This window comes from Pantherophis guttatus, chromosome 2 (assembly GCF_059756535.1).
Source record: "Pantherophis guttatus breed Tessera chromosome 2, ASM5975653v1, whole genome shotgun sequence".
Lineage (NCBI taxonomy): Eukaryota > Metazoa > Chordata > Lepidosauria > Squamata > Colubridae > Pantherophis > Pantherophis guttatus.
Genome location: NC_142064.1, coordinates 182467520 through 182755729, shown reverse-complemented (window position 1 = coordinate 182755729; position 288210 = coordinate 182467520). Strand labels below are relative to the sequence as shown.

The 288210-nt window shown below is 38.6% G+C and overlaps 1 protein-coding gene and 1 long non-coding RNA gene across 5 annotated transcripts; one reads left to right on the top strand and one right to left on the bottom strand.

Moving 5' to 3' along the window:
* Window positions 1–18548: 18548 nt before the first annotated feature.
* On the bottom strand, window positions 18549–78882 carry LOC117660592 (uncharacterized). The gene is made up of 3 exons (XR_004589720.1): window positions 78746–78882; window positions 21816–21936; window positions 18549–18971 (listed from the first exon to the last, which is right to left on the bottom strand). It is a non-coding gene; the product is annotated as an uncharacterized LOC117660592 (long non-coding RNA).
* Window positions 78883–127918: 49036 nt separating this feature from the next.
* On the top strand, window positions 127919–262335 carry PPARGC1B (PPARG coactivator 1 beta). Of its 4 annotated transcripts, none has more exons than XM_034405803.3 (12): window positions 127919–128234; window positions 227107–227280; window positions 240239–240451; window positions 245150–245266; window positions 249623–250805; window positions 251654–251690; window positions 253090–253154; window positions 253577–254354; window positions 255289–255367; window positions 256234–256355; window positions 260442–260596; window positions 261819–262335. In XM_034405803.3, exons 1-12 carry the CDS (start codon window positions 128151–128153, stop codon window positions 261920–261922), a joined length of 3111 nt encoding a protein of 1036 aa, XP_034261694.2. In that variant the 5' UTR covers window positions 127919–128150; the 3' UTR covers window positions 261923–262335. The 4 variants fall into 4 exon arrangements, with proteins under 4 accessions (XP_034261694.2, XP_034261680.2, XP_034261688.2 ...); XM_034405789.3 differs by having other exon boundaries at window positions 261816–262335; XM_034405797.3 differs by having other exon boundaries at window positions 128072–128234; window positions 240236–240451.
* The last annotated feature ends 25875 nt before the right edge of the window (window positions 262336–288210 follow it).

Genomic DNA, 288210 nt, shown 5'->3' with positions numbered 1-288210 from the left:
GAGAAGAATAATAGTAATACAGCCTTACTAATTAGTTTGACAGTGTTGTGGGAATTAGTTGTTTAGTAGAGTGATGGCATTGTGTCTAGTTGTTCTGAAAGTTGTTCTATAGAGGGTAGGAGTTGAAACAATTTATGTCCAGGATGTGAGGGGTCTGTAGATATTTTCACAGCTCTCTTTTTGACTTGTGCACTATACAGGTCCTCAATGGAAGGCAGGTTGGTAGCAATTGTTTTTTCTGCAGATATAATTATCCATTGATGTCTGTGTCTGTCTTGCTTGGGTTTGTAGAACCAAACCAGTTATAGAGATACAGATGACAGACTCAATGATTCCTCTATACAACTCTGTACAGCAGCTCCTTGGGCAGTTTGAGCTTTCTGAGTTGGCGTAGAAAGAACATTTCTTGTTGTGCTTTTTTGATGACATTTTTGATGTTAGGTGTCCATTTTAAGTCTTGAAATATTACAGAACCTAGGAACTTGAAGGTCTCTATTGTTGATACTGTGTTGTCTAGTATTGTAAGAGGTGGTAGTATAGAAGGGTTTTTCCTAAAATCTACAATAATTTCTACAGTTTCGAGTGTGTTTAGTTCAAGATTGTTCCGGTCGCACCACGAGGCTAGTTGTTCAACCTCCCGTCCATATGCAGATTCGTCATTGTCTCAAATGAGACCAATCACTGTTGTATCAGCTGCAAACTTCAGTACTTTAACAGAGGGATCTTTTGAGATGCAGTCATTGGTATATAGAGAGAAGAGAAGTGGAGAGAACACACAACCCTGGGGGGGCCCTATGATAATTATACAGGTATCTGATGTGATTTTGCCTAGCTTCACCTGCTGCTTTCTATCCATTAGGAAGCTTATGATCCACTTACAAGTGTAGTCAGGCACAGCTAGCTGATTTAGTTTAGTTAGAAGAATATTTGGAATGATGGTATTGAATGTCGAGCTGACGTCTACAAAGAGGACCCTTGCATAGGTAGAAAAGATAAAGCAACATATGATAGAAAAGATAAAGCAAGATCTTTTTCATTCTACAGATACAAACTGGGGAAGTTTACATCAGCACTGACAGCAGCACAGCCTTAAAATGCTAGCTAGTTTTTAAGGATGAAGATTATTACATCCTTCAGTTCTCGCTTTAGTTTATCTGAAACAGAAGCAAACCTGGTGTTTACTTTGCAATGCTATCACTCATTCTTGTGGGAGGTCCATTTTCTCTTTGGTGGGTACCCAGTGGTGGGCTGCTGCCGATTTGGACCAGTTTGGGCAAACCAGTAGTTCCGATGATCAGCTGGCCCCACCCACCCACCCACCCACCCGCACCTGCCCTATCCTGTCCTATATTTCCTTCTTTCTGGCTCAGCTGATTTGTGCGGCACAGCTGATTTCTGTGCCTCCGCTGTCCTACTTAACGGGGCTGCCTTAGAAGGAAAACAGATGAGCTTCAAATGGCTGTATTTTGAACACTGCATGCAAGCGCATCAGGTGTGTGCGCCCCAAGCGCGTGCTCCCAGAACTGGTTGTTGCAGCCCACCACTGTGGGTACCCTTGATTAATGTTCACTCCCTATTCCTAATCTTAAGACAGCCTCTTCTCCCATCCCTAGAGAGGTTCAACTGCTGAGGCATCATCCTGAAATGTTACTATTTCTTTTAGGTGCAAAAGAGGGATAGTGCATTGGCAACTTTGATGGCCCTTCTTGTAGCATCTGTCCTGTTTCATTAAGAGAACCAACTGGGGGGGGGGGATGATAATTCAAGGCAGGCCAGAAATCAATTGCCTTTTAAAAACATATTGCTCATTTAAATCCTTCCAGGTAAACTTGACAGGAAACACAACCGTTACATGAGCTAAGTCTACTTTATTGTAAGGCTACATTAATAGAACCTTGCCAGCCTGAAAATACAAATCCGTCGCCCTCACATTTAACAGTCTTATATAAGGCAGATCCTTTTATAGTTTTGTGTCTCTCTCTTTTTTTTTTTTGCTCATTGAACTTTTGTGGCCTTTTCCCTCTTTTATCTGATCATTCCCTGGGCAGCATCTTTCCCCCTCCTCCCTCCAGGTGATTCCCACATCCCATTTTAGAGGGAATGGTTCAATGTTCTCAGCGCTTCCCAGAGTTTCAAAGCTAACAAACGCAAAGATGATCGCTGCTGGACCTCAAAATGCTGTGTAGAGATAATTGAGTGACCCTGGTGGCAACGTGGACATCCATATCATCTGTAAAGTAGACTCAATTGGAGGTTATGGGGTAGGCTATGAGGAGCAATAGACTTGCCCTTCAGAGAGAGAAAAGGTCAAGAGACTGGCTGGGGGAAAATGTCATTGCTTTACTTGATGATAGAGGCCTGGGAAATCCCAGAAAGCTGCATTTCAAGCTTCTGGGTGGCACATAAGATTTTTTTTTAAAAAAGCAGAAAGAACACTGTTGCTGCCTTTTCAAAATGGTCCTACATCAACGAGGAGGGCTGGGGACAGGGACAAAAGCGTTGTTTAAAAACTTTAATTTAAATCCAAAGACAGACATAAACATTTGGGATGGATGGGATAAATGACCGATAAACAGGATCTGTAACTGAAAATTAAGGTAATCATGATAATTATGTACCAAGCAAGGATTTATCCTGGAGACCCCATTCAGCCCTTCAGATTGTCCATAAAGGGAGAATTGTCTAGATCTATTACTTTATTCCAAGACCTTTGCTCCTTTTCCCCTCCCCTCCCAGTTAGTCCATCAATCCCTTTAGTTTACCCCTTTCTGTCTGGCAAGCAAGATGCCAAGCTTGCCTAGCAAGATATGAGAGCAATGAAGAGAGAAAGGTTGGAGGCAGATGGGCTTCTTAGGATGGTCGGGGCACTCCAACATAGGTATGGTTGGATGATCTGACGATCTGGCAACCCCATTCCCATGCTAGATCAGGTCCAGTGGTGGGTTGCCCCTGGTTCGGACCGGTTCACAAGAACTGGTAGCAAAACCAGTGGGAGGCTCCGTCCACTGACCCGGACATCATCATAGGCGATCTGTGCATGCGTAGAAGAGTGCATGCACGCACGATGTGAACCGGTAGTAAAGGTAAGTAGAACCCACCCCTGATCAGGTCATAGAAAATACTGCAGTGGCGTGCTTTCTGCTTCATGCAGGCTGCCCTAAAAATGACATTTGGGATGCAAGAGAAGCCCCGCACACTGAGTACAGACAACAAATACTGATGTCCTGGCTCTTGGCCAGGCAACACATTAACTCAGCATTGCTCACTGGTTTGTAAACCACTTCCCTTTTCCTTTTCCTCCTCCTTCCTCTGCTTGTGATTGGTGTAGGTGCTTGTCCAGCCACAGTCATCTTTCCTGAAGTTCAGAACAGTAAATAGCAAAGTCAGTCTGGTGTAGTAATTAGGTTGCAGAAGTGACAGTGGAAACTGGGTTCAAATCTTGACAGGGAAATTTACTACATGAAAGGTTAATGGAAGCACGTATTCTATTCTTATCTTCTTGAACATGTCGACTTTACATTTTCTATGTGTCCATCCAAGAATGATCCTTGTTCAACATGTATCTTTCTAGGTGACTTTAGATCAGTCATCTTATCACAGTCACCTTTTATGTTGTTGGACTCCAGCTTTTATCACTCCTGATTATTGCTGTGCTAGATGGAGCAACATGATTTGCAGTCCAACAGTACCAGGAGAATATAGGATATCTCTTCCTATAACCAGTTCTGAAGGGTTATTGTAAATTAAAATTTGATAACGCCTCTTCCATGTTCCAAGTCCTTGGGCAGAAAAAAAAATGAATGTCACAAAATATGAGAATGTATTTGTGCATGGATATATTTGCGTATGGGTGAGATGCTATCTGATATAAAGGATATTGTCCTCAAGTAATAAATTTGAATGGATGGATGGATGGATGATGTACCATGCACAAATTGTTTTGCCACCCTCAGAGGCATTTAAAAAGTTACTTCTATAAAGGGAGATATACTGTGATTTTCCCTTTTACACGAACCTTTGGAGACTCATCAACCCATGTAACATGGAGATGCATTGGCACCACAGAGGAAAATGTACTTGCAGCTATTGAAATCAACAGAAGTAAGGAGGTCTAATTTGGCACTGAAGAGTGCCCTTTAGAAGGAATGTAGTCCAATTTATTTTTGATGAAGCTTCTAAATAGGCTGATACATTTACCAAGAACTTTTTCTCCTCTGCTTCCAATCACTTTATATGCTGTAGCCAATTTATCTTTGTATTCTATTTGGGAGTTACTCCCTAGAGATAAATTCTCAAGTAGCATTTAATGCAGAATTTTAACAGTAGCAATACTTTGTGCCAATGATATATTGAAGCTGGACACATTCATATACCTGTGCTAGCTTCTTTGCTCTAGACGTCTTTGCTCTGGTCCAGAAAATGATCACACATTTACATCTACACATGTAAATTTTCCTCCAGGCTCATGATATTATAGACTAAGAAAAGGACTAGGGTCTGTAAAAGTAATTGATTCCTCTTGGTGGTGAATAGAAAAGCACTGCTGGGAAAATTCAAATACGCTGAATGTATGATCCAAGCAAAATGAGAAACTTTTTCTAAATTATGTAGAAAGCTTGAAAGTCTAGGTAAATGTAACCTTTAGAAGTGAAATAAGAAAAGGCCAAAGAACACCACTTGGATTTAACTATCTAACTCTAGGGCGATCATCAGAAAAGTGAACAAACAAGTTCTTAGGTGATCTGTAAGGCATCTGATGAATAAGTAATCAGGCCTAGCTCAGTTGGGTGACAGGGCATCCATCAATGGAATGCATGGTGAGGACACATTCCCATGCTGACAAAAATGAAGTAAGTAATGAGAGTCAGAAAGAGAGGGCTTGGAAAGTGGGAACTGTAAAACTTAATTTTTTTCAAGAGCCATAGCAAATATGTCTTCTATAAACATATGTACAGAGATGTGACTTCAAAAATTAAATATCACCACGCTGAGCAAACCTCTCTTTTTTGCCATTGAATTGTTTGTGCCTATTTGCACAGCAGCTACATTGGAAGAAGGTTCAGTTTGCAGAATCACTGGGGGAAGGAGAAAGAACATTGTCCTATGTAATTCAGTCAACAAGTAGAAATTTCAAGTACATTCAAGGAAGCAGAAACCATTGGTAGTACCTATTGGACCGTATCTTTTTTCCAAGGTGATATGTACTGTTTTGTTTTCTCAGGCCTGAAAGAATACTCCTTAATTTCATGCTAAGCATAAGAGTGGTCTTAGGTAGGACCCAGACCCAGTCCAAAAAATTCTTTTACAACATATAAGCAGGGCTACTATGAGTTGCCCATATTGCCACTGTTATTCTCCTTCTCCTTCTCCTTCTCCTTCTCCTTCTCCTTCTCCTTCTCCTTCTCCTTCTCCTTCTCCTCCTTTTTCTCCCCCTTCTTCTGATAGATGATAGATATAGAGATACACACAAACACACAATCCATAGGAAGAAGGTTGATCAATGGATTTTCTAACTTTGTAGATCATGAAGTGACATCTCTGTACTTTCTCTATGCTCCCAAATTAATAAAACACATTGGGTATTTTTATTAAACACTCAGATGATTTAGGAATGAAAGCATAAAAATCCTGCGAGTATTGTTAATTTAATGAGTTTTGGGGTGATTTGGACTGAGGGGAGATGAGAAAACAGGCCATCCCACAAGGAAGGTTTCTGGCGTCTGCGTTAAGACTGCCTAGTTACAACTGTCCATAGCTTCATGGAGCCATTTGATCTCTGATCACTGGAACATTCTTTGCTTCAAAGCCATGCCTTGATATGAAAAAGAAACATACTTGGCCTCAGTGTCAAGCTAGGCCACTCTCTTTGGCCAGACACTTTGCTTGATGGAAATGCTTTCCGCATCTGTATCTTCTGTACCAAACACCTAGAAGCAGGCAGCTGTTTTATAGAACCACATGAAAGGGAAACATCACTAAAGCTTTGATCTAAGTCAGGTGATCTTTTGAATAGACCTGGTAGGAGGCAAGCTATGCTAGTCTAAGGTAGCAAAACATCAGAAGGATTTTGGTTGCTGCAGGTCATAAAAACTTAAGCCTTTTAATAAAATTTGTTAGGCAGAAAAGTGCCACCAGGCTCTTCCTGATTTTTTTTTTCCAAATAAAAAGTGGCCTATTCTCCAGACTCTTGACTATTTCTAGGCATTGCTGATGTATACAGTAGCTTTTCACATCTGTTTTCCATGATTTATAGCATTGGGAAACAGAGCTGAGGTAATCAGAATAAAACACGGCTAATAGCTGGGAGGCAGTTTGGCTACTGGCTGAGTAGATGAAGCCTTCCCAATTCAGAGTTGAGAGAACTCTGAATTGTGGTTTTAAAATGAAGTAGAAAAAGCACACAGGGCATGGCTTCCCAACCTCTTGCCAGCTGTGGTCATAGCAGGTGACTCCTGTTTTATTCTATGTAGCAAAATAATATGTTATGATGGCTTGGGTTTATCTCTGTTTCTTTTGAGGGACTAATCTGGATATTTGCATACCTGTACTGTGTGTATGTTGACTCTATGTCTGTGGGTGTAGGTGAGAGGGAACTGTGGGGGTCCAAAAAGGCGGGTGCATATGAGTGCTGTCTGTGTTTCTGCTGGCCTTCCTGTTGCATCTCTCTATAGCAGAGGTCCCCAACCCCTGGTCCATGGACCTGGAATGCCAGAAACTGGGCTGGTCAAACAAGTGAAGCCCCATCTGTGGGATGCAGCCAGCATGCAAAACCATGCTCCCTCTGGTCCACAGAAAAACCTATCTCCATGGAACCGGTCCCTGATGCCCAAAAGTTTGGGGGCCACTGCTCTATAGTTTTGCACATCTATGTATTGGGAAGCACAGGCGGGCTGTATATATATATATATATATGATATATATATATATGAAAAAAAATATACATATATATATATGATGTCTGGATCACAAGACTAGGAAGAAGACAAGAAGAAGGCTTAGATCACATTTGTCAATCTTGGCTGCTTTAAAATGTGTGAACTTCATTTCCCAGAATTCCCCAGTCAGCAGGGGCTGAAAACCACCAAGGTTGAGAAACACTGACTTAGACTGAGACATTACAAGCAGCTGCCCACTACATCTCCCTTTAAGGCGGGTGTCAGCAACCTGCGACTCCAGAGCCGCATGTGGCTCTTTGGGCTGTGGCTCCCCGTCGGGTGATCCCACCACTGGCTGGCCCCACCCCTCGCCCTCCCCTCCCAGTCACTCATCTCCTGGCCTAAGAAGGTAAGGGCGATGGCGGGGGATGGAGACAGAGAGATATAGAGAGAGAGGGAGGGGGAGAGAGGGAGGGAGGGAGGGAGGGAGAGAGAGATGGCAAAAGGGTTTGGGGTTCCTAGTGTTTTTTAACAACTGGTTCTCTGCCCTAATGACCAGCTGTGTAGGCGTGGCTAGAGGGGGGTGTCATGTGACTGGTGGAAGTGAGTGACATCGAGTTGGCCATGCTCACCCAGGTTTTGTGGCTCCCGGTGTTTTCTTTTCTGTGGGTAAAGGGTCCAAATGGCTTTTTGACTATTCTAAGATTGCAGACCTCTGCTTTAGGGTATAGGTGATTATAGTTTTTCTTTTCCCTAGTTCCTTGCCCGATTCAGCCCCCTTTCGAACTATTATCTTTCATAGATTGACTTTGGAACCATAGCAATTTTGGCCCCATTTTGTTGTGTTAACAGTTTCTGTAGTTATGCTGATGGACAGCCATTAAAATTTCTTTCCAATATTTCATTGTGTAGGAAGGAATAGTACGAAGTGGAGGTTGCTTTGTTCAGGCACAAGAGTAGGTGGGAATCTCAGGCACAATTGTTTTTTTCTGCTAGGATCAAATCTATACAATATAATAATGGTATATTTGAGAGATTTGTGATATAGAAAGCTTTACAGTCTTTGGAGGTGGTAGAAAATTGCGCACTCATTTTATCTATTCCATGCTAGCTTATTCATTTATTTTGAATTAGAAGGCCATCCAATCAATGTATGACTCTTGATGATAAACAAGTACAAATTAAAACTAAAAAAATTGACATATGCCCCAAAAGAACATGTTATAGGAAGGGGGCAACAGAAATATCAACACCTACGATCAACTGAAAACAGCCTCACTAATTGGACATCTTGGTCCAATGCCTGGGGAAAACAGACAATATTATGAAAATTATAGACGCTATAGAACTATCACTGGCAAGTAGCCTGTCCAGTCTCAGCATTATGGTCCAAGAGATTGAAGATAAGTACTTACTGATTTTTAAAGAAATTACTTAGATAATGAGTAGTAGTAGTAGTAGTAGTAGTAGTAGTAATAGTAGTAGTAGTAGTAGTAATAGGTTTGTACAAAATAAGATCACTTTTTCACATTTACTTATTATACAAATATGACTCTAAACATCTTAAGGTAAAGGTTGCCCTCGCACATATGTGCTAGTCGTTCCCGACTCTAGGGGGCAATGCTCATCTCCGTTTCAAAGCTGAATAGCCAGCGCTGTCTGAAGATGTCTCCGTGGTCATGTGACTGGCATGACTAAATGCCAAAGGTGCACGGAATGCTGTTACCTTCCCACCAAAGGTGGTCTCTATTTTTCTACTTGCATTTTTTACGTGCTTTTGAACTGCTAGGTTGACAGAAGCTGGGACGGGAGCTCACCCTCTTATGGGGCACTAGGGATTCAAACTGCTGAACTGCTGACCTTTCAATTCAAGCTCAACGTCTTAGTCACTGAGCCATTGTGTCCCCTAATTTGTAATTTGTAAGATGTCCCCTAAACATCTTACAAACAATTAAAATGCATATAAAAACAAGAAAAAAAGTCCAACACAACAATTTAAAAACAAGGGAGAACCAATGTAAAAAAGATATAAATAGTCATCATAAAATACAAAAACAAATACAAACCCTCACAGATGAAATAATTCATCAAAAGACTCAGCATAGCCACTGCACTGGCAGGTCCCCAACTCTATTGTCCAAACCATGTTTTCATGGCCTTGCAAAAGGAAAAAAGAATGAGGATAATGTAACATCTCTTCCCAAAAAAGCCTTCCATGCTGGGGAACCCCTGATGAACTGTTTGTCTCAACCTCACTCTATTTCTTGCCCTGATATTTTATGGAGAATAAAATGGTGTGTGCCTGGTTTTTTTTTTTTTTTTTTACTAATATCAGTTATCTTTTTGTGAGACATAGAATGGCCAGTTGTAGCCCTGTACAAACAGCACCTCTTAGTTTCAGAGAACTCCCTTGAATCAGGTCAAAGGGGTGACTGATTCAAAGAAGCACTTTAATTCCAACAAATGAAGAGTGTGGTCTCAGAGACTACGTGTGAAGCACCAAGCTACATCACTGAGCTGCTCCAGCTTCAGGCATTGCTTCTCCAGATATGCCGATGGAAGATTGTCAAAGGCCCGCGAATAGTTTCTGAACCATAGTGAACCTAAGGATATTTTTATTTAAATTGGAGACAATATCAGTGAATTTCGTTGTATGGGTATACTGTGTATACACGTACAATGACAATAACGTTATTATTATTATCATTAAGGGTGTAGAAGAGCAGGCAGAGCTGGGTATGTGTGTGGAGTTAAATGTATCATCAGTTTAGAATCCTTTTGTTGTCACAAATGATCCAAGTCTATCCCCCCTTGAATTCCTTTATCTAGTACCAATTTATTGTTGACCATTAGTTGACTGGATATTTGTTGTTGTTAGTTGCAAAGTCATGTCCAACCCATTATGGCCCCCATAGACAACGTTCCTTCAGGCCTTCCTGTCCTCTACCATCCTCTGGAGTCCATTTAAGCTCATGCCTACTGCTTCTGTGACTCCATCTAGCCACCTCGTTCTCTGATGTCCCCTTCTTCTTTTGCCCTCAATCTTTCCCACTATTAGGCTCTTCTCCAGTGAGTCCTTCCTTCTCATTAGGTGGCCAAAGTATTTGACTAGATATAGGCTTGAATAAATCTTCTGTACTGTAACTTAACACATGCAATGATTCTTTGAGACTGACCAGAATGGATGTAAAGCATATTTGAAAGTAGTAATTTCATCCGTTTTAAGACATTTCTTTTAGAAAACAATTTCTGTGGCCTCTGAATTCTCTAAAGAATACTTGGTTTGTTTGTTTTTCACTTTTGTACTGGAAGATAAACAAATTTCAGCATTTCATTCCACTAAAAACTGAATTCTGGGTACTTCCTTTAAAAATGGGAATTGGAGTCAGGACAGTATTTTGACCACCTAAACTATATATAGGCAAGAAAAAAAAAGGACAAGATAATGCTCCTTTCCCTCATCTGCCAATCTTATCTCTTGAAACTTGGATGAGATATGAGGACCATAATGGGCTGCCAGTTGGTGACAGGGATCCTTGTGACCAAGTTTGGGCGATGATCGGAGAACGCGGGCATAGCGATGTTGCTCAGAGAAAGGTTCTTTTAAAAGCTGACCACAATGAGGAAAGATGTGGGATGGAAGGAAGATATTACTGTTTTCAGGATTTGAGCAATTGGCACCTGAATTGGTTAATAAAGTGTGAAATTGGTTTTATGCTCTGCTACCCTCCTGGAGACATGCTGCCATAATAATGCTCCCCCATCTCTCCTGGGGTGATCCAGATGCTTCCCAGATCTTTCCTACTATTACATCTTGCCAGATGAACAGGTCAGTTGCTTTTGTCTTCTGGGCCGCTTAAAAAAAAAACATGCCAGGAGGTGAGTGGGATCTCGCCCAGCAGTCATTCATTCGTTTCCAAATAGATATGCTTGATTTTTCTAGGAAACACAGAAAATACACCATTGCAAAAACATTTTGTGCAAAAAGGATTATTTGGAAGACAATAATCAACCAAGCATTAAAATACAATATTAAAGAATTTCAAGGTCCAGACCGAAGGAAAAGCAGAGCAAGCGGTTTTTTTTACCCTCATTTATCAAGCTGACCTTATTACAGGATAGATAAGAGAAGAATTCTGGGCATGGGAGGTCACCTTGCTGTGGCATTTTCCAGAGCTCATGTGATTGCTGAGGTTTCTACGCATATCTCTAAAAGGAGAACGCTCCTGCCAACATACCGCGTTCAACTGTGGATAATATCAGCATTGTCAAAAAGAATGCTCCTATAGCAAAGGCAAAGGATTGACAAGCATGGATCCTACAGGAACTGATTTTTATGAGCCACGGTGGCACAGTGGTTAGAGTGCAGCACTCCAGGCTACTTCTGCTGACTGCCAGTTGGCTGCAATTTGGTAGTTCAAATCTCACCAGGCTCAGGGTTGACTCAGCCTTTCATCCTTCCGAGGTGGGTAAAATGAGGCCCCAAATTGTTGAAGGCAATATGCTGACTCTGTAAAACCACTTAGAGAGGGCTGTAAAGCATTGTGAAGCAGTATGTAAGTGTAAGTGCTATTGCTATTATACATTTAGAGCTACATAATTAAAACATAATTGAGGACAAAAGAAGAATGGGACAACAGAGAACGAGGTGGCTGGATGGAGTCACTGAAGCAGTAGGCGTGAGCTTAAATGGACTCCAGAGGATGGTAGAGGACAGGAAGGTCTGGAGGAACGTTGTCTATGGGGTCGCGATGACTCGGATACCACTTCGCAACTAACAACAACAACAGAAATTAAAACATGTTTTCCCTTAAACTGTGTCATTGTTCAGATGGGTGGACTTCAACCTTCAAGGTTTCACCGCATGACTACCGTTAAGAATTCCTGGGGTGGAGGTCCACCCCATCTGGAGCACCCCAACTTGGAGGAGGAGTAACCCAACATTGTGTCCAATCCAATGAATTTTTTTCCCCACTGCAAACAAGACAGGAATGTGATGGTATATAAAAAAATAATTCCACTTTTTTATTCATTTCTACACATATTGGCTATTAGCAGCAGGAGGTCTCTCTCTTCAAGCAGATGTTGAGCTTGAGGTGATAATGATTGTGGATTATTATTATCAGAAAGTGTTAACTCTGACATATCGATAGAAATGTACAGGTTTAGCTTCTGAAGAATGAGGGCAAAAGCTGGCACATTGCAGCCCATCCATATTCTGGACTGTAATACTCAAGATGGCAGAGCAAGCAGTCAGGTTATAACTGTCCCCATTTTTCTTTTCCTTTAAAAAAAAAAACCCACTGTGTTGTTAATAAAGGGAAATAAGCAACTTATTAAACATATGTTCGAAGTGTTAATTTACCAGAAAAAAGAGTGCCATCTGATCCATGAAGGATAAATACAATAGTAGAATGTAAAACAACTTTGTTACTCTGCAGTCACTTGAAAATATAATCAAGTTTAAAATGAGATAGAGATTGCAGTAGCCTGCATGTTGTTGCTTGTACTCCATCCTAATTATTCTCTCGTAAAGGAAGGGATTTTTTTTTCCACCAACAATTTTCAAGTTCCCCTTTATTTCTACTGGATTCAAGATGATGCCTTCTCTGCTTGCTTTGGAAGGCAGAGCTGCCCCAAGACGTTGTGTGCCCTGAAGCAGAGCAGCAGATGGTGTCTGAGTCAGAGTCAAAGCACACAAAAAGACAGGTAGTTCTTTTAAGGTATTTGGAATGACCTTCAGTGTCTTCCCAGACTCCAACTGCTAGAGCAGGACATTCGTCATTTGAACAAGACTTTGCATATTTTAAACTCTCCCTGAAAACTGTATGGATGGCTACACCTCCTACCAAATGAGGCAGCTGGTAGCTGGCTGGGCAAAAGAGAATAAACCCTTTACTTGTAGCGATGCTCTCTCTTTCCAACATATGTCAGTTTTGCTGCTCATACCAATATTATTGCTTTAATTGAATCAATTCAGAAAGCAACAATAAGTAAAGAAGACAAGTCTAGGAGCAAATAAAAAGTTATATAGGTAGTCCTTGTCTTACGACTGCAATTGAGCCCAAAGTTTCTGTTACGTGAGACATTTATTAGGTGAGTTTCGCCCAATTTTGCAACCTTTCTTGCCACAGTTGTTAAGTGAATCATTGCAGTTGTTAATAGCAATAGCACTTAGACTTATATACCACTTCACAGTGCTTCACAGCCCTCTCTAAGCAGTTTACAGAGTCAGCCTATTGCCCCCAACAATCTGGGCCCTCATTTTACCCACCCTGGAGGGATAGAAGGCTGAGTCAATCTTGAGCCTGGTGAGATTTGAACTGCCAAATTGTAGGCAGCCAGCAGTCAGCAGAACCTGCATTAGCCTGCAGTACTGCATTCTAATCACTGTTCCACCACAACTCTTAAGTTAAGTTAGGTTTCCCCATTGATTTTGTTTGCCAGAAGAAGGTTACAAAAAATGATCACATGACCCCAGGACATTGCAAGCATCATAACTATGAGTCAGTTGCCAAGCATCCATATTTTGATCACATGGGGATGTTGCTACGGTCTTAAGTGTGAAAAATGGTCACAAATAACTTATTTTAGTGCCATTGTAATGTTGAATGGCCACTAAATGAATTGTTGTAAGTTGAGTACTACCTGTACTGTTTGGGGTCACACATCATGATTACTGTAAATAAATCATAGTTGAGGGACAAACAGCTGGGCTCATACATTATGTCAAATCCTAAATCATGCTGTGGAAAGCATCAGCCCTTGGTTCATACATTTTGCAAGGCCAAATCCAAGTGAACTACATTATCTTTTGGGTTAATAGATGATATGAAACCACCAGATATCATTTCTGTCTAAAGCAGTAGTATCACCAGGAGGATAGGTGGGGGGGGGAGAGATGGACAAGTGACAATATGTGTGCTGCAGGGTTGCAACTTTTCCCCTTACATGCCTGTGTGCAATATTGCAGTGCAGGTATGAAAGGGGGGAGGGCTTGTGTAATGTTGCACATTTCATCATTTTGTTATTATCACAAATGCCTAAGATTATGCTCTCAAGAGCTTTTTATTCCATCAGGCGGGCCTGGCCTAATCTTTTCCCTTTTTTTTAATTATGTAAATTTTAATCAGTTTTTAAATGATTGGGGTGTTTTAATTTGTCTGGGCCAAATTGTCTAATTCAATTTTAGTCTGTTTTTAAATTTTGTATTTATGTATTTTTACTGTTTTGGCTGTTCACCGCCCTGAGTCCTTCGGGAGTAGGGCGGTATATAAATCAAATAAAGATAAAGATAAAGATAAAGATTACTGAATCAGGGGAAGCCAATCTACCGTGTTCACCCGAAAATAAAACCCAGTCTTATTTTCTTTTGGCTCCCAAAATAAGCACTGGGGCTTATTTTTGGGGGTGTTTTAATTTTTTTGAGTGCCACCTCCATGAGGTGGGATGCTGGTGGAGCTGCCTGACACACACACTGGCTTACCTCAGGGTCTCATGGCTCCACGCCCCGACAATTGCCTGGCAGCGGCAGCAGCCATGTCCAACAGGAGCCCATGTGGCTGCCGGCTCACTTCTTCCAGCACCAGTGTGGCACCGGAGCAGGAGGCCAGGCAAAACACTCCATTCCCAAGCGACCCATGGGTGCCCAAATACTTTTCACCCAGATGGAAAAATGAGGGAAAGTCAAAGCTTTATCTGCTTGCAAATGGGACACTTTGAAATAGAGTGTCCCACTTGCAAGCAGACGAAGCTTCATCTCTCTCTGGGTAAAAAGTGCACGGTGGAGCCTGTCTCCTCCTCACCTCTGCCTCCGCGCTCAGACTTACGGATATCTGCACTGCGCCAAGGGGCCAGTGGGCCACATCCATCCCCCGGGCTTATTTTTGGGGTACGGATTATATTAGGCTCCCCCAAAAAATCAGGCGAAGGCTTGTTTTCAGGGTGGGTCTTATTTTTGGGGAAACACTGTAGTTAGTTGTCTGTCTTATATAAATATCTGACCCTATGCATGGAGTCCCTAACTTACAAACATTTGTTTAGTGACAGCTCAAAGTTACAATGGCACTGAAAAAATTGACTCACAACCAGACCTCGCACTTACAAGCATTGTAGCATCTTCATGGTGTCATGTAATCAAAATTTAGGCACTTGGCATCTGTGCATGTGTTTATGTTGTATTGTATAACCAATCTTATATATTGGTTGTCTCATCCTGGGGTCATGTGATAACTATTTGGGACCTTCCCAGTTGGCGTCCGACAAGCAAAGCAATTGGGCAAAGCTGGATTCATTTAATGAGTGCATGACTCACTTAATTGCAGTGACTTGCTCAACAACCATGGCCAAAAGTTTGTAAAATTGGCCGTGACTCATTAACTGCCTCCTTGTTTGCTGAGCAATGGAGATTCTGATTCCAGTTGTGAACATATGTCCAGGACTACTTGTAAACCTAAGACTTATTATACCATTACACAATAACAGTGAAAAAAAGAAACCATTTTTATCTGACGTCGCCCCTTCAGTCTTGCCATCCCTGTTCACTAGTTGCTGCTTGAGCGGAAATCCTGACCTTGGTGATGTCACATAGGAATATTCTTTCAGCAGATGTTTTCTTAGAGCTACAGAGGAACAGTTAGATCAACAGCTGGGATTTTTCCCCTAATGCCTTTATAAGTGAGCTCGAGGGTCAAGTAGTACATCACGACACAACTGTGTGGCAGGGTCTTTCTTTAAGCAATGTATTTCCATATATTGAATGTGCGAAGAATATTGAATGGATGAGATGCAAGTAGAGTTAATGTTAAAAATATCATGGCAACTAATTAAAACAACAACACTGATTTTCTTAAAATATGGTTGTAACAAGAAACATTCAGTTTTTAGACATAGTGGATACAAGCTGCATGTGACTCTTTCTGAAGTCCTTTGCTTTTAATAAAGACTAATTCCCCATGGTGCAATTTGTCTCTTGGACTCCAAAATCTCTGAACTTTTCAAGGAAGCATGCAAGTGGGAAAATGGGTTCTTTTTCAAGCTATTTAATTCAAAATTTGAAGTTTCTTGCAATTAGGTTAAAAGAGCCAACAGAATGCCTAGAACCCCTCTTTGGAAAGACCCAGTACTCAGCTTCTTAAAGGAAGTTTGATGTTCACATCCATTAAGCTGGATGCAGACAGCATATCCAATTCACAAAAGGCAAGGGAAGTTCTTATTTGTGATTACAATTCTTTTTCAAGTTCATAGCTTATTTCTTTTCCTCTTATCATTTCATTTTTACGTGTACCTTTTTGTCTGGCTCTGATCCAATATATGCATATTTAGTGTTTTGTTTTGTTTTTTTTAAAGAGATTTATATCTTCACCTTACAAATAGTTTCCCCAACAAAATTATACATCATTACTATTTCTTGTCTGATGCAGCCTGGAGTTCCCAGGCATATTTGACAAATCAGCCTTCCCCAAGTGGTGCCTTTCAGATAGATTGGCCTCAATTCCCACAGTCCCAGCTTGCTCATGTTATTAGCTTTGCTTTCAAAGTAGGAGATCTTTTTTTACAACAAAAGTAAGCATGTTTAGCCGCAAGGCTGTGGAAGCAAACTCTTTTTTTATTCCTGCAATCTAGATGGTTCTGTGATTTATGAGAGTTTTAAAAGACAAAACAGCACATGCTCAGAATAGTTTTCAATTATTGGGACTTCATTAGGACTGGCAAATATTTTTTGTTTTCTGTAATGCCTCTGGAATACAGAAGCATATAGAAGGGACTGTGAGAGAGGAGAGAAAGGTTTGCTAGGCACTTCACCATTGAAGAAAGCTACCGTGTGAGATGGGTGATTATACGAACCAAACCAAACCAAACCAAACCAAACCAAACCAAACCAAACCAAACCAAACCAAACCAAACCAAAACAAAACAAAACAAAACAAAACAAAACAAAACAAAACAAACCGTAGGCGGCCTAAAACTACCTAGTTGCATTGCCAAATAGAAATAGAGATCAGACTTCAGTATGGAAAAGTGTTTTAAGAAGAAAAACTACATGTTCCCTACCTTTTGCAATAGTCCATGTATTGAACTTGTTCAACCTTTGGTTCCACAGTGATCCAGAAAATCACACTGGCAATAGTAGAATATGTGTGTCTATCTGTACATGTGTGTATTTGTATGAGAGAGAAGGAGACAGCCAGCCACGCCCAGACACTCAACCATCCAGAATGCAGCACCAGTTTCCTGCATATATAATGCCCCTCTTTGGCTTAGAACTCCATGTAGCGGGTACAATGTGCAGGAGGCCAATGCCATGTACTTCAGAGCTTCTGTTTAGAGATATGGATAGGGTGGGACCTTGTCCAGGAGAAGTCTTTTTATCCCTATGGGGCGCCATTTATTTTGAAGAGGTAGATGGAAGCGCTGCACATGTCTATGTGGGTACATATCCTATCCAGACTCACGTCTTACCAACATTTTGCTAAGAGCCTAGGTGGCGAAGTGGTTAGAGTGCAGTACTGCAGGCTACTTCAGCTGACTGCAGTTCGGCAGTTCAAATCTCACCGGTTCAAGGTTGACTCAGCCTTCCATCCTTCTGAGGTGGGTAAAATGAGGACCCAGATTGTTGGGGGCAATATGCTGACTCTGTAAACCACTTAGAGAGGGCTGTAAAAGCACTTGGAAGTGATATATAAATCTAAGTGCTATTGCTATTGCTATTTTCAAAACCTTTCCTCCTGCTGGAAAAGGATTATGAGGAGCACTTCATACACAGTTGATCCCAGGACAATAATTTTCATCACCCCAGATATTTTAATCTGTTAGGCTACATGGAGCTGAGAACAGGGAACAACAGTACTTTGATCAGGAAATTATCACAAGCTTCTATTAGAATTCATAATCAAAATTATCTTTTATTCTTATCACTTCCTTCTTCAATCTTAGGAGAACCCAGTTTGATCAGAGGACAACCTGAGAGGCTGCCCATTCTCCTCAGCTATTTACTGTTAACTGTAGTAATCGTAATCGTAATCGTAATTTTTATTTAGTGTCATCTGATACATAAATGCACTACAGGCAAAGCAATAAAAAGGAACATATTGTAAACTAATACTAGCAATAAAACCATATAATAACCATTATAAGGCATTTCCTAATATGAGTGAATCATAATATATATCTATATCAAATAAAGATATATTCCTTTTGCCTTCATAATAATTCTGCAGAAAGAAGCATTTAATCGCCTTCTCGAACTTTAAGAGATTAAACTCCATGTGCAGGATTCCCAGGGAGAGTAACCAAATGAGAAATAAAAATCCTAAAAAATGAGGTGGCCATTTTAACATGATAGCTAACACAATGGTGATTAGCGGCAGTTCAATCATCTCCTGCATTCAAAAGTCTTCAAGAGTTCCCTGAGAGGGTGGTTAGCAGCAATGCTCCAGATCAGTGTTTCTCAACCTTGGCAACTTTAAGATGTGTGGGGACCTTAAAGCATATAAAGTTAGTGTATATAAATAACAAACTTCCTTTATTTTTTAATAATTTTTATTATCTTGTAGCACCACATAATTAGCTCTCCAGGACAGTATGTGGCCCATGGGCTGGGGGTTAAACATGCCTGCTCTAGATATGCTTATGTGACAATTTCTTCCATAGTTGGAATTAGTATTAGCGTATAAAATTAGAGACCGGAGGCAAATTTCTCAAGGAAGAGTCACCCATAGGTGATTTTTAATTTGTGGCAGCTCAGTTGATGTTGCATGCCTTCATTTTGTTCATTAGAATATTTCAGAGGTGAGCAAGGGTAAAATACAAAACTCAAGATATAAAACTCACATGTTAAAATAACAATACAACAGCCTGAAAAAGTATGATTTTTTTTCACCTGGTACCAAAAAGACAGGAACGTTCCCTAAATCTTTTTCTAATCTTCAGCCAAGCCAAAGTAGGCCTGGAAATGGTCTTCAAAAGATGATCTCAAGAAACAGGATCAGAATTTTCTAGAACAAAATACTTGCTGAGGTCCATATTCCATTGGGAAGCTCATGACCATAACCTCTTCCTCCCTCACTTCTTTCTTCATCTGTCTTTTCTAAGCACCTATGAATAGATAAAATAGATGATTGTGGGCAGCGGTGGGTTTCACATTATGTTACTACCGGTTCACCATGTGTGCACACGCTCGCTTCATGCACGTGCATGCCAGTGGTGGGTTTCAAATTTTTTTACTACCGGTTCTGTGGGCATGGCTTGGTGGGCGTGGCAGGGGAAGGATACTGTAAAATCTCCATTCCCTCCCCAATCCAGGGGAAGAATACTGCAAAATCCCCATTTCCTCCCTTAGCATCTGGGACTTGGGAGGCAGAGAATAGATGGGGGCGGGGCCAGTCAGAATTTTTACTACCGGTTCTCTGAACTACTCAAAATTTCCACTTCAGCTACTGGTCAGAACCTGCTGAAACCCACCTCTGGCACACGCCTGCCTTCCACACATTCACCCGGCCTTCCGCACATGCATTTTGCTCGCACTTGCAACTTTCGCACATGCGCCCAGCATGAAAAATGTGGCTAAATAGGATGGCATAGAGCTGGGGCGTGGGAGGGGGGAGGCAGGCCCACCTGCGATTTCTGCTACCGGTTTGGCCGAACTGATCCGAACCGACTGAATACCACCTCTGATCGTGGGGCAGATTGGATCCAAAGAGAGAAGACAGGGGAAGACTCTATCGATGGCCCATAAGGGTTATAATGCCCCAGGGCCCCACCGCACTGGCACTGATGACCCACATCCCCAAACCCTACATTTTAGAAACCCTACATTTTAGTCTTAAATCATGTCAGGAAATCAGAGACCTATAATAAGAGGGACACAGCTCATCCCAAGGTTTACATGCAGATAGCAACAGAACAGGAAGCATCGCTCTCTTAGCTTGGTTCTTAGCCTGTCACTTTATTCTTTAAACTACCTGAGTAGTTTAGGTGGCCAATTTTATGCCATTATTTGCAGACTTCACAGTCAGCAGCATCAATCAGAAAATTCAATTCTACTAGAATCCCCCAATGGCTGGGTGTTGTTGTTTTTTTTTTTTTTAGGTTAGTTCAAACCACGCATTTGAACTTTGGATCCGAAACAAATGCTCCTTGAATCAATTTGGCTGTTTTGATTTTTCAGAGTGTAGCATAGTGCAATGGACTTCATGATAACAACATTTATCTGAAGCCAAAGCACAGTGTTGAAAGGTAGCCAAAAGTAACTTCGAGCAGACAGGCCATCTGAGGATCTTCCGTTCCTTGCCTGGCTTCGCTGCTATATCTTGGGCGTTCATTCCAGGGCAACTTCAGTAACAGTCAGGATAAAAAAAGGAAAGTGATTAGCTGGTTCTGAGATCCAAGCGATGGCAGAGATTAGAAGTTAAAACTGAAACATGCAGTGATACAAGCAAGCTAGCAGCTAAGCCTCTCCTGTAAGGCTGATGCAGCTGTCCATTAACTGACCTACCTGGCTCAAGCTCATTCATATAAAACCACTCTTTCCTATAAAGAGTAATGATTGGCTCAATTCTGTTTCTGTGCAGCGATGCACTGCTTATCTACCATTCCATAATCCTCAGATAATGTATGAATTGGACTGGTGGCTCAACGCTTCTCAAGGGGACCAGAAAAAAAAAGCAAGCATTTTCCAATGGCTTCCATGGACTCAGTTCCATGAACTTTTGGAATATAGCTCTGGTGGCAGGTATTTCAAGCACCACCTGGTTGGACATCTCAAATTTTGAGCCACGGGATAATCATGCTTCATGGTCCTGGCAATCCGTCTACCGTGCTTGCTTCATTCATCCTGAAGCTTCCCAGAGGGCCTTACCGCTCCAACAAACATTTTGAAGCATACATTTTTCTTGACCATCTTATCCCGGAGATTTTAAAAGGCTTCTCCCTTGAGGTGACTTAGTATTAAATATTGAGCGTGGAAGTCCTTAACTGGGAAAAGACCTTTGCCAAATATATGCTATTTCAGATATCCACACAGCATGGAGAGTGGGAAATGGAAAACTGCAACAAAATGCTTAGTAGTAGGTGGTGGGATAGAGGTAAATTCAGGGATGAAATCTACTTACCTTCCCAACTGGTTCGGAAGTGCACACACAGCGCTTGGACCCTCTGCGCATGCACAAACACTTCTGTGCATGTGCAGAGGGTAAAAAACAGGTTACTTCCTGGTTAAAACCAGGAAGTAACGACGACCGGGCAGATGGGTGGAGCCTCATGCCGCCATCACTACCAGTTCTCCAAACCACCAGCCACCATCGCTACCGGTTCGGCTGAACTGGTCCAAACCAGGAGCATTTCACCCCTGACTAAATTAGACTGAGAACTTCGGAAGACATCATACTGAATACACAAGTTGGTATGCAACAAAATAATGAATTCTTATGTAATACAGTGTTCCTTCCTGTTCCTGTCTCTCGATATCCTCTGTATGTTTGTGTGTGTGTGTGTAAACATATTATATATACATAATAGTATATACATAAAAAGATTTGTGTGCTTTTTTGATTTGGTCTATGGCATGGCTAGTACTGAATTTGGCTTTGTAAGGCATTGGAAGAATCAAAATGGCTTATTAAATAGCCTTTGCTCTCAGGGAGTGGCTTTGTGTTTTTCCAGCTCTTCAGCACATTAAACCTTTGATCTGGTTAAAGGCTAAAAATCGACCATTAAATCCTCTCCCATTTGCACAAATACTTAGGAAGGAAGAGCTCCCCTTTCGTTGTTCTCATTGTGTCCCGAGAGGCCACAGAGATTGTGTATCAGGCTGCAAACCAACACACAGTTAATATTAAACGAAAAAAGTTCACTGAGCTTTGGAGGGGTTAGAATGACAAAGCTGTTAGTGCTGCATAATTGAGCACATTTGCGTAGGCAGAAGCTGCTGGCTAATACTACCTCTTGATCAGGCTGTCTCCAGAAAGACACAGAAGACAGGAAGCCTCCATTTCCATCAGATCAGATGGTCCCAGATAGAAATTCTTTGGGGGAATTGCCAGGTCTTCTCCCAGGGTTAGGTCTAAGGATGGATGGGAAGACAAGCAGGTATCAGCATGATTAAACCCACGGCTCTAGGCTCTAGCACTATTCCCTCTGCTACCTTGAGTATCTGTTCCATTTGGACTCTTCCCCAGCACTCTCCCTAAGTAGTAGGCCTGGCCCTAGTTTAGCATTCTTGTAACTATGCAACACTTGAAGGAACTCAAAAAACTGTTCTTCTTATCTGCACTGGCTTTCGGGAACATAAAGATTCAAAGCACAGGGCAGGGCTAAGTAAAACTTGCAGACCTCAACTCCCATTATGTGAACTTCGGAGTCCTCAGAAGTCACACTGCTCAATTGTGGTGTCAAAGTGTTGAGAAACAAGTAGGATGACCTGCAGCTGATCAATGGATAGAGACTGAAAAATCTGTATTTAAATCTGAATGGGGCAATCCCCCAAACACTAACATTATAAGTTGCTTTCCAGCCTAGCCCATTTGATGAAAGTATTGCTGTCGAGCCTCGGTTGGGTCTCCAGTGCAGTTGGGTGGATTGGCCGAGAATTGCTTTGGCCATCTTCTCACCCCATCCCTGGCTTAGAATAAGATTATATCTTTCAGGTTGTTCCCTATTTTTTTTCTCCTCGTGCCTTTCTTTCTCTCAAGAAAGAAAGTAAAGATTGAAGTAAAAACTGAATGGTAAGAACCAGTGGTGAAATTCTCCGCAGGTTGCCACTGGTTCGTTGCCCATGCATGCACGGTGTGCACCAAATGCGTGCTGCGTGTGTGCATGCACGGTGTGCACCAAATGCGCGCTGCATTTTTAGGACCAGTTCACCTGAACTGGTAGCTTTTATTACTACCAGTTCGCCTGAACCGATGCAAACTGGTAGCATTTCATTGCTGGTAAGAACCCGTCCAATGCTATCGTCTCAGCTATAATAGCCTGCTCCCAATCACACATAACTGCTTTTCTGTGTGTGATATAAAAGCAAACCAGTATCTTTTCTGTAGTGAGAGAAACTGATGATCAGTAGACCAAAACAAAAATAAATAAATAAACAAATAAACAATTTCCTGGGGAATAATGAGTTAAATAACTACACAAATTCTCCTTGTTTCAGCGTGAAGGCACTCACAGCTGATTTTATGATAAAAAGTGTTCCTTTTCTGAGTTCCCACAACCAAGAGATGAATCTTTAAAGCAGTGGTTCTCAACCTGTGGGTCGCGACCCCTTTGGGGGTCGAATGACCCTTTCACAGGGGTCGCCTAAGACCATCAGAAAACACATATTTTCAATGGTTTTAGGAATAATTTTATGGTTGAGGGTCACCACAACATGAGGAACTGTATTAAAGGGTCGCGGCATTAGGAAGGTTGAGAACCACTGCTTTAAAGCCTGTTTCTTGATTGTGACATTCCCCATGACAAATGCTGGCATGGATCATGTTTAATAGTAGCAGCACTGAAGTGGTGGCAAATTCACCACACACAGAAGCTGCTATATTAGAGAGAAGGCTGTTTTAGAAACTCTTTTTCCTTCTGGGTCTGTTAGTTTCCCCTCTGCAGTACAAAGGGCAGGATTTTTCTGGGTTCAGCCAGGGACAAGAGGCAAGCAGTAATAGGTTTCACTCTTGTAGAGTTGTAATGGTTGCTTTAGAGATACGTAAATAGTATTTAAGTCTTAATGCCACTTTTATACTTAACAATCTATCCCCTAGTTTCCTATAGGCCTGTATTTATTTACAGAGTTTGCAGGTTTTCTCTTACCTTGGTAGACAGAATCCAAATAACATATAGCCTCCACTTTTATTTCTTTATCTGCTCCTTTAAGTGCTGTAGATTTTTTTTTAACTTCTCTCTAAACTGCTTTCACTTTCATGCTCTCTTGATGCAATCTTTTCTTAGCCTTCTTGATCACCCTGTCTAAGATCCCTTGTGTTCTCTCTTGAAGATTTCAGGTGGTTGAGTCACTGGAAGTAAACCCCATCTTTATCTCTCAGCTAACTCTGCTTTTTTTCTGTCTGTTTCCCAACAATTCCACTCTCCTACTGTCTGTCTCACATTGTTCTCTTCCCAAATGTATGTCTTTTGTGTTGTTTAGAAAACTGATTTAAGGTCTAGTCTCAAATCTGCGAGCTCCTTCTCCAGCACACTATAGACTTCAGCACCATCAGCCATTTAGTAATCTGGCCATCAGCAAACTCCACCGACTTGGCCGCTATCGGAGCTCTATTTATCAGTTAAGAGGTTGCAGGGAGGGAAGAAGAGAGATTCTAGTTTCTTCTAGAACAATTGTGATTTTTTTTTAACATGGATAAACAGATATCTTTCAGAAACTTAATGGCTTCTCTCCCAAATATTGGGGGGGGGGGAAGAGGGGGAATGCATTTTTCAGTCTATCACAGCTGTCCATCCATCCATCCATCCATCCATCCACAATGGAGGAGTACACTTTCCAAATTTGTGCAAACTTCTTTTCTCACCTCTTTTTATAGCAATAACACTTAAATTTATATACTGCTCCATAGTGCTCTACTGAACTCTCTGGGCTGTTTACAGAGTCAACATTTTGTCCCCAACAATCTAAGTCCTCACTTTACCAACCTCGGAAGGCTGGAAGGCTGAGTCAACCTTGAGTCCATCAGGATCGAACTCCTGGCTGTGAGCAGAGTTAGCCTGCAATACTGCATTCTAACCACTGTGCCACCACAGCGCTTTTCTTTTATTCTTGAATGTTGGTGCTCTCTGCCTCAAGGTCCACCATCATCACCTGCTATAAAATGGGTAGACAGTCCACTTATGGTTCTCCAAGTATTTGGGGGGGTGGGCTCTACCTGAATGAAAAAATGATGTGGCCTTTTAAGGAAGGATCTATGAGCAGGATAGCATGAGCTCCAGCTCAGGACTCATTGCTGGAGAAAATTTTCCCACTTAAATACTTCTCTGAAAGATGTCCTTCGAAGTATTATTCTGGAGGAGAACATGATGTTCCTGTTAGAAAGAAGTCACAGTTGTATATTTTGCTTCTTGAAGTAAGCAAAGAAACATACAAATGAGAGAGGGGAACAGAGTGGGAAGAAGAACAATATAGATACTTACAGTATTTTGTACTGTTAATCATAACTTTACAATTCCCAGTACTCAGTAATAAAATAAGTTTGATACATAAACAAAATCTCATTTCATTTATTTCATTTGAAATTATTTCAACATCCCAGAACTATAAAAATGGTAAGACATTGGCCAATGATATGTCTTTGCTTTGGGGACTTTATAAAAAAAATTCTAGATGGGCTGGCTCACCAGAGATAAATCTAAGCACTTAGTTTTCATTACAACATGCTTTTGCAAAACCCCTTCATCTTCAGAGGTGGTATTCAGCTGGTTCTGACCAGTTCAGGAGAACCGTTTTGAGTAGTTCGGAGAACTGGCAAATACCACCTCTGACTGGCCCCATTCCCATCTATTCGCAAACCAGGTGTCCTTCTGGATTCACGGCTGTCTTTAGAAGATCACTTGACAGCCGTAACCAGGGGGCTTTCACACAGGTACGCCTGGTGCGCCAGTTGTGCCCTTTCCTAGACCGGGATGCCCTCGCCATGGTCACTCATACCCTTGTTACTTCTCAGTTGGATTACTGTAATGCCCTCTACATGGGGCTGCCCTTGGGATGCACCCGGAGGCTTCAGCTAGTCCAGAATGCGGCCGCGCGGGTTGTTATGGGAGCCTCTCGTTACTCCCGTGTAACACCTCTCCTGCGCAAGCTGCACTGGCTGCCGGTGGTCCTCCGGGTTCGTTTCAAAGTGCTGGTGCTCACCTATAAAGCCCTACATGGCTTAGGCCTGGGGTACTTGCAGGACCATCTTCTGCCATCCTCCCATCGTCCTGTGTGCTCTCACAGAGCGGGCCTCCGCAGGGTGCCGTCAGTCAGACAACGTCAGCTGGCGGCCCCCAGGGGGAGAGCATTCTCTGTGGGAGCGCCAACCCTCTGGAACGGTTTGCCTACCGGGCTTAGGACAGCCCTCGACCTCCTCTCCTTCTGCCGCAAACTGAAGCCGTGGCTTTTTCATCAAATGGATTGACCCGTTGAGGGGGGGTTTTACATTGTAATAATTTTAATTAATTTTAATTGGATTTTAATTTATATTTAATTCATATTGTTGAATTTTTATCTTGTAAGCCACCCTGAGTCCTTTTGGAGAAGGGCGGCATATAAATTGCAATAAAATAAAATAAATAAATAAATATTCTCTGCCTCCGAGTCCCAGTTGATCAGCTAAGTCTTCTTTTGTTGCCCTGCACAGAATGGAGCTGGAAAGCAGATTAGTGGGGTGGGAGGGAATGGGGATTTTACAGTATCCTTCCCCCAGGAGTGGGGTGGAAATGGAGATTTTATAGTATCCTTCTCCCAGGAGTGGGGAGGGAATGGGAATTTTGCAGTATCATTCCCCAGCCACGCCCACCAAGCCACGCCCATCAAGCCACACCACACCCACCAAGCCACACCACGCCCACCAAGCCACGCCCACAGAACCAGTAGTAAAAAAATTTGAATCCCACCACTGATCATCTTCTTCTATTCCCAAATAATCTGAGACATGAAATATCAATTTTTCTGTTGGTAGAGGTCTTCATACAGAGACTGGATGGTCACATGTTAGATACCCTGTTAGAGATCCTGTACTGAAGAGGGGATGGCCTACTAGAGGTGGAGAATGATGGTCTCTTTATGACTGGCTCAGGAATTCTGAGAGTTGAAGTCCACAAGTCATAAAAGGGGCATCTTTCCCCACTCCTGGCCTAGATGACTGCAAGGATCCCTTTTAGTTCTATGATTCTAATACACACACCTAGAATGACTTTATAATACATTATTGATGAGGTGTGGTTAATGTATATTCTAAATAGACATCTGCATTTTTGCTAATAACCTGATTGCATTTTATAGTTGACTGTGCCTATAATTATATGAGTCCCAATGCCTGAACATGTTTGAATATTTATACATTTCCTCCTTTTTAAAAATGTACCCCCATATTTAAAGAAAAAGCATCTCAGGGTTGGTTTAAAAAAGACATTAGCTCTAAATAAATATTTTAAAAGTACTTGTGCATTGTTCTAGGTATTTTTGTATCATCTAAAAAAGCTACAGCACTGGATATTCCCAGGCTCAAGATCATGCATCTGTTACTGTTCTTTGTACAAGCATCAATGATCCCAGTTAAACATGCCAAATATGTGAAGATTTCTACTTTTCCATTTAGGTGTCTGGTACATCACAGTAAGAAGATTAGGTAGCATCATTGACTTTAACTTTCTGTTGAAAAGTTCTTTAGAGAAAAATTTAAAAATATTGAGGAACACAATTCCCCATCTGCATTTATAATCTACAGAACCAGGAGGGACGCTGCCCCACATGTTTCCTTAGGAGTCTGCAAATTGGACTAGGAGTTGTCAGTTGGATCTCTAAAAAGCCTGTGATCCACTCTAAAATGAAATCCAATCCCTGGACATCCAACCTTGTGACCTTAGTCTGCTTGCTCCCATTTCTTGCCTCTCCTAGAAGCATCCTGAGTGACGAGACACTGAGCCAAAAACATTATGTAAGTACCCTATTTTTTTTTTTCTGCATAGGATTTCATTTTGTGGAAAAAAAGGGGGCAGCAGAAGAAATATTTCTAGAGGAAGATAATTGTTTGAATATCCCTTCTCCTAAAATTCTGCAAATAAAGTTAAATTTGGTCAAGCTTCTGTTATGAATTGGCTAGGATTATAGCCAATGGGGCACTTTTTTTGCAGATTTTCTAAGCAAAGGAACCCATTCTCACCCCTATTATTTTGGCCACAGAAATACTGGCAAAAAAGTGTGAAGGGACCAACAAATAACTGCCTTCAAAGTCCCTGGAGAACAATACAAGGTTAAATATTATGGAGATGATATAGTACAGGTAGTTCTTGACCTTCAACAATTCATTTAGTGACTATTCAAAATTATAACAATCCTGAAAAAAGTGAGTTAGAACCATTTTTCACACTTATGACCATTACAGCTTCCCCAGGGTCATGTGATCAAAATTCAGATGCTTGGCAAATGGCTCATATTTATGACAGCTGCAAGATCCCAGGGTGATGTGATCACCTTTTGTGACTTTCTGACAAGCAAAGTCAATGGGGAAGCCAGATTCACTTAACAACCATGTTACTAAGTTAACAACTGCAGTGATTTACTTAACAACTGTGACAAGAAAAGTCATAAAATGGGGGGCAAAATTCATTTAACAACTGTCTCACTTAGCAATGGAAATTTTGGGCTCAGTTTTGATTATAACTCAAGGGCTACTTGTATTACTCATCATAGAAACATGATGTGCAATAAGAATGTCAATGAAAAAAATCCAAGGCTTCAGAGAATCCTCTGGATACAAAATCAATGTTTAAAAAACAAAAATAATTACAGGATTCTTAATGCACGAAGGAATTCCTGCCAGATAACACATTCAGTGTGAAATACTTTGCTTTGTGCTTGACATGCAACAATCAAGAAACATCTCAAAATAATTATATCGAACTATGGTAAGAAATTAAAAGAAATTTTGAAAGGCAGAAAAAACATAAAGTTTTTCTTGATTAGGATAATGTGTGATTACCATGAATGTTGTAGACATAGAATAAATTACTTGTTTCAAATAGCACCAATTCTGAACCCAGAAAATAGCCTTATAAGAATGGCAAAGAACTTTTAATCAATTTATTTGGCATGAAAGAAACTTATAATCAGATTCAAAATTTTATGAGAATTTTACCCTTCCAAACTTCAAACTATGTTGTAGAAGACGCTGTCTGCCATGGCTAACAGAATGGATAAGGCATCTAAATAATAGAATGTCAACAATGGAAGAAGCTGGCCTACCTAATCGCCTTCATAGACATTTATGGCACAAGGACATGAAAGAAGACAAAAATGTAAAAAGACTTATTAAAGACAAAATTTATGAAAACTTGCAATAAAAATAGTCCAACAATTTCACTAGCCTCTCCTTTAAATGCTTTTTATGCAGAAGATAACGGTAGTAAGAAAAAATAAATTATATATACAGATATGGTCCACTCAATGCCATGATTAAACAGAAGACAAAACAAGAATAAATTGGCAAAGACTGAAATATGCCATGTTTGATGTACTTGCAGATTTTTGGAAGAATAGAAACTAACAACCTCAAAAATGAAAAAAAAAGAGCTGCTATGAAATATGACAGAATTTGAAATGCCCATTCTGAACCAAGATAATTTTTAGGGTATGTGCATAAACTGTTACTTAGATATGATATAGAAACAGAACAAATCAAATCAAAAACTGTATGATAAAATAGATGCAAAATGTTGAGGAAAGAGTCACAACACAAAATGTGAAGAAATAAACCTATACAATTTATCCCAAGTTATAACTTCAGAGGAAATGATACAAAATGTTTTATAATTGGTCTACTCCATTGTTAATTGCTAGGTTAGGCAACTAATATAGTAATTAATTCTGGAAATGCCTTGAGACAGATGGAATATTCTATCATATGTGATGGACATGTAAAAAAAAATCCTTAAAAGTACAAAAAGGAAATGCACAGTGCCATTCAATGATATCTGAACTAATTTGACATATTAATATAAACCATCACAATTTATTCAGACACACAGTCACAGTTGCAAGGATAAATTTAGCACAACACTGGAAAAGGGATACATTAGCGATAACATCAGATTGAGAACATAAACTGAGAGAATACGCAGCAATGACAAATTTAGCAGCATATATTCATTCTTGACATATGTAGATTATTGAATAGATCATTCTACATTGAATCATAGGTTATGAAGGGCCATTCACACATGTTGTGTTGGCCAGGCTGTAACTAGAATAACTGTAACTAGAACTAAAAACCTCATGAGAGAAGTTTGCTTTAAAAAAGACAAAAGCATTTATAATTTCCATTAATATAGATTGAGAATGGTAAAAATGAAACTTGGATTTTGGGATTAGATAAATTTGTTGATATAGAAATGGCTAGTTCATACTACTACGTAAAAGTAAAAAGTTGAGGTTGGATGTTACTATCTTATTTTATAACACCAAACGGAGTTGGAAGTCAATGCCTTTTCTTTCTTTTTCCCTTCTTTTCTGCACTCTTCCTTTCCCCTTCCCCTTCCCTGTTTTTCCTACTATTTGTTTTCATATTTTTGTATTTTATATTATAAACAAATAATAAAAAGAGAATGGTCAGGGAGACACTTAAAACATTGAACCTGTAAATAATTGAAAGGAAATTGTGTGTGTGTGTGTGTGTGTGTGTATGTGTGCTGTATATGTATATAAAAATATAACATCTCGGCTCAACTACAGCCTATATCTATCTCCAATCTTTAGCCATCCATATTAATATTCATCCAGCATTCGTTTCCACCTGCTTCCAGATGCTGTTCCAGGCTTCAGCTAGAATACAGTTGGACTGTTTTATTTCATAGGTTCACTAGAAGTTATCCCACATATTCTCCTCTTCGATGTGTACATTTCATGAATGATGGAATCGATGTATTGTGGAATCAGAAGAATCACTTAATCCCTCATGTTTTGTGTAAGAAAGCAAACGAAAGCATTCCAGAGACGGGCAATTCCACCATCTCTCTGGACAAATGCTTCCACTGTGAAAATGCTCTTGCTGTTTCATTTTTCCTGACATTCAGCTGGAATCTCTCTTTATGTAACTTAAACCCATTGCCCTGTATCCTGCCCTTTAGGATGGTAGGAATCAGATGTTGGACTCATGTGCAATGCCCCTTCAGCTACTTGAAGAGTGCTATTTGACCACATTTTATTTTTATTTATTACAATTATGATTTTTATATATGACTACATATGGACACCCAGAAATTTACATTACATCCATAGATCATAAAACAAGTTAACATAAAATAATCATCAAATAAACCACTCTTCCTGATGACCAAAACCCAATTGCATTGTAAATTATAATTAAGATTATAAATCAAAACCCTTGCAAAACATTTCATTTTACTGCTTGCCTAAAAACCACTCAGGGAAGGTGCCACCCAGATCTTTGGGAAGAGGCTGGCTGTCCATACTGATGGATCAGAGACAACAACAACAACAAAAAGACATTGTCTCCTGGTTCTTTCACTCTGAATTTTACATTTCCCAACCTCCACAGTACAATTTGTGATGCATATGCTGGACAGATGTTTATTTCCCTATGCATCAAGTTGTGCAGGACTTTATACTGTATGTACTAACCAACAGCTTCAATTGTAATCCGAAAGTCATTGCAACTCTACAGAGCCTGCAACAGCAGTGTTAGATAATTATGACAACTCTTGCCTATCATTGGTGGAGTTCTGCATTTGTACCAATTGCAGCTTCTGGGTAGTCTTCAGAAAGAGTCAAGACTGTATTGCAGGAATCTACCTTGGAGTTGATAAAGCAATGCATAACTACTGTCAAGAAATCTGGCAGGGCCTCCATTGGCATACTAACTGAAGCTGGGCAAACCATAGCCACAGGATTTCCTGCCAATCCAGAAATAGCCTTACATTTAAGAAAATTTCCCAAATTATGGGTGAACTACTTCAAGAAAATGCTTCATCCAGAATTATATTGGAGCAGTCAGGAAGCTGGATCGCTTCTGGACAAATAGCACCACCATTTTGCATGGATTCAATTTCAGACCACCCCTACCTTTAGATACTAGATACTGCTGTGTGTCTCCACTCTGAACATGGGTTGTAAATGTTTGTGTGTATGTATGTATGTATGTATGTATGTATGTATGTATGTATGATGAACATATTGATAACAGCTCACCTTGAACTGCCTGGTGAAGCCTCTCCCAATGGCTTCATGTAGATATTGAAAAGGAAGAGAGAGCTACTCCACAGGGAAGCAACAATGAGTCATTCTTTTATCCTCTGCCTGTTTGCTACAGCTCATGCAGGAAAGTGCGTATAGTTAAGGCTATGGTTTTCCCAGTTGCAATGTATGGCTGTGAAAGTTGAACCATAAGAAAGGCTGAGTGCCAAAGAATTGAGGTCTTTGAACTATGGGGCTGGAGAAGACTCCTGCGAGTCCCTTGGACTGCAAGGCGATCAAACTGGTCAGTCCTAGAGGAGATCAACCCTGACTGCTCTTTACCATATGTGTATCCAGCAAAAGCTCATTAAAGGCAAGTTAGGACTTCCTGCTTGGAGGGAGACCTTGGCTGGGATTCAGAGGCTTCAAGCTTCTGTTAGCCAGCTTTTGTCTCTTCTACATATTGGAAAACCGGTCAGTCCTAGAGGAGATCAACCCTGACTGCTCTTAGGAAGGCCAGATCCTAAAGATGAAACTCAAATACTTTGGCCACCTAATGAGAAGGAAGGACTCATTGGAGAAGAGCCTAATGCTGGGAAAGATTGAGGGCAAAAGAAGAAGAGGACGACAGAGAATGAGGTGGCTGGATGGAGTCACTGAAGCAGTCGGCATGAGCTTAAAGGGATTCCAGAGGATGGTAGAGGACAGGAAGGTCTGGAGGAACGTTTTTCATGGGGTCGCGATGGGTCAGACATAACTTTGCAACTAACAACAACAACAACAACAATGCAGGAAAGAGTAAATCTACTTTATACCACAATCAGCAATATCAAAAGGTAGTGAGAATAGAACAGAAGAACCAAACAGAACAGAATACTTTATTGGCCAAGTTTGATGAGACACACAGGGAATTTGTCTCCAGTGCATAAATTCTCAAACAACAAAGTAATATAATCATAAGATACTGATAGAAGAAGGTAGTAGAAAAGATGAGAAGGATAATAGTAATACAGTCATATTACATGAAGGAGCACACTCTCCCTATTCAGGTTCTGCCACTGATAAAGCAGAGTGACCCATGCTATTTCTGTATCAAAGGCATTCAGATAATCTAATTCTTTTAAAATAGCCTGCATTTTCCTCTCCACCATTTTCTTTGGAGGCCGATATTTGTCCAAATGACCACATTCAGGGAAGGTGTTTTTGGTAGGGAGCAGTAGTGGGTTGCCCCTGGTTCATACCTGTTCTATAGAACCGGTAGTAAAACCAGTGGGAGGCCCCGCCCACCGACCCTAACATCATGAAAATGCTTCTGCGCTTGCACGCGCGGCCCCATTGCAAACCAGTAGTAAAGGTAAGTAGAACCCACCCCTGGTAGGGAGTATACTACAGCCTCTTTCAAGACAGCTGGCACCAGCTCTTCTGCCAGTCAAATGATCACCACTTTCAAAATTCAAAATCACGTATTCCTAGATCGCCCAAAACACCAGACTGGACCTGGCTGAAGCAAGCTGAAAGGAATCTTGCTCACATTTCTACCCCAAAAGTGGTCCGGTTATACTGGTTCAAATGATGGGAGTGACTTTTTTGTGTGTGTGGAGAGTTGTTCTTTGGGTAAAGGCCGTAGATCCTATTGACCCACCATCTTCAATACGATGACCTCCAAATATATTGGAATGCAACCAGTTCAACGGTGCTTGGGAATTATGAAATCATAATATAACATATCTTTGTCAGGGAAGGCTGATTCATTGATTTATATAAAAAAAAGCTTTTCTTTATTTTTCATATGTGCTTTTGAAAAGTGCCAGCATTTTACTCAAAACCATTTAATGCTTGAAAGAATCGATATAAATGCTATTGCTTTCACTGATGGTTCCATAAGAATATTACGGTGACTCGGCTCTATTAACAGTTATCTTTGTAAACCATTTCTTAACAAAATGGGGAGTTCTGGACATACACTTTGCTTTATGATGACAAGTTATGTGCTTACAAAAAGCTCCTACAAAACAAGTTGAGCCTTTGCAGCAAAGAAGTATGATGGACTCTTGCTTTGTCCCGGCCTTTTTATCTATTATGGGCTACATGGGAGACTTGAAATGAACTCAGTTATTGTTCTTCTTTATTGCATTACAGCTTAAGAAAAGCCTTGCTGAATCTGGGGATCTATCTCATCCAGCATTATTTTAACAATGGTTAAAATTGTTGTTGTATTGTTTTATTGCCAGCCGACCCGTAGCTAGAAGCATCTAAGCATGGTAAGCAAATGCCAATAACCTCTCTCTTGCGTTAAGGAGCCTCCCATCCATCAGGGGAGGGGTAGAGATTGGACTGAATTGCTGCATCTCATTCGGTGCTGCAGTTGTTCAAAAGGCCACAAGAGTCACCATTAACTTTATTCTACTGTGACCTTGAGTAGCCACAGGTGACTTTGATTTTCTCCTGCATCTGGCATTCAGAGCTATACTGATTTATCTGTCACTCAGCTTGATCAAATATGAACAACTACAGTGTGTGTACACATTTCAAAGGGGCTTTTGATTGGCTCAACTGTTTTCAAATGGATTTGAGAGCACTAATATCACCTTCCTGTGGAACAGGATCAACTTTTGCTTAAACCTTTTCAAAAGCTGCTTCTGCTAGTATCCGAATCCCTCTCTGGTGTCTGTGAGTGTCATACATTTATGAATAATAATAATAAATAATATAATCTTGCTTGACTGCTATGTTAGTCATTGAGATCTAACTTTAATTCTTTGTGAACAGAACATTCAATCAGTGAATGCAAATAGACATGAAACTAAAGCAGGCCACTCCCCAACTAACACAAAGGAACTACATAGCATAGCTGGGGAAACTCCATGATTTGCAAGAAGGAAAGTAGGAATTACTCCATGCTAGCAGTGGAATATTTAATGTTAGAAAAGAAAACAGAAAACAGGGATGGCAATATTGGAATACCCTAAAGGAGAGCTTAGTTGCTTTGGTTAGAACACTGCCCAGGAGATATTCTAAAACAGCATTTTATTATGAGATTCCCTGGTTATATAACCCACTCAAAACTCCCAGATCCTTCTGTTGAAGTTGCTTCCTGAATATGCATGCCATTTTCTTTTGTACATACTTCATCTCAGTGAAAGAAAAAAATACCACCATAAAAGAACATAATGGCTCCAAAGCCCACATACACAGACCCGGCTCACGTGCCAAGAATGCCATATGGTTGCACATTGTTTTGTGCTACTTCCAAATGTATGATTGCAGTCTACTGCAGGGGGCAGCATGTAAGTAACTAGGCTGGTCTTCACATGCCAAGCAGAAGCAGTGTGTGTGTGTGTGTGTGTGTGTGTATGTGTGTGTGTGTGTGTACAGGGGAAAACAGGCTCGTTTTTGAATCTGGATCAAGCCATTGCATGTGGATGTTCTGCTGAACTGTTGTAGATGGGCTGTAAGTAGGCAGGCGGGAAAACAACAACAAAAATAATACAATTTGTTTTTATATGAAACCTAATCCGGAAGATCACTAAGACATTCTAGAATGATTTCAAGGTGGTAAAAACAACTCACACTCTGCCACTGATGTCCTTGACAATTTCCTAAAACATTTCGGCCTGGACCTTTCGATCCAGAACACAACATTGTTGTATTCTATCCACCCAAACATCCAAAATACCAATGTCTCTGCAGGGAGTCGCCTCCCCCCTCCAGATGTCCTGCGTGCACACAGTGCTATTTATTTATTTTATATATTAATTAATTCAGTGTATACACCACTCATTTCACCAAAAGCAGGGGTGAAATCCAGCAGGTTCTGACAGGTTTTGGAGAACCGGTAGCGGAAATTTTGTGTAGTTCAGAGAACTGGCAAATACCACTTCTGGCTGGCCCCAGAGTGGGATGGGAATGGAGATTTTGCAATATCCTTCCCATAGGAGTGGGGAGGGAATGGGGATTTTGCAGTATCCTTCCCCTGGATTGGGATGGGAATGGAGATTTTGCAGTATCCTTCCCCTGGAGTGGGGTGGGAGCGGAGATTTTGCAGTATCCTTCCCTGCCATGCCCATCAAGCCATGCCCACTAAGCCACACCACGCCTACCAAGCCACACCCACAGAACTGGTAGTAAAAAAAATTGGATTTCACCACTGACCAAAAGCTATGTTCGGTGGTTGCACAACAATCAAAGCAAGACATTTTAAAATAACAGATAGAAAATATAAAAATCCACATTACTATAATAAATATCCTAAAAACCAAAGACACAAACCATAGACAGAGGGCAGATGGGAATAGCCTCCTTAATAATGGGACCATCTAAGCAAGTCTCCAGTTCCCTGGGACCACAAGGCCTGCTAACAAGTTTGAGGGCCTTTGGGAATATCAAGAGAGATGAAGCTGGTCTAATTCCAGGGAGAAAGATGTTCATGTGCCATAACAAAGAATCCACATCTTTTGGGACCTACCAAATGTAGGTCCCTATGCTATGGTTTTATGGGAACGCACAAAAAGGTTGCCCATTTATTTATTCATCAAATGTATCCACTACCCATCTCATTGCCTAAGTGACTCTATCAAGCAGGGTCAGAGCTGATAATTACTCAGAGAGGTGATCACTAGGAAAACCAAGAGTTGTAGGTTACACCAGGAAGCTTTTTTTAAAAAAAAAATCCTGAAAAAACACAGGGGTAAATGACCAAATTGTTGCCAAAAGTATGACAAGGATAGTTACCAAGAACCAAGCTTGATTCAGGAAGTCTTTCATCCTATTTTGTGAGTCTCACGGATTTGCATGTATGACTGCGTTTCTTAATGTGGATTATGTGTCTAAGCCACTGGTTTAATACAAACCAAACAAACCAGATTTGAAAAACAACAGAAGTGGTATGTATCAGTAACTTTCCTTTAGCATTGCCACAATCTTTGACTATTTTCCCCTTCCTGATTTGCATTGGTTACATCTGGGCTTGCAGAACCAGTTTCAAGGACTATTGACGCTCACTAAATTGTTTTTTGCACCTTCAGGCGTTGAAACATCTGCATGTCTCTCTCTCTTCCCTGGGAAACTTTGTTCCTTGCAGCCACATTATTCATCACTTTTCTCATTTATTGAAAAGGCAGATGAATAGAGGGGAAAAAAAAATAACATACTTTGGGCGTCTAGGCTGACGTTTAGCAACAAAGGGCTCTGGGAAGTCACTTGAAGTTGAAGAGTTTCCTGGGGAGGGGAAAAAAAAAACTCTTAAAGCAAAACTTGCAAATTGGGAACTTGATAATATGTGAAGAAGACGTGGGATTTCCACAATTTGTAATACAGAAATGAGGAAGGCCTTGTAGTGGTTAAAGAAATGTCCTTATCTTTCTGATATATTTTGACATATTTTGGTAGCTGATCAATGATTTTCTTTTTTAGGAGATCTGAACAATCCCAACCCTATGGGTATTTCAAAGAGTCTGGAAGACCTGGTTCTTCACCCAAGGCTTTGGTGGGGATGACTGCAGCCACCTTTTACCCAGAATGCTTTCTTTTATTAGTTGTTCTGCCATCCTGACCCTACTTTTTGTTTCTTGTTATATTTAAGATCTTGCTTTCAGGTTTTAAATAATTTGTAAAACACCAAGTGTCTTAATAGTCTTATGATTTAGAGCAGGGGTTCCCAACCCCAGGCTGCAGACCTGTTCCAGGCTGCGGCCTGTTAGGAATTGGGCTGTGCAAGTGGCAGGCGAGTGAGCAAAGCTTCATTTGCACATGTGCAGGATCTAGGTTGCATACGAAACCATCCCTCTCCAGTTCGTGGAAGATAATTTTTCTTCTGAAACTAGTCCCTGGTGCCACAAAGTTTGGGGACCGCTGGTATAGAGCATACTAGAGCAACTAAGATTATCTTTGCTCTTTCTTTTGGTGTCACTCTATATTTTTTTCATACATTAGAGCAATGTTCATACCTCCACATTCCTGTAGATATATTTTTTTCCAACTCCTGACCCCCAAAATATACTAAATCTTTGTGGTGTGACATTTCAAGTTACAATGAACTTATGGCATCATCATCATCATTACAGGAATCAAGTAGCATATTTGTTTTGAAATCTGTATCATCTTAAAAATACCTATAACAAATAAGTACCTGTGATCGGGCATATGGGCACCAAAGAGATCTGACCATAAAGTACCCAAATATGATATTATGGATGATAAGAATGACATGGAAAGCAAACCACCACCATTGGATTCAAAGAAGTCCATGCTGAGTAAAATGCTGATGGGATTATCCTATCAGCCATTTTGTAGATCAGGAGTGTCAAACTCAAGGCCTGCGGGCTGAATGCCAGTGAAAATGAAGCCTGGGAGGGCCATGCGCGATCCTCACAAGCTCCATTTTCTCTGGCAGAGTGCTAGCAAAAGAAACTACTAGAAAAAGTGGCATTTGATCACACGAGTGACATCGAGCTGGCCATGCCCACCCTGACCACACACAATCTCCCCCCCGAGGTCAAACACAACCCTGATGCAGCCCCTCAATGAAATCGAGTTTGGCTCCCCTGTTCTAGATTATTTTTTGTGGTGGTGGTGACGGTGAGGCTGTGGTGGGATAGTCTGGATTTTGGCCTGGAGATCCCATCTTGACTGTGGCATTGCACTTAGTAAGCCAGCATTAATAACAAAAGTGGATCAATGCCAAGAAAACCACTGTCTCCAGCAGCCACAACCCTTCATTAAGTTAACTTCTTTATTAGTGTCCCTGCCCTCCCCCCCAAAAATTGAGAAACTGTGAAATAGAGTAACACTTCTATCTATTCTAATTTTCTTTCTTACTTTGCTTCTAAGGATGGGACAAATTGTTTTCTACTATGTTGATCACATGATCATGGGGATACTGCAAAGCTTGTCACTATGAAAAATGATCCTGTCACTTTTTTCAGTGCCATTGTAACTTTGAACGGTCACTAAACAAACTGTTGTAAGTCGAGGGCGACCTATAGTGAGTAGTCCATACCCATTTAATTATCAAGTTGAGATTTGAACTTAGATCTTCCTAGGCTATGGTCAAACTACTATTCAGACTCTAGATTTTGGTTAGCACTATAGTAACAGTGGACACAAAATCACATGCACAAATAGCCACATGATTCTAGTTCTCTGGAAAAGTCTACTAGGGCCTTGACCATTGAAAAATAATTTTGAAGAGATATTTTGGATTATGCACAAGCACAGCATTTTCTTGCTATTTGTTGAACGGTTTTTATCAGTTTACAAAGATACCTAGATAGAGGAAGGGGAACAGCCCTCTGTGCTTTGCAAGTTGCATTATAACAACAGACTTGCTGCTATGATGATTTGATTCATTAAAGTAGCAACTTCTTCTTTTCAGGAGAAAGGACAGAAGTTTGAAAACAGGCAGGTCTGTTATAACGAAAAGTAGAAAGAAACTGGGCTTGCTGGAGATACAAAGCCATTCTTCCAAACTATTTTCAAAATGTGCATAGCCCTAATGTCTATTCTAAGAAGAAGAAGAAAACACTCTTAAAAGGCAGCTTGCCTTTGAAGTGATTTTTGTAGCTTTCCCATATTCACATGAAAGGTTGTGGCTCCTAGTCTTGTGTACAGAGAAGGGTGTAAACGAAATCTTATGAATAAGGCTCACAGGGCCTTGGAGAGCATGATTCTTCTGCTTGTTTACACTGTAAGCAAACCGACCTCTTGTTTGAACTGTGTAAAAGGAGAAGTGCATTGTAGCAAGGACCTTGAGAGTTAATTTTAACAACGTGAATGGAATCTGTAGGGTTGTTTTTTTTTGCTTCCTCTAGAAAAGGCAACAAGATAGGTATCTTGTGACTCAGAATGGGGTATAGAAGAAAAGATGCAGTTTTTATAACCCGAATCTATTTGTTGATTCTACTGATATCACTTCTTTGGTCATTAGGATTGGCAGAGAATAAGAAAAATTGCATTATTACGTATTTATTTTTAATGTTTGAAATTGTATCACTTTGACTGAAAATAGCATGCTTGCTCAGCTCCCATGACATTTCTCTATTATAAAATTCAGCCATCAAGAATCAAACTGAGTCTCACTCCTGCATCTTGTTGATAAGAACAGGGTAATCTATTCACTGGATTAAATATTTCACTATAGATTTCACTGGATTAAATATCACATAGATATTCACTAAATATCTATGTGCTTGGCTCTTCCACATGAGTTTCAGATGCAGATGTTGCTACTGAATCTATAATAAAGAGGCTAGAAACAGATCCAGATGTGGATAAGCATCACATTTCAAAAGCCCTAGGGCAGGGGAGTCAAACTTGAGTTCGTTGTCACGTGATGTATTGCAACTTTCCCCCCCTTCACTGGACATGGACATGGACATGGCCAGTGTGTGACACATCTGGCCCGTAGGCTGTGAGTTTGACACCCCTGCCCTAGGCAATATGACCAATAATGAAGGATGCCAAGAAGGATATGTGAAAGGAAAGAGCAGTAGAAATGGCCATGTTCCTCCTTCCCCATTTCACCTTTGAGAACCCCACCCTTCAAGATTACGATGATTCATTTTAAAAATGGGATGTTGGCTGCAGTACAATCTGAAGTGGCACTAGGAGGATTGTAGGCAGGTGGGTATATGGAGCAGAAGAAGGATTCAGTGAAAGAATATAGTGCTCAGAATGAGGCAGTGTGTGTGTGGGGGGTGGGGGTGGGTGAGGAATATCGGCAGATGCACAATACCTCAGAAGACGTTACACCAAATTTTCTGAATGGTTCAAAAGGCTAATTGTTAAGAATTGTGGCCCAGAATGTTGCCATTCAGAAAAGGGAGCCAAGACTCTAGAAAGGGCTGGCAAATTGGTAAATTTGGAGGGCTGACAAATTGGTAAAACCCAAAAGGTGGACAGGGTAGTAAGCCTACATTACTAGCAGTTACTTCGAAGACCACCCAGTCTAGAAAGGCTTTGGTGAAACATTAAATGCTGGCAATGCTCAAAAGGCCTAAGAGTTCTGACAGTGTAATGATATATGGGAATGACCTTATGAGGCAGGAGAAAGAGCCCAGACTAGACAAATGTTATGCAAAAGTTATCTTAGCCCACCAAAACAGAGGGAATTTAGGAAGCATTTCTGTAATGGTATGTGGGTAGGACCTTGGGAGAACAGGGGAGCAGATGCTGCCCAGGGAAGCATATAGGATAAGATAAAATGGGGGGGGGGGAGCCCCACATCTGAATAACAGGAAGAGAAGGAAACTTAGAAAGGATCAACCCTAATTTATCAGGTGGTAAAAAGAGACAGCATGAGATTTATATTTTCAGAGTTGCCTAATTATGTTAATGTAGCCTTACAGTAAAGTAGAATTAGCTCATCTTGTTACGTTTCCCGTCTGGTGTGCTTGGGAGGCTGACAATTCCAGAAGGGACCCGCCCTACTTTTCTGAAAAGTCAAAGGAAAGCAAGGAAGAAATACTTTCAGACTTGCAAGGTTTTGTAACTGTAACATTACAATGAAAATAGTATTGGAATGAATAGTTTGTTTGTGCTTCTTGTCTGAGCTACCCTGAAGGGATAACAAGAAGGCTGAAAGTAGCAACGCAAGACAGAATGGAAGCGGGATTGTCACAATTTCCCCAAAGCGTTATCCAGTAATAGACTCCTGCAGTGGGCCCTACATACAAAGGACCTGGGGCTTTAGTGAGCAGGAAATAAACAGAATGAAACGATAGATGGATAAGCAGTAAAGTAAGACTATTGCTGAAAATACATGTCAACCCTCGAAACAGCGAGCCTCCAGCGGATCGTCTTGAGGTTGCCATTTGGGGGATGGGGGCGGCTTACAGGGATAATGAAAAACAGTAGACACAACATGGGAGGTTGACAACAAAGAAGCAGCCGGCCGACAATCAGCTGGAAGAAAGAACTAGGCCCAACAGAAAGATTCCAGGCCTCTCAGGCCTCTCGAGAAATACAACAGCCACATGGGCAGGGTAAAATTGGCGGGAAAGCAGCAACAGTTATTGTTGCCTTTGTTTTGGTTGCTAAGTGCCGATGTTTCCAGGCCTGCAAGAATTAAAAGCAGTTAATCGAACCTTTAATTTCTGCTTCTTGGTTATGGAGAGTCGGAAAAGTGACAATAGAAGCTTCAGGATAAGACAATATAAAGGATAAGATCAAGCTTTGACATAAAAATTAAAGAACTATAGAAAATAAACCATATCTTTAAGAAGTTAAAAGAAAAGAAAAAAAACTTCCGATGAGGACATGACAAACTGAAGATGTCCCTGAAGAAGTGGAGATGATATTACAGCTGAAATCACTGTAGGATTCAGATTCAGATTTCAGTGAAATCTTCCAGAGAAAGGATAGATTGTAAGATTGCCCACACTTACAGCAGTTCCTTGTGAGTTGATGGCAAGAACTAATATTTTTGCGATCTGCTTATGAGTTGAAAGGGAATCCATAACAATTTTTCTAAGATACTGTGGGAATGGAAGGACATATCAGAATATTCAGAAACACTCCCCTACAGAGCAATTGTGCTTATGCGACACAGCATTGTGTGTGTTGAGAGGCCCCTGGTCTAGCTGATCTTGCATTCTGTTTCTTAATATTCTGGAAAATCAGCAAAGTCTGGGTAAGTCTGACAACTTATTTTCTTTAACGATCATGTAAATATCTGTGATCTCAGTTCCCAATATGGCACTCTATATTCCTGTAGATCCATCAGCTGGGAGTCGAGAGATTATTTCAAAGATCATAGTTGTAATTGTTGTCTTATCTAAGGATAAAAGGTCAGCCAATCCTCATTTCTTAATCACTTTGGAATTAATATTTTATTGCTTTTTAAATATTGAGGACCTCTGGAATGGCAAGTTTAATGGTACTCACTCTGTGAGTTTCCTTCAAGCCCTCACAAAAGAAGTTTTAAATAAAGTTTCAGGGATTTTCTTTTTTGGGAGAGGGGAATTAACAACCAAAGCATTTTATAAAGTTATAAATGGATTAAGGATCCATATTGTTTTAATAACATTCTGAAATTAAATATAAGAACCTTTTCTGTGAGAAACTTCATGTTTTTTTGCATTTGAAAAGAAAACATAATAAGATGGGACTTTGGAGGTTGGACACTAGAGGGCATCAGAAAGAAAGAAGATAACATTTAAGGGGAAGAATATTTAAACTCAATTTGATAATGCAGAATGGAGGAAAAACTTTTAACAATGATACATTTAGAGATATTTGTGAAGAATGGACTCAGAAAATGGCGCAGGCACAGCCACACACCTTTATGTATTAATGATTCACCTTTGGAGGTGGTTAGAAGCATCAAGTTTCTCGGTGTGCAACTAACGAGTAGGCTAGCTTTGTCCCTCAACAGTGAGACACTGGGGAAGTGGGCACAGCAATGCCTGCAATTTTCTGCATTGCTTGAGAAAAGTTCATCTTCTTTCCCCGTCCTTACCACTTTCTATAGAGGGGCAATTGAGAGCATCCTGTCATGTGCATTATTGTCTGGTTTGGAAGCATTACTGCTTCAGACAGGAAGGTGGTGTAGAGAGTGGTGACGATGGCAGAAAAGAGCATTGGTAATTCACTTCCTTCTTTCCAGGACGTAGCTCATAAGCAATGCTTGAGCAGAGTCCGCAGGATTGTCTGGGATACTACACATCCTCTTCATGACCTGTTTTCCTTGATACCTCCTGGGGGGAAGCTTTGTGGTAACTGAAGCAGAACAATTTTAGTAACAGTTTTTGTTCCATATAGCATTGTGAACTCTTAAGTTTTCTCTTTCCGCTAAATATTCAAAATGGACAGTGATTATATGTATATATGTGTATGGTACAGGCAGTGGTGGGATTCAGCCAGTTCGCACCACTTCGGGAGAACCGGTTGTTAGCTTTCTGAGCAGTTTGGTAAACTGGTTGTTGGAAGAAGTCATTAGGGCAGAGAACTGGTTGTTAAATTACTTGAATCCCACCACTGGGTACAGACGTATATTTATGTATGTATATAACATGTATATATGTGTGTTATGTATGTGTTTGTGTAGATATATACTTTCTCTTGAGAGCAGGCAACAGAATTAAATTTTTAATGTGGACCAGTGTGTAAAAAAATGAGAATAAAAGTTCTCTTCTCTTCTCTTCTCTTCTCTTCTCTTCTCTTCTCTTCTCTTCTCTTCTCTTCTCTTCTCTTCTCTTCTCTTCTCTTCTCTTCTCCTCTCCTCTCCTCTCCTCTCCTCTCCTCTCCTCTCCTCTCCTCCTCTCCCCTCCCCTCCCCTCTTCTCTCCCCTCCCCTCCCCTCTTCAGAAGTTAACGATCTCTGCTGTTATTAATAGGCTAAATGATGTTATAAAAACATGGGTCTATTAGATCAAATTTATGATAGATATATTATTTCTAGCAACCCTTAATGGACTTTTGCATATCTGGAGAAGAACTAGACATAGTAGAACACTACATATACCTTGGCCAGCGAATCTCAATGGAATAAACAATAAATAAACAATAAAATTCAATACAATAAAGGAAATTGAACAGCATGTTAAATGTGGTTGGCAGGCATCTGGCAAGTTGAATGTAATTTTCAAGAACAACCTCCCCCTATGCCTGAAAAGAAAAGTTTTCAATTAGTGTCTGCTATCTGCTCTAACATATGCTAGCGAAACATGGACACTAATCTCACTATCGATGCAAAAGCTATGAGTGGCGCAAAGAGCCATGGAAAGATACATGTTAGGCATTACAAGACAAGATAGAAAGACCTGCACATGGATTAGAGAACAAACAAAAGTATACTATCTCATCAAGAGAGTGAAGAATTTAAATTGAAATGGCAGGTCACATAGCAAGAAAAACTGAGGCAGGTGAACCAAGGCAACACAGAATGGATCCCACTTGATAAAAAGAATCCACGAAAGACGGATCGGCTACATCAGCAAATATTGCGGGCCCAATTGTGGCAAAAGAAAGCTAAAGACTGTATTGTTGGAAACATGTGGAAGAAGCCTTCATCCTGCAGTAGATAGACAATGGCTAAAATGATGATGATGATGACTATGATGTTTTAAAGATTTGTTGGTAGAGAATGAGGCGAGATATGGAATGAATACATTATTTATTGTATTTGGTAATAAGGTGTTTGACTTCTTTATACTTGCTGGAATGAATGGGAACCTCCCCCCTCCCTTTTTTTTTTTGGTTTTTTCTTTTTTCTTTGCACTTTTTAATTTTATTTTTTTACACTTTGTATTATTTTTATTAGAATAATGTAATCTTTAATACAATTATTATTTTAAAAGTTAAGTGCACTTAAGGATAAGAAAATAGACCTGAGCTCTGGAAATTATAAATGCATGAAGACTTGTCTAAGGACAAACAAATCTGGAACCTAAAGTTTAGGTTAACACTTTTGTAGAAAGTTTGTAATAAAAAGCTTGGTTATAGAAGTGACCGTGCCTCTTTTTTGAGTCTGTTGACATCCCCCAACCTAAACTTCAATGACTGTCATTCGTAAGATTTTGGATAGCTGCAAGTTCTCTCTGCCACAAGCCTTTTGAGGAGAGTATCATCAGAAGCAGATGTTCATTAAATGGTCAAAATGTAGGTACAGTACTTCTTGACCAGATATTTGGACATCTGTATGGGCTGCATAGGTCATGCAGACTCTGTTGATCTTCAAAAACTCCCTGAAATGAAAAGCAAGAGGAAGAATGAAGAGGTGGAGCTGAAATGAAAGGCATTCCCAGAAGTTGGGAAGGAGTAGAATAAGCCAGTAGCCCATCCAGTTTCAACTTGCTGGCATGTCAGCCTGAGGGTGTTTTTCAGTTGTGGCCTCCCCTCCCTCCCTCCAGGACATTGTTTGTGCCTCACTCTAAGCTAGTGCCAGCAAACTGCATCTTGAAGCAAGCAGAATAAATCTATCTAAATACTGTACTAAACTTTAGTACAGCAACTACTGTGCTAAACGCATAACACATCTTCTGTTCACCTTTCTTTCACCTCTCTTCTGTACACTGCAGGGAGAAATGCGAGAAGCTAGCATTGTTTAAAAGTTTAAGGCATTGGAGCTATGTAGATAAAATATGACTCCTGGGATTGAAAAATGTACCTAGTGTTATTACAGGAAAAATGTTAAACTCATCCAGAAGCCCAAGAGAATGGATTCCGGGCATCTTCTGGAATGAGGGATCCTTGGTGCTCTCTGAACTTGCTTGTTTTCTTGCAGATGTTTCATTATCCGAACTAGGTAACATAATCAGTGCTAGTAAGGGGTATGGTTTGCTGCCAGCTTATATTCTAGTGTCCTGCCTGTCTGTGTGGGTGGGAGCGCTCTTAGAGATTCTTTGGTTGTGCTGATGGCTCTTTGGCTGTTTTTTGATTGGGGTATTGCTTACTTGATTGTTGGTCTGAAGTAACCTTGGAGTTAATCTATGCTGATCTGAGTGCTGATTGTTGGTGGAAAGGTGCTGGAGTCTTTTTGTTCTCTTTTAGGCTGGTCAAATGTCTCTTTTGCACAGTCTATAGATGTTGTTAATGTCTATGTGTCTATTGATGGCTGATTTGTCAGAGTGGAATAGTATTAACTACTTCTGGCTTAACTTGGTGTCCTCTATATGTATAGGAACCGCACCACCCAATCTAGCTGGGAGGATATACCACATTGGTAAACTATTTGAGATATTGCTATTACAGAGTTCATTCGGTGTCCCTTTTAGCTTGTGCTATCATTGAATGGTAATACATTTCAGATCTAGATATTGCAGGGATTTGACTATATCTTTGAAGACATTAATGGATCAGTCATGGAAGTTCCTTGAACGATTCCACCCCATGATCTTTTTAGCAAAAGATGTATTCTGTTGCAGCAGCAAATACCCAGCAAAACTTCAAGCATCAGTGTGTTTTCCTAGGAATGCAAAATTAGATATATGCATCTAATGATATATGCATATACCATTCAATTCTTAAAAGGCTTTCTCTAAAAGTGTCTAATGTTTATGCAAAGCCATTTGTTTCTAGCAGTGAGCTCACATTCTGCAGCTGTTGGGGAGTCCTGTGCCTCTGAGTCAATTCATTGCCACAACAAATTCCAGATTTGATGGAAGAGCTGAGTGACAGAAAAATCAGGAAGCCTCTATTAATATCCAGCTATACTTAATCATCCAATTTTTAGAACCAGGTTTGTTTGTTGTTATTTGGCTGCTCACTAATCGGAGTCCATTTATGGTCCTCCCATAGTAATATTTTGAGGTGCACTGAGTTCTTCTGTAGGGAGAATAAGGCCACTTCCACACAACACAACTTTTACTCTGTTTCCTTTTCCCAACCCCTCACAAGACAATTTGAAACCTATCTTCAACCATAAGCTATGCATTTTGTTTTATGATTTTATGTAGGTTTGTCCTGTCCTGTTTTTATTTATTGCATTTGTTTGCTCTTTTTATATTGTTTGTATTGGTAGGAAGGAAGTGTAGAAAGTTAGCACCCACCTGTCTCCTAGGAGAATGAAATATTCTAGGAAATATAAAGAAGGCAGAATATTATACCCCCCTGGATGAGAAAAGGAAAAACATGCACTTGGAAAGTAGTTCCCACCTTTGTTAATAGCCCCAGAAAGACTGGGCTATCCTATCTATAAGACAAAAGGCCTTCAGCTCCAGGGTGTTAGGATTAGCATTCTCTCAAGATCCAAACCAGGACAAAGCCATTAAACCATAATAGGAATTGCCCAACACCCTTTCAGAACACAAGCCTCTTCATTACATCATCACCCAGCAAGATTCAACCGAGCCTGGGACACAGACAACCTATAAGATTAGCTGGACTCCTGCATAGCCCCCTGGGAGTCTGACAAGCAATAGGATACATTTCTTGCAAGGCCCAAGAGACGGTATAAATATATCTCACTCTCTATTCCATGTGTTCAACTGCACCATGTGCTTACTGGTTCTGCTCCATTAAACCATCCTTCCAAGCAGTCTCCATGTTTCCAGTGTCTTTATCCCCACTTGGAATTGAACCCACATGGTCATTTCTTCCAACAGAAAGAAAGAAGGAAGGAAGGAAAATAGAAAGTGAGAAAAAAGAGAAAGAAAGGAAGAAAGAAAAAGAAAGAAGGAAGGAAGGAAGGAAGGAAGGAAGGAAGGAAGGAAGGAAGGAAGGAAAGAAAGAAAGAAAGAAAGAAAGAAAGAAAGAAAGAAAGAAAGAAAGAAAGAAAGAAAGAGAAAGATAGATTCTGTCTCCTGATTCTAAAGCTTCCTACAGATTTAAGGTGAAAAACCTCTGCTAGCTGGGATGCTGGAGGAATGGAAATGTTTTGGAGCCAGGTGCTTTTTACAGCAGTTCCGACCATGGTTGTAGATTGCAACATATAGAGCCTTGGGATGGGTGTGGGAGGAACTGTAATGGCTACATGAGTCCAGAAGCTGGGCAGTAGAGTGAAGCAAGAGCTGGATAGATGCTGTTTGTGTAAGTAGAGAAAATCAAGGCAGCCTGTCTTTTTTTTTTCTTTCCTTGAACTGCATTGTGAAACCAACTAACTACTGATTAAAAGGATTAAGATCAGATGGCCTGAAATGCCTCATGTTATAATGAAAGCTGAGCAAGGATTTGCTTGTGCCCACAACCTGGGAGGCACAATGATGCAAGAATAAATCCAACAGGAACAAGCCCAGTGCTGTGAAATAAAAAGTCCAGCTTTGCTTTGGTTTCTGATGAACTGGCTCAGAACCAGAAAAATAACTGACTGAGCCTTTAAGACAAGTGGTTGCCAGGGGACTGGTAGGTGCAAAGCCAGTCTGAGCGGGTTGCACAGTGTGTGAATAGAAGGATGATTAAAAAGGAAAAAAAAATCAGAGCTAGTTTTCTTTTTCTTGTGGCATTCAGATTTTTTTTTTTTAAAAAAAGTCCTCTCTGCAATCCATATGACTTATATTGACAGTATCATTTTGCTCCTTGTATATAAGATCAAGGATTGAACAATTCTGTGATCGATTAACTCAGACTTTTGGTATTCCCTCTGATGAATCACTGCTTGCTTTAACTGACCGCCCTTGCTCTGAATCACACTACACTAGACTAGCTTCCTTCTGGAGAAGAAAAAATATGAAATAGAGAGGAACTCTCCCATATCAATAGCGGATCTTTCTAATTCAGTATCAACCAGCCTTTTCCCCTCAATCTAGTATCCTTATGAAAGATTGGACTTTAATTCAGGGGTGAAATCCAGCAGGTTCTGACAGGTTCTGGAGAACTGGTAGTGGAAATTTTGAGTAGTTCGGAGAACCGACAAATACCACCTCTGGCTGGTCCCAGAGTGGGGTGGGAATGGGGATTTTGCAGTATCCTTCCCCTGGAGTGGGGTAGAAATGGAGATTTTGCAGTATCATTCCCCTGCCATGCCCACCAAGCCACACCACACCCACCAAGCCACACTCACAGAACTGGTAGTAAAAAAAAATTGAATTTCACTACTGCTTTAATTCCCATTTCATAACTATAAACTCTGAATTTCAGGTGCTGATGTTTTATTCATCTTGAGGGTATCAGGTATCCTGCTTTATTAACCAGGAAACTACACAGTTTAAAAAAGCCATTGATATTTGCATGGTTTTGTCTTGTACCCACAACATGTTCTTTAAAGAAAAAGAGATACATTTCACTTCTTGGAAATGTAGTTGCAGGCGTTTATTGCCATAGTCACTGAAAAGTGTTGCCTTGGAAGTAGAACCAATACATTTATCATGCTACTTACCCCTGTTAGAACCTTGTACAAGAGTTCAGATCTGTTCCCTCAAGAGTATGAAGGTAGAGCTTCTGGGCATCTAGCTTCAGTTATCTACCTTTCTCCTTTGCCAGCTCCCATTTCCGGCTGCTCTACCAGCTGCCTTCCTTCTGCACCTGCTGCTTTTGCCCTGCATACCATTGCTAGGTTTGTCTATGCATTGATGCAAATGATGCGGTGGAACTGAAGCAAGAAGCCAGACACAAGGGATAATTCCAAACGGAATGGAACAACCTGCCACGGCCAACTTGCTGCGGCCAACTGGCCACAGCCAACTTGCCGCAGGACAATTGAACAATTCTATTTAATAATTTAAAATAAATAAAAATTATTTTAATTTTTGCCATTCACGTTTCATTTTTGTCCCTTCTTTTGCATCATTTCTTTAATGATTCTATTCCACTATTTCTTTGATATTAGTGTAACTCTTGCCCTGCAGCGAGTTGTCCTGCAGTGAGTTGGCTGTGATGAGTTGTCCTGTGGTGAGTTGCCCACAGCAAGTTGGCCATGATGAATTGGCCATAGTGAATTGTCATAGACCCAACTCAAAAGTGATGTACATGGGAAGAGAGCAGCAAATACATGCACAGAAAAAGGCAGATTATTTTACAAATCCAAACCTGTCTCAGATGTAGGGCTAAGATGAGTCCTACCATGGTAGGTAGTCCCTGTGGGCAAGGTGTCCTCGAGACTACCCTCACTTGGGACCCATAAGATTCCTTGAATGAACAATCAAGGGCCTGGACATAACTAGAACTTCTCACCTGAATACACCTGCATGCTTTCCTAAATTCCTAAAGTTTGATTAGCAGAACAGCATTTTTTGTTTTTTGTTGCAATTTCTTCTATTGAAATTTCTCCCCAGTTGTCCCAAAGGTGCTTTTTTCAAGAGGCAACTGGACTTTCTGGTTTTCCTTTGAAGACGTTTTGCTTCTCTGGAGAAGCTGAAGAACCTTCTTGGATGAGAAGCAAAACATCTTCAAAGAAAAACCAGAAAGTCCAGTTGCCTCTTGAAAAAGCACCTTTGGGACTGAGAATCTCCATAGACACTCTACTCAGTTGTTTCTACTCATCCCAACTGTAGTCTGGCAGGAGGGTTCCATTGGCTAAGGAATGTCACCTGATGGAACCCAGAATAAGAGCCTTTCTGCCATGGCACCTGTCCTGTGGAACATTATTTCATGAGATCAGGTTGGCCCCAAATATGTTGGCCTTTTGTAAGGCCCTCAAAACTTGGTTTTGTGACTCAGCCCCCAGGTGTCTAATGGAATTCAATTAATGACTTTGGCGATGGCTGTTTTTTATGATACTTGGCTGCTAAATATTTGTTTTTATATTGCGTATTTTATTTGTTTTATCTATTTTATTGTAAGCCGCTTAGTGCTACATATGTGAGATGGGTGGCTATTTAAATCAAATAAACACATAAGTAAGGTAGGATTAGGGTGGAAAGGGAACAACTGGAATGGAAAGAACAAACGAAGGGAGTAAAGCTTTTGGCACTCAACGGCTGTATTTAGAGGCGGAGGTTTATGTTTTTAGCAGAACAACTCACAACTTAAGGTTTTTGGATACCAAGAATGATCATTCTAAGCAAGTCTGTCAGAAGTCTTCCATTTCATTGTACAGTTATTTTTAATTGCAGACTTGGGGTTTTCCGTCATGTTTAGCAATGTCCATTTCTCTCTTTCCATATCCTTCCCACTTCCTCCTTTGTTCAACATGCAGCTTGACAAGTTTGTAGGCTTATTCACTTTTAAGTAATTAGTGTAGCTGGCCCTAATAAAGCAGCATCCTGTTGTTTTCCTCACATAGTCCTAGTTCCAAACTGAAGGCCTGCAGAGCATTCTTATTGGTCCTCGCAAACAAGAAAAACAGTAGGAGCATGCGTGGTCCCATAGCTTCCAAGTTCCTTTAACATATGCTTCTTAGGTTAATTCAAATATTTCTGTTTTTCCTTTTTGAATCAGTTTTTTTTTCCATCCAAATAAGTACAGAAAATATCAAATATTTTTTGCGCATGGCTTTCCATAAATGTGTTAGATAAGTTTCTATGTTAGTTTTAAAAAGTGAGGCAAAGTGCTCACCTCAGGATGACAGTCTAGCAGTTCTGAAGACAGGAACTTACAATGTTATCCTCTACCTTGCATCATGCAATTCGTGAACCAATGAAACGATGGAGTTTCTGTTTTTTGTTATTTTTAACCAGTCCACTGATGAGCCAGTGAAACAATGCATTTTCCTCCCTCTCCCCTCAACCCCTTTACTTTTAAAATTGCCTGGAAGTAACTTAAAAGCAGGAAAACAATAAAGGAGCAGGAAGATGGGGTAGCTGGTTGCGGGGGTGGGGTAGGGACTGCAAGAAGAAGGGGTTGGAAAAGAAAGGATTCTCCGTATGCATATGTGTGTATACGCTTGTGTGAGGGTGAGAATGTGTTTTTGCAGGTCAATACTGTACAGCAAGAAAGCAAACGAACTGTCAATCCCCTCCTCACAATCATAAAGAGACAGAACAAAATAATTTCACTTTTTTCCCCCCAAGCATGAACCTGCCTTCCAGTAGAATCCAATAACAGCTTGGCTTGTGATAGCTGTCCTAACAAGGGTTCCAAAGACATTTCTATGGACTGACAGCAAAGGCTGGGGTGAAATTGACCATTATTTGTCAATGTTCAGGTTTGAGTGACAAGAAAAATTATGAATTTTCCCCCACCCCACCCCATGACCTGGTAAAATTCCTATCATAAGCAAGCACTGCCTATGTTCTCTTCACAGATTCATCCAACAAAAGGAAAGAGATTGGTGCTTGCTTTCCTGACAGAAATGGGAGAAATAAATAATCATGGGATCCATCAATTGGGGGATGCTGTAATCGCTGTCTGGATGGAGCATCTTAAAAGTTTCATAGTTAAAGCTTGAAATTGGGATAGCGATTTAAGCCAAACTTGCATTTCCAGCCAGTATCAGAATGAGAGACAAGTCCTTTGGGCTACTGAAAGAATTGCCCTAGGACCATCACCCTAAATCACTGAAAGAAGCTACAGACATTCCTGGAATGGGAGGTGGGGTGGGAATCAAGTTACTCCTTTTATATTTCACTGTGAAGATATGAAGGAGTCTTGTCTTCTAGGTCAATAAAAGACTATTTATCAGAATTATAGCCATATTGCAGCTTCATGGGGAAAAAAAACAATAAAGGAGAATATTTGTAGCTCAGGGTTGAAATGAGGGGTCCTTGGTACGCTCTAAGCTTGCTTGTTTTTTTGCAAATGTTTCATTACCCTAACTAGGTAACATCATCACACTGATGTACTAGCACTGATGATGTTACCTAGTTAGGGTAATGAAATGTCTGCAAGAAAACAAGCAAGGTCAGTGTTGTGGCCCATCAGCGGCCTGTGCAGTTAATAGCTGATTCCGATAGTGAGGAGGCTGGTGTGGTGCTGCACCAGCAGCCTGTGCAGCTGGCGCTCGAGTCAGACAATGAGGAGGCTGAAGAAGATGTGGTGCGAGAGGTGGGGATTCAGCCAGGGCCTTTAGAACCTCCAGAAGCTCCCATAAGTGAAGAGGAAGAAGAGGAGGAGCCTCTTCTCGATGCACGAGCACGCAGAGCTGTTAAAAAGCAGGAGAGGCTCCTCAGGAGGAGGTCTCCTCGAGAGTAAGGCTAATTGGCCACTCCCCTAGCCTGTTTAAGGAAGGATGATGACTGATGCAATTTGCAGGAAACAACTTCATTCATATTACTTCGCGACTTGATTCCAGAAACGTTTGATTCGGCTCTTGTTTATCTCGTCAGTTTTCCTGCAAATTGCTTCTGGGCATTCTGCCAACCACAGTAAGATTACGGTTATCTGAAATACTGTGCCCCAGAATTGAGTTATTATTCTTTGGATTCTTGTTGGCTGTTAATGAAGTTAAATTAACAGCCCTTGTTCAGAAAAGACTGATTTAAACTGTACTTGTGTTCGAACAACTACTAAAAAAGCTTATTAGTAGTCCTTAATTAGTAAACTAAGGTTTGTACGGACTTTGTGTGTGCTATGTTCTTTGGGGTCTGTAGCTGGGGCAGAACAGTCAGAGAGCATCAAGGACCCGTCCCCCCAAAAAAACAACAACCCAGAAAAGAGGACAAACAGGAAACAAAATTGCTACTAAAAATTACGGAGATATATTAGAAACCTGGAAAACTGTATTGACCTCCCCCCATGCCAAAATTAACTAGAATGGGAATCCATGTTAGAGACAAGCGGATCCAATGATCAGTTGAGTCTGTGAGACCTGTTCAGACTTGAAGAACTGACTAGGCACACAAACATCTGCAGCAAAGTGAGATTGCCATCAATTTAATGATGTACAGTATAGAATGTGTGGTGACATTACAAAGCAAGCTTCATCTTTCCATCTTTGCGTTTCAACATCTGATGTAAGTACAAGGCATTGCATCATCTGATGCAAACTAATAAGTATGTATGCATGTGCATCAACAGACAGATGCTTTCCCAGGACATCTAGGAAACAAAAGTAATATCCTGTTGTGACCTTTGGGCAAAAAGATGCTTCAAGAGACATGGGAGCTAGAGTCAGCAAAAAAAAAAGTTGACATACCATATTTTTCTGAGTATAAGATGCACTTTTTTCCCTCCTAAAAGAGGCTGAAAATTTAGGTGCGTCTTATACTCCGAATGTAGCTTTTTCGAAGCTTTTTTTCAGCCCTAATGAGGCGCTAGCGATCTTCCGAGCTTTGCCTGCTCCCTCTGACTCTCAGCTGTTCTTTAGAAGCTTTTTTTCAGTGAAGTGATCTTCCATGCTTTGCCTGCTCTCTCCGACTCTCAACTGTAAAGCTTTTTTTTAGCCTTAACGAGACACTAGCGAGTGAAGCGATCTCCATGGTTTGCCTGCTTTTCTCATTGTTTATCTCTCCAAAGATCAGCTGTGCTTTAGAAGCTGTTTTTTACCCTCAAGCAGGGGATAAAAACCAGTAAACTAATGTGCTGAAGCTGACTAAGGACACTAGCCAGATGAATACCTGGTAGGCAAATTCCCCCCCCCCCATTTTCCTCCCCAAAAACTAAGCTGCGCTTATACTCCGGTGCATCTTGTACTCCAAAAAATGCAGTAGTTAGATGGAGGCTAAGACTAGGACTAAACAGAAGCTGGAGAAAGATATTGGGGCTTTCTGCAAATACAAGAGATATATCCTGGCAGCAGCAATTCTGTACAAAATCTAAACATATTTATCAGGCCATCAACATTGCTGCTCTTCCATCTATGACCAATTCTGAAATCTTTGGAAGGGTTCTGATTTCTGACAGCGAAATGAAGCTTGGAATGCTGCTCCCTCCCTCCCACCAGCAGGCTTTCTAATTCTTTTTTTTTTCTTCCTCTGCCATGCCTGAGTAATCAGAGAAGAGAGTATCAAATCACACATCACACTTGCGATGGCCTGTGAACAATCCAAAGTCTTTACCAAAAACCAGGATTGTTGGTTATTCTATTTTAATTCCTTCTTAGATGTAAGGCTGCCAAATCCGCAGCTCTTTGCTGCCATCTAGTGGTCACCCAGATTTTTGCTACCCAGAGTTGGTGGCCCTATTTAGATGAAGGTGGCCACTTCAGGCCCGTGACTTCAGATGAGGCTTTGCCTTTCATCTTTAATAAGTATTTGACATTCAAACCCTGTTTATGAATCTTTTTCAAAAGCACAAATTAAAAAACAATCTAGCCCATCATGTTAAAGTCTGAAAGTAAAAAAAATGGAGGTTCTCATAAAAGGTTCCCCCACTCAGCTTAGCCACTGCTTGCTTGTTCTGCTTCTGCCATCCAAGTCAGTTTCTACCATGGAATTACAGTGCTTCCCCCGCTCCATCAAGACGTGCAGTGAATACATTTCTTCATGTGTATGTCCTAATCATCCACTCCCAACCGTCTTTGCTTCCTGTGACTAAATGGCAGCAATCTGTGCTGTAATTTCTTTTTTTCTTTTTCTTTCTTTCTTTTTTAATGGTAGCAAACAGGGAATCAAATTGAAGCCAGCCAGTTCCTTTTTGACCTCAATTTCTGCTGTCATAAGGTTTCACCGAGTGCTCATCCTTCGACTCGTCACAGCAGCTGTCGGTTTCTACTTGGAAAATGCTGACCGTTTCTCTCACTGCTGCTGCTTCTGCTTCTCCTGCATGCTTTTTGCCTGCCAACTTGAAAGGGTTTTTGTGTTTCCAGGGTCCTTACGGCAAAGTACAAACAGATAATGACCTATGTGTTCACTTTTCTTGTTTATCTTCCTCCATCAGGCAAAACAAGACCAAAGGCTTGTTTCTCCATGCATTCCCTTCTCTGTTCCCCCCAACCCCTGCAGTGGAAATCTGCTGACTGCAAATTTGTATTGGCATAATGCAGATCAAGATCTGACCTTGAGCACTTAGCCCAGGCCAGCTTCTCGGAAAACCAGTGGTCCAACTGGCTTGTGTGTATCCCACTGACAGTTCAGAGTTGGGCCAGGATGGCAGGCATGAAAATAGACCCTACTCTGACAGAGGTAGAAATACAATACTCTCTTGCCACAAGTAAGTTATTTTTCATTTAAGTTTCTTTGCTCAGACATAAGAACCAGCATGAAGAGCAGCCATAATGTTGCCCATACTAAATACCAATACTCCTCAAATCCTAAGGGACGCGGTGGCTCAATGGCTAAAACGCTGAGCTTGTCGATCGAAAGGTCGGCAGTTCAGTGGTTCGAATCCCTAGTGCCGCGTAATGGGGTGAGCGCCTGTTACTTGTCCCAGCTTCTGCCAACCTAGCAGTTCGAAAGCAGGTAAAAAAAGCAAGTAGGCCACATGACCACGGAGACATCTTCGGACAGTGCTGGCTCTTCAGCTTTGAAACGGAGATGAGCACTGCCCCCTAGAGTCAGGAACGACTAGCACATATGTGCAAGGGGAACCTTTACCTTTACCTTTTACCTCAAATCCTAGTCTCAATTTAAAGGCTGAGACTGGCATATGAGCTCAATAGTTGTATTTTATTTATATATGTTTATTATTATTTTACCATAAGTGTATCCAGCAAAAGCTTGTTAAAGGCAAGTTAGGACTTCCTGCTTGGAGGGAGACCTTGGCTGGAATTCAGAGGCTTCAAGCTTCTGTTAGCCAGCTTTTGTCTCTTCTACATATTGGAAAACCGGTCAGTCCTAGAGGAGATCAACCCTGACTGCTTTTTAGAAGGCCGATCCTGAAAATTAAACTCAAATACTTTGGCCACTAATGAGAAGGAAGGACTCACTAGAGAAGAGCCTAATGCTAGGAAAGATTGAGGGCAAAAGAAGAAAGGGACGATAGGGAACGAGGTGGCTGGATGGAGTCACTAAAGCAGTAGGCATGAGCTTAATTGGACTCCAGAGGATGGTAGAGGAGAGGAAGGCCTGGAGAAATGTTGTCCATGGGATCGTGATGGGTCGGACACGACTTCGCAACTAACAACAACAACATATTGGAATGACAATCAACTCTTCTCTTTCTAGGAACATGCTCAGAAACATGAGTGCATGCGTGCCAGGGGTGAAATGCTCTCTGTTCGGACTGGATCGCCTGATCCAGTAGCGATGGAGGCAGGTAGTTCGTAGAACCGGTAGCAAAAATCCCTGCCCGCCCCCCCCCCCCATGCCTAGCTGAGCTGCACAATCATCAGAAGCTTTTTCTTTTAATTTTTAAAAGCATTTTTCTACAACCTCTTCGGCCGAAAAAATGCTTTTAAAAGTAAAAAAGAAAAGCCTCTGATTATCGCGCGGCTCAGCTGGGATCATCAAAGGGATCGTCAGCTGATGATCCCAGCTGAGTTGCCTGTTCAGCAGAGGCTTTTTTTCTTTTAAATGCCTCTGATGATCCAAGCTGAGTTGCCTGATAGGCAGAGGCTTTTAAAAGAAAAAAAGCCTCTGCTGATCAGGCAACTCAGCTGGGATCGTCAGAGCCTTTTGAAAGCATTTTTTACAACCTCTTTGCTGAAGAGGTTGTCGAAAAAATGGTTTTAAAAGAAAAAAAATGACCACGCCCACCCAGTCACATTAACCCCCCACACCAGGCCACGCCCACAGAACCAGTAGTAACAAATTTTAGATTTCACCACTGATGCATGCATGTATGCATGAAACAAAGAAGCATGATTATCTGCCAAAATCTTACTTTGAAACCATTAGGTAAAACTGCAGGTTGCACCGCTGGTTTTGAATAGTGGCTTCCAGGCTACATTGGGGGGGGGGACCCTACCAAATGGTTATTTGGGTTTGGTTTGACTACATAATTTGTTTGTGCCCTAAGTCCGACATTGATCAGCTGCTGCCTGGCCTTATTTCATAGAAGTCATTTTGAATTCGGTAGCTAAGTTTTGGCTATTAATGGGAAATTATTTCTCAACCCTACAAGGAGTGAATAATTTCTGTGGCAACTTAGATACTGCAGCTGGAAGCTCTGATTGATGCCAATTCATTAGTTCCCTTCCCTTTAGCTGTTGCCCAGATATAGACTCATTGTGGAGACTCAGAAGCTTTATGTGTGAAGTGCAATATTAAAAAGAGAGAGAGAGAGATTTAAAACAGCTTGATGCACTATTGGAAAAAGACTTTGGGTGGCTTGATTCAATAAGACACCTCTTGCCTGAGGTTGCAAGAGATTGTATTGACACCAGGAAGAGATGAATCTCACAGGAATGAAAAGGGTGACAGTGCTTTTTTTTTTTTTTTTTTGCAAGCAGAGCGTTTAAACATTCTTTTTGCATTTCTTCATACAGGCCTAAGATTCCATTTAGCCTAAGAAAGGCAGGTATGTCTGTGTTAGATCAGGCGCAGGAAAAGAAGATGTGACCAGCTTGATACATTTAGTAACTTTATTGCAACAGTAACAAGACTGGTGCTGCGCTGCCGGAGCTCTCCTTATATTCGCTCCAGCAGATGCACCGCCCCTAAGACAGCTATTCAAACTTCCTGCCCGAGGCTGGCAGCCAATCCGGACGGGTGTCCTTATAAGGACATAACACTCCTCCCCCCTAGTTCTTAGTCTGTCCATCAATCACGTAATCGCGCAGGTACGCGGGGCGTCGCGAAGTCCTAGATGACCTGCGCAGTCCCATTCTGGTTTGGCCGTCTTCGTGGACGGAGGGAGCTCCTGCATCTCCTGGTCCCCTCTCGGGAACCGGGCAGGATCCGGCCATCGAGTGCCAGATCTCAGACCTCCGCCCGCTGGCGATGCTGGTCTTCTTCTCCACCTGGGTTGTGGATTACTTGCCACCCGGTACGGAACTACTGAACCCCGGTAAGTCTCTAATGTCCCATTTGTCTTTTACCGGTTCAGTGGTGGCTGATTCCGGTCGGGGGTTCGGGTCTCGCAGCCTTGGTTCTGGTCCGGGTGTCCCTCGGTTGAGGCCAGTGCCCTCCCTTGGTGACTGCTGGGACGTGGTGGCTCTTGTCTGACCTCGCCGGGGTGGTGCTGGCTTCCTCCGCAGGGGTGGTGTAGGCCCTCTTTGCTGGGGCGGCATTCCCCTGATGTCTGCTGCCATTTTGCTGGAGTTGGCCGTCCCTGTCGGGTTGGTGCAGGCCTTCCTCGTGGGGGTGGTGTAGGCCTTCCTCGCAGGCTTGGTTTGCATCTTGTATGGGGTGTGGTTGGTCTGCCTGGTAGGGTCGCTGTAGGTCTCCCTTCCCGGTGGGTTGGGTGCCGACCTTGCTGGGGCGATGTGGAACTCCCTCTGTGGTCGGGTACCGGTCTACTGGCTACTTTCGGTGGGGGTCTCCCTTCTCGGGGTGTTGTTAGCCGACCTCCCTGGGGCAATGTGGAGTGCGGCTGACCTCTGGGTTCCGGTCTACTGTCCCCCAGTTGCAGATCGGTTGGTCTCTGGGCCCGGGGTGTTGATGGCCACCCTCACCAGGATGTTGCGGGGTGCCCCCCGTGGATGGTCCCCGGTCTACTCACGCCGCATCTTGATCAGTGCTCACTCTGGGTGGCGGTCCTACCTCGGCAGGGTGTGGTGATCCTTCCTCAACAGGGTGTGGTAGGCCTACCTCGTCGGGGTGTTTCTGGCCTACCCTGTCTGGCTGAGGCAGGCCTACCTCTTCGGGGTGTTGCAGGCCTACCTCATTGGGTTGGTTTTCTCCACTCCCTTCCACCTTTTTCGGAGCTGGTCGATGTGACGTCTACAGACCTGTCCATCTTCCAGCTCTACCCAATAGGACTTCGGGCCGGTTGTGCTCTCGATCTTCCCCTTGAGCCATTTTGGAGAGCCGTGAAAATTCAAAGCAAAAACTGGGTCTCCTATGGCGAAGGTGCGAAGTTGGCGACTGACGGTTGCGGGTACCTCTGAGTTGTATTGAGGGTGCAGTCTGTTCAGTGGTGACCAGAGTCTTCTGCCCATCAACAGCTCCGCCAGGCATTTTCTTGTGGTGGCATGCGGGGTGATGTGTTGGGTGAGGAGGAAGTTATCAATCCGCTCCTGCCAATCACCCGTGCCCATTTTGGTGACCGCTTCCTTGATGAGCCTCACCATCCATTCCGCCTGCCCATTTCCCGCCGGCCTGTACGGTGCTGAGAGGGCATGGTGGATGCCCAGTCCAGCCAGGAATGCCTCCATGGCCAAGGACGTGAGTTGGGCCCCGTTATCGGAAACCAACATGTCCGGCAGTCCATGGGTGGCGAAGAGTCGGCGTAGAGCCCGGATCGTCACTTCTGTTGTGGTAGATGCCATGGGTACCACCTCGAGCCACTTGGAGAAGGCGTCAACGACAATGAGTAGGTGGCACCCCTGCATCGGACCCGCGAAGTCGATGTGGATCCTCGACCAGGGGCTGCTGGGGGTCTCCCACTTTGTCGGTTCGGATTGGGGTGGCGCTGAACGTACTTCTTGGCATGGGTCACATCCGGAGACGCATTCCTCGATGTCTCTGTCCATTGATGGCCACCAGACGTAACTCCGTGCCAGGGCTTTCATGCGGACGATGCCGGGGTGCCCGTTGTGCAACGTTTCTAGCGTTCTTCGTTGCAGAGTGCTGAGAATCAGCACTCTGTCTCCCCGTAGTAAGCAGCCTCTCATGGTGGACAGCTCCTTTTGCTTTCTGGTGAAGGGGCTGAATTTCTCCTCTGCCTTCTCCGTCGGCCACCCTCTGAGGATCCAGGACTTGACTTGGCGGAGTGTGGGGTCCTTTTCTGTGTCTATGGCCACATCTGCAGATGTGACTGGGCAACTGTTGTCATTGTCGATGTGGAAGAGGTCGAGCGTGGGAGCTGGGTCTTCCACAGGGTCTTTTGATGGGCATCTACTCAGCGCGTCGGCATTCCCAATGGACGTGCCTGGCTGGTGCACAAGTCTGTATGAGTAGCCGGCTAGGAAGATGGCCCATCTTGTCATCCGCGGGGACATGAAGATCGGGGTTGGTTGGTCGTCTGCGAGGAGCCCCAGCAGCGGCTTGTGGTCGGTCACTATGGTGAAGCTCCTCCCGTAGATGTACTCGTGGAATCGTCTGACTCCTGCGACGATAGCCAGAGCCTCTTTGTCCAGTTGGCTGTAATTGCGTTCCACGCTGGACATCGTCTTGGAGAAGTATGCTATAGGGGCTTCTGAGCCATTTGGTAGTTCATGGCTGAGTAGTGCTCCCACCCCGTATGGTGATGTGTCGCAGGTGAGCTTGATTGGGAGCATCTCATTGTATTGTATGAGGACGCTTTTGGATGTTAAAAGTCCTTTGATAGCCCAGAATGCTGCTTCCTCCTCTTGGTCCCACTTTCAGCTTTCCCCAGTAGGCGGTGGAGTGGCTCAGCAATCGTAGCTTTCTGTTTGAGGAATATGGCATAGAAGTTAAGCAATCCAAGGAATGCCTGAAGCTCCGTTTTGTTTTTTGGGCTGGGAGCTTCATGGACAGCTTTAACTTTTGATTTGGTGGGGTGGATGCCTGTGCCATCTATGAGATAGCCCAGGAACTCTACGTCCTGGACCCCTAAGATGCATTTATCTCTCCTGACTCTTAAACCCTTGGCATTGAAGCGCTGCAGGACAAGCCTGAGTCTTTCAAGGAGTTGGGCTTTGGAATCTCCAGAGATTAGTACATCATCGAAGTACGGCACCACCCCTGGAACGCCTTGAAGAAGGCGTTCCATCATTGATTGAAAGATTCCTGGGGCAGCGCTGACTCCAAATTGGAGACGGTTACATTTGAATGCCCCCCTGTGAGTAACGATCGTTTGGGCCTCCGCCATTTTTTCGTCCACTGGCAGCTGCTGGTAAGCCTGGGCCAGGTCCAGTTTGGCAAAAATTGAGCCAGTCCCTAGAGAATGCAGCTGATGCTGCACCACTGGGACTGGGTATGTGCTCTGCGGCAACGCCTTATTGATTGTACACTTATAGTCGGCGCAGATGCGCACAGATCCATCATGCTTCATTGGGATCACAATGGGGGTTTCCCATGAAGCATGATCGATAGGTTCCAGAACACCTTGGGCGATCAGCTTATCTAGCTGAGCATCTACTTTTGGCCGCAAGGCAAATGGAACCCGGCGGGGCTTCAGCCTAATTGGGGTGATTCCCTTGTCCAGATTAAAGGAGATTGGCTTTCCCACAAATCTACCAAGCTTACCATCGAAGACTTCCTGGAACTCTTCGATGAGGTTGTCAAGTTCATCCTTCTGAATCTGGTGGATGCCTCCAATTGATAGCCCTAGTGGTTTGAACCACTCCACTCCCAGCAGGTTCGGGCAGCTGTGTTCTACGACTGTGATGGGAAGGTTGCCTTGGAATTGCTTGAACTCAATGCGGAGCGTGGTTCTGCCCAGGACACCAATGGGATTCCCGCTGAAGTCCACTAGCCTCGACCGCAAGGGCTTCAACTGGTTCTTCTCACAGGCTGGCTTCAGGCATTTCAGTTGCTGCCAGTCCATAATGGAATAGATGGAGCCTGAATCTTCTTCCACTGTGCACGGTGACCCCTCTGCCAGCAGTGTCACATTGAATTTAGTGGCACCGTCATCGCTTGTGTGAGCGATTGTGGTTTGGTGCACCACTCCGCTGCGAGAGTATTCCTCGTCTCCACACCTGGACTGCTACGAGGACCGTTTGGATGTCCTCTGGGTATCTTTTCGATTTTCATGGAATCTTGGCCTGGGCGGTTTGGGAGCTGGATCTGCTGCTCTGCAGGCCTCGGCTATGTGTCCCCTCTTCAAGCAGCGACGGCAGGTTGCGTCCCTCCATCTGCAGTTTGCTCTGGGCTGGTCACCTTTGCAGCTGCCGCAGCGTTCCCCCCAGTCGCCATGTTGGGGATTTTCCCGCCTGGGGGGGCAGGAAACCTTGTGTACAGCCATTTCCTCATCAGATTCGGATGGTGTGGTGGAGTCATCTGAGGAGTTTGGGCCTGACTTGTGGATCTTGTGGATCCCCCTCACCTTCACCATTGCGGCAGCCGCTTTCTCGGAAGTCTCAGCGGCTGTGGCTTCTTCAAGGACTTCCTTGAGTGGAATCCTCTTGCGGCTCAGGAACTTCTTCTGGAGACCCACATCCCGCATCCTGAAGACAATGCGGTCTCAGATGGCGTTATCAACATTGTCAAATTCATAGTTGGCAGCGATTTGACAAAGTGCGGCCACGAACTCCTTGATGGATTTGCCTTCCCGTTGGTTTCTCTACTGGAAGATGAATCTGTTTGCAATTGGGGTGTCTGTGGGTGCATAGTGTTCCTGCAGGACTTCCTGCAGGTCACTCCAGGACATCTCCTCAATATCTCTGGGCACCATGAGGTCGATGGCCATCTCTAGAACATCAGAACCGTAGTGGGCCAGGAACAGGGCTCTCTTGCGCTTGTTGTCGAGGTTTTGGTAGCCATTTCCTCAGAGGAATTGCCGGAATCTGACCATATACGACCTCCATTTCTCTCTTGCCGGGTTGAATGGGCTCAGTGAAGCGATTGGTGCTTGCAGGGTTGCCATTCTGTAGGGTGCCGCGGTTGGGTGACTTCAGCTCGGTTAAGGCGATCGTGCCATGCGTCTTGCTCAGGTTCTCTTCTCTAGTCCTTCGTCGCCAGTGTTAGATCAGGTGCAGGGAAAGAAGACGTGACCAGCTTGATACATTTAGTAACTTTATTGCAACAGTAACAAGACTGGCGCTGTGCTGCCGGAACTCTCCTTATATTCGCTCCAGCAGACGCACCGCCCCTAAGACAGCTATTCAAACTTCCCGCCTGAGGCTGGCAGCCAATCCGGACGGGTGTCCTTATAAGGACATAACAGTCTGCATGATAGCTTTCCCTGAAGAAAGAAAAGAGAATAGTCTGGTAAGCTGCTGATTATCCAGTAGAAGCACCTGAGAGCTGAAGTGTCTTAAAACTATCCTATTTTAAATCAGGAACAGTTTATCTTTTATCTGCCAAGTTGAATGTTTAATTGATAAATTAATTTTAGGGAGTAAAGCATGGGTAATAGAAGTGGTGTGGTGAGCATGTCAGTGTTCTTGGAATGGGTGGGGTTGGAGGCTTTGTTTTGGAAAATTTGGGGAGTTATTCTCAACATTGATAGGTTGGTTAACCGTTAACATGCACGGCCTTTCCTACTCTGCCTAATATTGATGGAAAATCACATCTCCAAAACGGAAGGATGTCCCACCCAATCTTAACTAGAGAATTTGGGAAGGGCAACATGAAAGAGGCTTTGGTTACATAGTTCCCTCTTTGCTTTGAAAGATAGCAAGAAAAAGAGAAATACCTGGGTAACAGACGGGGGAGTGTGAGTGGGCACTTCAAATCATGTGCTTACTTACCTAGCAAGCTACCTGCATAAGAGGTTGAAAACACAGGGGTGCTTCCCACAGGCAACCTGTTAGGTTATTTCTGAACAAAAGTCTGGGGTGCTTTTGAAAGAAGAGAAGGGAATATTTATCGGGAGTGTTATCTGTGGAAAATGGGAAACAGGAAAGGCGAGCTGGAAAGACAGTGTATTCAAGAACCTCACAAGGAGAATACAAAAGCCGAAGAGCAGGTATGAAGAGAAAGTCACAGCAAAAGAGTAGCATTCTGATATGATCCCCCTGAATAGTAGTAGAGCCTTTATTGTCATTGTGCATCATATGTACAATAAAATTGGTTAATAAAATAAATAAATAAAGATCCACTTCCAGAAACGGCATCAAGAGGATCTTGCACATGAGGGACTCTAGAAAAATTCAAGGTAGAGGAATAGCTTGCTATAAAAAGAAGTCAGCACAACTTAAGCAAACATCCTAAACAATGCTTCCCTCACTGTCAGTGATCAGATATGTTGGTGATTACTTGGAATTCCACACTGGGATTCAAAACACAATGAGATAAGCAGAATACTGCTTTCAATCCCTTTATCTCCAACTAAGAAAGATTCCCCCCCCAACAATGGTCCCCCAAAATGCTCTTACATAGCTGCATCATGATTTTCCCATTTCCTGTCTTTTCTGCACCTGAAATCAAAATGGCCAGAGAAGACTGAACAACTCCTGGAGAAGAAAAAACCTCCCTCCAATATCTTCAAGTGGCCAATGGGGACCATGCAGATTCCAATTCCCTACTGTGTTATCAAATATATTGTTGATGGAAGCATGATAGATCAGATTTACAGCCAAACCTGAGGGGAAGAGGGAAAATACCTATACTTTAACCCTTAGAGTAGCTAAAGAAAAGTTTAAATTGCCTCCGGTGTGGACTGAGAATGTGATAAAAGCAATGATCAAGAGATGTTGTATAAAACCAATTGCAAGGATCTATTTATGTCACAGTTAGGAGAATGTGGGTATAAGCTAGAGTTAGGGTTGGAGTAAAAGAGAGTTCAACTTTATGCAGAATCAATGAGACAATATTGGGCTTTATTAAACAATAAATGAAAGCAAGAAATCATTGTCTGGAAAAACCTAAGACTGAACAAGTTATAAATTATTTAAATTAATAAAAAGAACAAGTAAAAGTGCCAATCAAGTCCAGAGAGGGCCATTGTTACAAACAAAATTTGCAGTGCCATGCATTACTTATGATAGTGCATCTTTGTGATAATTTTAACACAATCTATGGTATATTCTTTGTATTAGTCACGTTTTACGTAAGGCCTTCTGCAACAGAAAAAAAGAATAAGGTTTTAAAGAAGTAAAATAACGTTGGAAAGGAAAACATCACTTGCTATCTTTTCTCTGAGTGTCAGCATGTGTAGTCAAATGTCATGTTTCATAGTCACATGATTTATGAACCGGGTTTTATACCTCTTAAGTCAATAACTTCTCTGTGATCATAACTCTACAGCCATATATTCAGATATGACAGCTCACCTACTGTACACCTAGACCCAATTATGCACAAACCAGCAGAATGCCCAGAATTAAATTTATTCTGCCTGAAGCTGCATTGCACTAAAATGCAATGGAAACATCAGCGTATATGTGGGAAGAATATTTGCTTCATTTACCTACTTATTATTTATTGGCAAAGATTTAAATTTGATAAATGATGAGGGCATTCTCTGTGGTAGCACCGACCCTCTGGAATGAGTTACCCACTGGGCTCTGGACGGCCCCTGACCTCCGCACTTTCCGTGGCGACCTGAAGACATGGCTTTTTCAGCAAATTCCCTGATCTGCTGGGAGTTTTAATTACTTGGGGATTTTAAATTCGATTATTTTAATATAATTTTATTGTCGTGTTGTTTTATCTTGTGAGCCACCCCGAGTCCTACGGGAGAAGGGCGGCATATAAATACGATAAATAAATAAATAATAAAAAATCCCATTCTGGCTAGAATGTGCATCTGTTCAAAATCCACTAACTCTATTATTACATCAATCACAGTTAAAAGTTACACGTAGAAGAATGGAATACATTTTTAGCATCACTTGTGAAAATACCACTTGAAGTTAGAGCATGAAGAATAAGAGACTCTCTTTCCCTTCTTCATTTTGCCTAATTAACTTCTTGTTTACACAACTTTACTATTTGCACACTATAATAGTGTGGGGTTTTGTTAAAGTTACTAATTTTAACTACGGTACTGTTTATACTTCTGAAACAGCTGTATGAATTGTTGGATTGTCCATTGAATTAAGTTCTGGGATTTTTGTTGCTGTTCTTACATCTGCTAGGGAAGGAAAGCTGGATATTAAAATCTTAGATCATTGTTTGATTAAACAATCTTCCTTTATTTACAGTCTTTGAGAAACTAATTCTGCTTTATAATTTATTTATTATTCATTTGATATGGATTTATTCAAACAATCAATATCACGAATATAAGCTTTTTTTTTTTAGTAACAGCTGAAAATAATACAAATCTGAGTGTAATTAAAGAAAATAATGAAACTTCTCTCTGTGGATAATATTGAATCTGCTTCAGATATGTTAACTTGCTCATTATAGAAAGCATCTCCACATATGAAAAGAAGGGAGGTTGCAGACAGCCACCCAAGAAAATTAAGCATACATTTATTGTTATTATTGTTGTTGTTTGTTGCACAGTCAGCCAGATATTCAGGATTTGGCATTTTTATCCATCTATTGAGTCCTTCCCAAGGACCTGGGATAGGTAGATGTTGATGTCTGATGGTGTTAGAGGTATTGTCATAGAATGTAAACTGTTCTCAGTAAAGCTGCCTTTTGCAATTGACTGATAGTGATTTTGTCAATGCTGATGCTCCAGTTCTTTTGTGATTACTGTTACCTTTGGCATTGCCTTTGCCTTCTTTTGTCACGGTTGTTCTTTCTATTTGCAGGTCTTTTATTTTATTTTTATTATTAAATTTATTTGCTGCCCATCTCATGGTTCAAGGAGGAGTCATTTATTTCATCAAGATGACATGGAAGCTGCAACCAGTATGTAACAATGGAACCAAACATGCTCTCCCATTGTGCATCAACTTATTTTCATCCCTTTTTCTGCTATTACAGTATTACCATTGATACTAATTAACTGCTTTGCCAAGTATTCTTCTGCTTATCCAACTGGATCATTCAGAAAAGATCATGCTGAAAATTCCTTCCCCATCTGCTGGACAGGATATGTGGGCTGCTAGGCTTTCTCTGTAATAGCTTCCCACATTCTAAACTTCCTGAATAGCCGTAGATTTGAACCTAGGTCTCCCTTTCTCTTAGCATACTCATAGTGGACCTCCTAACAGTCCAGTGAAATTGGTTAAACTGAGCGGTAATAATAGCCACATATCACCCAGGAATCATCATAGATGGACAGGTTACATTCCACATAGAAAAAGTGTGAAAGCTGAAGTAGCATCATCTATTGGTGATTCTGTTATCATCATCGCCTGTTACATTGCAGGTAGTCTCGACTTATAGCAATAGCTATAGCACTTAGACTTATAAACCACTTACATACCACTTTATAGCCCTCTCTAAGCGGTTTACAGAGTCAGCGTATTGCCCCTAACAATCTGGGTCCCAATTTACCAAACTCAGACAGATGGAAGGCTAAATTAATCTTGAGCTGGCGAGGATCGACTGATCCTGGCAGTCAGAAGAATTAGCCTGCAATACTGCATTCTAACTACTGTACCACCACAGTTCAATTATGATCATTTGAATCTATGATGGCCTGAAAAAGGATGCTTTAAGGCTTTAAGGCTCTTCTGGACATCAACATCACACTGCCTCTCATGGTCATGTGATCATGATATGGATGCTTGGCAACCCATTCATACTTATGACCAGTTGCCAAGGGATCATGTGATCACCATTTGCAATGTTCTCTGCCTGCTTCCCCCCCCCCTCCCCAAAAGCAATGGAGACCCCTACAGAGAAAGTTGCAGGCACCAGTTGCCTGCTGAGAGGACTCTCTCTTGTCTTGGCTACCTGCTGAGGGGAGCTGAACTCCAATGGGCGGAAAAATGGAACTCAGATCCTGAAGATCTGAGCTCTATTTCTCCCACCTGAGGAAGAGCTGACATTCTTCAATAGGCAGCTCTTTCAGCCAGCCACTAGAGACGAGGGGGAGGTGGAATCCAAGCATGATTTTCATCTCCTGAGTGGAGAAGCAGCACAGTAAGACAAGGAGTGTGGGATGCCTCAGATAGGGGTGGGAGGCCCTGGGATGCCTGATGCAGGTCCTGCAGAAGTGTCTCTTCACTCAGGGGCTGGAAATCATGTTTGGATATTGGCAGGGAAGATTTTAAGTTCCCGAGCAGAGCTTCCCAGGGCATTCTATCCCGCAGAGGTACCTTACCTGGATTCCATCTACTTAATGACCTGTGCAATCATTTAATGACCACAGCTTCCAGTGTGAGAATTCCAGTCACTGAGCAAAGCAGTCACATGGGCAATCATGTGATGTTTCTCCTAACACCTGCTTCACTCAAGGACCAAGATTCCGGTCCCAATTGTTTTTAGACGAGGATTTCCAATGGCTGCACACACACACCCAGGTCACACGAGTGCATTTTGGGTGCTTATATTATAACCAAAAATTTTAGCCACTTATCGGTGGCTCTTTCATTTCTTCTGTTTCAGATTTCAGTAAAAGTTTATACATCATAGCAATTCTATGTTCATCATTTGTACACAATTCTATTTCAAATTTAGTTTTACAGTGTTCAAAACCATACATTCTTTTATCTACTTTCTAATAATTGTGAGTGAATAATTGACAACTATATCCCTCTGCCACCAATTCTTTCCTTGATTTTATTTTACATTCCTCTCGAAATTCTAGTATCTTGTGATAACCATTTGCATTTGTCTAATATTTCTCCTTTATAAAATGCTTCTTGTGCCTAAATCCACAAAGGTGTTTTGGGGATCAACCTGGATTTGTATCTGTTCCATGTTCTCACCATGGCTTGTTGAATATACCATTTTTAAAAATCTACATTAACCTTGACTTTATCGTACCATAAATATTCACGTCACCCAAATCCCAGGTCATGTCCTTCTAAATTACCTGACAAATGAAAAAAGCCTTTTCAGCAACAGTCACTCTTTCATCCAAACTAAGCAGCAAGCTGCAAAAAACAATTTTAGGTAAACCCAATCCTCTTCTTTCTCTTGACTCTTATAACATCTTATATTTAACAGGTATTGCTTGAAACAAAACAAAACAAAACAAAAAATCCCCACCATCATTCTAGGCAAGAGATTCATTTTTGTCACAGAAATTCTTCCCAACAATGACAATTGTAATTTTTCAAATCTTAACATGCCTTTTAACTTTATTCCATGTCTTATCAAAGTTATTTTAAAATAACATACAATTCATATTTGTCACAGTGTTACCAAAATATTTTAACTGTTTCTCAATCTTAAATCCTTTTTTATCCATCAATTCTGTCTGATCTACTATTCTCACATATTTTATTAACACCATCTTCTTTTTATTAATCTTGAAACCTAATTGTTAGATTGGCGCAGGGAAAAGAATGCACGAGCAGCGAGTGGTCCGTTCAGCACTTTATTAGAGAGAATCAGAACGGGCGACTGTGCTGCCAGGCTCGCCTTATAAAGGGAGTCGGCAGGCAGGCTGGCCAATGACAGATCTTCAAATCTTCCGCCGGTGGACTAACCAATCCGGTGGGGATGCCCATATAAGGACATAACACTAATAATCACCACATTTTTAATTTGTCCATTAATAGTTCAATTCCCCTTAAAGGATCTTCCAGAACCAACCTCAAGTCAACTGCAAACTTAATTTATGTCTCTCTTGTAATCTTTACTGCCACAATTGTCTCATCTTGTCTAATATCTCTATTCAGTATTTCAGGAACCAACATAGACAAGAGAGAAGGCATGCCTATTTTGTGGCTTTTTGTATTTCACTGGGTTTTGTTAGAGCTTCATTAACAATTATTTGTGCTTTCTGTGAAGTGTAGATTAATGTTACCCATTTATAAAGTTTTCTCCAAAATCCATGTCTTCTAAAACCTTGAACAAGAAAATCCATTCAAATTGTCAAAGGCTTTCTCTGCTTCTAAGAAAATCAGCATGGGTTGTTTTTCATTTTGTTGCGCCAAATAATCCAAAATGTCCAACACTTCTCTAATATCGTCCTTTAAATAAAAACCCACATTGTTCCTCATGAATAAATTCTTGCAAAATTATTTTCAGTATCAGATAGAATTGTTGTGAATAAATTGTGGTATTTAATAATGATATTGGCCTATAATAGCTTCTTGTTAGGCAAAGTCAAATCTTGTTCATTATTGGGTATTAATATTATATTGGCCTTTTGTCAATTCTCCAGCATCTTTCCTATAGTACAGAATTCATCATGTTTTGTAAAGGTTGTAAAATTTTATCCTCAAAATATTTACAATAAAAATCTGATAATCCCCTCAGTCCAGGCTCCGTTTCTATTTAATCTTTTTTTTATAGCTTCAGAAATGTCCTTTGTTTTAAGTTTATTCATAATCTGTCTCTGTTCCTCTGTAATCTTCAATAAATTTTGTATCTTTAAATATTCATCTATTTTCTCTAGAGAAGTATTTAATTTATATAAATATCAATTATATAAATTATATAAATGGAATACTATTGATGAAATGCTTTTGTATGGTTGTATTATCCATTAATACAGTATATCCCCCTTGTAATTCCAATATCATGTTATTTTCTTTTTCTTTTGTAATTTATATGCTAGGCATGTCTCTCCTTTATTTGCAAACTTTTTTTTGCTTCATTTTTATTTTATTTCCCTTTGTCTTATTATTAGCATTGATAAATGTCATTGTAATTATTGTGTAAATACTTTTTTTTACTTAAAATCTTAGGAAAATTCTTTAATTTTTCTTTTCTCCTTATTTCATTCAAAATAGCTTGTACTTTCTTTTGACTCTTCCTTGTAAGTTCACTATCATATTGTATAAAATAACTCTACTAAAAGCTTTAGTTGCATCCCAAACCACTCTTAAATAAGTTCCTTAACTAAATTATTTTTTTTTTAAAAAGATCTTTTTCTTTTTACAATCCTCCACAATTGCTTCTTTCTGTAGCAACATTTCATTTAGTCTCCATCTAACAGAATTAGATTTCCTTTTATAACCAAATTCACAGGATTATGATCCAAAAAAGTCTTTGTTAATATCTCTACCTTAGAAACCTTAGTAGCAATGTTCTTTGAAGTCCAAATCATGTCTGTTTTTAAAAAGGATCTCTTATCTTTCTGAAAAGTAGGTATATTCTCTTGAACAGCCATTTTTCTGGCTCCATATTTCAAGTGCCCCAGAAAAAAATGAAATTACACTTTATGATTTTGATAGACAGTATTATAGAAAAAAGTGAGTTATGTTAGAACTAGAGAGTAAGAGGTTAACTTATAATTATACTATTAACTGCTGAAAAGAATATTGAATGCTTCTCTATTTCTTTTTTTCTTTTCTGTTTCTCCTTTTTGTTTTCCCTTTTTGCATTTAGTTTTCTCTGAGTTCTTTCTTTTTCTTTTTACTTTATTACTTTATATTTTTAAGTTTACTTTTCTTTAAAAAAAAATCCTTAATACATTTTTTTTAATATACAAAAGACTTTCATTGCATTCCAGGGCAAACTGGCCTTAAAATAGCCTTTCCCAATTTGGCACTTTCATGTTTGCATTTGCTGTTTTTATATCTTGGCTTTGTATCTATTGTTCTGCGCCACCCAGAGTCACCTTAAGTGAGATGTGCGGTATATGAATTTGAATAATAACTAAATAAATAAGCTTTCTGCATGAATCTCCCAAATCAGTCCAGATTTGTATTAGGAAACTGGTTCTAGTACAATATTCCCCAGGTTAAAGTCCTCCAGGTTCCTGGACTATAGCAATAGCAATAGCACTTAGACTTACATACCACTTCAAAGTGCTTTAGAGCAGTCAGCGTATTGCCCCCAACTATCTGGCTCCTCATTTTACCAACCTCAAAAGGATGGAAGACTGAGTCAACCTTGAGCCGGTGAGAATCGAACTGCTGGCAGTTGGCAGAATTAGCCTGCAATACTGCATTCTAACCACTGCTCCACCACAGCTCCTCTATAACTCTCCTCTTTCTCAATAAGCAGCGAATTGCAATTCCAAGATATTTGAAGGACATTGTTTTGGAGGAATTCTTACACTGTTGCAGACTTTCCAAAGATGCCGAGGGTGTGGGAGGGAATCCATAAATGGGGGAGTGAACCACTTTCTCGCATATCAGCAGAATGGCTTTTCCTAATGTATAGATTCAGTGGACACAACTAATGCAGCTCATTTTCCAAAAAAAGAAATCAGCTGAGTATTTTTAAAGCTCTGCACGAATATGTCTTAGATTAAGTACAAATGAATAATCTGAATTTATTATTGAGTTTATGCATTTGCAAGTAGTTCAATTTGGGTAGAGCGATGGTTTCTTTTGTAATTTAAGCACAGGTGGTCTTCGCTTAATGAATGTTTGGACTTACAGCAATGATGAAAAAGAAACTTTTTAAGGCCATTCTTCGTTTTTATGACCTTTGCAGATCTATAATGCAAAGGAAAGCTGAAATAAAACTGTAAGCACAGAGAAAGTTCCATTTAGCAATTGCTTCACTTAATAATCAAGTTGCTGGTTTCAGTTGTGGTTGTTTAATGAAGATTACCTGTAATAGACAATTAAAAATCAGGGGGCTCAGTTGGGGGAGAGAAATAAAAGCTTGTTCTGGGAAAATAGATTATGGTTTACAAGTAAGTCTGTCTTGTCACAGAGCAGCCTTCATATGGAGCTCTTAATCTTTTTTTATTATTATTATTTTATTTAAAATACTGTTAGCTTTAGAAACATGCACATGTCTAGCCACCAATAAACATCTGACTGTATGCTAAATAAAAATCCAGTATCTAATACAAGACAATAGACAACTATTCTGGAATAAATGCCAGTTAATTCTCTCAGCCGAGTGAAAAATTCCTTGCTAGAGTTTCTTTTCTGCTATTACAACCCAGCCAGTATTTCACAGCTAGTAGTTATGATGCTAACATGCACTCTAACTGTACTTCCTTTTGAAAGGTAATACATTATCTCTTTCCTATTTTTCTTTCCTTTTTTCTTTTTCTTTTTTTTTTTAGAAATAAAACATTACATTTTTATGGTTTGACTTCCTGCATGGGATAATTTGCACTGCTGCTGCAGGATGGCATCCTATTACATAAGATGACAGAACAAACTGGTGGTTCCTGCTGATACTTCAGGAAACGCTTGTCTTCTCTTACACTATCAGTTCCATTTGATCTCCAATGATCTCACTGTAGTCAGTTTATAATTCATCAAACCAAACTGAACCATGGATATCCTCTTTAGGGTAAAGAGACCGAATCCTCTTTAGCTTTCCAGTTTGGGCCTGAAAAAATAAAGCATGCTATTGTGTTTGACTTGAAATAGTCCAAATTGATCATGTGTCTTTGAAAGCACCTACTGCAGATGGGAAAAGCTAGCCTTGACTTCTTCCCTCTCCCTTCTTGGTCTCTCATCTCTAATTTCTCTAAATGTATGAAATCATGCCCTCTCCGCCCCCAACTGAAGATCAATGGCCAAAAGTAAGAGGAAATAAGGATTGGGGTTATCTACAGTTAAGATTAAACATATGACCAGCATAGAAGCAAATGAGATAGAGCTAGCTGATTAGGAAAGAAAGGAAATTAGGAAATAAATATTACCGCCACTATTTTGGATCAGTGTTTTGGAATGTTGTGTTATATATCATGTTGCTGTTGTTTCTTTTTTCTTTTTGCTTTTAATCCTCTGGATACCATCTAAAGTCAGTATTGTGAGATCAGCAGTTGCATATATTGTTCAAATAAATAAATCAATATTAAACATATTTATTATTATTTATTGATCAAACAAATTTATGTAGCCACACATATCCCCAGATGATTTCAGTAGTGAGCTGAGAAAATAAGAAGCCACTTGAGATCTATGGCCCATAAGATAGTTGTCCAAGCATAGAACACACTTTTAACAATTTTGGATAGACTGTGATATTTGCTACTAATTTTTGGTAGCAATATTTTGGGGTCTCCAGGAGTGGCAAAACGAACCTGAGACATGCATGCAGCTTCTTGTGTGTAGCCAAGATGTCTTCCCTGCTTCACATGCCTTCTGTAATGGTGTCTGACACTTTTTTCCTGAGAGGTGAATTTCTTTTCTGGCTGATGATAGAGCAAGAACCCTCTGTCCCAGTGTTCTGCCCCAGCTACGGACCCCAAAGAATGCAGCACACACAAATTAAATCAGTCTTTTCCAAATAAAGGCTGTTAATTAACTTTCTTAACAGCCTACAAGAATCCAAAGAATCAGAATCAGCTACTAGCTGCACAGGCCTCTGACAGGCCACAACACCTAGTCATAATGTACCGTATTTTCCAGCATATAAGATGACTGGGCATATAAGACGACCCCCGACTTTTCCTGTTAAAATATAGGGTTTGGGCTATACTCGCCGTATAAGACTACCCCTCTTCCAACGCACACCAAATAAAAATTAAAAAACATCAACTGGCTCACCCACAATGTAAAAGCAGCTGTGCTGGACCCAAAATGGCCCCTGCAACAAGCAGGAATCTCACACAGCCACAAAAAGTCCAAAAAAACAACTTTCACACTTTACACACACACAACACAACACAACTGGCTCACCCACAATGTAAAAGCAGCTGTGCTGGACCCAAAATGGCCCCTGCAACAAGCAGGAACCTCACACAGCCACAAAAAGCTCAAAAAAACAACTTTCACACTTTACACACACACAACACAACACAACACAACACAACACAACACAACACAACTGGCTCACCCACAAGGTAAAAGCAGCTGTGCTAGACCAAAATGGCCCCTGCAACAAGCAGGAACCTCACAGAGCCACAAAAAGCCCCCCCCCCAAAAAACAACTTTCACACTTTACACACACAAAATTCCACATACAGCTTTGTGAGATTTTGTGTCTTTGTGTAGTTAAGAGTGAAACACTACAGAAACACACTAAATCTCAGAAAGCTGCACAAATATTATTTTATTTTATTTTATTTTTATTTTTATATGAAAGCTAAATTTAAAACTTCCTAAACTTTAAATGGCTAGGTCTAAAAAAGAACAACTAAAAAAAAACCCCAATTAACTATTTTTTTTTTAAATCTCCCAAAGGGGGAAAAACTTACCCAATAGAACAGGGGTCTCCAACCTTGGCAACTTTAAGACTTGTAGACTTCAACTCCCAGAATTCCTCAGCCAGCTTTGCTTTGCTGGCTGAGGAATTCTGGGAGTTGAAGTCCACAACTCCCTGCCTGCTTGATTGCAGGCAGGGAGTTGTTTGCTGATGGAATGGATTCAGGCAAGCGAAGCAAGGCAAGCGTTGCGACTAGCAGCTAAGGTAAGCAAGCTGGAGGGGGAAAACTTTTTTCTTTTACATGGCTCTGGCGATCCCAGCTGAGTTGCCTGATTAGCAGGCAACTCAGCTGGGATGGTCAGAGCTTGGCTCGTTAGAGCCTTTTGGGCTGGTCTGCCTGGTTACAGGAGAACAACACCCGGCGTATAAGACGACCCCTGACTTTTGAGAAGATTTTCATGTGTTAAAAAGTCATTTTATACGCCGGAAAATACGGTACTTGTCCGAACAAAGGGACTGTAAAGGTCTCTGTATCCCCACACTTGGGAAATTCTGACACCACCACCCCTCCCTCATATCTCTATCAATTTTCCTCCCTCATGGTTTTTAGAAGATCTTTCAGGACAGTTTTATTTCACCAGGCTTTCAGTTCAAAAGTTTTTGGGCATCTGAGGTAAAAAAGAGATTGATTTAATACAGTTGATTTTTATCATTGTTGTTTTTATCATTTTGAATACTCTTTTTTTAAAAAAAATTGATTTATATGCCGCCCTTCTCCGGAGACTCAGGGTGGCTTACAATGCATAGTATTGTAATCTTGTAGTATTAATCAAGAGCTGTGGTGATCCAGGGCTTAGAATGCAGTACTGCAGGCTAATTCTGCTGACTGCCGGCAGTTCAAATCTCACTCTAAGGTGACCAGACGTCCCGCTTTTGGCGGGACAGTCCCGATTTTTAGCAATTTGTCCCGCATCCCGCGGCGTTTCAAAAAAGTCCCGATTTTTCATTCTGCCTCCTCAGTCCCGCTGCCTCTTGAGCCCCAGCTGATGGCTAGAAGAAGAAAAAACTGTTTAAACTCTTGCCCGGGGCTTCAAAGGGCCGCCCTACAGGCAATCAGTGTAAAGAGTTCCTGAAGCAGTTTTTTTTCCCCCTAGCTAAGCTGCAGAAACGAAACCGAAACCAGGATCTTTGGTGCAACGTGACAAAATGAGGCAGAGAGAGATTTATTTTTATTTTTATTTTTCCTCCCCAAAAAAGGTAGGTGAAAAACTGCAAACAATGGGAAATTTAGGAGGAGAGTTCAAGATTTTAAAACACAAAAGAAAAAAAAGCTGTATTTAACTAGGGAATTGTAATAATTGAGATACAATTGTATATTGTGTTGAAAGCAGAAATGGTTAAGTTGTGGTTCAGAGGAATATATGGGGGAAATTATTTGGTTTATTATTATTGGTAAATATAATTAATTGATTTGTAAGAAATTGGATTGCATGGAAATAATAGGAATATTCATGTTCATATTGATTAATATACAAAAAAGATAGTTTTATAACTAATTGATTTATATTAAAATGTTGAATTTGTATTAAACAACTGTATTACATAATTACATAATTAAACAATGTGAGGATGGATATAAAAATAGATGACAATGGGAAGGGGTATAATATAGAATAGAAGGGAAAAATTGAATTTGATTTAGATTAGAGATGAGGATGAAGGGTAATATTGGTTTTTTTAAAAAAATAGATGAGGAATAAATATGGCAAAAAGGAAATATAGAAATTGTAAATTTAATTGAAGTGACTAAACACTGTTTAAATTTGTGAACCGGCCAAATACTCTGTTCAAAGAAAATAAATTGTATGTTTGTATGTGTGTTTCTAATTACTGCTATTTATTCATATTTGTTCTCTTTTATTCTTTAAAGTTTAACCATTCATTCTTTATCTTAATATCTTTATATTTGTTTGGGATTGGCTTTCTTCCCTTTCATCTTTTTTATTGTACAGCAATCTTTCTCCTCAAACCTACCACCTCTCTCTTTTCTTTCCTTCTTACTTTCTCTTCCCCCCCTCTTCTTCTCCTCCCTACTTCCTCTTCCTTTCTCCTTCTCCTCCTCTCTTCCTCCCCCTCTTACCTTCACTCCTACTCTAATTTCCATTCCTTCATCCCTCTCTATTGCTGTATCCTTTAATGCATATGGACTACTCAGAGGGCTGAAAAAGTTATTTTTGACTGGTCCTCACACTTTTGACCAGTCCTCGAACTTACGACTGTCTTCACATTTTACGTTTTTTGCTCTATCTTATCACCATGGTGAAGAGAAGCAGTTGTGAAATGAGTGACATGGTTGTTAAGGATGCTGCATGGGCATAAATGTGAGGATGGTCATAAGTGTGAGGACCAGTCAAAAGTGCGAGGACCTGTCAGAAATGATTTTTTCAGCCCTCTGGTTAGTCCTTTTGTGCATATGGACTACTTAGAGGGCTGAAAAAGTTATTTTTGACTGGTCCTCACACTTTTGACTGGTTCTCACACTTATGACCATCCTCACATTTATGCCCATGCAGCATTCTTAACAACCATGTCACTCATTTCACAACTGCTTCTCTTCACCATGATGACAAGATAGGGCAAAAATGTAAAATGTGAGGACAGTCGTAAGTTCGAGGACTGGTCAAAAGTGCGAGGACCAATCAAAAATAACTTTTTCAGCCCTCTGAGTAGTCCATATGCACAAAAGGACTAACCAGAGGGCTGAAAAAAGTCATTTCTGACAGGTCCTCGCACTTTTGACCCACCCAGTCACGTGACCAGCTAGCCACGCCCACAAAATAAGCCATGCCCACAATGTCCCTCTTTACCAATGTTAAAATCTGGTCACCTTATCTCACTCACAAGGTTGACTCAGCCTTCTATTCTTCCGAGGTCGGTAAAATGAGGACCCAGATAGTTGGGGGAAATAGGCTGACACTGTAAACCATTTAGAGAGGGCTGTAAAGCTCCGTGAAGTGGTTTATAAATCTAAGTGCTATTGCTATTGTTAGTTTTCACAATTTTAACTTTTTGCAACCTGCCCAAACTGTTTTGAGACGTGCAGGCTATCAAATCAATAAACTAAATAAGTATGATAAAAAAAAAAATCTCCCAACTTACCTTTGGTTCACTGGCTGGTGATCGAATTCAGAGTGCAAGTTCCTTCTGCATGGGAGAAGAGAAGACAATTAAGCCTGGCCCAACTTTTTGTGTTCTTGGTTTCTCTTATTGCTGTATCAGTTTTAAAGCTGTTCATGTTTGCTTCTTTTGGGATTGATTTACTGTATATGCTTATTTTCTATTGTGAAATAAAGGCATTGCAAGCTGCTGTGTAGGCCCAAATTGTTCTATTTGTGAGAGATGCTTTTTCCACTTGAGAAAGGGGAAGGGAGACAGCAGTTCAATATTGGCTTGTTATCTGCAGAGCTCTCATCACATTTTGCAGTCAGATGCCATAAATCTTGCAAAACAAGCCAATTGCTACCGAGCCTTTCAACATTCCTAGAACTTCAGAATACACAAGGCCAAAATAAAAGCAGGCATGTTGAGTTATTGAAAGAACTCCTGAGCAATGCCACTTGCGGCTTGATTACAGTATCCAAGAATGAGTCCCAAATTGGAAACTAAGTGAAAGAGCAAGAAAAATAGCAGGAGGACCTCACTTCCTTAATTCCAGAATCATCTTTTTTTGGCCAGCTTGTAGGGAAGATAAACTTCCCTTGGAAGATTTGATAGAAAAATGGCTTTTTAACACAAAAGGAAGCAATAATACTTAGCAGCTTTAATAATGCCTCTTCAAAGCCGATGCTGCAGAAATAATATAAGGGAAGCTTTACTTGAAAATGCTCAGAGTGAATTCTTCACTCTCACCAGGGAAAAGATAGACACCTCATCAACTATGTCATCTAAAAGTGGACTGGACAAAGCCCCAGAATAATATCCTGTAGTAAACAACCTTTCCTTGCCTCCTAGGAGATTGACAACATGACAGCCTTAGTTGCTGTTTTAATTCCAGATCCTAAAAATAGGAGGAGAAAAAAGCCTGTAAATTTTAAGCCACACACCAACTTTAAGAACGATTGAAGAACTGAGGAAAGCCAGCCAAAGTAAGGCACTGGATGAAAACAGCTTTTTCTTACTAGGCCAAGGAATCATGGAAATAGAAAAGTAAACTAGGAATTAATTATTAGTCACTCTGACTATAATAAGCATCCCTAAAATTGTTTTCTTGTTTTTCTTTTAATCTAAATTCCACAATAGCAAGCAGAGAAAAAGAGCAAATTCCTGCCCACGTTGTGCTACAGACAAATGCATATTTATATGTAAAACTATTTTTTGCCGAATATATACTAAACTGGTGGAATTCACCAAACACGATGCAATGATGGCTGCCAACTTTTATTTATTTACAAAAATATATCTATACTCCCCCCCATTCTCTAGTAGCACTGCAAGACTTGCTTATTTTATGTAATAAAAACAGTCATGAGGCCATCATTGAAAAATAAGAAATATTAAAACCCTAAAACCTAATACCGTGTTTCCCCGAAAATAAGACTCTGTCTTATATTTTTTTGAACCCTGAAATAAGTGCTTGGCCTTATTGGCATGTGCTCAAAAGCCCGATTGGGCTTATTATCAGGGGATGTCTTATTTTGGGGAAAACAGGGTACACTTGTTAAATGGAGCCAATAAAGGCAAAATGCCTGAGTGAAAAAATAGGTTTTTTAGCCCTTTCTAAGGTGTAAAAAGAGGCCAAATTAAATTTTAAACAGCATCATCATGTTGTTCACCAAATTGGTGAATTATGAAATATTCTATATCATTTGAAAGACCCAAAGATGGCTTTTAAGTGCGGTCCTCATCACCATGTTGTGTTGTGGAATTTAGAAAACTTGCCTGCAGCAAATAAACAATGGTCTGGGTAATTTCAATAAAATGGAATCCTTTGAATCCCTCATAACCGAAACTGGGAAAGGATCCAGAATGCAAGAAGTAAGACAAAGAGATTCAAGAACCTTATCTGTTTCCCCAGGAGACAAACTATGAAACTAATTAAGGTTACTAGACAGTTTGGTGGATACCGTTGGATACTATCACTCAAAATGACAAAAACTATCTATAACCTTGCTGGTAATGGAATGCCCATTGCCTGTTCAAAGCAATTCTCACGTGGGACATGGATGCCAGCCAGAACCACTATAAACTGGGCCATCTGCCCAACAACCTGTGTTCCTCTTTGGATGCAGTCAGAAATGAGACCTGTTGCTTCTGATTTTAAAAGGGAATGAGACAAATTAATCAATAGTAAGTCAATCAATAATTGGTAGCTATAGCATTATATTTTACTTTTAAAAAACACACACATAAGGGCTCTTGAGATAAGCTGCTGGGACATGTGCTGGGGATGGTGCCCGTGCTCAGATCTTGCTTCTTGACTTCTCAGAAGCCTTTGGATGGCCAGATTGATGATGCAATATTTTTTTTATTTATACATTTCTTTATGCTGGATTTTTTTTGTCTTCAGTGGGAAGTATTGATGGCCCCCAAGGTCTATCACCTTCCTCCCCTAAGTTAAGAGAGTCAGCAGATAGCACAATTTTTGATTGTGTTTAACTAGGGTGCAAATTATGGTTTTTCGGAAGTAACAGGATAGTGACTCATGCCCTTATTACCACACAGGTAGATTTCTATTACCATGGTCTATATGGGTTTGTTTTTGAAAACTGCAGGTAGTGCAAAATCCAACTGCTCCCTTGCTGTCTGGCACTGATTGCTACAATCACATTACACATATCTTGTGGCTTCACATTAGATTTCTAGGTGCAATTCAAAATGTGTGGTTTGATTGTAATGGCTTAAAACCAAGGTACTTGCAAGACTGCTTACTCTGAACAGTGCCAGTTCCAACCTACCCTCCCAGGAGAAATTGTAGTGGTGCCCATTTTTATCGGCGAGAGAGCCTAAGCTACAAAATGTTTTTCAACCATGAAGTCTATACTTTAACAAGTTTCCCTGTATATCTTAAATGGTTCCCTTGGTAACAGCCTTCCTGGAAGCTAACAAAAGCTGAACTATTCTGGAGGATTTGGGGATGTGATTGTTCATCATGATTATTATGTTTTATTATGATTTATTTTAACTGTTACTATTATGGTAGCATTTTGCTTTATGAGCTGCCTTAGAGTTTTGGCATTATAGGGATTGTGGGCTAAATTCATTTACGTACATGTGTGTGTATATTTATAACACTATTGTGGATGCTTTATTGCATTTTTTATGGTTGGAAGCTGCCACAAGTCACAATGATTCAGTGGCATACTAATGTAGTAATAAGCAAATAAATAAATAAAATATCTCTAAACTAAAGATTCCTGCCAACTTGAGGAGGTTTAGAAATATAGAAAACACATAAAAACAATAAAATAAACTCCACAACAGAACACACCAGGCATGATATCTGAGTATTATAGACAACATCATCTATATGGATTTGACCACCTTCAAGAATATGGAAAGGGAGAGAGGTATTCAGATATCTGGAGGCAAAGTCTTTCATAACACAAAAACCCAGCACTTCTGAGCACCTTATCTCTGATTTCGTTTGGTTCTGGAGAGTCCTTTTGCACTGCCTATACTGGACAGATTGTTTCTTTCTGGCGTAGGTGGTCCTGGAGATATCTGGGTGCCAACCAATATATTTTATTTGTTTGTTTGTATGTATGTATGCTGCCTTTTTTATTTTTACAAAAAACTCAAGGTGGTGAACATGTTCAACACACTTTCCTCCTTCTATTTTCCCTACAACAGCAATCTTACGAGATGAGTTAGACTCAGAGACTGACCTTTATGACTAAGGTGGGACTTGATCTCACGATCTCCCACTTTCAAGGCTGGTGCCTTAACCACTAATATGCAGGGTACTTGAAATTGTCCTTGGACGCCTATTGGTAACCAATGCAATGCTCACCACCCCTATCTGTTGTATACCACTGCTGGCTTTCACCATCCAGTAAACAGGCTGCTACACTCTAAATGAATTGCCGCTTTCAAGTAGTCTTCAAAGGCAGCCCCAAGTAAAGCACACTGAAGTAGTTGATCTGTGAAATTCTTATGGTTTTAATACTGGAAAAATAGTATACACTACACAGATGGCATACCACATTAATATAGCTGCCATGTGGAGCAATTTGAATTGCAAAACTGACATTTTGATGGATGGGTTTGTTCATTTTTTGGGGAATTGCAATGGAAGGAAGTAACATTAAGGAATAATGGAAGGGTTATGTTTTGCTGAATATCTTAAAATAATGCACTAGCAAAGGTTGATCCAGGTTGATTCAAACTACAATCCTAATCAGGAGCCGAATTTTCATCTTTCCTAGCTACAAGTAGTATTGAAGCTTCTTCAAGTATACCATGTATAACAGTGGTGGGATTCAAGTAATTTAACAACCGGTTCTTTGCCCTAATGATTACTTCCAACAACCAGTTTGCCAAATTGCTGAGAAAGTTAACAACCGGTTCTCCCGAAGTGGTGCGAACTGGCTGAATCCCACCACTGATGTATAAGTTGGCTTTGAGGGGTCCTCGATGCTCTCTGAACTTGTTTGTTTTCTTGCAGACCTTTCATTACCCAAACTAGGTACATCATCAGTGCTAGCAGTGCTAGGTAAAACATCCGCTAGAATACAAGCAAGCTCAGAGAGCACCGAGGACCCCTCATTTCAATCCTGAGCTACAAATATTCTCCTTTATGAATTGGTTTTGTTCAAGATCAACATTCCTCTATTGTGGTATCCAAGATTTTGTAATAAAACAGTTTCCAGTATTTTGCACTGAATGAGTCTGAGTTCCATCTTTAACATCCCTAGCGCACAAATAATTCACAGATGGGTAACGCTGCTAAGACATAGTGGGGTTACACTTGGATTCAGCTTTTGAATTGTGATAGATTGGACTTATTTTTATGTAAAAACTTACCTTGTAGCCCTTTAATGGCCCTTTCTCTATTTGGTTGCTTTGACACTTAAGTAGAGCAGCACACTATCAGAAGTAACATGCTGCTTGTTACCTTGCTAAGCTAAAAAGAATGGTTCAAATTCATAACTTGGATACTAAATATCAGATCTGCTTTTCTCTCATATAATGTCTAAAGCAGCATGACATGTAGCATGCACAGTAAAGGATCCAGATCACTCCTCAGTTGTGGCAGATTTGAAGTACCGTACAAAATATAATTGTTATACTTTAATAAATCTGGCATTTTTGAAACAACAGCAGTCCTTCCCTTTGTCACAAAGCAAATTCTTTTGAAAATTGAGCAGAGTCAAAGCCAGGTAGTAATCTGTCAGGTTGCTGTGCCATTCAATATGCAAGCCTGCTGAACATTGCTAGTGAGCATATCTAAAGTTCTTCGTTGGGTTCTCTAGCTAAAATTGAGATTGCAAACATAAAACCAAGAAATAAAAATGAAGACTTATAATCAGCCTTTTTGCGAGATGTAATATTAACTGATTCTTAGCCCATCTGCTGTGGGCAAAAAATGCATCTGCAATAGCTCCATTGACTCCAGGGAAAATAATCTGGAAAAAGCAGAAGGCTAATGAGAAGCCATCACAAGGTTCCAAGGCTTTGTTATAAATAATAAGAGCCATGTAGCTTCTCAGCAGAGAAGAGAATGATCATCTGTGCTTATGTACAAGCTTCAGGTTGGTCCCACCCCACCATCTGAAAGAATAACATCTGTGCATGCAGGCAATGGAATTTCATTAAATTGAGCAAGCCCTGAACAATCTAGTAAAAGAAACTATACTTTTCTGGATTGTGTAAATACACTAAGAACAACAGAAAGGCTTCAATTTACATCTGAAAGATTTCTGCCTGCCCTTGGTTGTGGGCTCTACAAAGAAATTGAAAACATATTTGCACAAGTCTCCTGCATGTTTTGAACAACACATAATGTGACTTTCTGAATGTCCCTAAGTCACTTGTGGTTATTTGCAGAGGGCAGGAAAGTTCCAAATTAAGATAATTTATAGTATATCACAGAAGTGAGTATATCCCCTCATATTTTCTAAATATTTAAGTATATCTTTTCATGTGACAACACTGAAGAAATGACACTTGGCTACAATGTGAAGTAGTGAGCTCCCCCTTCGCACCTGAGACCTTGTACCGCTAATGAGTCACATGACACCAGGGAGAGAAAATGGCTACTTGGGCCCCATTTGGACATTATCACTTAGGAGTGTACTCACTTTTGTTGATAGCAATTTAGACATTAATGGCTGTGTGTTGTGTTATTCTGAGGGGACAACACATTTACACTGTTATACAAGCTGTATACTTACTACTTTACATTGTAGCCAAGTGTCATTTCTTCAGTGTTGTCATGTGAAAAGATATATTTAAATATTTACAAAATGTGATGTATTGTATTATCATACTTCTTGGTTTAATTTATACTTAATTTTAAAATCATGGTTTGTTGAACAGACTAAGTCTAAACCAAAGGAATGATATGGTGGCTTAGTTCTAAACAGGAACCAGGGCTTTTTGTTAAGAGAACTTCATCAAGTCAGACCACAGCACTGACTTTTCTGATGGCTGCCAGAAATTTTCAGTATAAGCTCCATCAATAGCTTTAACTTGCTCATACAGTTGGAATGAGATTTGTCCTGCTTTGTATTTATAAAAAAAAAATGTGGCAAATTTCACTCTAAGAAGCAACAGTGGTTAATTGCTTTGTACTGTTATCTTGCCCCTGAAATACATAAGCTAACATGGTTGTTACTAAGCATATGTTACAATTCTCTATCTATTTTGAATATGATTATGGAGTTACATGATAAAGAAGTATCATGATGATATGATGATGATCAAGAAGAAGAAAGAGGAGGGATTGTGAAAACAGCTGCCTAATGTCAACCAAGTTTTACCTTCTACTTGACATGTCATCTGTCCTGCAAACTCTAGGGATTTAAGGCAGAATGTGTGTTGGGGATTAAAGTTTCAAAGTGAAAATTCCACTTTTTCTTTGAAGAGTTCAAAGTGGCATATACGTATAGGATCAACCCTCATTTTATACTTGCAACAAGTAGGCTGGTGTGAGGAAAAAATATTATCTAAATCTCATCTGGGGAGCTTCATGGTCAAATGGTGATTCAAATATTGCAGTCACTACAGAACAATAGTTGCTATATATGGACTTCATAACTAGTAGGTTCTCTCCCTCTCTCTCTCTCTCTCCCTCCCTCCCTCCCTCCCTCTCTCCCACCCTCCCTCTCTCTCTCACACACAATTTCATATCTAATGAACATTGTGCACTCATTGAATTTATTTTTGAGTGGACATTTGAAATTGGATTAAATATAATCTGAACCTTTTCTTATAATGGGATTTACCAGCTTCTTCAGGATAACAATTTTACACAGCCTTTGCACTGGAGAAGAGTTTTGATAATTTTCCTGAGGAGTCAGAGGAAATCAAGTGTCTTCCACTAATTTTTGACAATGGATCCTGTTGAGCCAACAGACTACTTTGTTCTCAAGCTAAGCACTATTTATTGAAAATAAGAAAATTATTCCAGATTTTCAGGTACTACTGGATTCTTCAGTGATAGCTTTTTCTTAATGACTCTCCAAGTCTCCTTGGCTTTTCATCTGAGATTCAAAGTTTACCAAATATTCTTTTTCATTTATTTATGATCATAACAGTGGAATACACATTATTTCAAGTTGTCTTTGAAAACAATTTGGAAATTCCAGCTGGTACAAAGCAAGCAGCATGAAGCTGGAAAGGCACCGAGGAAGCAGTCTTCCCATAATTGCTGGGTTATCTTTAAGAAGATGAAAATAAAGGAATTTAGAGGCAATGGCATCCTATTTGCATTTTCACAACAATTTGGGATGGATAAATTCCTGTAAACAAACTAATGCATTCTTAAAAAACAGTCAGTCAGTCAGTCAGTCAGTCAGTCAGTCAGTCTGTCTGTCTGTCTGTCTGTCTGTCTGTCATCTATCTACCGTGTTTTCCCGAAAATAAGACCCTGTCTTATATTTTTTTGAACCCTGAAATAAGTGCTTGGCCTTGTTGCCATGCACTCAAAAGCCCGATTGGGCTTATTATCAGGGGATGTCTTATTTTGGGGAAAACAGGGCATCTATCTATCATCTATCTATCATCTAATAAAGACTATGTTCTAACACTAGTTTATCAGTGTTCTGAAGTTCAGCAACATTTCAGGGTTTACATCCTGTTCTTAAAACATGGTTAACATTATGATGTGGAAAATAATATCATGTAGAGAAAGTCATGGCTGCTCAGAGAATATGGGAGAAGCTCAGCATCTTTCGCTTCATCAACATTTTTAAAACTCTGTCGGTGTTTTACTAACAGGAGTGTCTTGCTGGAGGAATTCCATTACTTGAAATCTCAGCATGAAATATACTTTGTATATGATCCTTAATGTGCTGATTTTGGATCCCCAAAACGTTAACCCTTATGACCGAATTGTTATGTATTTGACTATATGAAATATTCATGTTAGGCACAATCTGGCCAAAGCGAACAGGTTGAGTTTTGCTTATTTGAGCTGAAGAGAGTTGTGCAAGTATTTAATACTTAAGAGAATTAAATTAAAAAGTCCACATATCTCTGTATAAATTATCTCTGTTCCTTGAATTTTCTTGTTTTTCAAATCCCGTAGGAAAAAAATAATTATAAAATGAAGAAAATATTAGCTTATATAAAAGTGGGCTTTAAGGATGACAGTTTATCCTATGTTTTATCTAATCCCCTTCCCCCTGCCATCTCTGAGAAATTGAAAAGAAAAAAGAAAAAGGAGAAACCCGTTATACCTTCCGATTTTAGATTCTGGATGAGCAATTTTCTTTATACAAGAATAATGTTATTTTGCTTTTTGCAAATATACATTTTTTCATAGTAAACAGTTGTAAGGGTAATGTAATAAATCAAAACAATGGAAACATTCGCACTTCAACATATGACTTCATAACATTTCTGTGTCAGGACATTTGTCTGCTTGTAGAAGTGCTCTTGTCTATGTGCCTATTCGCTGGCAATTTTCCATCTGAATTAGGTGTGGAATTATCTTAACATTTTGATAACCCGGTGTAGCATCAACAAGGAGAAGCATGGATTATTATACAGACGTGGCCATATACTGCAGTGATGCTGTTTCTGGAACAAAACACTGCACTTTAATGAGTCATCCACAATTCCACCCTAACCCACTGTGCTCACCCACTCATGCAGTTTTGTGTTGAATGGCAAAATGAGATTGCTGGGAAGCTAACTTCTGATATTTTCTCTGTTATACAGCACTAGTAATGTTTCTGAAGGTCCAAAATGTGGGCATTTGGTTTAAAAAATAAACGGAATTTGACAATCCCACAAAGAGTTACAAAAAAATGCAGTCTGGATGAATTTCTTTCCTATGAATATTGTACAAACTATGTGTAAAATTGTGAAAACTTCACAATCATAAACATTACAGTGCTAAGATAACTTGTTTCAGCAGGAACTGCCCTTTACTAAATGTACTATACTGAATTGGTTATCTACTGCTGCAAATTCTAGTTATCAATGATTTACTTCCATGCTTGAGGGCCACTAATGACACACAAGGTGCCCTTGTGCAGACTGCCATTTAGTTATTCCCAAACATTTTTTAATGTTCAAAAATTATTAAATGTCAGCACGTCAAGATGCATTTATCCTAATGCTGACATAAGAAGGAGAATGCAGGAGTCTGCAACGGGATGGTTGCCTTTCACCTACTTATTTCCTCTGGAGATAATGCCCCTAGGAGATGGATGGGAGGGGGGAAATTCTTTGAATTGGAGCAGTAGATTAGGGGTGAATGATTGGGAAGATGCCCAATGAATGCAGAGGAGTGGGGGAAGGAAGAGGAGGGGTTTTGGGTAGCACGTCAGTGCCAGCTGCAACGAGTCGGTGTAAAAAGTGCTGTGCTTAATAAAATGGAAACTTGTTTTTATAAAAGACTTTGTTTGCGATGCAATTTATTTGAAGACAGCCTGAAAACCTGACATTAAATATAATTCTAATTATGTGAAGCCTTGCTCTGTCGTGATACAACAGCAAAATGTTCATGCATGAAGTTGGAAGGCCTATATTGTTGATATTGTATCTTCTCTCTTTTTTTATTTGCAACTGGAGCCCCACTCAGGTGGCGCACTTGTGTGGTGACAACTTGCACACTAGATTGTGATGCCTTGCCATGGTTGATTGCTAAATGCTTAGATTTCTTTTGTTTTGGATGAGAACATTAAATATTCATTGCATGCTTATAGCATTTCAAATAGATAGCAGATCATACTGGAGGTAAATAAAGACCTTATATTTGACAGCACAAAAATGATTCTTGCTTCAGATTCTTAGATAATTTTTCTTTTCCCTCCTTCTCTTCTAAACTGCAGAGTACTTCACTTTTGCTTTTAAAATGTATAGTCTTCAACTTCCAGAATTCCCCAAGCCACCAATTTCCTGGTTAAAGGAAGATCATTCAATGTTATTCTACTTAGATTAGATCCTACCTCCACTTCTAGGCAGAAAACTGTGAACATATTTGGAAATATGTTCACAAGGATGATCAAGGATCTAGAAACTATGAGTCCTATGAAGAGAGGAGCTGGATATGTGTAGCCTGAATATGATTTTAGAAGAAAGATGTGGATATGATAATAATCTTCAAATAGGTGTTACAGAGAAGAAAGTCAAGACCTGTTCTCCCTCATTCCAGAGAATTAGATATAGAATAAAAGATATAAATGACAGGAAGATGATTTGCCCTTTAGTAGCAAAAATGTACCCAAATCAGAACTAATTACCCAGAGAGGTAGTCTTCAATGGAAGGGTTTCAAGTGAGGCTGGTACAATGTAATTTGAATTCCTGCCCTGAACAGTAAGTTGCAACTCCAGGATTCTATTGGTGTGGATTGTTGCCAGATTGAAGAGTAAACAAGTTAGAATGGGAATATGTAAATAAGGTATGGAATGGGAAAAAATAATAAAGAAGAAAATATATAAGAAAAATATATATAAGAAAAAATATAAGAAAAAATATTTATAATAAGAAAAAATATTTGGTGAGAAATCTTTTCTATTATATTAGTGGACTACTTACGAGCAATAAACTTAAACTCAGCAGAGATCACTTAGGTGGACTTAGATGGAATGGAAAACACCTTCTGCCATGAGAGAGTTCTACTATTAGGAGATGGCTTTGCTCGAGAGACCTTATTTATTCACAGTCTAAGCTCCATTTACATAAGTGTAAATCTATTGCTGGCAAATTTTTCAGGGCGGTGAACAGCCAGAAATAAAAAACATCAAATACAAAATTTAAAAAACAATTTTAAAATATATTAAACAATTTGGCCCGACAGTTAAAATCTCCCATTTAAAAATCCAAATTAAAATTACACAATTGGAGAGATTAGGCCAGCCCGGCTTGATGAAATAAAAAGGTTTTGAGGGCCCGGAATCGTCCATATCTCTGGGGGGAGCTCGTTCCAGAGGGCAGGTGCTCCTACAGAGAAAGCTCTCCCGCTGGGGGCTGCCAGTCAACACTGTTTGGCCGACGGCACCTGGAGGAGCCCCTCTCTGTGGGAGCATACTGGCCGGTGGGAGGCTCGTGGTGGCAGAAGGCGGTCTCATAAATATCCAGGCCCGAAGCCATGGAACAGTGGTCCTCCGGGTGCGATTCAAGGTGTTGGTGACCACTCTAAAGGTGGTCACCAACACCTTGAATCGCACCCGGAGGACCACTGGGAGCCAGTGCAGCTCACGCAGGAGAGGTGTTACATGGAAGCGCCATGATGCTCCCATAATCACCCGCGCGGCCGCATTCTGGACTAGTTGCAGCCTCCAGGTGCTCTTCAAGGGGAGTCCCATGTAGAGAGCATTACAGTAGTCTAGGCGGGAAGTGACAAGGGCATGAGTGACCGTGCGCAAGGAGTCTCGATCCAGAAAGGGACACAAGTGGCGAATCAGACAAACCTGATAAAAAGCCCCCCTGGCCATGGCCATCACATGTTCTTCTAAAGACAGCTGTGCATCCAGGAGGACACCCAAGTTGCGAGCCCTCTCCGTGGGGGCCAACGACTCACCCCCAATAGCCAGAGATGGCACCAACTGACTATATCGGGACGCCGGAAGCCACAGCCACTCGGTCTTGGATGGGTTGACCTTGAGCCTGTTTCTCCCCATCCAGATCTGTACGGCCTCCAGACACCGGGACATCACGTCAAGGGCATCATTGGGGTGGTCCGGGGTGGAGATGTACAGCTGAGTGTCATCAGGGTACTGATGGTACTTCACCCCGAAACCATGGATGATCTCACCCAGCGGTTTCACATAAATGTTGAACAAAAGGGGCAACCCCTGTGGCACCCCACATACAAGGTGCCTCAGGGTTGACCTCTGGCCCCCCATCAACACAAACTGCGACCGGTCAGAGAGAAAGGAGGAGAACCACCACAACACAGTGCCCCCCACCCCTAACCCCTCCAACTGGCGCAGCATGATACCATGGTCCATGGTATCAAAAGCCGCTGAGAGATCTAACAGGATCAGGACCGAGGAGCAACCCCTGTCCTGAGCCCTGCAGAGACCATCAACCAATGCGACCAATGCCGTTTCTGTGCTATGCCTAGGTCTGAAGCCCAACTGGAACAGATCGAGATAGACCGCTTCATCCAGGTACTGGGGGAACTGTTGCGCCACCACACTCTCAACAACCTTCGCCACAAAGCGGAGGTTGGAGACTGGACGGTAATTTGCTAAAACAACTGGGTCCAAGGAGGGCTTCTTGAGGAGGGGCCTCACCACCGCCTCTTTCAAGGTGGCAGGAAAGTAGTCCTCTCTCAAAGAAGCGTTGACAACCCCTTGGAGCCAGCCAACTGTAACCTCCCAGGAAGCCAGCACCAACCAGGAGGGACATGGGTCCAATAAACATGTGGCCGCGCTAAGTCTACCCAGAATCCTGTCCATGTCTTCAGGGGTCACTGGGTCAAACTCCTCCCAGATAACACTCTCAAGACTTATCTCCGTCACCCCGCCTGCATCTACCCAGTCAGAGTCCAGGCCTTCCCGAATTTGAGCGACTTTGTCATGCAGATACTGCACAAAATCCTCAGCCCTGCCCTCCAAGGTGTTCTCCCGCGCTCCGGGATGGAGCAGGGAGCGAGTCACCCTGAACAGGGTGGCCGGGCGGTTATCTGCAGACGTGATAAGAACGGAAAAATAATTAAACTTTGCCGTTTTTATCGCCACTAGGTAGGTCTTAATATGAGACCTTACCAGTGTTTGGGCAAATTTGGAAAGGCTAGCCCTCCAACTGCTCTCCAGGCATCTTTTCTGGTGCTTCATCTCCCTCAGCTCCTTGGAGAGGGAGCAAAGTGAGATCGGCGCCGGGTCAGAGGCCGCAAAGGCACAACACGGTCCAAAGCTCCAGCAGCTGCCTTATCCCAGGTGGCCACCAGGTCTTCAGCCGGGTTGTGAGCCAGAGCCTCAGGGAATTGGCCAAAAAATTGGCCATGCCCACCCAGTCACATTACCCACCACCACCAAGCCATGCCCACAGAACCTGTAGTAACAAATTTTAGATTTCACCACTGGTACATTCCAAAAGTTGAAAGCAGTATAACCATTTCACAGTCTCTATACTTCCTAGGGTCCCCAGGCCAAGGGCAAAACCAACTTTAAGGCCCTTGCTTCCACTATGGAGTGATGGTTAAAGTGTTATGCAAGAACTAGGGGGTGCCAAATTCAAATCCACCCTCAATTGTAGAAACCCACATGGCTATTTTAAGCCACCCAATATATCTCAGACCAACCTATCTCACACAATTATAGCTGTGAGGAAAAAAATTGGCATTTTATTGACATCATCATGAGCTCCAGGAGGAAAGGCTGGAGAGCAATCAATCAATCAATCAATCAATCAATCAATATAGAATCATAAGATTGAAAGAGGCCATTTAGATTATCAAATATAATCCCTGTTAATAATTGCTATTTACTTAAATTGATTTAATCCCTAACACAAATCCCCCCCCTCTCTCCATATATACACATATATATGCTTAGCACAAGTTTTAAAATAAAAAAATTTAAACTTTTAAACATTCTGGAGATCGTAATGTCTATCGCCTCTTCTACACATGTATATATATATATATACCGTGTTTCCCTGAAAATAAGACCCTGTTTTATATTTTTTTGAACCCTGAAATAAGCGCTTGGCCTTATTGCCATGCGCTCAAAAGCCCGATTGGGCTTATTATCAGGGGATGTCTTATTTTGGGGAAAACAGGGTACACAGACACACAAGTGCAGTCATTTGCTTTTGCAAAATGCCCACATCCTCATATTAGTCAGTGAACCTGGATTTTGTGATAAAATTTTATAACATTTGCCTGGGAGAGAGTATTTTTTCAGAAAAGTATCAAATGGAGGAGTGGGTGGGGAACCTAGCACCATGAATCTTTGATTTTCTCTGTATACCAAAACTCTGTAATGGCTCCACCTTTATTACAGAAGTGATTTCTAAAGTACCCAGTCAATGGACCCAGGATCAATCCCCGTGTAATAAGACATACACAGGCATTGCATGACCACCTCCTGCTCTGTGTAAGCACCTTGTCTGTGCTATATAGACACTGTTTAAGCCCACTGCTCATTTTCTCCAGCTGAGCTTTAATCTTAACCTCTGTCTCAGTTTCCCTGTTTACTTATCTCTAGTGCTTTGCTGCTTTGGGACCCAACATTGACTCATTACCACATGCCAGCTTTTGGCTTATAGCCAAGTCTCAGTGGTCCTGGAATTTGTCCTTTCTAAGGCTGGAGAAGGAAGGAGAGTTAGAAATAGAAACTTATTAGCTCTCCCTGTATATGACCGGGGGGGAGGGGGATTGCCATTACATGAACTATAGACAATCAGTACATTTTAAATCCTCACAAATATCCAATTAAATAGGAAGTTCACAGACATTGGTGATATCCAAATCAAAATATAATTCACCCCATCTCCATGAAATGGATTTGAATTGCAACTAAAGCTACAATGAGACGATTCCAAAGCCGAGGCATGAACGTTGCTAGGTTTCACATTTTCAGACTCTTAGGTTAGATTAAGATTGTGCTCCTGATGATTGAAGTTGCCTTTATTTAATGTTCATTTTACCAATTTTCCATAATACACATATTTTTATATCAGAAAATAGTAGTTTGAGAATGGCATACTTCATTATTTTTCTATCCTTTTATTCAAGAGTTTTCTGGCAGACAACATGGCACCTTAAAACACAGGGAGTGGATAATATAAAGAAGGCACTTGCAGACAGACTGACTTAACCTGGACATTTGCCACATGTTTTGGCTTCAACTCCTAAAGTTTCCAACAACAGCAAAGCTTACGGAAAATTCTGGGAACTGAAATCTCTACTTTTAGAGGATATCCACACTGGAGAAAGATACACTGGAATATTTTGGAGCCTGTTTGAAAAGGTGGCTACTGCTCAGTAGAAGTCTTCAACATGCTTCCCTGACAAAAAGACACAAAAAAGCAGAGTTGTATAAGGGCTCCAACTGAAGAGCAACAGCCATATCTAGCAATTTTAGAAGTCTATTGCTATTTTGACCTCTTGAAATTATTATTGTCTTCAGATATGGCTCCTATAGCGTAAAATATTATTTGATGGCCAGTAATTCAACAAGTACACTTTTTTTTAGTACGGAGAAGTTATTGGAGCAGTTCTTTCTCAACATTTTAAATGATACTTGAGAAAATATCCTGAGAACAGATCTCTTGCCATTGCAAGTCAATGAAGTAAAAAGACTTTGGGGGGTCATCATATAGTCAGCATTGAGCAGAACATATGAAGGAAAGAGAAGGAAAGGAATACAAGGCTTTGGTATAAGTATCTGTTGCACTTCTCTGTGGTTGTGTACGCATAACCAGAGAATTAAGCTTTGATGAATTGTCTGTTATGCTTTCTTTAATATATTCATTTTTCTTTGTGAATGTTTGCTACATTCTGGTTTTGCTTTGGTTTGTGGTTTTATTTTTGAGGGGGTGGGGTTTGGTGGGGAGGGTCCTCATATTTATGTATATCCCAAGGGTGCTTTTTCAAGAGGCAACTGGACTTTCTGGTTTTTTTTCTTTTAAGAAAAACCAGAAAGTCCAGTTGCCTCTTGAAAAAGCTCCTTTGGGACAACCATGACCTGGATGACTGAGAATCTCCATAGACATAGGTATGTATACTTTTTTCTCCAATATACATATTTTAGCAAGTTCTTTTTCATAACAAATTCCTTTTTCTACACAATTTGTTAGCAAGGTATACATTTCTAAGTGTGGTGATGTGGAAAAAAGCAGTTTCAGTGATGAATGAATTGTTCCATTCCATCTCTGTCCATGAAACGTTCAAAGAATATAATAATAGATTCATATGCTGTGCACTTCAATAACACAACTTGTTTAGGAGTGCTGTAGTTATTTAAGAGGAATTGGAAACCTTCTATTAATGTCAAGGCAAATAAAGACTAAAGTCCTGTATTTGTCACGATTAATTCCTGTTTGGGGGAGTTCCTTAGCATGTATCCTCCATGATCCCTTCTTCTTTGTCACTATCACTGCCATTTGCTTTATGTTTCTTCCCTGCTCTGTTTGGTTTAGTGTTGAGGAGATACAAGGTATTAAGCAGTAGCTCCTGATTCTTTTCTATGCGGTTCTTGTTCATATGCACACATATAGATGAGATGACCAATCAATGAAAGCAGAAAGAGGTATCAGGTTTACAGGATTATAGAGGTCTACATGCTAGCTTGTAGGCCTTGTCAAATCCTGGATAATACTGACCTCTGACAGCCCCTTCCTCTCTTCCATCTGTTATCAATCATAGCAAAGCAAGAGAGATTCAAGTAAAATGTCTTACAGTAGCAAAGTTTTGGTCAAGACTGTTTACTCTGGGATTATAGGTAACAAGGTGGCCTGGTGAATGTTGGTAACAAGGTGGCCTGGTGAATGTTGCAATGTATATATGCACATGAGACACAAGCACAATCTTATCAAAGCGCAAAGTAGAAAACCCTTTTTGATGTGGTGAGGAAAAGAGACATTTCAAAAACTCTGTTAGAAATTGCAGTGATAAGAGGCTGCATTTGCTATTGTGCAAGACGGTTTCAATATAACACAGGCTTGTAAAAAAAAATCTCAGAATTGCTTTTGTACCCCAAAATCCATAATCAGCTGAATGAAGAATGTGAAGCAGGAGAACAGCAGAAAACAGAGAGGGACTTCAGAAGAGCTCAATTGTCTGCTGAGTTCACATATCAAAGGCAGGAAAATCACTAAAATCAATTGGAAAAGCCATTTACCAGGAGAGGAAACTAGAATTTATTTAGGGAGAGAGCTTATGTCATTTCTTATATTCGGGCAGAACACTTCTACTCAGCATGAGGTAGTCATACAACCTTAGGGGATCTGCCTAAGATCAGTGCAATAGACGTTTGGGTTGAAATGTCACATATTTTCAAAACCTGCGCTGTAGTTTTAACACTGCTTGCATTGAATGGTTGCCATGAAATGAGGCGTTGCCTCTTGATACTAGCCAATTAAACTATCCTGTATAAGAACATGTAGTTTGTTTCCGTTTATTGCCTAACCAATCTCCCAAATACTTTCCTTGACAATGGGGAAGGGTTCTGTAGATGATTTCAGAATGTACTACATGAATACTTGGTAAGTTATTAAGTACAAATTCTAATAATATTATTTATCTACCATAGTACCAAGAGTGGCATGGACTCTTCCAAATGGATCCTGGATTAGGCACAAAAATGCTTGCCTTTCAGGCAAAAACAAGGAGGGAGGGTGGGTGGACAGGCAGGCAGGCAGGCAGGCAGACAAGAAGCATATGCAACATGGCATACACCAGTCATGTCTTACCTGTAGTCTTCTAAATGTACAGGGCTAAATCCATACGATTTAGCCAAACACAAGAGTTTGGGATAAATTGGTTGGGGATTTGGAAAACTGTAATTGGAATACATCTGGAAAGGACCAAGTTGTGGATTAATGTCATAAACTGGGCGGAACTGGAATAAATGCTGTATTTAATAAATAATAAATGTGAGGAGGAGGAGGAGGAGGAGGAGGAGGAGGAGGAGGAGGAGGAGGAGGAGGAGGAGGAGGAGACGGAGGAGGAGACGGAGGAGGAGGAAGAACAGGAGAATGCTGTGACAAGAAGATTCTCAGGTAAAGTTTCCCTTTAGCCAAGATAATTCTGCAATCCTATACACAGCAAAAAGTCTTCATGAATTGGGATTCACTTCTAAGTTAATGTGTATAGGATTGTCCTGAAAACCCTTTCTGCTTAATGGAAGATGCTTTATTTTACAGTGACCTACAAATATTAAGACTATGGTACAAAGTTTGAAAATGCCCTTTCTCTTAGCAGGATTGTCATAGGTCTTCTTGGGGTGATGTATAATGCAAAACTACTCAAAGAGCAATAAATAAATTATTGTCCATTATCTACAAATATTATTTATTAATATGTATTTATATGTGCATATATTATTACTAAGAGCCAGTTTGGTGTAGTGGTTAAGGCACTGGGCTAAATACTGAGAGAACATGAGTTCTGGTCCCACCTTAGGCAAAAAGCCAGTTGGGTGACCTTGACCTCTCTCTCTCTCAGCACTAGGAAGGAGGCAAACCACTTCTGAAAAAGCTTGCCAAGAAAACTGCAAGGACGTGTCCAGGCAGCCTGCAAGAATTTGACATGATTGAATAGAAGAAGAAAAAATATTCCTATTATTAATCCATAGGACCAGAAGCAGAATTTTACATGTGCAATTGAACTTTCTTGCATTCTTTCTCCCCCAGCATGGCAAGCTACAAAGAATACTCTTTTGTTTCAACCAGTATGTATTAGCATTAACATTAACATTAACATTAACATTATTATTATTATTATTATTATTATTATTATTATTATTATTATTATTATTATTATTTCCTTTTGAACTTTCATTTTGTGCTACACTGCGGCAGGTGTTATTTATTTATTATAATAAAGGTTTCTCTCTTTTCAGCTAAAAAGAGAGTTCTCAAGGTAGTTTAAAAGATCAAAGATAAGATATAACCCCCAAAGCTTGGAAGGAAGATGATAAAAGCAAATGCAGGCACTAGTTCTTAGTTACAAAGATTTTACAATGACGCATTTGGAATGAAACAGTTCAAGGAAAGGAGCCAAAAGTTTATGACTTTCTCTCTGCTCAGCTAACTGAGTAGTTCTCTTTCTTTTCATTTTCCTAACCTGAAGGTTGCTTCCCAGTGTGTTTGATGGCTGTTTCTGCTTCATGGAAGGAGTAGGAGGAAGTGGCCAGATGTCATTCTGTCATTACATACAGTAGGATGGACATCCAGCTTGGATTCCCTAGATTTGTTTTTCCATAGCTTTTCCTACCTGTTAGTCCTGCTAGTTGGTCCTTTGAGGAGGTAATTGCAATTGCAATGGAGATGCTGTTACATTTCTTCTGCATTAACACCACAATGTGTCTTCCCGTCAAGCCCCAATTTAATTTTTCTAATAGGAGGATGCTGAAGGATATACTGGAAAAAGGAGGAGGCAACCCTAGATTTTGTTCTGTTTTTTGTAATGTAGACTTAGCACTTCACTCCTAGCTGTGTCCATCTACACGTAAAACTGAAAAGCTAAGAGAAGAAATATTCATAAAAACTCCCAGACTAGAATAGGCCAAATTTCAAGCATGTGAAAGCTGGATTGTTCCATTTAATAAAGGAATAGGAGGAAAGTTCAATCATCCATCATTCCATCATAAACTCGGCATTCTGATTCCACATCTGTTCTGTGGGGCTTTGTATAGAGGGAAGAAGACAATGTGGGTCAGCAATATTTCTTTCCAAGTCCTGAAGGAACATTTACCTAGATCTAGCCAAGGGATGCGTAGTCTGGGATGAAATGGTATCCTGTGGGGTCTTGGATAGTAGGGTGTCCCATTTCAGCACTTTTAAAGCAAACCTCTGTGCAGCTATGGGCATTGTTATTTTGGGAGGTGGGTAAGGAGGGCTTTGTGAAATCACAGCCTAGAATCTGATGATTTACCCTGACAACCGAAGGTACTTCATACTTCCCCCCCCCCCAATCTCCTAGCTTGGAAAGTTGATTCTAAGACGTCTGATGTGCCACCATATCTGATGGTGTCTATTACACGCAAAAGACAATGGTGCAAGCAAAAGAGATTCGGTTGGTTGTTTTGCCCTTGCTTTTGTGTGGCAGTAGTCTTTGTTGTAAGGGACACGGTGGCTCAGTGGCTAAGATGTTAAGCTTGTCGATCAGAAAGGTCAGCAGTTTGGCGGTTCGAATCCCTAGCGCCACGTAACGGAGTGAGCTCCCGTTACTTGCCCCAGCTTCTGCCAACCTAACAGTTCGAAAGAATGTAAAAATGCAAGTAGAAAAATAGGGACCACCTTGGTGGGAAGGTAACAGTGTTCCATGCGCCTTCAGCATTTAGTCATGCCGGCCACATGACCACAAAATTGTCATCAGACATCCATTTCTTTGGCTTAGAAATGGAGATGAGCACTGCCCCCTAGAGTTGGAAATGACTAGCACATATGTGCAAGGGGAACCTTTACCTTTACCTTTAGTCTCCTGATCAGCTGGGTGTGGTTGCCAGATCTCTCTTACAGTGTTATTGAAGAATCCATTGGAAAAGGAAAAGAAGACAATAAGACAAAAAGAGCCAATGTTATTATATGTATTCAAGTATAGGGAGAGAACATTATCATTGTAAACCTTTGGCAAGGAATGGAGATGGGGAAAAGTGCAAGAAATTGATTCTCTGTGGTGAGGGGAATTCATATAATAAGTAGCAAAATCAGTGGTCAGTTGTTTTCGTGAACTTGTTCATGCTACCACTGAGCAATGGAGCAAATTGAACTGACATAATAAATGTAGAATAGAAACATTGATTAAGGGAGAAAAAAACAGACTGTCAACTCTGGTTGAACTCTTTCCTTTGTGGGGAACACTCTTATCAAGAGTTACAAGGAATGGCTTGCTCTCTTGAATTATAAATATAAGCTGCTGGTATCAATATTATAGCTACTGTCAACAGCAAACACTGACAGCTTTATAGGGAACCAAACGAAGGTAGCAAAAAAAAAAAAAGGTTGATTTGTTTAGCAGTAGGAGTATATGCATCTGAGGTATTCTTCAAAACATAACTGAACCACACAAAATAGTAGCTGGCCTTTTTTTGCACGTATGACAAACAACTGTCAGCAACATAGCAGATGACACAAATGTACATATACATCAAAGCAAGTCAGTTCATACATTGTATGTTATATGATAGAGATAAATAGATCACCAACAATCAAGCCTAATTTGTGTAGAGGACAAGAGAGATGAGAAAGCACAACTTCAGGGTTTGTGCAACAGTAGCAAACCAAGTCTATGCCTTTGTTTTATAATCATTCCCACCTACTGTCTACAAAAGTCATCTTCAAGGTCCTCGACTGAATCTCTGGTTTAAGTTGATTCCATAGTTGGGCAGAAGAAACATCATGAGGCTATGTCTGCATTGCTTGAAGATCTTCTGAGGACACTATAAGATTGCTCTTGAGGATCCTATGAAGCTACTTACAGCAAGCAGTTGTAAAATTAGGCTGTTTATGGATACTAAGATGGGGTATTTTTCATTTTTCTTTGATATTCAACTGAGATATGGCCACATTGCAAGAGAATTTCTCCTCCTTGTCCCAATATCAGTTATACCAAAGCTCTTCTTGAACCATGTTTCTTTTCATATCTTCAAAGAAACAAGGATTTTATCTTCTGGAGAATTTATTCTGGTCTACCATCCAACAATGGAGATCTGAATAGTGGGGGGGGGGGCACTGATACCAATACTCAAAAGTAGATGTTCTGATTGGACCATAACTTTAGTAACATCTTCATTTATGGATGCATTCACCAGTACTCATGATCACACAACTAATCATGTAATCACAAAGATGGCCTGGGCCATCAGTGTTGCTTCAACCTCAGTCCCATCCATTGGCAGAGAACAGACTCTACATATCTTAATGCTACATCAAATTGACCTCATTTTATCTATAGGGAAATTGTAAAAAGTTTTATGAACAAATGTGCATGAATTCTGCTATACAAGAGCTCAGAAAGCCCACACTGAAAGACCCAGATTCATCTCATTAAAATCAGCATTTTGTGCTCTACTGACAAATTTGACATTTGTTTCCCTATGATCCAGTTCTGTCCCTTTATTTTAATCAGAGTACACTTCAACTGCTTTTATAATTACAGTACTTCAGTGTCCTTGGGCTTTTTTTGGCATTGTTATATCGCTAACATTAAGGTGTCAATTCAACTCTTCCCCAACCCTGTCAATTTCTTCTGCAGTAAAGAACAATTGAATGGGGTCGGGGGAAAGAAGTATTTATTATCTATTCATCAAATTTATACGGCCACCCAACTCACACAGAGTGACTTGAAGCTGTGTACAGCAATAGAAAGCCACAATTTAAAACTTCTAAATTTCCCCACCTGCTCTCCATTGAAGCAGCAACCAACACAATCCAACAAGCCACTTGATTGGTTGCATCCCCAAGACTAATGACAGAACCATGTCTTCATAGTTCCAATGCCCTTTTTGAAAAGTAACAAGCTGGAGGCCAATGCTATTCTAGGGGACTGATGTTCCACAGGGAGGGAGCCACTACAGAGAAGACCCTTTTCCTTGGTCTCACCAGTGGTGAGATTCAAAAAATTTAACAACCGGTTCTGTGCGCTAATGACTGGCTGAGTGGGCATGGCCATGATGGGTATGGCCAGGGGGTGTGACAGGCAGTACTCAGCCTCCTGCACCCCCTTGGGAGAAAAAATGGACCACAGGGGGACGTGCTGCTCCCCACACCTCATTTTGGGCTAGGAGGCCTCCCTGCAGCCTCCTAGGAGCCAAAATGGGGTGCATGGGGACTCCTGGAAGGGGCAGGATGTGGGGCCAGCCAACAATTTAACTACTGCTTCACCTGAACAGGCCCAAACCAGCTGTATCCCACCACTGGGTCTCACCAATTTATTTCTTCAATAGATGGGACCTAAGGGATGACCTCCCTTAGTAAATGGGTAAACATAACTGGGGAGAGATGGTCCTATAAATAATGCAGCTCCAAACTGCAGCTTCTGCATTAGAAGTGACACATGTGCATATTGGGGCTTGCGCAAAACTATGTGGGCTGCTGTGTTTTGAAGCAATGAAATTTCCAGATACTCTTCAAGGCAGGCCCACTTGACAATACATTACTCTTATAGAGTACATTATAATAGTCTAAATGAAAGGTGACCAGGACATGGGTAATAGTCGGTCCAGAAATGGACATAACTGGCACACAGTACGCAGTTGTTCATTGGCCCTTCTAGCCATAACTGCCACTTGCTCCTTCAGCATGAATCCAGAAGAAACCCCTGATTGCACACTGGGTCTGTCTGGGACAATGCAACCCCATCCACAAAGCAGAAATTGAACTAAGAAGCCCTGATCAAGCATTGTTCCATCATGCTCGCTGAAAAAGACAAATGTGTTACAGAGAAGGAAGGTTGTGGGGGCAACGTTCATTGGTCCACAAATTAGAAAATATATCACACTAGACCAGTTGTGATCTTCCTTCCTTTGTCATTGATCTGGATTTGTGCAGGTCTGTACAGCTCCCCGCCCCTCCTATTTTTAAGTTGTATAAATGCACAATTAATTTATTAATCCTGCTCTCTACCCTTATAATCCCTTACAATGTTCATGAACAGACTATATATATCATGGGTGTCAAACTTGCTGCATCATGTTGCTGTCACGTAATGTTTCATGATGTTTTTCCCCTTTGAGGAGTTGGGGTGGGTGTGGCCTGTACGTGACGTATCCGGCCCACGGGCTGCCAGTTGAATGATTCAACTGGAAAAATGAAAGGTTGGATAGAGAAGATACTTGGCCCTACATGACAGAATAAACACCGGAAAGAAGATGACCAATACCAAGGGGAAGAAGCTTTGACCACACCTCAGAATGCACCCATGGGTGGCAACAGCCAGCAAAAGTTATTTAGTATGGCTGCGCCAAAATGAGGCAACTTTCTTTTCACACTGTCTTACCATGGGGAGACCCTGTCAGTTTAAGCCGGAATATGAAGTGGTCACAAAAGGCTGCTTTAATCCTGAGCTAGCAATTTAATAAGGCCAGTGTTGTGTAATCAAGGAGGGATATCAGAGCTTGCCAGGGCACACTGGTGCTGATTTAAACTGCAAGTGTAGAAAAGGACTTTAAATCTGCATGTCCAAGGTAGCCCTTTGTCATTGCTCCTTATGGCCAGCCATGGCATTCAAATGACATTCCTGCAGCTGTGCCTGGAAACTGCAGCAACTGCTGTTGCTAAGAGGCACTTTAAGCAGGAAACCAATTATCCAAGCATGATGTATTCATTTTAAATAAATGAGAAGGAATTCTTGGGACTGCATGATAGATTGCAAAGGGCTTCATAGACAGAGCTGCTGGATAGGCCAATTTTTGCTGGTCACCCAGAGGGCAGGAATTCTCATACTCAGAGAAGAGAAAAAATAGCTATTGACAACAATGCAAAAGTGTCATTGTTGTCTCTTGGCAGCAAATACCTATGGAAGGTGATGAGCTATAGTTATTTGATTGTCAGCATACACAGTGTTTCATATATCATTGTAAGCATAATTCAGACCATATCTCTCCAAACTAAAGACTCAATTTTGTATGAAGCCCTTAGAGTTTAATACAATACCTTTTGAGAGCTGCTCCCACTGATCAATTTGAATGAGTTAAAAAGCAGGTTCCTAGGAGTAATTACTTATCAGCTTCAATTTTTCATATTCATCTGCCAGCAGCTGAAAAACTGAAAATGGTTCCTGGTCTCTAAGACATTTATATTTAAATAAACAAAGGGCGAAAAAATAGTTGTCTCAAAACTTTGGAAGGGAAGCTATACCACTACACCCCACAACGATCAGTTTTGAATGTAGTCTAATACAGGTAGTCCTTGACTGATGACCAAAATTGAGACCAACATTTCTCTTCTTAAGTGAGACATTCGTTAAGTGAGTTTTGTCCCATTTTACAACTTTTCTTGCCACCGTTGTTAAGTGAACCATTGCAGTTGATAATAGCAATAGCAATAGCACTTAGACTTATATACCACTTCATAGTTCTTTACAGCCCTCTCTTAGTGGTTTACAGAGTCAGCATATTGCGCCCAACAATCTGGGCCTTCATTTTACCAACCTTGGAAGGATGGAAGGCTGAGTCAACCTTGAGTCTGGTGAGATTTGAACTGCCAAATTGCTGGCAGTCAGCAGAAGTAGCCTGCAGTACTGCAGTCTAACCACTGCGCCAGCATGGCTATAAGTTAGTAACATGGTTGTTAAGTGAATCTGGCTTCCTTATTGGCTTTGCTTGTCAAAAGGTTGCAAAAGGTGACCACATGACCTTGGGACACAGCAACAGTCGTAAGTATGAACCAATTGCCAAGCATCTGAATTTTGATCACATGATCCTGGGGCTGCTACAAAGGTCATAAGTGTGAAAAATGATCGTACGTCACTTTTTTCAGTGCCATTGCAACTTTGAACAGTCACTAAATGAACTGTTGTAAGTTGAGGACTACCTGTAACTCAATATATCCTTGAAATAATGCTATTTTTAATTTCATAATGCCACTGAATTATTTTTTATTTATTTATCACATTCATATACTGCCTAAGTGTAGGAATGTGATAAGTGACTTTAGACAATTTATAATAAAAACTTGTCAAAAAAAGATAAAAGCATAAATAAGAGCAAAATTAAAAGCAGAAGTAAAAGATAGGGTTACAGTATTAAAAGTTAAAAAGGTGGAGCAAACACTCTCATGACACCAACCATCCCCAGGATGGCTACCAATCTTCAACTCCCATGCCAATTGGCAGAGCCAGGTCTTAACACTCTTTCTGAAGGCCAAAAGAATGGGGGGCTCCTTTCACCTCTGGGGATAAGGTGTTCCAAAGGCAAAGTGAGATCCGCAACATACTGTATCTTCCCTGCCTGACCAGGTGGGATGGGACAATATAATCGGGACAAGACAGTTCTTTAGGTAACTTGGTTCCACTTCAATTAAATCCAGTTCAGGTCCTGCAAAACAGAAAACAGGGAGATTAGGTTCACACCAGTAGTTACATACCGGTACAAGTGGCTCAAGCAGAGGAACATACGTAAAAATGTATCCTAGTTTGAAATTGTACTTGTTGCATAGGACTAGCATCTGTTCCTACATGAAATTCTCCATTGCTGAACTGAGAGAATCAAAGTTACTTAAAGGCCTGTTCTGCTGATGGAAAACTGAGGGAAAAAATTAGAGAATGCACGGCATCGAAGGTATTATCTAAATATGTTCTGCCTAAGCAAGTATTTGAACCAAAATTGAAAACAATTTCCACATCTTAGATCAGTGTTTCTCAACATTAGCCATTTTAAGATGTGAGGACTTCAACTCCCAGGATATCCCACCCAAACAGTATATTCTAGGAATTGAAGTCCACACATCTTTAAATGGCTAAGGTTGACAAACACTATTATAACCAAGTCCTGCAGAAATCTTGAAAAAGCAAGATTTCTTTGAACCTTCCATTAAAGTAAAATAATTTTATGCAAGAGGAGCTCATCTCTAACTGAAAACTATTTTAACTGAATGACAGAAATGTTCAATAAGACTAATAATATGGCCATGGTGCTTTAGTGCTATTAATGTTAATTATATAGTTCTCCAAATGAATTGTGTAACAATCAAAATATTAATCATGCAATACCTCTAATTAGGATTAACCTATGTTCACAATGTGCTAAGGAAACATACCTAATGATGTATCGCATTGCTGATTTAGATATGCACACACACACACACAGAGAGAAAGAAGGAACAAAAGATATAATAAGGAAACAACTTGCAATGTTAAAACACTTTATAAGTTTTTCAGGGTGATTATATGAACATATGAATTAAATATTTTGCCATCTGATTAAATATGCATGGCATCCCTGTAACAAAGACAAAACAATGAAGTTAGGGCTTGTGATATGCCTGAACCATAGCTTTTTCTGTGTTCCTGACTGGGTGATGTATAGCTGGTAGGCCGCTAGATCTGGACTGCAAAACTCCCAATAAACACTAGATGCCAGTAAACGATACAGAAAAATCTGAATCCTTGATGTCATCTAATGGTTGTGTGGATGTTTGCATCTTAGATCTGTATTTATGTAGCTATTTCTGGAAAAAATGACATTGGACACCTTAATGTTCTTAAAGCTGGAAACTTACCTCGATGGTGTCTACTAATCCTGTTTTGTTCCCTGTGAATTATACAGAGTACGGTAAATGGAGTCAGTGAAAGAAATGTATCCATATCAACATGTCGCTTGAGATAATGTGATAATAAGAGTGCCATAGGAGATTTTAATAGGAATCCTGGCCTTTTACATCCAGGCAGTAAATAAATACTGCTCTTTCAGTCTCACATAGCTCCCTGTACCGTGTTTCCTCGAAAATAAGAACCTATCATATATTTTTTTGAGCCCCGAAATAAGAGCATGGCCTTATTTTCGAGGAGGATTTATTATTTTGGGGTGCATGGAGCAAGACGGGGCTCCTCTTGCCATCTTACCTGATTTCCAGCTCTGTCTCCCTAACCCTAATCAGTGGAAGTGGCAGGGACCAGCTGCTCATGCATTTAAATATTTTCAGGGAGGGGTTATTTTCCGGGGGAAGGGGGCGGGATTTTAGTGCATGCGCTCAAAAGCCCAATTGGGCTTATTATCTGGGGAGGTCTTATTTTCGGGGAAACAGGGTACAAATATACCTAGCCTGGGCACTTTCCACCCTAATGAAGATTTTGACACAGAAATGGCAGAAAGAATCCACTGTTATGGTAGATGTTACATTATCAGTGAATATACAAGAAACTAGATTTCTTTCTCCCATAAGAATTGCATGGATCATATAAATGATTTAATGGCCTGTATTTTATTAATTTTTTAAAACACCCAATTCTAGAAAGATCCTGGATGGTTTACAATATGTCCAATATAGTAGGAGATGGAGTGACAGAACCTGAAGCTAGAGTCAAAAAAGGAATCAGCATCGAGTCAAAAGTTGGATTTAGTCACAAATGGACTAAATCCAACTTTTCTTGAATTTCATTGGCTCTTATGTAGCACCAAAATAGTGTTAACTGTTAGTTGAGTAGGGATGGCTATGGCCTCATTCTACTCACATGAAAAATGTGCTGTGCTCTTAATATAGGTAAATAGGGCAGTATTGGAGCCCACCGATTTTTATTTTCTATTAGCAACTCTGGAAGGATGAAATCACCTCCAGGATCTTTCCCAGGTTTTAACTGTGCAATGAGATCTTAAACCTTGGCTGTAGACACAGGCATTAGGAGATGCATTAGAATGGGTGTGTGTGGGTGTGTGTGGGTGTGTGTGATCACTGGCTTCTTTTTAATAATTCTGAGCTGAACAGGGATTGAAAGCAATTCTCCTAAATATCTGCTTCAAATCTGAAGAAGTGGATAGGATCCTCTTTAGAATGAATTTGCCCACTTGTAAATTAGTTTCTTGCACCTCTTGGCTGATACAAGTAGATAGAGAGGGAAAGACAATCTGATTGCAGGACATATGTAGTGGGAGTAATCCTGCCTGTCAGCCTTGAAGGAAGTAGTAGTTAGCTGTCTCCTCGAGAAACCATTGTGTGACCTAGTTGTCTTAATAAATCATCAACTTGCTTTCAACCTACCATTTTTAGGCAGGGTGGTTGGCAGCGTGTTCAATTATTTGGATTTCTTCCTGTCTGATCATGCTTTTGTGACTACCTTGCAATGGGATCATATGAAAGAGACAGATCTTTCAGCAGCATTCAGTACTATCAACCATGGTATCACTGCAAATGTTGGTGATTGAAATAACTGCTCTACAATAGATCTTGTCATTCCTAATTGGGAAATTCCATCAATATCAACTGAAAAGAGTGTGAGCCCTTGAAAATTTCAATGCAAGGTGAACCTATAATTGGTTGTCTCACCTGAATTTTTCAAAATCTGCCTGAAAACATTAACAGATTTCTTTATTAAATCTTCAATACTATTCCACAGCTCCAATAAAATCAAAACTAAATCATCAGCAAAAAAACCCTTAGTTTGCAAGTCTCTTTTTTAAATTTTCAGGCCCAGAGGACATCCTTATCTTGTTCCCTTCTGTATCTCACATAGTTTATTTAAATTTCCATTGACAATAATTTGTGCCTTCTGGGGTGTATACATCAGTTTGATTCATTAAATAAAATTTTCCCCAAAGTCCATATTTTCCAAAATTTTAAACAAAAAATATCAATTCATGTGATCAAAAGCTTTCTCAATGTCCAATAAATAAACAAATAAAGTCCTGTAAAATCTTCTTTCATCTATCAACCAATATTGTGATAAATATTTTATGATCATTATTCAACAATGAAATCGGTATGTAATTCTTAGCTGAAATTAAATCTTCCCCTTCCTTTGGTAATAAAGCAACATTAAGTCTCTTTCTCAGATTCTGATACAGTAAATCCTTGCAAAATAGCATTCATCGTGCTTTTAAGTGGTTATAAATTTTGGTCTTCAAAATGCTTATAATTTGGTAGCACATCAAAGACCAGTTGCTATCCTATTTTAATTTTTTATGGCCTCTGATATTTCAAGATATGCTATAGGCTTATTCATAGTTTGTTTCTGAGATTATGAAAGCTTTGGTAAATTTTAAATATTCATTATCTTTTCCAGGAGATTTTTTCCTATCTCTTATATAAATTTGAGTAAAAGTCATGGAAGGATTTCTGGATACTTCCATTATCTGTTAAAACAGTATTGTCTTCCTCAGTGTTAAATATCATTTTCCTTTTTTCCCCCTTTCTCAGTTTATATAACAATCATTTCCTGGTTTATTTGCAAATTTGAAGTTTTTCTGCTTTACTTACTTTAATTTAGTCTATTTCTCTCACAGTTGATATAATTGTTGCTGTAAACATTTAATCTGAGATAAAATAGTAGAATGTATTGGTACTTTCTGTAAATTTTCTTCTTTTGTTTTTTTTCCCTCTAATATAGTCTGCACTTGATACTGAGTATTCTTTTTCACTTTTGTCAATTTAATAAAGTTTGAGAAAAGAAAACACAGCAATTACCCATTCACCCATATCATCAATTGCATCTCTACTCCAGGTCAAACAGAAGATGTAAAAGCTTAGAGCCTGTGAGTGATTGAACATTCTAGACCAGTCTTGGACAAAATCACATAATCAATAAGAACACAATACGCTATTAGAAATTATAGGAAATGTAAAGAAGTAGTGATGATGAGAATTCATTTTGCTGGCAAGCAGGTGCTTGTAATAACTTCCAGGAGGAACTAAGTCCCAGACGGGAAAGGAGTAGCAAATGGAGTAAGTGCTTATGGCAGAGCTGGGCAACTATGGCCCTTTTATGACTTGTGGACTTCAATTCCCAGAATTCCTGATCTAACATGGCTGGCTCAGGAATTCTGGGAGTTGAAGTCCACAAGTCATAAAAGGGCCATAGTTGCCCACCCCTGGCTTATGGCCATTTATGTCATTTGCTTCTGGTTCCTTACCTTTGCCATTAAGGAAAATTAATGATGTCTTACAAAATAGACTGATGATGATTGGGTTTGACAGTGGCTTCCATTTACCCCAATCGGGGGGAAAAATAGATAAAAAAGATGTGTTATCAGATGGCAGTACCTGGTCCACTTTGAGCTTGATGTTTAAGCTAGACTGGTCCTGGTTGAAATGTGGAGAGGAAACCTCTTGGGAATAATACCCAAAATCTATGGAGATTCTCAGTCATCCAGGTCATGGCTGTCCCAAAGGTGCTTTTTCAAGAGGCAACTGGACTTTCTGATTTTTCTTTGAAGACGTCTTCAGAAGCTTCTTGGATGAGAAGCGAAATGTCTTCAAAGAAAAAACAGAAAGTCCATTTGCCTCTTGAAAAAGCACCTTTGGGACCCAAAGTTAAACTTGACTGAGAAGTGAAAAAAACAAACAAACTCCAAAGCAAACCACTTACACATTCTTACTAAGAAAGCCACATAAATTAGTTCATAAAGTCACCAAGAGCTGAGTTTAGCTTGAAAGAAACTGTAGTTTATTTCACTCACTTTAAATCACATTCTCAGGTGATAATTCAAAGCAACAAATCTAATTTATTCTATTCAAAGGACGAGGGGAAACCCAAATAATTTCTCTGCAGGACCCAAAAGTACTGTTGTTGAGCATGACTAAAAGTTGTTTTCTTACACTTAACGTGTCCTACAAATAGATATATGCATGACCCATCTCCTGCTGTGGCCACCTGCACTGAGAATGCAAAGCTAAACATGCGCTGAGAAGAAATAGCGATGATATTTTTATTACTCTGATTAGTTAATGTTTATAAAGTATTCAGTGGGGATCTTGATACAGAACAATTAATATATAAGTCATGAAGCCAAGACCCTGGCATGGAAACATTAAGTTTTGAAGTCTGATAAAGTGTTGAATACTTTGGAGTTGTGTTGACTTTGGAATTCATTGAATGTTTTAGGGCCTCATGTGATCACTTCAACAGCCTGCAATAGAAAATTACTGGGGGGAAAAAAATCTCATTAGTAGCCTTGTGCAAGGAGCAGGGCAGGAGCATTGCAATTTGAATTTAGATTTCTGGATTTGTAAGTTCAAAGATGAAAGGAGAATGATGGCTCATTGTCCTATCAACAAAGATATAAAGTAAGAAAGCAAGTGCCCCTTGCCCCATTTCTGAATTACCAGAACTATTTCGTAAAGTGTGTGTGTGTGTGTGTGTGCGCGCGCACACACATACACACACGTGTGAACATGCCAGATGACATTAAAACATTCCACTGATCATCTCCAACTAGAAGAAAACTAAAAGCTTAAAGAACAGATTTCCTCACATCTGTACATATGAAGGCCATATATATCCTCAAGCATATATATATATGTGTGTGTGTGTATGTTAAGTATAGAGAATGTAAACTCCAGATGGGAAGAATGCATAAATTAAATATGAAAGACTCAATGTTTCTCTCGCAAACATTGCAATCTATGTTGCACTAATCTTGAAGGTCTTCAGTAAATTAAAACTGGCCTATAGCAATTAGAGTTTTCACTCCAAATTGTTCTAATTACATACAAACAAAAATTACTTTATACAGCATAAGCAAAATCTCCCCAAAACAGATCAGTTTGCTCCAGTTACTTACCTTAAACACTGCACAACTGTCTCCTCAGGGAGCTTACTGAAACTAAGAAGGCAATCTAATGGGTAAGTAGACACAGAACATCACCAGCCAAATGAAATAAGAACACAAGTTTTAATCTCAATTGGATTCCCACTCTAGAGTATAAAGTTGCTTTCTGGTATGATCAGTGTAATGACAGGAAGGGGGCATCCTTTAAAATAAACAATCTATTCAAGCATCTGTCCCAGACAAGGATCAGAAGTATGTCTCTCTGTAGGTCTCATTTTTGTTCAGACTTCATGACCCCTTCTTCCAGTGGTGAAATGTAACATTTGTTACTACCGGTTCTGTAGGCGTGGCTTGGTGGTGGTGGTAATGTGACTGGGTGGGCGTGACCAACTTGTTTTTTTTTTTTTACTTTTAAAAGCATTTTTTCTACAACCTCTTCAGCTGAGGAAAAAAAATGCTTTTAAAAGCCTCTGATAATCAGGCAATTCAGCTGGAATCGTCAGAGGCTTTTAAAAGCATTTTTTTCCCTACAACCTCTATGGCCGAAGAGGTTGCAGAAAAACATGCTTATAAAAGCCTCTGACGATCAGGCAACTCAGCTGGGATCATCAGAGGCTTTTAAAAGCATTTTTTCCCTACAACTTCTTTGGCCGAAGAGGTTGCAGAAAAAAATGCTTTTAAAAGCCTCTGACGATCCCAGCTGAGCCACTCGGTCATCAGAGGCTTTTTTTTTTTACTTTTAAAAGCATTTTTTCGGCTGAAGAGGTTGTAGAAAAAATGCTTTTAAAAGTAAAAAAAACAGCCTCTGATGATTGCGCGGCTCAGCTGGACATGGGGGGGGGCAGGGATTTTTGCTACAGTTCTCCGAACAACCCGCCGCCATCGCTACCGGATCAGGCGATCTGGTCCGAACTGGGAGCATTTCACCGCTGCCTTCTTCCTAACTATACCACCTTTCCCTCTGAAATTCCTTTTGAAAAATTGCTTTATGAAATCCTTTTTCTAAGCTGGCTTCATATAATGTAATTCAGTTTGCTGTAGCCACAAACTGTACACCTCTGGATTCAATCATAAAACATTATGGTGCATTATATGGCTAGGTTCACAAAATACATTAACTCCAATCCAAACATAACACATTATGGTTTATAGAGTGGATGAACGCTACCTAAAAGACCTCGTGTTGAAATCTCAGTAGACTAATATGAATCAGGGTAGACAATATTGTATGAGATGTATCAATCGTCTGCCTTAGAACTCGCTGGCTTCAAACAGTCATATCACTTCTTTGGTCTAGTTTTTCATTAATCAAGCGTGATCTGTATTGTTCTTGAAACTTATGGGTAATATAGATATTTGTGGGACCATTGAAACGACCAGTTCTTTCTTCATGCCAAAGCTTTTGCACTGGAATCATATACCATATATTAAAGCAAAGCATATTCTGTGACAGAGTCAAATGCACACCTACTGTAAAAGAACAAAATTTGTAAATATAGCATGTACACGGTGCCAGAAGAGAATTGTATTAGCCATTAAGAGCAGATGGCTAAGTTAACGGATTGCCTAAGAAGCCAAGGGACCAGGGTTAGGCGAGGAAAAGATACGGCAGCAGCATCAAATATTGCATGGCAGCACATTTCACACTGTAGCACAATGACATCAATACAATATGACAAGCAACGTAAGCTGAGTGTAATAGCCTGCAGTGGTAACGTGCAGCAGAATAATCAGAGTTCATTTGAAGGTTGAGAGACCGACCGATTGAATGTTTGGGTAAGATACTCTGGGATGTGGCTATGCTTGGTCACTTAAAAGTAAATAGCTTTCCAGCCCTATCTACCTAGATCTCCTTCAAGTCACTTTAGAGGTGGATTAGGGGAGAGATAGAAAGGAAAAATGAAAAGGATTGGTGCTTTCAGAGTGAGACAAGGACACAACAGATTCTCCAGACGAAGCCACAAGTCTCCCCCTAATTAGAAGTAACATAAACCTCCTGATTGCATCTGAGATAAGGGAAAGTACAAAGCATGGAGTAAAATACATTTATAACCCTAAGACATCGTACACAGCAAAACAAGAGGAGTCTAGCTATACTAACAAATCATGGGGATGGGGTGGGGGAAAGAGCATTTGATTCCTCTCATTTTGGGACTAAAGTTACAAGAAGGTAGCGATGAACCCATTCATGTTTGTCTTGTGCTGCAATTAGTAATCCTTTCTACTATCCCCTTCTATGAACTCTTCTGAAAAATAAAATAACACAAATATGTTTGTGTTGTTTATCTTAGATCAGGCTGTGAATAAACACTTTTCCAAAAATGTGAAAAACCTCAAAGACCAGTGTCAATCCTTTATGTGCCCCATAGGGAATTGGATTCCCATCCCTGTCTTCTACATTTATGCATAGGATTAATAGAGAAAGCCCAGGCTCCTTTGGTATATGTAATGGTCTGGGTTATTTTCATAATAATTAAAAATGATACCTCATGAAAGCTAAAAAAAAAAAAAAGGCCAACCAAGAAATTTGGAGAAGGTCAATAAGCAAAGACTTGTTAGCATGGACCATACGAGGCATAAAGTTGGATCTCCATTTGGCTGTGGAAAAGAGGAAAGAAAAATCACCAAAATTATGTCCAAGAGATTAATAAGGTGGGAAAACAGCTTCACAGGTAGTCAACTGCTAGAAATGGTTCCATTTCTGGGGTTATAGTAAAAATTCATTCACAGCTGAGCTTTGTTGAGCTTCCAGGAAGCTTCAGTCAAGTTTTAGCCTGCCAAGGAGAACCTGGCAATTAATTCTCAATCTAGCCTACAGTCCTGGAATTCCCTGGCAGTCTACTATTCAAGTACTAAGCGCCTGACCGTAATCTGTTTCCAAGGGCAGACAAGGTTATGTCTAAATATATGAAACCCTTTGAGCTTGAAGTTTAGACTGAATGGTTCTTCTGGAACTTCCTGACTGGCTCTGAAATGACCGTATCTACTTTAAGAGGACCCAACACAAAAAGTTTTCAAATAATAGATAGGCCTCTCTTTGTGATCCAAGTAGAAACTATGGAAACATTTTGATACTTCCTCTTAAATTTCAATTATGTAAACCAGTTTGAACTGAATTGCTATTAGAATTAAAGTTCTAATGCTGTGGTTATTGCAAATATGGCATATATATAGGTATATCTCAGAGCTAATAGCTACTTTTGCTGCAAAATGATTTAATTATGAACCTTTTAATAATTTTTATCTTTGATTAATTTTAGCTACTTATTTCCTTAATTTCACAGATAAGTCATAAAACTTCCTGAGCCATTTTTTCTCCCTCGCTTCCATTTGCCTTCAAGTGGTTTGAATCAAATGCCCAGAATGACTTTTTCTTAGGAACTCTACTAAACATGCTGAAAATTCAATCTGGACACTTATTTCCTGTAAACTCACTCCAATTCAAAAATTTTGAGTGCACTGCTATGACTTCTGTTTTTTTCTGATTTTCTATTTGCTATAACTTTAGCAGTTGAGCAAAACATGTTCAGACCCTGAGTAATCACAAAATTCATATACTAAAGTAAACTTAATTAAATATATTTCTAGTTTTCAGACGTGGCCACTGCCTTTCCTATGCCGAAGGGAAGGGTTGATGTGGAGGCACTATCATCTATCAATTATCAGAAAAATCAGTTATCCTGGCTCCACAATATGTGCAATATAGTTGCCCAGTTGACAGATTTCCATCATGTTATTTTATACTCTAATAAATCCAGTTACATGCTGTTTAACATCCAGGGAATAATATAAAGAATGAATAAGTATCCAGCAGTGGCTAATCCTTTCCCCCAAAGGAAAGTAGGGCAGGCCTGTAATTAGTACTTGCAAGCAAACTTGAGATAAATAAAATTTAGACCGGAGGAAATGTTTATTAATGAGGTTTTTCAGGTACGTGAAGAAGAATTTGCTTTTGTTTGTTTTGTTTTAGCAAAATCAGAGTATATCAAATCTTTAGCAAAATGACAATGAATTAAAAATTGGATTATGATGGACGTTTAAAGTACGGATGTTATAATTTTGAAGAGGCCACTAAACATTTCTGCCTTTCATCACATGTCATCTGTTATTACAACATCAACTTCACAAATATCAGTGATGTCTGAAATCTGAAACCAAAGCTGTAGTTTACATAGCATTTGGGGGTGTCTCCTGCTCAAGTGGTTTTGATTGGTTCCTTTTTCTGTGTTGTACATTCAGGTTTTGGTAGGCTAAGGGTAGAGATAAACTCTACCAATTTCTCCTGACCAGTGGCCTAGTGACATGAGGTGGTCTCTGAACTTTATTATTTTGACAGGACGCTGGCAGACTTTCCCGATTACATTTCAAATTGTGAACTTTATACCCAGTCTCCCTGAGCCTAGATCACATCACAACAGCTGGCTGTAAAGCTCTTGAAAATTGCTCTGGTTATAATCCATGAGTCACAACCATATAAAATTATAAGCAAGATGATCTGAACATTTTCTGTAACACCCAAAAGACCAGGCAACACCTGACTCAGGATCTCTTATGGTCTTCCCATGTCTTATGATTATGGTGCTGGAATCATTCATCACAAGAAAGTTTACTGGACCCAGAAATATCTGAGATCTGTGTCAAAGGTATTCATAGTTAAAAATTCATTATCCTTTTATTTTCAGATATCCCTGGAAGCAGCTTAGCTTTTTCACAAAGGCAGGAGATAAACATCTTTACAGCACTTTCCTTCTTTAATTTTTTAAACTGGCACTGTCGCCTCAAGTCAAGTGCAGAACTTTCTCTGGATATTGCAATTATTCCCTACTATTATTTTGATAGGTAGTTAATTTAAAATGGAAGGCCATGAAAATTCTCTATCTTAGAAAGTCCCTAAAGTCAATCTGAACATTTTTGTGAGCTATAAAAAGACGAATGTAAGAATAATTTCATGGTACTTTTGTTGCTCACATTTCAATGAGATGTGGCAAGCAGCTAATTAAAAAGTTCATTGTACAATTCTACATGCAGTAATCACTACTGTTTCTGTATGTCTTCACTGACATCTCTATTCTAACTTCCACCCGCTAAGAACATTTAGATAGATGAACTCAAATTAGGGTGAAAACTTTGCATTTTCTAGAAAATGTGATTCACTATAGAACAAGATGATAAAAAAGAAAGGGGATCCTCTGATGCCAGTGGAAATCTTTGTTCTTGGAAGTAACATGAACTTTGGGTGGTGAGTAATGAAAGGGTTAACCCTCTCCCCAATTTTCTCCATTTTACTCATCTAGATTCTTTTAAATAAAAGAAAAAACGTTTCATGCAATACAGGTAGTCTTCGATTTATGACCACAATTGAGCCCAACATTTCTGTTGCTAAAAGAGACAGTTGTTAGGTGAGTTTTGTCCCCTTTTACAACCTTTCTTGCCACAGTTGTTCAATGAATCACTGCAGTTGTTAAGTTAGTAACACAATTGTTGAGTGAAGCTGGCTTCTCCATTGACATCACTTGTTGGAAGTTTGCAAAAGGAGATCACATGACCCTGCAACCATCATAAATATGCGTCTGCTAAGCATCTGAATTTTAATCACGTCATCATGGGGAGGTCACAAGTGTGAAAATGTGAAAAACGGTTATAAGCCACTTTATTCAGTGCAATTTTAAGCGGTCACTAAATGAACTGTTGTAAGTCAAGGACTACTGTATACAGTTTGGCCTTTTATTTTGTTTTACACATTGCATCTGCCCATCCCACCAGATCCAGAAGCAGGACATGCTACAGGTCCCACTGGCAAGAGAGCTTCACTTGCTGACTCCTAGGTGGTGTGCTTTTTCTGTGATGACCCATACTTTCTGGAACATTCTTACCTCTAGAAGTGAGGTTGGCTTCATTTCTTTTAACTTTTTGAAAGTCCCTGAAGACCTGTGGCATGAGGTCTGGAAACCCCGGGGGCCTAGTTAAATTTTGAGATGGCTCCAATTTAATTAATACCTCCTCTTCACCTAATACTTTTCTTTTACTTTTGTGGCTTTTATAATTTACATTTTTTAATAATAACTTTAAAACTTGTTTGTATATGTTTTTAGTTTTGTTGTATCTGCCCACAGTGTCCTGTTTGTGAGATGGGCGGCCACATAAATAAATAAATAAATAAATAAATAAATAAATAAATAAATAAATAAATAAATAAATTTTGGTAAGTTAAATCACACTTAAAATATTAAAAACAATGTATTAATGCAAGCCAACTTTGGTTAACATATACGTCTATGGCAGTGGTTCTCAACCTTCTTAATGCCGCAACCCTTTAATACAGTTCCTCATGTTGTGGTGACCCCCAACCATAAAATTATTCCTAAACACACACAAAAAAAATAAGTGTTTTCCGATGGTCTTAGGCGACCTTTGTGAAAGGGTTATTTGACTCCCAAAGGGGTCTCGACCCACAGGTTGAGAACCACTGGTCTATGGAATCAAAAAGCCACGTTCGGGCCGTTTCAGATCTGATTTGGTTTTCGCAGCATGCTTTGTTCATTGGATCATGGTGTTTAGAATAATTCACAATAGCATACATTCATATATTGTGCTAAGAAATAAAACATGGTTTAAAAATTGCAATGGTTGGATTGATATAACATGTTTAGTCAAAACCAAGCAAACCACATTGTAGTTTACTATACTATGTGAAACCAATCTATATGAATACGTATGTAACAACATAAATACTGCTTCACTCACAACACTGCAGTGGTGGGTTCCTCCCGGTTCAGCCCGGTTCTCCCGAGCCAGTAGTGGTGACGATATGACATCACCAAACCGGTTCTGCAACACTGCAGCCTTATAAGAACTGATCTGAAACACAAGATCCATATTATATGAATGTGAGTGAACCCCAGCATCAGTGCTGATATTCAGGCATCAACCCATATTGTGGTTTAACTTACTTGTATTAAACAATCAAAACTGTGAAATATAGTTATCCTGTTGATATATTTGTTTGTTTATAGAGTCATTAATCCTCTGAGGAAGTAGTGTTAGACCCATAGCACCCCATTCAGATAGCAACATACAGTCAACTCTGGCTGAACTTGAAAACTAACTAGATCATCTCTACTTTGCAACTGCATGAAGAATTATTTTTTAAAAATGCCAAGGCTAGATGAGGAAGTTGAAAAAAATAACCTGTTGGAAGACGTTTGCTTGTCTAAAAAATGCATTGCCCAGAGGAAAGATTTATTATTAACAACACAAAAAAAGGAGAAAGAAAATCAAATTATGGCTGACTATGATTGGCCATATTTTCTAGTGCATATTCACTGGATGAGTATAACTACAATAAGTACATGTTTCCACCTTAACAACAAATTAACACAAGAAGCCTGGAAAGTCTACTTAATAACTTACTCCCCTATAATCCCCATTCCAAGTACCTTGGAGTAACATTGGACTGCACTCTTTCCTATAAGATATAACTAAAGAATTCAGTGGCCAAAATCAATACTAGGAATAATTCAATAAATTATGTGGAACTAAATGGGGAGCTTCAGCTGCCACCCTCAGGTCATCAGCCCTAAGGTTGGTCTACTCCGCAGCAGAATACTGTGCCCCTCTATGGCTTTAACATCTGCCATACCAGCAATAGTAATAGTACTTAGACTTATATACCACTTTCTTGTTCTTTACCACAATAGTTCTTTACAGCCCTTTCTAAGCGGTTTACTGAGTCAGCATCTTGCCCCTAACAATCTGGATCCTGATTTTACTGGCTTCGGAAGGATGGAAAGCTGAGTCAACCTTGAACTGTTCAGAATCGAACTCTGGGAATGAGCAGTGAGTTAACCTGCAGTACTGCATTCTAACCACTGCACCACCACCGCTCTAGTGAGTTAGATGTCAGATTCAAGGATACCATGAGGATTATAAGTGGATGCATATTAAAACCACTCCGACTTGCTGGCTTCCTGTTCTGAGCCATATAGCACCACCAGCTATACGAAGGCAAGATGCACTAGTGAGAAAATACAGAAAAATTGTGAACAGCTCACTCCTACCAGTGCATGCTGACCTTCCTCATTTATCAGCCAGAAGACTCAAATCCAGGAAGTCCCCACTGGTATTTGCCCAACATCTGCCCAACATCTTTAACAATCAATTTCTAATGGAAAGCCAAATGGGTTGCTGAATGTCCAAACATAGGTAGATATATAAATGGTCCCGCAAAAAAGGTGCCAGGCTTTGAACTAACAATGGACAATCCTGAAGAGGATTCACACAGTGCAAATGGGGCATAATATCCTCCCCTCAGTGTGACTGTGGGGTCCCATGTCAAATTGTAGATCACATTGTGACCAGCTGTAACCTGAGGGTATATACCAGTCCAGCATCTGTTTTTTTAAATATAAATCAAGGGTGAAATGCTCCTGGATCAGATCGGATTGCCTGATCAGATAGCGGTTCGGCGATCCAGTAGCGATCACCGCCCGGGTGTCATTACTTCCTGGTTTTAAAACCAGGAAGTAACATTTTTTTACCTTCTGTGCATGCGCAGGTGTGCACATGGTGCATTTTTATTTTTATTTTATTTTATTTTGAATTTGTATACCGCCCTTCTCCCTGAGGACTCAGGGCGGTGAACAGCCAAGTAAAAACATCAAGTACAAATATTAAAATACAGTTAAAATATACATATATAAATTTGGCCCCATTAATTAAAAACAATAAACAAAACACTTAAAAACACTTTAAAAAAAAGCATGTGCTTCCGAACTGGAAAGGAAGGTAAGTTTATTATTATTATTTATTTTATTAATCATATTTCTATGCCGCCCACTCTCCGAGGACTCTGGGCGGCTTACAACAATCGACAGTATACTAAATAGCATATTGCCCCTAACAATCTGGGTCCTCATTTTACCCACCTTGGAAGGATGGAAGGCTGAGTCAACCTTGAGCCCGTGAGATTTGATCTGCTGATCCGCTGAACTAGCAGTCAGCTGAAGTAGTTGCAGTACAGCACTTTAACACTGCGCCACCTCGGCGCAGTGGTTAGAGTGATTTCACCCCTGATATAAATGATGCTGTGCTTAAATGGTTAGATGGCTTAGACTTTGATGTTTGAACAAAGATTTTTTTTAACATTTATATTTGATTGTATTCTACTAATCTAGGTGAAATGTTAATATAAATTGCTGGTCCATGTGCGATATGCCTTATGCTAAATAAATAATAATACTGGATGAGGGTTTTAGCCATGGTTAATGCATGTCTGGGGAATGCAGTAAGTATATGGATTAGGCTAAGAAAAAGTTCATGATATGTACTATCTTCTTCCCAGTCGGAGTTCATGCCAGTGTAATTCTATTATTTTAAATAAAGAAGGCGATTTATTACTGATTTGAACTCTATGTCAGTATCTGCTCCAGAAAGGTAGAGTCTAGTTAGAAAGTAGGTCTGTTAGTGAATCCATTTGGCACTTGGCATTTAAAAAATGCCGTAAGAAATCTCAGCGGTCAGTTCTGCCAGTAGTGTTGTCAGAAGGCATTTACACCCATTTAAGTTCCTTGGTGCCTCAAATGATTTCTTCTTCTGATTTGCCTACCTGTTGTTTTACTGTCGCAGGATGGCAAGTGACAAGAGGGGTGAGGCAAATAATAAACAGAAGAGAAATGGGTGAGGGGACAATGCCTTGGCTCTTGCGGCACAGATGATTTAAAGTTATAGTATAGGTTTTTCATATGCTATTTTACCACTGTTCTTATAGTGTTGGCTGTTCTTACTTCCAAGGAATGTATTTCTCATCTATGATACCTGTGCCAACTCTGTGGAAGGATTCATACATTTCCCAAAACACCAATAACTGTCAAATGTCATTTATTTTACTAGATTACTGGGAAATGCTCTCTGTTTTTATCTATTAAAAAACTATACATACTCATGCCAACAATCATATATTTTTTTGCAACACTTTCACATGCTTAATTTAATGTAAAAGTTGAACTGATGAAACTCAATAATTGGGGACATTTCCTTTGGGAGTATTTTCCTCAAGTTTACAAAGTTTCCTTGACTATTTAAACATGTTGCAAAAAGTAATTGATGTTTGCAATCTGGATTTGGTCCGTAGAGCTGACTCTATTTAATCTCTGAATTAGAAAAATGTCTCTCTCTTGACTGTGATTAAAATTTTCTGATGTTTGGTTTTTTTTTAAAAAAACTCATTATCATTCTGTAAGTATATGACCTACTCATCAAAGTGAGTTTAGAGATGAGATTTATTAATCCTATAGATTATTCCTTCCTATTTTAAGGAAAAATTTAAGGTATTGATAAATATGAGACATTGGAACCTAGAAATCAATTGGAAGCCAGTGAAACAGGTCATATTCTACATGGTCATAACATCCAGACTTCAAAACTTGTTTTTTGTTGTCAAGTTTGAGTTCTTACCCTTAAGGCACATCAACAGGATTTGACACTGGAAATGAAATGTATCTGTGATATGGATTTCTGTGTCCAGCAATTTATGCTAATAAAGGCTTTTTTGTGCCCTTGACTTATTGTCCATGTAGTTTTTTGGCAAGATTTTTGGGCCGAGAGAGAATGACTGGTCCAAAATCATACAGCTGGCTGTGGGTCTAAATAGAAGTAGAATTTACAGTCTCCCAGTTTCTAGCCTGGTGCTTTTAATCACTACATCAGCTTGGCTCAAAAAGAGTTTATCTCTCTAATATAATTGACATAATTGGCATTAAGGAAATGGGGTCCATTGTAACTGAAATTCAGGGGAATCAAGACTGATTTTTGAATACATTCACATTTATTATAGTTTCAAAATATATAAGCCAGGTGAGAAACTGCTTCTAGTCATCATCTCATCAACATCATCAACAAAGTTTTTGACTTTACTATCCCAAGCAGTCATGAAACTCTGAGGTTATACACAACCAGATTGTTTTGCTTGGTGGGTTACAACTTTTTACAACTAATATAAATTAATTGTGTTGGTGATATTACATTTCTGGTCCTTTTTCCTCTGTTCAGAATACCAAAGGTCCATTTCTAATCAGCAGCTGCCCTTTACACATTGCTGGAACTGAAACTTGTTGAATGCTTTCTCTAGATCTTCCAATATAATTAAATGCATATATTGCTTCCATTCTGACTTTCTGCCTATGGCAGAAAGACATTTAGGTCACTGAGAGATACACTATATGAAAACCTTGTCAAAAGAAATTTGTGCAATGTTAATGTTGTTATATCTTTTAGTAACTTGAATAGATTGGTCACTGGGTAGGGGCCTGACATATCTTCATAATGTGATAATATTTATAAGAAGACTGTTTTAGCAAGAGTTTTTTGTTTTGAAGTTTCCAGTTGGAGGGCTTGAACACTAGCAATCAAAACAAGCCTCCTAGAATTTTATCTTTTCTTCCTTAATGGATTTAAGAATCCCAAAGAATGGAAGAAACCATGCCTAAAAACAGCAGACTTACAAATGCAAAGCAGGAGGGACAAAGATTAGATACCGCACTAAACAACAACTGGATTTGTTTAATGTTGGTTTAACATGTTGCATGAATCCAACCAATTGCAACTTAATAATGTGAAGGTTAAATCATGATTTAATGCAAGGTATGAACCCAGCAAGGAACCATTGCAAGAATACAGCATGGTGATTGCACAGTAAACACGTCATCTAAAAGTCAAAAAAGATCAGGATATGCTGCTGCTGATGATTCATTTAAAAATATTTATACATTCCCTTAATCCATCCACACTGGGCAGTACCTAGCCAAAAAAAAAAAAAAAAATCCCTAATAATTTGCAAAGCTCCATTAAAGCAATAACTAGGTGATCTCCCAGACTAACTCGCTATGGGCCAAATTAACTCAATTTCTTCCTTGTGAAATCATATCAGCACTTTGCCTATTCAACAAATAATATACGATGAAGAGCAATTTAAAAAGGTATCATAGGTATTTTAGAAAGTGCCTCGTTCTTTTTCCAGTGATCATATAATTTAGTGAGAACTACTTTAGTCTCACTGAAGAATTGGAAGCTGAAGTTGACTGTAGCTTGTCAGGAGATTGAACTGATAATAGCCGATATATCTTGCAATAGCAGAGAGAAAGCAGAGAAACTATGATAGTACTAATCTTGGTTTAGTAAAGTTAGTCAGCTTGAAAAAACTGGTTCCATGGATATGTCCGGAATTGAAGATTATCTGAAATTCTATTACCTGTCCTGAATTCATTGAGTAAAAAGGGCCATAAAACATTAAATAGTAGATGGACATATTTTTGTTTATTGTGAAAACTTTTTAAAAATTAAATTCTGAGTTGTTTTAATATGCTTGTTTTAAAACTTGGGTATCTATCTATCTTCATACACTTTTATTCAGTGTTCATAGGATGAATGATGCGGGTTAGGCCTACAGCCTTAATATATATGTTCACCATGGCATACAGAAGTAGAATTACAGAACCCTTAAGGTCCTATGATTACTGTGTTACTTTATAGGCACCACATGTCAGTTAAAATATTGCTAAAGAGTGAAAATTGAGTCGATAAAACTTCAAAGGGACAACCATAGACAGTCTTAAAATGGCTAGTGATAAAGAATACTATTGTACTAGGACTATAAAACATGTTGGTAAAGAACTTCAAGCACAGTACAAAGAAGTATATCTTTTTTAATAATATAATCCTTTATGTACATCAGTATCATATTGTCTGATAAGTATCTTGGTGAGAAGGTAATCTAGCTTCAGTTGCTTACATCGGCTATTGTTCAGGACAGTTGTATATTGACAAATTAAATTATTAAGGAGCTTACATTGTCAATGCTGACTTAATTTTATTTGCTTGGGATAAACAAATGAATACGAATTAAAGGTGGTTTAATTCCTACAAATTAAAGATGATTTCATTCCAGCCATTAACTCCTTTAGGGGAAAAAAACTTTAGTACTTTACATGGATTAAAACACGAGAACTGAGTCTGAAAGATGAAAGGATTGTCTACAGACAGACAGCTACTAGTTGGTGAAAGCCTTGTTCTTTGCAGCTTCAGTTTAGTTCTGCATACCCTCTATTCAGCTTTACAGAATATTCAACAGCCATTTTTCCTGCAGTTGTTGGCACAGCACTCCACACATACAAGAAAGTATGATTACGGTGTGCTTTTATATGCTAACAAGCAACAAGATTTGAGCTTCTGGCTGTATACCAACAGCTAGAGAATGTGATCTCTTCAGAAGGACCAGCTCTGTCTATGTTTATGGGTCTACGTTTTATTTATAGTTCTATTCAATGACGAGAAACACAGAAATCAAAGAGATGTCTTGAAAAACTTTAAAGAACAATCAATAGGAAGAGGTATATGTGCAATCATCTGTCCCTTAGAGGTAATACATGCAAAGTGAAGTGTTCCTTGTGTGAGTATCTGTGGGAGGGAGAGACGGTGCAAAATTAAGCCAGAAGCCAAAATTCTGATTGTGCCCTAACAGCACTAAATATCTTATGAAAGCACTGTATAATTAGCTTCCAGGCAATGGTAGAAGTAAATATGAAAAACCAAATAAGGAGAGTAGCAAAGCACAAAAGGGGAGAGGAGAGGCTATAACAAAATGTAATATTTGCAATAAATGTAAGTATTTTACATTTTAATCCAAATGAATGCTTTTATGTAGAAGAAAGCAGCAATGTACATTTGTTTTTTTTACTGTAATAATTACTTCTTTTTTGTGCACATGATTAAAAAAATGTAAGACAAGATTTCTTGAACTACTATATCTAAATGGTTGGCCCAGAAGCAAGGTTGAACATTTCTAAAAAGAGAACAGTTGATCAAACTTGATTGCTTGGGGGACAAAGGATGGGGAAACTGTGCTATGAGTGGATGACTGAGCAGTAGACAGTACAGGAAATATAGTGCCATTACTCAACTTAAAACAGTTCCCTTTCTAGAACCAGTCCTCACTTTGGCTAAGGGCTAGTTCTTCCATTATATGAAATGAGGAGATTGTGTCAGATGTCAGGTGGTAGATTTTGCATACTGAAGAAAGAAAGAAAGAAAAGAAAGAAAGAAAGAAAGAAAAGAAAGAAAGAAAGAAAGAAAGAAAGAAAGAAAGAAAGAAAGAAAGAAAGAAAGAAAGAAAGAAAGAAAGTTTATGCCACCTTATCTTGCTGGTCCAACTGCTGCAAAGAGGCAATGGTTAGTTCAGCTGTAACTTCCATGTGGCATACAGAGGAGATGTCATCTTGTTTTTTACTCAAGATGAATACAATAACAGTAACAATGATTAAGCCACATAATGTGCACAAAAAATGTAATTACTTAACAATTGTTGATAAAAAAGGTAAAAAAAAGTTTGGATTGTGAATGTGGTAGTACTTGGAGACAGCAGAACACAAGAGAAAGAACTGGAAAAGTTAACAAAATACAAAGACCTATAAATAGAAGGACTGTGGCAAAAGCAAGTCAAGATAGTACCAATAGTAATAGGCAGCTTGAGCACAATCCCAAAACAATTGGAGCACCACTTGAACACCATCGGCATTGACAAATTCATCATCAGTTACTGCAAAGGGCAAGTTTACTCAGAACAGTGTACACCCTGTAACAATATTCCCAACACCATCAAACACTGACATTTGTCTATCCCAAGTACTTGGCAAGGACTCAATAGGTAGAGAAAATTGCCAAAACCAGTCTGAATATCTGGCTGCCTGGGCGATGAACCGTAATAATAATAAAAAGACTGGCTCTGCCCTGAACTGCAGGCAATGTTGCATATGGCATGACATGGAACATGTCTACTAAACATTCCAAGGTTCTATACATCATTATATCATGAGTTGTAGACCACCCTTAGGCAAGGAAGCCATCTGGATTTATTTATTTATTTATTATTATTTATTAGTCCAATTTATATGCCGCCCTTCTCCGTAGACTCAGGGCAGTTTACAACGCATTATAGCAATAGCCTGCATACTTTTTGTATATACTTGCTTATTAGGGCTTTTGGGCCCCCCCCCTAAGTGTTGTTGTTCTATACAAAGTTGGCTTATTGCCCCCACAATCCGGGTCCTCAATTTACTTACCTCAAAAGGATGGAAGGCTGAGTCAACCTTGACCCTGGTGTGATTCGAACTTGCACTAATTGCAGGCAGCTGGCAGCTAAGTGCTAGCACTTAACAGCACTTTAGTCCACTGCACCACCGAGGCTCTATGTGAGGATTGCTCACTCACTCTCAGCCCAAGGGCCCTCACAGGGTTGTGGTTGTGAGGAAAATAAGAGAGTATTTTGTAGGCTGCCTTGAGTTAAATAAAATGATTAAATAAATAAATAAATAAAATAAAAAAAAATAAATAAATAAATAAATACACACTTACTTCAGATACACTCCTATTAATTGAACCAGGAATTTCATGAGCACAGCATCCCAAATACTGCTTCATACATGCTTTCACCAGAGGCTACAATATTTACATATCATTTGGGGATTATGTGGCCCTTCCTTCCTTCCTTCCTTTTCCTCCCTCCCTCTCACCCATACTTGTGGTTCCAAAGTAGCAGGTACGAATAGATTTTTCTCTTTTAGTGCTGTCTCCCTTTTTCTTGTTCTCATCTAATATATTGATTGAGAAGAGTTGCTGATCACATTCCATGCCTAAGAACCACAATATGTCAGCTCAGCAGGACTCTGAAATTCAGTTACTGGGGGAAAGGCATTGTATTCAGGGAGCAGGAGAGTGCATACTGTATAGAAACATTACCTGCACACTTCACTTTCCCATCATCTGTGTGAACAATATTTACAACAGGTTCTCTTTATATTGTGAGGGACATGAAGAGCAGCATCTGTTAACTGGCTTAATTATGACACTTGATGCTTTTGACTTTCTCAGCATAACAGATGTTTATTTTGCGGCTGAGTGAAAATGGGAGCACTCTGAATAGACTTTTACTCCAACGTCTAAGAGTGAAGATTATTGCCTCATTTTGACAAGTAACCCGGGATAAGAATTGAGAAAGTTAGGTGAAGGTTTGAAAACGTTACAAAGACCGCGCCAGACGGAATTACTTAAGGGAAACAGTGAGAGAGTTAGGTAATTTCAAGTCTCTGAACTTCATGATCTTATTGAGGCAATCTCTTTCAATGAAATTTATCTCTTTGCTTGCTTCAGTCCTCATGCGTATTCTATTAAGTTCCGCTGGGGCTGTGACCCAGGGTAATTATCAGACAGAAAAATAGCTGAGTTGCTAAAGCCTCAGGAATAAATCTCATCGTGTGGAAAACTAATATTGCTTCTTCTTCAGGAGAAAAACGGGAATGTCTTTTGAGGCACGCCGCCAGGGAAGTCCCCAGGAATGAAAGAGGGCTGTTGCTCTTCCCGAGTATCTCCCTCTCTCTCCCCCCACCCTTTCTCCCCAACTTATGCAGCGATAAGAGCCGGAATTCGGACCGGCGCAAGAGCCGCCCAGGACTTCGAGGCATGTGCGCATTTTGCTTCCTCCTCCCGCTTTCCGATAAGCGCCGGGTCAGGAAGTGGAATTGCCGGACTGGTTTACTTGCTCCGGCTCCTCTTCCCTTTTGAGGAGGCGGGGAGGGGGAATCTCTACTACCCCTTCGAGGGAGCCGACAGATATCAGAGACCCCCCCCCAAAAAAAAGCACTTTAGGCGACCTCGGGGGGGGGCACGCGCTCGCCTCCTGCGCTTTCTTTCTTTCTTTCTTCCTTCCTTCCTTCTTCGAAACCCGCGCGGAGCAAGGCCGCAAGTCCTCTTCCCAAGGAGGGGGAGCTCCGGACGCCCAAAGCGCGCGAAAGAAGCAGCTCTGGTCGCCGCCGCTGCTTTGCCCTACAGCTCCCGCGAAGCCCAGCCCAGACGAGCCTCCCGCCTGCGGGCTCCTCCTCCTCCTCTGACACCGACACCGCCCATTTCCAACCGGCGGGCTCCAGGCTCCGCCTCGCCCCGCCGGCTGCCCGGTTTGGCTGGTTTCTGACTGTGCTTGCTTTTGCCGTTGCCGCATGCTGTTTCGTGCCGTTGCCGGAGGAGCAGGAAGATGGCGGAACCGGAGCCGGACTGCAGCGCGCTTTTGGATGAAGAGCTTTCCTCCTTCGTCTTCAACTATCTCTCCGACAGCCAGGTAGGGCTTCGGAGCGCCGGCTTAGTCTCGTGGGGGGGACTCTCGCACCCCCCACCCCCGCCGGCCGGCACGTTCGGAACAGTCGCTGGGATTCTAAATGGACCGTGGAGTCGCCAGGAGGGGAGAGCCTGGAGCGACGGGGTGCTAAGCTTGTGGGGTTCAGAGTGTTCCGATCCCCAGTGCACCGACCGGTACATCTCGGCTACAGGGACTTCGGAACCCATGAGTCATTCGGGACCCCAGCTCTGCGATCTGTCAAGAACGGGCGGGGATTAAAAAAAAATCCGTGCACCGTGAAATTTGGGGCTGGGGGATTCCGATCTGTCATGCTTCAGCTGGGATGTTTTACGCAGCGGGTGCTTGATCTGACATGCACTCGACTTTCGGGCATTAAAGACGCCGCATGCCCGCATTTACTCTGCAGAGAATCCGGGGTGCCGGGAATGAGGGGTGTGTGGTTGCATTCAGACGCAACTTAGAAGTCTGGTGCAGAAGATCCCGAGAACAGCCATGCCTTTTTCTTTCTTTTTTTTTAAGGGCTAACGGTGCAGACTTAGATCTGCGAGGCAGGAGTGATCCCCTTAGAGAGCGCGAAATGTGCGTTGTGTGTATATGTGTCTGCGTGCGTAAGCGTAAGGACTTTTGATTTTTCCGTAGCGGATCTTTTCCTCTCTCGGGCATGGGGAGAGGAAAATGGAGAGCTCGCTAGTTGCCCGGCGGTCTGACACATTCCAATGCATCCAGGGCTGGAGAGCCAGGAACGCGGCCCCTTCGGGTGCCCGGATTCCTTGAAACGGCAGGCGGAATGGACGAAAGTAGGGAGGGAGGTTGTATGTTGCCAAACCCCCACCCCCACCCCGCGGAAGATTGCTGGTCCTTTGCTCGCTGCAGATTAGATAGGATCCGGCGGAAAAGAAGGAGCAAGAGCGTTCTTTTGGAGAGACTTAAGTTGAGGATGGCTCTGCGCACCCCTCTTCCTATCCATATTGCTCTGGAAACCCATCCTAGCAGTTTTCAGCACCACTCACACGTGGACGAGTGGATCACTCTGCTGGTGTCCCAGATAACGAGTCTTGGCTTTTGCAGTGCTGCAGAGCTGTTCCTTTTAACCTTACCTTCCCCACAAACCTGAACGCCGTTCGGTTCCCCCATCCTCCCCCAGAATTATAAACTATGGATGGAATAGTTTATAATAGGAATGGGAGAGGCTGAGGATGCTATCCATGGGAAATGAAAAGAGCAGGGTACAATGTTTATTTACTCCCCTCTCCCTTCCTTTGGGCTTGCTGTTGCTTTTTCTTTTATCGTAGGGAAGCAAGATTGGCAGCGATTCAGGTTGACTGTGGGAAAACAAGGATAAATGGATGCTGACCCCCTCCCTCTTCCATTTTCTCTTAAGGATTTGCTGGTGGGAGCACTTAATGTCTTAGGGTTGTATGTGTGAGTCATTGCTGATTATATACCCGCAGCTTGAGGGTGAGGGTGATGGTGGTAATCTTAGTTGCTTCAAATAAGCAATTTTGCAGATTGCTGCCCCTTTTGGACCGAGTTGCATGTCAAAATCAGATTAAGGCTTTTTTTGGCAGCCCTTGCTGATCACGAGCGGGTTCCTGCTGGAAGGGCAGCAGGCTGCATTCCTTTCCATGAGGAGAAGCAGAAGAGCTCTAGAGCGAATGCTTCAAGACCATCACACATAGCTCAAGCCCTGAGCTGTTGCAGAGTTTTCTATGTTACAATTCCATGCCTCCCTTGTCTTCCAGGTTTCTCCATAAGTAGAAATGGCCTTAATTTGGGGAGTGGTATATAATAGTATTCCTTCTTTCCTCCTGCCCTCTCTCAAGTTTCTTCATTTAATTGATTAGAAGAAAGCTGTAGAAAATTTTCTCTGGTTTGGTCCTGGACAAGTAGGAACAGCTTTGTCTCAGTCACACCAATTCATCCAAAACATGTTTGTGTTTATCTGGGAGACAGAACCAGGCTGGACCAGCTCCAAGCTGGTAGTCTGTAGTCTGAACACTTCTGTTCCAGGGCCAGTACTGGAGCTCTCCAGTGTTGGCTGGGAGGGGGAGGGCGTGGATGAACTTTTCACAGAATTAGATACAAAATGGTGACATCTGGATTAGAGAAAAAGGAATGGAATATTTTGTACATAGGGATTTTTACTTTGCAAGGGGTTATTTAGGTGATGCCAGATAAAGAACTAGGGAACTCTCATGGATCAATATAAAGATGTGTTTGCTGTCAGAAAATGCCAGCAACAAAACCCTCAGGCAGAAAAGTTAAGAGATTTGTACAAAACCCTCTGGTTGTGTTCTTACAGATGAAAGATCTGACATTCTGCAGCTAGTAATATAGTTGGTAAAGTTAAAAGTGGAACTTTTTGTATAATGATAAAACAAAACCCTGAGATCTGGTCTTGTATATTCTAAATTTGCAAATGTAAATGGAGGTACTGGAATCTGTATTTTTTGCATGTTGGATATGAAAAAACCAAGTGAGTGAGCATTTCCTGAAAATCTGAACCATGTACAAAGACTATTTTCACAAGCTCTGGTGTAATAAACAGCTATTTGTACCTAAGTAGCATCAGTACAAATATGTAATTTAGAAGGTACATCCCCAAAACACTTCTGGTAGGTTAATGTGTGCTTTTGGTGCATTATTAGAAGGTGTTGTTAATCTCTGGATTACTTTTTCTCTTCCCTTGCGTGTGCACAAGGCTAAAGTCTGAAATTGGAGTGGCATGTGATTGCTTTGGAAATGATTGAAGTTGTAATTGTGGTTTGCACTTGTACTTTAACCTCTGACGAAACTGCAGCGAAGGCTCCAGCCTTGACTGCTGTCACATGCTTTGCTTGTAACTAGAAGTGGGAGGAGGTTCCTAGGCTTGCCTCTTGACGTCACTCTCCATTACTACAATACTGTACTGAACTTGCCTCTGCTTACAGATGGGCTGCTGAGTTCTCAATGAAGTCGGAAAGCTGAACAAGATCAGATTATTTTACGAGGCTAAAGTGTCAGGCAGCTTGGAGAGAATGAATGTTATTCCTCTCTTTCACTGAGTCTCTGATTTATTTCAGTTCTTTTCCGTTACTTACCATGAATACCTTCTTCCCTTTTTTCCTTCTGCAGAAAACATTGCAGAAGGAAATATATCTCAAAGTCTTGTGAATGTTGATTATAGTACAGGAAACTGGAAGCTCATCAATTAGAAAGTATTTAATTTTACTTATCTAAATACGTTTTATGTCTTGTTGGAGAGGATATTTCCCAAAATGACTGCATTGCAACACTTAGATAATAGAGCCTGCAGGCTGGTTTCTCATTGGAATAGGCCTGCTGAGCATCGGACTGATACAGTTTATGCATTAACCAGCAGGCTGCATTCTGTGCTGCTAGTTTTGAGTTTATGTCTGTTGCTGATAGACTAGGTATTGCAAGATTTATGTAATTTTTCTGTCTTAGAAGAATAAGAAAGGGGGTTTCCTTTTCTATATATTATTATTTAAAAGAAAAATCACAACACAGGATGCCCTGGAGAGTATTTCTTTGTTCTGCAACATCTCGATAACAGCTCCATTAATTCATAGTTGGAACTGTAAACTATGTTTGATAAAAAAATAAACTGCTTTAGCTTCTGTCAGATAATGTCCAATAAATTCATAGATTTTTTAATAATGCGTCTTTTTATTGCACAAGCTATTGCAATTGGAATGACTGTCTTCAGTAGTTGAATGAATGAAAAGTGTAGGATTTTTTTTTTTGACAAATGCTATAAAGTTTTCTTTAGGAGAACAATGTGATTTAAAAAAAATATATCTTGATTCATTGGGAAATAATTTAAGAGGAAGATAAGGGATATCAGGTTCTTCACCTGTTCTACATATTTCTGTTCTGAACAAAAATGTGGGGAAGCCAGCAAATCAAATTCTAGACTTTCATAGTCACTATTAGTGAAGTGTTTTATCTTTTATTTTATGTACACTGAGAACATATGCACCAAGACAAATTCCTTGTGTGTCCAATCACACTTGGCCAATAAAATTCTATTCTATTCTATTCTATTCTATTCTATTCTATTCTATTCTATTCTATTCTATTCTATTCTATTCTATTCTATTCTATTCTATTCTATTCTATTTTTTCTTTTCTTTCTCTTTTTTTGGTGCCCTAGATCTTTTATTTGCATTGTTGGGAGTGACAAATTGTCTTTTATTATTGTTCTTATCAGTGTTTCATTTTTTTTAAAAAAAATATACTATATTTGTTCTTCTGTTGTATCATAACAGTTTTTGCTACTGTATCTCTCTCATCTCCCATCCTGAATAAAAATTTTGTTTTGTCATTCCAAAATAAAGCATAAATTAGCAAATAAAGGAAGTAGGATTAATCAAATACAAATATATATTTTGTACTGACTAATATTTTCTTTCTGACTTAAAACTGAAAAACCACTCTACTGTATGTATCCAACCTCATGTGGTCCAAAGAACATCCAACTCATATAAATTTCCATAAAACTTTCTGGATTCTCTCAAACTCGTGCAGCCTTCCTCGTCTTGAGTAGTTATTCTAAAACTGCATTTTCCAATTTTTATTGAACTATTTTTATATAATAAATTAGGACTTACATCTCCGGTGATTTTGAAAGGGGTTGGAATTATTTCATTTTTTAAATTCTAGAATATACTTTATATTCTAGACAGCAAAGCAAGCAGCCTTATATTCTTAACACTGCTTGCTTTCCTGTCTTTGGCAAATGTCACGCACAAATTGAAACTTCGTAGAAAGAAAACTCTTGGAGATATATCACTTCAGTTCCAAAACTTAAATCCTGTTGAAACTAGTGGGATTTATTTCCAGTTAAAAATGTATATGCTTTTGAATATAAAGCTGAAATGATGTGATTATGGGCAGGCAAGAGGCAGAATGTTTAAGCTGTGGAAATAATGCCTTTGTGTGGCATTATATTTTTAAGTGAAAGTTAATCTAAATTGCTTTTCAACATAGATTCCACTCAGAGAGGTGTAAATTTAGTACCAGACAGCTGTATAGATTGGATCCATTTGTTTATTTGGAGAGTCTATAAAGTGTGGGCAGTAGTCAGCAGGCATCTTTCTCCACAGCAAAGTTATGCCAAGTTTTGCTGAAGCAGAAATCTCAGCAGAATAATACTGTGAATTTAATCTTAGCAAGGTTGGCTTCTGGGCTTCTTTTTATCAGAATACTTAATAAATGATCCTAATATATGCACCAGGTTACTATTGGCTAGGAACTGATCATGCCAGATGACTTTTATGATAATAATGATTCGACAGTTTACCAAACCTTGGATCCTTGGAAATACATTGTGTCTAACAGTACAAAATTTGAATAATAGTACACTCAAATGCCTATATCCTTCAGCTGGGTAACCAAGAACCAGAAAATCTCCAAAAGTACATCAGGTTGTAATAAATGCAAATAGAATCATTAGATAAACTAAGCATAAGCATCATACCATGCATTTTTCATGATGGCTAATCATTTGCAAGGGGAAAAATATTTTAAAATGACCTAGTCATTTCACTGGTTCTGGAGTTAGCTTCTGGCACTGAACAGTATCTTTTATAGCAGGTGTTCATAACACTTCATTTGGGGTTTTGATGAAATATGTGACCCGCCTCAAGGGACAGTTGGTGGGTCTGGAGCCACTACTCTTCAGAAGAAATCATTCACCATAGATGTCTCAAAAGGAACTGGACTGTTTTTTCCCTTGAGGAAGAAGAAGACATTTTGCTTCATCAGTTTTGATAGGGAAGAGAATGGAAGGTTCACCATCACAATTGATGAAGCTTCTTGGATGAGAAGCAAAATGTTTTCTTCTTCCTCAAGGAAAAAAAAAAGAGTTCAGTTTTTTTAGACATTCACCATAGAATTTTACAAACGTGATTGTGAGGATTCAGAATTGTCACCATTTAATTATCAGAAGGCATTTTTTATCTCCAAGACTAGGGATTGACTGTACTGGAACGACTTCAATTTAATTGTTTTGTACTTGCAATGATTGTTGACAGGCATTTTATGAACATGTCCATGAGGAACGGCAGTGTCTGAATGAATGATAAGAAATGAAAAAAAGTGATTAATATTAGTCTAAAAACATAGCCTTATATGATGTGGAGAACAATATGGCACTTTCACATCATATGAAGAGAGTGTGGCCAGCTGGGTTAATGGATGCTTTATGTTCATAGTTTTCATTCACTGAAGCTACTGCTGGTTTATATGGCTTTAAAAGTAAGAAGACAGTTTTATAAAGAATGGATATAGAACATTTCTGTTAACCAAGGCATTTTAAACTGTCTAGTTTAGAAACAAAATAGTACCAAATGTTGTATATTCATAATCTATATCAAACTGCCAAGAATTGCTGGGAGTTGTGTGGTATATTGCTATGTATACAACAATGTGAAATCATAAATGCCACTTCCTCAGTTCATTGGCTTCTATTTTGTTTCAATCTAGTGAGATTTATTTATTTATTGGCTTAGCCTGTGCATGTATCTTATATTCTTCTTTCTTGTTTCCATAATTAATATGCATATATTTAGTAAGGGACGCTGACCTTCCAGACCAAAGATTTACATGGGATGTAGAAATAATGCTAATCTGGTTAAAACCTATCACCCTGCCATGGACTCAGTCAGAATATGGAAAAAGGTACTGGTATCTGTCAGAAACAAACCTTGATATCTATACTCTCACTTTTTTTCTGGTTTAGCTGTACTTTCTCTTCACCAACCTCAAAATGGAAAGTGAGCGTCTTCCACAGAAGAAGTGAGGACAATGGGTACATATTGATTGGCTTAGGTATTCAGATTTATGGAATGCAGACTTCTAAAGAATTATAAATAAGTTACAGATGCACTGATTTAGTTTCTCACTCCTTTTTCTTTGTTCTGTATATGACCCATTTCTTTTGTATCTACATGACTGTTCATATTATGGTGCTGGGCCTATTTTCTAATAACAGCAGAGAAACTTTTTCAGAAGGCAGTAGGGCTCCCAGTGCCCCACCTACACAATCTTCACATTTGGACAGCCTTGTTCCTATATTGATTGGTGCAAATTTAAGAAGGAGCTATCAAAAGCCAAATATATTGATTAAAATGTTGGCCTAAAAGAAGGAGGATCCAGGATCAAATCTGTCCTCAACCATGAAAATTCACTAGGTGACTTTGGGTCAGTCACTCGTTCTCATGGGATTATTTGATAAAATGGGAAGAGGGAGCACTGCATACCACCATGAATTCCTGCATAAAAGAGGAGATATAAATGTAATAAATTTTATAAATAAATTTAGGTGGTTTCCTTAGAGATCATGATAGCAGAGCTTTAAAAGTAAAAAATGGAACATTTCCTGGTAAATTTCAGTAAAACAATGTATTGGAGGCAAACAACTGGCCAATGGTATTGATAGCCTGGAATAATATACATTCACATAAAGACATATATAATGAACAAAAAGCAAAATGAAAGCAAGATAAACAGAATAGTAACAAGCAGGGAGAAAAAAATACAGCACAAGCAGTAGCAACTTTCTTGCATGCTTGATTTACTTGTTTCTATGTACCTCTCAGAGGCATCTTGTAGCCATGGTTTGAAATAGTTTGCAACCTAACATAAAAATGTGGTCAAACGTATTGGTACCTGCCTACTTTTCTCCAAATAAACTCAACACGTAGTGAAATAAGTTAGGGTTATTTTGTATTCTATAGACCATCAAGCAAACACTTTGCTTTTGATGTATGACTTACCATATTCTGGCATCTGCCTAGCCAATCTGATTTGGGAAGATTGGCAGGGTCAGAATTCCTTCAGTTAAACAATGCCAAAAGACTTTGGAAGTGCACTATCTCTGTGGAATGAGGTTCATCCCAGGGGTGGGTTCTAAATTTTTTTACTACCGGTTGTGTGGGCATGGTTTATTTTGTGGGCATGGCTTGATGGTCATGTGACAATTATTTAGGATTTAGCAGAGGTACTGGTCTACCGGCTTTTAACTGCTTGCAGAGCTGTACCGATCTACCCATTTATTTTTGCAGGCACTGATCTACTCATGTATTTTTGCAGGCACCGGTCTAGTCATTTGTTTTCTTTTACCACTGATCAGCTGTAGGGCGGCCCTTTGAAGCCCCGCCACAAGAGTTTAAACAGTTTTTTCCCCTCTAGCCATCAGCTGGGACTCAGGAGGCAGCAATAGATTGGGGGTGGGGCCAAATAAAAGCTAAGAATAATAGAGGGGGGTGGGGGGGGCGGGGGGCGGGGGGCGGGGGGCAGAACCGGCTTGGTGACGTTATATCATCACCACTACCGGCTCGGGAGAACCGGGCCAAACCGGGAGGAACCCACTACTGGTTCATACCGGTATTTGAATGACCCTCAGTCTATAGGTGTTTCAAAAGTCTTTGAAGGTCTGGCTTTTCACCCAGGCCTTTGGTGAATATGATTAAAGACCACTTTAATTCTTTTTCTTTGTTCCCCTCTGGGGAAAAAAAACCACAAACGTTGTCTTTTCTACTAGTCTTGTTTCTTTTGTTTTCGGTTGTGTTGTTTTCTTGCTTTTTTCTTGTTTGTAAATATTTTTAATAATTTGTAAACTGCCCTGAATCTCTGGGAATTGGGTAATTTATAAATTTAATGATTTATTATTATTTGAATTATATCAATCAAATAAATAACAAGGATGACGATAGGCTTCATTCATACCACTTCAATAAAAGTTGGGCAAGATGCTATAACTTGCAAACATAGAAATGACCCTGTTCGTTCATATATGCCCTTCTCTAATGATAACCTGTTTTTCATATGTTGCTTTCATTTTCTCTTACAAGGATATATTGTACCTTTGCCTCACTAGAAATAAATGGACATGATAAGCCAAAAGTTGAAGAAGAAGAAAATGATAAGAAGGTTCAAGTGAGATGCACTGTTAACTTGGCAATCTCTAAAATTATGCAATTAAGTTAGGATGACTGAGATGGGATGATGAGAATCCTCATTTGGAAAGATAAAATCTGGAATGTAGTGTTACGCATTCTTATGCACATTGATGAGCCACTTATATACACCATGAAAAACCAACATCTGTAACAGTGCCAGTTTTGCTGAGAAATGCTGAAATCAATTGTTATGGGAAGTAAATATGTGTAGGCATTTGGAGTATAAAGCCCCCAGTGAAGTGTCTATATTTGGAGGAGCAAGAAGGAGAACCCTAATCATCATTATATTGTTCTATCTCAATGAAATATAGGGAAGGCTTGTGATCTGCTTTCTAAGAATAACATATCGCCTGCAGCCTACTGAAATGCCTACACCTATAGTAATCAGGATGGTACAGGTAGAAACCAAGTCCTATCAGTCCTATAATTATATCAGATATAAAGTAACTTCACTAGATCTACAGCAATTCAAAGAGAGCACTGGGGATATTCTCTTTACTGTTCTGAACAGAGAAAAATCGGACATGTTATAATTGTAGCTCTTCCAAAGACACTTCTGTGATTTTTCTGCCCTGATATGGGGGCAATATACATCCTTGTCTCACTCTCTTTCTATTCTGATTGAATCTGTTTCTCTAAATTCATTTCTTGCAACAGTCCGATTTCACTTCAAAGGTTTCGCAGAAAAATAATCAAGCATTCTGACATATCCATGAGTCTTAATACATTCCATCGTCTGGCAAGATCTGCATAATCAAAGATTGCTGTACTATAGTCAATAAATGATGGATCTCTTTTTGATACTCACTTGGTCTTTTCACTATCCATTTTCTGTTAGCTAACTGGTCTTGTATTCCTTTCCCTATTCTGAAATTGCCTGCTCGCTTGACATTTCTCATTTCATTTCTCTTAGTTTCTCTTGTAAGAGGTTAAGCAAAATGTTAAGCAAACTGAACTGATTAGGTATGCCAAAGTGGTTACTGAATGCTTATGTATCTGAAATCAAATCAAATCAGAATAACTTCAATTGCAGTTGAACTTGAACATGAACTTGAAATATCTTTTTTGTCCCCTCTTTCAGAGGACTGAAATGAATGTTCACTGATGTACTTCAGCATCCATTCATTATTTGCATTTTCTCAAAACATGAGATGGTCTAGAACTCAGCACAATGCCAGGAATATCATTTGATGCTAAAAGCTGGGAACGTAGTCCAACTCAAATCTTTTGTGATTAGAGATTAAAGACACCCCTTGCATATGGAACTTTTATGAAACTGGAAATACATTATTACCCAAGAATCTTATCTATTTCAGAGAGTAATTCCATGCACTTTATCTGACATGAAGTCTTGTATATAAAACAAGGTCAGAAAAAAATATCAGTGATTCGGAAAAACTTTTAATATCAGAATAGGTAAGGAGCTTTTAAAATCAAATTATCTTCATTCAAAATGATTAATTCTTTAATAAATGATGTTGCTAGTGGTGCTATTGAAGAACACTATGAATGCATAAATACAGATTTTGTTTGCCATTCAGTTCCGTGAATTTGTTTCTACAATTAACCTCCTGAGGCATTCCTTATCTGAAATAGATGAAATCTGCATGACGAGTCTTTAGCCTAGGCAGGTGGCTCAAGAACTTTCTCGTTGAAGGAATTATTTATTAATGCTATTGGACGTATGTATAGTTAATTACTTTAACATGCATTTTTTTTTAAAAAAAAAAGATAATTTGCTATTAGGAAGCTACTTAATCAAGACCATCATGATTAACTCAAAGGAGTTTGCTCTTGTACTTCAGTTTGTTCATCTCTAGCCTGCTTACAATAAAATTGATATGGCCTGAGAGAAACATTAGTGAGAACAAGAACTTCTCATAGAATCACCCTTGCTGGTAAGGAAAATGAGGCCTTGTATAATCTATAACTAAGGGGAAAGCAGGTGAGGCTCTACAGGTGCAAGAAAACCTAACTCCCTCAGATGAAAGAGGTGCAAAATAAAAATCAGAGGTGCAAAATCAAGGGGAAGTCACTGGCAAAATTCCATTACTACTCAGAAAACTATAACTGGCTGAAACATTTAAACACATTTCAGTGACAGATAATAAAACCCACATACCAAAAAGTAAAGTTGTTGAATAGAATTATGACATGGCTAGATGGTCATGCAAACATGGAGAAGTGCAGTTCAGTTTCCCAGACGCTTCCAGGCATAGACTATGGAGTTAGAAAGCCCCACTGTCTTACAGGAACAGATCATGAAATATTGGTGTCAAATATATAGGTTAAACTTAGAAAATTAAAGAGGTTAATGTGCCAGCTAAATCCGATCGGAAAGAAATAAAGTCAGAATATAAAATCAAGAGAATGAACAGATTCAGTACATTTACTGTATGTGAAAGAGAACCTTAGGAGCTATAAGAAAGGAAAGAGACATTGTGAAAACTGAAGCAAAATAAATAAATAAAAATTAAAGTAGCTGTCATAACAAATACACCCTAATAAAAGATTAAAATCTTGAGGTACCTGAAGGACATACAATAAGTGAACACAGTCTTCCAATGTCAAGTGAGGAAAGAACAAAGGAAAATATAAAGAATGTCAACAAATAGAGTTCCTAAGAAGGAAGAGCCTTGGTAGTACAGGGGTTTAAGGCACCCTGTTATTAAGCTTATTAAGACCAGCTGCCTGCAATTACTGCAGGGTTCGAATCTCGCCAAGGCTCAAGGTTGACTCAGCCTTCCATCCTTTCTAAGGTAGGTGAAATGAGGACCCAGTTTGTGGGGGCAATAAGCTGACTTTGTATAAATATGTACAAAAGGATGAAGGCTATTGCTGAGCACATTGTAAGCCGCCCTGAGTCTTCGGAGAAGGGCGGCATATAAATCAAATAAAAAAAAAAAAGGGGGGGGGAGGGGGGAAATCACACAAATATTCAAGAATAATCACATAAGAGATGTAAAAAAGACAATGAGGTTTTTTTAAAAATGGAAAGTCTACCAAATCACTTTACAAAAGGGGATTGCAGAATAACAAACAGTTGCAAAGAGATATGTTCAGAAACCCACACTTCTAGAAATAGTCTGACATACAATAGACCAAGACTGCAAATTGTTAGTTAAAGTGCTAATAGCTCTATATCTATTATACCAAAAGACTGACTTAGAGAGTGGAAAAGATACAGCTATACTGAAGAAGTGAGTTGCTACATATAAATTATTGAACCATTGCACTAATTCTTCATGCACATAGACACAGACACACACACACACACACTCCATATACTGTATTCTTCTGACACTTGTTTCACAGCAGCCTGCAGCATGTTAGTAATTAACCAAATATGCAAAAACAAAGCAACCCAGTGTTAGTGTTTACAAATATGTCCTTTATTTGTACAGTTTAATTTCAATTTTTAAATTAGAGCTATGTGTAGAACTAAGCTGCTGTCACAAGGAGGAAGTAACTCTACTTCAGCTTAATATTTTCTAGGCCCAAATCTTGGCTATTGTAATGGTAAGAGTACAGAAGCCTATCCAAACTGTCAAAAATAATTTCTCAGAGACATTGCTTTTCTTTTTTTATATTCTTTCAGATTGTGATATTGGTTCTTGCAGAGCCATTTATCAGATTAGTTATTTGTTGTTTGGATGAAGTATTACTGCAAATTAACAATGTGATTTTTCCTCCTTTACAGTTGTGTTCTAGCTCAAATTCAACAAATACTTTCTGACAATGGATTTGTTTCTGTTCTGGCTGAGAAACAAAACCAAAATGTTTATTCTGCTTTTTCCCCCCCTGTTCAGTTGTTTGACCTTTTGGTTGTAGGGAGACAGAGTTGATTGTCAGATGTTTGTCAAGTTTTTTTTAAACTAAAATTCCCACTAATTTAGATTCTGCATTCTTTTCAAGAAAATTTAATGCTTTCTAATAGTGCTTTTTCAGCTTCAGCAAGTGACGAATGAGAAGAGTGAAAGAGAAGCTGGAATCAAAACCAGAATTTTCTTTTCTTTTTATTGTATCTGTGTATTTTTCTCCTGCTTGCAGTCATCACTAAATAATTCACTCGTCAGATGTATGACATTTTGCTTGATCCAGGTATACAGGTATTGATATAGGTATTAATGGGAAAAATAACACCCAAAAGTTTTTGCCTAAAGCTATAGATATGTGTATAAATATATATAGTACACAGGTAAGAAGCAAGATTGACATTTTGCAGAAAACTAATATACAGTTGCAATTGGAAAGCTACAAATTTATCAGCAGTTCCTGTTTTCTTCCTACAACTTCCAGTAAATAATGGAGATTTGAAGATTGCTAGCTGGGAAATCATCTTCAAACGTGGAAAAATAACAATTGAAATAAATTTAATCAAGGTAGATAATGATTGGTGACTCTTTATTGGTGACTTTTTTTAGAGTACAGACAATGCTCTCTACTTATGAATAGGTTATGTTCCAAGAGGCTGTTTGTAAATCCATTTTATTCACAATTCCAAACAAGCATATATGTATGCAACATGCTGTAAACTAATATTCTTCTGAGTTTCAGGACCTTGTAGGTTGGATTTGTGGACAGGTTTGTTCATATTGGTGAATGTTTGTAGCTTGAAAATTTGTAAGTAATGTCTGAAGCAGTTCTTGATTGACAGGATTTGACTTCAAGGATTCTTGGTCTCCTTCATTTTTTTCAGTTTGAATGAGTAGTTCAAAACATTCCCACCAGGCCATGATCAGAGGGCTAGGAAAATGTATGAAGAAAAGCTGTTCCTTCTGTTTAACAGAAGAAACAGAAGCATTTTGAGGCAATTGTGAAGCATCTGAAAGGAAACATTCCCCTCTTATCAAATGTTCCAACTGATTCTTTGTGGCTTTTTTTCATTCTGTCTGCTTCTGTCTCTTATGAATGATTCAGTACTGTTCCCCATTAGTCCATTTTGGTTTATTGTTTGAAGGCTGAACTGGCAGCATCTTTATTTGTTCATTGCTCTGACTTTTGAGGCAAGGTTTTAGTGATGTCAGTTTCTCACTTTCCAATGTCTACCTCACTTACTTAGTTTATATATTTGATTTATATGGCTCCTGTCTCACAGCAGGGACTCTGGACAGCATATAAGGATTAAAACAACAACCTTGCAATTTGTTAACATGGAACAGGTAGTCCTCAACTTACGATCACAATTGAGCCCAAAATTTATATTGTTAAGTGAGAAATTTGTTAAATGAGTTTTGCCCCATTTTATGACTTTTCTTGCCACATTTGTTAAGTGAATCACTGCAGTTGTTAAATTAGTAATACCGTTGTTAAATGAATTTGGCTTCCCCATTGACTTTGCTTGTCAGAAGGTTGCAAAAGGTAATCACATGACTCCGGGATACTGCAACCATCATAAATGTGAGTTAGTTGTCAAGCATCTGAATGTAAATTACATGTGCATGGGGATGCTGCAATGGTCATAGGTGTGAAAAATGGTCATAAATCACTTTTTTCAGTGCCGTTGTATCTTCAAACGGTCACTAAGCAAGCTGTTGTAAGTCAAGGGCTTCATATATAACATTGAAGTTTAGTCTAAAAGCTGGCATTGGAATACCAAGATATGTGTGTGACTAAGAAAAAACGGCATGGGTCTCCCTGTCCAATATGCTAGTTGCAGCCCTAATGTGCTAGTATATTGGTGGCCCCAGCTCCAATCAGTGATTCTCAACTTGTATATTGCATTCATGTCTGGCTTCTCCATTAGTGTTGTGAGACTGTGTTGGCCATGTACACCTACACTCACACAGCGGGAAATGTATACTTTATCTCATCAAACTTTAAGATTCAAGATCAAAATCCATTAGTTTTGAAGAATAGGATTAAATATAAGGACTCAAAAAGCAGCATTCAGATTGCTAGTGGAAGTTCATAAACAAGGCATGAGCAGCTAGTACGAGCAACAATATATAACCTCCTTGAAAAGTCCTATCCCCCACAAACATACCTGGTTTTCCTTTAATGCTCAAAGTAATGGTATATCTTGTGGTAGTAAATTCTATAGTTTAATGATTCCAGAGGTTAGCAATATTTGACCCCAAGGCTACATTTTGTTCCAGATGACATGACCAAACATCCTATGCCAAACATTATCTGTTTAGACCTTCATCAAAGCCTACATTGGGTTTTAGAGTTGTTGGATTTTTTTTTATGGCTCAACCTGATTTGTATTAGGAAAAGTAGTACTTGGTATGATCCTAAAAGTGTCAGTTCACCTCAGCATGATGAATTCGGATGCACTGAATAACCAGCCAGTGTGACATTTGAAAATAAGAAGAAAACAAGACAAAATGAGTGCCTTGTAACACCTTGACATAATTGGGACACAGAACACATTAAAATATGTTTAGTTCATTTGATGGAGACTGTTCTCAGAGTCCCCTGATTAAAGGATGGATGGATGGATGGATGGATGGATGGACGGATGGACAAACAAACAGAAATAAACAAAAAACCATGCAATGAGCTCAATAATCAACCCCAATGAGTGTAATTTCTATTAGTTAGGGATGTCTTTCCAGGGCTGTTTGCAGACACTCCATTTTTCAGTTTTTCGGTTGAATAGTTTAGTGGTGGCAGCGCATGTGCCCAAAAACAGTTTGCTTCTTTATTTACAAGCAGTATTTTTTTTTCTTTATTTAGATAGACATACCATTCAGTTTCAGTTTATGAGATCATTCACTGCCTAATTACTGTCCAAAAACTTGATTGAGATAGTTTATAAATATTGTAAATGAATAAATAAGTATTAAGGGAATGAATAGAACAATCTAAAATAAAATACTATCATCCTAAGTAAATAAAATTATTATCAATAAAAGATCAGTACAGTGGGTTTCAAGATAACAAAAGTTATTAGAATTATGATGGAAAGAATATGATCTTTATCTGAGTACCAGGCAAATTCTTGCAGGCTTGTTTGGAATGATGATTTACAACCGAAGTATCATGACTGAAAATACCTGTCCCTATTATTTATTACAGTGTCACTTGAATGAGGCATCTAAGAAGAAGGCTACTTAGTCAAATACTTCAATCCTGATTTATTTAATTTCCTCTACAGATTATAACACTAATTCCATTACTCTTTTTTCCTTATGCAGCAAACTCTGAAGGTAGAACATATAGAACAAGGTTTGCGCAACACTAGTATATAACTTCTCCCTCCCTGGAAGTTTCTAATAAGGGCCAGAGGCAGTAAAGAGAAAGAGATTCTGTGGTATGAAGCACTAAACACTATACGCCATAAATCAGGAAGTTAGTTTAGCTGAAGGGTAGTCTTGTGCTTCCAGGCTCTTGAGTTACTCATAGTGAGTAGGTGTGTAAATCTGACAAACATATCTGTGAATAATGTGCAGAGGCTTACAATACTTACTTTTCTGTGAAGTTAAAGCAAATGGACTTTGGAGCCCTTAGAAGTATTTGTTGGATTTCTTGTGCAATGGCTTTATCTGCAGAGGCTACCCCATAGTACCAAATCACGACTTGAGGATTGTGTTACTCCATCACAGTAGGGCCTTTTTCAGATGTACAACAGAAAGTCAAAAGCAATGATTAGAATGTTTTTCTGCCTCTAGATCTTTCAGAATTACCTCAGGGGAAAAAGCCCCATTCAACAACTCCTTCAAAACTAAGGAAATAACTGACTTTGATCTCTCTCACAACCCCTCATGATTTTCCAAATCTGTTATTTCTCTCTCCCATTGTCCTTTGCCCTGTTGTAAGCTGGAGAAAATCTTGGGAGTCATAATATTTATTTAATAACTGAGGAAAGCATAACTATTTGCCACATTTCATATTGTAAGCCAAAGACCAATAAAGCTTGATGACACTCCTAATAGTAATATATCAATAAGATACTGCAACTACAACATACTATAAAGCCTTCTCATGAAACCCAAATTAAATAGTGAATGAATTTCTTTTGAAATACCCAAAGTCCTGCCCATTTTCTCGGCCACTCTTTTATCTTTTCTCATATTTTTGTTTTGTTGTTTATATTTCCTGACTCTCTCCAATCTTAAAAATAGGAGCAAATAGTTGTTATTTCTTTGGTTGTGCTCAAAGATTACAAAGGTCAAAGTGCCTCTTTCCCCCCTGGGTTTGGTATATGATAAGGCTTCTGAAACTCAGAGAAACAATAGTTTGTTATCTCAGCTCACAAGGTTTTTTTAGACATTCAGAAATGGTGTGAGAGATTCTGGACGTTTGTCTCTCACCTAGTATGAATCAAGAAGCAAGAGATTCTTCAACCAATCATTCTGCATGTATTAGATAATCAGGGAAGTGTGCAGAATGATCTCAAATACTAGTTTACCACAAAATCTATAGACCTTTGCTGTTAAATTAAAAGGCAAATAATACTTGAACAGAGAATTTTCTTCTTTCAAACTAATGGATGTTTGTCTATTTCCTAGTCCACTTTTTATCAAAATTGCAGTATTAAAATAGAAGCAGAAGGAAAGTAGAAACCAATCAGTATCAAAATGGGAAATTTGACATTTTGATGATTGTCCAAAATTTGTCATAAGGTATAAAAATATAATTACTACCCATGAATCGAAGAAATCCTACTCTGTATTTTAATTGCTGTATATATCACCTGTGAATTATTTGCTCCTCTGTTCTCCATTTTCCATACTTTTGCATAACTAGAAATGACGGTTGTTACTTTTGAACCTTTCTTCTCCATATAGAAGATAACACTGATTACTTTTCAAAGGTGTGCTCTCTTAACCTACTGTTTAAGCTTTTCTGTGGCCATTGGTATTTGAAAAATTGCCATTTTCTTCTGTTCTTAATGACATTAGTGAGATTAACAAGGCTTTCATGGCTATGTTATACATAGTCAGTTAATTGGAGACCAGAAATGGGAAATCATGAAGATAGGGCTAAGTAAAACAAGTACATCATTCAATATATGGCCTTGAAACACTTGAAAATGTCCATGGGATTTTCAGTTTCATTTGCCAAAGATAATTCAACATCTTTCTCTCAGATAGTATGTCTCTTTGGAGTAGTTTCATTCTACCAATTTTCAGAAGAGCATTATTTTCTTACTGGAGAAATATATTGCTGTCCTTCCAATGCCTTGTTTCCTACTTCAGCTTTTACTATGTGGATAGTTGAGTAGAAACAGGTATTTTCTTATGTGGCTGAACCAAATATGAGTTGTAAATAAGAGATGATGTTATGACTTGGGTGAATTCCATTTGAAGTTTTGGGCAGGATATGTTATTGATTGATGTCCAATGCTGGAAATTGGATGTTAGGAGAATATAGCTCTGCTATCTATTTAAAACCTCAAATTCTCCTTCTCCACTCTGGTAGGATTAGGCATTGTCCACAGCATTTTGCAATGGTTCTGGCCTCTCCTCTTAAACTGTATTCAGAAGATGATATTAGGGGAATTGCTGATTGGCAGCTAGTGAGATAGTTTATCACACTGTTCAAATCTGCTTGAAACATCCACATGGGGGAGGTATTAAGGAGTTTTGGAATGGAATTTTATCAATATACCGATAATCTCCAGGTTTGTTGCTCTTTACTATCCAGTTCTAAGGAATTAGTTGGTACTTTTGAACATTATACAAGTTTAACAATAAGCTATATGAAATAGAACAAGCTGCAGTTATATTCAGACAAGACCGAAGGTCTGATTCATGGATTAAGTTTAGCTTGTTTTGAAGAAGATTGCATTCCTGATGTCGGGAACTCCCAACTGATTAATGTAAGAGAAGTTGCTTCTTGATATGCTGAAAATAATGGTGATGGTAAGGAGTGGTTTTCAATAATGGCTAGAATGTTGATGTGGCCCTTTCTGAGACAATTGGGATTGGGAGCAGTTAGTCCACAGGTGTCAAATTCGCCGCTTCACGTTGTCGTCACGTGACGTTTTGTGATGTTTTTTCCATTCGTGGAGCTGGGGTGGGCATGGCCTGTGTGTGACACATCTGGCCTGCGGGCCGCCAGGTTGACACCCCTGAGTTAGTCATATCTTGATTGTATCCTGTCTTGATTATTGCAATGTGCTCTGGGAGACTTTTCTTACAAAAAATCTGGAATTTAAAATTGATGCAAATTGCAGAACTAATTAATTAATTACTAATTAATATATTTCATGATGTCTTTACTGAAACCTGCAGTGGATGCCAATGGCTTCCTGGACACAATTTTAGATATAGGTGCAAGTCCACGTAGTTTTGGCCTGATTATCTGAGTGATTGCTTTGTGACGAATTTATGTAGCATTAAGAGCTGCAGAGAAGGATTATCTGAAGATGCCCCTGATCAGCAATTTGGTTTTTTACTTGTATAAGATTTTCTCCTGTGTTGCTAACACAGCCGCCCTGAGTCTTCAGAGAAAGGCGGCATATAAATTGAACTAATAAACATAAATTGAACTAATAAACAGCCTGTGGAATATACTTCCACAGGAATTGATTTTGGCTCTTACTCTGTCAGTAGTTAGAAAATCTGTAGCAACTTATTACATAGATTTTTATAGATAATCAATTTTGAACTGAATGTTAATTTATGCTTCAACTTAAATAAATCTTAACCACCTGAAGTATTCACTTTAGTAGCAAAGTGTCTAAAATCGAATAACAATTAAGGATTGACCAATCAGTCAATAAATTGAAGCAGCATCTTTTATTTTGTAAATCAGTTAGTGTCTTGTTGCAGAGATGATTTTATTTGTAAAATACTCATTCAGCATTTATGATACCGGTTGTGTATATCTTTTATTAAAACAATCGCTTTGGATTTTTTCATTTACCGCATGGTATGTTTCTCCTTCACTGCTATTTTTATGCTTATTGCTGCAGGAACTATTCCATAAATGCCACAGAAGGCATATTATTGCAGTTGGATGGTACCAATACTGATTTGACAGATTTGCCTTTAATTTTGGCCCAGGCCTTTTGGATAACCATTTTCTCTGGAAAGAAACTTCACTTAGTGTTGCATATGTGCCAATGCAGAGAGAGCAACTGGTAAAACGGCACACTTTTTTCTGCCTGCAACTCTTCAACTATCTATCTGCATATGTGTGTGTGTGTATATATATATAGAGAGAGAGATACCTTCCTTTGTGGCGCAGATATTCCAGCTCAGGCTTTCCTGATTTAGATTCTGTTCTTTAGCCAAGCTGCTTGAAGTGCTAGCTGATAGGTCTTGTGATTTGGTCTCTGGCTGACTGGAGTGTGCACAGGATAAGGTTTGCTCTGTGTTTTCCATAGGGATGCAGAAGATCTCTTGGTTACTTGACTGTTTAGCTATGTGATATTCCTGTTGTTGCCTTTTAAAGGCATTGGTCTGTTAGTAAAGGAAAATATATTCAGAGTTTTGATTTGCATGGCCTGTTGGCCTCTGTGAAGCATTCTCTCTACACACAAACACACTATCCTCTTTTTCTGTTTATGACCTGATTATACCCGTAAGAAAGGAATTGCTGCAGCACATTTATCAGCATCATCATGTACCAGTGCTACTGAAATACGTAGCATGTATGTGTGTGTGTGTGTGTATGAGAGAGAGAGAGAGAGAGAGAGAGAGAGAGAGAGAGAGAGAGAGAAAACAGACTGAAATCACTGAGTTTATTATCCTATGATTGTGTTTGAGCTGAGGTCTCAATAAGAGAGTCATTCTATTCAGTGACTTGTTAACTTTTGTCCTTTTTCCCAATGGATTCATATAAATAATCTAAAATAGCTTTTCTCAGTTTGCCGAGAAATTTTTATTTTGTTAAAGATCTTAAAAAATAGTTATGACAGCAATAGCCATAGCACTTAGACTTATATACCACTTCAAAGTGCTTTACAGCCCTCTCTTAGTGGTTTACAGAATCAGCATATTTCCCCCAACAATCTGGGTCCTCATTTTACTGACCTTGGAAGGATGGAAGGCTGAGTCATCCTTGAGCCGGTGAGAATCAAACTGCAGTTATCTTTTGATGTTACACAAATGTTAATTTATCATATGGTCTAGATTAATAATAAACTGTATAATATAAATAATGTAAAATAATAGCAATAAATGCCTGAAGGTGAAATTCAATTTTTTTTAAAAAATGAGATTGGATAAATCATCTTTTTTTCTCTTGAAAAAAAGGCTAATTCAAAACAAAGCAGGAAACATACATCATAGCAATTCACTATTGCATTTTACTTGTAAAATGCAATTTTACAAGTAAAATGCAATAGTGGCTATTCAATGTTGTACTGCAGTTCTTTTGGCTATTACAGTACACAATAAATTATTTTTACTTCTTGATAAATTCCAATGTCTGGATATACAATTAAGTAGAACATACACATTTCTGACAAGTGATCAGTATAACGCCACTATCCTAACCCTTTATCACAATTTTGTGACAAAAATATAGTCATAGTAGAATAACACAATTTATATGAATTGATGTTCTAGCTCTTAAATTTCATTTCTAGTAACTTGCAGTGATACTGCAAGATACTAATATTCACAAACAAAATGTTCTATTTGCTGCATTTTAAGATAAAAAGACTAGTTTAATAGTTTTTTAAAATAAAATACCTCTGGTTTATGTAATAGGATATTTAAGCTTGTTATTCCAAAGGTCACATATATAACTAATATCAATTTCATCTATTTTAACTTCTTAGCCTCAGTTAATTCTCCCAAGACTTTTAACAAATATAGAATTTCAGAGGCAGCAATGGTATCAGGATCAAAGAGACCAAATAACTAATACTTAAAATTCAATTAACAGTCTCAGAAGCACTCTTCCTGAGCTTTGAGATCTACTAAAGGTTCAAAAAAAGCTTTCAGCAGTTCAGAAGTGTTCAGGGTAATGTTATGAAACCCAATTTACTCCCCACCAAAATTTACTAGTTAATTATAAATTGGGGCTATTAAAAAATATTCATAAGTAAAGGTGTCTGTTCTGTGAAATGTTAATACTGTAGCTATACTGTTTAGTGATTATAGAAATTTCTGACAGAACAGGCAGGCATTGAGTTTTGAGAAGGCTGATCTAGAGTATTTGCCATAAAAACACATCATGCAGAATTTAATTTATGCCATGGCTGAGCTCCAGCATCCATTGTCAAGAGCAGGGATCAAATCAGAAATATGTCAAATAAATATAGATGAAAGTGTTCCTGAGTTAGAACAGAGGGCATTTTCCCCACCATTTAATAAATACATAGAACTTCTCATACATTGCCTCATACTCAGTAGGGAAAAGCCTACTAGCTCAGATGGATATGCCCCTGGCTTTTTTAAGTTACCTTAAAAATTAAGTCATATGATCATAATCTCTTCGATCCTGTTTTCTTTTCCATATGTACCACCTTAGCAGATGTAAAATGCTGAGGACATACCTTCGTTTTCAATAGACTGAGTAGAGAGGCTAAGCAAGCCTTACGCAATCAGAATCCATCATGTGTATAGTGCATTAAATAGGGCAATAAGCTTTTTATGAAGTCTATTTCCACACTTGAATCTGGGATTTAATGCATGGTTGCTTAGAGAGACTGAGGATTTCAGAGGTCAGCAGGGCTAATTGCAAGGCTGAGAGATGCTCAGGACAAGTGGGGCCAGAGGTTACCACATATGCTAAGGGAAGTAAGCCAATCAACTGATGAACCAGTTGGAATCTCTCCTGCAGGGATCAGACTATAAGCTTTTAACTGTTTGAACTTACAGTGAACAGTGACATGTCTGTTGTATCATTCAGAAGGTGATCAGAAGGGTGAAGTTAGAAAGGAAGCCCCTTCTAGGCTGTATTCTGTGGATTGTGCAGCCTTTGGAGTGGTGGTATAGTACTACGGCATTTTCTACAGCTATAAATTGTGGAGAAAATACCACGTAGTGTGATTTTTGCTTAAAGGCACGTGTGTCTGAATATCAGGTTGTAAACAAATTTATGTGGATGGCCATAGGTTAATGTGAGAAAATAAGGCACGTATGTGAATCTGAGACCAACTTTAGAGCCCTACATTTGGAGATTCTGAAATATCAAGTATACGTAACATATCAATTTTATATCTAGTGAATTATTGATTTAACAGACCATCCATGTATGGCTTATCTCATAAGCATTTCTTGTTTTAAAAATACAGGTTCTGGTATACTTTATTTGATGTCATCTAGATTTGATTTCTTTTTGAAGAAATCTTTCCCAAAGGACAAATATGTTGGGCTACCTATTATGGATAGTCATATTCTGAAAATTCAGCAGGAATTCTGATTTAGGATTACCTTGTTCAACGTTGTGGCCCGGGAGGCCTGCGTTAGGGAATAGAATTATCATATTGTCGGTTATTGTACAGTTCCAAGAATCATGTTTACTGTAAATATATAATTTATATACTATATAAATATGTAGCATTCCTTCCTTAAACCTGTTTCTATGCTAAGACAAAACACACTAAAGAGCAACTCTTGAACATCACTAGTTCCATGATTTGCTTTGTGATGAAAGAAACACCACTGAAGCTATTTTCTCGATGGCAGAGTAAATATATATGGTTTATCAGGAAAATGATTGACTTTTAAAAACATATGGGGGCACAATGGCTCAGTGGTTAAAGACTCTGAGTTTGTCAGCTGACAAGATGACAGCTTGGATGTGAGACCCCAACGCTGTGTGATGGGGCAAGCTCCTGCTTTACAAACCTATCAGTTTGAAAGCATGCAAATGTGAGTAGATAAATAGGTACACTTTGGTGGGAAGATAACAACGGAAAATTACCATCATATTTGTGAACGGCTGCTATCCAAGGCAGTTGCTAAACGAGGATTACTTGTACATGATTTTCAGTTTCCAAATTTTCTGCAGAGCAATCTTATGAATTTAAAAGAAAATGATTGGACCTAGCACATGCATCCATCTACTGTATACCTAACCCCATATTCTAACTGTGGTAGTCATACAAGCTGTCACATAGCTCAAGAGAATATTGAGGTTAGCAGTTCTTCGAAATAAATATAAAAACAGCAAGGATGGTGCCCTGAAAGCCAGATAGTTCTTCAACATTCTTTTCAATGAACTGTTTTAAAAATTCAGACTAACTCCCAGTAGAGAGACTGATAAAAAGATTGTTCTGTGATCCACTAAGTATAGACTCTTAGGTATATCCCAGTCACTTTTTTCCTCCAATTTCTTCTCTTTCCTTATTTTACTTGACAATCTTCAGCTGTCTTGTGAGAAGTGATGATGTTGTCATAGCAACCAACATGGCTGCAATCTTGTTATGCTGCTCCCATGCAAGACACAACCATAATCTAAAAATAATAATCCCTGCTCATTTCTGTGAAGAACTGATCTAGATTTTGTCACAGGGTACAAAAAACAGATGTTTAGAAAGAGGTTTTTAAGTTGAATGCTAGAATTGAATGCTAGAATTAGTAATTTTGGCAATACTTTAGAATGTCAACTTCAACTCAAAACAAAGTGGCGAAATAATAATAAATATGCACCTGAACTATAACACCTCAGACTTAACAATTGTTGATAAAAAAGATTTAAAAAAATCTGGATAATGGATGTGGCAATACCTGGAGACAACAGAAGAGAAGAGAAAGAACTGAAGAAGTAACAAAATACAAAGACTTGCAAATAGAAATAGAACGACTATGGCAAAAGAAAGCAAAGATAGTACCAATAGTAATAGATGCCTTTAGTGCAATCCAAAAGATCTGGAACACCACTTGAATACCATCAACATTGACAAAATCACTATCAGTCAATTGCAAAAGGCAACTTTACTTGGAATAACTTATATCCTTATCCAAACAACAACATCTGCTATTCCAGATCCTTTGGAACAATCCGATAGGTGGAAAAAAATGCAAAATCCAGTCTCAACATCTAACTGACTGTGTGATGAGCCATATTATTATTATTATTATTATTATTATTATTATTATTATTATTATTATTATTATTATTATTATTATTATTATTATTATTATTATTATTATTATGTCATCTGAAAAAGTCATGGGAACATAAAGCGGAAAAAGTTGTTGAAACTGAGATGGTGAAGATCTTGTGGAACTTTCAAATACAGACAGATTGTCATTTGGAACACAACATGCCAGATATCACGGTTATTGAGGGCTGAAGTGTACAGTTTATTGATATTGCTGTACCAGGAGATGCCAGAGTCGAAGAAAAAGAACTGGAAAAAATCACGAAATATCGTGACCTGGCCATCGAAACTACACGGTTATGGATGAAACATGTAACAGTGTCATCGGGGCACTTGGTACCATGTCCAAGAATTTTACAAAACACATCAAGAAATTGCAGCTTCCTGCAATAACACCAGCGGAATTGCAAAAAACTGTGCTACTCAGAACATCGTATATTTTAAGATACTTGGTTGATACCTAGGACACTGGCAGCAACCCGTATCAGCTATTAGCATCAGTCAATGGTATTTGTGGCACATTTTTAAATGTCCAGTTGACTGAGTTTCATGTTTAATGAATAAAAGAGATAATAATAATAATTTTCTCCTCATAGAAATGAATAGGCGTGGCATTCCTTCCAATTGGGATCGCTGACATTAACACCTATACAAGTATCTCAAGAAAACGACTATTCCTTTTTGGACAGAATATATAAATATATAAGGACTTTGCTACTACTACAACCTGGTGTTTCATGAAGTCAAAGAAGGAAGTTCATAATTCATATGTTCAACTATATAAAGTGGATTCTATGATCTTCATATATTGTTTATTTATCCCAAATGTGCTTTTTCAAGAGGCAACTGGACTTTCTTATTTTTCTTTGAAGATGTTTCTTCAGAAGCTTCTTGGATGAGAAGCGAAACATCTTCAAAGAAAAACAAGAAAGTCCAGTTGCCTCTTGAAAAAGCACCTTTGGGACAACCATCACCTGGATGACTGAGAATCTCCACAGATATTGTTTATTTAGGAATATTTTTGTAGATAGTCAAATTATCTGTATATTTATTTTCAGTTTACTTTATAATATTTATAATTAATAAATATTATAAAATATTTATATTTTATTGTCAGTCTAAAGTAAGCCCATTGGTATCTAGAATTTGCAAAAGAATCATCTTTCTTGCCTCCCATCTCACTCGCCAGACTAAGTTTTCTCTTTGCCAACATTTTTTTCCCTTAAGCGTGGGAAGCAATTGCTTTAAAAGAACTCTTTATCCAAGTGGGAGCAAAACTGTGTTTTTCAAAATAGGTTTTCTATAAATGATTAATCACATGGTTTTGTTTTATTCTTCATTCTCTCCTAGAAGGTGCCATTTTTTACTGTCCCTGAGAGAATCATAGTGCTAGGAGCATTTTCTAAACTTGTAGGAAGATCAGTACAGCAGAACTAGGGCTTTTTAAAATACCTCGTTGATGTCTTTATTAGACTAGAACTTCCCATGCGCTAGACTATGATCATGCAAGTCTCTAATTTTGGAACACCTGGAAGCAAGAGGTGTATTGGTAAGAGAGTGTCTGCAGGTGCAGTCATCGAAACAATCCACATTAAATTGGTTTATCTCACTTTTCTTCCAAACTCATGAGTTATATTTCCTGCTCCCATTTGAGACATAGGCAGTATCTGGGAGATTGATTGACAGATTTGGAATTTTAAGGACATCTCATGTTCATGGTCACAAATGACTACCGAAGTGGCTTCCACATTCATCAAATGCCAGCTGTGCTAAGGTGATCGGAAAACACTGTTTACTCTAATGCAAAGTGATGAAGTTTTTCTTACCATCTCCTTGAGTTCTGTTGGGAGGAAAATCCATCTGGTTCAGTTCCAAGCTGGGAGAAAGACACTGGAAACATGGAGGCTGATTGAAAGGATGGTTTATTGATGAAGCAACATGTGATTCTTCGCAACTGACAAAATGGAGTTGAGAGTGGGTGGGTTTTTATACCTTCTTTGGGCTTTGTATTTGAGCTTCCTGTTCCTGTGAAAGAACATGTCCTTTAATATTCTATTGGCTGTTGTCAGATTCCTATGGGGTCATGTAGGGGTTATGTAGGGGTCATGGCTGGCTCCATAGGCAAAAGAGGAAATGCAAATCCTAGGTGTTTGTTTGAGCTAACCTGGTCAACCTCTGGTTTATTGGATTGCTCTGGGGGTGGTGCAATGAAGGGGCTTGTGTTCTCAAAGGGTGTTCGGCAATTCTAATGCCTTTCGTCCTGTGTTGGATCTTGGGTGAGGAGCTCCTTCTAATCCTACCATTCTGCCTTTGTTTCAAATTATCCTGCCTTGAATGGATTACCAAAACTGCATTTTTAAAAACTGGCCTCCTCAGTTTCTGCTTGGGGCAGGGAAACGGGCTGGTTTCTGAATAGGCTGGCCCAATCTTTCTTAATGGGCACAAAATATCTGCTGGGGGCTATTAAGAAAGACTGCATCTGCTTTCTGTCTTTAAGAGCATGTTTCCCCATTTCTCCTTTAGGGAAATATAATATTCTGCCTTTTTAATATTTCCCAAAATATTTCATTCTTCTGGGGAGTAGGCGCTGACTTTCTACAGTTCCTTCCAATTTGTCTCAACAAACCTAATTTAAGATTTGTTTTTTTTCCTTTGGGTGTGTTTTCCAAACAAAGATCTGAACACCAGTCGCTTCCCCCCCCCCCTAAAAATACTGTAAATATAGAACAAATTTTGGGACAGAGCACTCTTGGAAATAAAAAATAATCCTGGCCTATTATTTTAAAAAAGTAAATAGCAAGGCAGTATGAAGAACCTATTGTACTTTAGCACATTAGTGCTTACCAGCCTATTTTAAGAGAGAGGGGGGGGGGAGGGAGGGAGGGAGTATTATTGGAATATTGTGGTTTAAAATTAAGTTTTCATTTTATAAAAGATTCTTGGATATTGCAGGGATTCAAGTGATCTGTAATTGAAATGACCTCTAAATTTACGTTCAATTTCGTTATTCTATTTCTTCCTCTTCCTATATAGAACAGCCTTTTGGGTCATCAGTTTCACATCATACAAAGATCTTGGCATATTAACAGGTACATTCAAGAAACAATGTTTTGCTTAGGTATAACCAACAGTCAACATGTGCCATGTTTTTTTCTATTTCTCTACAGGTATTGTGGCCAGGTTCTGGCATATTCATCCATAAAATGAACCCCATGTTTGCATAGCATTACAATGTAAAGGCTGTATGGCTGTATTTGCATCACCTTTCTTTGTCCTATTAGATATCCCAGGGAAAGTATTTTCCCATCATGAATCATGCAAATGCTCATACTGTGGTAATATAAGAAAAGCAGGAGTACTTTGAGGATTAGGAGAGAAGAAAGGTAGAAGGAGGTTAGACTATGATAAACATGGTATAGTGGTGTCTTCCAATACAGAAATGGCCCAAGCAAATCAGGAGGGAATGCCTTGGAGATGTTTCTGTTGATGTCTTCAGTATTTTCTGTCTGAGGCATTTACTACATCTGTCAAATGTGAGGTCAGATATGCTAGTAGTAGAAAAGTTTCTTATAAAAGAAAGTGCCTCTATGCATATATGTAATGTAGTGATCTGTCATTTGGCAATCCTACAATATAAAATTTGCAAGCACAATTAGAATGCAGATGCAGTACTTTGTTAAACATTAAATTTATTGGGACTCATTTAGCCAGAACTTTCTGCAATACAAGCTCATGAAAGTATTTGTATTTATGCAAAGTATATATATTTGAATATTAGAATGTTTTGCCTGTGAAAGATCATGTGCACTCAGATATGCAAGCAGCAGCATGTATATACTGTGTGTGTGTGTGTGTGTGTGTGTGTGTGTGTGTGTGTGTATTTTTTCCTCTTTCTATCGATGTGTGTTGTAATGTTCTTGCTGTTGCCAGTGCCCTAATAGTTTGCAGCATGATTTAATGAACAGCTTTGGGAATTGGTTCCAATTCCATCTTCAATCTGACACTGTAATTAGTGCCACCTGCTTTCTTTCCTTATTCCTTTTCTGTTATTTAGCAATTGAGCAAGCAGAGGAGAGTGTAGGGTTCTTAGGCAGACTTTTTAAAACTGAGGTTCCCATAGGGCTAAGAAAGGAAATGTGCCTACAGACAACATGGGAGAACTACAACCCTCATGAGTGGTTTGATAATATGAATATGTGCTTTGCTGAAAAAACTCTGAAGATATATGGATTCTTAGGGACTCGCTGCAATTTCCTTTTGATGAACTTAGGTTAATGTAAAGTTTGCATTTTAAGATGTTTTTTTAGGGCAAAACAGCCCTAAAAGCCCAGCATCTGGTTGGAGTCCCCCAAAATCTTGTTGTGATTCCCAGAACTTTTCCAAGTTTGCTATCAAAATCAGTTTTTAATGCGATAGAAAGGATTTTTAAAAATATTTGGGGTAGAATCACATTAACTATATTTTACAAATGTAATTTAAAATAATGTCAATTAAGATAAATAAAACTTAATTTTTACCTGGTCCAATATGTTTTCTAAGTCTGGCCTTGCTTTCTATTTGGAATAGTTCCCCAAAGTTTCTTCAGATCACTGAGTGTGGTCCCTGGCCAAAAATCAGTAGCAAATCTGTCTTCGGGTTACTGAATTTTAATAAGGTAATGTGACTTGCAAAACGAATGACATTGCTCAAAATTTGTTCTTGGGAACCCAGAGTCTTTATGATAAGACGGGCAACCCTATAAATTTAAAGAAATAAATTTAAAGAAATAAGCAAACTAGGCTTTTTCATTCTAAGGGTTATCGTTAATGTCAAATGTGACATTAACAAGGGAAACATGAAGAGGGACTGTAGTACTGGTAGTTAAGAGCTGAGAACATTAGTATACTAATGTTATACTTGGAAATGGTTTGAGCATGCTAAGTTTTTAATAAATTTTGGGTATGGCTAACAGCTTCTTAGCATTGGTTTCTTGCATTGAGGCACTTTTGAACTCCATAGAATGAGGCTCCCCTTTCTTGCAGATCTTCAAACAGAACTGGTCAGCAATCGCGTATGACTGCTCTACTTAGAATTTTCTGTATTTAGGATGAGTGGGTGGACTAAAGAGGCAGGTCTTTTCTCTATGATATGTAAAGTTCAATATAAAACAGAATAAAACAAAACTGTTAAGCAAAGCTATATTTAAATCAGACATTTATCCAAGAACTGAGTTGTCAGCTTTTTATTAGCTCTGCTCCTGTTTCTTTAAAAACTGCAACACAGAAATTGAGCTTATGACCCATCCGTGAAGGTATAACAACACGCTCACAGACACGTGATTGCAATTTGAATGCTTGGCAAACACCTCACATTTGTGATGGTTGCAGTGCCTTGTGGTCATGTGATCATGATTTGCAACCAGATAGCTTTGGAAAAGCAAGGCCAATTGGGGAAGCTAAATTCATTTAATGACCATGGTGATTAGTTTAACAAACATGGCAAAAGTAGTCATAAAATTGGGTCTATAAAATTGGGTCAGGAAATATAGGGCAAAACTGAAGAGTTCAGGACTTTGAAATACAAAATGATAATACTGGGATAAACAGTGGGATAAACAGTGGTGAAACAAGAAAAAAGAGAAAAGAGAGGGGGAACAATGGGAAATATAGGGCAAAACAGGAGAGATCAGGATTTTAAGGCACAAAAGGAAAAAAGGGGAAAGAAAAAGGTAAAAATAAAAAGGAAAAGGGAAAAAAGGAAAGAAATGAAAGAGGAATATGATGTATATGACTAGAATTGAAATATGAATTGTAGTAAGAAATAATGTTAAATCATATGATGGTGAAAATGAATTGAAAAATAATTGGAATAATAATTGAAATGTTTTTAATGGTTTATGGAGGTGTCTGTACAAACTATTAAGTGATGATTTGGAATAATACATGGGGGAAAGCTATATGATTAGAAGATAATAGCTAGAATATTTTTAAATTCAACTAAGTTTTTTTTTCTTCTGGTTCATATATAAATGAAAAAGATACCTATATAATCAATTGATTTATATTAAAATGTTGGATTGTATTAGTTAAGGAAATGTATGTTATAAAATAAGTGGGTTTATTATTAATATAAGAATTAAATAACTGTAACACCACATAATTAATTTGATGATGGATATAAAAATTAGATGATAATGGGAAGGGGTTTAATATAGAATAGAAGGGAAAATGGAATTTGGTCAAAATTAGAGATGAAAATGAAGGGTAATATTGGTACAAAATAGATGAAAATAAATGTTATGGCAAAAAAGGAGGTATAGAAATTGTAATTTTAGTTGAAATTGTTTAAATTTGTTAACCGGCCGAATACTCTGTTCAGCAAAAATACATTGTATGTTTGTGTGTGTGTTTGTGTAAAAAAAAAAAACTTTACAAAAAAAAATTGGGTCAGCTCATGTGATGACTTGCTTTACAACCACAAAGGTTTACAGTGGAAACTCTAGTCCAAATTAGGGTTGTAAGTTGAGACCTGTCTATACAGGCTACACAGGTACTTTAAAAAAGTATTACTGCATATACTAATGAATAAACCCATCCACAGATAAACCTAATCCAATGTTTGGGGTATATTTTGGCACCTAAAATTATTGGCTTAATTGCAAGAATATGCAGTAAATTTTCATAATAAGCTAGGATCACAATCTTACATATGGCTGCCAGCTTTTGGTGAGGGGAAGTGGGTTACTATTGGCATCTAAACATAGAGATCCACACACAGAAATTTAATATCTTGAAGTTTCTGCTGTATATGTGTGTTTGTGTAAACATATAGTCCTCATGACAACAATGAATTTTCCAGTCCCAATTGTGAAGTGGTGTGGTCATTAAGTGAGACATCACATAAATCATGACTTATGACCTTCCCTGGTGGTTTCCCCATTGATTTTTGCTTGTTGAAAGCCGACTGGGAAGGTTGCAAATGGAAGTCACGTGACCACAGGATGCTGCAATTGTCATAAAGGTGAGCCCGTTGCCAAGGGCCTGTATTGCAATCCTGTTACTGCGGGGACACTGTGACAGCTATTAAGTGCGAGGAACAGTCATAGGTCATTTCTCAGCACCATCATAACTTTGAATGGTCACTGAATAAATGGCTGTAAGTTGATGACTCCCTTTTCTGAAATAGGTTTGAAGTGTATTGTTCTGGTTTGAGCCCCCCTATTATTGCATCATTGTCAGATGTTTGTCTTGATAGTTCTGTGCCATGTAAACATTCAGGTGCTAGTTTTTCATAGATATCAAATGCATTTTATCAGAGTAACTCCTAGTTAAGGCGTGAGTATTAAAGTAGGGTTGCCAGGTTGTACCAGGGCTTTCCTTCCCTGTTTCCTTGATCAGAAACATTTGGAAATTTGGGTGTGTGCATATGAATGAGTGAGGACAAGCAGGGACAAGGTCAGACAGGTACTGAATAGTAGCTAGTCATGTGAGGCCAACTGTAGTCTTGTTACAACCTAGTAAAATATTAGCACTGTACATTGTAAAACTGTTGAACTTTCACCTAGAACTAGTTGCTCTTTACTCTGTAGGAACAAGCAAAACTCAAAACTACTTGAAAAACAAGTAAAAACAAACAGAAGATGAAAGATTCACATGCTGGGAAGCTCTTTTCTTTGTAATGCGTTCTGTTCCTTCCATGATTGACATTTAGACATTGTGGAAATGACATCTTTTTCAGAAGCCTGGCTGTTTGAACAATATAAGAATTTCATTCAGACAGTGAATGAAAAAGCAGACACGCTGAAGATAGAAAGAAAAGTAGTTCATTATTTCTGCAGTGGATAAATTTCTCATCCAATGTGATTATGCCTTCCAGGATAGAATAGTTTGCTCCCAATCTGAGTGTGTTGAATAAGAGAGTGACAGCTTCAAAGGTTAACCAATGTTGAAAGTGTGAATGGTGTTTGGGATTGCTTTTAGTATTCTTTGTGTTTATAGTTACAAATCTTCCCACTTTTTTTTTTAAGCATGTTTCTCATCCTGGTTGGAACAATCTGACCACCACAGAGATGATCTCTTTGGAGACTTCAAGAGCTGTTCCCAAGGAATCTCTTTTTGCCCCCTGTCTGTTCTTCTCTTAGAAACTCATCATCGTTTAAATCAGGGGTCCCCAAACTTGGCAGCTTTAAGACTTGTGGACTTCAACTCCCAAAATTCTCCAGCCAGCAGAGCTGGTCAGAGAATTCTGGGAGTTGAAGTCCACAAGTCTTAAAGCTGCCAAGTTTGAAGACCTCTGGTTTAAATACAGCTAAATCTAAGCTGTTCATTCTTGCTCCCATTCCTTTTACAGCACAGACTGCTTGTCTAAGAAAGTTCAGTAATCTCTTCTGTCCCATTTCTTTCCTTCTTTGGTTGTCCTGATTGCTTGATGCCCTGGCTGGCACCTATTCTCTCTTTCCATTGTCTGCATCTAAGGCTGTTCCTTCCATTCCAGATACAAATAAAAGCAGTAAGAGAGGAAATGGATCCCAACAAGTGCTTATCAACCGTGTAGTTCTGCCTGTCTCCTGGAGTATAATTGGAGACCAATAAGGAGGATAGAGGATTCCTCTATTATTGATATAAGCTTGGTTGCCAGCACTTAAGATAGATGCCAAGTTGCAGCCTATTTGGCATTTCAGATTCAGAAAACATATTTTTATTGCAATATTATACCATCCCCTCCTTCCTGACATCATTAAAAAAGATTTGGCTTGAAGCTTAGAGTATCTGGAAACTACCTTTCATTGTGACATCATCATCATCAGAAAAATGAATTAGGATTCAAAGTGTCCTCTTTTGTTTTGTTTTGACAGAACTGAATGCAGAATTTCATATAAATATGGATTTAAGTAAATTGTATCAAACAGAGCGATGCTTCTGAATAAAAATAGAGGTATATAAATTTGGGCTTGTGAAATATCTTTTTATTTCTCAAAGCCTACATAAATAAATTACCATATTGTTCGCTCCATAAGACCCACCCCCCCACCCCCGAAAAAGTGGGTGGATATGTCTGTGTGTCTTATGGAGCGAATATTGCAGCTGGGCCGCGGTGGTGGGGTCCTTTTACAGTGCTGAACCCCGCCAGAGTACAGGAGTCAATAGGCAGAGCTGGCACATGAGAGGACACCTATCTGTGGTCCTCTCAGGCTCCATCTCCTGCCCTCACTACACTGCTGCTCCATATTCAGCGCTCCATATGCACTGAGATGGCACTCCAGATTCATTTTTTTTTCTTGAGGTTTCCTCCTCAAAACCTAGGTGTGTCTTATCATCTGGTGTGTCTTATGGAGTGAAAAATACGGTACTTGCCTACATTTTACACAAAAAAAGGGGCTTCTTTGTAGAATTAGTAGTCTTATATTTGCTTTGACCAAGAGAAAGAAGCCTTTATCATCTGGCTCAATTACATGGCAAGAATTAATTGCATGTGCTCTTCTGCTTGGAATTTCTGGTTTTTAGTCATGATCATAGTGAAGGTTAAGCATAAGTTAGACTCAGAGGTTTGCGTAAGCAAGTGTCTAGTGTGGGAGAATGGCTCAGATGACCGGCCTTTTCTGTGGTATGCTCTGCTCTTTGGGACTCTCTTCCCATCTAGGTACCTATGGCCCATAGACTCCTAACTGTCCCGAGTCACTCGGGTGAGATGGGTAGTGTATAAATTTAATAAATAAATAATAAAAATTCACTCAATATTATTCCTACAAGCCTTTAACTCAAGTTGATTCATATAATGCCTTCAACTTTTGTACTTTAATTATTTATTTTTATTTTATTTATTTTGTTCAGTATTTTTTACTCTTTGTTTTGCTGTTACATTTTTGTTTCTAAATTGTGTACTGCCCAAAAGCCTTTGGACTGCGAGTTACAAATGCCATTAAATCAATAAATGGATGAATAAATATGTATTAAACAAAAACTATTTCACTATCGTATGAAATAATCGGTTGTTCCTTAATTCATAAAATCGTAAATATTTGTATATCTTATGAAAATTGAACACATCAGGTAGTTGGAGAGATTAAAATAAAGAAATAAAGTAATTTGTCACTTCTGTGAATAGACTGGGAAATAAGCAGGATGTTATTTCTACATTCCAGTTCCCGATACCCTAATATTTTCTAGCTGCTCACTCAGCCTGAAGCTCAGCAATTATAATCTTTTCTGCATCAGGAAGTTATTCAGTGGGATGTAGACGGAGTTTGATATAGTGGTTAAGACACTATCCTAGAAATTGGGAGGCTGTTGAGTTCCCTTAGACATGAAAGCCATCTGAGTGAAATATGCTATAAACCAGTGTTTCTCAACCTTGGTAGCTTGAAGATGGGTGGACTTCAACTCCCAGAATCCCTCAGCCAGCGCTGCTGGCTGGGGGATTCTGGGAGTTGAAGTCCACCCATCTTCAAGCTACCAAGGTTGAGAAACACTGCTATAAACATTTAAACCAGGTCAAGAACTATGGAAATGATACTTTATCCTCAGAAAATAGGACAGCAGATTCTGTTTCTTCTCAATTCTACACTGCTGGTCTGCACCTGGAAAGGTTTTAAGAACAGTTAGAATGTCCTGACCCTAAATAATAGGATCGGCCCATGCATGCTGAAAAAAGAGAAGACTGTTCTGACCTAGGGTTCCTGAGTCAGTAAAAAACCTTTTTAATTTCAACGGCTGTGAATTCTGTTCATTCACAGATGAGTCCCAAATAGTTGTAAAGGGTCCTTTGGGATAAGGCTGATAATCACCCACCTTTATCTCCCTTGACATGTTGCCAAAGACCTAATTGGCAAAGCCACACAGTGTCCAGAATCAAACAGAGCTTCAGACTTTAAACTGAACAGAATTAACAACGTTGCTTCCTGCAAAGGCCCATGTGCCTTTGCTCCTCTTAAGTCTTATTGGAGGGGCCAATCATCTCCAAGCCCTACTCCTGAGTCGTCCCTTTTGTTTTAACTGTTCTTGCCTTCTGGCATTTCTGTGCATGCGCGCACTGGGAACAGGCTCCCTCTGTTCCTCTGTCTCGCTGAGGTCCAACTCTGGAGGCTCCAGAGGCGGCACATACCTCCCAGATGGCCCTTTCTCTGCCTCTGATGCAGAGCCCTCTTCCCCAGACTCCAGGACTGGCCCATGTTCCTTCCCAATCTCCTCACTGTCCGACTCTGCTGTCAGCTCTGCAGGCTGCCGGCGGACCACAACAAAGAAATTCTTATGTTGAGCTTCTCCTCAGTGGCTATATTTACACATCCATGGCCTCTTCTTGGCTATAGTGCAGAGATGATTTGCCCTAATTTATTCCATTTTTTAAAACTCTCCCAGCCTAGTTTTCAGTTCATTTCTTAGTGATGTCCCATCTATGCAATAACCACTTCCAACCCTACATATTTTCTGATCTCTCAAGCAATGCTTGTGCTACTGAGATTACTCATCCCTTGACTCAAACATATATCCATTAGGACATTGAGTTTATTATCTACAAAACCAGTTTAGGTTTTTAGCTTTATTGTGCTATTTACAACAACTGACTCAAAAAGACAATATTTTGGTGTGGTTCTTTAAACATTAAAATCTGCCTCAAACACAAAGTATTTACTGAGTAATCCTAATTTGATGGCCTTCAACAGGTTTCCTTGTAGATACTTTAGTAACTTAAGTACAGGTAGTCCTTGACTTACAACAGTTCATTTAGGGATCCTTTCAAGTTACAATGGCACTGAATAAAGTGACTTACAACCGTTTTTCACGCTTACAACCATTGCAACATCTCCATGGTCATGTGATCAAAATTCAGATACTTGGAAAATGGCTCAGATTTATGATGGCTGCAGGGTCCTGGGGTCATTTAATCACTTTTTGCAACCTTCTGACAAGCAAAGTCAGTGGGAAAGACAGATTCACTTAACAACCATGTTACTAAGTTAACAACTGCAGTGATTCACTTAACATCTGTGGCAAGAAAGGTTGTAAAATGGGGCAAAAACTCTCTTAACAGATGTCTCACTTAGCAACAGAAATTTTGGGCTCAATTGTGGTTGTAAGTTGAGGACTGCCTGTAATTTTGTTTTAAGAGAGCCCTTTTTTTAAAAAAAAATTAAAAATCTATTCACAAACGTAGCCGAGGTTTGTTTTGTACCTTGTTAATTGGTTATATAAGTTGCAAGCAGCTCAGGAATGTGCTGCCCAGCAGGAGGTCTGTAACCCTCTGAGAATCTTTCAAAAGTCTTCCTCCACCTAGAACTAACCAGTGGTAGGCTGCCTTGGGTTGTTGGGGGTCATTTTGAACTCAGATTGCTTGGGGTCTCTGAGGGAGTTGCATTTCAGTGGAAGAGGAAAACAGTTTGTCTTCAAGCTTTAGAATTGAAATGTCACGTTCTGAAATAAAAGAAGATCAGGTTTAGTTTCAGGCTGAACTTTTAGCTGAAGCTCATATCTCACTTTACTCTGCAATACATTCTTGAAAGTGAAAGCAACCATAGTTGTAAAAAGGGGCTTGGCCTCTATTATCTTCATATTGTCTTTTGCTTGAAAGGTAGGGAACATGCCCCTAAACCGTTAATTGCTGTGATTTTTGAACATCCGTTTTTCATTTTCATTTGAGAAGAAAATAGCATCAAGAGCATGTGACTTTTCAAAAATGGTCTTGTCAATACAGCATGGACCAGAGCTCCAAAATCTTGGACTGTGTTTGCATTTGTTAGTGTATACATATTTTATCTTTCTAGCTCTCCTCGGGCTAATAGTCAAATCCTTTTTCCTCTTGAAACATCTGGATCCCCACGTAACCAACATTGTTTACTTGGAGCCATGGGAGAATGTTTGGAGTGGGAAAATTTTTGGAGCATGCGTAGCTGCATCTGTGCTTCGAGGCGGGAGGAAAGGTTGCTAAACAAAATGTGAAGTTCAGCCGATTGCAGATTACAAATTAAATGTAAATTATTATTTATATTTGGGAGTTTTCGTCTAAGCCATCCTAGAAAGCCAGATGAATATTTTTTGTAAAGCAATTTGGAAACGAGAGAGCCCTTGTGGTATTAGCAGCAGTGGTGCTTTTCTCATTGGAAGCATAGGAAGATTCTTCTTACTGGGGTGGTGGTGATATGTGAGACAGGTTAGTTGGAACTGACAGTGCCACCGATTTTTAAGCACTCCTTGTTAAAGCCAAATGGCCATTCCTGCCCTCTCCCTCTGTCCCTGAACTTTTAGAAACAACTGCTCTGCCAATTCTTAATCTGGTTATTGTCTTTATCATTTTTATCTATCATATGTATATAACAGAGTTGAATAGAATAACAGAGTTGGAAGGGAGCTTTGAGGTCTTCTAGTCAAACCCACTGCTCAGGCAGGAAACCCTACAATTTCAGACAAATCATTGTCCAATCTGTTCTTAAGAACCTCCAGTGTTGGAGCACCCACAACTTCTGGAGGCAAGCTGTTTCAATCATTAATTGTTCTGTCAGGAAATGTCTCCTTACTTACAATCAAGGTTGCTTACTTCCTTGATTAGTTTCTATCCATTCTTCTTGTCTTGCCTTCAGATGCTTTGGAGAATAGGTTGTCCTCCTCTTCTTTGTGGCAGTCCCTTAGATATTGGAACACTGCTATCATGTCACCTGTAGTCCTTTTCATTAAACTAGACATACCCAATTCCAGCAACCGTTCTTTGTAAAGTGTATTTTAGCTTCCAGTCCCCTAATGGTCTTTGTTGCTTTCAAAGCTCACTGCTTTGTTACGTATCTTTCAGAGTCTTTTCATTAACCCATTCTCAAATGAATGTGAAATTGTGAAATTGTCTCTCTGGTGGACCGGGGTGATCCAGCTACAGTGAATATCCCATTTTCTCCTATATTCATGTTAGTGATTCAGATTTCATATATATTTTTTGTTCTGGTGAATATTACACATTAATCTCAAATTTAGATTAATTAAATTTAGCTGTCTTAATTTCTTTGCCTTAATTTATTTACCTGTCCTTGTTTTTACTTGCACTCAATTCTCAGAAAGCTTATATACTGTAGTAACATGGATTTAATATGATTTACATTTTAATGATAATTACAGGAATCTTTCCACATTAAAAAAAATGAAAATATGGAAACAATTCTACATTCCACTCACTAAAAATCAGTTAGTTTAAAAATGTGAGGGGGTTAATATTTTTAATTGAATCTTTTGAACAACACTGCTTAACTAAATATGAAACTAGTGTTTCATATTAACACTGGAAATTTATGTGTATATCATTGAAGAGTTCACTCTGTAAGTCTTGCTTTCACATGTATGCACTTGTTATCAGCTGTAATATAATAAAACATTCTTTTATGACTATTATGTGCTCATAAACCCATATTTTGGGAGGACACCCATAATTAGTTATATGCTGACTTGCTATTGACTCCTTTTGAAATAAATGTTTTTGCAAACAACTTTCTTTGCAATCTTAGACAGTTTCATGACATTCCAGTGGTCAAGATACTAAACTTCAACATTAAGCTTTGTAGAGGTGTGGCGAAGTCAAAGAGGTATGTTTATAGGAGGCAGAAGGACAACAACTGAAAGTTTCTTTATTACTGTATTTCTGTGCAATTTGTGCTTGTTATCCAAGGTATTAAAGGCATAGCATTGGGGCCTTTCCAGAAAACAAGAAATTGATATTGAAGGGATAAACTCAGAGAGACACAGATTAAGACCTGTATTTATAATTACAGTAAATTAATATAATAATTAATCTCTTACAGTTACAGGTTATACAAACAAATAATTAGGAAGTGCTGTATAAACTTTCATTGTCTTGCAGCACCAGCTCTGAAATTATTCTTTCCCCAAGTACTTTTCCTCAGGAAAAACCGACTTCCTATTATGCATTTTAATCCTCCTTCGTCTTGTTAGGAATCCCTTGACCCTACACCAGAGGCTAAGAATCGTGACTGTTAAACAATGTCATATTGAGAGAAGTATTTTTGGCGTAGAAGTAGACGCATAAGATGGAGTTATGTTATGAAATACTGTGTGAGTCTGTAGCTTACACCCAGAAATTCCTTAAGTGGAAATGGGTGTGTAACTCTATATGCAGGAAAATATCTGTGAACTTTATTTCCAGATAATAGAACAGGTGCCCAAATGTTGAGATGTGACTCATATACATATCTGCTTTTTAATCATGTGGGATAATGGAAAAAACTATCCTTGTGCCCAATAAAGCTGATTTTGTGGTTGGTTTCTTGTGCAATGCCCATTCAGTTGTTACCTTTTAAAAACTTAATTCTAATTGCAAACAATTGTTAGTGATTTCTAGAGTGATTGAAGTTAAGCTGCTATTATTCAGAACACGAACTTTTCATATCTTCGTTGCTTCTTTTTTCCTTTTCTTCTCTGTTCCCTTTTATTTAGTCTATGTGATCCAAATAGGAGAGCTAACTATATCTGTCTTTTGACTTGTTGTTTGGCTGATGTCTGTGTCATGAGATAAGAGAATTCAGAACAAAGATACCACTATGGGATAGCAGGTTTCCTTAGCCTATAGTCTAGCAGGTGTCCTAAGCTGAACCAATGTGCTGGAAGTGTTGGCACTATGAGGCAGTATATGCCTAGAGTTCCCATCCTCTGGCCCTGCCTCAATTGAATTCCATGCCAAGTGCTAAAAAGTATTTGGGCTAAACATTCAACTGAGTCTTGTTTAAGAGCTAAACATATTATTTGATGGTGGTGGAAGAGCTTGGCCAAGTATTGAAAAAAATTATAATAGCTTTGGAGGAAGATGTTTACTACTGTATTTTATTTTTAAAAAAAACATACAGATTTATTTGGCTGTGGTAAAAGAGTCCAAGTAGTTATTGAATTTGTACATATATGGTTGGTTTCCAATGGCAGTGCATGGCTAAATGTAGATTTGAAGTGTGTCTGTGTGTCTGTGTGGTTCTTCTTGTACTATATTTGAGCAAAGTATTGAATAACAACAGAATAACAAGAGTTGGAAGGAATCTTGGAGGTCTTCTAGTCCAACCCCCTGCTCAGACAGGAAATCCTATAACATGTCAGACAAATGGTTGTCCAATTTCTTCTTAAAAACTTCCAGTGTTGGAGCACCCACAACTTCTGGAGGCAAGTCTTCCCACTGATTAACTGTTCTAACTGTCGGGAAATCACTTCTTAATTGTAGATTGGTCTTCTCCTTGATTAGTTTCCATCCATTGTTTCTTGTCTTGCCTTCTGATGCTTTGAAAAATATGTTGACCCCCTTTTCTTTGTGGAAATCTCTCAGATAAAGGAACATTGCTATCATGTCACCCCTAGTCCTTCTTTTCACTAAACTAGACATACTCAATTTCTGCAACCGTTCTTCATATGTTTTAGCCTCTAGTCCCTTAATCTTTATTGCTATTCTCTGCAGTCTTTCTAGAGTATCTTTTTTATATTGTGGTATCTGCATCCAAAACTGGATGCAGTATTCCAAGCGTGATCTTACCAAGGAATTATAAAGTGGTATTAACACATGATCTTGATTCTATCTCTCTGTTAATGCAATCTAGAACTATGTTGGCTTTTTTGGCAGCTGCAGCACACTGCTGGCTCATATTTAAATGATTGTCCATGAGGATTCCAAGATTCCCATTGATTTGGCTGCATTGAAATCTTACTGGAGAGAAAAACTGCAGCACAGATTGCAGTTTTCCAATTAAGGTGGTATCTCCAATTAAGGTGATAGCTTGTGTGACAAAGTACAAACACACTGAGAAAAGACTTGGGCGCTCAGCAATCCATATAGAATGAACATTCCATCCCCAGTGTATAACTTGATCTAGTAACGCCACCTATGAATTTTGTATTTAAAATTATTGGCAGGAGTCAGACGTGTATTTTTTTGTTGACTATTATAACTCATACAAAATTTTGCTAGTCTAATATTAGTGCACATACTACTGTAGTTGGCAATTCTGGGAATCATTATCCAGTTCTTGTGGATATACCACTTTGGTATATTTTAAAGAATGTTCAAACTTTTCCATTTTTTTCTTGTGCTTTATATATTGGTGAGAAACAAATTGGGCCCTTTAAATATTTGGACCATGCCTCCTTTAATGCATAGACATAGACCATGTTATGCATCTTTGGGTTGTTTCTTTGGGTTTAGTTATGTCTTTGTTTCATTGTTTCTGAAAATATTTATAGTTCATCCCACTTCTAAAGGACTTTAGGCAAGGTTCATGGTAATTGTGCTCCAAAACAAATAGAAGGCATCAGTTAACCTACTTTAAAGTTATGGTTAGGAATAAGTAGTCCCTGTGGATGTACTCCACTAGTCGTTGCTGACTAGAAGGCAGTGCTCACCTCCATTTCAAGGCCATTGAACCAGCGCTGTCTGAAGACATTTCTACAGTAATGTGGCCAGCATGATGTCACAGAGCTCTTTTTCTTTCCCACCAAAGTGTGGTACCTACCCTGTTTCCCCCAAAATAAGACATCCCCTGATAATAAGCCCAATCGGGCTTTTGAGAGCATGGTAATAAGGCCAAGCACTTATTTCAGAATTCAAAAAAATATAAGACAGGGTCTTATTTTCAGGGAAACACGGTATATACCTACATGCATTTGCATGCTTTCGAACTATTAAGTCTTTTTCTTAGTATAGTAGTTACATCTCTTTATCCTTAAGAGCTTGGGCTCCAATGGCCAGTGAGATGAGTAAAATGGAAATCACTCATAGGCCTATAATTTTAACTTTTAATGTGAGAAAGGAACTTGTTTTTTATAAATACATTTTAGTACCTTAAATTCCAGCTCAGTTTACTACAGACATAATATTCTCTGTTGTAAAGTTTCTATATTTAATCACTCAGAATAAGTACTATTCAAAAGTTTATGCAATTTTAATTACTAATGCAGATTATAATTCCTGCCTTTTCCCAATTTATTAAAAATTATGATTGAAAGGTATTAAAATGCTTATCCATGTTAAGTAAATTTGAATATTTGCATCAAATGAAAATTACGTTATAGAATTACTGAACTTTGGGTCATTTAATCTAAAAGGCAGTTCCATACATGATTCTTTGGTATTAAGCTGCAATGAACTCAGTGAAACTGTGGGCCAGATAAACATGCATAGGACAGTTCTGAATACGTATACCACAACTGTATGCCCTTTTCTGTTGAAAATCTCTTATAATCCATCGTGACAGGTTACTTTCTACAGGAAGTTCTGAATATTACAATGGCTGCTGTTTTTTAAAATTAAATATCCCTCAAAAACTCACCTTGAAGTTGCCTCTATCAGCTTCAAAAGGTTGTTTGTGTGTGTTCCTATTTATTAAATTAAGAATTCTAAAAGTTGCTTTAGATGGTCTGTAATATTTAAATTATGGCTTTTAAATGGGGTTCCAAATTTTGTATGATGGGAACTCTGCTTAAGGGGTTCAGATCTGATTCATTACTACATGTGGCTTTTAAATGGGGTTCCAAATTTTTTATGATGGGAACTCTGCTTAAGGGGTTCAGATCTGACTCATTACTACATGTGGCTCTATTGAATTTCTACCAGTGTCTTTGTTAGTCTTTGGCTTTTGTAAATTTGTAGTTTAATTTACCCTTTGCTTCTAAGCTGCTGTTTTAAAGTATAGTACATTACTTTTGATACTTTCCCTCCATGTTGCCATAATTGTTCAGCAACACTAGTTCATACATGCATGTGGTGATTTCCCTGAATGAAAAGAAACAGCCAAGTTCCTGGTAATTGTGAAATTCACTGTAATATTTAATCTGTATATCTGTATCTTTGGGTTCAACAGCCTTGTGTGCTGGCAAAATCTCCTAAGAAATATGTTGAGCATAATAAAATTCTATAATCCCAAGATGCAGGAGAGGTTGATTGCTTGCTCAATATAAAAGGTGCCACCTCCAACAAATATCAACCAGATATGCTTCAAAGTAACTATAGAAACTTTGTCATGCTCTTTATTTCTGGGTAAACTTTGGAAGGGAGTGTTTTATGATGATGGTGTCTATAGTGAAAGATTCTTTATTTCTGTGACTGGAAATTCAGTTGTGGAGCAGTTGAAGGTGCTGAAGAACCTAATCTTCCCCATCAAGGAGTAATGTCATCTTATGAAATACTACAACAATGTTAGTGAAGCAAAGAATAATATGATTATTGAACCTACACATTTGAAATAAATAAATCCAGAATCCTGTCAATATGTATACTGTATAAGTCATTTTGAAATAGGGGACTCACCTGTATGAACTCTTCAGATCGTAGGCCACAACATTTCTAGGTATTCTTACTTATTTTCTCATTATTGTCTAGTTCTCATTACAGCACAGAACCCCCACCCCCAATTTCCAATTAATTTTGTCTTGCAATTAATATGATATGCTGTATCCCTTGTGCTGCTCATTTTGTTGTAGAATTTGCAACATGTTGTAGAATTATTTAATAGTGCACTTTTTTCTTCTCTTTCTACTTTCCATTTCGTTAAATCCCTTTTCTTTCTTTTATCCTGTATCTGGTTCAGCGCTCTGGATTAGTAATAAATTGTATTTAAACCAAGCTAATGTTTACCTTTTCTTTTTTGTAGCTAAGGCAAATGTATCCACTTAGTGAACACTAAATAATGAGCTCAGTAGGAATGTAGTAGCAGAGAAAAGGAGGAGAATGAATAGCAGCATAGATGCTTGGAGATTCAAAGGAATGGGAAGAAGAAAAAATGGGGAGCCATCAAGATAAATAGTAACCTGGTAAAGGAGAACATTCAGAATAGATATTTGTGTAATACTGTGTGGTAAGTTCAGAGTGTAGCTCCCTCTCTATCATATTATGTAAATTTCTTCCTTGTTTTCTATGTTGCATGTGAAGGCATGAAATGATGGAGGAAATTTTCTGATTTGACAATTTCTTCTGTATTGCCTGAAGGAGTCAATTACCAGTAATATTCATTGCATTAATAAAAGTATTACTTAGAAGTACAAATGGGAAGCTATGTTTTTATTTGTATAGTACGTAATAAATGGCTTTTTAAAGGGATTTTATCAGGATCCATATCATAGTAATGAATAATATTTATGATATATACATATATGTGTGTAAATCCTTGGTCCACTGCATCTCAGGTTTGGTAAGTATTTATGTAACAAACTTTGTATAAGTTTTTGAATGTTTTTTTAAGATTTACTCATGACAAGATTTAGGAATTCTAACCTGCTATTGTATTTGTGGTTTAGGTTTCTGGAGCAGTCTGTTTACAGAAAACAGCTGTCAAACAATGGAAGCTCTGTAACTTACAAAGGCAAGCTTTTGGTATTTCCTCAAAACCAATGGTTTAACTATTTTTGCACCACAACCTTTGTATATTTTGTGTTGCCACCCATAACTATAAAATTCATATAACTAGAATGGATACATTTACTACACAAAAACAGTGTGTCATCAGGACCTGTTACCAGAGTGGTATGATAGTTTTATACTCTCTGCACCTTAAGTTTAAATTCTTGAGCTGTAGCTGGGTAATATATAAGCGATTTACTCAGCAGCTGCGTTCACATATAATACTAATCCAAAGTCATAATCATATTATGACTTAAAAGAATGTAAGAGCTCAGCCAATCTTTGTTGTTAACAAAGGTTTTTAAAGGTAACTGCTGATAACTCCTGAACATTGCTATCTATGGTGTCCTGTTTAGAAATCTTACATTTATAGGATTTGAGTTATGATTACTTTATTTCTGTATTATTAAAATTATATTTTCTTTTACAGTATTTACTGTAATTTTTTTTCTTATATTTTGAGCTACTTATGGTTGGATTGACTGAAGCAGCATAAAAGCATTCATAAACAATGTAAATAAATACATTCATGGGTTTCTTTAATGATTGTATTTAAAAACTTGAGGTATTCCAGGTTTAGGAAGCATGTAACAGTTTAGTTTCTAGACTGGATATGAAGTATGGCCAGGTCTTCCCAAGAGCCACCTACTCATTTGTAATATTTACAATTATAATTGCTGATGCTGTAAATCAGTGATTTTTAGTTTTCACATCTTAATTCACTTTACTAATTCATCAGTCACTCTGTCGAAGAACCTGGTCCCACCATGATAGAAGAGGGGGGGAACCCCACCCCTGCTTGATTCCCATTAATATTTATATATTTTGAGGCATTCTATTGCAACAATTATCAATTACAAGTTTTAAAATACTTAATTAAATAGAGACCTAATATTCTAAAGACTGTTTTCATACATGGATGTAAAAGACCCTCAATAGTTTTGTTGCATATCTACTGATTGTCTGTACAAAGGACTTGATTTTTATGTTTTTTCTTTTCTTTTCTGGGTGCTTTTGTTTCTTTGAAACACTTTTTTCTTTCTCCAGTTAAAATTAAGTATGTTTTGTCCTTGAGGTTTAAAGGACAGATCCTTTAGCCTAGAAAGAACATTGATATTGCAGTGTTCTTCTATGCTCCCAAACAGATTTTATCAAATATACTTCCCCTGAATTCTGAAGGTGGTTTGGAAGCCTTTCAGATTAACAGATAAAGTCTACAACTTTGCCCATTTGGTTTTATTCTGTGACTTTATACGTGTGTGTTTTTGTAATAGCTTTCCTCCTTTATTAGATGCAACATCTATCTTGGAATGTTACTGAGCTAAACAAGGAAAATGCTCTGTTGAGGATAAGCAAGAGCACTGCAGATTTTTTAAAGTGTTTTTATATAATAGGTTAGATACAATATCAGTTCTTAAACCTGATAATCACAGAGAGCTCAATGAGGGTCTTATGGAAAAATTACTGGTGAAAAACCTTGGGCTTGATGGGGGCAGCCCACCCTTCCCCTCTTTTTGTCTGTAATCTACTTTTGCATAATCTAAATAAATCACTTAGGCAGTTGAGCACCTTCACGTAAGCAGAAAGTTTGCTGCTTCATTCTAATTTTATGATATGAAATATCTCTTCCCATTCCCTTTGAGTCCCCCTCCCCCCCCAAGCAAATTGTGCAATGGTTGTACAATATCTCATATACAACAGTGAGTGCTTGGGTATAGTATTCTTTTTTCTTGCTTTACCATGCAGGGGAATCATTCCTCTTTCAAAAATATTGTTGGCTGAAGTGGGTTTGGTGACACTGGCCATAAACAAGGAAAATACTGAGCCAAATGTTTTGTCCTTGCAATTAATAAATTTATCTGTTTTCAATAGTCTTTGATCTAATAAGTATATTGCCTTGCCAAAAAGGACTAAACATACTTCCCAGGCCAAAACTGAAGCTTATTTTCTGATTCATTCCCTTTTGTTCCCATCTGTTCCCCCATTTAATAACAATATCAAGAATGATCCTGATATAGTGGGTAGATATTTGAAAAAAAAAAAATTGGTTGCTAGGTAAGTGGGACTGAGCCAAGAAAATGTATCTTGCTAGATTTGAAAATACGTCCCTGGCATCTGATTTATTTCTGAGTGCAATTTAAAGTGGTGATGCTTAGGAATTGGATAACTTGAGGAATTGGCTTTCTTTTTACGAAGATCTAGATACCTTTTATAATAAATCTAGATTGGCTGTTAAGAAAAGTGTGTTGGGGAGGAACTATTTGGCTATAGTGCTTTAGTTCTGAAATGCTTTCTGCAGAAATAAATTGCTTGGCATCTACTGTTATGTCTCGTGTAATCTATACTGTGATTTTACTTTTTCAGATGTCTACAATGCTTTTATCAAACTATTAGCTATCCTAAGATCTTATGGTGGAAAGGCAGGGTTTTCATTTTGAAGTAACTATCCTAAATAAAATATGTTTCAGGGTTACCATGTCATTATCACATGATAACATTGCAGGGATTTTTGTGGATGTTAAATATTTTTTTTAAAAAATATATTCTCTTAAGAATTTTATATAATTTGTCCTAGAATCGAAAAGTTCCAGCATAATTAGTGCTGTACTTCAGCACTAAAATTGGGAGGCAAACATGTACATAATGGGAAGGCAAGCAGGGAAGTTCATAATATATTAACGACAACTTATTCCTGCAAAATGGAATTCTGGATTTTTTTTTTTCAAATAATAAATCTAGAACAATTCTTTTTCTATTCCAGGGAAATAATCAGAATATTCACACAAAAGTTTATACCTTGGTCAGTCTTTTCAGAGTTGCGCTTCTAGGAATCTGAGAATATGTCTGTGTGTGAACTCAGAATGTCATTGAGAATTTTTCCATTGAAAAGTGTCAGATACATTTCCTTGACAAACAATGTGACTGAAATGGCTGGTTATTTTTTTTTACAAAGTACAGTATAGTTAATCTAAAAGGTTAGATATATTCAAACTCTTAAATGGAGCAGTGTTTAGAACGAATTATTTGTGTTGTACTATACAATTAAATCAGTCACTTTTAAGTCAGTGTACTTAACTATAAAAAAAACACAACAAAATGAGTAGTCAAACATATAAATTAATATGTACAATCCAGATTTCTGAATAGTCCTCCAGTTGAGACTCCCATGATATAGTGCATGTTCAAATATAAAAAGAGAGATAAGTTCTTCAGACCACTGAATAACAGATATAGAATGAATGTCCTTCCAACCTTGTAGTATCAGGAATTGATTTTTTTTAATCATGAAAGTATGCAAAGTAAGTCACTTTTTCAACATTGTTGCAACTTCAAAGAGTCGCTAAACAAATGATCATTAAACCATTAGACTACCTGTATCTATTTCACCCTCTTACTGCTAATATCAAAAGAACATGAATATGTATGAAGCAAATGACTTTTTCCAGAATGCAATAAGTGAAAAGTCTGTCCAAAAGGGAGCTATTGTAATTCAAGGCCATACCATTTAAACCAATGTTGGATTTTGAACATCCTATCACCATTAATTAGTTCAACTCTCTAATTTCATTCAAAAAGGTGCACATACAGTATATCATTTGTTGAATAAAACATAAATTTTCATCAATAGAATTGTGACATATAGTTGCCAACCAACACATACAGTTTTCCATTAATTTTAATGCATTATGAATACCAGTTTATTATTATGTACCTCTGTTTATGCTGTAAATGTATAATATAGTGTATTAATGGAATTGTTTATAAATACCTACTGTATTTATACTTAATATTTTGTAAAGCACATATTAAATCCTCTAATACTACCAGGGGTTTGAACTGCTTAGGACTGTTGGTCTGTATTTCAGATCCATTATCTAATTACAGGTAGTCCTCGACTTACAACAGTTCGTTTACTAACCGTTCGAAGTTACAACAGCACTGAAAAAAGTGATTTATGATCATTTTTTCACACTTAAGACTGTTGTAGCATCCCCATGGTCACAGGATTTACATTCGGATGCTTGACAACTGACTCACATTTATGATGGTTGCAGTGTCCCAGGGTCATGTGATCCCCTTTTGTGACCTTCCGGCAAGCGAAGCCAGATTCACTTAACAACCGTGTGACTAACTTAACAACTGCAGTGATTCACTTAACAACTCTGGCAAGAAAGATTGTAAAATGGGGAAAAATTCACTTAACAAATGTCTCACTTTAGCAACAGAAATGTTGGGCTCAATTGCGGTCGCAAGTCGAGGAGTACTTGCATTTTTTTCTGATGTGATTAGCTATTGTGAAAACAGAATGGTGACTTTTGATCCTGTTTCTTTTAGAAAGAGAATGTTCCTTACTATGTCTTTATGCCAATGTAATAAAATTTCTTCTGGAAGGAAAAGAAAACATGCCTAAAGCTAGGTAGAAATCAGGTAGGTTATGTAGTAAGACTTGATTTTCCCAGCTAAGACGAATAATTTGTCCTTACTACGGTTCCTTCGAAAGTATATACTGTAATCATGCATCATGTTCATATTGAAATGATCCAGTGGTTGAGCTCAGCATGCAAGGCAGGCAGGCAGGACTTTGTACCAACTTTCAGCAGTGAGCTCTATGTTACACAAATCCTATCTTTGTTGTCTTGGAGCCAATTCATGTGACTGCTGTCTCTCTCCAAGGTGACTTTTGCAGTAAGATGGAGAGTAATCTGGTTAATAAATCCAGCACACCATCACATCATTCACCATCATTCAGTACTGTATAGAATTTGTTTACAATGAAGCAGATTACAATAAGATAGGGAGTGAAATACAGTGGAAGGCCAGCTTGGAGTCCAGTTTTCAGACTAGAAAGAAGGCCCTGCACAACCTGCTTTTATCTATCAACTCATTTCTGCTGGTGTCTTTAGCTGATTCCTTGAAAACCCCTAAGTCTCCTGAGTAAATTATTCACTGGGTATTAGATTCAGCATCAGATTGCTTTTTATATCGGGTCATGATGCAAATGCTCACTGTAAGTTAAATCTATCTTTACCTGGTCTATCTTGCAATTGAATATCACGTTTTTGTCTCACCACAGTGCTGCAGCACCTCTAGCTCATACAGCAAAAAGCTCCTAGTTGATGTGTTCTTGGTTTCCTGATTGTCTCATGTATCTAGTAATTATAATGGTAAGACTTTACTGAAGCTGTTGTAGATAGAACAATCTGGTGTGACTAATGTTTGAGGGTTTTTTTTAAATGCTATATAATGAGGTTTCTCATGCTGCTGTTGCTGTACTTGTTCCTGGTTCTTTTACATAATTCAGATTGGGTAATATGTGTAGTATAAAATAGCTGACAGAAAGTATGGATCAACTTTTTTTCATAACCACAATTATGTGTTCTTTCATTCTTTTTCTCAAACACCAAAACTCCTGCATTTCTTGGAATAGGTTGTCATTGAAATCCTTGTCAAGAGACTAATTATGTTTGCAAGTTTTTTTTAAAAGCTCAACAAACAATAAATTTGAAATAACCTCGGGGTCAAATTTTGTGTTTGCAGGTGCTTTTTTTCTTGCTTATAGTTCAACTAGAATCTAAAGAGAACACAATTTTGCAAACACATATCAGGGAATTAAAAAGGACTCTTTCTCTCTCCCTCCGTCCCTCTCTCCCTCTCCCTCTCTCCCACACGCACACACACACAGTGCAATTCCTATTTATTCCAGCCAGAGATGTACATATATCTTGAAGATTGACTTGTTATTTTTGTTGTAGTATTTCCTGGTACTGTTTTGTTTGTTTTTTAAATCCTGAAGAATGTAGAGTCTCTGTAGCAGTAGGATTTGCTGTGTAGAAGCTGGCAAATAAAAATGTGGTTCTCATAGTCAGTAAACATTGTTCTTCTTTGGACTACAACTCTAGACTTTTGAGCAGGCATGTCAGCTTCTGTAATTCCAGTTGGCTTTTCTATCTCTCCTGTCTTTTATTACATTGGCTCTTGAGATCGACTAACAGAGTACTCAGATAAGATGGCCCTGCAGCTTATATGGTGCTCTTGAAACTTAGAATTGAGTCTGCAAATTTTATTTATTTATTTATTTATTTATTTATTTATTTATTTATTTATTTATTTATTTATTTATTTATTTATTTATTTATTTATTTATTTATTTATTTATTTATTAAATTTATATACCACCCTATTCCTGAGGGACTCAGGGCGGTGAACAGCGAACGATAAAAATACATGTAATACAAACGTTAAAAAAACCAATTAAAATATACTAAACACTCTGGTCCTAGATAATTCAAGAGTTTAAAATAAAATCAAAAGCAATATAAAGGGAAAGTTAGGCCAGGCTGGCCTGCTGAAACAGGAATGTTTTGAGGGCACGGTGGAAAGTGCGCAGATCCGGAATCCTCTGTATCTCTGGGGGGAGCTCGTTCCAGATGGTGGGTGCCCTCACAGAAAAGGCTCTCCCCCTGGGGGCCACCAGTCGACACTGTTTGGCTGACGGCACCCTGAGAAGCCCCTCTCTATGGGAGCGTACTGGGCGGTGAGAGGCTATTGGTGGCAGAAGGTGGTCTCGTAAGTACCCCGGTCCTAAGCCATGGAGTGCTCTAAAGGTGGTAACTAAGACCTTGAAGCGCACCCGGAAGACCACAGGGAGCCAGTGCAGCTCGTGCAGGAGGGGAGCCACATGGGAGCGCCATGCTGCTCCCATAACTACCCGCGCGGCCGCATTCTGGACCAGCTGGAGCCTCCGGGTGCTCCTCAAGGGGAGCCCCATGTAGAGAGCATTACAGTAGTAATGTAATTTTGGAGTATGATGTAGCATTCTCCATTTTTTGTTTGTGGGATTAAACACTCATAATTCATAGTTCCTGCCCATCGTGATGATGAGGAAAAGTAAATTAAAAAAAAGTGTAAAAAGTATTCCTATAGAAAAATTAAAATACTGTGGCACAAGAGGTAAGGAAACTGAACTGTAGGGCAGCTGAGGTCTTTTAACAGGCTCATTGCCCCACTATACCATCTAGTACCTACAATTTTTAGCCTAGTGGTATAGCTGTTCCAAGATGCAGGGAGTTTCGAGTAATGAATCCTCTAGCACTGATGATGTTACCTAGGTTGGGTAATGAAACGTCTGCAAGAAAACAAGCAGATTCAGAGAGAACCAAGGACCCTTCATGTCAACCCTGAGCTATATATTTTCCTTTATTAAATATAATACAAGCATAACAAGTAGTAATGAATGTTTGCAATTTTATCCAATGGCTTGATATCTTTAAAATGCCCAGTCAGATCATTCATAGTGTGTAGAAGAGAATATATGCTAGGCATGAACAATTTGCTGTGGCAGTTACCAAAGAATTTCAGGTGCTGACATCAAATCTGGTTTCTTCTGGAAAATGTCTTGTTTCTAGATCTGAGTCAATGAAGCAATACGGTCTCCAGGCACAAGCGTCTCATGTATCTGCCTTGATTACGGAAACTTCAAGGTAAAGATAAGTGCTTGGTAAAATGGATATGACCAGCTATCATTGTTGTGAAAGTTCTGCATCTCAGAATAATGAATGAAAATCCTAGATGTACACATATTCACAACATTGCATTTAGTAGATTATTGGAGCTAACAGTTGGGGTGAATGTTTCAATTTCCTGAGTTAGCTTCATGCTTCATTCTCATAAGGGAGTTGCCTTTATGAGGACTTTTGTAGCAGGGCAATGAAGTAGAAGATTCCTGTGGCTGGTGGTGACATCTTGCAACAAGCTGTGGCTGTAGTTGGATGCCAGAGGAGTTTGGTTGGCTAGTTCGTAGCAATCTTTTCTCCCAGAAACATGCATAAAATAAACTTGTTGGTATCCAGAAATTCCAGAAGCAACAGTCTAGTAGTTTGTGTGTTTATGTGTGTGAGTGTGCCTTAAAATCAGTGTTGACTCCTGGCAACCGTCTGCAGTTTTCTTAGTGAGTTTTTTTTCAGAAGGTTTGTTATTGTCTTGTTCTTAGGGCTGAAAGAGAAGAAGTGACTGGCAAGATCTCCCAGCTGGCTTCATGCCTTAAGGCAGGGCTGGAATTCAGTCTCCTGGTTTCTAGCCTAGTGCTTTAACCACTATACCAAGCTAGCTCTCTGTCTAGTAGTCCCTAGACAGAAACTCCATTAGATGAAAATAGATGTCCATGAGAAATCAGCACATTGCAGAGGAGATTCTTAGGATAAAATAAATATAGAAAAACATCTGTATAAACCAATGGTCTGCGTTTTATTCCATTTTGGACTGGACTGGGGAATTTGGGTTTTTGAGGAGAAGTAAATGAAAAGTGAGTGGATGTTATATGTTGTGCATGAATGTGTATGTGTATTATTTCTGCTTGGTTACTCCTTTTACTTGGCTCCCTGGGCTACTAAGTGCTGGTAGCAGTAGTATCCAGGGGTGAAAAATATTCTAGGCATCTGCTCAGTAAAGTCCTCAGAATTGGACTGTACCTAGGCTGGCAGTGAGGCAGGAGTTTGTTTGGTTATCTGGGAAATGTTTGATGCTGATACTCCTGTAAAAGTGGGCAAGATGTTTGGGTGTGTTAACCCAGCCATCTGATTATTAGATCTTTGTGTCTCCGAGCTGGTAAAGGCCACTTGGGAGGTGACATATAGTTGGATAACTTGAGGGAGGAGGTGGTTCCAATAACGTTGAAGGAGATAGCTGTGTGTTCCTGAGAGAGCCAGCACAGGTCACATGTGAATTGAAGAAGACCACAGATGAGTTAGGGGAAACCTAGGAGGGCTGGCAAAGGATAAACATGAGCAGGTGTGTGTGTGTGTGTGTGTGTGCACGCGCGCACTGTGGGCAGGAGCAACATACCAGAGCATCTTGCAATCTTCCTTGCCAGGTTCCCATTGACTTTGCTTGTGGGAAGTTGTCAAGGATCATGTGATTGCGACTCCATGGTTTCAAGTGCGCAGCTCATGATATTGTAATCATGAGCCAGGCATGTGAGCGAGCACACAGATTATGATCACGACTGTGAGGATGCTATAATGGCTGGAATTTGGAGATTGGTTGTACATCCATTTTTTCAGACCCACTGCAACTTAGAATGGTTGCTGAATGAATGGACATAAGCTGAGGACTACCTATATTCTGTACTGAACCAAGGTGAGTCAACTTGTTCCCTTTTCTCATACTCCTTTTTTCTCAAGCCTGAAATGTCATTTATCATATGCTAAAACTTTTGCATACCTTTGCCAGCTTTATCTCTCTTTTCCTCTACCCTGGCATTTCCCAATCTCCCAGCAACTTTCAATACCATCAATCAGAATATTCTTTTGGACAAACTGGAAGGAATTCAGGCAGCAGGAGGTACTGTGTTACAGTGGCCTCCGTCTTCTCTCTAAAGCTCATTCCAGGCAATGTTGGTGAGAGCTTGAATCTAAAATCTCTAATTTGTGGGGCGCCACAGGTTTTGATACTTTGATCATCTTGTTTAATGCCTACATGAAATTGCTGAAAAAGATCATTTATCAGTTGAGAGTCAGGGATCATCAATATATGGATGACATTCAGTTGTTCATCTTGGCTCTTGACTAGCCATGTGATGGTGTCATAAGTACATAAGCAGTGTCCTGCTGGAACAACCCCCTAGCCTATCTAATCCATTAGTCTGTTCTCGTGATGGCTAACCTATTGCACATGGAAGCCCACTATTCTCCCAGCAGATGACTTTCAGTGACAATCACACTGCTATCAAAGCTATTAGCCCTTGTTCTCTTTTTTAATAATTTTTTTTATTAAGGATTTTGATTACAATAGTAAAAATGAATACAAACTCAAACAGGAAAGAATAGAAAAAAAGAATAAAAGGTGCAAAAAAAAAGAAGAGAAAAGAAAGTATATAATAAAAAAGAAAAGAAATATATAAAGAAATATATATATACAGCTACAAGCAAATTTAATAAGTTTTCACCCTGATAATGTTACAACAAGATATCTATTCATCCCATATACTATCCCTTATCTATAAGCAAATCCAATAAACATCTATTCAATCCTGGTGTCTGTAAAAGTTGCCAAAATTTTATCTTAAAAAAGACTTATTTTAACCTTGATCAAATAAATCAACTTTACATTACTTCCTTTTACTTCTGACAGGTTTATTTATTTATTTATAAAATTTTTAGACCATCTGTCTTATCTCAAGGCAACTCTGGGTGGCTTACAATCTTAGTCTTAGTCTTTAATTCTTTCAAATATTAGTGTATGATTTGATTTCTTTTCAGTTCTTTTTTACACAGACTTTCAAGGGTTGAACGAGGCTGCTTTGTAGATCTAATAAGAAAACATTTTCCAAGTCATCCTCTTGGTTTGTCGTTTGTATTTCCCCTTTAATTTTTAAAAATTCAGTCAGTTTCTTTTGTATATTCTTTTTTTTTTTAATTTGATTTATATGCCACCCTTCTCCGGAGACTCAGGGCGGCTTACAATGCGTTAAGCAATAGCCTTCATACTTTTGTATATTTATACAAAGTCAGCTTTTGTACAACTCATTCTCTTGTTCATCATTTGTAGTTCCATTTTCAGTGCTTTGTCTTGTCAAACAAAATTTGCACTCCATCTGTCATTTCCTCATTAATGATTTTTGGACATAATCTATCCATATAACCAGAAATCACTACTAATACTGACATTGTAGCTATTAATTTTTACCTCCATTCTCCAAAATCAGCTTTAATATTTCCAATGATATGTTGTTTTGTTAACTGAGGTCAAAAACAAGCTTGTATTTTTACTTCTACTACTTTAGAATTTTAGTCTTCTCTTGTGTCCAGTTTCTAAAATCATAACATTGTTTATTTTTGTTATCAGCCAAGATAATCAAAATAATTGTAAGATTGTAAGCTGTTCAGAGTCATGTGACAGTAAGATGGGCAGCAAATAAGTTAAAAAACAAACAAACAAACACATAAATAAATAAATCTGGTTTTCATGAGAAGCCATTTTTTAATAGTTAATTCCAAAATCTTATATGAAAAATCAGTACTCCAAATTTAAATTGATCTTTAATCTGTCCGTAACTTTCTTATACCAAAATCTTATTTAGACTATGGCTATTTATTTCAAATTCTTTAAGTTCTTAATTTTTCTTTTATTCAGAGTTGAAGCTCAAGTCATCTGGCAACTTTTCAAAATTGTTCTGAAGGACTTTACTAGTTTTAAGATGGTTATGTCAGCCTAGTCCAAGGATGACATAAAACAATCCAGCTACTTTCAGTACTTTATGTGCATACACCATATAGACAGAGTCTTGCCAGATTAAACATATACTACTCTAAGTAGGGACAAGGAGGCTCAGTGTCTAAGATGCTGAACTTGTCGATCGAAAGGTTGGCAGTTCACTGGCTCGAATCCCTAGTGCCGCATAACGGGGTGAGCTCCTGTTACTTGTCCCAGCTTCTGCCAATCTAGCAGTTCGAAAGCACATAAAAATGCAAGTAGAAAAATAGGGACCATCTTTAGTGGGAAGGTAACAGTGTTCTCTGTGTCATGCCGGCCACATGACCATGGAGATGTCTTCGGACAGCGCTGTCTCTTCGGCTTTGAAACGGAGATGAGCACCGCCCCCTAGAGTCAGGAACGACTAGCACATATGTGCGAGGGGAACCTTTACCTTTACCTTTTTACTCTAACCTAATGGATATACTCTGAGAGAGTCTAAGAGCAATAATCCTAAATTTCTTCCTCTTCCCATGTTCCAGCTCCAGATTGTATTGTCTCTTGTCTTATCCCCCTCGTTGTAATGTAAACCTTCCTCTTGCGAACTGCGGTGTTACTGTATTCTACCATACCACCGTCCCCTTCATAGACACATGCATCCCAAGTTTATTTACTTATTTTATTTATTTATATCCACTATTATTATTTATTTAATAATTCAAGGTAGTGAACACACACAATCATTTTTCCTTCTCCTATTTTCCCCACAACAAACAACCCTGTCATCCAGCCAGCTTTCATGCCTTTCATGTCTAGAGTCTCCTGGTTGTAGACTTAACCTGTAGACCAACCTGGCTATTTTAATAGGTAAGTGATTAGAAAGTGAGGTTTGTAAATCTCTCTCTCTCTCTCTCTCTCTCTCTCTCTCTCTCTCTCTCTCTCTCTCTCTCTCTCTATCTATCTATCTATCTATCTCTATCTATCTCTCTATCTCTCTTTCTATCTATCTATCTATCTATCTATCTATCTATCTATCTATCTATCTATCTATCTATCTATCTATCTATCTATCTATCTATCTTATATAGTCACTCATTTTACCAAAGGCAACTCTGGGCGATGCACAACAGTCATATACAGGATATTTTACACACACACACACACGCACACACACACACACACACACACACACACACACACACACACACACACACACAAGATGTCTAATCCCTTCATTTCCCAGAGTTCAAACCTGTGGAAGACCATTATCTTGTGGCCTCCTTGCAAGGAGCAGACATTTGGAACACATGTGGTTAATCTCGCATCTTCTCCTTATGTGGAGAGTTTCCAAAGAACCCATCCACTCACCAGTTCTTCTGTTTTGCTACAGTTATTGGCTCCACTTTCACAGAAATGTCTTCAGTTTGCCATGCTTCCCCCGGAAGTCTGGTTAATCGCTGTTTTTCCCATGCTAAAGTCTTTTCTTAATGCCTTGAGGCTGTCAGCATCTGAATGCTTGCTAGGGAACAGGAACCCAAGTCCAAATAGTTTTGGTTCTTGGACCACTTGATTCAGAGGAATTTCAACCTCTGCTCCAAAAAGTGGTTGCACTGTCCTACTCAGGACTGTAGGGGTCTACCTAGAGCCCATTCCCGATCAGGTGGCAGCACAGGTTTTGCACAGGTTCACTTTCTCTACCTTTTGTGCCCTTTCCTGACTTGTGGGGAGAGCTTATGGGTGGACTACTGCAATGCTTTCCACATGGAACTGCCACCTGGAAACTGCAGCTGAGTCCAAAATTCAGTGATAAGAGTTATGAAAGCTCCCTGGATGACTGGATAATTTGAACCAATTATCATTGCCCAATATGTTCCTGGAAATAACATTGGAGGAAGAAATCTTGCACTCTGATGGAAAGTAAAATAGAAATCTAAGAAATGAAGTAAATTAAAAGAATGAACGACTGGCTCTATGAATGATCCTGTATCAAACAAGAGTATGGAATCTTCTGGTCCATTTATTGCCTTGCTAATTTCTAGATCTGATAAAATGTCCACAAAAATAAACACAATATATAATTTATGGTATAAGTTACAATGCTCTAGCTGAACTCAGTAGAACTTTATTCGGATAAAGCCTACAGTGTTCAATGTGGTTCAGGCCTTAGTGTTTAGGATTGGCTTAGCTTTAGACAGTTTCTGTTTTAACTGTGGTTCCTCTTTGTATTACAACATATTTAATGCATTTTGTTTAACAGAAATTATATAGTCCGCAGCTGATTTGTTTGTATTAAGGTTTTATAGTAAATCAAGTTATTTTTCAAAGCTGTCAAAGCTGTTTTAATTACGAAAACCTATTTATAGCCTTTTTTTTTTCTTTAGAAAACATCAATATTTATCATCTCTGCAGCTTATTTTCTGCTTGCAGTTAGATTTGAGGGCACCTAGTGGGGGATCCATTCAGAATTTTCATTTTGGCCTGTGTGCATCATTGCTCATACATATTTAAACTCTTAAGGGCTTTGTCTATGTCAGTTGCAAACTCTTTTCCCTTTTCCCTTTTATGAGTTTGTCTGAGATGCCCCGGCCAGCTGCTTGCTTTTATCTATGCATACTTAATTTTGCATTATTACTGGTGTCATTGGAACTCTTACCGAAGCATTTTGCTTCATTTGGTCCCACGTCCAGTAGCAAGCATGTTAATTAATTTGGATCCTATATTTAGATGCTCAGACTAAGAAAAGGTCACTGTTCTGCTAGTAGAATTTGCTACAGAATAATGCTGGGATTTTTTTCCTTCTTCTTGCTTTTCTTCTTGGAGCCATCATTCAAATCAGCTTTTAGAAAGTTCCATCATGGTCGACAACAGGAGTGGGTTCTACTTACCTTAACTACCGGTTCGCATCATGCCCATGCACGCTCTTCTGCGCATGCACAGATCAACTTTGATGACGTCCAGGTCAGTGGGCGAAGCCTCCCGCCGGTTTTAGTACTGGTTCTTGTGAACCGGTCCGAACTGGGGGCAACCCACCACTGGTCCACAATATATACACTGAATGTTTGGTATTCAAAAAAGTAGAACCAGAGAAGAAGCCTATCTAAGAATTTGAAACACTTTGGCTGAGGGCTCATTCAGTTTGGCAAATTCTTCATGTACTTCTATGGAAATGTATAGTAAAGCTTGTAAATATCTCTATATTTCCATTTTCTGTATTACTTTTGCCACGGTTTGGAAGGATTGTCAGTTTTATTGCATGTTCAAGGTCAGAAGCTGTCAAAAGATATAGCGCGATCCTCACAGAGATATTCTTCAGTGAAATAATGCAGTGAATACTTAGCAAAAGCCAAAACTTGGGTCAGTTCTCTCTAAACTAAGGAACTTTTGCATCTTTAAAACAATTCACTACATCATGCAGCTTAACCCCCACCTAACTACGGATCAACCAAAAGAAGTTGTACTTTGATGGAGTTTCTGACTTCCAAGGACACTGTAGTACAGCCTCAGTGTCAACATAGCCTAGAGCTACTCTAGTGAATCTCTACTGAATTTAGGTTAGCACCTGTCTGATGTTAAATGGTATGGGGAAGGTCAACGGGGTATAGTAATTACAGGTTGCCATATCTTTCAGACAACTTTTAGTGGGAATATGTGGAAATAATAAGAACAGAATAGTAGTCATGGCATACTCCAGTTCATGGAGTGAAGGGTGAGTAGAGCAAAGAGAGGCATGAATCCTGGGTTGAAAGTCCAGTGGCCAATTACTACATGTTGCCTCCTCTTGGAAATTTTCTTTGTTTATTTTCCTTTCTGAAATGTCATTTAATTCCATAAAGAAGTCTAATGAGTTGTGTTCAGAACCATAATATATAACATGCTGTAAAATTCTTGTGAATTTTTATTTGCCATATCTTATTAGGAATTTAAACACTTGGAATCTGGACAGATACTTTACAGACCTTTTCTATTTACAGTAAGAGATTATGTGGTATAATAGATGATCAGCATTATTACGCAGTATCATTTACATTGGGCCAAAATGTGCAATGCTGTTGGTTGTCTCATGATGAGGTTGAGAATAAATAATTTGGCAGGATGTTTAATTAATTAATTATGTAGATTTATATGGTCACCCATCTTGCACCTAACTCTGGGCAACAGACATGAAACCCATACACAAAAACAAAAACAAAAAAAAACCCATTAAAAACAGTAAAGAACTCAGCTAAAAGCTCCTTAATCAAGCAGACCAAACACAGATTGGGTTCTGTTAGCATCTTGGTTCTACGCCTGAGGAGAGAACCTGTTCTGTCCCCATCTCACACACGCACACAAACAGACAGCCGGGGGTTAAATAAACTGGCAGACAACAAATTCTTCCGATAAGAAGCTTGGCAGCAACCCAGTAGCTGCTTGCCAAGAACTTTACTCATAAAACAAAATACACACAGTCAAGAATTGTCCAGGTCGTAAAATAAATCCAAGGCCGATAATGTTGTTTCCAAAGATGCAATGTGACTCGATAGTAGTTAGTTTTGTCCGTCACAGAGTCTGAATGGCCACCTCACCCCCTTTTATACCTTGTGGGGTGTGGTCCAGTGACTCAGCTTAATCTCTGGCATGGCTTTTCTTCTGTTGCATGCGCTTATCTCTGCGACGCTGCCGAGGATCCAGCCAAGACTCATTTCCCTCATCACTGTCCACCTGTGGCTGTGTGGACATGCTTGGGCCCGGCCCTATCTCTTGCCCTTCGGCGGACACCGAAGGCATTGCCAGAGAGGAGGATCCTGGCGAGGGAGGCCTTGCCAACTCCCCTCCTTCACTCTCGGAGTCCTCTCCTGCCGATGACACAGGCTCAGGTAACGGAGCCACAACAGAACAAAGTTATTAAAGCTTTATGAAAGGCCTACACTTCTGGGTCAATCTGAAGCTTGAGGGAGGAGACTGTTCTATAGTGCAGTTGCAACGATAGAGAAGGCATAGCTCCTAGGTCCCACAGGAGAACATTGTTTCATAGAAGGGTTACTTTAGGCCTAGGCATTTTACAGCCCCCGGGTGACCCTGGCACTTTGGATGTCCCTATCCAACCCACGTGAGGTCAATCGGAAGTTAAAATGGAAATAAGTGTACTTCAGTGCGCCATGCATACAATACAACTGCACTGCTTTTATTTTGAAAGGGACTGATATATTTTTTTCAGTTTGCATCTGTGCATCTGTATCTGCTCATCTTCACAACCCTATTGGTTCAGCCCTTCACAAAAATCCCAGTTTCTTATGTGGCTCCTTGGGAAAATTAATTCGCTACTCTTGCTTTAGGAACTAGTAAATCACCACACTTCCTGATAAATAAATTGTGAGATCATTTTTTTTCCCCATAGGGATATCTGTAGCCGATTCTGAAGCTACATTGGTATGACACAGTAAAGATGGAGGAAGAAGTGACTACTTTTAATGTAAATTAGGAATGTGGTGTACCTCCTGGAAACAGCGTAAGATGATTAAAGCAATATGACAGAAAGAGTTAAATGTCCCTCCCTTAAACATTTTCCAGATCACTATCTGCTCCATTTCTCCCCTGGTTACTTTGAAGTAAAGAAAAAAATATTAGATCAGTAAATCTCAAAACACATGCAGTTAAGTTTGTGAAACATGTATGTGAACAAGAGACACTTGGAAATATATGCTGTTATATTTGCCATAGATGCAAATCCTTTTGTTCTGATTCAGAGACACCCGCTCCTATTTTCTTGCATATAAGGTTTGCTGTTCCCAGCTTGCTAGCTGCATTGTAAGGAAAATGACTTAACATCAGCCTTTTCTCTAATCAACCTTGTTCAGGTGCCTGCCTTGCATCCTTAGTACAGAAGTTTTAAAGAACACTTCAAGGTCTGAGAATCTGCTGATATGCAGTTATCAGGTGCTCAGCTATGTGCTGTATCCTGTTCATATTGCGAAAAAGGGACAATATCAATAATCCAGCTTCTACCAATAGTATAATACCATACCAAAAATTCAGATGAATGTCCCACAGTTTTGCACTGGCATAAATCAAAATTGAAGTGAACAGGAAAAGATGTTTAAAACAGTTAATTTGTTTTTCTGTGAGACTTCTTCAGCAATGAGTAATGGCAAGGAGTCAGGAGTTGGTATTTGGGGGTGATAGGTGATTGGATGAAAACAAGTCTTGTAGCATATCTTCATTCTGGTTAAAAAGTTTCATTTGACTTGACTTTACTAGCAGTTTCTTCTGCTACTACGGAGTTTAGGACACTAGCATATTAAATGGATTCCTTAATATTTTCCATGTTTGCCAAGAGTATACATCTGTTTCAGCAAATGTTTTTTCCAATCTAGAATCTAATTCTCGTATCTCCACTTTTCTTCTAAACACAGTGAATTCTGACACTAATGTGAAATGTTTGCTATGTATGTATGCATATATGTGTGCTCGGGTGAAATCCAGCAGATTCTGACAGGTTCTGGAGAACCGATAGCGGAAATTTTGAGTAGTTCGGAGAACCGGCAAATATCACCTCTGGCTGGCCCCAGAGTGGGGTGGGAATGGAGATTTTGCAGTATCCTTCCCCAGGAGTGGGCAGGGAATGGAGATTTTGCAGTATCCTTCCTCTGGAGTGTGGTGGGAACGGAGATTTTGCAGTATCCTTTCCCTGCCACCCCCACCAAACCATACCACACCCACAGAACCGGTAGTAAAAAAATTTGGATTTCACCACTGGTTGTGCTTTTCCTTTTTCAGTGAAAAATGTAGTCATTCAGATATTTGTGGTTGTGAAGAACCTGAACAAATGAACGAGGAAGAGAAGAAGGAAGAGGAGGAGCAGGACAAAAAGTAATACTAGAAACAGTAGTAGTAAAGGAAAACCCTAACCCTAACCTTTCAAAGGTAGGTGAAATGAGAACCCAGATTGTGGGGGTAATAAGCTGACTTTGTATAAATATACAAAAGTATGAAGGCTATTGCTTAACGCATTGTAAGCCGCCCTGAGTCTCCGGAGAAGGGCAGCATATAAATTAAAGCAAAAAAAAAAAAAAAACCTTAACCCTATACAGAGCACATTTTAGTTACATATGGTCTTGCGAACAGGAGCAATATATTCTGTACTATGAAGACTTTGACCCATGCAAAAGTGGTTTCTAGACAAGATTCAGCCTTTCTGAAAACAAGAACAATTTTTCCCCCTTTATCCCTGCAATGTAGTACATTGTACTTTGTAATGAATAGATCTATAGGGCATTGCCCAGCATGTGCTACTTGTCACTTAAATTTACACTCCAGGCTCAAGGGATTTTGGAAATATTTTCTGCGTGATTTTTTCATAATTCAGAAGGTGAAAGTTTCTGAAAAATTAAATTTCTCCTCTCTAATCAGTTTCCAGAAGGCATTTAATGACTACAAGGAATTTAGCTTCCCTACGAATAAAATAAACACATCTTAGCCTGAACCAGTTGGCAGGGCATGTTATTTAGACAGCTATGGTATTGTATGAATAGTTTTGTCTCTAGACAGTTTTGGATGGCAAGAAGAATAGATATGTTTGTTTGTATGCACTTTGTTTACACATATTTAAACTGGGTCCATTCTAAAAAATATCTAGAAATAAATAATGCTGCTGTTCTTTGTCCTGAAATACTGTTGTGTGCTTAGGAGAAATATTTTTTATTAATTTGATGATGTTACCTTTCATAATCAAGTGAATAATAGTCACTTATAGTTTTTTTAGAACCTGATCACTGATATTTCATGCACATTTCTAAGATAGCAATAGCGATAACACTTATAGTATATTATAGACTTATATACTGCTTCATAGCATTTTACAGCACTCTGTAAGCAGTTTATTGAGTCAGAATATTGCCCCAACAATCTGGCTCCTCATTTTACCGATCTCAAAAGGATGGAAGGCTGAGTCAACCTTGAACCAGTCATGATCAAACTCCTAGCAGTGGAATGCAGAGTTAGCCTGCAATACTGCATTCTAACCACTGCGCCACCATGGCTCAAGATGGCCTGACAACTAAATAATGCTTTATATCTTAGCTGCAGTTTTTAATTTTAAAATTATTGTAACAGTGTGATTGGATTGGTACATTTTTACATTTGAAATTATGTGATATGGGTAGTCCTCGATTTATGATCACAATTGGGACTGGACTTTCAATTGTAAGTCATTGTGGTTCTAAGTCAACACCACGTGGCTGGACTTGATTTTAGAAACCTCCTTACAATTGTTTAGTCAATAAACAAGTTGCCATGATTGTTAAACAAACCGCATGGTTGTGAGTATAAACTAGTTTTATCCAATGGACATTTTTGCCATTATTTTTTGCAAGGAAACAACAAAAAATGATCCAAATAAGATTATGTGACACTGGTGTGCTGCAGCTGTAGTAAACGTGAGCCAGTTGCCAAATACCCAGAATGTAATCACGTGATCATGAGGATGGTGCTGCAGTTGTTGCTTCCAGAGCACGTCATAAGTAACTTTTTTGTAGTCAGTTGTAATTTCAAATGTAATCAAAAGTAATAAGTCATAAATTAAGGACTACCTGTATGCAAACATGATGACTAGGACCAATTGGGGAAAGCTTTTCCCCAACTATATATTTTCTCAAAGCGATTAGAAACTTCTTCCTCCCATTGTTTTGCATTCCATCCTCATCCTTCAAAATGATGAGTAGAAAGGAAGGAAATCATAGCTGACAAGGGATATGTGGTAGATATGTGGAGGTCACATGCTCCTAATCAACAGAGAGGTCTCTTAATTATTAACAGCTGTTCAAGTGCCTGTGTGTATGTGTATCTCCTATTTGTTTTTCTTCAAAAGTAAAAAAAACTGCTCAAAAAGTGTACAAATATTTAAAAACAAGGACACTGAGAACTGATATTTAAAAGACAACTGTCAACTTTTGACCTGAAACGTATCATCATATCTTATCAGGTCCTGCAGATCATATACCGTATCTCGTTTGTTTCAAGATTTTTACCTTTAGGTAATTCAGTTCTGTTTTAATTCACATTCCTCTCATATTTATTCTGGAGTTGTGAATGATTAACCTTCAGTATGGTGTATCTTCTCACAAAATACTATGAAGAAAGGCAATAAATGTGAGAAAGACAAATGGTTGTGAGGAATAGGGTAGACTATATGAATGTTAGCTTAAATCCAGTTAAATTTTCTTACGTTCCCATTTTTATTACCCCAACTTCTTCTGGATATTGGTACTTAAAGAATATCAAGTCAGGGTTTTATGATTTTAAAAACATCTTTATTTCTTTCTGTAGCCTTGATATCTAACTAAATCTCTAAATCAATGTGTTATTTATCATGAAATTCAGTTTTTTCGTATCCACTTTCAGAGGATGGTTGTACCTTTATGTGATGTCAGTGCTTTGTAATTCAAACAGTATACTGCGGAAAGAGTATTAAAAGACTCCAGTTAACACATATTCTTTTAAAGGCATTGGTTTTATGTATCTTACACATCATACATTATGGGGAAAAAATATAAAATATTTTGGCCTAGAAGGAATAATGCCTACTCTGTGCTTGCTCCTGGGCATGTTTCCCTAAACCGTACAATAACTGAGTTGAAATAATAAGTGCCATGATGGAGAATGTATTTGGTCATGTAAAAAAATCTGCATAGATTTTCCACTGGGATGGAGTAAAATAGGTTGCAGCATGTTAAGTAATTGAAGGAAAGAGAACTATGAATTCCTTGATAGCAGTATTAGAATTAGGATTGTGCAGTGTTTCATGTTTGAATTGGAATATGTGAGATATAAATACCATATTAAAGATATAAGGTTGATGCTTTAGAAGTTACAAAGCTGCCAATATAACATCTGCTTACAGTTCATTTTTTAAAATATAATCTTATTGAAGAAATGTTTAACCAGATAAAAGCAATTTAACAAGGAAATTAAGAAAGAATAGTGAATAACTAACAATGAAAATAGAAAAACATATATGCCTAGAGTTGCTTCATGGGAAGATGGGCAGCATATAAATTTAATAAATAAATAAAATTACATGTTAGTTACTTGTATATACAGTAATTCAACTTCAAATTCTGTCATCTTCTCAATTTCAACTGTTCTGTTATCTACCATAAACCTTTCTCTTAACTGTTCATATGAAAACTACTGAGCACAAAATCCCTCTGCAACCAATTGCTCTTTTGATTTCATCTTATATTCTCAGCTTTAACAACTCCTGAGTTTTTTTTTTCCTATTGTTTCTTTCCAGTAAAACGCTTCTTGTGCTGAGACTCATAAAAGCATTTTTGGATACAGACTGGGTTTATATCTGTTCCATGTTCTCAATATGGCACATCTAATATAATGATTCTTAAAATCTACATTAACATTATCGTACCACAGAAAACCATGCCATCTGAATTTTAGATCATGCACATCTCTTATTTCTAAGCAAAATCTATTTTAGTAAGTAAAATGAATTATGCAAAACAAGAATTTTGAATTTGCAAATAAGCCAAAAAAGTGGCTTATAAATTGAAGAAAAAAAGAAAAAGAGAAAATCATGATGCTTGCAGTTTTTTAAAGCAGCCGTATTGAGATATAATTATTTTAAGAGTTTCATACAGGAATCATATTATGTACCTCTTTTCTTGCTAAAAATGTTTGAAGTACAATTTGTTGGCCAAAGGAGGTTAAAAGAGTTTTACCATTTCTCCCAAAGATAACTTTCAAAACTAGGTGGCTCATATCCATTTGACAATTTTAGTGTTCAGTGTCTCATGTGTTATAATGAGTGCCCACGGCATAATCATATTATTATATTATTACATAGGTAGATTATTATAACCAATTATTAGAGTAATTTATGAAAGGAGTTTTTCCATTCTCATATTTACAATGGAATGAGATTTCTTAAATGTATTTCTGTTGGGGAAAACCAAAAGTTACCAGAAATTTAATATAGGGATTAGTGGACAATTTCCTTGAAAATATGCTTTAAAAGAGTAAGAAAATCTACATGAATAAAAGAAGATGAGAAAAATAGGGTAAATATTAATGAAAAGATTGAGAGGTCAAATGTATTTTGGAGAAATTTATTTGACCTACAAAATATTCAGTTCTAGAATGTAGAGCCTGTGCAATTTTTAATGTATTGACTATTAGGCCTATTATGAATAGATATAGCTAGCACCAGAATCTCCCTATACTCTAGTGAGTAAAGTGGAGCATTAGAATTTGGATTACCTCAATATTTTTCTACAGATATGATATTAAGAACAATTACAGTTTCTCATTAGTGCTGAGACCAAAATTAAATGACTCACACAAATGTGTGCTTTGCAAATATATAAATGTTCTCTTGAGAGACATTAACATGATTATTTTAAGGTCTAGTCCATTATTCACAATGTGTAAATAAACTGTTTCCTTATGGTTAGAGAAGCTCTCTTATAAAGTAATGAATGGATTAAAATAAATAAGCATTATATTCCATTGATAATTGTTGTGGTGGTATCCCCATTACAAGTTTATAATAAATTTTTAATAATACCCAACAACTATGATTCCGTTGATGAAAACTTGCTCTACTCTCCATATTGCCTGATGTTTTCATGCATGTGGGAGAGGATTTCCTGAGAAGAATAGATGCAATGAAACCAGAAGAGTTTTTTAAAGTAATTTTTTGAGCTTTGTAATTTGGAGTTAAGAGTAATATATTCTGCAGTTCTTGGCTCCCACAATTGGAATTTGTTCACATATGATACCCAAGAACTACAGGTATTCTATTGTGGTAGTTTATGTTCATTTCATTGGTTAGCTTGTTCAGTGTATGATAAGATTGGGAATAAGATTAATAAAGTATGTGGGGTTTTGAGCGGTCTTGTTGTGTTGTATTAAGAGAAATTAATTTGGAGACCATTTTGTTTTCAATTGTTTGCCATTAATGGACAGGATGCATATATTATAAGGCAGGATGCATATATTTTTTTTTTGCTGAAGGGGTCCAAGATTGCACTAGCTACCTCGGATATATTGAGTTGCTGAGCTTGAATTGTCCACATTAAAAAAAAACAACCATGGCCTTCTTTAAATGTACCTGCTTATTAAAGAAATAATTAAAATTAGAAGCTTTTTTCCCCCCTGGAATAATAAGTTTTGATATCAAGGTAATTTTCATGGGGGTGGTCATTTTCAAAAGCAATCCTTTACATTTGGAAGCTGCACATTCAACTCAATAAATTATTTGCCTCAGTGACGAACATTTGAATTAGCTCTAAGAAGAGAACTTAATTAAAGCCAGGTTAGGGAGAGTCCACAGATGCTGTAAAAGGACTGTATTGGACTCAGTGGAGCAGCAAACTGTAGCCTGTTGATCTGATAAGAAACTGGTGTCAACCACTCTGTAATACAGAAAGAATGTTAGACTCTCAATATATATCAGATCAATCTTTGCCCCCTTTACCCTTAATTTTCTGCCTTCTTCCATCCATGTAATGGAAGGGGGAGGGGGAGGCTTTTTTGTAGAGAGAAAGGTTAATATACTGGAAGAAAGGAAAACACTGTTCAGGCTGCCTGAGATGTTGGCTGTTTTAAATGTGTTAGGAATCCTTGCCATTTATAACAATGTGTTGCTTGGCAATGTAGATATTTCAAGACATTTACCTGTATTACTGAGTCTCAGCTACAGTAGCTGCCTTCATCATGGATTGCAAGGATACTTGACATTATATGCATAAAAAGTGCTTTGACGCCTGTCTAAAGTTACTGTTAATGTGCAAGACAGAGGATACTAATAGCTTACTTGTCCATTCTTAACTATGTTGAACTTTGCAGTCACCTTAATTGTCCTTTGAGATTACTAGGATGATTTCCCCCCCCTTTTCTGTCCTAGACTTTCTTAACGTATCTATCACAACTGGGGATGCTTCTATTTGAGTCACATTTTCTGTATGTGAAAAGAATTGCTCAATTCTGAAAGACTTGGGAATTTCTGCCAAGTTTTTTAAAGTTAGCTTCAGGCATCTGGAGTACATTTACAGGCATAATTTTTTCTTATTATACGTTTAGATCTGCAAACACTGAGCAAGAATTGTTCTAGCTATTGTGCAAAGATTGAGAGATTTGACTTCTCAGGCGATGCCTAGGCTTCAATTAGGAGTGGTTGGATTTGTATAGAGCTGCCCCATGTGGTGAGTCATTGAACTGCATATTTCTGTCTCTGGAAAGGCAATTTAGGACACAGTCCTGAGGCGACGTTGTCAAGCAAAATTTGGAAGCTTCTATTAGGAGCAGTGTCTTTTCATTTCACTTTGTAGAATGCCTTCCCATAGTTAGAGAAGGCATTTGGTGTCAGCGGCAGAATCAGCCCAATACAGTTTGTTGCTTGAGGTGAAGGAGAAAAATTCCCCTCTGCTATAGCTCCAGAAACCAAATTGGCACTGGAATCTTATTGCAGCACCAATGGTGAAACTCAGGGGCAGCAGATTAGCATAGAATTGCAGACAGGTTGTTCAAAAAAAAAAAAAAAAAGGGGGGGGGAAGTGGTAGACTGCCAAGATTACTGTCCTTCAAATGACACCACTGTAGTATTTGGCACTGAAACAAGCACCTCAGTTAGTCAAGTAAATTTATTTCAGCTACTATGGGTTTTTTTCTTTAAAAAATTAATTTAATGATTATTGCTATTTTAGTGATGTTTTGTTTCATACTTATCTTCAGCTGCTGTAAACTTGGTGGATTTTCTGTCTTTATTTACTTTATTTGCAATTTTGCATCATCTTTTTATTTAATTTATTTAATTTAGAATATTTTATTATTTTATGGAATAATTAAACTGTAATTCATAAAAATACAAAGAACATTGATGATGATAATTTATTCCCCTTGCTTCATTCCATTCTGTCTGTGGCACTTGCCATCTTTTAAATTTTATTTATGTTATTATAATTTCTTTGATATGAGCTGCCCAAAATCAGGTGGCAAATAAATTAATATTATTATCATCATATCATTGTCATCATTATCCAATATATCTAAAATGTATCTTGACAAAACAATTTCTGATTTAGTTAGAAAATAAAGCTAGACGTGTATGATGCATTCCATTTAATATATTATAATTTTCTTCAATTGGAGGGCTATCTTTCTATATTTACAAATCTGAAATTGCCAATCACGAGTTTTTTAATTAGGTGCCTAGAAAGCCAAATTTATTTCATGACATTTTTAGAAATGCTATACAATTTACATATGCATAGACATACACATGTACATTTGAAGTTGAGAAGATGTTTCAGAGCATGAAGGAGCACAAATATAGCATGAGTTTGCAGCTAATTAAAGCAGGTATATTCTTTACCAGAATTGTGTGACTGACCTCTACAGTTGCTTTACAGTCCCAGGAAAGGATACGTTTGGTTTAAGTAATTGAAGACAAATGCTATATGTATAATCTAATGCACTTTTTTGACTTTGAATCTAAAATACTATACTACCTTAAAATATACACTCATGCAAAGAGATTTTCTGTAACCTCTTTTCACCTTTTTATTGCCATTACGTTTTGTAGCATAGACTGTAATGCCCCATTGATTTAAAGGGTCATTAAAAGTTCATAGATGGTTAGATGATTAGTTCATCGTGAGCTTAATGAAGCCCAATGCAAGTTCATTGTGGATGTGTGCAGTACAATTATCAGTTGCAAATATTTAATTATTTTTTTCAGATCAGTTTTGTTGATCACCTGTTTTTGTATTTTGACTATGCTGTCTAAATCCAGTTAAAATCAATATGAGTGGGACTTAGATTTGTCACAGTTTAATTCTATCCGTAGCTTTCAATTTAGTTGTGACTAACCTTTTCTGAAATTATGTCCCTGGTGTCCTTTATTTTATTTGGTAATTTGTAATAGGTTTGTAGGAACTATGAAATAAATCTGCTGTAGTATTTGGACCAAGGGCTCTGATAAATACTTTAGTAGTATTACAACTATTTAAAATCTCAGCTATGTACTATTGTAATCTAAAGATGTAAAGCTCAGGGCAATAAACATGCTGTTTTTAGAATATATTTTCCTTGTTTGGAGTGAGAAAACTGAACAGGATATGCAACTGTTGGACTTTTAGGCACAGTTTTCCCAGCCTTTCTTGAGAATGGGATTTTAAGGGACTGGGGAGAGATCATATGACAGGATAAAAATACTTTGAACGTGGAGCAAAAGCCCTGGAGCTCAGTGCATGCTTGAGAGACTGACCTTGTTACTAGCTTCAGTTCTTGACTTTTCACCCTATATGTTCAGGGCATTTTTTTCAACTCCTAACATTTCACATGGTTTCACTGAGAACTAGCATCATCAAGCATTTCTGAGAATTAGCACACCTGAGATAACACTGAGATAATATCCACAAGGATTACATATTATATTTGATTTCAGCAAAGATTTGGCAAAGTAGTCTGTGATATTCTGATTAGCAAGCTAGTTAAACGTGGATTAATTTTCCTAACAAGCAGATGCACAGATTTCTTGAAAATCATACTCAAACAACACCCATCAACAGTTTCTCATCAAACTGGGGAAAAAAGTATCAATTGGGATGCTACTAAATTAAGTCCTGGACCTTGCATTCTTCGTTTTCATTAATGACTTGGATGAGAAAATAGAATGTCACAGATTGCAGAAGATTTAGAAAATGGTTTAAATATTTAATACCTTAAAAGGAACTAAAACGTTCTTGATAGGTTAGAAAAATGGGCTGAATATAAAGGATTGAAATTTAACAGAGACAAGGTTCTTAATTAAGGAGACAGAAAGGTAGAATACAAAAGAAAAGCAGTATCTTGACTTGTCAATATTACTTGTGAAAAGGTATTGAAATAGTAGTTTATTATGAACCGAGTATCAAGTCAATTGATGAAGAAAGAGACAAATGAAATTTTAAGCTGCCTTAAAAGAAATTTAGATTCTAAGCCACAGAAAGGAATTTTTAAAAGTTATTCTGACTTGATCAAATCCAGATGTTTGTTTGTTTGTTTGTTTGTTTATTGGCTGCCCATTATACCACAGGATAACTCTGGGTGGCTTATAATCATAAAACATAAAAATTGTATACACTAAAGACATAAATAAGTTAATACACAGCCAAACACTACAGTCCAATTAAGGGGAGGGCGGGAAGCGGGGGGAAGCGGGATCTCAAACATTTAGAAAGTCCTGAAGTTCAGTTCTGGTCATTAGAAATTCAGGCCAACTGAACAGAAAACAACTGAAATGAACATGGGAGTTAAAACTACTAACTCTAGGAAGAGAAACTGAAATAGCTGGGGATGTTTAGCTTTAGGAACAAAGAGGTAGGGGGCCAGATTATAAAATATTATCAGGCAGAACTCAGGAAATATGCTTCTCTATTGCCACCTTTTTGGAACTGTACCTTCACCCCCACCTCCCCCCGAGATTTCATTGGTGCTGACTTTGCTTGCCTTTTGAAAAATATTAAAAAATTTGCTCTTTCCCCAAGGATCAGAGAATGGTATGAGGATGGACCTATGCAAGAGAATTGCTAGTATATGGATTTAGGCTATCAGTGAACAGGTTTAAAATGATCATGTAACCAAGCAAAATTTTGCTTCATTCTTCTGCTTTTTAAGAACTAGAGTTGATTTGAAGAGCTGCATTGAATGGTTTATTTATTCATTTGTTTGATTGAAATTATCTGGGCGATTATTGGCCTTATTCCTTTCCAACCTGCTGCTAGGTTTCTAGTTGGTATCCTTCTGCAGCTTTCCAGGCATGCTGGTTTAGATCTGTGAATGGGAACAGAGTTATCCATCATTCATGCAGGTGCAGGAAAGAGAGAAGAATTTGAGAAATAAATATCCTTGTGGGGGATGTAAGAGTTGCTGACTCTACCTTTGCATAGTTAACTAAGTTTCAGGTGTTGGCGGTTTTGTTTTTTGTAAAAAAAATCCTTATTTTAATGCTTTTGCGGTAATTCATGCACTAATATGCTGATAGGTTTGGATTCTTACAAGTCAGGCATCACTTCTGCATATTTCATTCTTAGTCAAAAATACTAGCAGGTTAAACCTAAGAAAACCAGAAGCTATTGTCCATGATCACTGATGGGACTTTGAAGCCTCCCTACGCTGCCCATTTCACCTTAGGTTTTGTATTCTATCATTAGAAAATAAAGTTCTACAAATCTCCTTACCCAAACTGATTCATTCCTCTCCTTTAATGCAGGATCTCATGAGTGCCAACTAACATGCCCTTGTTTGGAATTATCGCAGCATTTCCTTCTGCTCCATATGGATATTAAGTATAGGTAGTTGTCCACTTACCACCACAATTGTCTACTGCTAAACAAGATTATTAAGTGAGTAACACCTGATTTTACAACCTTTTTTTTTTTTTGCCATAGATGTTAAGCGAATCACTGCATTCTCTTGAAGTTGTTGACTAAATCCAACTTCCCTCATTGACTTTGCTTGTCAGAAGCTGGCTGGAAAGATCACAAATGGGAATTACATGATCCAAGAACACTGCAATTATTGTAAATATATGCCAGTTGTTAAGTACCCAAATTTTGATCATGTGATCATGGGGATGCTGCAACAGTGTAAGTGCAAGGATCAGTCATAAATCACCTTTTCAGCTGTTGTAATTTCGAACATTCATTAATAAATGGTTGTTAAGTTAAGGGCTACCTGTAGTACAAAGAAGAGACTGTGTAAACAGGCTGTGCTTGTAATGAGATTTCTCCAACTTTATTCTCTTTGACTAGTACTATTTACTATTAAATATCTAACGTCTGTTATACAGACTGATACTAGCTTGTTCATTTAAAACATATTCCATCCCTCAGTTTTAATAAGTAGTATGATTTTACAAAATGCAATAAATTATTAAAGACAACATGAAACAATTTGGCATGGATAAAAGAATACCAGGCATGGGAAAACTATAAGAGAAAGTCTTTGCCTACAATAAACATAGACTCTACAGTAAAAAAATAGACAGCAAGCAAGGTTCCTTTTCCCCAATTGTTACCTTTCTCCAGGTAGTGAAAAGCTACCGGTTAGGCCAAACTGGTAACGATGGCAGTGGTTGGTTCAGAGAACCGGTAGTGATGGCAGTGTGAGGCTCCGCCCAGTCATCGTTAAAACCAGGAAGTAACCTGTTTTTTACCCTCTGTGCATGGGCAGAAGGGTTTGCGCATGCGCAGAGGGTCTGCGCGTGCAAGCGGTGCGTGCACTTCTGAACCGGTAGGGAAGGTAAGTAGATTTCACCCCTGTCTTTCTTAAGATGGTATGAATGTTCAAGTGAACATTTACAGTGAGTGAAAAATAGTCACATCTTTGAGTATGAGAGGCACAGAGAGAGGTGTTTAAAGATCAGCAGTAGCCTTTAAAAGTTTGTAACAAATCAAATGCCAAGGAGCTCAGTGATTTTGAATTCAAAACTGTTAGATAGATGCTGCTGTTACTAAAAAAGGCATTTAATACATTTATGGGGAAAATTGGCATATATAGCAGTGAAAGCGTAAGTAATACTTATTAAGTATATCTATGTGCAAATTGTTCTTGTCAGTCACATCTTTTTGGTAAAATTTGAAATCAACTGAAATTAATAGCTATACCTTTTTTTAGTGTAGTGAGCAATAAGAAGGTTATGTTAGCTTTAAATGGAGATGAATCATACCGACTTGGGAATCAGTTCAACAGTGTTTGCTTGTGACAGGTTTCTATACATTTCTGAAACTTTTCTTTATCCCGAGAATAAGGATCCTAGAATACTATATAAACATATAAGAGACTTAAGCTCTCTGGCTAAGGCTAGGATAGGAACTCAAAATGGGAACCCAACGTGCCACTTGTGCTCCTTAACACTCCTGAGATTTGATGGCAAAATGACTACTTGTTAGTTTCATGATTTGGGCTTCCAGTATTCCACACATAAAGGGATATAATGGGAATGGAAGCCTCTAGGGGCATCTTCTCTTTGCAGCTATAATGTGTCTCCTAGCACTTACCCCTGAAGTATTTCTAGGCATTCCCCAAAACAAACAAACAAACAAACGAAGTTGAGATGGTAAACATGCTTGACTTTTGATACCAAAGTTTTGCCTCCATAATGTATTTGCAAAACACCTACCATGTTTCCCCAATAATAAGCCCTCCCATGAAAATAAGCCCTCCCCCCAATAATAAACCCTCTCCTGAAAATAAGCCCTCCCCAAAAAATAAGCCCTCCCCCAAAATAAGCCTCCCTGAAAATATTTAAACGCATGTGCAGCCAATCCCCACCATTTCCTCTGGTTAGGGTTAGGGAGACAGAGCTGGAAATCAGGTAAGTTGGCAAGAGGAGCCCCATCTTGCTCCACACACCCCAAAATAATAAGACCTCCCCGAAAATAAGGCCAAGCGCTTAATTCGGGATTAAAAAAATATAAGAAAGGGTCTTATTTTCGGGGAAACATGGTAAACCCTGAATGTAATTCTGATCGGTATATTATTCATTTTTCTTTTCTGGATACATCAAATCAAACATTTTGCTTCAGGTAGCCTTTTTCTTAGAAAGTTTGTCACCTAGGAAAAGCAAGCAGTAATCCTATACCAGAGTATTTGGCCAGTAATGAAGCTTAAGGTGAAATTATGGCTCAAGATCTGGAGGTTTTTTTAAGTCATTAAATCCATTACCTGATAACTTCTGTATGTGCTGTAGCTGTTTAACTGCTTTTTATTTCACTGGGGCCTTTGCTACTGACTGATTTGTTATGGCATGCATTGGAATCACCAGCCCAAATATAAAACTTATCATGCAAGGTAAGGATTATTCTTCAGACTTTAGCAAAACAATAAAAGAAAGCTAAATAATGCAGATGACCCTTCAATAGAGTTATATGAATATATATTAACAGATAAAGGTTAGCTAAACTGCTAGTCTTTAGTTGGCGTGGCCATTCTCTTAAAAGTTCACTGGAAAGTTGTTGGTTACATTTGTTTTACCAAACCATTGTATCTTTAATTTTGCAGCAAACCTATATAGCGTTCATTTCTGAGGTGAAAGGATTATAAACTCTAATACATGTTTGAAAATGTTCTTTAATCAAATATTACCTGATGATTTTCCTGAATGTTCATAAAAATGGGCCTGGTTTGACTTTGTTAAATCTAAAGTCTTCTTCCCACTCAGATTGTTCTGTCATACTTTATATTATTGCTGTTCATTGTGTACCTCATTGCTGTGTGATGAAAGATAATGTCAAGTTTATTGCTAGGGTTTAGAGACACCTCTGGGATTTCAACTGAATGATCTTAAAGCAGTTTTTTGTACTATGTTTGTTATTACTTTTCTATCAAGGCGATAAGTTTAGGATTGTCAGACGTTGCCCTACAGGAGAGAAACAGTTCAGTTGCAAGATAATATGCAGTAGCCTAATATATACATTTTCTCTACTGGATGTAAATATTTGACTTTGTTAAATTTGCAGAAATGAAAAGTTAAATGGTGTATGTGCATTTGCTTATGTATATAACATATTAATAATTTTACAGCAATTATATTCTGACTTTCTTAGTTTTTAAATGTGCAGGACAAAGACACTCTGCTTGAATTAAATCAAACTCAATATACTGTAGTGATACTTTTTGGAATTGGTAATAATCTAAGTTCTATATTTTAGTGTATCATTTTTGCATTTCTAAACCAGTGATTTTCTTAATGCAAAAGACCATTAGTTTAGACTAAGAACATCAAATGTCATGACAAGAATGAAAAGAACATAACGCCAATAGATAATTCTAGACCTTGTTCTAAACTGGTGGATAAGTTTTTAAGAAAGGCATGTATATTATTTTATTTAAATGTAAAATATGGTAAATCCACTACATTTGGAGGCTCTTTCTTCTTGAGTAGACCTTGGACTTCTGCCTGAAAAATCGCTTTCTGATGGTATAATTAACTAAGATTTAAATTAACTGAGCCTATGATATGGGAATACAGCTGTAGCAAGAATATCAGATATTTCAGTAAAATTATATTACTCAATTAATGGAATATAAAAGTAATTCCTCTTCATATATAAAAGTCTTTTATTGCTTTTACTCTGAACCCTACTTTTATTTCCTTGAAACTAGAGTTCTTGAAAGGAAAGCACAATGAGAAAACAATTAGAGAAAGCTAATTTAGTGGATAAGCCATCAAACTAGAAACTGGGAGACTGTGAGTTCTAGTCCCACCTTAGACACAAAGCCAGCCCAGTGACCTTAGGCTAGTCACTCTTTCTCAGCTCTAGGAAGATGACAATTGTAAACCAGTTCTGAAATCTTGCCAAACCAGTCCAGGCAGTTTCCACAAGTCAATATTGTCAAGAACTGAAGATCAGGTCCACACATGGTCTAATTAAACCAATTTATTGCTACTCATGCCTATTCACAGGAATATTCTAAACTAATGTTTAGTACCTGTCGAGGAGTTAGATAAGGATCAATAGAATTCAAGGGGGAAGCTAGACTTAGTCCACTTGTGGCAACGTAGAGATTCTAGGCTGATCTCTCATTTAACTCCGCTCAAGGTTCTGCAGTTCCTTTCCCTATAATGTTGCACAATCAATCAATAACACTTATGTTTCATAGGCTCAGATCTTTTTGTGTTATGTAATATATACAATTTTTCTAATTTCCAATCAATTATTAAAAAATATTAGATATCATGTATATTTTTAACTTATACATTTTTCTAGGCAGCTTATGTGATTTCCTAAGTATAGTTTTTCAGTGTATTCTTTTTCTATACAACTTGTCCTATAAAAGCAGGAATTTTCTCCTATAAAACTTGACTTTCATGCAATTCTTCAGTCTCTTTTGACTCTTTATTGGACATAATTTTTCTAGGACTGTAAGTACTACTATGTGTTGTAACTAACATCTAGCCATATTTACCTTCTTTTGTATATGTGGATTATTTCTATTTGATTCATCTTTAATGATTTCACAAATTTCAGTTCAGAGTATTCTTTTTTTAAAAAATCAAATCTGAGTATGTTATCCCAATTAAAAGTATTCCAGATAATCTGTTTCATCCAGAATTGTCAGAAGCTGTTGTGTGACCACGTTCTCAATTAGCTTCCTCCCAAAGGGGAGGTTACATACTAGATGAAATTTGTCTAGTATGGCAGGATCCAAAGATGGTTTCTTGAGAAGGGGGCAGATCAAAGCTTTCCTAAGGGGTGGAGAAACAACCCCCTTACTCACCATTGCTGTCATCCACTCTTAAGACATTTCCTGGCAGCATTACTTAGTTAAGAGGGGCATGGATCAGGTGGGTTATACTAAGAATAAATTTGATCTATTTGTCCAACAAATGCTATAAAATTTTTTCCTCCTGACCCAGTAGTGGGATATCTGAGCCATCTCTAACCCAAGAGGGTACATGTTACCTGAAACAAGGCAGCAGGATATTTATCTGTGGATGCAATATTGTCGGAAAAGTATTGTCGCTTCACTACCCTTAACACCACAAAGTAGATCTTAGTAGTGATATAACATGTGTTCAATCAAGTGCTAGCAATGCTCTAGATAACTCTCCTCTGATTTCATTTCCTTCAATTCCTCCATGAATACAGGACAGAGGAGAAGTTGCATAGGCGCTATTTGATTCAAGGCCTCAGCAATCCTTTAATTCCAAGCAGCCACCAGGGCAGCAGATTAGAAAGAACAGCCCCACCACCACCATATCTCCCTCTGAAATCCATCATTGTTGAAGGTGGGCCAATCTAATTGGTCTTCCTTCCCTACAGCAGGAGTGGCGCTAAGAAATCTCATGGTAATGAGGGCATGGTCTGATAGGACAAGGGAGAGACTAAAAGCTTCCCAGTTTGCATTTACATTGTCACTGTTCCATCAGGAAGATCAGATCAGGTATATCCATTGTCCCTTGTTGGGTCTTGGATGACCTGGAATAGGCTATGGCTATGATGATAGCCTTAAACTCCTCAGCTGCCTCCAATCCCAGTCCCATGGAAGCAAACTGAGACAATAGATTTGGAGAACTTCAACACTACCCCAGAAATGGAGTCAAGTAGTTCAGACAGGGAAGTTGCTATTCAGCAGAGAGGCTGATAGCAACAATCCCAACTAATCCCAAGAGCCGAATTTAATGAACAGAGTCTCACAATCTGGCAGCATAAGTGCTGAAGGCCTTCAGAGATTCTCAAATGGAAATTGCCACCTCATCAGTCCTGCCCTGAGATCTTGGCTGATACCATACCCAAAGCTAGATACATTTATGAGACAGGATCTCTCCTTCGGACCCAGCCAAGTTTCAGTACGCATGCCAGGTCAGGCATTTCATCCATGATTTAAAACATGAATGAGGGAGACCTTATTATAAATTTAACTGGCATTTAGTGGCCAGGGTCTGACAATCTGCTAACTGGGGACATAGGTTGAGTGCAGAGAGCTGAGATGCAGATCCAGTACAAGTATCAGGGCCATGTTCCCAGAGAATGGCCCATTCTCTATCTCTCAAACCTATCCCAAGACTTTAGCATCCCTCATTCCAACCCTCCTAGTATCCAAGACAAGGGATCCTTCACCATCTTTTAATAGACTGTTTAAATAATACATAGTCATATGACCCTTTTTAAAAAATTCAATTTCAAATAGTCCCAAAGGTGCTTTTTAAGAGGCAACTGGACTTTCTGTTTTTTCTTTGAAGACGTTTTGCTTCTCATCCAAGAAGTCTCCATCCAAGAAGTCTCATCCAAGAATAGTCAAACTATTCTTCAAAGCACCTGAGGGTAGAACAAGAAGCAATGGGTGGAAACTAATCAAGGAGAGAAGCAATTTAGAATTAAGGAGAAATTTCCTGACAGTTAGAACAATTAATAAGTGGAACAACTTGCCTGCAGAAGTTGTGAATGCCCCAACACTGGAAATTTTTAAGAAGATGTTGGATAACCATTTGTCTGAAGCTTGAAGAAGCTTCTTCAAGCTTCTTGGATGAGAAAAAAAATGTCTTCAGAGAAAAACCAGAAAGTCCAGTTGCCTCTTGAAAGAGCACCTTTGGGACAACCATGACCTAAATGACTGAGAATATCCATAGACAACTTTTTCAAATATATACTGATTTATACACAACTTTTGTGATGGGGAGTAGCAGATGATAACAGATTTCATTCATTGCTCTCTTCCATGTTTTGACAAAAATCTCTCTTAATGAATCAAAGAATTTCAAAGAAAATTTGTGATGGATTTCTTTTGCATTCCTTTTTGTAATATGTGGCTGTTCTGTGGTATCCCAGGGTTAGATGTCCCGATTAGAAAAACGGAGCCTTGAAGTGGTGTGGCCTTGATTATATTTTGCCTCATGTTTTTTTCTGCTGTCTTAGAAAAACCTTTTTCTTGCATAAAAAACATAAGATAATATATATTTATTAATGATTGTATGGATGCCAATGTCATACCAATTCTGGTTGCAATTCTGATTTGTAATTATTTTTGATCTGCTAGGAATATCTACTCATTTAAGATGAAGAACACTGACAGATTTGGCTACATTTTTATTCATACTTATCTTTATTTAACACAAAGAAATCAGAAGGATTTTGAAATTTATTATGGGAAGTTTCCTGTCTCCACCAGTCTTATATCAACAGTATCAGATTAAACTGCAGATAGATGTATGGGTGTGAAAAATAGGAGAAAGCCTCAGAAACAAACACTGAAGCTAATTAATCTTTGGTAAAGCATTATTTTTTGCAAATGATTCCCATGTTTGTTTAAAATGCTCTGATTTAATTTTGTTTTTACTTTTCAGCTATGCTTCAGTTCCATTCCTTATTTCTTGGGGAATATTCCACTCCCTTTCCTCCCCATGCGTGCTGTAGGTTTAGTTATCCAACAAGTTTTTTCAAATTTGATAATTAATTGTAACATCATTATTTTATTCTTTGTACTAAGGAAAATATTTACCTATTTCCAAGTTAAAGTAAATGTATTCTTGCTCTGATAGTTTGATGTGTTTTTACAGGAATTCTATTTGTACATAGAGATTATAGGGGTAGGCCCATTGTGTCTTCATTTTTCATCATTAGTTCAAGATTAATTACAACTTCTTGCCTGTAATTGTTGCTAACTTATTTGAACTTCATTAATTAATGTTTTCTAAAGAACAAAATCCTGATATTATGATTTATGTTACTGAAAGACCAAAGATTCCGATGGTCTGGTTATTGCATGAATCACAACAAAAATATTTCCTTTATATATACAGTAATTATCTTCCTGTCAGTTGTAATAGAGAAACAAGAGTAGCAATGGTATTTATCACTGGTTTGTATCAGCGAGTAATAAGGCTTGGTAAGTTGTAGTATCAAACAAATTTCTATAAGCTGTAGCATCAGTCATATTTCAATCACATTGTAGGGATCTGTTACTATTGGGAAGACAAATTTATGTAAAATTGTAAAGTATTTGTAGTCAAATATGTTGCATGTATACAAGTAGTCCTCGACTTACAACAGTTTATTTAGTGACCATTCAAAGTTACAACGGCACTGAAAAAAGTGAGTTATGACAGTTTTTCACACTTACAACCTTTGCAGATCATGTGATCAAAATTCAGATGCTTGGCAACTGGTTTATATTATGACCGTAGTTGTGTCCCAAGGTCATGTGATTCACTTTTGCTACCTTCTGACAAGCAAAGTCAATGGGGAAGCCAGATTCACTTAACAACCAGCTTACTAACTTATCAATTGCAGTGATTCGCTTAACAAATGAGGCACGAAAGGTGATAAAATGGGGCAAAACTCACTTAACAAATGTCTCACTTAAGAACAGAAATTTTGGGCTCAATTGTAGTAGTAAATTGAGGACTGCCTATATTGCTTCTAGTAGTACCTATCATCACAATCCATCACATGCTTATTTGTCAACAGAAAGGAAACTACACACATTTGTTTCTGATGTTCTTTCTAAGTATAAGCTGGTTTCCTGAGACCAGTAACTAAGCTGAGTGAAGGCCTTAATAAGACCCTTGTGGCTCTCAAAACTGTTTGCTTTTAAATTTTAATCCCTTTTGGAAACTTTGGTACAAATTATGGATGTTTCTGTCACCTGCTTATGGATGAATAAGCAATGGGAACCCATATAGGAGCTTTCTTGGCACCCAGGGAACCTTTCTTTCCTTTCCATAGCCCAGTGGGACATCATTCTTCTCACCTCCCTCCACCATGTCAAATATTTATGTTTGCCATTGCAAGCTGGGCTGCCTCTCCAGTCACAACTCCTGGGGAGTACTAGTCACCTCTTCTGAGGCCTTGGCTATAAATATCACACTGTCAAGAGGAGTAGCCTGACAAAAACACGAATCAGCACAACACTTATCCATTTAAAATGACATTTTGTCAAATGCCATCACAGGGGTTGGCATATTTCCTGGCAGCATTGACCTTCATGCTGACTGCCACATGCTTTGCTCTCTCCCTCTCTCTTTCTCTCTTGCTTTTCCAAACTATTATTCTTCAGAACATCTTTCATTTAGCTACTATTTTGACAGCTTCAAAATACTGTAATCCCCATTTCTCTCCCTCTAATTTTTACTCTCTCAATTAAGAATAATTGCCTTGTAGACAGCATGCACAACACACAAAGAGATTAACTTTCCCTAGAACCCTAGCAGATTCCACAGTAAAACTTCTGAATTGGGCCTGCAGACATCCAAAATAAATTTGGCCTAGATTACTAGATAATCACTGGAGGCTACTACTAAGACTGAAAGAGGCAAAGAAGCAGTAAAAATATACATATTTCAAGAATCACATATTTATTTTTATGATATCAAATAACTTTAACCAGAGATGTTTTTCTCTCAGAGATGAAAAGGCTTATGAAGAAAGAACAGTCTTCATTTCGATAGCTCAGTGACAGAATTTTCCGGATTGTGTCTCTTTTTCACAAAAGAACAAGAATTCAGCTTGGAATTCTTTATCAGAAGTCAAATTTGTCCAGTTCACTTTGCCATGATATTGTAAGGAGATATTAAGAAATGCTGGACAGCACAGTTAGGGAAATCCATATTGCTGAACTACACCTCACAGCAACCCTTGCCTGCATGGACAATTAGAGATCATTAGAAATTAGAGCACAGTAGTTCAGCAATATCTGGAAGGCTACTCTGTGCTGTAGTAAATGTTTTCACCAAGAGAGAGGAGTGATCTTTTGGATATCAAAAAGACTTTGTTCTATATTGTTCAGCACATTCAGAACTAGTTATGTGGAACTGCTATTGAATACTGGTAGTGGGGGAATCACTCATCAGAAAACCAATATTTCGAGACACAGTTGCAGCTGTCAATACAATAACATGCTTGTGGAGAAAATGGATTGAGTTTTTTTTCTTTCTCACATAGTATTATATAAATATCCAATGCAGGTAACAGCTTGTATAGATGAGATAGGCTTTAAGTACTACAGTAGTGATTGGGTGAGATGTAGTAATGGTGAGTAATTAAGATAAAACGTTAGCAGGAGTAGGCAAACACATATTGAATAACTATTATTAATAGTTATTAGCACAGACTAGATCGTGTTCAAAGGAAATGTGTTTTAGTATCAAATATAGGAATCAAACAGCAAGGGATGAGTATCATCTTTACACTTTCTTTACAAGTTTCCTAGAAATATTTAGTTGCAAATGTAAAAAGTTTTGTTTTGGTCCAGGTTAAATCTCAATTTGTAGTCATATTTCAGCAGTATTGCACCTAAGGGAGAATTATTAGATACCGTTTTAAAAATCTATGTAACATTTCTGTGGACACCAAAACTAGTACCAATGTAGCTTTACTGCTAGTAGTGAAACCAGCCAAATTTTTAAAAAGCAAAAGCAAAATCAGTCAGTTTGGTTGATCATGCTTAGTAGAAGCCCCTGTAGCCATTGAGAACAGTGGGTTCTCGGTGACCACAGAATCTGAGTGTTTGCTAATGGAGAAGAGGTAAGGGGGAAAGAGGAGACTATACTGGAGTTTCTTATACAAGAACATGGCTGGCTGGAACTGTAAACAGGAACACTGCTGCCTTCCAAGTATTATTCCAAAAATGTTAACAGAAATCCTGTTTTCTATTATTATTATTTTTTAAAGAAGACTTTGGCTCCAGTAAGACATTTTGGTTCAGTTATAAGTATGGGAACTCTATAATCCCATTGGTTACCTCTGCTGAATGTAAACATTGTGTCCCTCAAGTGGTTGAAATATCCATAATTGAATTGATGCACTTTCTGAAGAGATTGTCCCATCAGAAAGGTCAGTAATTCATGATAATAATAATTTAAAAAATTATCTCAGCACACCTATAATCTGTGTTGCTTATAGTGTGTAATTACAGATTTCTCTGATAAATCCAGATGGTTCTCATAAAATCTCCTTGCACAGGGATTGTTTTTTGGTGTGAGAGAGAGAGGCATCAATTTTCTTTGACTTTAAACCTACAAACCTGCTTTCATTTGTCTGCCCATCATTCCTATGAGGTTTGAAGTGTCTCCCTTCACCCAACATACTATATACAGATGAAATGGTATCACTTTCCTCTCTGAAGCTTCTTTGTAAATCACTTCACCTTGCTCTGCTTTGTGGTACAGTTCCCAAATGTGACTTGCTAATTTGGAGCTTTCTTGACAAGGCTGATGCTGAAGTTATTTTTATCCCTTAATGCCATTGATGGGGGACTTACTCATGAGTGGGAGACTCTGAATCAATTAGGATGAATCATTTGCAGAAGCCATGTTTTTAATGAATGGCCTAATTGGTTGTGTTTTCTGTTTTGTGTCCCTGGTGAAATTGAGTGCTCTCTAGCCATTCCAATAGAACAATCCTAACTTACCATCATGACTGAGAATAGCAGAGTAATGTTTGAATCGCAAGCCCTTTACAAAGCATTTTAGTAGCATTTATGCAAATGACAACATAAATCTAGTCTTCAAGGTTTAAAATGGGATTAGGTTACTGAAAAGCTGCTGTGGTCTGTTCTTCCGGCAGCATTTTTTTTTTTAGCTGCTGCAGCAGCTGTTAAGAAGAAGCTTACTGCTTCACAGACTAACCTCCCATTTGTTCTCTATTTTCTGCTGCACTGCCAAAAATATTTTTAAGATGCTACCATAACCAAGGAACCAGTTTCAGAAAAGTGCAAATTTAGCTTTATTCTAGCTGTACCGTCTGCTTCGATTTTGTGATAAGCTCCATTTCTTCTGCATTCAATATTCATATAGGTCATTTTCAGAATTTGGAAAGCAAACTCAGTTTGCACTGAGGTGAATCATCCTTTATAACGGCAGAGAACCTTTTTATGATTGGTGGCACAATTTTTCCCCCTCTTCCTGAAGAAGGGCAACAGTAATTTAAGTAAAGATGCAGAGTGGGCAAATCTATATCACACAGGAGTGAATCTTCAGTTTCCCATTAATTTGGGGAGATTCCTTCCCATTTTTCTGTTTGGATTGCTCTCAGAAATGTCCTACAGTTTTTGTGCACTTAAATGCAACATTTTCAGATTAAGGGACTTTGAGCAAAAATAGGACTCAGGAGCCACAATTTATTCAACCCAGGTTTATCTTAAAGTTAAAAAAAGAGCTCTATCCATGAGCCATAGAAAACCTGCAATCTGCTCACTAAGAAAGGATTTTAACAGTGTTTTAAAAGGTCTCTATTGAAATCAGTGGTCTCTTTGTAGAAGGAGAGTAGATATTTTCAAGGTCATCTCTGCTGATGGCAAAAGATGTCTGATGTCTTCCTCCCCAAGACACAACTTAATCTAGAAAATTAAGTTTTAAAATCTGTTCTCTTGATGGTGAAGGATAGTTTTAAGGTTGTTCGTTATATTGGAAAAAGGGCGTTTTATGAAGGTCTTGCTGCTTAGAGAGTAACCACAAAAACAGAAATAGGAAAAAATATGAGGAATTATTTTTTTCCATTTATTATGGGTAGAACATATGTAGGTTTAATATTCAAGAGTTAGACTGACTACCCAATAATAGTTCTAGTAGAAAACTAGAAAACAAATGTATTGCAAATACATTAAAATGGCTGCAGATTACACATGCACATATTCATTAGTAAAGACATGTTTGCATGTCTTTACTATGTATGTATGCATGTTTACATACATAGGGATCTAGTCTCTATGTGAAACCAGTAAACCAGAAGCATGTTTTGCAGATTAAGTGCAACCCCAGCAAGAGAATGCCTGTGAGTTCATGAGCCTGTAATCTAGCTACTCCGGAGGCTGAGGCTGGCAGATCGCTTGAGCTCACGAGTTCTGGGCTGCAATGGGCTATGCCGATTGGATGTCCGCACTAAGTTCGGCATCAATATGGTTCACGATGCTTCTTGAATTGTGGAGCATGTGGCTCAGAAAGACAGCATGACAGCAGTGCTTTAATCATTCCATTATGGCTTCATTTAGCCTCTCCAAAAGTCCCTCTGGGTCTTATGTAAGCAAGGCTGTCTGGGTGAATGAGGTCTACAGTACATAAGGAAACAAGAAGAAGCCATCATTGAGCAATGAAGCAAACAAACAGCAGAAAATCCCATGTTCAGTCTGCAATATCTCCAGTTAGTAATATATTTGTGTTAAAAGCCATGGACGATCCTTTCAGAGGCTTGAATACTATAATTATTCTCAGTTTTAAAAGCTAAGTTGAAATACTTCTTGATTGGACATTTTCATTTTCTTATTTAATACATTCTAAATATCCATGTATCCAAATTACTATGGAGCGCGCGCGCGCATGCACACAAGAAAGAGAGAGAGAGGGAGAGAGAGAGAACACTTGTAGGTAGGTAAGTAGATAAGATATAGATAGATGATTATTTTTCCTTCAGTAAAGGAAATAGGCCATGCCAATGAACAGAATAGCAGTTCTTGTTGAGTTTCATTATTCTGTTTTTCTACTTTTGAGGTTTTTAGTTTTAATAAAAAATTAAATATGCAGTTGTACACTTGGAACCCAACCTGCAGTTCTGCGTTACATAATTTGACAACCAATATTAATGGAAAGTTGTAGATAGAGCCTTTTAGCTATTAATTAGGTCAGTAGTCAGTAGTCCAAGTGGTGCAGCATAATCTGTATAACAATCAGCTATTCATAAGGAACATAGCCATATCCAAGAAGAGTTAGAAAGAAGACTGTTCCGTTTCTGGTGCCGGGATGTTTCATCCTTATACTTCAGTGTGAACTAACCCAGCATTCATTCTGTACTCGGAAGGTGATGAGGGATAAAAATACATGCTAAAATTTCACTTCTGTAATTATCTAGCTGTCTGTCTGTCAAAAGGACAACTGTGTGTTAGCAGAGTGCTTTGAATTTCAAAGTAACTCAGAGAGTTAAGAGTGTTACCAATTTAGAGCAAGGATCAGTACAACCTTTCATCTTTCTCACACAAAACCTCTCGTGGGGAGAGCTCCATTTTTTTGATCCGATCCTAAAGTTCACAGGGGTTGTCTTACATCTATTAAGATGTCATCCACTAGCCTATATTAAAGTCAGAAATTACCAGAAAATTCAGAAAGAAAACTTCCCAAGAGCAAGCCAGTACATTCTGCATTTTCTATTCAGATCTTGTTCCTCATGTCACAAATCTCAAACAAGAATTGTAATTTCAATGCTACATCTAGCTAGACATTGTCTGCCTGTCTACTGAGGAAAGGGCTTTGCTGCTCACAGATCAATTTCTTGATTATTTTTTCTTTAATTTAATCAACAATTTTCATGACTGCTTATCAGTTACAGGAAATGCATGTTTAAGAAAGGCTTTAGGATAATATTGTGATGACTTCATTGAAGATAAATTGCCCAACTGCTGTGCAAACAGACAGAAATATAGATGCCTTTGTGGCTTCATTAATAAATCACAGTTTTAGGCTTAGAATATTTTATCATGGCTAGATTTGCCATTTGACAAAAGCAAATCCAATGTTGGGCTGTTCCTGAAAGAAATTCAGCAACACCATATTAGTACATAACATTTCAATTATATTTGAAATCTATCTTCATGGTATTGTAGTCGAAAAGCATTCTCATCATTCCCTGTTCTTTTGCAGAGGAAGCTGTACACTGTACACTATTTGATTGTTGACTTATTTATGCAAGAATAAATTACTATTACTAACATACCTCTCCAGTCTAACTGCGTAAGATCTTTTAAATCTGATTACCTGAGATCCTTTGAAATGATTTTGAGAGAATTAACATTTACTAAAATATTTATAAACCTTGCTGATTTCATGATGTTAGCTCCTGGATGTTTTTCATTTTCTGTCCTCTTTCCAAAGAAGAGTGGCATGAGGATCCAATCCAGCGAATGCCATTTAGGTTTTCCTTAGTAGATTTTATTTTTTTTTAAAAAAGGGGGGGAGGGGTAAATGATCTGATTTTACTGAACTCCCAGGCTAGGTTGTTTTTTTTTTTGTTTGTTTGTTTGTTTGCTCCAGTGCACATGAATGAAATGTCTGGAATGGAAGATGGTTCAGAATTCCCAACCATTGTTCTGGCTGCCTTCCAAGGCCCAGTGGCTGCTTTTCTTGCAATCTCCTGGGTAAAATTAGAACAAAGTTCACTTCTTTCACAAGCAGTAAAAGGAAATGATGAACAGTGGACCACTCAAGATACATTTCAAGTGCAGACTTTTCCAGAGTAGAGTCCTGTACCATCCACCTGCCTATGTCTCTAGATAGAAAGAAAAATCAGGAATATCACTTATTCTGCTTTTTGTTAAGTGTTTATTCTTCCAAGCCAAGGCATGATGTGACGAAAGATGTGTATTTCTTCACATTTTTAAAGCACTGAAGGAAGAAAACTGTATTCAGAAACAAAATATATATTAGCTGCCAGAAGCAGTCAAGTATAAATTAGTCCAGTTCTTGGCTGTTATTACAGGTGAATGAGGCTCAGCCCTGGCTTGGAAAAGATTCCTGGGCCTGAGGCCATTAGTCTAACACTGATGGATCATGATTCACTATTTATCTTTTACATGACCTGGGTCATATCAGTGACAGCAACCTAATTTCCTTTTTAAAAAATGATGTTCAAAGCAGTAGAGAGAAAACACAAATGGTTATACAGAACGAGGATAGACAGGAAATGCATACAGTAAAACATGGCTACTGTCTTGTAGGATAAGGCTAAGATTGTGGTTAAGTTTAAATTGGTTAATCTAGAGTGCCAAATTTGAAGAGCTAATTCTATTGTCGTTATGAATTATGCTAGTAAATTACTGAAAACCAAACACTCAAATTATTGTATTCAACAATAGTGGAACAGACCGTTGCTTCTGTTGACTATGGATGGATGCATTCTTATAGTCAGTAGCAAAGAATACTATTTTTTTTTTAAATTTCCCAGATGACTGCTATACTGGACTTAAACAACATGGCATTGCCAGGACACCAGCTGAATCTTGCAGCTGATCTCAGCATGCAGTAGCCCAAAGAGGCATTGGATTGCAGGAGTTTATTTATACCCAATTCTGTTGGCAGTAAGAACGCATCATGACTGTAGAGATTATCAAAGGACATCCTAAGTGTTAGCGTCAGCTGTGCCTTGTGATTGCAATTTAGGATTTCTTCCCTTGTGACATATCAAAGACAACTGAAGAACTCACATAGTTGTAAGAAGTCTTCATACATATAAAATAATAGCAGTGTATATGAAAGTATATTTATTTATGTATCAAATTTATATCCTGCCACAACCGCAAAGTTTTTTTAGTGGTTCATTAGAAAAAGCAAACATAATATACCAGTATAGTATCTTCTAAACCAGCACATATGTTTTCTGCAGTATTCTAAAATAAAATTAGATAGGTAGATGGTAGGTAGGTAGGTAGGTAGGTAGGTAGGTAGGTAGGTAGGTAGGTAGGTAGGTAGATAGATAGATAGATAGATAGATAGATAGATAGATAGATCCTTAAGGAAGGCAGGATATATTATGAAAACATATATATTCTACAGTGCAGAAAGAAGAAATAATGAAAGAAAAATAGTCTTAAGTACTACAACTGGTGAACAAGTGGGAAAATCTCAAGGGTTGGATTAAGTATCAAGTAAAGTATAGCATAATCGATCCTAATCAAAGTGGGACGAATTTGAATTCTTACTGTATACAGCAATTTCCTAATGTGGGATTTAAGTGCTTATCTTGCCGTTCATTATAAGTCAAAAATTGCAGCTCCTTCATTTTTTTTAGGGAAAACAAGTATAGTTATTTTTGGCATTATATTCTTCTCTGTTGGCAACATTGCGAGGAAAATTCTTTCTGAGGACTTCTTGAGGAAAATTATTTATTTATTTATTTATTTATTTATTTAATTAGTTTATCAAACATGTACAAGATAGCAGGTATGAATATGAACATGGACATGAACGAGGGAAATGAATACAAATAAATGGGGACAGAAGGACAGGGATGGTAGGCACGCTGGTGCACTTATGCATGCCCCCTTTACGGACCTCTTAGGAATGGGGTGATGTCCACGGTGGACAGTTTAAGGTTGAAGCTGTGAGGGTTTGAGAATGTAACAACGGAATCAGGTAGAGCATTCCTGGTGTTGACCACTCTGTAGCTGAAGTCGTATTTTCTGCAATCGAGTTTGAAGCGGTTTATCTTGCATTTGTATCAATATAGAACTTCTTGGTAGAAAGTAAGATGATGCATGAATGATTGAAGATAAAGTGTAAATGCTAACCATTATTTTAAGAGGTTATGGATCAGCGGTACAGAATATGATTCATATATTTGTCATTCTTATTTCATTTCAGAATGCTGAACATCTCCAATTCTAAAGTATATCCAATATTTTGCTAACCTTTCTTGTTCAACCTGAGTGCAGAAGAGGGTCTCTTGTCTTGCACAAGTTGTACTATAGGCATACTTGTATAGAGCTGGAATAACAGGAGTCCCTCTTCCCTAAATGTTGATAAAGAAGAGCAGAAACGAAATAGAAAAAAATGTCCCTGACATTTGTATTAGGGGGTGTGGACCAGCAATTCAAGAGAGTGACAGTGAGTAGGCCCAGACATCAGTTGGTACGCTGGCAAATCCTACAATCTCTGTGCAAGATTGTTGCACGCATAGCTTATGTTATAACAAGAATATGAATACATTTCCCTTTAAACTGTGATAGTTTGATTAATGATAATTGAGAAATTATGTTGCTTCTAAACTAGACTTTATTCAGTATTATGGTATTTACTTCCATGTTGTAAAAAAGATTCAATTGCTTTTCTTTCATATTGAGGCTCTGTTATAGCACAAGAGCAAGCTAAGCTGCTTTTCTTACTCAGTTTGCAATGCTGCTCCCCTAATCTTCAGTGTATTAGAGAGCTTCTGAAATTACCCTTGAGTTCAGTGATGAGAAACGGGTGGTGAGACATCAAGGCTATTTTAATCAGATAAGTATGCATTTTGGTGATTATCTCTCCCATACGGGCAGAGTTCAGGTGCAACTTTTTTCCATACTGCTTTCAGTTTTTATTTGTCTTCAGTTTTCCTTCTTCCTCCAAGATCTTCCTTCATAATCTTCTGACCAAATGCCTTTGATGTTCATAGAGAAGAAGAGGACTAATAGTTTACAGTTATGGGACGTTGCATCATGGGACACTGTATCCCAAACTAAATTGGAAAATGGTGACAATCCCATTTTTTGCAAGAAGCCAACTGCAATCTAAGCTTGTCCTAGATAAGAGAACCAAGAATACTGATGGGGAAGAATAGTATTCTGTCACTTGCATTTCTGCAACTATGAAAATTGATTGTTTTCTAGAGATACTTGGAAAAATTCAAAGCACTTGGTTTTTCATATGCTCACCTGATCTTGTGTTATGATTAGAGAGTACAAAATAAGTACATTTGCTTTCCCTCTGGTTTAGAATATTGTGTGTGTTCATGAATGTTAATTTATTGGGCAGTGATTTAAATGCTACTACTGGTTATTACAGAAACAAAGAATGCAGATTACCGGTACTTATTGGATTTTAAAAAAAAGCCAAATGCTGCCTTCCTTGCTGAAGTCACTGAATGTGGAAGGAGTACTATACCAGCAAAGTTGTGATCAGGAAATGTTATTCCTTGTTATTATGGTTTGTCAACCTTAAAATATTTGCTGTGAACAAGAGAGCTTCACGGTTGAAATAAGAATTGGACATCATTTTCCAGTGTGGACTAGCGAACTGAATTAGAATAAAGGTTTGGGGATCCAGACTTCCCCTTGCAGAGATGAAAATTACTTTAACAATTAGCAATAAAGCTACACCTAACTATGTAAAAATACCACTCTATATAGCTAGCTTAATATAATTTTAAAAATAATCATACTCTTCCCAAGAATCAAATAATAGCCAGCTATCAGCAGTGCTATACAGCACAAGTTTGCATAAATCATTATTTAGGCAGGCCTTGATGTTAAAACAGTTCTCCTCTCCCTGCTTTCTCTTCATCCTGAATCTTCAAAGGTAGAAACCTCCAACATAACCCATGACTTATCATAAGCTTAACATTAATGGTGCAGTGCAGCATTACTCTGCCCTTGGTTACTTGCTTTGTGTTGAACGTTAATGCAGTTGTGTATGCCTTGAGAATGTAGTAGAAGTAGAGCTGGGTCTCAGCTGCTGTCTGTGATTGACTGGATATTTTTAGCTCAGTTCTTAGAGCGTAGATTGCCTTATGTACGCCAGCCATTGATTTTGCTCTATTATTCTTGTGTTTTGGCTAGGTTTGAGGAGAAGGAAAAATTACAATGGATTGTTAGAGCTTTTATTGAATAGGTGTCTAGAGAAACTTGTTTCTGTACAAAGAGACTGTCACCAGGGACAAGGAAATATTGAAGTTTGAAGGGATCGCCTTTTAATACCTTGAGTGTGGCAGAGCTACATTTAGGTGAAGGATGGAGCTTTGGGGTGAAAAGGTCTCAGGAGGAAAAGAAAAGTTAAAAAAATAAAAGCAAGAGAGAATGGAGACAATTGTTATATCTACTGAACCAAAATCATGAACTTCAAATGCTTCCATGCTTCTGTTCCGACTGGGTCTACACAGTGCTATTTAAAAGTTTATGAACCATTTTGAAATTTCAGTATTTTTGCATAAATATAGCCTAAAACAGATCTTTTTTCCACACAAGCCTAAAACTAGATACAGAGAACCCAATGAAACAAATTAGTTCCAAACATTATATTTGTTCATTTATTTATTGAGGAAAATTACCCAAAGTTACATATTTGTATGCAGCAAAAATATGTAAATCTTTGCTTTCAGTAACTAAAGTGCCTTTCTTGGCCAGCAGTAACTGCCTTGAAACATTTCCCAATAACTGTTAATCAGTCCTGCATATAAGCTTGAGAATTTTAGCCCATTCCTCGTTACAGAGCAACTTTAACTCAGAGACATTGATATGTTTCATTGTTTGAGCTGCCCACTTCAGGATCTTCCATAAAATTTTTATAGGACTTTGACTTTGCCATTCCAAAATATTAATTTTCTTCTGCTTTGGCCATTTTTTGGTCATGCAACTTGGATCTTATTGGTCGTTGCCTTGCTGTATGAGCCACTTGCTCTTGAGCTACCATTCATAAAAACATACATGTCTTTGGATTTGCTAGTACCATTCAGAATTCATAGTTCCACCAATGATGGCAAGGCATCCTGGTGCAGAAACAGCAAATCAGGCCCAAACCATGATACTGCCACCATCATGTTCACAGACTGGATAAGGTCTTATGGTTTAATGCAGTGATTATCTTTCATCAATGCAACATTTTTCATTCAAGTTAAAAAGTTACATTTTCTATTCTTCCAGTAGCCTTCTGGCATAGCCATATGGTTAACCCTGACAATCGCCAATGCAATAGAGGCCTTTAGTTCCTTAGATGCTACCCTGGAGTTCAGGGAGACTTCCTGGTGTATAGCCTTGGTATAATTTTGGTTGGTCAACCATTCCAGGAGAGGATAACAGTCATGTTGAAATGCCTCCATTTGTGCATGATTTGCCTGGCAGTGAACTGGTGGAGACCAAATTCTTTGGAAATAGTTTTGTGACCTTTTCCAGCCTGGTGAATATCAACAACTATTCTCAGAATTCTCAGGAATCTCCTTTGTTCAGGGCCATGACACAGTTCCTCATACCTGTGCTGTGAAGATCAATAACTCTCTAAATAGAGTTGGACCTCCCATATTCACACCTGATTATGTCTTTGATTGAAACAGCTAACTCAATTTAAACTTTCAAATGAACTACTGATCCTTAGAGGTTCACATACTTTTTGCATACAAGTATTAGTAGGACTCACTGGAGAAGAGCCTAATGCTGAGAGAGATTGAGGGCAAAAGAAGGGGACGACAGAGAATGAGGTGGCTGGATGGAGTCACTGAAGCAGTAGGCATGAGCTTAAATGGACTCCAGAGGATGGTAGAGGACAGGAAGGCCTGGAGGAATGTTATTCATGGGGTCACGATGGGTCAGACATGACTTTGCAACTAACAACAATAACAAATTAGTAGCTTTGAATCATTCCCTCAGTAATTGAACAAATATGTCTTTGACTCATTTCTTTAATTGGTTTCTCTTTATCTACTTTTAGAACTTATGTGGAAAACACATCATGTTTTAGGTCATCTTTATGCAGGAATATCAAAAATTAAAAGGGATTATCAACTTTTAAGCACTACTGTAACTATCTGGAGGACCCTCTAAAATTCCCCCTTTTTCCTCACTGTTGTGGTAATATTATTTGTTTGTAAAATTTATTGGCCACTCATCTTACCCATGGTAACTTTTATTATTCTTTTAGGGTCATATTGTGCTTTTGGAGTTGTTTCCCTTAAGAAGCCAAAAATGCGCTGGAACTCTAGTTTTTCTAGAGCAGTAGTTCACTTTCCCTAGTTGTTTATACTGAGAGTTCTAGTCCAACACATCTGGAAGACATTAGTTTGGGGAAGACTACTCTAACACATGTCTTTGTGGCCAAGAGAGTTTCCTATTTATTATTTATGTTATTTAATTAAATCTCCCCCCTCCTTACTTTTCAGCTTGAAAGCTATCCAAAGCATCTAACATTCAGCCAATGAAATCAATGCTGTTTCTGCCCACATTCTTAACCATTGAAAATGATATGACACAGAAGATGAGGGAAAGCAGAGGAATTTTTTAAAAAATGGGGCCAACTCTTAAATCACAATTTTTTTTATAACATCCAGTTGAAAAATATCTCAGGAAAAAGAGGATCAGAATCTTTTATTGCCACACTGCAATTTCTCTTTTCACTTAAAGAGTAACTCTTTTTGTGGGGAGGGACATATAATTCTGCTTAATGCATAATATAACATTGGAATAAGCCATTTTTAATTTCAAAGATTATGCTAAAAGGTGATTGGACGGGGCTTTGTTTCCATGAGCAGGCATAGACTTTAAAATGTCATGCTATCTGTCATCCATAATTCCTCCCTCTGTTTGTTTTTTCCTCCCTGAAAAAAAAAAAAAAGAAACCATCAGAACTATTTTCAGGAAGTTTCGGCCTCCTGAGACTAGGAAACAGTGGGAATGTATTTCTAAGAACAAAGAATTGTTAAATTTTGAGATAATGTTATAGTCATGTGAATGTAGAAAATACAAAACTAATGTATTTTGAGAAAATTGGCCAAGTCTGCAGCATTATTCCCAAATGGAAATACTAGTAGTTAAATGAGAATATTAGTAGCAAGCATTTTATTTTGTTTATTGTAGAATTTTTGTTAGACTTGTATTTAAAGTGAATAAATATAATCAGATAGTAGTCACATTTTCCCATGTATTTAAATGCCAATAATCTGGAAATAAGCTCGGAAAACATAATTATAGTAAAAAAATCTGAAATCCCATGGTGTTTTTTTTAAAAAAAATAATCATAGCAATGCCCTAATTCAGCACACTGCTGCCCTATTTAAATTTGCATTCAAAGTGACCTGGGGGAAAAAAAGAGTTTTGATTTTTTTTGTAAAATGATAATTCTTTCTTTTTATCCCATTAATCATGAATTTGCATTAAAATATGCCTGGAGTATATTTTATGTTATTGTTATTTTTAGTTGTAAAATCACTGAGTTTCTCAATTACTCAATTGCATTAGCAATATGTGTCTCCTACGGATATAACAGGTAGAAAATAATCTACTTGCCTCCAGCCTGAAAAGTAAAACTAACACTAGTATAGACAATTTCTCAAAAGCTCTAATTGCAGCTAAGTGATTCAGTTTCCGTAAAGCAGCACTATTATATGTTGTCCTTGCCTTACTGCATGTTGTCATTTCAGTCCCAAGAAACATGTATGATATCAAGATGTGAGAAGGAGGCTATATATGTGTGAATACATACTGTACTTTCCCCCACATATACTCTATATATGCACATGATACCTCTCTCATCCAGCAGTTTTAAGACAAGGTTTCTCTACTGCTTTTAGCAGTGAGAAAATGATATGCAGCATGGATTGGCCAAATGCACTGTTTCATAACAAGATCAAGCTTTTGTAAATCCAAAGGTTGTAGTAAGGCATTTATCCTCACATATCCTCTTTCTCAGCCTAGTTAGACAAAAGGGTAGCAGCATGGTTGGCAAATGCAAAAAAGGTCTTTGAAAGTTTGCATACCACAAATTGCTCATCTCTGGTTAAAGCTTGCTTAGAAATACCTTTGTTTTTCTTTGCTGTCATTTGTAGCTTCTCACCAGCAGGAGTCTTATGGGATTAGTGTGATATTGCCTGTTTATATTTTTTACATTTTTATTGATCACATTTTCATGCTGTTAAACTATTTATAATCATCATCATCAGAGAGCAGGTTAAACATACCTAAATAAGGAAATGCAGAAAAGCTACATTTTCAGAACTTGAGAAAGAGTCAATAATAGCTTATAGTTATTTAAAGGCTTCTTTTGTTCTGGGGAAGGCTTGTTCTTTTTGCACTCCTTTTCATGGAAGTGGTAGGAGTGGTAAGTTTAGCGCCCAAAAACATTTACAGTGTGTGTGTGTGTGTGTCTGTGTGTCTGTGTGTCTGTGTACCATGTTTCCCCAAAAATAAGACCCTGAAATAAGCGCTTGGCCTTATTGCCATGCATTCAAAAGCCTGATTGGGTTTATTATTAGGGGATGTCATTTTACTACCGGTTCTGTGGGCGTGGCTTGGTGGGCGTGACGTGGCTTGGTGGGCGTGGCTTGGTAGGCATGGCAGGGGAAGGTTACTGCAAAATTCCCATTTCCTCCTGATTAGTTGGGACTTGGGAGGCAGAGAATAGATGAGGGTGGGGCCAGTCAGAATTTTTACTACCAGTTCTCCAAACTACTCAAAATTTCTGCTACTGGTTCTCCAGAACTGATCAGAACCTGCTGAAACCCACCTCTGATACATACACACACACATGCACAGTGAGTATATGTGTATATGTATATGTATATGTATATGTATATGTATATGTATATGTATATGTATATGTATATGTATATGTATATATATATATTAAGAATTGTCCTAAAGATGCGAGTTCCAGGTATAGTTATAGAAGAGGCGATAGACATCACAATCTCCGGAATTAAAATTTAAAATAATATATATATATATATGCCCTGGTTCTGTGAAATCTCATTCACAAGTTTCTGGGCCTTTTTTCTGCTGACAAACTGCAACTCTGTGTTGCTCTCTGGGAGACTCAGATAGCTATTTCTGCCTATTAAGGCGTCATCAGTGAGCCACACCCACTTCTCAGATATCCTCTCTGTAAAGGTACAATGTGTCTTTTTTCCTTTTTCGTAGGCTTTTATATGCATATTCTTCCTTTTTCCTACGAAAAAGGAAAAAAGACACATTGTACCTTTACAGAGAGGATATCTGAGAAGTGGGTGTGGCTCACTGATGACGCCTTAATAGGCAGAAATAGCTATCTGAGTCTCCCAGAGAGCAACACAGAGTTGCAGTTTGTCAGCAGAAAAAAGGCCCAGAAACTTGTGAATGAGATTTCACAGAACCAGGGCTGTAGAACAACTTAGTTTACATAGGTAAAACCTGGCTAGAAAGAATATGCATGCATGCATGCATGCATGCATGCATGCATGCATACATACATACATACATACATACATACATACATACATACATACATACATACATACATATATATATATATATATATATATATATATATATATATATACATACATACACATATACATACATACATACATACATATATATACACACACACACACACACAGCTGCACGAATTCAAGTGTATTATTTGCCATGAAGTAATCAAGAATTCTGTAGGCAGGCGCTATATATTGCAAAACTCACTATTATTCTCTCTCTCCCCCCACCCCCATTCTTTCCTTCATAGTACGAAGTCTCTGGTGAGGAGCACCTTTACTCTGATTTCCCTGAGATTGATTTGTCTCCGCTGGATACCAGTGACTTTGACTCAGCCAATTGCTTCAGCGAGTTCCAGTGGTGGTGTGAGCACTCTGAAACAGAATCCAGTCAGTACAGCACAGACGACTCTGAGCTCTTTCAGGTACCCTATTATCAAGAGATCCCGTTACAGAGGGGAGCCCGCTGTGTAGCACTGTTTCCCCCTTCCTTTAAGAAGTGTGTCACCTGGGATCCCAGGGTGCATTCAGCTCCTGAAAACCTGGGGTGTATGCAAAAATTGCTATCAAATTGTAATTTCAAATGTGACAGGAGTGGAGAGAGAATTATTAAATACAAGGGAAGTAATCATGTTAACTGTATTTACTTTAATCTTGATTGAGTTAAGCAGCCATTCCGAGTTGCTGATTACCCCTGCAGGAAAGCTGCTAAGAGTAAAAATACAAGTAGTCCTCACTTAACAATTGCAGTTTGGGACCAGCGACTGTGTTGCTAAGCAGTGCAGTTGTAAAGTAAAAGGTCACAAGACCATACCTGGCTTAAGTTAAAGTGGCATTGAAAAAATTGCTTATGACTGGTTCTCAGATTTTCAACCATTGCAGCATCCCTGTGGTCACATTATCAAAATTCAGACTCTTGGCAACTGACATCTATTTATGACAGTTGCAGCAACCAAGGTCATGTGATCACTATTTGCAACCTTCCCAAATGGCTTCCAATCAGGGGTGAAATGCTCCCGGTTCAGACCGGATCGCCCGATCTGGTAGCGATGGAGGCAGGTGGTTCGGAGAACTGGTAGCAAAAATCACTGCCCCCCCCCCATTGCCCAGCTGAGCCACGCAATCATCAGAGGCTTTTTTTAAATTATTTTTAAAAGCATTTTTTCTATAACTTCTTTGGCCGAAAAAATGCTTTTAAAAGTTTTTTAAAAAAAGCCTCTGATGATCGCGCGGCTCAGCTGGGATCATCAGAGGCTTTTAAATGCATTTTTTCTACAACCTCTTCAGCCAAAGAGGTTATAGAAAAAATGTTTTTAAAAGGAAAAAAAGCCTCTGCCAATCAGGCAAGTCAGCTGGGATCGTCAGAGGCTTTGAAAGCATTGTTTTTACAACCTCTTTAGCCGAAGAGGTTGTAGAAAAAATGATTTTAAAAGTTAAAAAAAAAAAGTTGGCCACGCCCACTCAGTCATATTACCCCCCCACACCAAGCCACACCCACAGAACCGGTAGTAACAAATTTTACATTTCACCACTGCTTCCAATAAGCAAAATCAATAAGGGGAAGCTGGATTTCCTTAACTTTGTGATTCACTAAACATCTGCAGTGCTTCACTTAACAATCATTGCAAAAAAAGGTAGTAAAATCAAGTATAACTCATTTAACAACCACCTGGTTTAACAGTGGAAATCCTAGTCCCAATTGTAGTCATAAGTCAAGGACTACTTGTATTTAAATCCATTTAAGTGCAGTGAGGCTGGGGTTTGATATTTAACTTCCTGAGGTGAAAGAAAGCATAAATTATAGTGTGTTGGTTCTGTCTGGTTTATTTATATGTTTTGAATTGCTGACCATATTTTCTTACTCAGATAGATGTGGGAGTTGGAGATAGGAGCTTCATTCACAGGAATAATTTCAGGAAGAAGGTTCAACATGTTTGTTCAACCTATTGTTTTAGATCTTTGGTGTCTGCAAGAGTCTATCTTATATTCATAATCTTTATCTATGAAGATACGGAGTAAAGCAGTGGTGAAATCCTCAGCGGGTTGCCACTGGTTCACTGCGCACATATGCACAGTGCATGCCAAATGCATGCTGCGCATGCATGCACTGCAGACGCATGCACAGTGTGCATCAAATTCATGCTGCGCATGTGTATGCAAGAACGCACCAAATGCACACTTTACATGGAAAAAGGAGCTGTTTGAAGGTAAGTAGAACAGCGAGGGGGGGGAATAGTTTTGCCGGATTTCCTGCTTTCTAGCGAATATAAATCACGCAGCACAGCTGATCATTGGAAATACCAGTTTGGACAAGCCAGTAGCTTTTTTTTACTACCAGTTCTCCCGAACTGGTGCGAACCAGTAGCATTTCACCCCTGGGATAAAGTCATCTGAAGTTGTGTAGTAAAATATTCCATAGGGTTTTTTTTCCCCTCCCCCATGTTATCTCATAGAGTGGAGATGCCTATTTCCATCAAGGGCATGGGAGATGTGTAGAAAACTGGAGGGGAATATAAAAAGTAATTCAAAAGGGTCTTGGTGTACATCTTTTTTCTGAACAGAGCTCCATGTCCTTTGTAAAGAAACTACACATTCTAAGATATAATTTTGGATCCAGTATTGCCACATGAATTTTGCATTTTGGTCTGTGCTCCTTTATTTCAAAACTTTATATCAACTTCCTTCTTTGTTAAAAACATCAGGTGATGCCTTTGGTTAGAGGAATAGAGGACAGATTTCCTTGATAGAGATTGGACTTCAGATCATGCCTCTGAGGGCAAATCTGACTTGCTCTAACCATGTCTACTTTTGAGTACCAAGTTAAAATATTTCTGTGTCTGGATATTTCAAACTTGATTGCAGCTGTCGTGTGTGACTTCAGCTGATTGGGTGGAATTTTCGTTTAATTCCTCTCGATGTTATGGTCTTGAAAGAGAATGTACAGTGTGTTATAATTTTATCACTGTATGTGTAATTACATGCTTATATATATCACTGTATAAACCCAGCTGTTTTTAGGAATTCTTGCAAAAAAAAAAATTCACTCAGCCAAATTTAAAGAAAAGAATTTCCCTTATCTATCTATATATAGCTCACTCCTAGCTTAGTTATGCATCTCTTTTAACAGGAGCACCTGGGATACTCTATTTAATGGCTTCATAAGCCTATTAATTCCTTATTGTGCAGGCTAGGTTTTTTTTTTCCTTCCTAGATCAGTATGAGGAAAATGAGGAAAAGTGGATGGGGATGGGGAGGGGATCCAGGCTATTAATATATTTTTTGCACATGATTAGTGCTCCATTAATTTACACTTGGTTTCTAAATGGAGCAAGTGTAGTAAATGAGGAGGTGGAAGAGTAGGAGAGGGCTACTGAGCCAATCCTCTTGTGATCTATTATTGAAGGGAAATTACCGGATGGTGCCTGGTGCATCCAGCTTTTTTTTCTTTCTTTTTTTAAACTGATGGATTATTCTTCTGTAGGTGGGAGCGCTAAAAGAGAAGGATGCAGAGAAGGCTGGTGCAAGGGGAGCATAAGTTGTATGACTCGAGAATGTTAATTTGCATCCTGCAGAAGGCTGCTTTATTTGATTCCCCAGCTTCAGCATCACCTTTACATCTCTGTGCACGTGGCTATTTATAGACGAGGCTCTCTGTGTGTTGCTTCCACAGTACTTTCTAAATATATGTTGTCCCATTATACAAATAATGAGTTAAGACGTGGTGCTGGGTGGATGGAGCCAGTGAAGATTAAAACCATATTACATACCTAGGTTTATGAGAGGTTTTTGCTTGTTTTTTGTTTGTTTTTTTTGCACAACCCATAGCTTCCCCTTCCTTTCTTGGTTTTCACAAAGTGGTGCAATATTTCACATTTGGATACATTGTATTCACACTACAATTAGTACTATTATAATCAGGGCATGTTGTAAGTGCAATAGGAGTCAAATGAAAAGTAATGCTTCTAACCACCATAACATTAGTTTAAATAGTAATATATGAAATGGAAATAATCCCTGAAATGAGCCCTTACATTAACTTCTTCACATAATCATCACTGTTTACTATCATTGCTGCCCCTGATAAGCAAGCTTGGTAAAGCCATCATGAAAGAACTCGACATGTTTTCTCTTCCACCACATCCTGATAGATCCTTCAACCTCTCTGAGTCACCACATGCCCACAAAAAGTGTTTCTTAAATTTTTGGAAAAGATAGACGTTGTATGACACCATGTTGGACTGTATGCCAGATGGTATAAAATGATAAGATGCAACTTCACAATTGCATCTTGGCTGGTGAAGTGTAAAGCCTAGTATTGTCATGTTGCAGCAAAAATTTTTGTGTGTGCTTCCAAATTCTGTTTCAAACCTTTGGATGTTGTAATGTAGCACTATGAGTTAATAGTGGTGGTAGGTTCAAGGAATTCCATGTGAATAGCCCCATTTGCCAGATCTTGACTTTTGAAGGTTTTTTTCATAGGTGAAATTTTCTGATAATATATATTGTATAGATTGATGATTCATTTCTGGGTCATAATAATGAGCCCCATGTTTTGTCAGATATCAAGCTGTGAAGAAATTCCTCACTTTCATTCTTGTAGCATGACAACTGCTGGCAAATTTCAACTCTTAAAGCTTTCTCAACCATCAGCCTGTGAGGAACCTCCCTTGCTCAAACTTTCTAATTTTGAAGAACATCAATAATTGGACCCCACACATTCCTTGTGAAATGTCAAGTTTGACAGCCTTTGAATGATCTGCCAATTGTCCTTAATTAGTTAATCAAACTTTCTCATCTGAAACTGGTTATTGGCACAAGTTGTCCACTTTGTGCATGATATGCACATCAGCTCTTTCTAGTTCACCATATTTACAGTATATTCTTTGACCCAATGATGCACTTTATGCATTTATTTGATTCAATTTTTGATGCCACACAGTTCCAATTGACTCTGGGCAGATCACAAAATTAAAACACACACACACAAAACAAGTTATTAAGAATTTAGTAAAGAATATACCTTCCATACAAGATAATTATAAGATGGCAATCCAGATAGCACATAATAAATATGAATTGGGGAAATCTATTCACCCTTTTCTGAAAGCCAGGGCAAATTATCAGTACTCATGTCAGGACAGTCATCAATATAAACAATCTGCACTTGTTGATGAATTTGAATTGGAGGGGCTCTTTCAGCAGACAAATATTCAATCATGATGAAAGTACACTGAGTATTTAATACAAGATTCCATTTCATGAATAAATAGCAAGATAACCTTTGCTCACAGCAACCTCCCACCGAGTGAAAACAGCAGATGCTAAAGAACACGTCACAACTTCTAACTTGTCATTATTGCCATCTATTGGTGACCTATAACATTGGAGGCATTACTTTTCATTTGCTCCTCCTACTTTCAGTTTTCCTGTGGCTAAACCCTGTACAGTTTAATGTGTTGTGACAACATCAAAATGTGTCATTTGACAAAATAAAGAGGTTGTATATTGTGAATATTTAGTACACAAGTTTATATGGTTTCCCAACTCACACACAGGTGACTCACAACATTAAAAACCTCACCCCCATCCCATGGCAGCAACAACACAATCAAACTAACTATTTATTTATGAAACAAATTTATATAGCTATTTACTCCCCCAAGGAAAAGTGTTGGAATTGAAAGGAAATCTCTCCATTACCGAACATAATCAAAGACCTGGGAGTAGGGAACATATTTTCTGCTACACTGAGTGACTTCAGTGGCCAAACCATGCCATGTCTATGATTGTTTGGCAGGCCATTGGGGAAGAAGTTTAGTGATGGAATGAAGCCTTGCCAATACTCTCCTGATGCAAAAACTTTGGAACACTGGGCATTTTCTGGTGAAAATTGATGGGTCTTTATGTTTCCCAAATAGGGTTATCAGTTGGTATAATTTTATGATCTGACTGGATTTGGGGCTGGCAAAGTTAAGTGTTCCAAGGAAACAGTATAAATCTGTAGTCAAACTCATTGCCAAATTGCTTTCCTTCAGCCAGGCTTCACTAGCTCCATGCAAGCGAATGTGTGATTTTATCCCCTTGCCAGCTCTCCTTGGTGCCATACTAGCCATGATAGAAGTGATGCCTATTTCTCCACGTTAAAGCTAAGCCAGAGAATAAAATAAAAGCAGAATTCCCTGATTCCCTTTTGCTACTTCACCATATTTTTTGCCTGCAGAGGGTTAATCAGACTGCACATTACTAGTACACTGACTACAGGTCAGTAATTTTTGCTCAGTAAAAACCTGGAAAGCCCATTGCTTTCTTTTCCAGGTACATCATCAATTTTTACAAATAGCAACGAGAATGTTACTGACACCCGTCAGCTCAAGTCTTTTTTGGAAGGAGAGGAGTGAGGAGGAGGTACTTCTGCTGTAGTAAGAGCCATTGCTGGATTCTACTCTAGCATCAAGAGAGTTTCGTTTTGTATTTTTTTTTATGGAGGTTCAAGAGAGAGTTTTAATCAGCCCTTTTCAGGGAATAGCAATTCTAAAATGCATTAAATAAAAACAGCATAGAAATGTGGTAATTGGAGCCCCTCTGGTTACTGCTGAGTGTAATTACAGTAGGAGGCCTGACCAGCTGCAATGAAGCTTATCCAAGCAACCTCTAACTGATCTGCTGCAGAAGCTTAACTATATGTGCAAACAAGGGATGCAGTTTTAATTTCCTGAAATGGCTGAAAGTTTTGGATGTGAATTAATGAACAATCCACAGTCCCACAACATAGATACAAATGGTGAGAACAACAGTCTTAAGTGCAACAAAGCTGGTCTGGATAAGAACAGAGAAAAAGAATCTTAAATTGGCATGTTAACACAATATTGCAAACACATGGGTGCTGCTCATGAAAATATGATTCACTCATTAATATTCGAAGTGCATGGCACAGTTTCAAGTACCCAGACCTTGCCAATTACCAGAACATGTCAAGCCATAGAGCTTGGGCAGAAGCTTTGTCTAACCCCACCAGAATCTTCCAGGTAGGTTTTCCTGCTTTATGCTGACAGGAAAGGGGGTTACTCACTCTTACCAACATACAATCTTAGCTTATCTTGCTTTGTTCAGTATCCCACTCAATCCCTTCTTGATTTGACTTAATAAGAGCCTAGCCTAGCAGGATATTGCAAAAGGACCTAGCAGGATGTGTGTAAAGCTAGTAATATTGCTATTTAGTTCCTACTGTAGGAAGTTAGCACCCACCCCTCTCCTAGAAGAATGAAATATTCTAGGAAATATTAAAAAGGCAGAATATTATACCTCCCTGGATGAGAAATGGAGAAACATGTTTTTTAGTCAGGAAGAAGACTCGCTCTTAATAGCCCCCACACTCTCAATAGCCCACAGCAGATGTCAGCACTTAAGAGATAAAGAGACAGCTAGGTCTATTCATAAGCAAATGCCCTCACCCAAGATCCAACAAAGATAGGATTACCCCTCTACCCATCTAGCAACAGAACTCAACACGTGGCACCTGAGGAGATTGCATCATCCAGCAAGGCTCAACCAAGCCTGGGACTCAAAAGACAACCTACAAAGTTACCCCTGCATGGCCCCATGGGCATCTGACAACCAATCAGAATACAAGTTAAAATTCAAAACCTAACAGAGGGTATAAATCTCCCTCTCTTTCTCTCTCTCTCTCTCTCCCTCCCTCCCTCCCTCCCTCCCTCCCTCCCTCCCTCTCTCTCTCTCTCTCTCTCTCAGAACCATGTGGTCCTGTCCACCATTAAACCAATCTTTTCAAGCAGTCTCCATGTTTCCAGTGTCTTTCTCCCCACTTGGAACTGAACCCAGATGGACATTTCTTCCAACACTACAATAAAAGTATCTATTTACACGCTGATTCCTGTAACAATTTTTACAGTGATAGGGGTATTTTCGCTTCCTAGGATAGAGCCTCCTAGAAGTAACTGAGAAGGGGCATATTAAATTAAATAGTGTGGGGGAAGTGCTTATGTTTGGACAAGTTGTGTCGCACACTGTAAAAGAGTTATTTAATGTATATACTGCTTTTTATTATATACCAGTAGCATAAAGAAAGTGGCAGGGAAAAAAAACATCATTTGATTGCTTGCATAAACATTTTGTCCTAGTTCAAAAGGTGAGATATATTAGTGGATACATATAAACATGTCTGTAGTTCTTTTCTGTTCCTTCTTTTAATATAAATATCACCTTAGATTTCAGGACCTGCCAGACTAGTTGTACTATAATTGCTCATTCATTAAGAACTTTAAAAGAGACATAGTGCCTTCATTTTGCAGCTTTATGCTGTTGTTCTAAAAACCTGAGAATGACTGACAAATCATCATTGCAGGATGTGTATTTTCCACCCAGGAAAATATAAGCAGAGCAAGCCTTTGTGTTTCATACAGAATGAATGCATAGACTACCATGAAAAATATCCTGTTGATGTCCTGTCTAAAGAGGTATTTTGCCAATATTAGAAGGAAAATATCTGCTCAAAAAATACTGCATTCTTGGTGCTTTTCTTCTTGGTGCTGTCATGTGCAACATGACTTGGGAGGGGGGAGTGTTGGGTGTTTAATGACTTCACTATTATGGCTATTATGGAGTAATAATGGCTGCAGATAACCCAAAGATATGCCTAGAGTCACTGAAGACTTTTTACTTTTTAAATACAAATTACATCTTTAAATATTTGAAAATCAGTTCATATGTTTGGGCTTGAGAAAGACCCACAAGTGATTATACAATATCTACAGTGTAATTGTAAAAAGTATGCTACATATGCAGTGCATAGTTTGTTGAAAACAATCCTGTATCAGCGTATAATAAATAAATGTACTTATCAGCAAGAAAGTTATAAAGTAAATGGATCTACCTTGCATATAAATTTTGAATTAATAACATCAGTGGGCAAGACTGTGCCATGTATTTGAATTAGCTTTAACTGGATTAGGCTAGGGTATCTAATGTTTTAGACAGCTAAACTTTTCCCGTGTGTGTGGATGTGTGTGTGTCAGTGCGTGTGATATCAGTGCTTCCAGCATTCAGGTTTCAACACTTAATGTGTTATGTCTCTAGAGCATTCTTTCCATTACTAGCCTGGTAGGCTGAGGGTCAACTACATATAACTTGAACATGTGATTATCAGCTATGTCCAAATCAGGACCAGAACAAAGGTTAGTGTAGAATTGTTCATTCTTTCCTCTTCTGCAGTTCCATCTGAGAAGGCAGGAAAAAGGGCTCTGCAATTTACATTGTCCAAAATTATTAATTAGTTTGTTTGATTTGATAATGAATGAGATAACAGCAGAGAATCTGAATAGGGTATAGAAGTTGGCTAGAGCAACTGCATTTCTCGTGGTGGGATCCCTGATCTGGATCTGATTTGAGTATTTGCTTATATTTGGTATAATATTGTTATTTGTTGTGTTTTTAAACTTGCTATCTAAGCATGACTCACACATAGTGAATTTAATCACAGTTGACTCTGTCAACCCATTTTCATGTTTGTACAACACACTGAATTTTAAACATCAAACAGTCTGGAGTTTTTACCCCAGGCTAAGCTAAAATGTAATTGGCTACTTTATATCTCAGGGCGTCATGTGAGCACAGTTAAAGCTTTAAAGGTAGTATAAGAATAGGAATAGGAATTACATGCATGGATAGGGTGTATTGTACTTGAATTAGATGTTTTCTTTAAATATCCTTAAATAACAAAGCACCTTGATGGCTGTACCTCATTGCAGCATAGAGTCATGCAAGTATGTTAAGACATTGGTTCTCCACCTTTTCTTCACCATGGACTCCCTTTAAATACCTTTTAAATACCAGACCGTGGCCACGGATGCCCAATACTTCAAATCATAACATTTCTTTCAAACCTTCGCTGATCCGCCCTGGGGCCCGCAGACCATAGATTGAGAACCATTTCATTAAGCAATGAAATGCTAGCTAGGTATTGCAACATGACAAGGGAATCATGTCATAAGGCGTATAGGGTTAGATACAGTATTGCTTACTAACTTCCAGTTCAATAACACCCCACAATATAATTATAAAGCTCCAGAATTTTTAATTGCTTTGGGTAAATTCACTTTTTGTAAGATCTACAAGTTCCTAATCAGATATATCTTATACAGCTATTATATTTGGATAGCCACTATGCAGCAACAAAGATGCGGAGAAATTTCTAATTCTTTGTTATCTTCCATGGATTGTTCAGATATTCACAGCCCAGATATGGCAACCCTAGTATCCTGAGCTCATCTTGACGGAAATGCAGGTTTCCCAGTTATTTTCTTGACCTGCATGGATTCTAAGTAACTTCTGTCGGAGATAGGTGGAAGCTGCTGCATACTGCTGCATCCATGTGTCTCATTACTTCAGTTGAATTTGAACTTGCCTAATTTTCCCATTGAAGGTTGGAATTAAAAGTGCTTGACTTTGACTGGATTGTGTGCATTGGTTTAAAAAGAGTACTTTAGTAGCTTCCAATTTTATTGCTATATGATAGATTTTCCCAGAAGTGAAAAATATTACATTTCAGTACTATCTAGTTACAAAGGCTAGAAGACTGGAAGATTTATTTATTTATTTATTTATCAAATTTCTCCAAGATCTCCAAGATCCCTTCCAGATTCTATTCTATTCTATTCTATTCTATTCTATTCTATTCTATTCTATTCTATTCTATTCTATTCTATTCTATTCTATTCTATTCTATTATCTATTCTATTCTATTCTATTATCTATTCTATTCTATTCTATTCCATTCCATTCCATTCCATTCCATTCCATTCCATTCCATTCCTACTCTACTCTACTCTACTCTACTCTACTCTACTCTACTCTACTCTACTCTACTCTACTCTACTCTACTCTACTCTACTGCAATTTGTAGTTTCTTTAATATAAATGAGAAGAAAGAGTAGCAGAATGAGATGCCATCAATTAATTGAGGGGTAATGTTTTATTTGATATCAAAGAGATATTAATCTAATTCTAAGAATTTTTAATTAGAAAAACGTCCATTGTATTCAATGAGAATTAATGCTCATTAAATTGCTTAGGACATCATATGTTTTTTAATATTTTCAAAAAGGATATTTAATATTTAAATCTCAGCGGCTTTTGATACCATCAACCATGGTATCATGCTGCACCGGCTAGAGGAGTTAGGGGTGGGGGGCACCATCCTACAGTGGTTCTCCTCCTTTCTCTCTGACCGGTCGCAGTCCGTGTTGACGGGGACAGAGGTCGACCCCGAGGCCCCTTGTATGTGGGATGCCACAAGGGTCGGTCCTCTCACCCCTTCTGTTCAACATTTATGTGAAGCCGCTGGGTGAGATCATCCGTGGTTTCGGGGTGAAGTACCATCAGTACGCTGACGACACTCAGCTGTACATCTCCACCCCAGACCACCCCAATGATGCCCTTGAAGTGATGTCCCAGTGCCTGGAGGCTGTGTGGATCTAGATGGGGAGAAATAGACTCAGGCTCAACCCATTCAAGACCGAGTGGCTGTGGTTTCTGACATCCCGATATAGTCAGTTGGTGCTATCACTGACTATTGGCGGTGAGTCATTGGCCCCCACGGAGAGGGCTCGCAACTTGGGCGTCCTCCTGGACTCACGGCTGTCTTTGGAAGAGCACTTGACGGCCGTGGCCAGGGGGGCTTTTTATCAGGTCTGCCTGATTCGCCAGTTGCGTCCCTTTCTGGATCGGGACTCGTTAAATACAGTCACTCATGCTCTCGTTACTTCCTGCCTGGACTACTGCAATGCTCTCTACATGGGGCTCCCCTTGAGGAGTACCCGGAGGCTCCAGCTGGTCCAGAATGCGGCTTATGGTTATGGGAGCGGCATGGCGCTCCCATGTGACCCCCCTCCTGCACTGGGGAGCACAGCTGCACTGGCTCCCGGTGGTCTTCCGGGTGCACTTCAAGGTTTTGGTTACCACCTTTAGAGCGCTCCATGGCATCGGACCGGGGTACTTACGAGACCGCCTTCTGCTACCAATAGCCTCTCACCGACCAGTACGCTCCCATAGAGAGGGGCTTCTCAGGGTGCCGTCGGCCAAACAGTGTCGACTGGCGGCCCCCAGGGGGAGAGTCTTCTCTGTGGGAGCACCTACCATCTGGAACGAGCTCCCCCCGGAGATACGGAGGATCCCGGATCTGCGCACGTTTCGTCGTGCTCTCAAAACATTTTTATTTCAGCAGACTGGCCTGGCCTAACTCTCCCTTTTAAATTTTTAAATCGTTTAATTTGTTTATAAATTGGGTGTTTTAAATTTGTTTTGGCCAAAAAATTTAATAATTTTAATGGATTTTTAATGTTTGTATTATCTGTATTTTATCTTGGCTGTTCACCACCCTGAGTCCTTCGGGAGTAGGACAGTATAGAAATTTGATAATTAATAAATAAATAATAAATAAATAAATAAATAAATAAATTAATTAATTAATGAATGAATTAATTAATTAATTAATTAATTAATTAATTAATTAATTTATAGATAGACCAGAAATTTTTATTCCTAATGTTCTCTCATTAATGCATGAATTTGGGATCTTATCTGGGATTTAATAAACTGGAATAGATCAGACTTGTTTCCTATATGTCATATATTTTATTTTCTGAGTCCTTTGTTTACCTCAGCATAGGAATCTGGAATAAGAAACTTCAACACAGCTCCTCTTTGAATTCAAACTGAGTTCAAACTTTGACTCTGTCAAATCCTGACAATACTAGGAACCCTGTTTCCTCAGGTGTTATTACATTAAATCTATGATTTGGCTTATCCTATTATTGTTATACTTTGGGCTAGTGTCAGTAGAATTGTAAATACAGTGTCTGATCAATCACTGTATATCAAAGATGTATATATTTTTCTTGACTCTATCCCCAGTATTTTGTATCTATTAAAATATCAAGAATTGTGATTGGGGCAAGGAAGGGTTTGGCTAAAAGAATGACTATACAACACTGTGAATAGAAATCTCCTGAATTACAGTAATGGTTGTTGATATGCGATGTTTGTCAGCATTTGAATCATTTTATTTGTTCGTTCATTTGTTTGTTTGTTTATTGGACAAAGGGCCAAAGAAAACTTTAGAGCCGTATGATCAAACTTTCTGTTAATGTATGTTTAATGTTAGGCATGTATTGAATATAAATATGCCATGGTATTACCAGTTTCTCTGTCTGCTTTTATAATAATATAAAGTCATCTGGCTACTCTGCTGTGTAAATAACTAGAATATAATTACAAGTGAGTTTGTATCTTGTCAGAAACTCTGTGTTTGGGAAGCATCTCTTCTTAATTTCTCTTTTTCTCTCATGTCCTTCTGACTCCTCCCAGCAGATTATCGACAGTGAGAATGAAGCTTTGCTGGCAGCTCTCACTGAGACACTGGATGACATTCAGGAAGAAGACATGGGTCTGGCTGCCTTCAAAAATATGGACGAGGGGGACATGCCCAACAGCGGCTACACCTCACCCATCCCCTCTCCCAATCCTGCTGCACCAGTCACGAGGGGGCCTCCTGTGGCCCAAGAGGTTGATGAGCTGTCTCTAGTAAGAACCACTTCCTACTGTTTAAGGTGGATTTGGATGCGCCTCTGATAATCCGGCTGCATGGGTATGATAGGAAGCAAAGGTCTGAATTTTTTCATTATAGGCTTACAGTTATAACAGTACAAAAGCATTATATCTATTATTGTATACGTATACATGTGCCACATTGTTGCTCTCATTTGATCTGCTCCATAGTAATTTTCATCGGGAAGAATATGATTATGATAGAAAAAGGAAGGGCATAGAACAGGCTAGCACATGAAAGCGCATAAGCACATCACCGTACATCTGGTCTTCCATTTAATGACTGGTTGCTTAACCATTTGAAATTACCACTGGTGCAGAACGAGTGCTTTTACACCCCACAAAGCACTTCTGGCCTTCATAAATGTGCCACACACCCCATTCTTCATATCACATGACCCCCATTTTGGCTGCTTGACAACTGGCTTGCCCTTACAACCGTTTGCACTGTACCCCTGATCACGAGACTGCAATTTGCAATGTTTTCTGCTGGTTTTCTGGCATTTTTTTTGCTGGTTTCTGGCAAGCCCTTTCAGAAAAATGGGGTTGCACTTACAGCCATGGCATTCGCTTAATGACTGTTGTTTTACTTAATGACCGCAATGATCTGCTTAATGACCACCACAGAAAATGTTGTAAAATTGTGTCTTGTCACATGAATACCTTAACTTACAACTGGAAATCCGGTCCCAATTGTGATTGTAAGTCAAGGGCCACCTATATTCATTTCAAATACTATCTATATTAGGGATGCTCACTGTTCAACGTTTTGTCTCATCTCTTACATTTTTCCTTACGTTACACTTTCATGTCTGTTAAAAAGATGTACATGATTTTGTAAATTGTGACATTTTCTTTGCGTGAGTAGTCATGATATAGGGCAAGCTGCTATGCAGCATTTTCTCTAAAGCCACCAGTTCTAGTACAGTAATTTAATAAATTGTTCTGAGATTTCATAGTCTCGGCTGATAATTGCTTCTGGCCAATCTTAGCTGGTCTTGGAAACCAAGTGAGATAAAAATTGAACTAATTAGTACTTGGATGAGAGACCATCAGATATCACTGGGAAATACAAGATATTATACTGCTGTTGCATGGTTATGTCCATGTAGTCATCTGAAATTGAGTTTAACTCTTTAGCTCACATAGTGCCTATATAATTTCCAAGGGTCTTGAAACTTGCTTCTTATAAAGGAACTTGTTTTTCCAAGGAAAACTGACATTTGTGGGAAATTTTGAGTTCTTAATTAAGGCACGCACCCTAGTCCTCCTTTGAGGTATCAGAATAATCTGCAGTTGGTTTCTATTTCTCAGTACATGGTATTATTTAGCCAACCAGCAGGTGAGAGCAAAGAAAAGAATATTATGGATGACAGCCTCGCTGATAATAGAAAATACTTCTGCTTGTAATCCAGGTTTCACTTAACAAGGAAAGATCATTATGGAACTCCGAAACTTCAATGCTCCATAATGTCCTTTCCCAAAATATGCTTTCATAGGAGAGGAGCATTCTTTATTTCAAGCAGAACCTTGCACAGGATACCAGGAACATAGCTTTGTAGATTCTAGCCTCTCATCCATCCATCCCACTTCCCTGTTATCTACCATTAATGAATTTCATGATTTCTAAAAGTGTTATAGTGGCATCTAGTGGTAAGAAGTACACATTTCCATGTCACAAAACTGCCTGTGTATGTCTCTACATATCATACACACCCACACCCACACATATAATATATATATTGCACAAATCTTTATATATATGATGTATACGTTGCAGAATTGAGGAAATAACTTTTTAATGTTTTGTCATTGTAGAAAGTTTACAACTAGAGGATCAAATTAGTATTGCACTATATTGTATTAAAGTTTAAAATTTTGGTTATGGGAACCAATTGAATATTTGTCATTTGCTTAATTGTTAAGGAGAGTTTTTAGTTTCTGGGCAATCCTTAATTTGCTACTATATTCCCACCAGAGTCAATAGTTGGTTAAGGTTCCCATTTTGCCTTCAGTGAGAGAATGGGCAATGTGAATTTCTTTTCTTTTTTTTAAACAGAGATATTCTGGACATGTAATCAGTTATTTAAAAATAATATTTTACTCAGATTTGGTGTTTTTTTTTAATGGAATATAATATCTGTTTTACAGATATCCTTAAACTCACCTCAAACTAAGAGAGAAAATGTTTCTTCAGATTGCTTCATGAGCTGTTGAATTAATTAATTGAAACCCTTGTTAGAATGTTATATCCAATTGATTTCTTTGGCAGGAGCTTATGCCTACTTCCTGCATGCATACTAAAATTAGTATCTGAAAATAAATCACAAATTAGGATAAAAGGGAAGGAGAATATTCCAAATTTTCAGAAACCGATTAAATACTGCCAGCCTTTTTAAACTTGGTTTCTCTGAATGTGGGAACAACATCTTTTCACAAACTGCTATTGAACGTGTGTTTTCTGTCTCTGCTTAAAACTTAAAAAAGGAGTCAGAAATTTGAAATTTTCACACTGGAAAATATTCATTCTCCAACCCCAATTTCTAGGTTGAAGAAAATAATATGCTACATACTTGTATTTAGCTTAACTTAGCTAGTATTTTAAGATACCATGAGGTCAATGTTGAAATATAATTCTACCCTAACCACTATGGTTAGCCCAAAGCATACCCATCCTATGTTGTTCTTTTGGAAAGAATTTCCAAAAAAATTAGGAAGCTTTTTTGGAAAGGACTTGCAGAGTGTTTTGAAATCATGACTTCTAATTTAAAATTTAAAAGTACTAGGAGAATCTGCCTTTCTTGTAAGGCAGAGGTGGGGAACTGTGGCCCTTTTATGACTTGTAACTTCAACTCCCAGAATTCCTGAATTCTGGGAGTTGAAGTCCACAAGTCATAAAAGGGCCACAGTTTCCCACCCCATTATAAGGAGTAATTTTCAATTTTGGCAGTTAAGCTATTTCCAAAAAGTTGCAGGATGTTTATATTGTCAACATTTTTTTCAGGGCTTATTGAGATAATATATAATTCCTACCTTTATCCAATCATGTGAAATAAATTTCATTTCTTCCACCCATCAATGAAAGCTTGCTGTGCTTTTAAATTATTACTACAGTATATACACAAAAATGTGAAATCACTGTTGCCAGTTCTTTAGCTCAGGGGTCTCTAACCTTGGCCACTTTAAGCCTGGTGGACTTCAACTCCCAAAATTCCCCAGCCAGCTTTGCTGGGAGTTGAAGTCTGCCAGGCTTAAAGTCAGTGGTGGGATTCAGCCAGTTCACACCTATTCGGGAGAACCAGTTGTTAACTTTCTAAGCAGTTTGGAGAACCGGTTGTTGGAAGAAATCTTATTTTGTTTTTTTCCACTTTACAAGGCTAATCCTGTAAAGAAGGCAGGAAGGAAATATCCTGGTGTTGTTTCTAGCCTAATCTTTATTCCCCTGCTTACAGAAACTGCCTCTCTGGTTAACCCTTATTACATTGTAACAGCTAAGGCAAAGCGCCCATCGACGTGAGTGGCGTTGAGTTGGCCACACTCAAACGGTCACATGACCACCGAGCCACGCCTACCCATCTGGTTATTAGGGCAGAGAACCAGTTGTTAAATTATTTGAATCCCGCCACTGCTTAAAGTGGCCAAGGTAGGAGACCCCTGCTTTAACTGGTGTCAACCTCCATATGTACCAAGTTCTTCCTAAGAATTTGGGATACCGTAATGTATCAGAGTTACTATTTCTTTATTATTTTCATGGGATGGCAAGTCAGAATAACTGCAGCAATAAATTCAGTATTTTTTTTTTTAAAGCTTGGCTTTGCCAAGTTATTGCTGATCTTCAGTCCTCCTGTGATCTTCCTCATGAGCTTGATTCATATGATTCTTTATCTTTCTTGGGGGTGTTAAAGAAAATGATAAAATTCTACTCATGTTCGGAGGAAGAGGACTTCTTCATTCTCTGTCACTTTCTACAATGGGGAATATCCATGGAACCATTCCAAATCTTTGAGAATTTTCTTTTTATATGGAAGAAATAAGATGCTCTTTGCTAATGAAAGCTGTCTCCTAAACCTAGCAACTCGGCTACCATGCTTCTTCTGTCCTCTTATCCTTCCCTGACAGCCATGAGTATGATTTTTTTTTTTAATTTGATTTATATGCCGCCATTCTCCGGAGACTCAGGGCGGCTTACAAGGCGTTAAGCAATAGCCTTCATCCTTTTGTATATTTATACAAAGTCAGATTATTGCCCCCACAAACTGGGTCCTCATTTAACCTACCTTAGAAAGGATGGAAGGCTGAGTCAACCTTGAGCCTGGCGAGATTCGAACCTGCAGTAATTGCAGGCAGCTGGTCTTAATAACAGGGTGCTTTAAACCACTGTACTACCAAGGCTCCTTTTTGATATTTGATATTCATATTTTGATGAAAGAATTTTTATATTCTTCCTAATATATGAAGAAAGGGGGGTTTATTGTATGAAATAATATTCGGGGGAGAGATAGGCTGTTAAAATAAAATACTTAATGAACACTGTGGCTTTTAGTTTGGATCTCTACCTCACTTATCCTATGATTGTGTTTGAATGTGGTAATTTAGAGAACTTAAAAAGAAGTGACTACTGTTCAATTTATATGTAGGAATTTCGACTCTTTCTTTCACCATTTCCCTTTCTAGCTAAAGAAGTTGCTTCTCTCACCATCCAATGTGCCTCCAAGCTATGAGGTTCAAAGAGAGGGGAATATATGGCGTCAAGGACCTCCTAAATCCAGACCTCAGCGATCATGTGCAAAGGTACTGTTCTTCTTGGCAGCTATAGCTTTACATAACAGTGGACTATGTTTATGTGAGATGAAATTTTTGCCAGGAATATTACACAGTTGTCGTATGTTCAGATCGTTAGCTCACATGAGTTGCGCTTATTGGCAGTGACTCTCCAGAGTCACTTTCCAGGTGATGTGGTCAGTTTTTCATCTTTACCTTCCAGTGAAAATAGACCAAATAATTTCTGCCACTGAGAGCTCCTATGAAGGTTGGGTAGTTGTTCTCTCTGTATTTATAGTCCTCCTTCCTCTACGTTTCTTCTCATAGGCAAGCCATGACAGCAACCATTTGGTTATTTCTCTCAAAATCTTTAACAGTGGTGTTGGGAATGTTGTTCTGCAAGATAGTACTACTCTTTCTGTTTGATCTATCTGAAAATTAAGGCATTAGAAAGGCAGACTTTGGATGAGCCGTGCCAAAAAGTCAGAATTTAGATCCTTCTGCATATAACGGATATGTCATTTATTATGAACACAATGTACAAAGTGATAGAACCATCTAGTTGTTAAAGCCAATTGTTTAAAATCACACAAGAGGCCTTTAAAGGTTTTTCACTTGAATAAAGGAAATTGTGCAGTGTATTAAATAAATGAATTTGGATTGCATAGGGAAAGATAAGGAACATGGGAAGACAGAGTGTAATGAAGCCTGGGGTGGGGATAGATATTAAGCCTTCTGTGCTTAATGTCATGTTTGTTATATATGTCACATGGACATAAAATTGACTGAAGAATCTCTGCAATCTATACCATACCATGTGTCTGAAATCTTTTTAAAAAAAGCTTTTTTAAAACAAACTTTTTCCTCTTGCTTTTCCTGCTAGTTCTTTTGAGAATCTTCTGGGCTCTTCTCTTGATTTCTGAATAAGTTTAATGTATCTCCACAGTTTATATCTTTCAGGTTTTCCTGTTTCCTGATATAGGCAGGTAGATAGATAGATAAGAAACAAAGATAAAGGCTTGTTCAAAGTAAATTTCTATCTATCCTGTATTGTCATAGATTATCAAAGGTCTTTGAGGAAATCTAGAAAAGCATTAAAGCATTAATCCTGGTTTGTCCATATTTCCAAAGAAGCTAATGTTTCTTTTTGTTTTCTTATTGTTTTGTTAAAGTATAGAAAATTGGCTGACGTATTAGTATAGAAAAAGAGCTTGGAAGAATCCTATAATTAAGGATCCTCCCACTCTAATCCAGTCTCAAGGTCTTAGGTATATTAAGATGTTTTTTGTATAGATTACATTCATCTATACCCGTGATGGCGAACCTATGGCACGGGTGCCACAGGTGGCACATGGAGCCATATTGGTGGGCACACGAGCTCAGCTCCGGCACGCATGCGTGCACTGGCCAGTTGATTTTCAAGCCTTCCGGGCCCACCAGAAGTCAGGAAACACACTGTTTTTGGCCTCCGGAGGGCCTCTGAAGGGGTGGGGAAGGCCGTTTTTGCCCTCCCCAGGCTCCTAGAAAGGCTCTGGAGCCTGGGGAGAGCGAAAAATGGGCCTACCAGGTCCGCCGGGCCATCGCGTGCGAAAAGCAGGGGGAACATGTGGGGGGGGCACATAAAATTATGGATGTGGGCACACATGTGTGTGACCTCCCCCGCATTCCCCCCTCTTTTGGCACGCGATGGCAAAAAGGTTAGCCATCACTGATCTATACAAATACTCCTTTTATGAGGGAAAATATTGAATGTGGATGTTTAAGTGTATTTCTCTTTAAGATTACATATATTTCTGTCTTTTTCTTGATATTATTTTAAGTCATTTTCATTTTTATTGATTGTTTCAATTAAAATGAACTCAAAAGAGTGGCTAGAAGGACCAAAAGTATATGGAATTTCACAAACTCGAAATTAGCACTCACAGCACAGGGGTTACTTGCTGGGTTAATATGATTCTCCCTCTAGCTTATATCTTTGTAGCTGCTGAAATTGGTATGTATATATGTAGCTGAGCTGCAACCTACTGAATTATGCATCACAGCTAAATAATTTGTTTCTTGCCATTGCCATCATTTCTGGGCAACTTGAGATACTTACTTATATGCACCTGTGCACATGTGTGTGTGTATGTGTGTGTGTGCTGTTAAATACAAAGGATGCTAGGCACGTTGCCTTTTGTTTTTAACCCTAGTCCCAGAGAAGCCCAACGTCCCCTAGCAATGCTATCGCATCCCCGCTGATCCATCTTTCAGGCAGTATATTTATGCACATATCTTTCACTGCTTTAATTTCCTAGAAATGAAAGTAAAGGAACTTTTCCCCCTTCAGCAAGAGTCTTCCCACATTGCAACTGTGATTCCACTCCCCTCCATTTTATGCAGCCACTTATGCCATCCAAATTGCAGGATTGGAACTTAAGCAATGAAAATGGTGAAAGGGAAAGTACTCCCATGGCTTGTCACTCTGTGCCTAGTCTCAAAAGGCAAAGAAGAGAATGAAAAGGAGCCAACCTGCGATGTAAAATGCTATGGCACTAAGCCTGTGATGAAAGATAACAGATTCCTGCAGCGAAGGGTGGATAATGACCTAATCTCTTCTCTGATTCAGGGTGTAAAAAAAAAAAAAAATCACCTTAGGGATCAGAATGAAAGTCCATCCCATACTGTGCATAAATGCTTATAAAAACTATACTTTTCAAATATAACTAACAAGTTCAAAATACTATAATGCACAAATGTGCAAAGAGGGGAAGACTGTTATCCCCAGTAACAAAAGAAACATTATATAGGTGCAAAAGCAATTCTTTCTATATTAGTCCTTTAAGCCTATATTTATGGATGTGAAATCAAATCTCTCTATATATCTGGTGCTTAATAAATGACCTCAAACAGAATAGAATGCCAAAGCTTCTGCAGAAATAATTTGAAAATTCCAGCCAAGCCAAACACATTTAGTTGATTAGAGCAATGGTTGTTACAGGCATCTTTGAATAAAACAACATGCACAATAAAATACAACTCTTACACAATTAATTGAGGTTAAGAAACAAGACAATTTTTCACTGCACTTATAGAGTCTTTAGGCAAAAATAGCTTATATGATTAACTTGCTGGAGCTATGAATTACATTTGTTGGTTCTAATATGATGGTTATATAGGTTTGATATAGGTTATATAGCTAATACAGGTATATAGGGTGAAATTGAAGTGCTTAGTACCCAAGGGCAGATATAGTTGCCATTACTGAAACTTGGTGGGATGAAATTCAAGACTGGAATGTGATGATGGAAGAATATAAACTGCTCAAAAGAAACAGACCTAACAAAAGAGGAGGTGGAGTTGCATTATTTATGAGAGATCTGTACATTTCTACAGAAATGCATAAAACCAAGGATGAAACCTCCTAGAATGCATATGGGTTAATATATAAAGAAAAAAAGAAAGATGTTGCCATAGGTCTATACTACAGGCCATACAATCAAGCAGAAGAAATACATGAACTTTTTGATAGTCAGTTAACAAATGTATGTAGAAAACACACCAAAGTAGTAAGGGTGGGGGTGGGGGGGCTTAACCACCCTGAAATGAACTGGGAGACAAACTCTGCACCAAGTGGAAAATTAAACAGATTCCCGATCATCCTAGCTAACAATTTAGTCAACCAAAAGTAAAGAGGGAACTAGAGGGACAACTCTGTAACAAGTTTATACTTGTTAGTTGTGTTAAATGCTTGTGAAAGCTGCAATTTCATTCTCTTTGACACTTGTTTTATGGATCAGAAATCAATATTCCTCTTTTGTTATGAAGACCTCCTTGACCATGGTGGTGAGAATTGGTTATTGTTATTTCAAGCATAAACAAAAGTCATTTGTACAATAATTTGCACAATATTATATAAAACATAGACATCTCAGTGGGAATAGAAGCCAAATTTAGAGAAATAATAAGCAGCCACCAGAAAATCAGATTCCGCAAATTCTCTGGAAATAGAATAGAGCATAATGATTCTGTCTGTTAAATTACTTGTTTTTTAATTAAAGCCAGAACTTTCTGTCATTTAAGACATAGAGAAATGGCACTGAGAATGATTCTTCCATTGTTTTATTACCTAATATGAATCTATGGCATTTGATATGGATGGTTGGGGGAAAAAAACCCATACAATGTTATTTTACTAATTTGTCAGCAATTAAGTATAGTTAAATTAAGTATTTTAATTAAGTATAGTATAATTAAGTCTTGAAACAGTCATTTTAGTGATGTGAAATATGTAAAGATTTGAATGATCTCTGCTGTAATATACTTAGCCACCTAGAACAAAGAAATGGATAAATTTTGGATGGCTTTTGGATGTAGCTTAACTTCCTTTTTTCTTTGCTTTTGAAGGTGGAAGGTGTCCACGATAGAAAGTCAACTTTTCCCCAGGCTCAGAGTCGGAACTGCACTGAGCTTCATAAACATCTTACTACGACCACCACCACTAGACACTGCCCACACAGAAAAAACAGTGGGCCACTAGACAAGTGTCATGCTGACAACATTAACACCTGCTCTCTACCCCAGAGACATTACATCCAAAATGAAGAAGATAGCAATTTAAATAAAGATGCATCGAATTGCGGTAACAGTGTAGCGCCTCCTCTCTCTTCCTCCGAGAAAGGCACAGGAGACAAGGAACTTCACGCTGCAGTGGAGCTTATCCACTACATGCATACTTATTGCCTTCCTCCAAGAAAGCTGCCCCCCATGTACCCCGGTGAGGGGAAACACCAGCCTTTTCACAGCCCCTCCAAAAGAGCAAAGCCAGATCCTCCCCTGCAGCAGCCTCGACTCTGTGGGAATGACAATTGCCCATCCAGCCCTTGGCATTTCTCCATGCACTGCAAACAATCCCGAACTCCGCTTTCTGAATTTTCTATCCTGAAAGAACTGCTTGCCAGAGAACTCCCATGTGATGTGAGTAAGCCATATCGATTAGCAAAACCTGTCTATGCCTCCTTGGCCAGGTCACAGCTTCACAAGTCTTCAAGAACTTCGCCTCCCAATACCGGGAGGGAATTTATGGATGGATATAATAAGCCCTCCACCAAAATAATACCTGAAATGAAAACTGAGCTGAGACAGATTCTCAAAGTAGAGCCTGAGGCTGAAAAAGAAACTGCAGAAGAGGATGGTGCAAAACAAGGGACTCCCATGGGTCAGGGATCCTACGGGAAGTCAAGCCGTAAGCCAGACACCTCAATTTATGCAGTGCGTCGCTCTAAAAGACTCAACCCTGAGCTCAGCCTTTGGCAGTCTTTCCTTGATAAACCTCCCTCAGAACCTACCGTGTCCTCAGCAACCACAGCAAACGCATTCGCTTCAATAGAGCCTGCCCTCTGCTCATCTTTGCAAAACTTTGATACAGAAGCACCAGCAGCGGAAGTAGAAGTGAGTGGCGCTGATGAGATGGACGGGGGATTCCAGAATTTCCCAATGGAATTGCAGACCCCTTCACCAGAAAGTTCTAGGGAAAGCGACACTTATACAGCAAATGAGAGTCAGTGCTTCACCCCCTGCCATCAAACAGGTATGTAGGAAAGGAGAGCCCAGTAATTCTCCTGTACCGGCATTTCCACATTTCTGAAAGATAAAATATGCTTTATCGGGATAATAGAAAGCAGATTACCAATCCTAATATTCTTCAAGGATTGTGCCTGGTGTGATATGGTCCCATATCTTCCTAATTTGTCTGAATATCTTAAATATTGTTGAAGAGAAAATTCTTTCCCCAAACTAGATACATAGATCATTTCCTATAAAATTGTATATTGAAAAAGTGGCAGCAAAGAAAAAAGTTTGGTTTTAATTGAATTGACCCAGGTCTGACAAGAAATAGATTATAGAAGCGCAGTATGCTTGATGTGAGTCACACATTGAGGGAGAAACAAGAAGCTTCTGAACTGTTGTGTTCCAATTGTGTCATAATCCATCCACTCAGGACTCAGTCATATAGGGTAGGAAAATAATTCCTCCTATGTCTGTTGCTAAATTAGGGACAGACACGGGAAAAACTGAATCAGATTACTATTTCAGCATCGAGAGAGATGATTTATTCTTTTCCATATGATGTTTCCCAAAGCTCCTCTCCTCTCTATTAATCATAGAGTGGCAACCAGACAATAAAATTCAGTGTGGTGTGGTGGATCATTTCAATATGAAAAACTACATGAAAGAAGAATTAATCTCCTCTCCTTCATCTCCAATACAATTCATCTACTCTGGTCTGGTTTCAAATTTACAAAATAGAAGATAAACCATGTATCTTCCATGGCTCACTTCATTTGACCATAATCTGCTTTCTCTTTTACTAATCCAGTTTATGGGCAGAGATATGGCCAATTGAATCATTCTGCTTTTCTCTGTTCTTTGTTTCAGAAACACCACGATGTCTGTCATTGCCCTTGGCACAAACGTAAGTGCAATACCCAAAATATATCTTGTGAAAGGATGATCTCTCTAAGTGTCAGAAGCCAGAAAATCTGGCAAATGGCAGTCTCAGAATTTTGCAATCCTGATAACCAAGCTGTGCCTTCAATACTGTCTGGTTGATAACTATCCTTAAATTAAGCTGCTTGTGTACTAAGAGGACTTCTGGTGCAGGAGCTTAATGTCAAAATAATCCACTACTGGGTAAGAACTTCATAGTGCAGCTAAAGATTTTATAGAAAGGGATGGGCAACTCACCCAAGAAAGACTCAAAACAGCTCGTCTAGAGCATAAAGCCCCATTAAGGATACTGGAACTACTGATATATACATATGCATCACTGACTCTTTATGATTAAAACTACATCAAACTTGGGATGTTCATTACAGGTTGCATATTATAATAAGGTTCCATCATTGCTAGACGGTTCCTATGTTAGGGAGATTTTAAGGAGAGTAAATGAATGGACGGATAGACATTAACCTGACAGTGACATGTTAATATTTATATAAAACTGTATTTCTGTATATTTCAATAACCAAAGCTAAGGAAGAATGAGATGTTTGGATGGATGAAGACCAAACATTGAAGAATTTAAATTATATAGGATCGCTTCATAGTGAGGCAGTTTTCTTGATGCAGAAAATCTCACTTTTTCTGCTTTCAGAAACTTGTCTATTGATGTGTCAAAAGGCTTTATTGTGGAGACTAGATGTTAACTAGAATGAACCTGAAAGTACAGTATAACTTGCTTTCTTCTAGTTCTTCATGAGGATTACATTAGATGAAAAAAAATGTGCTATGTTAGTAATAGGATCTGCTATGGTACAAATATTTCTTTGAAGAATGCCTTTGGAGTTTGTTTGCTTGCAGATAAATGGGCGTTTTTTGTTGTTTGTCATTTGTGAATAAATAAGTCTCTCCTGGCAACCATTTTGTGACTATACCAGCCACATGCTCACAAAATTTCAAATGTGCCCCTGACTTTCAAAGTTTGTTTACTTGTGAATCTTTGTAATAGAAGTGTGGGCTTCCATGTATAAAAATCTAAAGGGGACCTGAACAGACAATGTATAAATTTTCAGATTGGGTTTTATTAGTTTATGTTGATTATTTGAGACCTTTTGGTTATTTAAGTTTCAAGCTTGTCAATTTCCCTACATAGTTATTTGGAGATGACCCCAGTTCATTAGCTACTACAAAATGGGTGCCCATTTATCTAAACTTATTAAAAAGTTTGCCATTTAAATGACAGCTATGAGGTGTCCTCCCCATGTGACATTTTATTTTTAAAGCTCCTTTCTATTTCATTGTGTGAATTCCTCGTTTTTAATGGATGCCTTGGCTTTTCTATAACCATTTCATTCTACTCTTCTCGTTTTTAGAGAATCAACACTCGGGAAGCGCAGCTTTGATCAAGTTCTGACTGTAGAGCTGTGTGGCACTGCAGGTAAGGGCAGAATTTAGATTAAGTGTTCATTATTTTAAAAGATGCAAACATAGAGAAAAGACTGTACCCAAAACCAAATTATCAGATAGTAATTCCTGTATTTAATCATTAACATGAAGGAAGAGGGATCTAGGCACCCCTAAACCCTGTTTGATTTTTCCCTTCCTTGAAAAGACAACTGCAGAGCAACGCATCGTTTGAGTGACAAGTATTTTGGAACCGCTGTAGCCATCTTATAAAGGCAAAAGACTGAATATAAACAGCAGTGCATATCCTCAGATCAACTCTGTGATTTGAAGTCTCAACGAAGGGGTGGGAATGGTTTAAAAAATAGATCTAACTCCTGTTATAGTGATGTCTTTTTACTCTCATGGTCCTATACTGAAAGAGTTTTATCCTTTTGCTTCCTTGTGGGAGATAAGGTCTCACACCACCAACTACTCCTCCATACAAGCCTTCGGAAGAAGACCTATATAAGCCAGATATTCACCAAAGACCAGCACAGAAGACTGCTGTCATCACCAGCTCTGAGCCACAACCAATGATCAGTCATAGGCCAATTTCCAGAAAACATCAGAAAAAGCAACCAGTGCGGACAGAGCTGTATGCCCACCTGAGTCGGTCTGCTATTCGCCCTGCTCACTCTGAGCAACATGGGGTGTTGAAACGCCCTTTTTCGCGGTCTTTTGGTGATCATGATTATTGCCAAGTCTTGAAACCTGAGTATTCGTTCCAGAGGAAGGTGCTAAGATCTTGGGAGCCCCTGAGCCATATAGAAACCCAACACAAGAGGCAAGTGCCTGACGTTCTCTATCAGGAAGAAAGCAACAAGAGTTTTGATAAAATCTCAGTGAAGGAGGGCAGCAAACAGCTGAGGGACCAAGAAATCAGAGCCAGTTTGACCAAACACTTTGGTCTTTTGGACAGTGCCCTGGATGATGGGGAGGAGGCCTTGTTCTTCAAAACTCCTGAATATGATACTGTCTTTGAAGACAGCTGCAGTGAGATTGGTTCTCCATTGGAAGAGGAAGAAGAGGAGGAAGAGGAGGAGGAATACTACATGAGTCCATTGGGTTCCAACAGATGTCTACACAGTAGTGCTCTTTCTAGGACCAATTTGCACTATTGCTCCCGAAACAGATCTGATTCAGAGTCTTCATGCTGCAGAAGTAGGTCTCCAGTCAACCAGCAGGTTTTCAGGTACATTTCATTTGCAATCAGTATTGTTTTGGGGAAAGGGCTGAGATGGTCATAGTCAATTGCATTGGTTTGCGTTGTTGATTGCCTTGATTCAGAGTATTGCACATTAAAACCTCACACACTTTAGTTACATTTTAAAATAATGCAGTGCTGTAAGAATGGTGGCCTTTCAGTCAGCCTGGGGGAGTATAAGACTACATTTCTAGAAATTTCTCAGGCAGTTATATCTTTTTTCCTTATTCTTGATTTGCCATTGCAGTGGGGGATACGTCTTATAAGGCTAATTTAAAAGACAGTGGGCTGAATTAAAAAATCCTGTGAGCAAAGTACAGAAGTTATTGAATTAATTCTTCCTTCAGACCTTGAGAATCTACTCCTGAGGATTGACGGACCTATTAGAACTGCACCAAAAATAGCCATGGCAGCTCAAGGGAAATTGGGGAAATTTCCCTTCGTTCCCTGATTCAGGAATACCAACCTCTACCGGATAGATAGCATTCCTGAATTGGAATGAGACCCTCCATGCATAAAAGGTTTTTGAGAACCAATAGGAAAAAAGAGATACCCTGTTCAGACGGATAGAAATAAATGTAAGATTATTTGTGAAAAGGTTTAAGGCCAAAACCACAGCATGACTGTGCCTAAAAAGATTATATCTTCAGGTTTTCAAATTATATAATATTGAATCATTTACATTTGCTTACCTCTTTGCTCCAATATTTGGTGGTTCTCTAGCCACCTTTAAAAAAACAACGTCTAAATATTTGTGAATCTACAATAGCCCATGGTGTTCTGTATTGATTGTGAAATGGGTGAGACTGTTCCTGCAAGCAAGGGGTATGTTTCTAGGAATACTTTCCTAATTAAGATTCTGATGTCTAAGATTCAAAACAATTGGAATCCATTTGGGTCTGTATTTGTTGTTTTCCAATAGACGTGAAAATGGCAAGCGTTGTCAAGAGGGAAACATGACCAGCCAGAGGCTGATGGAGAAAAAGAGAGAAAAAGCCATTGTGAGTGACCTGTGAGCTCTCAATGAGATTTGGGATGAATGAAGTGGAAGTGGTGGGGTTTCCAATCTGATCAGATGATTCTTCTGAAACACATTTGAATTTTGGGAGGCAGGAATTTCTATTCAAGAAGGGGTAATACAGGAAGTTAGCTGTTTTCCAAACTCTATTACTCTGTGGAAGTGGAAGTGCATGCTGATGAATGATAGTTCTCCCTCTGCCAAGAACTCAATCTGTTGCCAGTTTCTTCATTTTATTCCCTTCCAATATGTTTCTTTTAGATAGCCTTGGCATAGGGAGAATGATCATTCATCAGAATGCACTTCCACAGAGTAATAGTGTTTGGAGTTTTGAAAAAGACATGGTATCGTGTTTAAAAATCATACAAATAAGAGGAGAGCTACAGTTGTTGAAGTAGAAAAAAAGTAGCACTTGAGGCTGGTGGTTTGATATTCTGTATATCTTTTATATCAGCCAGACATAGATTCATTTAGCATATTTAGAGCTCATTTGTCTAAAATATAAAAAGGTACTACTTTAATAGTAAAGTGGACCTGGAGATATCAAGAATGTATCAGTTTAAAACATTGTACCAGGACAGGCATGAGCAATTTACTCGTGTCATTAAGAGCCATGGAAAGCCGTGGTAGCACAGTGGTTAGAATGCAGTATTGCAGACTAATTCTGCTGACTGCCAGCAGTTCGATCCTGACTGGCTCAAGGTTGACTCAGCCTTCCATCCTTATGAGATTGGTAAAATGAGGACCCAGATTGTTAGGGGCAATATCCTGACTCTGTAAACCAGTTAGAGAAGGGTATAAAGCACTATGAAGCAATATATAAGTCTAAGTGCTGTTGCTATTAAACAGGGAGAAGGCCGTGTAGTATACATCCAAAATCTTGCCAGCAGTATGAGCTCTAGTGAACTGAAGAAGCAATTTGAAGTGTTTGGAGAGATTGTTGAGTGTTGCATTTTGACCAAGAATAAAAGGTGAGTTTTCCTTATCTCATTATTCACCCTGGCTGAAATCATGAGTATTTGTAAATTAGCTAAATTACTCTATGATTAAAATTAAAATTGGAATCTAAAGTTCAGTAGCTGGATAATTCTTGTTCTTTAGAAAAACATCTTCTCTGAGGACCCTATGAAACCAAAGGTTAAATATTAATTGACCTAGTGTACCTATTAAGAAGTAAGTTAAATAAGTTAAACCTTTTGCTGGTTAAATATGTGTACGAATTGCAGTGTGAAACTCATTCTTTCCTCAGTTGTATCATATTTGTTTTGGCTAAGAAACTGCCATTAAATTCCCTCATCATTTAATTGTGTAAGGACTAACGCTGCTGTATTGCATAGAACAGGGGTGTCAAACTCCCGGGCCACGTGCCGGATGCGTCACATGCTGGCCATGTCCACGCCCGGGTTAGCAAAGGGGAAAAAAGTCACGATATGTCACATGACACCATTGTGATGACGCGAGTTTGACACTACTGGCATAGAAGATGCAGCACTTTAAATTTACAATGGATTGCTACTACTTAGCATATGTGTATGTAATTTCATTGTGCTATATACAGAAGCAGATTGAATTTGGATCCAAGCTTGAAAGTTTTGAGCTCAAAACTCTATCTGTTTCAAATGAAAAAAAGAGCATTTTAGTTAAAAGATATCCTTTCTGTGTGTATGTACACATATAGTTAGCCCTTGACTCACAATAGTTCATTTAGTGACTGTTTGAACTTACAATGGCACTTGAAAAAGTGACTTATGACCTTTTTTCACACTCACAACCGTTGCAGCATCCCCATGGTCACAAGATCAAAATTTGGCTGCTTAGCAACTGATTCATATTTATGACAGTTGCAGTGTCCCGGGGTCACGTGATCACCTTTTGCGGCCTTCTTACAAGCAAAGAATAAGGAATCCAGATTCCGTTTACAACCGTGTTACTAATTGAACAACTGCAGTGGTTTACTCAACAATTGTGGCAAGAAAAGTCGTAAAATTTTTAATTTAATTTAATTTAATTTCGAATTTATATACCGCCCTTCTCCCTGAGGACTCAGGGCGGTGTACAGCCAAGATAAAAAACATAGAATACAAATATTAAAACATTTAAAAATATATATAAAATTTGGCCCAAAAAAATTAAAAATCACAGACTAATTAAAAGGATTTAAAAGTTTTAAAATTTCTTCTTAAGCCAACCCGGCTTGCTGGAAAAGATAGGTTTTCAGGGAACGACGGAAGGCATTGAGGTCCTGGATTCTTCTTATCTCCGGGGGCAACTGATTCCAGAGGGTGGGAGCCCCCACAGAGAAAGCCCTCCCCCTGGGGGCCACCAGCCTACATTGTTTGGCTGATGGCACCCTGAGGAGGCCCTCTCTGTGGGAGCGCACGGGTCGATGGGAGGTCATCGGTAGCAGTAGGCGGTCTCGGAGATAGCTAGGCCCTATGCCATGGAGCGCTTTAAAGGTGATAACCAACACCTTGAAGCGCACCCGGAAGACCACCGGGAGCCAGTGCAGCTCGCGCAGGAGTGGTGTTACATGGGAGCGCCATGTTGCTCCCATCACTACCCGCGCTGCTGCATTCTGGACCAGCTGGAGCCTCCGGGTGCTCTTCAAGGGGAGCCCCATGTAGAGAGCGTTACAGTAGTCAAGGCGAGAGGTGACGAGGGCATGAGTGACTGTGCACAGGGAATCCCGATCAAGAAAGGGCCGCAACTGGCGAATCAGGCGAACCTGATAAAAGGTCCCCCTGGTAACAGCCGTCAGATGTTCCTCCAAAGACAGCTGCCTATCCAGGAGGACTCCCAGATTGCGAGCCCTTTCAGTGGGGGCCAAAGACTCGCCCCCAATAGTCAGTGATGGAGTCAACTGACTATATCGGGATGCCGGGAGCCACAGCCACTCAGTCTTGGAAGGGTTGAGCCTGAGCCTGTTCCTCCCCATCCAGATCCGCACAGCCTCCAGGCACTGGGACATCACTTCAAGGGCATCGTTGGGGTGGCCTGGGGTGGAGATGTACAGCTGGGTGTCATCAGCGTACTGGTGGTATCTCACCCCAAAGCCACGGATGATCTCGCCCAGCGGCTTCACATAAATGTTGAACAGAAGGGGCGAGAGGACCGATCCCTGCGGCACTCCACAAATGAGAGGCCTCGAGGTCGACCTCTGCCCCCCTGCCAACACAAACTGCGACCGGTCGGAGAGAAAGGAGGAGAACCACCGTAACACGGTGCCTCCCACCCCCAACTCTTCCAGCCGGTGCAGCATGATACCATGGTCGATGGTATCAAAAGCCGCTGAGAGATCTAATAGGACCAGAACAGAGGAATAACCCCTGTCCCGAGCCCTCCAGAGATCATCAACCAGCGCGACCAATGCCGTTTCCGTGCTGTGCCCAGACCTGAAACCTGACTGGAACGGATCCAGATAGGATGTTTCCTCCAGGAATTGTGGAAACTGTTGCGCGACCACACTCTCAACAACCTTCGCAATGAAGCGAAGGTTGGAGACAGGACGATAGTTAGCCAATATTGCTGGGTCCAGGGACGGCTTCTTGAGGAGAGGCCTCACCACCGCCTCTTTCAGGGCAGCGGGGAAGTGACCCTCACTCAAGGAAGCATTAATAACGCCCTGGAGCCAGCCTCGTGTAACCTCCCGGGAAGCCAGTACCAACCAGGAGGGACACGGGTCCAGTAAACATGTGGCCGCACTAAGTCTCCCCAAAATCCTGTCCACATCATCGGGAGTCACAGCATCAAACTCCTCCCAGATAACATTCTCAAGACTGTTCCTCGTCACCCTGCCCTGATCTACCCAGTCAGAGTCCAAATCCCCCCGGATCTGAGCGATTTTGTCATACAGGTATTGTCCGAAATCCTCCGCCCTGCCTTCTAAGGGATCCTCCCGCACTCCCAGATGGAGCAGGGCGCGGGTCACCCTAAACAGGGCGGCCGGACGATTCCCTGATGACGCAATAGAGGCGGAAAAGTAGTTAGACTTTGCCGTCTTTATCGCCACTAGGTAGGTCTTAATATGCGACCTTACCAGTGTTCGATCAGATTCAGCGAGACTGGCCCTCCAACCGCTCTCCAGGCGTCTTTTCCGGCGCTTCATTTCCCTCAGCTCCTCAGTAAACCAAGGAGCCACCCGGGATCGGCATCGGGTCAGAGGCCGCAAAGGCACAACTCGGTCCAAGGCCCCACCAGCCGCCCGATCCCAGGCGGCTACCAGGTCCTCGGCCGAGTCATGTGCTAGATCCTCAGGAAATGGCCCAAGCTCCGTCTGGAACCTATCAGGATCCATCAGGCGCCTGGGGCGGATCCATCTAATTGGATCCGCCTCCCTGCGGCGAGGGGTCGCGGTTCGAAGATCTAGGCGAAGGAGTGAGTGGTCAGTCCATGACAAGGGTTCCATGTCTATATCCCCTATAACAAGACCACTCAACCACTGGCCAGAGACAAAAATCAGATCCAGAGTGTGACCTCCCCTGTGAGTAGGGCCATGAACTAACTGGGTCAGGTCCATGGCCGTCATGGAAGCCATGAACTCCCGAGCCACCTCAGACGTTTCACCGACAGATGGCAAGTTGAAATCACCCATGACTAAAAGCCTGGGTGTATCTACTGCCACCGTGGCTATCACGTCGAGTAGCTCAGGACAAAAATGGGACAAAACTAACAACTGTCTTGCTTAGCAACAGAAATTTTGGGCTGAATTATGGTCATACTCAAGGACTGCCTGTATATTGTTCATACATACATTATTGTGTAGGGGAAGGTCAATGTTTTGTAGTCTAATGGCTGTTAACTATCCTGAGTGGTGTGTAAGTGGAAATAAAAATAATAAATAGCCTGGTTGGAGTGTTCTCTTCCAAGGCAGCTGGGAGATGCCAATGTAATCACTGCAGTTTGATTAATAGACTCTTGGATCCTAATTCCTATAAAGTTTGCATGAGATTTAAACGAGATGCTCTGAGTTCCTGTTGGAGAGACATGGAATAAAAATAATGACAAATAAATAACGCTACTCTGTTGGCTGTGCTGGCATTTCTTCTTTCATTATCCAGGGGAGATAAATACGGTGTCATCACATACCGGTGTTCTGAGCATGCTGCCTTGTCCTTGAAGAATGGTGCTTCTCTGTGGAAAATAAATGAGCCATTGTTCCAGCTGGCTTATGGTGGTTTTGGACACTTCTTTTGGACCAGATTTACTGATTTGGGTAAGTCAGCAATCATCTTGGCCTGTTTCATCATAACAGATCTAATTTGGCAAGGGTGGTTGTACTGATTTTGATTCATATACTGCAGGGTTTCTAAAACTTTGGCAACTTTACGCTTTGTGGACTTCAATTCCCAGAATTCCCCAGCAGGCATCCCTTTCTTTATTTATTATCAAACAAAATTATATGACCATCCAAGTCACACACAGTGATCCTGGTATGGATATTAATGATGGTGGACACTAAAAAATCCAAAGCATAAAATCTATACAATCCCAACAATTCTCATTTACATATCTTATTATCTATATTTAATATTTATTTACTATCTGATACATTTATTTCTATTTATTAGCATTGTGCTTCCTTTATACAATCAGAGAGAGAGAAGGAGTTTTTTTTCCCCCCGCCAGAGATGACTGAATCAGAGTGGTTATCTTGAATCACTCACATATACTAATCATACTAATCCACTGATTATTTAACTACAGATACAGAATTAACCAGAATTGATTAGATATATGCAACACATTAAGCCATGAGTCAGTGTTTGCAAATAATAATAGCTGGGTTTGTGCCCATACTTTATTAAAACCAAAGAAAGCAGATTAAACATTCCAAGGATTTTTATATTTGCTCATTTTCACAGACCACAAGTGATTTTAATTTATTTTCTTTCATTTTAATTAAAGCCCTCCTCTCCTGAAAGGGGCAGACAGCAACTATTGTAATTGAAGAAAATTTAAATTAATCAACCGTAACCATAAAAAATAGCACACAGTTATGAAATCAAATATAATGCGATCACCCAAAATAGCAATCTGCTTAGGGAGAATGAATATCCAATGCAGGCAGTGCTTAACCGCTTCCAGACAGATTGTGGCCAACCCTTTCTCTTGAGAGACAGTTCAGTTCCCTCAGCTAAATCGGTTGTGGCCAATCATATTTGCTGATCGGCCTCTTCAGAGAAGAGCACAGGGGATATCTCAACAGGCTACTCATGATCATTAAATCCTTCCATTTTAGGAGGAAGTGGAGATTTAGAGGTTTTCCATGTGGCTTGGAAACATTAGATGTAATATATACGACTTAGCTGATCTTCCTTCCTTCCTTCCTTCCTTCCTTCCTTCCTTCCTTCCTTCCTTCCTTCCTTCCTTCCTTCCTTCCTTCCTTCCTTCCTTCCTTCGTCTTTTTGACAGCATTTATCTTTTCTCTGTAGCAGATTCCAATACAGAAGAGTCCTCTCCAACTCCAGTAAAAAGCAAATATGAGACCATGGATTTTGACAGCCTGCTGCAGGAGGCCCAGGAAAGTCTGCATCGGTAACAGCCTTAACCTATGAGGAATACCTTAATACCTCAGTCAAGGCACTTCCAATATGTTTACGTTTTCAAGAAATGATTAAATATATAATGAGAGAGAGAGAGACTGCTGACCCTTTAAATTGATGTTTACATTGAACAAGCTGCTTCTGTCTGTGAGTTCCCATGGTGTTGATGTTCCACTGCCACAAGTTAGTATCTCTGCTTCTGATTGGTTGTGTTAGGATGAGCCTGCAAAAGCCTTCTGTCCTCTTCTTGTCCAATCTCCTTTCTCTGACTGGTCCCATTTCCGCCGTGGAGTGGCAGCTGTGTTCACCATAACTCTTATTTCATTTTTGGTCCGTAGTGTGTGATTATGAAATTGTTAATTGTGAATAGAATCAAGATTGTAAACTAATTTTTAATAGAAGAAAGAAATATATACTTATAATGTATTTATGGCTCAGATGTACTGTAATTCAGATTTATTGTACCGCTTCCTTGATTTTTAACTATGCACTGTAATGAGGCACTTGCCCCTCAGCAGATGCAGCCTTTCCAGAATGGTTCCCTTCAGTGAGTGGCTCATCTGAAAATCATAAAAAATCTGCTCATCCTTGATTAGCCAGGGGGTTATTGAATGGCAGTGTGGAATCACTGTATAAACCATTTTTTCCATTTGTCTGGACTGAATGCTGGAATCTCCACTCCTTAATCATTGACTGCATGAGACATGACAAACTGTGATTCTGCAGTCCTAAGCGGGCTCCAAGTATTTTCCTCAGATGGCAAAAGATTAAATCAAGTGAGAAATGAGAAGGTGACAGGGTACGTTTTTCCCTCTTTCTTCATGCTGAAATGATAACCTGTACTCCTAGCCAAGTAAATGATACATGAGAAAAGCCCTGCTAAAGTCCTATCTGACCAGCATCCTGTTTCCATGGAGCCCCCAGATGCTTCTCAGAAACTCACAAGCCGCCCAAGAAAGCAGTTAATCTACTACAAGTGGTAATCTAATGTCCACTGGTGCTGAGTTGAGAAGTATATAACAGCCATTATAACTAGAAGCCATTAGCCTGTTTATTCTACATGTGAAATCTCTCATGGGACAAAGAAGATTGGAAACTGAGCCAGAAAAGTTAAGGCTCCTAAGCATTAGACCCCACCATCGGAATAGCCATTGTTTCATGACATCACCATAAAGTTACAAATGTAGAACAATTTATTTAAGTCATATCCCCAGTAGCCTCAGGAACAGGAACAGATTTCTGGCCATCTGGTCATTCAACCAAAGCAAAATCTCTTGCCTGATGGATAACCTGGGTTTTTTTGCAAGACCGAACAGAAAAATGGTCAAAAGCATCTTTGCACCTTGACCCAGCACTCAGCATCAGCAGAGTAGCTCTGCCCCACTTTAAATACTGCTCTCTGCCTGAGCAAATTTGAATAAGCCATATTTTATAATATCTAGCCAGTAGCATACAGTAACTGTATTCTTTTTTATTATTATTCTATATGTCTGTCTGCATATTCATTTCTTTTGATTTGCCCATGGCTTAGAACTCTACTCATTGATCAGCTTGTCCTAAATTCAAAACCCAGAGATGCCCAGGAGAAGGGAATCAGCTTTCTGTAATTTAGGCTGATTTAAACAAATGGTTTCTGGAGAAAGAGGCCCGTCTGATTAGGGTAAATACATGTGGAGACCTCATGCTCATACAGTACACTATACCAAATGCATCATTTGCCAGATGCAATGCGGGTGCTGTTGTGCTAATTCACATCCAGCAAAGGCTAGGGAGACACTAAATAAGCAATAGGAACATCAAGAGAGCACTTTCGAGTGGGGACCAAATAGCATTGCTAAGTCCTCCATCAGTCACCATATCCTTATTCTGTTCTTCACAAAGATGAGACTGATAGGGTTCAACCATCCCATGTAGATAAAATACAACAGCCTTAATTCTGTCCGTAGTTAGATTCTCTTCCCTTAAGGTCTCTTTAGCATCAGCATGTATTTGATTTGGAATCAAAGGACAAAAACATCCTGATTCTGGCCTAATTCATGCTGTCCCAAAGTCTGTTTGTCTGAATAGTCCCCCATTCTCTTGATAAGGACTGTACATATCAAAAGCACCACAAGATCAAGGAATTTCTTATCCCATCCTGAATATTTATTTCTGGGATGCAGATGATGATCTGGAGCTTTCATAATAACAATCCTGATTTCATATGGCAGCTAATATAATTTCCATGCTACTTGCAGAATTCACTGTCACAATGTTTTGGCTAACAACGTCACTTTTAACATCTCTGTTTAGGAACTTATTAAAGGATTACAAGGCCATTAGATCTTCTTGTGATCAGTCCAGAACAAAGTCTGGCCAAGATGAAGTATCTGCTATTGACAAGTGCCTCATTGTAGCTTTGCCTTTTCTGTCCTAGTATTTCCTTACCACAATGATGTTTACATGTGATTGCTATAGAGCTTACTGTAGAATGTACATAGTGACACATTTAGGGTGGGTAGGACTGTCCTGTCCTGTGCTGTACTGATGTTTTCAGAGAACAATCAAACAACAACAACAAATAATAATAACCACCCCAGCAACTAGTAAGTGGAATTCTTCCATCTCCTGGCTTGGTTACAAAAGATATCAAAAAGTTCAGAACTAAGTTTGGTCAGAGAGATGGAAAATGCATCAAATTTTAAGCGTGTTGAAAGTGTTGAATGCAGCTGGAAAGAAAGAGTTAAAACAGTCCTTCTGCTATTTGGAAGGTGCTGCTTCTAGCCCAAACTTGCTTGCAAACGTGGCTTATCTGCTTTTATATCTCAAGTTAATTTTCAGAAGCTGGAGTTGCCAGTGATATTAGGGCATGCAAGACATGCTCTTTGAAAGGAAAGAAGATCCTGTAATGCACATAGCCTCTCGATCCTAGCTGTAGGGAGAGGTGCAATAAGTGATCTTTGTTTTGCCTGAAGCCTATAAAAATATATTTTTTGTGCGAGAAACTTCACTAGGACTTTATGCAATATGCACCTATGTGCACAAACGCACACATGAATGAGAGGAAGACAATGGGGCATTGAGCCCTTCAGCATCTGCAAGTTCAGCAGTGTTGAATGTAGAACCTGAGTGGGATGGTTTGCAAAGCACGCACATTTGTCCTGGTTACAGCATATCAATACCCGCAGCTTATGCTAATTGCTATTGGAAGCACAGCTAGTTTGCATCACCCACACAGGGAGCAATGTGTGAAAATCCTTCGTTCATATTTATTCTTACGGTGACTTGGGAAGATGTAGTGTGTTGACAGAAAAAATTTAGGCAAATTCCTGGATCAGAGTACAGGAAGAACAAATGCTGTCCCAAAGTTTTTAAAGCAGAGAGTTATACCGAAGTTTGTATGAATAAATAAGTACAATGCATTAAACTTTTGGTATGTAGAGCACTCAGCTACAGTGCTCCATAAATATTGTAAAGAGTAATTATGAAAGGCTATTGAAGAATGGCCAAGTTCCATATGACAAAGGAATTGATAAGATCAAATGTATAAAATACCCAGCTGTATATTCCTGTCTCTGAATATCAGAGTACCTGAATAATAGACTTGTGGTCCACTAAACCAAACTCAGACTGTCATCCTGTCTCCTGATTTTGCTCCTTGCCTAGGAGTGTGAGAGATCCTATAGGCCTGGATAGGCAGCTGATAATTTCTGGTTAATTGGTGGGTCAACAAATCTACAGTACAACATGAGCCTTTTTTTCATGCAGTAAGAGAACTATTTGTTTTCCTTAGGATAAGGAATTAAGATGAGCTTTATATCTTGCTCCAGCCATCTTTGCTGCTAATGTGTTCTGGCAGACGCCTCCTAAGGGCAGTTATATCCAGCACATTTTGATTCTCCAAGGCTAAAAATGACTGTATGCTGCCTCTCAGCTTAGGGGATTCATTTCTGAAGGCATCATGTTCTTTGCCCCTTTTATAAAGAGTTTGCTGCTGGGGTCCTTTCTGCAAAGTTTGCCTAACTTTCTTCTGTCCTTGTTTTAATTATATGCATAATGCCAACACCCCCATGTTCATGGGGCAGGCCTAGCCATAACAATGAGCAACAGAACAAATCAAGATCTTGTGAGAACACATGAGAAACCAAATAAAGAAGAATCAATTGTCCAGGGTTTTTCGGAACAAAAGGGTGTATTAAGAAAGGCAATCATGAGGGAGACATTTATTTTTTTAAACAAAACTATATATGTTTGTAGGTGTGTGTGTCTGTGTGTATGAGAGAGAGAAAGAGAAAAATCCCTCCTAATTTTCTTTTATATATTTTTTTTATTTTTTGGGGAAAATCAGGAGAAATACCTTAAGGATAGGAATAAGTCACAAGCCATTTATTTTCTCTTGATCTTTTAATAACGATCGCTTAATGTGAGACACAAGTCAATATTGATAAGTCAACTGAAAACTTTGGCAGAAGTAAGACAGCAGTGTTGCAAAGAGACTGCACAAGAAGAACTGGATTCTGTATCTTATTTTCACTGCCAGTTATTCGGAACAGTTGTCTTGTTTTCCCTCTGACCTATTCTACCTCCATAAAACTGGTATCGGCTTTGTCTTTGTTTTTGTGGTGAACATTCAGTTTTCTCAGTAGCCCATTCAAAAAGCCATACAGGAGTCGGTATGAGTGTGTGTATGGCTGTGTTTAATATGGCATTAATTTACTACATGAAAATAGGAAGCAGTTTAGCATTTCCTCGGTTTATTTTTACAAGATAGTCCATGTGTGATATTCTTTACCAATGTAAGCATACCAAGCCCCATTTTCATTTCCATGTTTTCTGAATTTTTTGCAAAGAGCTATTTCTTTGTCATTTGTGCAATTTGACTTTTTTTTTTTTAATAAATCCCTACAGTATATCACTGATACCCATGAAGCATTTGGGAACGCCCCTTCCATATTTTTGTGTATGATTTCAGGTACCTCTTTGTTCTGAAGAAGGTGTTTCACCCTCTTTATCAAAAACAACTAGTGGCTTATTATGCATTCTGCATTGTATTTCTGATTAGCCGAAGAACATGGCCTAACAGTGAGCAGCTGCAAAAGGGTATTACTAATTTATTCTAAGACAAATGCTATAAGAATGTAATATATTAAAAAAAGATGTTTTAGGGCATATGTTGAGCAAAAATGGCTTAGATGTCAAAGCTTGTGTGGGAGTTCACATGATGAATTGAACTTCCCTATTATCTTTATACAGGTAGTCCTTAATAGTTTGTTTAGTGACCATTTGAAGTTACAATGGTACTGGAAAAAGCGACTTATGACCATTTTTCACCCTTATGACCATTGCAGCATCCTCATGGTCACATGAATAAAATTCAGATGCTTGGCAACTGATTCTTATTTATGATGGTTGCAGTGTCCTGGGATCATGTAATCATCAACCTTCTGACAAGCAAAGTCAGCAGAGAAGCCAGATTCACTTAACAACTGTGTTAGTTGTTAAGTGAACAACTGCAGTGATTCATTTAACAACTGTGGCAAGAAAAGTTGTAAAATTGGGCCAAAACTCACTTAAATGTCTCACTTAGCAACCTAAATTTTGGGCTCAGTTATGGGCGTAAATCGAAGACTACCTATATACAGAAACCAATAAAGTTAGTTTTGGGAAGAATCTCAGTGAATATTAGGCCAGGTTTTAAATGTCCCGGGTGTAATATTTGAATCTCACTTATGCAAATCTCTATTATTAAAGGCATCATCTTGTCACTCTTAAGATTTAGCCCAGGTAATCCTGAAAGCACGCCCGTATTATCTGCATCAATCCTAGGTTCATTTGTCTATGAGAATCATGCATCAAGTCAGCCTATGAACCATTCTGTGCAGAAAGCTGTACAGAAGTAGGAGCTGACCCATTTTTCGGTTGTGTTGCCATTGCTGCAGGCTTCTCAAATCATTTGGCAGCTTTGGAAAAGACTAGACCTCTCCATCTGCACAGAACTCTGCGTGCATCGAAATGCAACCGGACCAGTTCAGAAAGGTGCTGCATTTTGAGGAGGGTCATAGCACCACTGAAAAGCAGATTTCTTATAATAGGCTTTTTTTCTTTTTTCCATTTCCTCATGTGTATGATATCGATTGTGAGACAAACCACTGGAAAGACTGATTTTAGTACAGGAGTTGGTGCTTTAGGAAGCATTATTTCACACACAGATGGAATTCATGCCCCTCTTTGCCATGTGTGTTTATGTGTGGATGTGAGGCAGAGCGTGTGAAGGAGGCTAAATTGATGCATTTTTTAGAGAAAGGTGTAAGAATTTCACCTAAAAGAGGGGCACATTTGCTATATGTTATTTATAATAAAAATTATAAAATAAAGATTTTACTGAGGGTTGGTTTTTTTCTTTTCTTTTTTTTCTGGAGAACACTGCTAATAATTAGAAGGGCCCAATTCTGCCATGTTTTTACAGGTATTAACTAAGTGGTAACTTACTTCTGGATAAGTAAAGGCAGCAGAATTGACCCCTTTGTAATTTATACAATCAAGTTTTTAGTTTGGTGTTTTAAAAGAGTAATAGAAGATTTTAATATTTCACTTATTTTCACCCCAGTCGTATTCTGTTTTGTCCTTATTTATGTAATATACTTTAACCTTAATTGGCATACATTTTATGCCTTTCTTTTGTTATTGTCATTTTTTAAATAAATATTTCTTTCTAGTGTGATTTCAACGTCAACCTTCTAAATAAGAGAATGTTTTCTTGTATTTTTACATTGTCAGATTCTATAGTTTCGTAGATGATTTAACCAAATTGCTCAATGTATTCTCTATATCTATCTAGTGAGTATATAAAAGTTCTATTTTAAATTATGTAAATACTTCAGAACTGGCTTCTTTTTGAGACTCCCCCATTGCGGAGTTAATTGTTTACATCACAAAGACTGTAGAATCTCTACATTCATGTACTGTAAATAGTGAAGTGATCTGCCTATAAATAAATAAACCATAACAAATACACCATTAAGTTCACTGTGTTTAGTTTGATTGTAATTCTGTGTGGAATTGTACATATGCTCAAAGAGTGGTTCAAGTCATGAATTTTTTCGTTGGTTAATCTGCAACCTGTGGTTTGCAACAAAAATTTATTATTCTTGCCTATATAGAGCTATATAGCTCCAGAATGTTCAGTAGAACTTACTCTCAGTAAGTATAATGTATATAAATTAGATATGCAATCATTTGAAGATTAACTGCTTAATTTTAAGGCCTATGGTTACCCTGACTTTGCTATCTAATTAAATGTTTTTATGTTGAGTGTTTTTACTTTAGTGACATGTGAGAATCACTGCTTAATTGTCAGCTTATCAGAATACATATTAATTACACTCAAAATGTTGATTTACCTCCAGTCTCTTTTCTTTCATCATTTCTGTTTTTGACAACTTAATAATAGGGCTTATGTTACAGCTTCACACTGTTGCTGATGATAAAAGGTATAGGCCTGCAGGCCTTCTAATCATCTTGAGAAATTAGTGAAATGTTGCTGATCCTGTCAGATGCATTCTTTATAAATGTGGTTTTTGAAGATTTATTGCTTCACAGATCTGAAGCGGTGGGCTATTCTGACATCTCTCCAGTTAGTTATATTATAGCCTAGAACAAAAGATGAATTGGATTACCCCCCTAACTCAAACACTTTCAGTTCTTCTGCACATTCCTATGGAGTCCTTAACTTCCTAGAGTCTCCTTTACCTGGGACATTTAAATTCTTGGATGATAGGTATAAGCAGGTAAACAGGACTTAATTATTCTCCCTCTTTAAACACTTTTTAATTTTGTTAAAAATTTAATTCTAAAATTTTAGCTCTAACATTTTAATGTTAGAGTTATTCTGTTTTTTAAATTTTGATGTTTAATTGTATATTGTCCAGAGTCTCTTTGAAATGTGAATGAATGAATGAATAAATTCCATAATGGTAAATAGGGCAGGGATCTATTTGGGATTATTACTATTACTGCAAATATGCAAAAATGTTCTTCATACCATAGAGACTTGGTAAAATATTGACAAACAAACCTCAAGGCATCTGTTCCCGGAACATGCTGCGTGTTGATTTTAGGTCACTAAGGAGAGAAATGACAAGTTTGAAGAAAGGTTCTTTCAAGTACCTAACACCAGAATGCACAGAGTAAAAACTTTAAAACCCTTATGGAAAAATGACAACATTTCTCCATAATATATTACTTTAGAATGCATGGAATGATACTTTCTAGCTGACCCTACATTGCTGATACTACAATACTACAATACAATACTACAAGGGAGTAGAATCTCCATGAGGGAAACTTGATAATACCCTTGGATGTGCCTTTAAATCACTTGGATGTACCTATATATCCACCAGGAATCTAGTTATAAATCCTCCCCACTGTTTTTGTTGGAGCAATCAAGAATCTGAGGTAATACACAACCAGTTTTAACTCTTTTTTCTTGTCACAATAGCACCAAGAAGCAATCTTTAATTCATTACTTTTTTCTGACAATTGGAATTTTTTTAAAAAAAAATGTTAGACAATATGGTGACTATGGTCATTCACCATCATATCCACTTTTTCTTCCTCAAATGGCTTTATATCTATTGATCAATTTATGCTGGAGGTTCATGCACTTTATAAAAATAATTTTCATTATAATCTTTAAAAAAAGAAATACAGGAAGAACATTATACATAAACAGATGAAAAAATAATAATATCCAACAAATTAATTAGAAAATTAACACCAAAATGAACAAAAAGCGAACAAAATTTAAATTAAACAGGAAAAAATTAAAAGTATATGAATATCATTAAAATATATCACACATTTAACTATAATAATGTATCAAGTTATACATTATTGTCTTATAAGTTATAAAATTTGTCTTGCAAAAATCGTTGAAAAAATAGGTAAATAGCACATTTCTTAAATCCATTTCTTAACCCTGGTGGAGCAGTAGACTACAGCGCTGTTAAATAGCACTTAGCTGCCAGCTGCCTGCAATTACTGCAAGTTCGAATCTCACCAGGCTCAAAGTTGACTCAGCCTTCCATCCTTTCAAGGTAGGTAATATGAGGACCTGGATTGTGGGGGCAATAAACTGACTTTGTATAAAAAAGAACACTGCTTGTTGGGGGGGGGGGCAAAAGCCCTACTAAGCAGGTATATACAAAAGTATGAAGGCTATTGCTTAACGCACTGTAAGCTGCCCTGAGTCTCCGGAGAAGGGCGGCATATAAATCAAACCAATAAATAAATAAATAAATAAATAAATAAAACCCTTTGCTATCTGGGTTAGCAATACTTTTCAAATCTCTCAATATAATTCTCTAGGTTGTTCTCTACAATGGATATAACCAAAATTCTTCAAAATTGTTCTGATTCCACAGTTTTGAAATATAACTCAAATCAATATGGTTATCTTTAACACGAAAGCATTTATCCAAACATTTATTTGTGTGTATTACAACATTCTTCCAAAAAGAAATCAAAAGCAGATATGACCATATATTTTAATGTACACTCATTTTTTTTACATTGCCAACAAAGAACATCTACAACCCACCCTTTCTGAGGGATCCAGTAGTTTCAGAATAAAATATTTTGATTGATTAATTTCAGCCACAATTACAAATAATCAAATTTAACACTTATCTGATATTTCAACTCTTTATACACAAATCATGCGTTGATGGTTAAAGGTATTTTTAATTCAATTTTTAGGATGTTTTAATTTCAACAACAGTCAAAAAAGAAAAGACAGCATCTCAGGAAGTTTGAGGCAACTATCCTGTTCGATACATATTCAGAAATGAAAACATGGTTAGATTGATTATATTGCCATTGATGTGTACCAGGCAAAAAAAATTCTATTCTATTTATCTATTTATTTATTTTAAAATAATAATTACACAGTAATGGATAATCCAGATTTTGTCCAAGCCTTCACAGCACATCTTCCCACCTATTTTTTAACAGACTTTTCCACAAAGATAAATATTCATGAGACTGGGCATCACAACTTAATCTACAGTACATTTTAATCAACCCCAGATATGTTTGGTTGCACATAAGCCAGGAAATACATAACAGATTTTTTTCCCTATATGCTGACTTCGATATTGCTAGATACTTAATGGAGAGATAATATTTTTCCAATAAAGCTTGGTTGTACCAAGGGAATTGATACCACCCTCCTAGTCCTAGGGAAATATTCATTGATTTATTCATTCTTTCTTTATTCAAATCAACATATGAAATAGTACAAGTAAAGAATCAGAGGATTCTGGCCCTGGGATTTTAAATTAGATACCATCTGAAGCAGCTGTAGTACTAATCAGGATGATACATTGGAGGTTTACCAGATGCAGCTAGGATCACTTGAAATCCATAAACCTGCTGTGTTTCCACTTTAAAAAAAATCAGATTCAGGGTTATTATGGGCTTCAGAATATACAGTAGGTACAAAAGATGGAATTATTTGAGAGTGGGCATAACAAAAAGATCAGTAAGAATCAATACCTTCCATTTTGGATGGGAAACTGTTCAATACTCTGGACCCAGAGAAAGAGTACAAACTCAAGAATATTTTCTGGGCACTTTATTGAATTAACACTGACTGACTGATTGACCAACTGGAAAACAAGACATGGAAGGTAAATAATTACAGAATGCAAAATATAAGAAGGCTGAGAAATGTTGAGAACCTATTGCAATTAGTTTGATCTGTTCTGGGATGGCATCATAAACAAAAACCTACTTTTCTTATCAAAAGAAAGACTGGGCAATTAATGGGAAATATAGTGGGTTAGTAGGAAGTACTTTGGAAGTTGAGACAATTACCGGTAGTTGCATTTCCAGTTCAAAGGGACCAACTTTTTTTAACTTATGTAAACAATTAGCTTTCACTGCAAGCTATACATATATGTAGCTTTCTTTTCCGGTCCCTGGCAGGCTTCAAATCTTTAGCAACCTTATAAAAGAAAAAAACAGAATATTTGAATTTCTCTATAACAACCATTCCTCCACTGATTGTCCTCAATGGAAATCCAAGATGAATCATAAGAACAGGTAAGATGGATCATCTGTTGACTAGAAACTACATATTTGATTTAATTAAAATAACACTTTTCAAATCATTTAATAAAAGTATTTTAATTGCAGGCCCAAATGCTTCAATATTTTTTCTCCCTAATATATTCAAGATAAGAGGGAAGATTCCAACTTTGAACAGTGGAGTTAATCTTGTAGTTCCCTTGTTCTATATGCAAAATCCTTATTAAGCTACTTCAAATGAATATTGGAGCTTCAAAGTTTAGAGAAAAGAATTATGAGAGAGAATCAGAATTATGGCATAGGAGGATGCATTTGGATCAGCAGACTTCTAAAGACACTGGGTCCCAAATATAGAGATGGACTTACATTCTAAGAAAAAAATCCAAACACATTCAGAATAGATAAAATAGGGATAGATTCCAACTCAGAATAGAAACTTCACTGCTGAAGTGCTGATAATCCACCAAGCCCAAAAGACATTGGGTACAAGTGCACATCATGCTAAGCCATATTGACATTAGGCCAAGGGTGTTATATGAAACCAGATCATGACTTGGATATTGGTTTAGATGAGAGTCTTAGCCATAACCTGAAACCATGGTTTATATTTGATTTACTTACCTAAGGTAAGGCTAGCAGAATGCAAAAATCCATATGATCACTTTGATCATCTAAAAGCCACTAGGATTTTTTCAATTCAGATCTGCTCACACTACCTAAACTATGGCTTTATTTATTTGCATATAATTAATATTTTATGTCATCTGATTTAAGTGACTTACAGCAAATCGTATAATAAATAACATTGCAGTAATTCACAATTACAATTACAAAAAATACAATGTATTTTTCAAATACATTTATAATAACTATTAGTACAAGGTTGCTTCCTTCCAGCAACCATTATTCAGTACACATCTATAATTAACTCAGCAAGAAAGGGATGTGGGGGTTGTGCAGCAAGATGCAATAAAAATGTCAGCCCAATAGGCAGCTGCTGAAAAGGCAAAGTTCATATTAGAAAAGAAATAAAAAAATAGAAGGATCAAAATCTAAATGCAGGAATCAATTAAGTGTTCTCAGAAATGGAGGCAGAAGTTTACTTAAACTATTGAAAAAAAAAAAAGCATGCATTGGCTGATTACATAAAGACAGCCAAGAACAAGCATTGCAAAATTGAAACACTAAATATACAGGAAATAATAAGTGAATATTGAAATAATGTAATAAAAAGAGAATGCTGGGAAGGAAAAGCATTATATGGTCAATTTCTATAAAAAGTAGTAAAAAAATGAGCAGGTTAAAATATGGGATTTCTGAATACAAACTGCTAAAGTCTTGGTTTATAACACCAGATTTTATTGTGTTTAAGAAAAGAAAGTGTAGATAACTGATGTAACAATAACAGGAAATAGTACAATAGAGGACAAGGAATTGGAAAAGATCACAAACTGATCTGAAAATCAAAATTGAAAGATTATGGAATAAACCACTCATGCTGGTCCTGAGGCCTACACTGGACGCCATACCAAAAAAATACTGGACAGCCTTAGAAAATCTGCACATTGGCAATATTTCCATCTGTTAATTACAAAAGACAGCACTGCTTGGATCCGCATATACACTACACTGATACATTATGACATCCTAGGTTCTTGGAAAGAATTCAATGCATATGAAGGCCAATACCATCTAAAGAAGTTACATCTGTGATTTTCAATAATAATATTGAAAATAAAGAAATAATAATCTGTTATTACAAATCCATCCAATGCGAAGAGACTATCTGAAAAGAACACCCCAGTTCTGGAAAGAACATTCAGAATATATTTTTCTTTTAAAGAACAGAGGCTAGCAGATAAATGCCAATCTTATAATACAAAATAAAGAAATTTCAAAGAAGCAGAATTGGAAGAACTGCAAAGATCTACCCAAGGCAAAAACAAAAAACAAAAACCCGAAGCCCTAAAGTAGCACAGAATGTAGGGGCAGACGAAGGGGTGTTGGCAGTACAGAAAACCAGCATAGCTGTTGTATCGCTTTTATTCCCAAACCAGGCACCTTCCCCTCTGCCTTCTCCCGAGAAAGAACAAAACTAAACTGTAACTAAAAAGATGAATTGAAACAAAAAATAACTGAACATCTAGAACAGCACAAAAACGACCATTCAAGGTTGCCTCCATTGAAGCTTGTTGCAAAGAAACATGGATAAGTATTAAGAGATGCCAATACTGTAATATCAAATATAAGCATCAGTTCACTGAAAGAAACAAAACAACTACTGTACAGTGCAGTGGCACCTATAGCTGAATATCTTAAATGCAAAATCAACAAAAGAAGAGAAAAGCAAACAACGTACCACAAAAATGTAAGTTCACCTTGAAAAATAAGATCAGCTTGCTAATATCAGATGCAAGCATGCTAGAAAAGATGAAGAAAACTAAGTCTCCAAAATGCTTCCCAGAACAGATGTCTTCTTGCAAATAACAGGTTTGCTTAGTGATGTAGATGTAGGATTTTTTTTCTAATAGATTATTGGCTAGATCTTAGTCTGGAAATAAAACCTACTATACTACCACTTCTTATAATACTAGACACCACAGTATCAACAGTAAAGTCCTTCAAGTTTCTAGGTTCTATCATATCTCAAGACTTAAAATGGACACCTAACATCAAAAACATCATCAAAAAAGCTCAACAAAGAATGTTCTTTTGCACAAACTTAGAAAACTCAAACTGCCCAAAGAGCTGCCGATTCAGTTTTACAGAGGAATTATTGAGTCTGTCATCTGCACCTCCATAACTGTCTGGTTTCACTCTGCAACCAAACAAGACAGACACAGACTTCAACGGATAATTAGAACTGCAGAAAAAAAATTGCTACCAACCTGCCTTGCATTGAGGACCTGTATATTGCAGAAGTCAAAAAGAGGGCTGTGAAAATATCTACATATGTGAGACCCCTCACATCCTGGACATAAATTGCTTCAACTTCTACCCTCAAAAAGACACTATAGGGCACTGCACACCAAAACAACTAGACACAAGGACAGTTTTTCCCTGAATGCCATCACTCTGCTAAACAACTAATTCCCACAACACTGTCAAATAATTTACTAAGACTGTATTACTATTATTCTTCTCTTCCTTACTATTATCTATCTCTTCCCACGTATTACTATAACCATGTTGCTTGTATCTTTCAATCATATTGTTTTTGTTTCCTAGTACAATTTGATAGCTTATTGTATCCTTGACTATCACTAAGTGCTTTTTTATTCAAAAATATACTATCACTAAGTATCTTTTTATTCTTGATGAATGTATTTTATTCTCCTTATGTACACTGAGAGCATATACACCTAAGACAAATTCCTTGTGTGTCCAATCACACTTGGCCAATAAAGAATTTTATTTATTCCTAGGAGCCAGCGGTGATCAATAGTTTAGGTTACCCTCTTCATGGCAATAGACTTAGCAGTCATTAATTGGACAATATGGAAATTAAATGAGTCCTAGATGTTTATTTTGCCTAATAAGTTAATTTCATTACTTCTTCAGCATTTTATGGTACAGTATCCATAAGCCAGCTGCTTCTAATGTCTATATGCTCCAAAAATATATGAGTATGCAATATATTTCCATATGTAAAATATACCAGAAAGAAATGGGAAAGCCTCCCAATTTTGATGCTAATTTCACAGTTGATATGTTGCAGGAGTTCACTAGGCTATTTGATCACTGAAGTGCAACAGGCCAAATCTATCCCTACCCTACCCTATATTTTCAAAGCAGTATTTTTTTTTAATGAGCCAGCAATCCTATCCACTTTTCTTATTCTTTGAAGGAAAAAGTGTTAATCAAACATAGGGGAGCATTTCTATTCTGGCTTTCAGTATAGTCCTTGATTTAGCATGCTATTTTCAACTACATCCATTTCTTATTGAGTTTCACCCCTTTGTCAACAAGACATACTATAATATTGCTCAGTTCATGTAAAGCTGTAGTCTTTATTTGGAAGGAAATCCTATGTGGAATGATCACAATCTATAAGAAAGCTAATTGATATTGATAGATAGAACAACAGCAAAGCTCTGAAGAGACAGGTAAAATTCCCACAGGAATTTTAATACAGTGGCACCACTTTACATTCAAAGGGGAAGCCTTTTTACAGAGCGGCTACTGAATAAAACATCCATTGCAAATTATCTGCTTTGCTTCCTTTTTGCTATTTACTTAGAGTGGGAGATAAGAATAGAGAACAGTCATGAGGTGAGTTCATTGTCCTCGTATAACATATTATGCAGGGGTTGCTTTTTGTGTGTGTGTGTGTTTATTGTTTCATGGTGCAAGGCAAATCACCTTTTATGTGTAAATGCAGGTCAGAATGGTTTCTTAGTTTGCATTTTATGTCTCGTTGTCCTAAATTTGTAACCTGAAGCACTGAAAACAGCAAATATTTGATTATGATACATGAAAGCTGTAACGGAAGGGATAACGGTGTTGGAGAAGGGCCCTAAAGTTCCAGATTTAAGTCCACTTGTGGCAGCACCTAGAAATCCTTGGAGTGAAGATTCTCACTCAGATTAACTCATATGCTTGTTGTAGTAATGACAAATTTAAAGAAAATCACTACTTCAGAGACAAGAAAGGGTATACATGTAGATGCAATAAATGAATACAGAAATATGTACCAATATGCCCTAGTGGAATTGTCAGTCCCAAGAACAAGGAATAACAAATGAAGTTAATCAAGAATGGTTTCCTGACTTCCGGTTGATGTTGCAGTGAGAACGGCTTGGAAAATAGTGGGCTCCACCAAGCCCTGTGAAATCCAGCCGGTATATGCTGTCAGGAGACCCTACAGGGTCAAAGCCACCTTATAGGGGCGGCAAAGAAAGGAGAGGTGCTTTGTGGACCATGAGGATCTCACAATTTCCTTGTTAGGTTTGAAGCAACCTCTCCCGAATGGCAGCATGGCCATTTTTGGCAGTCACAAGCTGGGACAACCAAAACCATAAGATTTCTGCTAGAGCAGTCCATGGACAGAACATTGAAAGTGGGTGACATAACTTCCAACTCTTACTCTGAAGATTTAATTTAATTACAAGAATTTTAAAAGATAATCTCCAAGCATTAAGAAAGTGGCGATTAGATACACGGAGAAGATTAAAGACTGAAAATTAAGAGGTGAAAGAAATGCCCAAGGGAAGGTTTAAAATACAGAAAGCCTGGAAAAAAGCTTAAACAATTTGAAAGGTAATTTTTGGGAGAAACTATCTTGCTTATTTGTATTTTTAAACCACCTGGACTTATTGGATAATCAGCTGTTTTTGACATACTGTTTAATGTTGGACTTGGGAGCAGGAGAGCCATCTACTGGAAGAAGATGAGCATACAGCACTACAGCGTCAGTGAAAGTGAGGTCCAATACGCATAAAGTATAATACACAAAATAGAAGAAAGTAAATAACACCTGGAAGGCGGCCTGACCTTGACTCTATTCTAGAAGACAATTTGGATATTTTGAAAATACCTAATGAGTTTCTTTTTCCTCTTGAAGATTTCTAAGATGAACTAAATTGCAAATAACTAAACTTTATTGAAACTGGCTATTGGATTATGGATTTGAAATATTGGAGGAACCTAGTGGATTAATTTAGATTTAGATTATTAAGGCTATTTGACAGAACGTTCTACGAGGGAAAAGAAGAAAGGTGATAGAAGAAAAGAGAAAAGAAGAAAAGTGTCAGGGTTCCAAGTGATACCCCAATGAAAGAAGACTCCGAGGCTAGAAGTTCCTCAAAGTTCCATTTTATTAGAGATATCATATTGGCACATCTGGGAAAACTCAAATCTGAAAGCTTCCAGATTTTCCTCACACAAAAGAAAGTCCAAGTCTCTTCTCCTGCACCCACATGTCCATCACATGGTCCAATCATGCACCATCCCAACTGGAGATGCCTCCCATTCACGCCACTCCAGGTGAAGGCTGAATGTCCTTGACTCCCAGAGAAAATAATGTTATTATGGCTAGATATCTCTACAATTCCATGCAATCCCCCCTCCAAATTTCCCACAGCATAAGTGTGGCAGCCCTGAAGATCCAAGAAAAAGATGGCTTCCTGGGCTAAAAGGCTGTTCTCCCTCAACCGATGATCGTGTCCTGCAACGAGAGGAACATAAGGGGTTAATGCAGTAGTCCCTAACCACTTCCCCACCCCTTATTTAACTTAAAAGTTAAATAAGATTTTAAAACTTTGGCAATTGGGAAGATATGTAATTGAAAAATTACAAGGCTGTAAACTACTAAAAAATTTTAAAGATTATAAATTTAGGGGATTTTGAAGTATAACTATGGGATTGATTGAATTTTAATAAGTTGGAGTTTTTAAATATTGAGACATTGGAACCAAAGAGGTATACTGAGTAATCTTTATTAAATTGTTGCAAAATGGATCTACAGGAGATAATAGAGGCAAATGAAGAAATAATTTTGATGCTCAAAAACATGCATGAAACTATAAAGAACAATAAGAAGACAAGGGGATTATCTAAAGATAAAGAAATGAGTGTAGAAGCCACTCAACAATTGTGTATGTGTTGGCGGGGTGGGGGGGAGATAAACATGATATTCAGGAAATAGATGAGAAATTAGAAGAAGCAGTGGAAGGAAAAAAATCAAAACGAGATGCAAGAAGATAAAGATAATGAAGAGAAAGGATTAAGAAGTAGGAATCAATCAGATAATTCTTTAAAAGCTTATAATAGAACAGAGAAAAAAAATCTTCAAAAAAAAAGGAAGGTTTAGAGAAAAAAAGAAAAATATCTTTTTAAAAAAGAAAGTCTTATTGATGGGTGTTCAAATAATACAGCAGAAAGAGACAAAGCGCAACCCGAAGGGAATGTTCGGTAGGTATAAAAATATCAAAAAGAGTTATAAGACTAAAAGAGAGAGAAATAAAAGGGTGATTAAAAAATCAATAAATGATGGAACTCCAAAAAGGTTAAGAGATAATAGATAATGATAAAATATATTAATAAAAAGAATAGAAAATACAAATAGGGAAAATAGTAGCACACATATTAACAGATAATAGAATCTATTACAATTAAAAATAAACTAAATTTAGTAGGTGGAAGTTTAGGATTAGGTAATCTAATTGTATTATTAATAGTGTGTGAACTTAAACTTTTAAGGATTAGAAATTGTGAGGATATTAAGATATATTCCCAGGATTCATTGAATTTTGTTAATATTTGTCCTTATTACTAGTCCTAGACATTTGGGATATTGAAATTATGCTGGAACAATGAGTAATTTTCAAAATATTAAATATCAGTAACTTAGTAGGGGATAGCAAATACATGGCGCAAAGAAATGTTATTTATGTTTAAATGAATTAATGGAAAAACGATAAAGAATTATAAAGAGAGAATGGTACTGTTGAAGTTGGAAGATCAGGATTATGCATACTTATTTGCATTCTTACTGTTAGCATTGTTTTAAAAAGATTCGACCCAGTCAAAACACTATCCACAAAATATGTATGGTGTGTATTATATTAAAAGAAAAATTATATTTAAAAAATATTTTCCTTTACGATTCTTCACTTATAGACAGAAACTTGCCAAATTGAAGCAATTATTTTCATAACTATAGATATATTCTAGGAATAGCTATTTTAACCCTCTTCCTATTGATCAAACTTTCCAAGTTCTGCTGCCTCTTTGTCCTCTGGAAAGCCTGTCTTCTGGGAATCCAGGCTGCATTCCACCCCAGGACCACTGTTTAGTACCAGTTAGCACTGTGCTGCAGCTACCAAAAAAAATCTATGTGGTCCTGGACTGCATCAACAGTGGGCTAATATCAAAATTAAAGGATGTGATAGTGCTGCTCTATATTACACTGGTGAAGTCACATTGGGAATACTGCTTCCAGTTCTGGCACAATATAAAAAAGATGCTGAGGCCCTAGAAAGAGTGTAAGGAGAAGCAACAAAGATGATAGGGGAGTTTGTGGCTAAATCTTATGAAGGGAACTAGGTATTTTTAGTGCAGAGAAGACTGAGGGGAGACATGATTACAATCTTCCAATACTGGAAGGGTTGCTACAGGTTAGAGGATTCTCAATAGCACTTGAGGGTAGAACAAGAAGGCATGGGTGAAAGCACATCAGAGAGGGATTTGACCTGTAAATAAGGTGAGAACTATCAAACTTAGCTCCCTCCACTGCAGGTTTCAAGAAAAGATTGAACAACCATTTGTCCAGCTAATCAAATACTTAGAAGGGAAGGACTTGGCTGCACAAGGCAATGATACCCAACAATTTAATAGCCAGTCATCAAAGGCCCAATCAACTACTAAAAAGCCACAGACCAGGCACCATATAAATACTGCACACAGAATAGCTCAAAACACACACTCTGCTAGACAGAAATTCCTGAGGAAGGGCTCCATCACGAGTCTAAAAACTCGGAAGACAAAACCTCTGGTCCCCATGACCAACCAAGAGATGGGTTTCAGCAGATTCTCTGAAGAACCGGTAGTGGAAATTTTGAGTAGTTCGGAGAACCTGTAAATACCACCTCTGACTGGCCCTGCCCCCATCTACTCTCTGCTTCCCAAGCCCCAGCTGATCGGGAGGAAATGGGGATTTTGCAGTAACTTTCCCCTGGATTGGGGAGGGAATGGAGATTTTACAGTATCCTTCCCCTGAAGTGGGGTGGGAATGGAGATTTTACAGTATCTTTCCCCTGCCATGCCCACCAAGCCACACCCACCAAGCCATGCCATGCCCACCAAGCCACACCCACAGAACTGGTAGTAAAAATTTTTGAAACCCACCACTGTGACCAACCCAGATTGGATCCTGCAACGTTATCCTGAGAAATGTGTATTTGCCTTCATTCATGGACAAACATTTGTTTGAGATGGTGTGAGGACTCCTGTCTTAGTTAGGGGTTTGGACTAGAACAGGGGTCTGCAACCTTAAAGACTCAAAGAGCCATTTGGACGCACAGAAAACAAAACACCAGGAGCCATAAAACCTGGGTGGGTTTGGCCGACTACCAACATCACTCACTTCCACCAATCACATGACCCCCTAGCCACGCCTACCCAGTCATTAGGGCAGAAAACACCAGGAACCACAAAACCCTTTTGATCTCTCTCCCTCCCTCCCCCTTCTCTCTCTTCCCCTCTCTCTGTCTCTGCCCCGCCTGCTTCTCCACCCCTTCGTCCCTTCTCAGGCCAGGCGAGGAGTGACTGGGAGGGGAGGGTGAGGGGCTGGGCCAGCTAGTGGTGGGATCACCCAACAGGGAGCCACAGCAGAGGTCTCAAAGAGCCTCATGCGGCTCTGGAGCCACAAGGTTGCTGACATCTAGTCTAGAAGATCTCCAAGGTCCCTTCCAGCCATATGATATTATGAAAAAATAAATCTATCTAGGTGATTACTAAGAGTCAAAAACAATTTGATGACACACAATCAATCAATCAATCTCCAGGAGCCTATCAGCCTAATTTCCTATGAATAGCACAGCATGTATGTGACAGAGAAGACAGAGATGGAGACAATGCAGAAAGGAAGCAATAGAGATGCAAACTTGTACATTGCAAACTTCAGTCACCATCAGATCCTGTTCTATCATCATTTGTTGACTTTTCTTGTGAGTTAACAGGTTTTCATTTAAAAAATTCCTGATACTGTTATCAAAAACTTGCCTTTGTGCTGACATTACTGGAGTACATGCATGTGCATGGCACAGTGTCTGTATGTTTTATTTCAGTGGCCTTGGTTTTCATCATCCCATTTCACCAAATTGTTTTGTCGTGGTGCAGAATAAAGGAAGAATAACCTGCTCTCCTACTTTTCATCTCTATTCAGAGAGAGAGGGAGAGAGAGATGCAGACACACAGAGAGAATGCATACAATATATACACAACAGCATAGATATAAAAATTCTTGCCTGCTTTTTATATCTCCCCCTGCTTTTTCTTCGGTTTGTTCCAGCTATCTGTTTTGATGTCAGATGTTTAATTAAACATCAAGCTATATTTGTTTAATTAAATTTGCTGTTAAATTTAATTTGCTGTTTTAAAGTCAATGATGTTTAATTAAGTATCAAGCTATATGTTTTTTTTGCCAGCTGAAATGAGTGGTTTCATTTATGCCTACTCTGAGCTGGATGTAAGGACTGACTGGGAATGTGCTAATGGGTGAAAATTACCCATAGCAATTTTCCATCATTTCTGACTCTTAAAGTAAGGGGAAAAAAATACAGGGTTATGTGCCTAGCTCCCAAAACTAGAAAAAGCTTATTTGATAAGAAGTACAGTCTATTCCCAAGTGCAGTTAATTCAAATTCTCCTTGAGGGGGTCATTTCCGGAACATAGTTGATAGCAAAAGCTTTGACAAATATTGAAATCAGCACTTGCTACCTTGATTTTGAAATTTAACCCGCTAGACTGATAACTGTTGCTAAAGAGCAAATAGTTCCAGTGTTTCTAATAATGCCTAGGCTGCCTTTAAAAACATTCCTACTACTCCAGAAATAATCAGTTTTGAATGCTAGTGTGAAAAAAATCATATGGTACTTTATAGTACTATCTCAATTTACAAAAAGTGCACAAGAGAACACATAAGACATCTAACTCTCTGTATCTGCCTGTAGCTTCTACAACACTTCATTTGTGGCTCCAATGCACCTCAGAATTGTTCTATCAAAAGGAATTGTGATCTTCCCACCCTTCTGCTAAAATAGAATTCATGTCCTGAATCAACATGATCTTTCTCAATCTGGAGATTTCTAGCTATGTTGAACTGTACCTCCATCATCCACATCCAGTTCTTTCCACAGTCCTGAGATCTGTGCAATTGTTTTAAAATTTGCCTTTAGTTTTCTCTCCCCTGTATTTTGATATGTGTACACTAATAAGAATTACGGAATACAGAACAACTTACATAAACAGCTAACCATAAACCTTTGCATAAAGCTATCAAAGCATTTTCTTAAATTCTATTTTGCCAACCTTATTAGAGGAGTTTACATCAAATATGGCCATGAAAACTTGCTTGAATAGTTAGAAGTGATTCTTACAGCTTTTATTGTTCACTTGAACATAAATTGAAAGACACCAGAGCCTTGGATGTGTAGTTCCTGCACATTAAGTCAACCTCTGGTAATGAAAATAAATTTGGGTGAAGATTAGCATAAAATTAAGATGTTTGTTGTGGAAATGCTCAGTTCATCTTTAATTATTTTTTAGCTTAAAATGCATGCTATTTCTCATTGCTTTCTAAATGAAATGGTTATTTATTTTTTAAAAATGGACCTATAAAAGGGAGTGGGCTGAATAGTGGCCACAGAAGACTTCAAGGGAAAACTTCTATGAAGTTTCCATAAGTTTCCAAAATATTAAAATTTATATTAAATTTAGTGATGCAATATGTGATGTTGTGTAGAACGTGGTTGCAAGTGAAATTCCCTTGTATAGTGTCTATGGCAGTCTTTTTTTTTATCTGGTACTCTCCAAATGATAAAACATACTGGCTGGGAATTCTGGGAGTTGCAGTCCTAACATAGCTAAAGATGCCAAATTGGGTAACTACCAGGCCTTCTGTTCCATACTGTATGGGATTCAGGAGTCAGATGCATTCACAATTGGAATAGCTGGTAAACCCAATAAAATACAATGCAATACAATACAAGCTCTTTGGATGAAAAAATATCCCTCAAGAAACATGACCCAAAGCACTCTTAAGCTTTTAGAACATTTTATTTCAACTCTTCTAAAAAGTCCCTTACGTACACAGTCCTATTTCCTCATCTCCAAATGCATATTTCCCAAGCAATATTGCATAAGAAGTTCACAAAAATAGGTAGAGTCCACAGATCTGACTGTACTCTGAACCAAGCCAAGAGTTTCTTGCTCAGGTTGTATATTCTTATCATGAACTCAGGGCATATTTGGACTCTTGCCCAGAGCCTGCTCCAGTTGTAAATTATTGTTACACTGACCTCCTGCAAACATAGCATTCTTAATCTCAGGTTCACACCAGGTTGAAAATCAGTTGGCATACATAATTTAAGAAAAAAAAATCAATTCATAAAATGTTTTTCACAGAATATTGTCCCACATAAGAGCACTCAGATGTAACCCATTGTTCTTCTTTGCTACATAAGCCTGAACAAAAAGGATATATGACTAAGCATGTTTTAGCAATTCCAATCTAAGACAACAGATCATGTTGTTGGTTATATTGGTCCAGCCAAGGGGACTTTTAATTTTGTTTACAATGCCAATTTCCAGTCACTCAGAATGGCTGTACCAGTAAGATGGGCGGCATAGAAATTTAATAAATAAATAAATAAAATTCCCAGCACAACCAAGTCACGGTATACAATTACATCCTGTTATTTAGATTTTGCTGATACTGTAGTTTCCACACTTCATAAAGCCAACACCCACCTTTTGAGGAGTTAATTATTAAGATTATCTATACAGCTTCCTCAACTTGGTAGTTTTCAGATGTGTTGAGAGTATAACTCCCAGCAATTCCAGCTTGTTTGTTAGCTATTGGAGATTTCTTGGAATAATAGTTACACACCTGGAAGGCACTATGTTAGGGAAACTAGCCAATCAATTCATTAAGAGAATGAATTCTTGGGCGTTTCAAACATAACAGCATTTTGTGCTCTGAATGCAGGAAAACAAATGAAGTATATGCTGATAAAGACTGCTTTGTTATTCCATTGATCCAGGTATATTCAACATCATGATCATACCCCTCCTTGATGCTATATACACATTCTTGAAGAACCTAAAAGTACAAACTTTTGCTGAAAACAAAACACAATTTCTTTCCTAAATTGAAACTGCAGTTTTGAACAATGTACAATGTCTCTGGCACACACCAACCCTAAAAGTTGGATGATGGATTATTAGTGAGATGCAACACTGCTCCATCCCAAATTCATTTTGAGAAAATCTTCAAGAATAGGGTCTCTAAACTCTTCATCAATTGTTTTATTGTCAGCTGCTTTTGTAATTTGGAATGAACCTTCCAGCATTTAATTCAAATAGGGTCTCAGATGTCTGTCTGTATCTGATATTAAAATTATCTGGAGACCATTATGGTTATCCTTGTAAGAAACTTATTACATTTTAAGTCTATGCCTTTAAGACTCAGTCTATTTAATGTTGTCAACATAGGACCAAAGAGCACTTCCAAACCACAAACCTATCAGAGTTCTCAGTATCTTGGTTTTCATCTGAATTACCACTCATTTGGGCCATGAAACTAATTGCAACTAAATCCATGAAAAGAAGTTGGTGGAAGAATATTTTTTAAATCAATATACCCTACACCTATTGCTTAGTTCTAAGTATCACTAGGAGAGTGGAGTATCAAGAAGACTGAATTAATTGGATTAAAGTTACTTGAAAAAAGATGTCTCCACTTTAGAATTTTATTCTGCAATTGTTCTATCTTACTGGAACTTTATGAAGGATCCAAAGAAATGTGTTATACTTGTTGCTTTAATCAGAAAGATAAAGCAAATGAGTAACCAAATAAGGCAATTTAGGTATGAGTAGGTGAACAATACAGATTTAAGAAACATATACCAAGGTATTAATATTTTCAAGCACAACCCAGCTGGCTCTAACAGCTTGAGAAAGCAAAGGCCTTAGAAACAATTACAATCTTGGGTGGGGTCTCAGTATGTTTCACCTGGCCTAGTGAGTTGGTTCCCAGTAAAGTTTAAAACTCCTCCTGCCACCGATATTTCTCCCTGCTCTCAATGGAAGATGAGAATGTATATGTACAAGTGGCTGTTCATAAGATGGTCCTTTGAAAAAGATTCAGGAAATAAGAAAGGAGTCTATGGTTGCACAGCTACCTTACTGGATGGGGTGTGTGTATGTGAAAACTGGGAAGGTCCTGCCCCTCTGCATGCTTACAATCTTTCTGCTGTCTACTATTAACTTAAACAAGGCCTTTGTGATGAGAACAAGAAGAGCAGCAAGAAATGGAAATGGAAAGTAGCTTGGTACTATACTGTGCTATACAATTGAACTTTGGAAGGAGATGGCTGGGTGGGGAGAATCCATATTTATTTAGTTAGTTAGTTTGTCAAACATGTACGAGATAACAGGTATAAGTATAAACATGGACATGAGCACATGGAATGAGTACAAATAAATGGGGACAGGAGGATAGGGGTGGTAGGCACGCTGGTGCGCTTATGCATGCCCTCTTACAGACCTCTTAGGAATTGTGTGAGGTCCACGGTAGTCAGTTTATGGTTGAAGCTATGTGGGTTTGAGGAAGTAACAACGGAGTAGAGCATTCCAGGCATTGACCACTCTATTGCTGAAGTTGTATTTCCTGCAATCAAGTTTGGAGTGGTTTACCTTGAGTTTGTATCTATTGTTTGCCCGTGTATTATTGTGGTTGAAGCTGAGGAAGTCATTGACATGTAGCAGACAATTTTGTGTACTATGCTTAGGTCAGACTGTAGGTGGCGTAGTTCAAGGTTGTCCAAGCCCAAAATTTCAAGCCTGGTGGCATAAGGTATTCTATCATGAGCAGAGGAGGGGAGTACTCTTCTCATGAAATACCTCTGGACCCGCTCAATTGTATTAATGTCCAATATACAGTGTGGATTCCAGGCAGTTGAGCTGTATTTGAGCATTGGTCTGGCAAAGGTTTTATATGCCCTAATTAGCAGTACAGTGTTACTAGAGAAGAAGCTTTGCAAAATTAGGTTAACAACTCTTAATGCCTTTTTGACAATGCTGTTACAGTGAGCTCTGGGGCTTAGATCGTTTGAGATGAGTACTCCTAGGTCCTTGACAGAATGAGGGTCATCTATGATGTTGTATCCACCTAGCTGGTATTTGGTGTTCTGATTTTTGTTGCCAATGTGTAAGACAGAGCATTTATTAGTTGAGATTTGGAGTTCCCAATTGTTCAACCATTCTAACATATAGTCAAGGTTGCTATGTAGAGCAGCAGTATTGTTGGTGGTGTTAAGTAGTTTTACATCATCAGCTAAGAGGATGCAGCTGCTTATAATATGATTGCAAAGGTCATTTATGTAAAGCAGAAAGAATGGGGTCCTAATACTCTGCCTTGTGGGACACTGCTGTTAACTGGTGCAGGGTTTGATAGAACACTCCCTATTTTGACTACTTGTTGCCTGTTTT

What these genes read in the sequence shown, in the direction of transcription:
- PPARGC1B (XM_034405783.3), top strand. Translation starts at nt 128,151, where the DNA reads ATGGCGGAACCGGAGCCGGACTGCAGCGCGCTTTTGGATGAAGAGCTT. An exon ending in CTCAGCGATCATGTGCAAAG is followed by an intron (nt 245,267 to 249,622) that starts GTACTGTTCTTC and finishes TTGCTTTTGAAG; the next exon opens with GTGGAAGGTGTCCACGATAG. An exon ending in GTCAACCAGCAGGTTTTCAG is followed by an intron (nt 254,355 to 255,288) that starts GTACATTTCATT and finishes GTTTTCCAATAG; the next exon opens with ACGTGAAAATGGCAAGCGTT.